The 288,358-nt window shown below is 40.2% G+C and overlaps 2 protein-coding genes across 4 annotated transcripts; one reads left to right on the top strand and one right to left on the bottom strand.

Moving 5' to 3' along the window:
* Window positions 1-53,107: 53,107 nt before the first annotated feature.
* LOC126203908 (eukaryotic translation initiation factor 4H) lies at window positions 53,108-128,246 on the bottom strand. 3 transcript variants are annotated; one of them, XR_007540410.1, is made up of 8 exons: window positions 128,067-128,246; window positions 127,699-127,813; window positions 127,393-127,615; window positions 111,724-111,777; window positions 107,373-107,534; window positions 87,844-88,045; window positions 78,487-78,547; window positions 53,108-53,759 (listed from the first exon to the last, which is right to left on the bottom strand). XR_007540410.1 is itself a non-coding variant. In XM_049938296.1 (6 exons), the coding sequence occupies exons 1-6, from the start codon at window positions 128,090-128,092 to the stop codon at window positions 87,909-87,911; spliced, it is 717 nt and encodes a 238-aa protein (XP_049794253.1). In that variant the 5' UTR covers window positions 128,093-128,246; the 3' UTR covers window positions 87,433-87,908. The 3 variants fall into 3 exon arrangements, 1 of the variants encoding a protein (XP_049794253.1); XR_007540408.1 differs by lacking the exon at window positions 78,487-78,547; XM_049938296.1 differs by lacking the exons at window positions 53,108-53,759; window positions 78,487-78,547 and having other exon boundaries at window positions 87,433-88,045.
* Window positions 128,247-128,298: 52 nt separating this feature from the next.
* LOC126203907 (myb-binding protein 1A) lies at window positions 128,299-234,071 on the top strand. The gene is made up of 17 exons (XM_049938295.1): window positions 128,299-128,503; window positions 128,655-128,852; window positions 137,360-137,542; window positions 142,828-143,043; window positions 143,357-143,551; window positions 149,711-149,918; window positions 161,688-161,865; window positions 174,971-175,101; window positions 177,429-177,583; window positions 185,992-186,171; window positions 186,602-186,826; window positions 187,028-187,381; window positions 188,086-188,378; window positions 188,648-188,944; window positions 194,019-194,265; window positions 227,214-227,485; window positions 233,051-234,071. The coding sequence occupies exons 1-17, from the start codon at window positions 128,315-128,317 to the stop codon at window positions 233,577-233,579; spliced, it is 4,050 nt and encodes a 1,349-aa protein (XP_049794252.1). The 5' UTR covers window positions 128,299-128,314; the 3' UTR covers window positions 233,580-234,071.
* The last annotated feature ends 54,287 nt before the right edge of the window (window positions 234,072-288,358 follow it).

Genomic DNA, 288,358 nt, shown 5'->3' with positions numbered 1-288,358 from the left:
TGATGTTTCATTATACCCTTTGGGTGCCAAACAGCCCCTCTCCCACTGAGGTTGCTGATTTATGACTCACCCACATTCAAAGGGTGATGGTCCAACCTGATCCTGACATCGATGATTCAGCACTGACGTACAATGCACTGTCTGGTTCCGAGGCGGTTACAACTGGCATCAGAAGCGTTGTTTGGCACTGTTGTAATGGTCCAGCAGCATACTTTAGCTGCTGCTGCAGGCTTGCGGTGCGACGTGTAGAATGTATGTTTTATTTTTAGTTTTGTCTTTTTTGTTTTTTTTTTATTACAGCCATGTAGGGCGTCATGAATGTCAAAGGAACTTGAAAGTGCCATTTGTTAACCTGCTAGAGTCTGCATATCTGTCTTAGTTTCGTGATAATTATAAAGAAGTTTACTTGAGTTCAATGAAGTGCCCATAACATAATTTCACTGGAACACGAGTTGCCTTTTATGCAGGCAGTGTCAGCTATATGTAGCACATGTAGGAGGGTTGGCCACAAGACGCGCCAGTGCTCTGAATCTCGTCATGCTGTGGTACTGCATAAGGACTAGTGTATTTCGTGTATGTTATCGTGTAATTTTGGTATTGTAATAGGATGATCCCAAAAGTAAGGTCTCCAATATTTTTTAAATATAAAGAAAAGTTTATTTACAATAAATGTACATAGTTTTGAAACTTGAACATTTTTTTTATTTTTTTCCACATAATCGCCATTTCGATCGATGCATCTTTGCAAACGCTGCTGCAGTTTTTGTAAGCTATTGAAGAGACGTTGGAACTCATCTTTCACCTCGTCGTCGTCACTGAAGCGCCTCGCAGACAAGTGTTCTTTCAACAAGTGGTAGTCACTGGGTGAAAAGTCCGGACTATAGGATGGGTGGGTGATGATGTCCATCCGGACTGTTGCAGCAGATCCAAGGTTTTACGGACGATGTGAGGGAGAGTATTGTCGTGGAGAGGACGTATGCCCTTGCTCAACGTTCCTCTTCTTCAGTTCTGAATTGCCCTTCAGGGATTTTTTTAATGCCTAACAATACCTGTCGGCATTCAATATTGTCCCAGGAACCATTAAGTCGACCAACAATATTCCCTTTCGATCCCAAAACACAGTTGCTATGTCATTACCGGCAAAGTGTGTTCCTTTGAATATTCGCGGCTTGAGTGAGTCGGAATGCCGCCCTCACGCGATTGTTGTTTGGTCTCTGGTGTGAAGTGGAAAGCTCAGTAGTGTCGGAAATCCTGGTGTTATAGATGTCTGAGTAGATGTTACAGTATCAGAACAAGCGGTTGTTAAATGCCAGTGGGAATTCCTCAACCGTCAGACGGCGCTCCCAATCAAACGGGACAGCAAAAAAGCCATTACAGGATTGGAGTGCTGTTGGTGGGCATTATTAACTGAACAGAATATGGACTTTCAGTGGACACAAGGGCTCATGTGTTGGTAGCCAGTCTCGATCTTCTAGCCTAGTGGAGGGCGAAGACTGCATGATATAAGTTACGTGGAGTGGGTGGTAATGATTGGCGTTGTTGGGATCAACAGTGCGCGGTTTCAGTATTGGAACGATTGACTTTCAGGAGTATGTGGAATCTTGCCACATGTTGGTGAGAGGTATTGTGCTATGCTGAGACTTCACTTTCTGAACAGACATCACACATAAATTGATCTTTCGCAATACACAGTCGATCTCAGCGGAACATTGTTTCAGCTGGGAATGACTACTGCTCGTGTTGGATCGCAGCAAAGTCCACCTATCGAGAAGGTGCTACCAAATAAATTGCACATCCATGAACTTAAGATCAGTCCACATGATAAAGGCACAGGAAAGTTACTCTGGATTAGTGTGTTGACCTCCCAAGAGAAATGTTGTATATTGTGGAGCCGTTAGAATGCAATGAGGAGTGGGATGTGTTGCACTGTTTTGTGCATAGGAGTGCAGGAAGTGTGAAGAAAGTAAATAGAAATAACATTGTTCTAGCGAATATGGATAATTTTGGCATTGATGAGGTGAATCCTTCGAAGGTATTATAAATTATCGGGTTGGATGTCCTGAATGAGGAGGATTTCGATAGGTCAAAAGAAGGCCTTAGCCACAAGCAAGTTGTCGATATATCTGCACTGTGCGAGAAAGTCAAACATTTAGTGCTGTTTAATCCATAAGGTCTTGTAACCTCCCCACAAAATAAAATAAATAATAGTGTAACCTCAAAACAGAAAAATTCCTAAACTTCTCAACAGTAAAAATTATAATTATGTCGTTCACATTCAGTGTAACGTCCCAACAAAAAATAAATTCAGTAACCTGGTAATAATACAATGTAACTAACCTCTCAATTAAATTGTCACTCATAACTTTTCAGTAATTGACTGTGAATTTAACCTGGTAAATTTTGGATGTCAGCAGTGCTGCGTCATGGCCCTGAAAGATCATTCTGAATAAAAAAGAAAAATTCTTACCTCAATGAAGTCGCCGGATAACGCATATATATATCTGCTCTTACAATAAATATTTTTGGCACAGCCCTGTGCAATGCTGGCCGATAGATTTGTCATTTATAAAAGGAAACAATTGATTTTTCTTTTGCAATAATCGGTATGATCATGGATTGGTGAAATTAGTAAATTCTTTAAATTGAAATGAATGGTTGTTGAAAGTTACTTTTATGAGAAAGATTATTATTAGGAGATTTTTAAAACATTTACATGGGACTTGAGATAACAATACTACATATGCGCGAGGCTGCTTTTACCTTATACAATAATGCTCAGGCTCCGGCATCGCTGCACCACGACCGGCCCAGCCAACACGATGCACCAGACCAGACTACTCGCTAGCAAGAACTTACTGCTACAGCTACACAGTTCCTACTGCAGTCAACACTGCTCTCTGTTCTGAGATTCTCTTATACCTTGCATATCGCAGGCAGCGCGTGAGCAATACATCGAAATTACATCTGCTTGGACCTCTTACATAACCCCCACTGGGGGGGGGGGCAAAAATTTGGCAGCGATGGTGAGTCAATTGAACTTGAATTGAGCAACAAATTTTTCTATAATCTATTTAATTAACTAAGTCTACAGTCACAGAGTATATACATTATTGATAAGTGCAGAACATATTAAGTAATGACAAAATGTATGTGCAATGAGGACAAAAGATATTAACAAATGACAAAGTGCACACGCACTGCATAAGTCTTTAGCATTTTTAGATAACATATCATGAAGTGAAATAAAGTGCACACGCACTGAATACAAAATATATTAGCAAATGACATAAGGTGCACACGCACTGTAAAAGTTTTTAGTATTTTTAGGACAACTGATCTTATATTAACAAATGAAATAAAGTGCACATGCACTGTAAAAATCTTTAGCATTTTACAAGAACTGATTACCCTAAAATTGAAATAAAGTGCACACGCACTGAATACAAAATATATTAACAAATGACATAAAGTGCACACGCACTGTAAAAATCTTTAGCATTTTACAACAAATAAACATAACAAGGAGTGAAATAAAGTACACACGCACTGTAGAACTCTTTAGCATATTTAGGACGACTGATCATAATAACAAATGAAATAAAGTGCACACGCACTGTAAAAATCTTTAGCATTTTACAAGAACTGATTACCCTAAAAATGAAATAAAGTGCACACGCACTGTAGAAGTCTTTAGCATATTTACAACATATCATGGAGTGAAATAAAGTGCACACGCACTGTAGAGCTCTTTAGCATATTTAGGACGACTGATCATATTAACAAATGAAATAAAGTGCACGCGCACTGTAAAAATCTTTAGTATTTTACAAGAACTAGGAAAGGAATGGGAAGGATTGCATCATGGTTGTAGTGCAGTAGGTTGCACGTAGTTGCACCAAAAGTCCATATCTTTCTACAGAATCACAACACCAAGTGAGACAATCTGAAGTTCTCTTCCCTGAAGTATTTATCAGTGTAGCCAAGACACTGAAATGTTGTATTAATATTCAATGTTATCATTTTGGTAGTACATTAGGTACACCAAACAGTAGGACCATAATAACATCTCCATCGTTCAAGGTGGTGGACAGCATGATGTGTCAACACCACATTCTTGTAGAATTCATACTCTTTGACCGACGTAGAATTAGTGCAAAAACCAAATATAGTGCTCCATGATCACGAGGATGGACAGAACAAACGGATATTGCAGTAATTTCTGGTAATTAGGTCTGAAGGTGAAGGACATTAAGTCTTATACTAGTCATCATAGAGAATTACACTAGTCTATCAACCGATTTGAGTAATTGTTGGCACTCATTGCCTAGTTACTAAACATTTCTGTACTATGTATGGAGTATTGCAGAACATTATTCATAAGTCATCTGATTACAGTAAATATTGGCACTCATTGGCCAGTTACAAACCATTTTTATGCATTATTCAGAAGTCATCATTCAAAATGAGTTAATTATTGGCATAGCATTTATACATAATTCATCTTATTATAGTAAACAGTGGCATTCATTGGCCAGTTACTAAACATGTAGCAAGTATTGAATATTACAAAACACTTTTCATAACTCATCTGCTTGCGGTAATTATTGGCACTCATTGGCCAGTTACAGAGTATTCATATAGTTTTACAAAGCATTATTCAGTATTATTCAGAAGTCATCATTCAAAACAGGAGCTAATGAGTGTAGCATCAAGCTACTGGTATTCATATATGATGTCATGTAAGTGACATAAGACAAATTTAAAATATAAGACATTGGAACTATTATTCAAAGTCTGTATTACAATAATACATAGACATAATGGAATCAATACATCAGAGAAATTTGCGTTACATTTAGGACTAGAAATATATCTTAAACTGGTAGCATTATTTGGTTGTATACCGGTAAAAGCTGGGACTGGTAATCGATTTTTTTGTGCTAGCAATGCAATGTGTTGAGATCGATAATTAATTGCTGGGGCATGAAAATATTTGCTTTTGACTTATTGCTGGAAATAAGGATTAATAACGTCATTCGTCATGAGCCAGCTGTAGGAAGGTTATGAAACAAGTAGAGTATATGTGATCACATTCATGAATGATACACACAAATGGGTAAAAAAAATGCAAGTATTAGAATAGGTTTCATAACTAAGTGTTTATAGCATATTAATATGATGAAGAGCTTCTCCTGGAAAAAATACAAAATGGATTATTGAGCTGAAAAAAGAAATGCATATTATGCTGAAAAGTAGTGAACTTCGAATTAACAGGTAATGAAACGTGTACTCAATATGTATGTACTCTAGCTGTCTTTTCCAAAACATTCAGTCATTATACCATGCGACATAAGACATACTGTCAAAAGGAACTGCAACAAATACTTAAATAACTACATAGCATTTCTTAACTAACAGTAAATATATAAACGTCATCATTATCATCATCTGCAAAGAAAAACTTCATTATTCATATTAGCATATTCTTCATACAACTATTCACCATCATTTATTATCATCTGCAAAAAAGACACTTTATTATTCATTATTCATATTACCATTTACTTCATACAACTATTCATAGTATAGAGTTTCTTATTTCTAGCATATTTCATCACTAAAATTAACATGTGTAGTTCTGTGATTCTTGAGTTTCTCCCGGCGTATTTGATAATCAAAATATCCACGGGTGTACTGCCGGTCTACAGTGTCCAACGGGCACAATATTTCGGCGATCATACATGTCGCCATCAGGTGAACTGACGGACTGAGCTCCTGTGAACGTGCCGGCACGGAGATCCGTACACTATGGCTGCTCAGGTGGAACTGGGTTCGGTCGCGGCGGCGGCGGATTTAAATACCCTCCGCCCGCGGCGCGCTCACTCCGCCGTCCGCGCCCCGCGCCACGGTCGCGCGGTGGAACAGATTGCGACGGCGTCTGAGATGACGTCGGTGTGATGGCTCCGTCCGCCGTGGTCGTCACAACTATACATTTGCTCGATTTACTCTTGATTAACCCAATCGCTGGTTCCCAAGCCTTGCTAAGATTATAGCCACAGTCACGATTTATGAGGTCGTCATTGGTGCGAATTTCGATGGCCTCTCTAACAACGCTGTCCCAGTATCTCGACGTCTGTACCAGAATCCTCGTGCGTTCATACTCCATAGCGTGATTTTCCGACAAACAATGTTCAGCGACCGCCGACTTGCTCGGATACATCAGTCGAGTGTGCCTCTGGTGTTCACGGCATCGATCCTCGACGGTACGCATCGTCTGACCAATATACGACTTGCCACATTGACACGGAATCTGGTACACGCCGGCCTTCCTCAAACCGAGGTCATCTTTGGCGTTCCCCACCAGTGCACGAGTTTTATTCGGAGGACAAAACACCGTTCCCACCCGGTGTTTCTTCAAAATGCGGGCGATCTTTCCCGAGAGTGCGCCTGTATATGGGATAAACGCAGTGCCTACCTCCTCCCTCGTGATTTCATCCATATCCACAGGTTGTGCTGTAGTGGTTGGGCGGAGAGCACGTTGAATCTGCCACTCTGAGTACCCATTTTTTTTTTTTTTCGAAGTACAGTTCTCAGATGTTCCAATTCCTGGGGTAGACTCTCTGCGTCAGAGATAGTGCGCGCCCTTTGTACTAGAGTTTTAAGTACCCCATTCCTCTGTGAAGGGTGGTGGCAGCTGTCTGCGTGCAAATACAGATCAGTGTGCGTTGTCTTCCGATACACCCCATGACCTAGGGTGCCGTCAGGCCTTCTCTTGACCAAGACGTCAAGGAAAGGTAGTTTACCCTCCGTTTCAGTCTCCATAGTGAATTTGATGTTGGGGTGTATGGAGTTTAGATGTGTAAGGAAGTCAAGGAGTTTATCCATACCATGTGGCCAGATGACGAAAGTGTCGTCCACGTAACGGAAAAGCAAGTAGGTTTCCATTCGGATGACGACAGGGCTTCCTCCTCGAAGTTCTCCATGTACAAATTCGCTACCACCGGTGAGAGTGGGCTACCCATGGCGACTCCCTTCGTCTGTTCGTAGTATTCTCCATTAAAAAGAAAATACGTGGAAGTCAAGACATGCCTAAAAAGTTCAGTGGTCTTCTCGTCAAACTTCTGACTAATCAATTCTAGTGACTCTCGCAGGGGTACCCTCGTGAACAAGGAAACGACGTCAAAACTCACCATGATATCTGACTCACCCAACGTGAAGCTATCAAGGCGTTTAACAAAATCCACGAAATTACGGATGTGATGAGGGCATTTACCCACGTAAGGACTTAATATTCCCGTCAGGTATTTGGCCAACAAATATGTAGGTGCCCTGATGTTGCTGACAATGGGGCGTAATGGTACCCCCTCTTTGTGAACCTTCGGGAGTCCATATAGTCTAGGCGGTACCGGACCTTGGGGTAACAATTTCTTAGCGTCACCCTCCGGTAATTCTGCGTCCTTGAGAAGCGACCTCGTCTTGTTGTCCACCTTCTTTGTAGGGTCGACGCTGATCTTCCGGTAGGAATCGTCATTTAGCAGGCTCTGCATCTTATCAGTGTAGTCCTTATGGGAGATAACAACTGTAGCATTGCCTTTGTCAGCCGGTAAGACAACAATTTCAGAGCGCTCCCTCAGATCACGAATGGCCGCCCTCTCTTTACTAGTGATATTTGACTTCATCGGCTTGGATTTCGTCAACGCACGACAAGTTTCACGACGTATTTCCTCAGCTGATTCAGGCGGAAGTCGAGCTGCAACCTCTTCAACAGCACTAACAATTTCTGCGACCGGAGTGAACTTGGGGGTGGGAGCGAAGTTGAGACCTTTCTGCAAAACCGAGACCACATCATCACTCAACACCATGCCACTCAAATTGATGACAGTCTTGCCCGGAACCTGCAGAGATGGTTTGTCAAGGAGACGTGAGAACTTTGCTGTTTGACGTACCGTTGCCTTCTTATGGGCGGAACAGGTTGCAGCTCGACTTCCGCCTGAATCAGCTGAGGAAATACGTCGTGAAACTTGTCGTGCGTTGACGAAATCCAAGCCGATGAAGTCAAATATCACTAGTAAAGAGAGGGCGGCCATTCGTGATCTGAGGGAGCGCTCTGAAATTGTTGTCTTACCGGCTGACAAAGGCAATGCTACAGTTGTTATCTCCCATAAGGACTACACTGATAAGATGCAGAGCCTGCTAAATGACGATTCCTACCGGAAGATCAGCGTCGACCCTACAAAGAAGGTGGACAACAAGACGAGGTCGCTTCTCAAGGACGCAGAATTACCGGAGGGTGACGCTAAGAAATTGTTACCCCAAGGTCCGGTACCGCCTAGACTATATGACCTCCCGAAGGTTCACAAAGAGGGGGTACCATTACGCCCCATTGTCAGCAACATCAGGGCACCTACATATTTGTTGGCCAAATACCTGACGGGAATATTAAGTCCTTACGTGGGTAAATGTCCTCATCACATCCGTAATTCCGTGGATTTTGTTAACCGCCTTGATAGCTTCACGTTGGGTGAGTCAGATATCATGGTGAGTTTTGACGTAGTTTCCTTGTTCACGAGGGTACCCCTGCGAGAGTCACTAGAATTGATTAGTCAGAAGTTTGACGAGAAGACCACTGAACTTTTTAGGCATATCTTGACTTCCACATATTTTCTTTTTAATGGAGAATACTACGAACAGACGGAGGGAGTCGCCATGGGTAGCCCACTCTCACCGGTGGTAGCGAATTTGTACATGGGGAACTTCGAGGAGGAAGCCCTGTCGTCATCCGAATGGAAACCTACTTGCTTTTTCCGTTACGTGGACGACACTTTCGTCATCTGGCCACATGGTATGGATAAACTCCTTGACTTCCTTACACATCTAAACTCCATACACCCCAACATCAAATTCACTATGGAGACTGAAACGGAGGGTAAACTACCTTTCCTTGACGTCTTGGTCAAGAGAAGGCCTGACGGCACCCTAGGTCATGGGGTGTATCGGAAGACAACGCACACTGATCTGTATTTGCACGCAGACAGCTGCCACCACCCTTCACAGAGGAATGGGGTACTTAAAACTCTAGTACAAAGGGCGCGCACTATCTCTGACGCAGAGAGTCTACCCCAGGAATTGGAACATCTGAGAACTGTACTTCGAAAAAAAAAAATGGGTACTCAGAGTGGCAGATTCAACGTGCTCTCCGCCCAACCACTACAGCACAACCTGTGAATATGGATGAAATCACGAGGTAGGAGGTAGGCACTGCGTTTATCCCATATACAGGCGCACTCTCGGGAAAGATCGCCCGCATTTTGAAGAAACACCGGGTGGGAACGGTGTTTTGTCCTCCGAATAAAACTCGTGCACTGGTGGGGAGCGCCAAAGATGACCTCGGTTTGAGGAAGGCCGGCGTGTACCAGATTCCGTGTCAATGTGGCAAGTCGTATATTGGTCAGACGATGCGTACCGTCGAGGATCGATGCCGTGAACACCAGAGGCACACTCGACTGATGTATCCGAGCAAGTCGGCGGTCGCTGAACATTGTTTGTCGGAAAATCACGCTATGGAGTATGAACGCACGGGGATTCTGGTACAGACGTCGAGATACTGGGACAGCGTTGTTAGAGAGGCCATCGAATTTCGCACCAATGACGACCTCATAAATCGTGACTGTGGCTATAATCTTAGCAAGGCTTGGGATCCAGCGATTGGGTTAATCAAGAGTAAATCGAGCAAATGTATGGTTGTGACGACCACGGCGGACGGAGCCATCACACCGACGTCATCTCAGACGCCGTCGCAATCTGTTCCACCGCGCGACCGTGGCGCGGGGCGCGGACGGCGGAGTGAGCGCGCCGCGGGCGGAGGGTATTTAAATCCGCCGCCGCCGCGACCGAACCCAGTTCCACCTGAGCAGCCATAGTGTACGGATCTCCGTGCCGGCACGTTCACAGGAACTCAGTCCGTCAGTTCACCTGATGATGGCGACATGTATGATCGCCGAAATATTGTGCCCGTTGGACACTGTAGACCGGCAGTACACCCGTGGATATTTTGATTATGTGTAGTTCTGTCTGACTTCTCAATCACCTCGTATTCTGAAAGAAAAATAATTGGTCAAGACTGCTATTATACGATGTGTATAGTATGTTCTGGTTAATGCTTGTTAATTCTGATCCATTTACTCTTCATGACAGGATATTGCATTTTCTTTCGTTCATTCCGATGGTAAAATTTCAATTTCAGAGTAAACCACTGTGGTTTGTTTAATGTATTTCTTTTACACGTTATTGCTTTCTGAAAATGATGAATAAGGATTAATATCTTGCATTTAAATCATATACTCATTAAATAAAAACTTGTTTCTAGTGATATAATGAAGCATACAGCACAGCATGACAGAAAACGTATTATGTCAAAAACATAGTTTTCAAGTGCAAAAATGTACTCACAGTCTCATAATGCAGTAGCCAAAAAAAAAAAAAAAAAAAAGTAGAATAGTCAAGATGTTGAGATATCATAAGGCAAAATGTCAAAGTCAACTGGTGTTTGTTACATCTTAAAGATTTCATAGTACCACATAAATATAATTGCATAAGTGGTCATATATATATCAGGAAATGGCATTACAGTGTGATAAATCATAAAGTATGTTCATTCAATAAAGGGTTTAATATTGGAGACATGGTGATTGCCTTTGCTTTTTCTGGTTCTCAAAGTTTCGACATGCACAACATTGGGGTGAGGAATGTTTCGTATTCTATATGGACCTGCGTATAGAAGCTCAAATTTACTGCATCTACTCGTTCCTCTGTTTGATAAATAGTGTGTACGTACTAATATCTTTTGTCCTATGTGAAAGTCACGGCGTGTACAAACCTGTTTTTGCTGTCTCCTCCGGCGCTCGGCGGCACATTTGATGTTTTTGAGCGCAATGTCAATTATTTCATGGTGGCGTAGTCGACGAGATGTAGGAAAAGATACTAGTTCCTTAATTTTGTTGGGTGGTTCAACATTTTTCAGTATAACAGTCGGAGATAGCATAGTAGATTCATTTGGTATGGAGTTAATTACATCCTGGAATGAGAGTATGTGTGTGTCCCAATCAATATGTTTTTTATGCCAGTATATTCTACATAGCTTACCAATTTCTTTCATTAGTCATTCACAAGAATTCGAAGAAGCTTGGTACCTGGATATATAGATCGGAGAAATGTTTCTTGCTGGTAACATACGTGTCCATATAGCAGATCGAAATTGTGGTCCATTGTCAGAAATTATTTTCAATACATGCCCTACACGAAATAAAAAATGTTTTACAAATGCATTCGAAATCGATTTAGCAGTAGCTTTGCGTAACGGAGTGAAGGTTACAAATTTTGAAGTGAGTTCAACAGCGACAAAGATGTAGCAAAAACTTCTATTAGTTCTGGGAATCGGACCAAAAATGTCTACAGCGGCCATGTGTCTCAATTTAACGGGCACAATGGGATGTAACGGAGGAATATGTGAAGTCGTGTCTGACTTAGCTTTCTGGCAGATTTTACATGACGCTAAAACTCGTCGTATACGTTTCTCCATGTAGTTCTGTCTCAGTGTAAGAAAACATTTTCTGGCTCCATAATGTGCGTAACTTAAATGAGTATACCAAATTAATTTGTTAGCAAGCTCGTCAGGAATACATAATAACCAATTGTTGCTGTCAGGGTGAGAGCGGCGAAACAATATTATTGCGTACAGTGTAATGGTTTCTGATGGTAACATTATTCCTATCTTGCCAAAGGCGTTTAATTTCTTTCCATACGTTATCTTTGCTCTGCTCTTGTGCTATGTCTCGCAATGATGCCGAAATAAAATTTTCGAATGCGACTTGCTGAATATACATGACGCTAGAATTTGCTTGGCAGAGGTTGGTTGCGATGTCTTGCTGATTGTTGCTGAGAGAACGAGATAGTGCGTCTGCTACAATATTTTGTGTACCGGGAATGTGAACAATTGTAAAATTAAATTCCTGTAAATAAAGTTTCCATCTGCTTAATTTGTCATGTGTAAATTTTGCTGAAAGTAAAAACTGGATAGCTCTATGATCTGTGTAAACGGTCGTATGTCTTCCATAAAGAAAATACCTAAATCTGGCAAATGCCCATACAACACATAATGTTTCAAGTTCTGTGACAGAATAATTGCGTTCAGCAGGTGACAGAATGCGACTCGCAAAGGCGATGTTTTTAATTACTGTAGTACCGTCTTCTTCAATTTCCTGAAAAATGTGTACGCTTAAAGCGGCGTTAGAACTGTCGGTGGCAATGGAAAAATTTCTAGTAAGATCTGGGTGTGATAAAAGAGGTGCGTTCAACAAAGTTTGTTTTAGATTGACAAATTCAGAATGTGCTTGGCTATCCCATGACCAAATAGTGTTTTTACCCGTCAACTGGCATAATCTAGGGGTGTCTAAAGCAGAGTGATGAATAAATTTACGAAAAAAGTTAATTAAACCCAAAAAGCTGCGTAGTTGTTTCTTCGTCGTAGGTACAGTAACGTCACGTAAAGCTTGAAGTTTTTCCGGGTCAGGCGCAATGCCTTCTGCTAAAATTACATGTCCAAGAAATTTTATAGAAGTTTTGCCAAAGTGTGATTTGCTAAGATTAACTGTGAGTCCTTGTGCACGAAAAGTTTGCAACAGTTGTTCCAGAATCAGATTATGTTCAGACCAGTTAGCTTCTGCAATAAGAATGTCGTCTACATACGTTGTGATTCTGTCTTTCATGCAAAAGTGTGTATCGGATGTCGTCAAAAGTAATAACATTTTCGTGAACAAGATTCTCTGTGTCAATAGTATTGCTTGCATTGCTGGAAGATGCAACCTGTGCTGTATCTAGTCAAATTCTTTCTGACATGCTGTTATTTGCGGGAGGATGCTGTGGCATTTCAACTATTTGTACTGTTCTGTTATTTCGTCCTGACGTATTACGTTTGGGATGATATCTACTGTCTGGTTCATTCATGATAATCTGTTGTTGCGGATGATTCTGCTGCTGATAAGACCGACTGTTATTAAATGTACGCTGAAAATTGTGCTCATTACTTTTACGTCTGTCATGATAGTCATTTCTATACGGTGCGTTGCGATAGGAGTTGAAATGATGTGTTTTCTGTACGTACTGATTTCCTTGTTGCTGTGCGTTACTATTTGGTGGAGCCGACACTATACGTGTAGGCGGCGAAACATTGAAGCTTGGTTGACCTTGCAGACTACATTGTTGGTTAGGTATTCTAATCGACTGGTTTTGATGCTGTTGCGGAGAAAACCCTCTATTGTGACCAAAATGCTGTTGCTGATAATTGAAAATTTTGTACATACTGATGATTACACTTCTGTCTTTCATTAAAATTACGCTGGTAGTTCTGGAGTGTCTAATGAAAATTGTCACTTTCGGTAAAACTTGCCGTATCGGGTTTTCATCACACATTCTTAATCCTAGATAGATCGATAGTTGAAGAGCTGTTTTGATAGATGTAAAGGATAGTGAAAGAGAAGGCAGCAGTGCAGAAAACTAAAGATGAAATAGCACTACTACGGCTCGGGGCCCTGTGCACGCTACGGTACATATTCATCGAAGTGTAATGAATCCCCTGAGGCCACTTACGCGCTGCAAATAAATTTTAGTTTCTGCGTTACAGGCAATGCCGGTGAAAATTCAAAAACAAATTGTTGTTTCCAGTCCAATTCTAGTTTCTGCATTACAGGCCAGGCTGATGAAAATACAAAAGCAAATTGTCGTATCCAGTCCAAAGGATGTATTTGTGTTCTGTCATTATTAAATACCTTAAATTTTCTCACGGATACAAAATGCTTACAATCAAAATTATCGTCTATGTATGTCTAAACAGGTTCAGGATTGTATGATAATCTATTTGTCTGTGACTGTTCGGAATCTAACTCACGTACTCTCTGTAAATTACCTAAATTACACTGGCTGTGTGAGTCTGACAAATGTTCAGAGAGTGGCGTATGCTGTGATGTGTTAAAGGCTGAAACATTTTTTATTTCTGCCACTTTAAAACGTTCGTCAATTTGGCTGTTCTGTCGTTCACATTTCTTATCAACTTTCGCATCCAGAGTGCGTGATAGTTCTACTGACATTAATTTAAACTCGTCGCGTAACTGTGTTGCGTTTTCAGAACATTGTTTAGCGACTGCACTACTTTCATCTGTAAGTAATTTCGTTGTGTCTACATGTGTATTACTTAATTCTTGTGCAACAGATCTAATTTCTTCACTACTGTTCCTAGCACAAGCCTTAATTTCCTCATGTGATTGTTCTTTAGTATCATGACGTTGCACGGCAACGGCTGTAATCTGTTCACTAAGTTGTTTGTCGTGTTCATTAAGGTTGTCGTGTTTTTCATTCGACTGTTTGAAACTTTCATTAAGTTGTTTGTTCGATTCATTAAGTTGTTTATAATTGTTGTCTTGTCTTTCATTAAGTTGTTTGAAATCGTTTTTTAGTTTTTCATTCCACTGTTTCCACTGTTTGACATCTTCATTAAGTTGTAGCAATAATGCCATAACTTGATCCAAGCCAAAATTAGCGACTCTTTTCTCTGTGCTGTGTGGTGGTGTGTCTGCATTTGTCACGTTTTGTGTAACCATTTGGTCATTCTCTGATTCACAAAAAGGTTTGCCAATCGGATGTGCACTGTTGGTCGCTACATCGGAATCAAATAAATCTGACATATTTTGACTACACTGTTCATTTTCGTTAGAAACATTTATCTGTCCACTGCGTAAATTTTGCAAGTCAGGTGTGTCAAACTGGACAGCGTTCATTGTAACGGAACATGCAGCGTCATCAATTGTTACATTTACGGTGGACTTAATTGAAATTGTTTGCTTATCATTAGGATCAAAATCATTACTAGTGATCGGCACGCACTGATTATCTGTAATTAAACGATTATCACTATTACACTGAGTGTCGCAAGTATTATCGGTCAAATTATTCGAGTCGGCTATTTCACTCCTTGCACATCGCGATGTACTGTCAACAAATTTTCGCGGCATTTTTCACAAATCAAAATTAAGCACAAAATGAAACAAAGACAAAGCAAAAATGGAACAAACACAATTACAACAAAGAGCAATAAATTGCCGATGATCTGTGAAATAAAAGGTGACAAATTAGTAAACGCGTTGCGCCAGATGCAAACTACATTTAAGTAAATAAGAGCAGATATATAACTGACTACTTCTCAGAAATTCACGAAGAAATACGATCCTGGCCGGTTGTCGACAAGTGTAACCTCCCCACAAAATAAAATAAATAATAGTGTAACCTCAAAACAGAAAAATTCCTAAACTTCTCAACAGTAAAAATTATAATGATGTCGTTCACATTCAGTGTAACGTCCCAACAAAAAATAAATTCAGTAACCTGGTAATAATACAGTGTAACTAACCTCTCAATTAAATTGTCCCTCACTTATAACTTTTCAATAATTGACTGTGAATTTAACCTGGTAAATTTTGGACGTCAGCAGTGCTGCGTCATGGCCCTGAAAGATCATTCTGAATAAAAAAGAAACATTCTTACCTCAATGAAGTCGCCGGATAACGCATATATATCTGCTCTTACAATAAATTTTTTTGACACAGCCCTGTGCAATGCTGGCCGATAGATTGGTCATTTATGAAAGGAAACAACTGATTTTTCTTTTGCAATAATCGGGATGATCATGGATTGGGGAAATTAGTAAATTCTTTAAATTGAAATTATTGGTTGTTAAAAGTTACTTTTATGAGAAAGATTATTATTAGGAGATTTTTAAAACATTTACATGGAACTTGAGATAGCAATACTATATATGCGCGAGGCTGCTTTTATCTTATACAATAATGCTCAGGCTCCGGCATCGCTGCACTGCTCTCTGGTCTGAGATTCTCTTATACATTGCTTATCGCAGGCAGCGCGTGAGCAATACATCGAAATTACTTCTCGGACCTCTTACAGTCTGTTGGCTGCAACACCAGTGATGCAGCATAGAATACCAACAGGTGGTAATGCGCCAGTATACAGAGAACCATACAGAATTCTGAGACATTTGCAACCATTAATGAAACAGTTTATTGATCAACAGTTGGTAGATGGTGTGATTAAGTACAATGTTAGCTCATGGTGTGCAAATATCGCCAGATGGCACAAGAAAATATATGTTTTGTTGTGATTACTGTTAGGTGAATGCAAGGAATATTACAGATGCATATTCTGTGCCAAATTTAATGGAGTCTGGGTAATTTAGGTCAATGAGAAAATTTCTCGACAGTGGATTTGAGAAGTGGCTATATCAGTTGGAAGTGGCTCTGGAAGACCAACCAAAGACCGCTTTTATGGCACCTTGGGGCCATTATCAATACCGTCAATGCCGTTTCTCGTGCATTTGCAAGCTTCGAATTAGTTCCTTCCGTCCTCAGTATAATGATAGGTTGATTTCTAGGATGTCTAATCTTTATGTGAATACGCAGCTCTACGATTAGGATGTCCATCTTCCATTTGTCGTGTTCACATACAACTCTAAAATTCGTAGTGGGACTGGTCTCTCAACATATCAGATTGTGTGTGGTAAGAAAATGCTTTCCCTCTTTGATGTAGTGATATCTAGGGATGGAAAAAAAATTCGATTCAGTGCAAAAATTTTCGAAAATGTTACGAAATGTTTGGCAGAGAGTGAAAAAAAAAAAAACGAATACAAAAGCTCTCGAACGTCTAGAACGATCAGGACGACTGGGCAAGCTGCCACAGTACGAAGCAGGACAATTGGTTTTGTGACAAATCCCTACACACCTAACGTTAGGACAAAAACATTCTTGACCCAATACCAAGGACCATTTCATACAATGGAAATGACATCAACTGTCAACGTTAGGTTGTAATTACCCACGAAAAGTTCTCTTGTTCACATGGTCTGAGTGAAGCCATTTAAAGAATCTATAGATACCTCGCTGCAATTGCCTGTATCGTCTTCAGTCCGGGGCACTAAATCTAAAAAGCAGAAGAAGGAAAAGGGAGCAAGTCAACTTGGCACAAACGACAGATTTCATGCACTCACTAGGGAATGGTCCAAACCGACTTGTCGAAACCTACCCTGAAATGCACTGTCAAAATTTTAGCTGCTAAGGTGCACTGCCAGTATTTTTAAGAAGTTATTAATTTTTACCTCACGAAGAACTGCTTGTAACAGCAGTTTATACAGCCCTTTCTCCCCGGAGCGTGAATCGGCGAGTAAGCAGACGCAGACGTGGGAAGAGGACTTAGCGCCAAATACCGAGAAGTCCAAAGGGTATCCACGTGGATTTTAAGCACTAAAAAACCATACCAAAAATGTCTCAAATCATTGATTTTTTTCCATAACTTGCAGTTCCTATCGACAGCAGAATTGTTGCAGAGGAAAGAAAATCAAGGCAACGTATGGTGTTACATTACAAAGACTACCATTAATCAGTACTGTAATGTGTTGACATTAAATATTTTATAACAATTCCTGTAGCACAGGTCTTATGATAATGTTTGAATAGTGTATATTTTGCTAACAATGAAATAGTTCCTTGTTTATTCCCTGCAATCGATCGTCACAAAGATGCGCAGTACCTTTTGGTTGACGAAAGCAAACATTTCCCTTACATTAGACGCACCTTGCAAAAGAAAAATTAATGCATCCAGGCATTTCACAGTAATTATTGCTTTTGTTTATGGAGAACTGGAATGGAGTAAGAAATGGTTGTGGGCATTTTACTGCATATTGTGCTGCATACCAGGTATACTTGATCAAATACGTAAAATGTGGCGATGAAAACTGATAATGCAGAAATTACTGAAGTTTAACGATAGTGTTCCCCTGATAAACCTGAAATGGCAAGGAGCTGTGGAAAATTGTATCGTCCATTTATTTTCTGAAAATGCTTTACATTGATAAAAAACTAGTTCTGGATGGAATCCAAATTATATTTTGCCACCCTCCTAAAGGCAGAGGTGTCGTTATATCCAAACGAAGAGTCCGACAAGAGCAAAGAATTACAAGTACTTTCTGTAAATGGTTTCAGATGTAATACTGAAAATTACTCTCTCCCATTTTTCCGGATTTTTCTATATGGGTTACAAGACTTTTGCAAGTAACAAGCCTTTTTCTTTATGTTAATAGAATCTTCCGTGGGTTCTTGGTAGAACAACATTATAATAAATGAAAAGCACCAGTTTGCTTTTGTTCTACAATATAACTTTTTCTTTAATTTTTCCTCCTAATTTGCCTTGATTTTCCTGAAGACACGAGATAAAGCTATGGAGACAACAATCCACTGATAATTGTCACTGGCATGTGTCGTAGCAATCATCGACAGCACAAGTGACTGTTTTTTTTCACTCGAAACTATAAAGTGCAGTTTGCATGAAAATTGACGTGTATATGCAGCTTTTAGGGGATAACAAAAAGTTCCGTCTTCACATCAGCTATGAATTTCTCTATAGTATTACCTGTTAATGACATCTCCTCAACATGTTTACTTGAGATAAACTTCATAATTTTGCAACTTCGTTTTATGTAATTTCCTGAATCTGTTTAAACAGGTCAAAGAAACCTGGAAATCAGTAATGTTCATCCCACTTGCAATTCAGAGTGTCCAGTTTCGTAGATCTTCCTCAGTAACAGTGCACTGACTCTTATTAGCAGTTCTAAATCTTTTAAATAATTCTTCTTTCATACTTTTGTGTACTTCGCGCAAATCAGGGGCGCTCAAGATTTCGGCTCACATGTCGTGCCCGCTAAAGTGCTCAGCCTCGCTTCACATTTCCCGTTGTCTGAGCATGAGGAGGGGGAAGAGGGGGAAACTGCGAAGGAGCCGCATTTGAACGGCTGTACAGTCACACTGCATACTACTCGGTTTTGTATTTCACATTTCTCAACAACATATGTCACAAACAAAACAAGTGTCCAGTATTAATTAATAATTTTTGGTGCGTTGAAGACATTATATAATTTTTATCTGTTACAAACTGTCGGCTTACGGACAGACGCAGACAATTTTACTGTTTCACACACGAGTTGTCACGTAATTGTATATTTAGTTTTATAATCAAGAAAAGGTCTTTCACACCAATATGTCGATCGAAATATTTTAGCACTTTTGTAACCTCATTATGGAGACTTGGAAACTCTACTTGAGGAAAGAAATGCAGACGACCTGGACAGTTTTAACATAAAAAGATTTATCATTAAAACTGGAATTACCTTGCAGGTCAGTGCACATGCACAGTGGCGCTTTCAACTGAAACAGCAAACGGTCTCGAAAAGAACTCTGAACAGATGTAAGATTGACAGTGTCCTCAAAACCTTTATAAAACTGCCATTGTAATTCTTGCAAAGCCATAAAAAATTCTTCAAATTTTACGCCTTCGTTAACACCAGTGAGCCTAGGGAACTGGGTTGTCTTTGTCCGAATGTGTCCCTTCTACAACGCGATTTTCTTTTCAAATGCATCCCCATCAGATCAGGAAGATGTTACCCTGCAATGTCATGCTGTGAGCAGTGTGCAGTCAAGTCCACTTAAAATGCAAAGTCTGCAACCCATTCCAGATATTCTAATTTTCGTTCTCGCTTTCCTTTTTCCTTCATAATTTCAACAATAGCGAAATCTGAATCGAAAAATCGTTCGAGGCATGCCCCTTGACTTCACCAACATACTTTGCAATAATATATGAGATCTCCATACTCTTCATTCATTTCCACTGAAAATTGTTGGAACTGAAAGTGGAATTTTGGGTGCGAATTCAGAAATTTTACTACCGTATTCGTATCAACAGTTTCTGCAAGTGCCCCATGGCTGCAAATTTAGCACAAGGTGCCTCTTGATGTGCAGAACAACGAATCACGTCTGTTGATCGTTGTAATTTTTTGCTCTTTCATGGTCACCTAAAAGTTTAAATTCTTCCTGCATGGTATGGTAATGTCGTTTTGTAGTAAATAAGCAGTATCCGTCTCTTATGTGAGTTGAGAATTTTCACCCCCTTCTTGTCATTCCCATTCATTTCAAAGGATTGTGACGATAGATCGCTAGCTGCCTCTTTTTGTGCAAACAGCCATTGGACCTGTGAACGTCCTTCATAGCACGAACAAATAGTGTAGGGCCAACAGCGCTGACACCACCATTTTGTCGAACTTTGACAGTTGTGCCAACTGCGAAATGCCACACCGCAATGCTAAATGAAATGTTGTGGTGTTCCAGGAACTTCTGAGGACTGAGCAAGACCGAGTGGCAGTCTGGGCCTTAACCTGTGTGAGAGTACTATGCATGCTGGCGGACAGTGCGAATGATGCAAGGATGGAAATAACTGCATAATAGAAGTCGGTCCATTACGTGTTGCATGGACAACTAAGTGCTACGTTATTACCACCATAGCAGTTTTTAACTGAGCTACGGAAGGCGTGGGGAGAATTAACTGTGGAATTGCAATACATAGCACAACTGAAGGGAAAGAGTTTGTCACTATTTTACCATATGCCAGTGGTTGAAATCAGCACAGATGGAGCGAGAACGCATGTGTTAATGTGGTTTCCAGTAGCAAGTATGAATGTTCATTATAAGTTCTTCTCAGTTCATCCATACCTGGTGAAATGGAGAACTGTGGGAAAATGGATACAAGTGAGGACACGCGAAGTGTTTTTAATATCGGGATGTAATGTCAAAGAGGTGCTACGAAAGTACCAGAGGGAGTGAGAGAGAGAGAGAGAGACTGTTATTATCTGTCTGTCTGGAATAGTTCAGACTGTGGAAAAGGCATGTGGGCTAGAACCGTTCTGGGGCAAAATGGAAGCAGTTGAGTGTAAAATGGAACTACTGTCCCCACACTCTTATCTTCAGAAACTGGGCATGCATTGAATCAATCCGTTCTTTTCCAGAGGTGATAACAGCAAACTGAAATGAACACGGAAAGATGAAGATCATGACTAGGACGGAATTGTGAGAGAGTGGGATACTAATTAATGGTACGACCTGTGACATAGCAGACATGATGTTCATCTCCCAGCTATTGTCACTAGTACATCTATTATCATACTGATGTAGTCAGTGTTGTATTGGCCAGACAAGCTGTTGGACGCTTTGCCAACTCAGAATTTTACTTACCTGAGTGATACCTTGAACCTGGATCTCCTACATTCATTAGACGAATTAGTAGTGTCAAATAAAGGTCGATTTTCAACAGAACAGAGCAGCATGTGCAGCAACATCATTATAGACAACCCCAAGATGTCATGACTGTGTCACAGTTATCAGTAATATAGTGGTTTTATTTGTGATATGTTTACTGCATTAGACGAAAACTTGTACGTTATTTGTAATTAGCCGTTCATCAGATATCCTTAACTTGATTACCAACAGCGAATAAGGAGTAATTAAGGGTACTGTAAATTACTAATTGAGGACTAAATGAGGTTGTAAACTTGTGTCTGTGTGTGGGCTATGTTACCTGAAATAATTATGCTAATTGTAAGTAACAACTTATAAATACCCATAGTACCTGTAAGATAAGTTTCTCAGTAAGCTAAACTCTAAGGAGTAATGTTGTGACGAAGCAGAGGAACTTTGGGTTCAGACTCAAATGAAGCAAAGAAGGATGACTGAAATGTACAATGTAATCTTTTTTGTAGGTGTTTGTCAGGATTGTTATAGGAACACCTCAAGTCAAATCTGAGGCAGATTTGTCAGAGGAAGCGGTTCCCTTGATAAAGTAAAAGGCAAGCAAAGCAGGCCAATAGGCAACCACTGGGTGGAACGCCAACAAGAAAGGACTGACGATGTTACATGCAGTACGGCCATAAGACACAGTTAATTTCTACACACCATAAGAGATGGGTGTCCAAAGCTCCGCCACAGCAGAATGGCATCACAGAGACGTTGTGTTGACCACACAGAGTACGAAACCATAAATCGAAAGGAAGAATGATTATTCAGAGTACTGACACAGCAGAATTTGTCCGGCACTGCTTCTGATAGGTGAAGTTACGGAAAGCTGGCCAAATGAAGCACACGTGACAGTCCCTGTGTAAATATTACTCCTAAGCAGAGGCTTTATGTACTTATACTCAGTTTCCAGCTGACCAGCCTGGAGATGAGATCTGTATCAGTCCATCCTCTGTTCAGGGAGACCATCTTCAAACTCTGATAGAACAGTGGGTCCTCCCAGGAGGGTTTCACCACTGAGCTGCAGTACAGCTGTCTAAGTCAAAGCTGATGAGAAGCTGTGGGTCCCCATGAGGCATTCTGGAGGGCTAAATGCGGGGGCTAGGGAGGAATCAACAACCGGTATTGTGAGGGATGTGCTGTAGCCATCACCCACCCTCCATTCCTGTAGACACACTTCAGTTCTGTGGGCCATAGTCTTGATGCACTCCACAGTGCGGACCAGCCCAATAACGCACACTCCATGCAGGACCAGTGTGTATTTACTAGGGGGCATCCTGCAATGTCAACGAGAGTGCTCTGGCAACCCACTGTCCTGAGTTGCTAACACCAGACGCAGCACAGACTGATCTACCTGCGACCAATGTGCCATGACACCACAGGGCACTGATTACGTGCCTCCACAGCTGCAGCAGCCAAGATGGCATGATGCGTGCAGGTGTCAGTGCATTTTACTGTGGCTAGCAGCCTTCTGCCGCTGCTACTAGTGGCAGCCATCAATGAAAACAAATTGTGTATTTTGGAACAATAAATGATTGTTTGTTAATGTTGTTCAGTTAGTACCTTCGGATGCTGAGCAGTCCACCTCCCACTGAGCTGCAGCTCACCCTTTCCTGATGGTGATGGTCTGGCCTGATCCTGACACCGATGACCTAACATTTCCATCTTCACGCAGTTACAAATCACTGAGTCCTGCAGTACATTTCAGCTGGTAATGTAAATATAGTGTTCAAAAGTTACAGCTGGAGGAGGTAGTTTGGAAAAGGCCCAGAGACACAGGAAAATTCCAGCAGGATTACATCATGGTCAGACACAGATTCTGGAATCAGATATTGGACTGTAAGATATACCTAGGAGCAGATACAAACTCAGATCACATTTAGTAATGACCAAGAGCAGGCTGAAGTTTAAGGGACTTGCCTAGAAGAATCAATGTGCAAAGAACTGCAATACTGAAGTACTGAGATATGATGAGATGCGTTTGAGGTAGACATTGCAATAATGAATACCACAATAGGCAGTGGAGTTTAAGAGGAATTGAAATCTGTAAAAAGGGCAACTACAGAAGCTGACCAGACAGACAGAGGTACAAGGAATGCATCGGCTAAGAAACTTAGGTAACAGAAGTACTTCAACTGATTGACAAATGAAGAAAGTAGAAATATGTTCAGAGGCCTGATGACGTGATAGAACAAGAAATGGAAGTCGATATAGAAGACATAAGGGATATGGTATTAGAATCAGAGTTTAACAAAGCTTTGGAAGACATGTGATCAAAGAAGGCAGAAGGATAGTACAGATAATATTGCTTCGGAATTTTTAAAGTCATTGAGGTGAACAGCAATGAATGGATTGTTCAAGTTGTGTGTAGAGCCTATGAAACTCCTATCAGACTTTTGGAAACATATCATCCACGCAATTCTGAAGACAGCAAGGGCAGATAACTGTGACACCTATAACACAATCAGCTTGACAGTTCACGCATCCAAGATGCAGTCAAGAATAAAGGCCGGAAAAGAAAATTGAAGATCTGTTACATGATGATTAGTTTGGATTTAGGAAAGGGAAAGGAACCAGAAAGCTAGTTGTACGTAACAGATGATTTGGGAAGCAAGACTTGCAAAAAATCGAGAAATGTTCACAGAACTTGTCAACTTAAAGCATTCGACAATGTAAAACAGTGATGTTCGAAATTCTGAGAAAAACAAGAGTAGGCCATTGGGGAAAGATGGCTGATAAACAATATGTATATGTACCAAGAGGAAACAATAAGAATGGTAATCAAGAACAAAGTGCTCAAACTAAAAGGTGTCTAGGTGGGTACACTATCTGATGAAAATTATCCGGGAACTGCTATACACAATAGATCAGTAGATGTCACCAGAGGTGCGTGCACCAGCATAAAAGAAGGCAAGGAGTATTGTGTTGACAGTAGAGAACCATTAACGGCAAAATAGAATGGTTAGAAGAGCTGAGAGACTTCGAATGTGGACTAGACATTGCATAAGACCAGTAGTAGAACAGTTGGGATACTAGTGTAGTGGACCCATTATTCTCTTTATGTAAACAAACTGGCCACTTGATCTAATGTTCTTATGTAAACATACCACTCACCTGTGCTTATAAGTTATGTTTCTATGAGCATAATTTATGACCCTCGTGTAAACTAGCCACCTAAGCATACCCTTGAGTTATGTTAACGTAAGTCTAATTTATGACCATATGCTGTTAGCCTAATCTTAATGGCAATAATTTATTATCAATCCCAGCCATCCTCATCCCATATTCTGTCTCCTCCTCACTCCTCTTTCACATTGGTAGAAACGATTGTGGAAAGCTATCTCATTGATGGGATTTGAACCCACCAGTAGTCTAAGTTGTGGCTTACAAGCGTCACTCACGTGGATGTGGTAGCCATCATTATGAGATGGGCTCTGCACACTGGTCGATCAGGAATTTTAAGCAGCAGCAGTAGAGACAAAAAATGAGTCATGACTGCCCAGACACTTCGACATTACAGCAGATATGTGAAGTTCCAGTGATATAGCAAGCATCTATTAAGAAAGAGCACAGTGCTAACATTTTAAAAAGATGTAAGGAAGGTACCCTTGTGTTATCAGTGTGTCAAAATACACTGTATTGTGTTTCCTGACGTTTTAAAACGTTGAGCTACACATAAGGAACTCATTCTCATGTTACCAGTGTGTTAAAATACACCACACTGTACACATACCTACCATCTAATTTGACATGATATTAAACACCACCACTTCTGCTTACAGAGGTATCCTTTGACTACTAAGAGAACCTAAACTGGAGATGCCATTCAAGAGTCCTCTCATGATCCACCAAACGTCTGTCCTATAATTACTTTTTGACACCTTCTGCCAATCAAAGGGCAGGCAGCAAACTGTGCTTCCTGCTCCCCCAATCACGGAGACTGGGCCAGAAAAGCCAAACCTACCATATAATTTGACATGATATTAAACACCACCACTTCTGCTTACAGAGGTATCCTTTGAGCACTAACCACTGGCGTTTCTGGGTATGAAAAGCACGTGTAAATCAGTTCCCAGGTTTGGAAGCCAGACTGGTACCTTCCTGCTCAACACAGCAGAAAAACAATCAGGTTGGCGTGTGCGACATGCAACTTCTAGAAAGGTATTCCCAGTAACTCCCCCTGCAGCCAGCTTTTCAAGAAGGGAGGCCTTTTGTCGTATTTACCACAGTGAGTTTGGCTGCCGAGACTGACACACCTTGAAACACATACAGTGGCTGGGCAGGACACAATGTATTTTCCGGCTGTAGGAGCTGTAAAGTGACACATATGGCACATACCAGAAATGTGTCTTTTGGAATATCCATTAATCATCCAGCCAATATACCTCATGCTGTCTACAGAATTGCTTTCTCTTCCTGCAACTAGGATTCTTCTTAGCTCATTCAGAAAATTTGAAACCATCATGCATTTGGCTTACGAAACCTTGCAGTGCAATTATGTAAGAGTGTAAAGAATTAGGAAAGTGCAATGAAATGAAGTTGCCAAACGATCGCTCAACCACTCTTCAGTACTAGTGAATTAAATGTACTACTATGAACATCACTTCATTAATTTCTACGGTTATCAATGTAGCTGTAGTGTTTAGCATTTCGGGAGGATCCATAGGATCCATATCAAAGTTTACGGTGAGGACAGGGAAACTGGATAAGCATCATCCATTATGTCACAGCATGGATGAAAGTGTGTCTAGTGTGATCGTGGCAGATGGCTATTGAAGATGATTGTAATGAAATATAAGAGAACAACAACTGCAAAAATCATTGCAAAACTGAATGTCACGCTCGTGAACCCTGTCAGCACCAAAAGCACACAAAGGGAACTCCAGACGCAGGAAACTCCAGGGCGAGCTGAAACTCCAAAACAACTCTTCAGCGATGCATATGCCTGTATAGGAAAACGTGGTGCCAAAGCTATAAAACCTGAACTATGAACCCATGGAAGAAAGTAATTTGATAATGTTTATGGAATATTCCGTCGGTTTTGGAGGAACATTTTTTTAACATGAAAGTCATTTGGTCAGATGAGTCTTGCTTCACACCACTCCCGACTTCTGGTCAAGTTTACATCCCAAGAGTGAAGCATGGCGGAGGTTTGGTGATGGTTAGGGGAGCCATATCATGGCGTTCTATGGGCGCTGTGGTTACCCTGCAACGTCTCATTACTGCCAAGATGTATGTGTCCGTTTTGGATGATCAGCTATATCCCATGGTACAATGTTTCTTCCCCAATGATGATGACAGGACCTCTGTTCACGCAGCTCACATCATCCAGGACTGATTTTGTTAGCATAGGGATGAATCGTTGTATCTCTCTTGGCTACCACAGTTACCAGATCTGAATACTGTTGAGCCTTTGTAGCCAATCTTGGGGAGATTGGTGCATGATTGCTGCTATCTATCTCCATCATCATTATCTGAACTTACCACAATTTTGCAGGAAGAATGATATAACGTACCATTTAAAACCATACAGGACCTATATCTGTCCATTCTGAGATGAGTGGAAGCTGTTTCAAATGCCAACGATTTTCTTACACGGTAGTGTATGGTAATAGGTTGTGCTTTAGCTGTTCCCATATTTTTGTACACCAACTGTATGTATGTGTGTGTGTGTGTGTGTGTGTGTGTGTGTGTGTGTGTGTGTGTGTGTGTGCCTCTGTGTTCGTTGGTTGGGAATTGATGATTTCCTTTGATGTTACAGATTGCATCCTTTCATCACCATTGATGGATGATGGCACTCTGAATCTTCTAATATTCAGTTCTCAGGATGGGGTCAGCTGTTTGGGATGGCTGAACCAGTACTGTTAACAAACTAAGATTTCCATTGCAAGTACTTTCCATCTGTATGTGTGTGTGAATCATAATTTTTACAATCTTTGGCTGGTGTAATGCTTCTTCTTTCCCTGCAAGATTTTTCAGTGTGTTGCACTAACGGGTATGAATGAGTGTTCTGCTACTATGGTCAAGTCCAGTCCTCTGACTGTGTGCTCCTTGGAAATATAATCTCCACCCAGTCCACTGGCTCTGTATGCAGTTAGTGCCTGGGAAGTGGACACAATGTCCATCCCAGACAAGGATGGCCCACTGGTTGCACATCAGGGTGGTCCATTGATAGTGACCGGGCCAAATATCTCACGAAATAAGCATCAAACGAAAAAACGACAAAGAACGAAACTCATCTAGCTTGAAGGGGGAAACCAGGAATGGTTGGCCCACTAGATGGCGCTGCCATAGGTCAAACGGATATAAACTGAGTTTTTTTAAATAGGAACCCGCATTTTTATTACATATTCGTGTAGTACGTAAAGAAATATGAATGTTTTAGTTGGACCACTTTTTTCGCTTTGTGATAGATGGCACTGTAATAGTCACAAAAGTATAAGTACGTGGTATCACGTAACATTCCGCCAGTGCGGACGGTATTTGCTTAGTGATACATTACCTTTATTAAAATGGACCGTTTACCAATTGCGGAAAAGGTCGATATCGTGTTGATGTATGGCTATTGTGATGAAAATGCCCAACGGGCGTGTGCTATGTATGCTGCTCGGTATCCTGGACGACATCATCGAAGTGTCCGGACTGTTCGCCAGATAGTTACGTTATTTGAGGAAACAGGAAGAGTTCAGCCACATATGAAACGTCAACCACGACCTGTAACAAATGATGATGCCCAAGCAAGTGTTTTAGCTGCTGTCGCAGCTAATCCGCACATCAGAAGCAGACAAATTGCACGAGAATCGGGAATCTCAAAAACGTCGGTGTTGAGAATGCTACATCAACATCGATTACACCCGTACCACATTTTTATGCACCAGAAATTGCATGGCGACAACTTTGAACGTCATGTATAGTTGTACCACTGGGCACAAGAGAAATCAGCGACCTTGGCGGGTTAATGTATGGTGCAGCATTATGGGGGGAAGGATAATTGGCCCCCATTTTATCGATGGCAATCTAAATTGTGCAATGTATGCTGATTTCCTACGTAATGTTCTACCGATGTTACTACAAGATGTTTCACTGCATGACAGAATGGCGATGTACTTCCAACATGATGGATGTCCGGCACATAGCTCGTGTGCAGTTGAAGTGGTATTGAATAGCATATTTCATGACCTGTATTTTAATTTAAAAAACCTACCTGTTACCAACTGTTCATCTAAAATTGTGAGCCATATGTTTGTGACTATTACAGCGCCATCTATCACAAAGTGAAAAAAGGGGTCCAACTAAAACATTCATATTTCTTTACGTACTACACGAATATGTAATAAAAAATGGGGGTTCCTATTTAAAAAAACGCAGTTGATATCCGTTTGACCTATGCCAGAGCCATCTAACGGGCCAACCATAGCGCCATCTGGTTTCCCCCACCAAGCTAGACAAGTTTCATTCTTTGTTGTTTTTTCGTTTGACGCTCATTTCGTGAGATATTTGGCCCGGTCACGATCAAATATGTGTGTGTGTGTGTGTGTGTGTGTGTGTGTGTGTGTGTGTGTGCATCATGGAATTGATGCAATGAGGCCCTGGTAGGTCGCTGAAGGGAGTAGGCACCACATCTGCACACACAACAAGTTACCTAATTCCCATTAATTCCGGGGAGAGAGGCAATGAGCTCTGATGCCAGATTCAATTATATCTCAAATGTGTTCGACTGGATCCAGATCTGGCGAGTTGGGGGGGCAGGCACATCCATTGTAAATCGCCATTGTGTTCCTTGAACCACTCCATCACACTCCTGACCTTGTTACATGCCGCATTATCTTGCTGAAAAATGCCACAGCTTAATGGAGCCACCACCAGCTTTTACCATCCCACAGTACTGATGTCAAGTAACTATTCCCATAAAATATGACGGATTCGATTCATCAGATCATGCAACACTCTGCCGCTGTGCCAACGTCCAGCGCCAATGGTAATGTGCTCATTTCAGTCATAGTTGCCAATATCATGGTATTAACATTGGCACATGGATGGGTTGATGGCTGAGGAGGCCCATCATTAGGAGTGTTTGGTGCACTGTGTATTCAGACACATTTGTACTCTGCCCAGCATTAAAGTTAGATGTTAGTTCCACCAAAGTTCTGCACCTGTTCTGTTTTATCAGTCTGCCCAGCCTGTGTCATCTGACGTTTGTCATAAGGGGTGGGTGCCCAACCACACGAACGTGGTTTCACTTTGGTTTCACCATGTGTTGAAGACAGTCACTGCAGCACTCCTTGAGCACCCAACAAGTTGTGCAGTTTCCAGAATGCTCATGCCAAACCTCCGAGCCATCAGAATCTGCCATTGGTCAAACTCAGATAGATTGCATGCCTTCCCCATTCTACAGAGCGTTTCAAAAAGGACTTAACAAGATTAAAAATTCATCTGCATTTGTTGAAAGAAGATATAGAGCTGGACTTAGTGTTATTTTGTAGGGAAACACATCAATTTTTTTTATCTTAAACTACAGATGTTGTATGTGACTTCCATTGGTTATCTTGCACACATCCCATGAGAAGTCAATTTCTTCCCAAACTCGATGTAGCATTGCAGGTAAATTGCTCAGTGGCGGCATAAATTCTTACTCTAAGTTTAGGTAGAGAAGCTGGTGCAGGAGATACAAACACAACATCTTTGATTAATCTCCATAAAAAATAAATCGAGTGGTTTCAGGTCTGGAGAACGTGGGGCCATGCAATTGGCGCATCAAGGCCGATCTGTTAACCTGGAAAGTGGTCACTGAGAAAATCCCAGACATTAGCCAGGTAGTGGAGTGGTGCACCATCTTGCATGAAGTAAACATTTCGTTTTTGGTCATCCTCATCGATCTGTGGTATCAAAAATTGTTGTAACATATCCAAGTACACTATCCCATTCATGGTTCTCTCATGGAAAATCTGATGATTTCCCGTCTTACCGAGTACCCTTTTTCTACAAAACATTTATGTCACTCATAAATTGTAGGGCTACTAGGAGGATTTTTAGTATAGTTGGTACGGAAATTACGCTGTACTGTCGTCCCTGACTTCGATTTTTCAAACCGAAACACTCAGCTAGCACCCTTGGGTCCAGCGAAGGCAGACATCTTTAACATAACCGCCGCTAGCGCTCTTTACGGTGCGATTCGGCACTAGCGAACTACGTGAGACAAAACTTGATTCCATACAAACTGACACAATAATCACCTTTGTAGGTACTATGAATTAATTTATATGAGTTTACAAAGTTGTAAAGTCCTTTTGGAAACACCCTGTACACATTGCCAGCATGCTCACTGATACCACATGCACCGTGCTGTGTCTGACTAGCAGTCGTTCCTCACAAGGTGACGCAGCTATCGCCTGGACAGATGCCTGCCACATGAAAACATTTATATAAAACGGATATGAAACAATCATCTACCCCTGGTTACTCAGTAATGTTCCAAGTAGTGGCAGCTGTTTAATTCTGGAACTCCGACACAGTGTGCACACAGTTCAGAGATATAAAACCACCTGACGATATTTATTTTAAATTAAAAGAGGGTCGCATCAAGTAGTTGTAGGTCAGCTCGAATGAAAATAATCATTAAAACGAACGTGAATTTATTGACTCAAATTTTATTCACGCACCAAGTGTTGGCAAATGCAAAGTCTTTCCTCAACTAAACTGAGCGTGAAGTACAATGATGAACCCCAGTTATTCAAGGAAATTAATAAAAGACTGGGTTCAGAATTAATATCTAAAAGCAGAAGACACCTGAAAGCTATTTAGAAGACTGTTAACGTCTTGGCCAAACTACTTATAAAAGCATGAGCAGCTCACAAATGCGGCAATATACTGGCGAAGCTCGGAATACGATCTTCGTTAATATAGACTCAACCAAATAGCAACAACACAAGTTGCGGGAAGCACTCGCAGATTGAGAGCTCTGTCGTCTACAAGTAGCACAAGAGCTCTTTGTGACACTTAGACGTAACAGCAACAAGAAGCGCCAAGTGGGACCGAACACCACTCATAACCTCTACAGAGAAGATGTCGCTCTGTGTTGCCAGGTAGGACCACACAACAACCTGCATTCTCCCTGGTCCCTCTCCAACTCACTTTGCTCTGTTCTCACACATGACGAGAACCACGACAAGCCTGAATTTTATTTTTCAATGCCACTTTGCAGGGAAGGGTTGCCTAAATTTTACAGTTTGTGCCTATTGTATTGCCGTAGACTAACCAGAAGCTGGCAATGGGTGGTGCTCTCTTTCCTTATTGTTTGGACGTTTATTGTGCAAAAGTTGCTCATTTGCCATACTGTGCTTCTCCTTTGTTATACTTCTAGGAAACGCCCAACTGCGTTTCTCAAGGGCTTCAGGATCCACCTGAAGAACAGCCCAGCACGCAGCAGAAAGGTGGGCAGTGGTACTGCCAGCCAGAGAATAGCCCTTTCGTCTGGCTGTCTCTTGTGGCTTAGTCTGCCCAAGCTAAAAATTCTGGAAACATCTAGAGACGCCGCTGTTCAACCACAGAAAGCCTCAAACGTGTGAGTGGCCATGTGCCGCTTATCCCACCAATGAGGAATTTTAGCGAACACAGAATTTCGCCCACACCAGCCCTGTGGTCCTCCCATAAAGTTCTGGTCAATAAAATACGTAAAGCAATATTATTAAATGAGAGAGAGAGAGAAGTGCCTGACGAGTATCTGCCATTCCAATTCTCAGCTATAAGCTCCCATAAATGGGCTTCAGTTATGTGTGTAGTAGTAATTCACATTTATAGAATAATAATAATTTATACGTATACATACTGTTTATGAGATGGTTGTTTTGTTTCTAGGGAGTGTCAACAACGTTATAGCGATGGGGCAGGAGGACATAGAGCCCTGTGCTGAGCTTGATGACATATTAAGGATCACTGTACCTATAAATGATGGGGGATGAATTTAAAAATAAATGCAAGAAACTATTGGCTCTTAGTTGTGATTCTTGTTTTGGAATCATCACAAAGATGCTTATGTATGTTATTTTTTTCCCTGCAGGAAATTTGAGGCCATCAGGAGGCAAGCTTGCAACACCAGCCCATCACACTCACATCAGTCCAGTCTGCCATCATACTCCCCGTGCCTCAGCCATCAATTTCGCAATCACTGTCTGCTACTGGTTATAACAGTCCATTGACTAGCAGCGGTTTCCTCTCCCATCCTACTAGTTTATGACAGCAGCAGGTTAGTTACATGTCAGCATTAAATTACTGCTTCCTTTCCTCTGCTTTCCCTACACAATTGTCTTCCCCCTTCAAGAGGAGCTGTCAGCAATTGAGGCAGTGCTTCCGATTCATCTTGAAACAGGCGGATTCTAATCATACGGACAACTGTGTTCAGGTGGGGAGCTGTATTTTAATGTTCAGTGGGGCTACCTGAAGGGGCCCTTGATACCATGGAATGAACTTCTTTGTTCTCCCCTTTGGAATGTGAAGGTTAGGTAACATAACCCACTGCCCAACTACTTCGATAATTTCGCTTCTTTATTGCGAGTGTTTTCCTGTCTTTCTAGAGGCTTTGTGTTCGTTTTTTCACCTGACGCCATATCCTTATAGCCATTTAATAAGGTCCTGAACAGAGGATACATCCTCCACTGGCGAAGGTTGACATAATTCAAAAGATGAGGACATTTTCCTGCCCAAAACAACTTCATAGGGCAACATGTTTTCATGCATTTTATATTTATATGCACTCACGACATTTTGTAATAGGTTGTCCCCCTTACCATAGCTACTATTCAAAAAAAATGGTTCAAATGGCTCTGAGCACTATGGGACTCAACTGCTGAGGTCATTAGTCCCCTAGAACTTGGAACTAGTTAAACCTAACTAACCTAAGGACATCACAAACATCCATGCCCTAGGCAGGATTCGAACCTGCGACCGTAGCGGTCTTGCGGTTCCAGACTGCAGCGCCTTTAACCGCACGGCCACTTCGGCCGGCCAGCTACTATTCACATAATACATTTCCATCTTCTCAGTGTCCTACCCACTGCCACTCTATTCTACTATTTGCTCGCGGGTGAAAGGCGCTAACACATAACTTCTTAATGTACAATTCTCGACATAGCTGCTTAAACAATTCAGTCCTAAAGTTCGCGCCTTAGTCTATTATTATTGCTTCTCATGTGCCGAATTTCAATAGCCAGTGGTTAACAAAACCATGAGTCACTGTGTCTGCTTGTTGGTTTGTTATAGCGATCATGTCCAACTAAGGTGAAAAATGACCACTTGTGGTTAGTACGTATCGGTTCCCCACCAGTGTCTTTTTCAAAAGGGCCTTGAATTTCGAGGTCACTTAACTGGAAAGGTTTCTCTGCCTCAGGCAGTCTTTGCAGTGGTGTTCACTGATGACTCAGCTGACACAATGATAGGGTGGCCGGATTGTATGCTGAACTGTATGTTTTTCACGTATTGCTGACATTTAGGGTCAATGGCCTGAGCTCTGTGCCAAGCTTCTGTGCTTGCTCTGATGCATTCTACGGCATGTACTTTGCCACTTAGGCCGGTGGCATTGCCATAAAACTTCCCTGAATCATGCACTACCTCAAAATTGAATTCGTTAAGTCTTAAGGTCCAGCAGATCAGTGTGCTGGTTAGATTTTTTTAATCTTGGAAGTCATTTCAGTGCAGTGTGGTCTGTTGTGACCTTAAAACACTTCTCGTACAGATAGCAACGAAAATACGTGATACCAAAAACTAGCACCAGCATTTCGTTTTCTATAGACGAATACTCGTAGTTTTTTTTTTTTTTTTTTTTTTTTTTTTGTTGCTTTATTCAGTTGCCAGGAAGCAAAAGCCATGGTGTGTTCCTTCCTATCCATCTCTTGGTTCAGCTGAGGGCATGGCTGCTCGACTCACAGAACCAAATAAGCGCTTTTTTATAATCTGGAAAAATTAGAACGAGACTTGTGGTTAGGTAGTAATTCTTTTAACCATTGAACTGCTTCTTGACAATCCGGAATCCAGTTAAATCTTACTCATTTTTAACAATGTATAAGGGGTCTTGCTACCCTTGCAAATTTTGGAACATATTTTCTACAGAAATTCATAATCCCAAGATATGATGTACTTCTTTTGCTGTACGAGACGTTGGTAAATCTTTTACTGCTTGCACAAGCCAAGGGTCGGTAAACACCCTGTCCTGGTCATTAATGTAACCTAAATAGTGGACATCCTGCAGTATGAAGTGACTCTTTTCTAAGCTAAGGGTCAGCCATGCTGCACGCAACTGTTCAAATACTTCTCGCAGAAGTACCACTTGCTCCTGGATGTCCTTGGAGTGTACTAAATGTCATCTAAAGATGTTAGGTACTGCTTTGGTTTTAGGCCTCATAGAACTCCATCTAATAAACGATGGAGATAGCTGGCGCATTTTTCAGACCGAGAGACATACGACAATATTGGAAGTTTCTAGAATGAGATTTTCACTCTGTAGCAGAGTGTGCACTGATATGAAACTTTCTGGCAGATTAAAAATGTGTGTCGGATAGAGGCCTTTGCCTGAGCTCAGTCGGTAGAACACTTGCCCACAAAAGGCAAAGGTCTCGAGTTCGAGTCTCGGTTTGGCACACAGTTTTAATCTGCCAGGAAGTTTCAATGCTGGAAGTGTCCAAATGGGACTGAAAATGTTGTCTTCAGCTGATCCTCTGGTGCTACTTGTAATTGGTGAAGCCAAGGCAATGCACCATATTGTCTAATGTCCCTGTGATGTTAGGCATGGATTATACATCAGTGACTGTTCAGTGATTTAGAAATACGTAATCACAGCAGGGCCTGTAAGCACTTTTCCTATCTGAGGACTTCTTGGGCAAGATTATTACTGAGACTGACCAAGGGCTAGTACTTTCTTCCATGATACCTCCATGAAGCTGTTGGTCTGTGAACTGCTCCATTACCAGTAGTAAATAGTGGGGTCATGGTATAATTTCTTGAATATTGGAAGTTCATTCCCAGCGGAGATTCTGTGTTGTACCACAGGTGTAGCTGGTAGAGATACATGTGGGTAAACAGTCCTGCATATTCTTCTAATAGCTTGTCCACGTCTGGTCTCTCACATCCTTTCAGATGTGACATTTTTGTCTCATTGCATTTAAATCGACTGACAGTCCCACCTTTTGATGTGCTGCTTTGAAATCCCTTTCTGATTCATCCTCTAAAATCTCTAGATTAGCTATCACCGTTCTTTTTGATAGCATCGCCACCTCTGAACCAAAATTATCTACACTGACAGGTATTACTTCGCTACCATCTAACTCTTGCACATATGACAAATTCCATCATACAAAACATTGTTCTTGACCTAGTACCTCGTTCTCTGGCAAGGACTCTGCCACACACACAGTATTAACCGGCAGATCAGCACCTATATTCATCCAGACAAACTTTCCTATACTTTTCGGCATCACAGCCCGCGAGTCGAGTCTGTGAGACCGTGTATACAATTTAGCAGGCTTGCCCAACGTGTTTGGTTTTCCTTGTGACATTTCGGCTCTCTCAGTCGTAAAATCGAGACGGAACAATGTTCCACCCAGCTCTACCGTGCGCTGCTGCAGATCGACTTTAGCATGATGTTTACTCACAAAGTCCAGGCCCAGAATGGCGTCATAGATAATGTCAACAGAAAGCAGAACTTCCACACATATTCGGAAGTTTCTCCCTCCCACTTTTACCATGCACACCACTTAATCTACAGCATGGTGGGTTCAAATTCACTGAACTCTAGACACGTTGGCTAGCCATGGATACCTGTTATCGTGTACCCAACAAGAATTTACATCACCTTCCCTTTATATAGCCGAATAGACAATTTTCTGCCACTGATTTTGCACTGGTGTACACCATAGTTGAACTTAGTGGGAATGTCGCACAGTGGTCACTAGCCCCCTGTATTGTTTAATGCAGGTTCTTGAGTGTTATGCTGATTACACAATGTATCCACCTGTAGACATTTTTGAACAGAGTGCTCCACTTGCTTGTGCCTCCAACATTGCAGTTTCGTACAGAAACGTTGAATGTATTCCGGGGCGCCACATCTATAACACACAATCTCTGCATTAAACACTACCTGCCTCTCCCTTGGTCTGTTTACAGAATCAATTTCAGTCAAAGATACCGCAGTTGGCATTGCCTCGCCCACAGCTCCTGGAAACTCTATGCACACTTTCTGTGATATTTCGGATGGCAGGCGCCACAAAAATGCATCAGGTGTCCATTGTTCTGCCTCCTGCAAAATGGCTTTACTGGAACAATCATCATTCATTATTTCATGTATATTGACATTGATTTATGTGGTGGGGTCCACAAAACCTTCTATTGACTCTCCCTGCTTCAGTGCTACACCATTAAGTTGTTCACGATAATACTGGGAGGCATTCTTCTTTCTGTAATGATCCACTAACACTTCCTGAAAGTCAGTAAAGTACTGAGTGTTCCACAATATCTCATTGCACATCATGTATCCTAACATCCCTTGTCAATTTTAAATGACCTACATTTAACAGTTATTCATCATTCCATTTCCCTAATTTTGCAGCCACTTACAAACCATCCATGAATATAAAAATATCTTCCCCAGATTTACCAGAAAATGGTGTCACCAGCAAACCATCCATGACTATAAAAATTTCTTCCCCAGATTTACCGGAAAACGAAGTCACCAGTGAGTCTGTACCAACATCAATGATAGCTGAAGACGTGTCCAAAGATGACCCTTCGCCTATTTTCACCCTTTAAACGATTCACTTCTCTACACAAAATGTCATTGTCAGCACTAATCTCAGCTATTTCATTTAATAGTTGCTGCATTGCAACATGGTTTGTTGCTTTCCCAGGGACAGCCATTTCGCTCAGAGCTACCTCGACAAGCATATTATATACCCAAGGACAAACATAACGAGACAGGCCCGAACTAAAACATTTGCTGCTGGCACTTAATTGAAAACCTGTGCTGAACACCACTACTGTTGCACCTCCCTCTCTTCAGAGCTCCACCGAGTGAGATGGTGCAGTGATTAGCACACTGGATTCACATTCAGTTCAAACCCACACCCAGCCATCCAGAATTGGGTTTTCAGTGATTCCCCTAAATTGCTCCAGGCAAATGCCAGGATAGTTCCTTTGAAAGGGCACAGCTGAGTTTATTCCACATCTTTGAAACAATCCAGCTTGTGCTCTGTCTCTAATGATCACGATGTCGATGGGACATTAAACCCAATTTTCCTTCTTCAAAGTTCCACTGGACAACAATTTACAGCTCCTGCATGTATTCTGAAACTAATATTGTAACAGGGTATATTGCAGGGTAGGAGTGGGTGATTGGTTCTCTGCTTGAGTCTGGTGATGGATCAGGTGAAGAAGGCAGTCAGTCAGTTGACGGAACAGTTTATTGATGGGCATGAAAAGACATGGTTCAACACATCTGAAACAGGCAGACTGCTGTCGGTTGGATGTGATCCTCAGAACCCAGCGCACTTGTGTGGGCATACCAATGCAGGTATTTCTTGTGGATGGTAGTGGCGGCCCAGCTACCACTGCATGTTGGCAGATGGTGGCTGATGAATGCAGAGTGGCAATGCTGCAGTGGCGTGACGTCCTTGAGCCTAGGTTGGATACTCAGGCAACGGTCATTGGTTCTTACCTGGCAGAGGCTGTGTCATAGATGCAGCGATGACCAACACAGGCACAGCACAGCTGTGACGACTTCTGATGAGCTGGTCTTGCTGGTTTTCATTCCATGTGCTGACAGTTTCAGAAGGCCCCCCAGAATCGAGGTCATGCCGAAACCCCTGTAGCGATGTCAGTGACCTGGTGTAACATAATCAGTAGGTTGGTTGCTCATATGACAAGAGTCAAATGCTGCTGAGCTGACAAGGCACTGATCGATAACTGCAGCCTGGTTTTGGTTGCTGGGCTGCAGTCCCGGCTGTTGGGGTTTGAGCTGTGTCTACTATTACTACTACTTTAGTGTCACTGTTGGAGGACACAGATAATCTGACACTTCGAATGGAGATGAAAGCTGGCATTCCTCATGATCTTGCAACACTAAAAGTTCAGTTCAAAAAGTATTTCGATAAATTTTTTGCATTCATAAATGATCCTGGACCATCATGTCTAAATATAAAAGAGAACAACAACTTATCGATCTCATGTGTGATTCTTCACTGAAGAGTAAATTTAATGGACTTGCAGTGAAAATACTGATTCCATTTGCAACAAAATACTTGTGCAAAACTGTTTTTTTCAGCTTTGGCAGCTAAGAGGTCGAACCACCATTCAAAGCTAAATGTAAGCAAAGAACTTCCAGAGACTGTTTCTGATGTTACAACCACATCGTGAGAAACTTTCTTCTCAAAAGCAAGCTCATCCATCACATTGAACTCTGTAGATTAAAATTTTAATGCTCTAGTAACTTTTGTTTGCTGAATTATAAGTATTGTTAATTTATTAGTCTTTGAATAAACAAAAATCTGATGCAGATAAAAATTTGTTCTGCATTTTCATTGTAACAATTCACATAGTTTTGGGTTCTGTTGTGTAAAATCTTTCTAAACTGAATTTGGTAAAACAGAGAGTTGTTGTTGTTGCAGTCTTCAGTCCAGAGACTGGTTTGATGCAACACTTTATGCTACTCTATCCTGTGCAAGCCTCTTCACCTCCCAGTACCTACTGCAACCTACATGCTTCTCAATCTGCTTAGTGTATTCATCTCTTGGTCTACCTCTACGATTTTTATCCTCCACGATTCTCTCCAACACTAAATTGGTGATCCCTTGGCGCCTCAGAACGTGTACTACCAACTGGTCCCTTCTTTTAGTCAGGTTGTGCCACAATTTCCTCTTCTCCCCAATTCTATTCAGTACCACCTCATTAGTTATGTGATCTACCCATCTAATTTTCAGCATTCTTCTGTAGCACCGTATTTTGAAAGCTTCTATTCTCTTCTTGGCTAAAGTATTTATCATCCATCTTTCACTTCCATACATGGCTACACTCCAACCAAACACTTTCAGAAAAGACTTCCTGACACTTAAGTCTATATTCGATATTAACGAATTTATCTTCTTCAGGAACACTTTCCTTACCATAGCCAGTCTACATATTATACCCTCTCTACTTTGACCATCATCAGTTATTTTGCACCCCAAATAGCAAAACTCATCTACTACTTTAAGTGTCTCATTTCCTAATCTAATTCCCTCAGCACTGCCTGATTTCAATTGACTACATTCCATTATTCTCATTTTGCTTTTGTTGATGTTCATCTTATATCCTCCTTTCAAGATACTACCCATTCTGTTCAACTGCTCTTCCAGGTCCTTTGTTGTCTCCAACAGAATTACAATGTCATTGGAAAACCTCAAAGTTTTTATTTTTTCTTCGTGGATTTTAATTCCTGCTCCAAATTTTTCTTTTGTTTCCTTTACTGTTTGCTCAATATACATATTGAATAACATCGGGGATAGGCTACGACCCTGTCTCACTCCCTTCTCAACCACTGCTTCCTTTTCATGCCCCTCTACTCTTATAACTGCCTTTTGCTTTATGTGCAAATTGTAAATAGCCTTTCGCTCCCTGTGTTTTACCCCTGCCACCTTCAGAATTTTAAAGAGAGTATTCCAGTCAACATTGTCAAAAGCTTTCTCTAAGTCTACAAATGCCATAAACATAGGTTTGTCCTTCCTTAATCTATCTTCTAACATAAGTCATAGGGTCAGTATTGCTACATACCCCTCTCTATAGAATCCAAACGGGTCTTCCTCAAGCTCGGCTTCTACCAGTTTCTCCATTTTTCTGTAAAGAATTCATGGTAGTATTTTGTAGCCATGACTTATTACACTAATAGTTCAGAAATTTTCACACCTATCAACACCTGCTTTCTTTGGGATTGGAATTATTATATTTTTCTTGAAATCTGAGGGTATTTTGCTCGTCTCATACATCTTGCCCACCAGATGGTAGAGGTGTCATGGCTGGCTCTCCCAAGGCTCTCAGTAGGTCTAATGGAATGTTGTCTACTTCCAGCGCCTTGTTTCAGCTTAGAACTTTCTGTGCTCTGACAAATTCTTCACGCAGTACTATATCTCTCATCTCATCTTCATCTACGTCCTCTTCCATTTCCATAACATTGCCCTCAAGTACATTACCCTTGTACAGACCCTCTATATACTCCTTCCACCTTTCTACTTTCTCTTCTTTGCTTAGGACTGGTTTTCCATCTGAGCTCTTGATATTCATGAAAGTGGTTCTCTTTTCTCCAAAGGTCTCTTTAATTTTCCTGTAGGCAGTATCTATCTTACCCCTAGTGATATATGCCTCTACATCCTTAAATTTGTTCTCTAGCCATACTTGCTTAGCCATTTTGCACTTCCTGTCAATCTCATTTTTGAGATGTTTGTATCCCTTTTGGCCTGCTTCATTTACTGCATTTTTATATTTTCTCCTTTCATCGATTAAATTCAGTATCTCTTCTATTACCCAAAGATGTCTATAAGCCATAGTCTTTTTACCTACTTGACCCTTGTTCCCTGCACACTCTGAAACCTTTTATCACCTCTCGTTCTTTCAGTTTATCCAGGTCCCATCTCCTCAAATTCCTACCTTTTTACAGTTTCTTCAGTTTTAGTCTACAGTTTATGACCAAAAAATTGTGGTCCGAGTCCACATCTGCCCCTGGAAATGTCTTACAATTTAAAACCTGGTTCCTAAATCTCTGTCTTACCATTATATAATCTGTCAGAAACCTTCCAGCATCTCCAGGCCTCTTCCACATATAAAACCTTCTTTCATGATTCTTAAACCAAGTGTTAGCTATGATTAAGTTATGCTCTGTGCAAAATTCGGCCAGGCAGCTTCCTCTTTCGTTCCTTACCCCCAGTCCGTATTCATCTACTACTTTTCCTTCTCTTCCATTTCCTACTATCGAATTCCAGTCCCCAATGACTATTAAATTTTCATATCCCCTCACTATCTGAATAATTTCTTTTACTGCATCATGCATTTCTTCAATCTCTTCATCATCTGTGGAGCTAGTTGGCACATAAACTTGTACTAAAGTGGTAGGTGTGGGTTTTGTGTCTATCCTGGCTACAATAATGCGTTCACTATGCTGTTCATAGTAGCTTATCCACACTCTTATATTTTTAATTCATTATGAAAGCTACTCCTGCATTACCCCTATTTGATTTTGTATTTATAACTCTGTATTCACCTGGGCAGAAGTCTTGTTCCTCCTGCCACCAAACTTCACTAATTCCCACTGTATCTAACATTAACCTATCCATTTCCCTTTTTAAATTTTCTAAGCTACCTGCCTGATTAAGGGATCTGACATTCCATGCTCAAATCCATAGAATGCCAGTTTTCTTTCTCCTGATAATGACATCCTCCTATACAGTCCTCGGCCAGAGATCTGAATGGAGGGCTATTTCACCTTTGAAATATTTTACCCAGGAGGATACCACCACCATTTAACCATACAGTAAAACTGAATGCCCTCGGGAAAAATTCAGCTGTAGTTTCCCCTTGCTTTCAGCCGTTTGCAGTACCAGCACAGTAAGGCTGTTTTGGTTAATGTTACAAGGCCAGATCAGTCAGTCATCCAGACCGTTGCTCCTGCAACTACTGGAAAGGCTGCTGCCCCTCTTCAGGAACCACATGTTTGTCTGGCCACTCAACAGATACCCGGCAAAGATAATATAAAAATGACTATTTTTATTAATAAAATGCATGTGAAGGGTGGCTCAGAGGAAAAAAGGTTTGAGAACCACTGGTCTAGAGCATGATGGACATATGTTATAATTTTAAATGTTTGTTTCAGCAGATGAGTTCACTCTCACTCATTAAAAAGTATAACAGTTCACAGGAAGTCCCCTGCAGAGATTGTATGATCTTCTAATATCACTGACAGAGCTAGAGCACTTCTGTGGAATATGGCAGCAATTAGAATTGAAGTATCACATACGTGAATCCATTCATCCGGGGGTAATATGACTTTCATATAACTATATCAAGAACTTTGAAGCCACCATTGGGTGGAACTTATGATCTGACATCATTTCCACACTTATGCATTTACTATCACTGCTGTTTAAATAGTATGCTCAATTAAACAGCCTTATTTTCACATTATGCAGCTGTAACGGCTTTGCATCACCTACACAAAAAAAGAGTTATACATACATTCTACTACCACCATCATCACTGCTGGTACTTACTTGCAAGCTGCATTGAAGTGGAAGACAAGAGCTGCACTGCACATTTCGATATGGTCACCCTTTCTTACGTACCTGAGAGAATAGTTTTGCAGGCCACTGTTAAATATAACATTCACAGCAGTGTATGCAACTTTAAAACAAGAAAAAAATGTATGTCTCCATTGCTTTCAGGTATAAAAGAAGCATGCAGTGAGCTCTACAGTCAGCTCATCACCACAGCTACCACAGTTACTGCTTTTAAAAAATGAATAAGGTTATGATACTCAACACTAAATGTAATAAATGCAAAACCATCATATTACTTGTTAATTTAAGTGATAGTAGGACTGTATGTTGCAAATTCTGAACACTGAAACATCATTTAGTACTCTGAAATCATCAATTCAGTCACTGCTAAAGGAAAACGATGATGGCAGGACGGTGGTGTTTTCAAGAAATGTACTAAGCTCGATCACTCAAAATTTATGGAACAGATTATTCCTAAATATGTTACATTGCTGCAGCTGGAATGCTGTGGATTCAGCGAGAAGGATGAGGAGGAGAGTGCCACTGCTTATTACATGTTCGACTGGTTTAAATCTAAAAATGTGTTTAAGCTGCTTCTTGAAATTTATAAGGCTCTTATAGAAGAGTGCCATAATTTAAACACAATTCACTGTTATTTGTTTCCCAAACAACTAGTATCTGTTTTATGTAATGCTTCACACAGATTTGACAAATTACCTCAAATGTTTCAGAGTGATGCATTTAATTCTAACTGTGAGTATTGTGATACACATTTTCATTTGGATGGAGAACATCAACATGATGGACCTCCTCTTATTAATTTGCGCTGTGGAGGTTGCAAAAGGGAAAAAAAATTCTAAATAATGATACATGTTTTTTATTTCACGTAAAACTTGCAGTCATTATTGCTCAACCAGCTGGGGGCATGATAGTAACAGGGCCACTCGATTTTATGAGGCACATGTAGAAAGTTGAGTTTCCCAATGTTGTTTCCTTTAAAGTAGATGTATTTAACTGGGAAAATTGTGCATGTGCAACAGACCTATGATGAGACCATCAAATGCAGGCCAGACAGGTCCCATCTGGTGCCAGTACCATGGCAGCAGTGTTCCAAAATGGCATCTCTTATTCATTTTCCCACTGTCTGCGTGGTTCGGTCAGTGATAAGGTTCCTTAATACACAAAACATAGCATCCACCAAAATTCATCATCAGCTCTGTCAGGTCTACAGGCAGAACATCATGAGCAAAGAGATGGTGCGTTGCTGGTGTAGGCTTTTTTCCAAAGTTAGTCAAAGTGTCCATGATGAAGAGTGCAGTGGGTGACTGCCCCCATCAATGATTGCTTGGTTGAGCTAGTGCAGCAGCGCATGCTGGAGAACCATCGCTTCATGGTTACGGAGCTCAGCAGCCATTTGTCACAGATACTGTGATCCTTGTTGCATGAAATTGTAACTAAGCAGCTGCTCTTCAAGAAATTCTATATCAGGTGGGTGTAAAAAACCTGACACTGAGCACAAAACAGAACTCGTTGGAGCAGCGACATTTCTGCAGCAGTATCATAATGACAGTAATGAGTTCTTCGACAGGACTGTAATGGGCTATGAGACGTGGATCACTCATTTGACTCTGGAAACCAAGCAGCAATCAATGTACTGGTATCACAGTGGATCTTCTGTCAAGATGAAATTCGAATGGACTGTGTTGGTGCAGAAAGTGATGTGCACGGAGTTCTGGGGCAGGAAGGGCTTTCTGCTCATTAATTTCCTTCCCAGAGGTGAAACAGTGAAATACTGACAGTTACTATGAAACAACGTGGAAACTGTGATGTGCCCTTCAGAGCAAGAGGCATGGAATGCTTACTGCAGATATTGTGTTGCTCCATGACAATACTCATCATGATATGGCTCAGCATGCAGCAACTGTTTTGCAGAAGTTTGGCTGGGAGCTGTTTGATCATCCAGCATTCAGTTCTAACCTACTCAGTAGAATGTGAATCAAAGAATAAAACTTAATATGTTTGTTTGTGTGGCCATCTTCTGCAGCAGCTGTTAACATCTGTTATTATAGGTTACCTGTCTAGAGATGATTGCAATCTAATTAAAATAATTAAAAAGAACTACACCAAATGCATTTTGCTTTTATTTACAAAGCATCTTCTGTGGTACTCTGTAAATTGGATACATACGTTTGTACATTTTGTTATTGTTTTAGGTTAAAAACAGCATTTTCTTTATAAAGTTGGTCTGCGAGCTACTTACAGTGTTTCTTTACATAATCTGCTCTTACCCTTCTTGCTAGTAGTGGTTGGTGTCGACAGGCTTCACTGCACATCTGCACTATGCAATAAAGCCTGTCAACACCAACCACTGCTAGCAAGAAGGGAAGGAGCAGATTACGTAAAGAAACACCGTAAGTAGCTTGCAAACCAACTTTATAAAGAAAACACTGTTATTAACCTCAAACAATCAAAAACATGTTTAAACGTGTGTATCCAATTTACAGAATACCACAGAAGATGCTTTGTAAATAAAAGTGAAACACACCTGGTGTGATTCTTTCTATTTAGATTGCAGTCAGCTGAAGACAGATAACCTATAATAACAGAATAAAACTTAACTTTCTAATGTCTGCTGCACTTGCACAGAGTAAACATAGCACACATCACTGGTTACTGCCATGTTCCCACAAAGGTCTCCCTTAACGTGTGGAGTACCTACATGAACAGGTACTTAAATCTGACTTGTCTTCTTGCTCTGTGGGGGCCAACGTGGATTGCTGCACTGTGGTTTTATGCCATCTCAATGTGGAATCTTCTGCTACATTATGCAAAGTGTACTCAAAACTTTCACCCTTCTCTGCTGGTTGAGTGCCATCGTACTTGGGTTCCAGTAAGACCCATGCTGGCTTTGTCCTCTCTATGGACACTCTTTAACGATTTTGTCATTCTGCAAGATGTCCACAGCATAGTTGGTTGGTTGGTTGCTTGGGGAAGGAGACCAGACAGCGTGGTCATCGGTCTCAACGGATTAGAGAAGGATGGGGAAGGAAGTCGGCCGTGCCCTTTCAGAGGAACCATCCCGGCATTTGCCTGGAGTGATTCCACAGCATAGTTGCTGCATCATATAACTCAATAAGGTCTGGTATACGGACGTTGTAGTGGTGCTCTGACTGCATCTGCGTGTAGCATGACATGCACAGTCCACCAACACCTTATGCATGAAAAATGGGTTTTCACTATGCGTAGATACTGTTGGTCTTCTCATTTTTTCCATATGACTGTGGATTTCACATATCAGCATTGAGAGATTTCTTACCATTGCTGATGAGGCAGTGGTTAGATAGTCAGCCGAGATTCTCAACAGTTCTCCATAAACCAATTCTGCCACCGAAGCACCAATGCCTGTCTTGTATGTGATCTGTGACCCATGGAGAACCAGTGATAAAGCTTCTGTCCAGTTTCCTTGACTACACATGAGAGCTGCCTCCTACATCCTATGCCACCTCTCCACTATACCATTGTTAACTAGGTGGTAGCTGGTTGTATGGTGGTGCTGAAACTTGCATAAGTTAGCTAACTCACTGAACAAGCTGGACTTGAACTGGCACCTTGATATGTTGTGGTATGAAGGAGACATCCAAAGCAAGCTAATCATTGAGAGACAAACATCTTTTCCAACGTTTCCACTGTTAGGTTAGTGATCAGAATGGCCTGTGCCTGTCTCGTGCATCTGTCCACCGCAGCTAAAAAGTTTTTATAGCCATCAGAAACTGTGAATGGATCCACCAAGTCCCGGTACACATGGGCAAATCTTGCTAGTAATCCTGCAAAATTCCCAATTTCCACATGGAAGTGTCATCCTGCCTTGTAGTACTAACATTGTACTCATGTGCAAGTCCATTCCCTGGCTTTCTTTTTAATTGACTGTGACACAAAATATGGTGTCAGTAACTTGCTCAAGGCATTTGCCCCTGGGCATGCCAGGCCAAGTACATTGTCAAATGCTGCCTTGCAAAATTGTTGTGTGATGTTTGGGTGCAGCTTCTGCAGTGACACATCACACCATAAGTTAACCCTTCTTCCTGGCAATGGTATTGGCTGTAACTATAACCCTACTGTGTGATCCATCAAGAATTTTTGTAGCTCCAGGTCCGCTTCCTGTGATGCCGCCAGTTCTTCATTCAGAGTTCTGGCTACACTGCAAACACGAGAAAAGCACTCTGTAACCAGATTCTCTGCACCTCTGATGTGCCTTATATCCATGGTGAATTGAATAACAAACTCTGTCTGCCAAAACTGCCTTGGTGAGTACTTATCACTAATGTTGTTGGAAGATGATACTACTTTTATACATTGGCAACAACTCTCTATTGTATGCACTCCAGTGTTCATCTACCTGTTGTTGCAAGGCTACTCCAATTGTGACCTGGCTTGTGTCCACTACAATACTCATCTGTGCTGCAGGTATGGGTGTGCAAACAACACTGCCTCCCCTAAGCTTATATGTAAGTCACTAAAAGCTTTATTCATTTCTTATGTCCATCGTAGCTTTCAACTTCCTTTGGCGTCCTAGCCAGCCAGTGCATTCATAAGTGATGCCTGTGTTGCGGTGATAATTGGCAAATAACAATGGTAAAAGTTTACCACAGCCAGGAAACGCCTAAGTCATTTACAGTCTGTAGGTTTGGGTAGGCTGTACAGCTTGTCATTCTCTTCTGGTAATGGCTGTATGACGTTTGTTGAGACTATGTTGCTTGACTTTTGCACATGGTGCACTTGCATTCATTTAAAACTACTCTGTACATACCCAATCTCTGTTGTATCTCCTGAATATGTTTATCATGTGATTTCGTGTCCTCCGAGAATATCAAAATATCATTCAAGTATGTGTAACAGAAAGGTAATCCCTGGAGTGCATCATCAACAAAACTTTGCCAGGATTGGACTGCATTTTTGAATCTGAATGGCATGAACAGTATCCCAAAGCTTGTAATCACTACTATCTTTGCCACATCAACTGGAGTCACTGGAAACTGGTTGCATGCCTAGTGACAATCCAGTACTGAGAACTTTTTTGCACCTGCTAGAGCATAGGTAAACTCTTGAATGTTTGGTATGGGGTACTTATTCAGGATCGTTCTCTTGTTCAATAGGCAGTAGTTTCCACAGGGACGCGATGTGGCATCTTTCTTTCATACTAAAGGAAGAGGGGATGCCCGAGGGCTGCCTGATGTTCTGATTACTCCAATCTGGAGCATCTCCTCAAAAATCACTTTTGTCTCTGTTAATTGCTCTGGAGCTAATCTGTAGATGCATTGTAATAATGGCGGGCCTGATGTGGTGCCTATATAATGCACTGTATTGTGCTTCACTACTGGAATCTTGATGGCTTCTTGTACACCAGAGCTACTGAGAGAAGAAATCTGCACCTAAGACAGGTTGTAAAATATCTGCCACTACAAAGTTCATCTTTTAATGGTTAGATAAACCGATATCAATTGAGAATTCTTTATAACCATATGCATTTATGATTGAATTGTTAACTGCTAGCAATTTCAAAGGTTTGCTCATGTATTTTGTAAAGGAGCTAGAGGCCGGCAGAGTACTCACTTCCGAACCTGTGTATATCAGAAACTTGAGGTGAGAAGATCTATTAACCGCTTGAAAGCAGTGCAGTGTTAGCTTATTCTTCCAGGACGTCGTAGAATGTCATAAAGTAATAGTGTAAAGGACACTTCCATTGGCCTTACCTGGAATGTGCGTGTTGCTGACTATCACTGTCATCTGGTTCTTCGTTCATTTATGGCATCGTTCAGGAGCGCCAGAACCTGTGATGCCTACAGTGGGCTGCCCTTGCCATTTTGGACTCCACAATGTTTTGTGCATCTTGTAATTTGAGGGCAAACTGCCTGTGGTGGCAGCAAAAATTGTTGATGTGACCCAGATCCTGTTTGGAGTGTGACTGTGTCTCTTTACTGTGGAAGTTTGCCATTCCAAGTTAAGTAGCCGAGTAGCCATCCTTTCCATTGTGACTTGCAGCTGTCTGATCTCCTAAGTGATACCTTGTTTTTGCCTGTAATTTGTGACTGCACAGGTTAACTTTGATTCTTCTCACCTCTCCGTTGCAGAGGTGACCGATGATGTTACTACAGACACTTTGGCCAACTGTAGGGTAGCAAAACCTCTGTCACCTATTTGCAGCAGCTTGTCAAGAGTCTGTTCTTTGTATGCTGTCAATGTCAGCTGAACTAGATGAGGAAGCTGTTGTCACCAGTAATGTGTAATAATAATTCATCAGATATTATTCTTGCATTGACTATAGCATGTAAATGTTTCAGGTGGAACTCTGTCTCCACGTTTCTCCTGGTAAAACATCTGGGAAAGTCGCTGCTCCGATAGTTTCATGCAGTGAGCATGTTTTAAGTGTATGCTTGTTGGAACGGTGGGCGTAGGATCACATCGGTGACTGTCACTTTTACCCTTTGATCCAGGTTGGTAATTGCTAGAGTGAATTTTTCACAGTCTTCGGTTATGTGTTGTTGCTTGAGGATAGTCTCTAGTATTGCAAACCGTATGTTTGGCTGCATAGTTGTGAATGTAGATGCTTTTGACTGCAACCACAGTGGGGTTGATAATGATGTGTTCGTACACAAAAAATCTTCAGCATGTGTGTATGCTCGTGGCTTCAATGCTAGTACCAGGACCTGTAAATTCCAGGAATATGTTCTACTATCATCCTTTAGTGTTGCAAGCTATAAAACCTCGTTATCTTGCTTTAGCCATTGCATCTCTTTGTTTGTGGGTTGAAAAAGTTTGTTAGCTTCTTCCATATTTAACATATCTGCTGCTCAACACTATTGTTGAGAAAACGGTTATTGTTTCTCCCGGGGAACCACTTATGTAGGCAACAAATTAAGCCCACACATAAAGTTATGTATGATATTTTATTTGTCCAACTCAGAACAGAATACTCAATAGAACATGAATCAAATAATAAAAACTTAGCTTTCTAATGTCTGCTGCACTTGCATGGAGTAAACATCCCACACATCACTGGTTTCTTCCACGTGCCCACAGGTCTATTTGTGACAACATCCATTACTTTAACTTGTGAATCATGTTACCAGGTATTATTACCATGTCTGCTACCAGATCCTTAACTTCCTGGGTGGTGTGTCTCCTGAAACAATCCAGCACCAACATTTTCCTTCTGTTAAGCAAAGAGTGATGAACAACCTTCAACTAATCTAGCACCAGGTCATTTATCAACCAATCCTTTTCTTGGCATCTAAAGATATGCCAGTTTTTCCTTCGGTATTGTTTTCTTGTGAAGAGTCACATATGAAGGAATCTTCCTTCCATGTACTAGTGTACCCAGCATTACTGTTATTCTTGCCGTTTAATTACCACAAGTCCCTTACAGGAACACTTTTAATGCCCTTTACATCAACAGCAAAATTTCGAGATTTTCGATCACATCAGCTTGCACATTTCTGAGGTATTTCTTCATTTAGCACTCTTGATTCCAGCACTCTCCCAGATTGCTTTGTGGTGGTGCACAGTGTTGTGTTTTACACCAAGAAATGCATAGTTCTGAAAAGCAGTGTAGGATTAGGCTGGAATCAACAGTGCCAATGAAGGAATACCTCTGAAGCATGCAAGCAGATGTCATTTCCTGATGTGGATGAAAATCAGTCATAAAATATCACAAGCGAAATCAACATCTTTTATAACAAACTGTTCATTGATCTAGAAAGCAAGCCACATTGTAAATATCTTTCATTACAGACAACTGATGATGTTTTATTTCAATAAAATGAAATGTGTTTGGTGACAAAATATGGATTTTTTTGTATTTCAAAATGAAAACAGTCTTGGTTGCAAAAGCAAGACTGTTTTTATTCAGAAATACAATCAAAACTGGTTGCTGTGCCATCCTACCACAATGGAATAGAATAATTTTTATATTTTCTTGTGGGTGCAGAGATAGGTGTAAAATACCTTCAATGAGACATTGAGCATCCTTATTCTATTCATGCTGAAGGAGTAAGATTCTATGACATGACTGGCTGACAAGATCACATGTCACGTAATTGGTTGACAGAAGCAAGGCAGCAGAATCTACCATGCATACTTCAAGATTTTTGTATTTATATTTACGTATTACCAAAGCATGCAATTTCAACGTTATTCCACATTAAAGATCACACCAGAACACATTGTTTTTAGTATAGTTTCTTGAGCTGAACTGTCAGGAATTGTTACTCCATTACACAAAATCTTTACCTAATCGATTACACAATGTATAAATGTCAAATCAGCAGCAGTTTGACATGCAAATGTAAGATGACCCTGTATTTTCTGAATGACAAATTTGGGGGAAAAAATTGTCTTATAACCGGGTAAATATGGTATGCAGTTTATAGCTGTATGCAAAGATTTAATTTATGGACAATATTTTTAGAGTGGCTGTCAGGGTAGAGAAGTCTGTTAAGATTTCAGTAATTTTGTGAAACATCTGTACCTTTGGCAGTTAGTATACTTGAGTAACTGTTCATAACTGATGTTCAGCTAAGTTTAAGCAGCATTATCATCAGCAGTTATGGTACCGAGACAGTTCTCGATTTGTTGGGGTTGGACTTTTATGGCTGAGGTGCTTCTGGGGCATCATGCAGCAGTGAACGCTACCCTTTTGAGGAGTTTCAATTATTGTAAGTGGTATATGTAAATTGAAGGTGGAAAAGAGAAAAAAGAAAGGAAAGGAAAGGGAGTGGGTCATTGCTGCCAATTGCATCACATTCGTATAATCGCAAGTAGCCTTTCAGAGACAGAAATCTGTCAGACCTGATGTTCTTATGAAATGACTACATTGTAATCTGAGTTGTAAATAGAGTTTAAGTTGTAGTCTGGCCAACAAACCAGATGGTGTCCAGGGCACATAGTCTGTTGTTCTTCGTAATAAAAGTAGTTTTGTGGGAAGAACAGCTGGAAGACGTGGAGGTTCTGTCTCGTATAAGGTAAAAGCATACTTAAGATAGCAGAAACCCTCACAAGGTATGTAGCCTCCCATGGGCAACCAATTAGCCACTGGTCCAGCATGTTACATAAATTTTATAGCTCCAATATTCTCTTTATTCTGATCAGGAATAATTTCATCTCTTGCTGAAAAATAGAGGGCATGTGTGCCTGTGTGCATGTCCCATTTGCTTTTATCGACATTAGAGTTGGTTTCTGGTATCTTGGGGAGTGGGGTTTCATTCAGCTTTAAGACTGGTGGGCCAATGTTCCAAAAACCCATCTAAATGTCTTGTGATCATGGCTTAAGGCCTTGTGATGTTCCCTGATGGCACGTGTTTTCAAGCAGCTGTTAGATCAAAACTTTATCAAGTCCTAGCAGGAAGGAGCAATTTATGCAGTAGAAAATGGCCAACTGAAGTGCCTGCATTTAGCTCCTGAGATTGGTTGGCAGAATATCCTGGCTCTAAAATCATTTTTGGATAGCAATTTTAGAGCTTGGGAAATCAGCTCTCAGTCAGCAGCCCTCAAAGGGTGCAGAAAGCAAGTTTTGTGCCTTCTGAAGCAGAGGTGGTATCTTACAATTGGTGGGCAGCCTTCGGGGATGTGGGCAGGAAATCATGATCTCTATAGAGTGAAAGTAATGTTTCAAGACTGTTGAGAGAAACAAGTATGGAGTGAGTGATCCTCAGCAATAAAGCTGTTTCAACTGTGTGGACAGCTTCGAAAGAGTTGCAATATGTTCTCAGGTGAAGGGTGTGGATTTCGGCTCGCTTTTTTGCCAATTTGCTTGATGAACATTGCAGTTTAGTGGGCATATGTGTATTTGATAGGAAGGTATCATGCAACAGAATGTAGAGACATTAGCTAGTTGGAGGTGGTGCTTAATGAATGAATGAAATGGAACTGGCAATATCTCATACAAGACAATAAATTCCATTTGTTTCCATGAAACTTCAGGTTAGTGTTTTTGTGTGTGTCCTCTTCCTTTCTGACTTAAAACTGTTGATCTTATTAGTTTATGGAGCAAATTACAGGCAGGAGTTGCTGGAAGCCAGTTGGAGACAGTATAGTGACTGTAGCGTCCATTTTCAGATTTAATGGTCAGAGCTGATATCTTCTGAAAGTAGTTGGATTTGTACAGCACATTTATTCATGGTAGAGGAGTACTGACAAACTGAACCCTCTCTCATGGGTCAAAGTGAGACTGGCAACCCTTATTTAGACTGATTTAACAGTGCAGCAATGCTGATGATTAATCCGTGTCCATCAATAAATGTTTCTGAGTGAATCTGTGGAGCAATATACCTTGTGAATTGTCTTGTTAACCACAGAACACAAAAAAGAGTACATTGATTCCAGCTGTAATTTTGACTGGGACAATGTGCGACACTACAGAAGCTCCAAGGATGAGACAGAAGGAAAATTTCAATGTTTGTTATCAGAAAAGTGTTCTTAAAAAAGAACACAATGTATACTGTAATAGAAATTATTAACAATATCATGTAATGATGTAATGAAATTTCAAGTAACATACACATATTAATATATCATCTTTTATCTTACTAAATAACAACAAATACACAATTTAATATTTTAAATATAATTTTCTTTTATTGTAAAACACCCATTATGCATCCCTATTCTACTGAAGCAAAAGTAACCCATTTCATGTTCTGAATCCTGGACTTAAGTTAGTTCCACATTCACACTCAACGTGCAAACACGTAAATATTTTCAAAAGAATATTACATTTTTAAAATAAACTGTACTATTTACACAAAATTATGCACAGTTCTTTACACAGTCAGCATGGACATTTCCATAAAGTCTTCTCGCTGTTACCAGAAACATTATTTTCACTTACAAAAACATACCAAACAGTTGCGGTACAATAATATGAAGAACACGAGTAATTAAAATGTCACCCAATGTTAACAACTATCCTGTAAGTTCACTGCTGTGAAAGCTGATCATGCACTTTCTTCTGCAATGCAATATAAACTGCAACAATGTATGGTACTCAATGAACAAGTTAACTGATGATTTAACATCTTTCACAAATTTCTTCACTATTGTCCAGGGTTGCAAACTGGCATCATTTTTTTGTTTTTATGCTTTGCATCTCTGAAAGAGGCCCTTGTACTTCACTTTTTCATTATCAATGAGGCTCGCCTTGTATTTCAGAGAAAAAAATGTCCTTTTTGCTGGATGCAAGGAGCATTCAATTTATTCAAAACTGAAACAAAAATAGCACAAATACCAAGTCAGAAATATTTTGTTTATGAGCAATGTATTAAAACAAGCAGCTTGTGCAACATACAAAACTTATAATTTTCAATGAGCTACTTGCAAATGAAATCCTTAGAAAACATCATACTACTACAAGAAATACAAAATGGAAAGATAACAGAAAATTTATAAATACTGACATTAACATAATAAAAAAAGGGTTCATATGCCACAGAGAGTGGCTATATGAACCTGAAAAAAGGAGCTGCAAACAAACTGCATTACTTACGAACTGAGAAAACTACGGTCAATTCAGAAACTAAAAAGCTAACATGAATGGTCCACTGTATTCGCCTCTACCTTTCTAATCTTTAATAATAACCAAAATTCTTGGATGGAGCAATATGTAAAATAAGGGAGAGGCAATTACTCACCCGAGAAAACACTATTCATACTAGCATTCCAGTAGTAACCTTTTTCTGACAACAGTACACACATTTGCAAACACAGACATGCAAACGCATACTCCTGTGGCCATGATAAGACTAATTATTGACACTCGATTACTGAAAGCACTTGCCTGAGCTGATGGAGGTGAGGAGGGGGTATAGAAGGATGCAAGGAGAGGGCAGTGAGATAAGAGACAGGTATTGGGACATATGACTTCCCACATGCATGACAAGGCAAAAAAGTACAGAGGATACAACAGGAGATGTAGAAAGAGGGAGAGAAATGAGAGTGGTAAAAAGGGGAGGGGGAAAGCAAGAAAAATGAAGATGAAGAATGAGAAAGGGAGGGGAGAGAGAGAAGGGAGAGAAGTTGAAGAGATAGATAGATACAAGGGCTATTCGGAAAGTAAGGAATGATAGGTCATGAAATGGAAACCACAGTGAAAATCAAAACTGCTTTATTTGCAACAGTTAGCTGCAACTTCCAGCTACTTATCTCCATAGTCGCCGATCCGACTTCGATGTTTCCGTAGTATTGTCCCAACTTTCCAACATCCTTGTTATAGAAGGCCGCCGCCAGGGCTTACTGCCAGTTCTCTATGCTGGACTACAGCTCGTTGTCTATGCCAAAATACTGTCTTCATAGCCAGCAGTTCATGTGAGCAGAGATGAAACTCAGAGGGAGACAATTCGGGCTGTATTGTGGGTAATCAAACATTTCCAATTGAAAACGATGCAGGAGAAACTTCATTGCCCCTGCAGAAAACAGCTGAGAATTTTCTTGAAGAGGAAAATGCACAACAGTTATGTAATGTTGGCAGCATAGCTTCAGGCAAAATTTCTCACAAGGCCCTTGTACTTGATGGGAGACACTATTGTTTTAGGTATCTTTATGTGCTCTCTGTGTGCTCAGAACTAAAAAGGACAATGTAATGCGAACGACGGGCACACTAGAGACACTACCCACAACACCTGTGCAAAACGTCATCGGATTTCCACTATGGTTTCCATTTCGCGACCGATCATTCCTTACTTTCCAAATAACCCTCATAGATAGATAGATAGAGAGAGAGAGAGAGAGAGAGAGAGAGAATGCCCACATGAGGGAGGGGAAGGGAACAGCAGTGGGAGAAGACAGTGCATGATATGGATAGAGACATAGTGGTATTAACAGAACAGAGAAGGGAAAGGCAAGGCGAGGCAGTGGGAACAAGTTAGCAGAGATGTTTAGGCCAAGAGGATTGTGAGAGTATAGCATGTGTTGGATAGACAATTTCCATATGCATAGTACAGAGAAACTTGTGCTGGAAGGGAGTATCCAAATGCCGAGCTTAGTGAGGCAGCATGCTCAGCAGCTGGATGGTCAAGTTTGCAGTTTGCTACAATTTGGCAGTGACCATTTACGTGAATAGACAGTTACTTGTCATGCCCACATAGAATGCTGCTCAGTAATTGCAGCATAGCAGAGACAACAGGTCTGCTTTCACACATGGCCCTGCCTTTTATTGAGTATGAAATACCTGCGGCTGGACTGTGGCAGGAGGTGGTGGATGAGTGTATGGGACAGGTATTGCACCTGGGCCAGCTACAAGGGAATGACTTATTGGGTGCAGGATTGGAGTAGGGATGGAAAAGGATATTCTGCATGTTGGGTCAGCGCAGAACACTATGGAGGATGTGAGCAATATTTTGACTATGATATCCGTCATGTCAGGGCACGACACGAGGTTGTCAAACCCCTGGTGGAAGATACAGTTGAGATTTTCAAAATCACAGTAATACTGCGTGATCAGAGGAATATTTGATGGTGGCTGGTTAACAAGTTTACTGGAGCCAGAGGAGCAGACAGAATGGGAGATTTAAATTATGGATGATCTGGATAGGATATTGTCTGCCAGTAGGGGCTTTGGTATTGGTATCAGTACATTTTGACACCTCCTGTTTTCCACTGCACATTCAGAGTCCCCAGATGACAGAAATGTAAGGAAGGCATCCATCCGATTATGACCCTTCTTCCCTTCCATCCAGTCACCCCGTATGATCTTTCATGAATTCATCACTTCAAACCTGGCCTCACCTTCCTTTCCTAAATCCCTCCCTGGTGAGTCCAACATCACACATTGCTATCTGTAAACTGAACAACAATCCAGACCTTCTCATTTTTCCTGCAGACAAAGGCTCCACCACAGTGGTCATGAATCATGGTGACTATGTGGCAGAGCCTCTGGCAACTTTCTGACACCTTCGCATACAAACCTTATGACCATGATCCCATCACCACAGAAGTGCAACATGACCTCAAGCAGCTTTTGAAGGCCTTAGTTCAATCTCAAAACCTGACACCTGAATCTATCTCTCTCCCCACACCAGCAACCCCATGCACTCCTGCTTTTAACCTACTCCCTAAACTCCACAAAACTCTTCCTACTGGTCATACCACTATGACTGTACACAATGCTCCAACCAGTACAGACCTCTACCTTTATTGAGCAACACCTCCACACCATTGTCCATAACCTCCCATCCTACATTCAAGACACTGCTCACTTCCTTCACTGCTTCTCCACAATTCTTGTCCCTCTACCACAAGACTCCTCATTGGTCATTGCGGATGTGACACCCTTATACACCAACATCCCCTGTGTCCATGGCCTTTCAGCTATGGAACACTACCTTTCCCAACATCCTCCTGATACCAAATCCCCATTCTTTCTTAATCCTCCTAGCCAACCCCAACCTGATCCACAATTATTTCACTTTTGACAGTCAAATCCACCAACAAATCTATGGTACTGCGTGGTAATGTCCTACTGCAACTTATTTCTGGGCCATCTGGAGGACTTCTTCCTATCCAGTCAATACCTAAAATCTCCTGTCTGTAGATTCATTGACGAAGTTTTCTTCTTCTCATGTCATGGCAAGGACAACCTTTGCTCTTTCTTCCATAACCTCAACACTTATTCCCTAATCCACTTCACTTGGTCCTTCACAACTCATTGAGCCACCTTCCTAGATGTCGATCTCCACCTCTCAGGTTGATCTGTAGATATGTCTATCCATATTGTGTGCATCAACCACCGACAGTACACTCTGACAGCTGTCACACATTCCATGTCAAAAAGTGTCTTCTTTACAGCCCAGCCATCTGTGGATGCCACATCTGCAGTGGAAAGCAGGAGTTGTTGAAATATAGTGATAACTTTACCAAAGCCTTTACAGACAGACATTGTTTCCATCTCATCTATAAACAAGCCTCCTGTGTCAACCACTTCTCCGACACCAGTGAAACTGTTAACAAGCCACTGGCCAGCACTCACACTCCTCTGATCACCTAGTATCAACCTGGCCTTGAAAAGCTCAGCCGCATTCTCCATGAGTGCTTTAACTAACTCGCATCATACCCTGACATGAGGAATATCCTATCCAAAATCCTGTCTACATTCCCCAAAGTAGTATTCAACAATCTACCCAACCTACAGAATATCCTTGTCCATACCTACCCCAATCCTATCTCAAACTTGCACCCCATGGATTGTTCCCTTATTGCTGGGTCAGTTGCAAGACCTGTCCCATGCACCCATTCACTAACACTTACCACACAGTCCAGTCACAGGCATTTCCTATCCAATAAAAGGCAGGGCCACGTGTGAGAGTAGCACTGTTATATATCAGCTATGCTGCAATTACTGTGTACAATTCTACAGGGTGTTTCAAAAATGACCGGTATATTTGAAACGGCAATAAAAACTAAACGAGCAGCGATAGAAATACACCGTTTGTTGCAATATGCTTGGGACAACAGTACATTTTCAGGCAGACAAACTTTCGAAATTACAGTAGTTACACTTTTCAACAACAGATGGCGCTGCGGTCTGGGAAACTCTATAGTACGATATTTTCCACATATCCACCATGCGTAGCAATAATATGGCGTAGTCTCTGAATGAAATTACCCGAAACCTTTGACAACGTGTCTGGCGGAATGGCTTCACATGCAGATGAGATGTACTGCTTCAGCTGTTCAATTGTTTCTGGATTCTGGCGGTACACCTGGTCTTTCAAGTGTCCCCACAGAAAGAAGTCACAGGGGTTCATGTCTGGCGAATAGGGAGGCCAATCCACGCCGCCTCCTGTATGTTTCGGATAGCCCAAAGCAATCACACGATCATCGAAATATTCATTCAGGAAATTAAAGACGTCGGCCGTGCGATGTGGCCGGGCACCATCTTGCATAAACCACGAGGTGTTCGCAGTGTCGTCTAAGGCAGTTTGTACCGCCACAAATTCACGAAGAATGTCCAGATAGCGTGATGCAGTAATCGTTTCGGATCTGAAAAATGGGCCAATGATTCCTTTGGAAGAAATGGCGGCCCAGACCAGTACTTTTTGAGGATGCAGGGACGATGGGACTGCAACATGGAGCTTTTCGGTTCCCCATATGCGCCAGTTCTGTTTATTGACGAAGCCGTCCAGGTAAAAATAAGCTTCGTCAGTAAACCAAATGCTGCCCACATGCATATCGCCGTCATCAATCCTGTGCACTATATCGTTAGCGAATGTCTCTCGTGCAGCAATGGTAGCAGCGCTGAGGGGTTGCCGCGTTTGAATTTTGTATGGATAGAGGTGTAAACTCTGGCGCATGAGACGATACGTGGACGTTGGCGTCATTTGGACCGCAGCTGCAACACGGCGAACGGAAACCCGAGGCCGCTGTTGGATCACCTGCTGCACTAGCTGCGCGTTGCCCTCTGTGGTTGCCGTACGCGGTCGCCCTACCTTTCCAGCATGTTCATCCGTCACGTTCCCAGTCCGTTGAAATGTTTCAAACAGATCCTTTATTGTATCGCTTTTCGGTCCTTTGGTTACATTAAACCTCCGTTGAAAACTTCGTCTTGTTGCAACAACACTGTGTTCTAGGCGGTGGAACTCCAACACCAGAAAAATCCTCTGTTCTAAGGAATAAACCATTTTGTCTACAGCACACTTGCACGTTGTGAACAGCACACACTTACAGCAGAAAGACGACGTACAGAATGGCGCACCCACAGACTGCGTTGTCTTCTATATCTTTCACATCACTTGCAGCGCCATCTGTTGTTGAAAATTGTAACTACTGTAATTTCGAAAGTTTGTTCGCCTGAAAATGTACTGTTGTCCCAAGCATATTGCAACAAATGGTGTATTTCTATCGCTGCTCGTTTAGTTTTTATTGCCGTTTCAAATATACCGGTCATTTTTGAAACACCCTGTATGTGGACATGACAAGTAACCAACTGCCTACTCAGATGAATGGCCACTGCCAAACTGTGGCAAACTGCTAACTTCACCATCCAGCTGCCAAACATGCTGCACTTCACAACACAAATGACTTCAACAGCTGCTTCACTAAGCACGGCATCTGGATATTCTTTTCCGGCACAAGTTACTCTGTACAATGCAGATGGGAATTCTCTCTCTAACACGTCCTATGCTCTTGCAGCCCCCCTGTCCTAAACATCCCTGCTAACCTGCTCCCACTATATTATTTTGCCTTTTCCCTTCTTTCTTTTGTCCATACCACTCCTCTGTCTGGATCATGCACTGCCTTCTCCCTGCCTCTTTCTCGCTGCCCTCTCCTTGCATCTTTCCCTACCCTCTTCCAACCTCCATCAGCTCAGGCAACTGCTTTCAGTATTCAAGTATCAATAATTAGTCTTGCCATGGCCGTGGGAATGTGTGTTTGGGTGTCTATGTGTGTACAATTGTTGGAAAAAGATCTACCACTTGAAAGCTACTGGGAATGATGTTTTCTGTTATGTGTTAAAATGTTCCACTGATTGATCTGCTATAGGTGAGTGTTTGCCTTCCCTTATTTTGCATATTTCTAATCTTTAACTACGTTACAACTCATGAAGGAAAAAATCATTGACAATAAGGCAGCAATTATGAGTAGTGCACCTCAGTTGAAGCAAATAGTAGAACAGCCTATGTGGTGTCACCGCCAGACACCACACTTGCTAGGTGGTAGCCTTTTAAATCGGCCGCGGTCCATTAGTATACGTCGGACCCGCGTGTCGCCACTGTCAGTAATTGCAGACCGAGCGCCACCACACGGCAGGTCTAGAGAGACGTCCTGGCACTCGCCCCAGTTGTACAGCCGACATAGCCAGAGATGGATCACTGACAACTACGCTCTCATTTGCCGAGACGATAGTTAGCATAGCCTTCAGCTACGTCAATTGCTATGACCTAGCAAGGCGCCATAGCATTGGATATTATTTTATATTGTGGTTATAACATGTATCGTCAAGAGAGATGTTCTACAATTGTGGATTAAAGTTAAGTATTACATCCACTACGTACTTTATTTGCTACTATTAATTCCTTTAACTGTTCCGGACCTCACACCAATCTGCGTGAGCTTAACGCGTGCCTTTCGGCTTCCTCTCGTTGTGACTTGGCTGTCTTGCTAAGTCACAACAGTCTACATAGGTAATCATGTTAAAAAGGTAACATTAGTTATGAATACCAAATGTTTCGAATTACGTCTACGGTATTTATAGGCGAATATTTACACAAATGGTTGTTAACGATTCTTTGCTGTTTTATTTTGTGTTTCCCTTGCAAGGCTGTCTCTAATTGGCACTCCATGCACCTAACCATACATGCCTAAACATAATCATTTATAAATATTAAATTTCTGACACTGTGTTCTTTTTTGAAGTTGCTGTTAACCCAAACTGTGTATATGATATTGCAGTGCCTGTGTTATTCTGATGATGATGCACTGTGGCAACCACAGCTGTTATGAAACAAATCAGACAAATTCGCAATTGCGAATAATGACTACCATCAGCCGTAAACTGGAATGACGACAATGAAAATTTGTGCCGGACTGGGATTCGAAGCCGGATTTCCCACTTATCGTGAGCAGTTGCCTTACCATTTGGCTATTCGTGCACAACTCACGGCCAGACCCAAACATCCATATGTCATCACCATGCGTCTATGATCTGTACTTGCACATCCATTATGTGTATTCCCATACAGATCAGACACAGTGCTTAAAAGTCGAACCCAGTACTGGCATATAAATAATTATTGGCAGATACCGGGCATGCGACTTTCAAGTGCAGTGTCTGATCTGTAGGGGAATACACATAATGGACGTGTGAATACAGACTGTAGATGCATAGCTGACGACATATGGAAGTTTGGGTCTGGCCATGAGTCGTGCATGGACAACCAAATGGTAAGGCGACCACTCGCGATAAGCGTGGAAACCGGTTTCGAGTTCCGGTCTGGCTCAAATTTTCATTGTCATCATTCCATTCTACAGCTGATGGTAATCATTATTTGCAATTGTGAATTTGTCTAATGCAAACTGTGTATTGTTTGTATTTTTTACTACAAGTTTGAAAATCCCTTTCAGCTAAAAGTTTTCTGTATTCATGACATTTGTACAACTGGTGTTGGACCATGATCTTTGACTTAAGCAGATTATAGTGTTAAACGACGTCATTTGCAGAATTCTTTTTTAAGTTTCTTTGCATAACAGTGCATACTATGTGTTTTCAGTTTATCATGAGTATTCACTTTAAAGTGATAAAACTTGCTTTTAAGTCAGCTTCACAAACAGATATATTAGAGTGTTCATTGCAGTGACAATTTTGGTTGCAGATTGGGACTGCCAAGAACAATTTACTGTTTGGGAAACATGTTATTTCAGTTCTGAGGAGGTCCCATGATATAATATTCCAGAATTTCATTGTGTTGCGTCCACATACAGCATAGCATTGCTCAGAATATGTTTTAATAGTTTATGTCACTAAGCACTCCATTCCATACACTGAATGGAATTCTGTTTGGAAACCTATTTTTGTATTGCCTTGAAACTTTTTGTAATTATGGGGCTGCAAATATGAACAGCAGTATGGTGTTACTTTCTTGACAATTAAAATAATTCACATCTATTGTTCCATCTCAGTTGCACATTTTAAAATTAGATTACATGTTTTGACCATTCTGGATCATCTTCAGATCTAAGTAGTTGCATCAGTAACCCGTGTTGTCTCCTCAGAACCACTTATAGGAGTACAATCTCACAACAAACAGTACTCTGGTATGTGGTTCTGAGTAGACAAGATGGGTTGCTGACACAACTACTTATATCTGAAGATGATCCAGAGTGATCAAAACATGTAATCTAATTAAAAATGTGCAACTGAGACAGAACAACAGATGTTAATTACCTTAATATCTAACCAGTTGCTAAATCTCTCAGGATAATTATGGCAGTTATAGTTTCTTGTTAACATTTGATCAGTGAGAAAATAGTACTGTATGTTCAAGGAGATACGAAAATTCTACAATCCTTCCTTACACAAAGTTTATCATAGATGGCTATACAAAGAAAAGCAACACCCAGGAGAGTGTTGAACTGTGCATTTCTATACAGTAAAAAAAAATACATATAAAAATGTTTCTAATTTGACTGCTATCAGTAATACAAATTATATAAACAATGTACGGAAAAGATATATTGCTACTCATCTTAAAGAAGACACATTTAAGTTGCAGACAGGCACAATTGGGGAATAAACATTATAATTTGTGCTAAAATACCTCTACAGTATTTTTAGTGACGTAAAACTTTATCATATTAAATGTTGTTAATATTTCATATGACTCCAATATAAAAGTGCACCTTTGCACCCTTGGTTACATAGCAGAGTATACTTTAAAAATAAAATAATATCTGTGATGGAAATTACTAATAGAAAATTATCAAATGTGAGCCACATAATAACTGAACTACAGAAATGTTAAATTAGGATTTTAATGAAATTAATGTAAGGTTTCATATTCACATTTGATGTACTATCTGCACTGGCAGCAATGTTATCTCCTTGATAGCCTTAATTTATTTCTAGTATTGAATTAACAAATTTTAAACTATTGAATGAGATAAAAGAGAGATCTCCAAGTAACATGCAGAGTGAAAGCCATAGAATACTATGAGGTAATGGAATAGACAGGAAAAACAAACTGTGAAACAAATATATGATAAGCTTAATGTAAATTTTAAAGGTAATTACAGTAAACACAAAATTATTGAACTTAGAAAAATTTATAAAACCTCAGATACACGAGCAAAAAATGGAAGCAGGCTTAAAAATATAAAACTCAGAAAAAATGACAGTCAACTTCTGAATAGTAGGTACAAAGCATGCAGAAACTGTGATGTAGAAACTAAAGAGCATTCAAAATACACTACTGGCCATTAAAATTGCTACACAATGAAGAAGACGTGCTACAGACGCGAAATTTAACCGACAGGAAGAAGATGCTGTGATATGCAAATGATTAGCTTTTCAGAGCATTCACAGAAGGTTGGCGGCGGTGGTGACACCTATAACGTGCTGACATGAGGAAAGTTTCCAACCGATTTCTCATACACAAACAGCAGTTGACCGGCGTTGCCTGGTGAAACATTGTTGTGATGCCTCGTGTAAGGAGGAGAAATGCGTACCATCACATTTCAGACTTTGATAAAGGTCGGATTGTAGCCTATTGCGACTGCGGTTTATTGTATCGCGACATTGGTGCTTGCGTTGGTCAAGGTCCAATGACTGTTAGCAGAATATGGAATCGGTGGGTTCAGGAGGGTAATACGGATCGCCGTGCTGGATCCCAACGACCTCGTATCACTAGCAGTCGAGATGACAGGCATCTTATCCGCATGGCTGTAACGGATCGTGCAGCCACATCTCGATCCCTGAGTCAACAAATGGGGATGTGTGCAAGACAACAACCATCTGCACGAACAGTTCGACGACGTTTCCAGCAGCATGGGCTATCAGCTCGGAGACCATGGCTGCAGTTACCCTTGACGCTGCATCACAGACAGGAGCCCCTGCGATGGTGTACTCAACGATGAACCTGGGTGCACAACTGGCAAAACGTCATTTTTTCGGATGAATCCATGTTCTGTTTACAGCATCATGATGGTAGCATCCGTGTTTGGTGACATCGCGGTGAACGCACATTGGAAGTGTGTATTTGTCATCGCCGTACTGGCGTATCACCTGGTGTGATGGTATGGGGTGCCATTAGTTACACGTCTCGGTCACCTCTTGTTTGCATGACGGCACTTTGAACAGTGGACGTTACATTTCAGATGTGTTATGACCCGTGGCTCTACCCTTCATTCGATCCCTGCGAAACCCAACATTTCAGCAGGATAAAGCACAACCACATGTTGCAAGTCCTGTCCGAGCCTTTTTGGATACAGAAAATGTTTGACTGCTGCCCTGGCCAGCACATTCTCTAGATCTCTCACCAACTGAAAACGTCTGGTCAATGGTGGCCGAGCAACTGGCTCATCACAATATGCCAGTCACTACTCTTGATGAACTGTGGTTCCGTGTTGAAGCAGCATGGGCAGCTGTACCTGTACACGCCATCCAAGCTCTGTATGACTCAATGCCCAGGCGTATCAAGGCCGTTATTACGGCCAGAGGTGGTTGTTCTGGGTACTGATTTCTCAGGATCTATGCACCCAAATTGCGTGAAAATGTAATCACATGTCAGTTCTAGTATAATATATTTGTCCAATGAAGACCCGTTTATCATCTGCATTTCTTCTTGGTGTAGCAATTTTAATGGCCAGTAGTGTAATTATTGTAGTCTGCGATAGAGTATCTGTAGTAACAGACACATATAGTTATTAGAGGCCTTAACCTCTCCAAGAACATGCATTTTATAATTTTCTAATGAAGATACCCAATTTTTTGAAAATATAATGGAACTGGTTAGTTAAAAAATTTACTCACACATTTAAATACCTTTAGATGGGTGTTCTCCTTAATGGTGAACAGACTTTTTATCTATCTTATTATGTTTGTTAGCCTTACCGACAGCAGTTGGTAGATATACCTGTACTACCTAGTCTACTTACACAGAGCAAAAGGTTACACAAAAGCAAGAGGTGAAAAACTCAGAAACTTTTGGCAGCCTGAGGTTCATTTGTCTGCAAAAAGGGAGAAGAAAGAACCTGGAGCAAACAGAACTGAAAAGACAGTTAAACCTGTGAAATTCTGTTAAGCTGGTACAGGACGAATCTAAATCTGACTGTTACACGATGCTATATTGTGTCACCAGTGACGGGCTGGAAAAGGCAGTTGCCTGACAGAGCCTAGATTGAATTCTACATCAGTAACAGTGAAAATAGATAAATCACACAGCAAGAGAAGCATCTTGGTGGATGTAGTAAAGACTGGGAGACTCGAGGAAAGTTACTGTGTGTGGTGCACAGAGAATATTTCGATAGAGGTGTGCAACTACTTCATTTCAAATATCTTCTACATATGCCATTTCACTGTTAGTTTCTATCATTTCCTGTCATTCTCATTAGTGCAGCAGACTGGTTTCTGTCTACACTAGAGGATGAGACAGGACGATAGACACTTTAAACTTCACATACTACTTACACATTTTATAACCACATAAATGTTCATGCATATTGTTTGTGTGTTCCAATGCTACCACTGCCAGTATCTACACTGCTGCCAAAGTTTTTAAAACAATATTTTCCATTGAGAACATATTAAATATATCTCCACATAATTTGTGAAGCAAAAAGGTATAACTGGTAGATCACTTCCTGCTGGATAGTAGCAAGCCATTATTAACCAGACTCAAGAAAACATACTTTTTTCTCAAAATTCCTTTTTTACAGCAGTATGTTTCATCAACACATTAAAATGCATACACAGTATGCATAAATTCCATAGTATTGCACTGTCTGCATTTTCTTTCTGCTATTACTAGGACCTACATAAATAATTGGAGAGGTATTCTGACATGAAATGATATAATTTTTCCCCCTTCAGTGCATCAGCATAACATGGATATGAGGTTGCAGCTTATAGCATTAAATTTTCAGGCTGCACACCATAAATTGCACTCCACACCTTTGCCACACTACACTGTCTCTCAAAGTGAGTGATGCATACATCACATCGTGAAACATATGTGGTCCTTAGATAATCTTGACATGAGTTAATTACAGGAAGACATAACATTGTACTCTATTCCCCATTTCCTGTAAGGCTTTTTATTTATAACCACACAAACCTAATACTAAATTTAACAAGCACAGCTCACGTTTACCTGCATACATCAAATATGAAAAATGACTCATAACAAGAAAATACTTATATTATAAAACTGTGCAAGTGATCTACAATGGTTGTGCAAAGTGGGACAACTTGAAAGGAAATTATGATTCCAACAATGCTGGGAACCATCAGCCAGAGATTTCTACAGTTGAATGGCCACAGTCCTATGATACTACAAATGCAGAATGATACTACAGAAAAATAACTCAAAAGTGTAATGCAAAAGCAGTTGTTCACAGGTGATTGATACATTACACTTTTACAAAGAACATGAAAATATCATCATAAATTGAAAATGGGGGAAAAATTGAGACAGAGGATGGGAAAATTGAAAAACTAGTGGCAGGAGGAGGGGGGGGGGGTTATAAAGAGTGTTAACAAATACCAAACACTACAACAAATTAAAAAACCCATAGGGCCAGTGTGTGCTCGATATTGATGACTTGAATACGCTATTTGAAGAACACAGACAGTGTCAATAATACAGTAACTGCAGCATTACAGTGCACATTAATGATACACAGATACATGTGGGCTAAGCATGGTGTAATGGATAGGATAGTAGCTTCACAGGCAGAAGGTTGTGGTTCAAATCTTATCAAGTGCAAAAACTTTTTTTATTTTTTTTGTCTTTATTGAAATGGCTTTGATTATTAATTTTATTCAATTAGTAGGTTTAAATGTAATTTTTTGTTTCTATCCCTTTGTCACATCATCATAATCACCATCGAACTTTTTCATTTGTTTCATTTTGTTACTTCATTCTTTTTCCAATTGGAATTTTTGTGAATGTGAATTTAATTATATTTATTTATTATAATATTCAATTACTTGAAAATTCCAATCTATCAATTAAACAACAAAACATAAAATAATCTATTTATACTGACCGTGCAATGGTATGAAAAATATGTTTCGTTACCAGATGTGCAGTTTTTTTTGCATGGTATTCATCATATAAACATTTAAAACATAACCTCAATTCCTAATGCACTATGTACAAAATTATGCACATGAAGATGTAAATGAAAGATGGGTTTATAAGTAAAAAAAAATTCGAGTAAAGTGGGAAATAGATATAATGATCACAATAACCTGGACGAAAGAACAGAATTATAAAACAAAGGAAATTAAATCAAAATTAATGCATAAAATTAAAAACACATAAACAAAGATTTCAAGTGGAAAAAAGAACGATAGGAAGTGACAGCAAAGGAAGAAGTTGATATTATGATTAAAATGATGTGATAAAGAAATGGAAATAAAAAATTACGGCACCTGGTGAGATTTAAATCCACAACCTCTAATATGTGAAGGTGTTACCCTATCCATCACACTAAGTGATCAGACTGTAACAAAACTTTTTAACGTTACTGCCAAACAAAATTCCAGAATTTTTTTTTTGTCAGTTACTCGCAAATGAGGGCCCACCACGGTGAATGGCCGCAGGGTGTGATACCTGGAATCTTAACTTTCATCACTGTATATTTTGTTTCAAAAAGTCTATCACACTGCTGGGGCCTTGTAAGCATGTAACAGCAATGTGCAAGTAGGCACCAACATCTCTCCATGTCCTACAAAAATACAAAAACCTCTTCCTTCTTGACCTCACAAAGAAACTTGCACACACAATTATACTTCCAATTAGTGATTACAGCTATGTTATTCTGTGAGGCCTTTCTCAGGAAAGCTCACGGCACCTGGAACTGGTTATAAATGTGTGATGTTCAACTCTTTGATCACATTTTACATTCATATGTACAACTATCCTGGGTGCGTGCAAACACACACACACACACACACACACACACACACACACACACACACACACACACACACAGTGTTCCATACACTCTGTCTTCCCTACTGTCTTATCAACAAACACTCTCTCTCATATCTTTTTTCAGCTCTTGTCTTGGCAGAAACACCCATTTCTTTCAGAGCAAAATCCTTTCTGTTCCACTCCATCATTCAGTCACTTTCTCAAAATCCTCCTCAGTAGCAAGAAACTGACTCTGGAATAACATCCCACATTATATTACAGAACTGGATAACATCGCCAGCTTCAGAAGACAGTTAATGACCTATCTTATAAAGCAACAATAATGATTAACACTGTCCCTGTATGCACTCATTATCCTTGTGCATCCTTCTTTCTAACCAGATCTTCCTCATTTACCAAGATTCCTAATAGGTGCAGGCTCCCTAAGTTTCCCTTCCCCAGAACTCGCTAAACCAGAAACATCTACATTTTATACCAAAAACTTCTTTTTATATCTGCCACTATCATTATTGTTATTATTGTCATTGTCATTATCATTATCACCATCATCATTGTCACTATCATTATCATTATTATTATTACTATTGCAGACGACATTGCACTATTAGCATGCACACAAGAAGATCTGAAGAGAAGTATCCAGACCTTGGAGTTATTGGCAGCTAGGATCGGTCTACAGATTAGCTCTGAAAAGACAGAGTATATGACCATAGGAAGAAAGATCCAGAACTCTCAAGATTTAATTGTGAACAACACCAGGTATAAACATGTGAAAGAGTTCAAATACCTTGGATCATTTTTTACAGAAGTAACATCAACTGAAGCAGAGATAAAAGCACGACTGCAGGCGGGAAACAGATACTATCACTCTCTAGACCCTATATTAAAATGTAGAAGTGTCTCGCAACAACTAAAGCTACGGTTGTATAAGACATTAATAATGCCAGTAGTACTTTATGGTTCTCAAACCTGGAGCACTCGAAAACAAGACCTTAAGCGACTGCTAACATTTTAAAGGAAATGTCCTCAGGAAAATATTTGGACCAGTCAGAGATCAGACTACTGGAGAATGGAGAAGACGCCATAACACTGAATTAGAAGAGCTGTACAAGGAGCCTAACATCTTGGGAGTGATGAGAAGCAAAAGACTGCAATGGGCTGGACATGTTGTTAGAATGGAGGCAACAAGATGGCCCAAAATCACAATGGACTGGATCCCGTCAGGCAGCAGACCAGTGGGAAGACCTAGAAAGAGGTGGATCGATGGAGTGAGAGAAGACCTGTTGCAGCTGGGAGTCACGGAAAACTGGAGACAGATAGCAGAAGACAGAGACGGATGGAGAGCTCTAAATGTGGTGGCGCGCGGTCCTCTGGGCCTGATCGAGTGATGATGATGATGATGATGATTACTATTAGTGGCAGCAGCTGCAGTAGTACAAGTGCTGCCAGTGTTAAATATATTAGTTCAGAGTATTATTTACTCACATTGCTACTTCAGGTACTCAAATTATTTTAATACTATTTGTCGTATTAAAATTGTTATTTCTTACAGCCATCATTTGCCATTACAGCGAGCACAGCATGATCATTAAGGGGTCACTGAAAATTGAGAAATGTTTCTGTTTAAACATGTGCATGGCTGTGTTGTTATACATCACCTATCAGAAAAACACCTGTTCAGCATCCATCACAAGATGTACACAATTTAAGCCATGACTGACTATTCCGAATTATGTTTAACAGGAAAATTTGTCTGCAAGTACTATTTCTAATTAACTTGTGTCTCTTGCTTCTCATTTCTTGCAGTCTATTGGGCACTACTTCATCTGCAGTTCTTAGATCCTTATGACACATGTTGATGCCATTTGCATCATTTTCTGTGCAATTTAGTGAACTATTGTTTCACACCAACTCAGCAGGCCTGTGTTGATTGTATCGCTACCCTGTTTGACAAAATATTGGGAAACATGTTAACAGTGCAAGTACGCAATTGCTGTAGAAACATTTTTGAGATATTCTTATTCACAAGTGCTTAGCATGATCATAGTTGCTATTATGCTGTGCATAGCATAGTTAGTTTGACTGGGACAGTGAATATATCTGTTTCTCAATTCACTAGTGGTTCACCAATGTATTCATCACTGTACAGTGTAACTGAGAATGAGTTAATATCAAAAGATATTCAAATGTGCAACGATGTTGACTTCGTGGAAACAACGCATACATATCGCTTACCATTCGCTACCACCCATTGCATCAATGACAGAAAAGTTGTAAGCTTATCTGGACAGTATCTGGTATGTGAAACAGTATGGTGATGGTGATGTTTTTCTCCCTTTGTCAGCTGAACAACTAGGTATATTTCTTGACACCGTGACACAGAAGAGTGCGGTACAAAACTATAAAATTAAGACGTAACTGCTCTAAAAAGAGATTCTATTCCAACTCCTGTTCATGGCATATACCATAAAAGGTTTTACAAAATTAAAAAGAAATTGTTTGAAACTAGTCACTACCAATAAATAAAGGATACTTTTCAATGTGACTTTCAAAGGAATTCCAGTCATTTATTTCAAAAAGAAATTTCTTTTCTGGCAACCCCAAGTCTGACCCAGAAAATCATCTATACCTAAAACTGAATAAAATTTGTTGAATTTACATTTCTGGAAGAAGAGTTCAGAAACTTTTATGTGTAAGATGAGATATATTACTTATACTTTGAACAAATGTCTACTTCTGTCCAAAGGACACTTTGGTTGGGTAAAATTCATGTCATTAACAAAGCCATGTTTCGTAGTAAAAGTAAATTAAAAAGTGGTTATGTCTGGTCCTGTAGACTCTGCACAGGAACAGAACAAAGCTGGACTGTAAATCTGAGAACCTTCCGGTATCTTGTCAGGTGGTCAGACTAATGAAACCTGTGTTTGAAAATACAGTATTTCTAGTATCTCCCCAGCCTGCAGATCTTCTATTCATAAAATCTACTGATACATTTGTACAAAAAGATTGGTAATTCCTGATGGATAATACATAAAATAAAAGAAAGGCAACCACTCATCTATAGTTAACAGATATGGTGTGTAGAAACACACAACATAAACCTATTACATTAGCTTTTGCTCTTTCTCTGGTGGAAGTATACACAATCATCACACAGACACCCAAATGAACATACCTGTAGCCTGCTGTGGCCATGGGCGTGTGGCATTTGGCTGTATGTGGTTGTAAACATGAATGTGTGTACTTCTACTAGAAAGAGAGCAAGAGCTCAAAAGCTAGTAAAATACTGTTTCTGTTGTGTGTCTCTAAGCACCACAACTCAATCAGCTGTGGTTAGTGATTGCCTTTCCTCTATTCTATGGATACATATGGTACTGTAAATTGACAAGAAAGAACATGTCACCTCATCTCAAACATACAACATTCAAAATGGGAAAAATGACTATACGCAGAATGGCAAAAAGGACATGGAGGCCACATATTTATCAACTATCCACAACAACAAGATGAAAAAGACTGCACAGGAGGAAAACAATCAAGAAACCTGCAGTAATTGCAGATTACAACAATATAATTGAAGATACAGATTAACCAGACTGATGAATGTCAATGTACCTAATACCAATAACGAAGGTAAACACACTTTAAATAAAATTGTTCGTTTGTCTGAACTAGCTCCTGGAGGAAGCAAGACCAGTACAGACTTTGTGATAAGTATGACCACAGAATCTGTGATGAAATACAAAGCAAGTGTTCTCTCTTCAAATTCTGGGCATCCCTCCCACATGTAGGGACTGCTTTGGCTATCAGTACAGAATTTCCCAGAAAACTTTCTGCAAACAAAGAAGAAATCCAACCTGACAGCCTGTGCAATGTCTAATTCTATCAAAAAGGACTGAGAAGACAAATACCAGTTGTCATAGTTGTAGACTTAATAATCATTTAGTAGTTCTGTAGTAATTATTTATTTTCAAAAAACTGTCACGCTCTATTTTACCCCTTTAGTGTCTGAATTTCCAAAAATGCTGAAACACGTATTTTCTGAATGACAAACCAAATACCAGTTTTCATAGCTCCAGCTTCAAAATTTCCTTAATAGTGACATACTATCAAATATTCTTTCATCCCCTATTTAATGCCTTAGGAATGGAATTTCGGACAATCCCTTCTTAAATGATGCTTAAAGTATAAGATCCACACCCTCTCTAAAACTCAAGTTTCTATCCTTAGTGGTCTGAGCTGGGTGACGACGAGTCAATGAATCAGTCTGACTATTTACCCACTTAGGGGTTGAATTTCCAAAAACAGTAAAACACAAATTTTCTCATCCCCAACCGAGAAGCTAAACACCAATTTTCAAAAATACTTTCACAATGAAATATTTTCATAAAACATTTCGCCTCCTATTTCACACCTCTTAGGGGTTGAATTTCCATAAACAGTGACATGTGTGCATCTGATTTATTTCTAACTGAGAAGCCAAATTTAAATTTTCATAGATTTAGCATTAAAAATGTTTTCATAATAAAATATTTCAATAAAAAAATCTCATACCCTATTCCAACCACTTAGGGGTTCAACTTCTAAAAAATGGAAACATGTTTTTTATTTGTAACCAAGAAGTCAAATACAATGTTCATAGACATAGCTTTAAAAAACAATTTAGTAGTTCTTTAATAACGACATATTTTCAAATAAAGCTTTCAGCCACTATTTTACCCACATGCTGAAACACACATTCCTTTATTTCTGACTAAGGAATCAAATACCAATTTTTGTAGGTCTAGCTTCAAAATTACCATAATGGCAACATTTGTCAAAAATAGCTTTCACCCCCTTAGGATCAGAATTTCAAAAAATTCCTTCTTAAACAATGCCTACAGTATAAGAGCCACACATTTTCCAAGTTTCTAACCTTAGCAGTTTGGTGTGGGTGATGATGAGCCAGTCAGTCTGTCAGTCAGTCAGTCAGTCAGGGCATTGCCTTTAATACAGAGTGACAATTATCGAACTATATGAAAAGAAATGTAAATTACAAACTATGGCATGCACACACTTTATACAACATGTAAATGTCACGACAGATATTTGGATTTAGGTTATAACATGTTCATATCGAATGATGCGGTGCAGGCAAATAGCGAATTTCTGCATGCCTTGCTGAAGTGTGAAGTGCTGGAACACCGATGCTGTCAATGACATGCTGAATGGCTGTTTTCAGCTCAGCAGTGGTTTTGGGGTTATTGCTGAACACCTTGTCTTTAATAGAGCCCCACAAAAAGGAGTGGCATGTGTTCAGATCCAGAGAATAGGGCAGCCAATTGAGGCCCATGTCAGTGGCTCCTGGGTACTGCAGAGTCAGAATGTGGTCGCCAAAGTGCTCCTCCAGGACATCAAAAAACTCCCCTGCTTCGATGGGGTCGAGCTCCGTCTTGCATGAACCACATTTTGTCGAAATCAGGGTCACTTTGGATAATGGGGATGAAATCATCTTCATGTACCGTTCGGTAGTCAATGTACCATCAAGGAATATCGCACTGATTATTCTGTGCACCACACAGTCACCCATTGAGGGTAACGAGACTTCTTGATCGCGAAATGCAGATTCTCAGTCCCCCAAACGTGTCAAATTTTCTTACTGATGAATCCATCCAAATCAAAGTGCCATTCATCACTAAACCAAACCACACCATTTCTCATCATGTTTTGTAGCCAACAGTGCAGTTTGAATCTTAACATGAACCTTTCGTATGTTACGATGATTTTAGTTCATATAGTTAAACAACTGTCACCCTGTATATAAAGATAACAATAAACCAAAATTTGAAAAAAAATAAAAAGATTGATGTTTATCTGTAACACTATGAAGAGATCTGAATATTTTTGAACAGTTCTATCTTTAAAAGTGGTCAGTTACGGGATTAATGGTAGCTACATTTTGCTACAACATATGTATCAGTGTTCTGTCTCCCTGAGGTCTACAGAACCCATCATAAAAGGGGTGGATTCTGCAAACTCTACTGGTCAGCACACACATTCCATCTTGGGTGACATTTTCTTGAAATGACAAGCCATTTTCCAGCAGAGCATTGTGTATCTATCAAAGCCAGGATCATATTAAAATGTTTTGCATGGTGCAGTGATGTGTTCCAGTGTATATTCCGACTTTCAGATTCATTAGATATCCACACGGCACATGAGATTACTAGAAATTTGCAATGTTTTTAAAAAACTATCTGCTGGCCACTTTCAAGTAATGATGCCAACTCTACGTGGAAGATCAGTGTTAACAGTAGTGAAACAAGTGTTCTTTGCTAATAAATGATTTTCAGCTTCAACAGCCAGGTAACAGCACACTATGAGTGAAAATCAGCTGCCAAATCCGCACAGTGCTGTTCCCTGCCCTCCCCTACTTTTCATGATGCATCATCCTTTGTAGTCAATTTGATTTCAGTATGATCAGCACAAACATGGCACGACGTAATGACAATTATGGATGTGAAGAAGAATACCTTTATATACTATAAAGAAGAAAAGAATACCGTTCCATGGGTGACAAAGTTTACTGGAAGCCCTTGCACACTGGTCTCTATCTTCACATAAGAAGCTGTCATCATCCATTTTGTCACAGATGATTTTGAGAACATTTGTGCCATTTCAGTTCTGAAAGATTTACAAGAGCAGCTCTTGTTTCCTACGTAAGATTCTCAGCAGAATGGACACTGTGGACCACGGATTCTGTATGCACATTTTCTTGCTCCTGCGAATTATACAGAGCAGCCAGAAACAACATTTAGTGTGAAAAAGACTGGTCATTTGCATGAGCCCAATTGGATTCTGCTGAGGACAATTTGCAGTCTCTGACAGCAACACTACTATATTACAGGAAATCTTGTTCTGATCAAACTTGCTGCAGGCATGCCAAGTTTCATAACATGAACGGGTGCAAGGCCTACTTTGTACACATGTACAGACTGGCTGTTTTTATGTAAACATGTAAGAGCAAAATCAGCTACAATAAAATAAACTTACATAATATGAAGTGAAGCACTGTTGAATTAAACAATATTGAAATAACTTTCATTATATCACTCTGTTGCCATGGACAGCTGTTACCCCACAGTAATCACCCACTCAAGCGTTAAACAGTGCAGTTGTATCAAACCTCAACAAACTGCCCCAGATTATTTATTATTTAGTGGACAACTGCCTCACTGTAGGACTGTGCTGTTAGCTGGTAATGTGTCTTTTCCTCCACTAATATTAAATTTTTCTGATTTAATTTGTAGTTCATTTTACATTATTGCTACTCACTTGGACGTATGAAAACACACTCCATCACTGTGTTAGCTGAAACAATAACGAAGGAATAGGTTTGGGCTTGCCTGCCATGGTGAAACAACAATGGAATGGTGCAAAACAATTTTACTTGCATTTGGCACAGCTTATAAATAGTTGCGCCTCCTCGAGGGTTAAGGATGGATGTGATTAACACAGCAATACACCTGGTTTACACAATTTGAAAAATTGGCTCTTTATAAAAACAGGTTACAAGATTGACTGAAAAAATATGAAATTCGTGCTACTGCTTCCTTCTCCTGAGATTCTGTCATTTAAGAGATTGCCCACATTCACAGAAATTGAGGGGGGGGAGATAACTCTACATCCGTGGATTCAGTAACATCCGATGGTCTATTTTGATTTCCGTTTTGCAGTGTGCATTTGTCATGGCGCCAGAGATTGTTGCTTGCACACTTGCATTTTGTCATGACAATGCCCTATTCAGTCTTTCACCAACAGGTGACTAACATCCTCAACAGAAAATGATGAACAGATGGTGTGTCAAAATATCGCAAATTGCAGCAATGTCATCATTAGCTCTAAGATATTAGTAAGCACCAGCTCTCAGTTTACAAAACAATGTCCATCCCCTTAGCTGTGTGGCCAGCACATCTGACTGCCATACAGTGAGCCTGGGTTTGATACCCAGCTGAGTTAAGAGATTTTCTCCACTCAGGAATGAGGTATTGTGTTTTTCTCATCATCATCATCATCATCATCGACATGCAAGGCACTCAATGTGGCATCAACTGGAAAGACTTGCAATTCGGCAGCTGAACTTACCCAGGTGGGAGCTCCTGGCCATCAATACCCTATGATCATCTCATTTCACTTTATAAACTAATGCTCCATAATCAAGGGCATATATATGTGATTTACTTCTACATCTAGATACATATCACAATAGTCTTCTGCCACTTAGCACATGAAAAATGAACCAAAATGATCCTTCCAGTATTTTATTTCTATACTGAGCTAGGGTTGGGAGCAAGATTTTCCCTCAAATACCCGTGCATCTGTTCTTTACTTCTTCCTTCCTCATGCCACCTGATAAATTAACTACTTTAGATTTGGAAGTCAGCCCTACCTCGCTTTTTTTTTTCTTTTCTTTTTTTCTTCTTCTCCCAAGTATCTGGCAAGTACATACTTCTCTTTTATTTTACAGTTTTATGATTCATTTGTGGCTGCTCTATGTTAAATCAAAGTTTGCTCAGCACAAATTAAAAACATATTTCTAAACAGGCATTGTAGACCAGTCTACAGAAAAATATTTTTAATTTGAGCAATTTGATACCACACGATATTCCATTTTCACAAATTGTGAAGGAATACTGCAGTCAAACAGGATATGTGACAAATTCTAACAGTCAATATAGCCACTTACAGTTCTCATTCATTATTCTTCTTCTTCTTCGTTTCACCCAACTTTGGGGTACGTTGAATCAATCACTTCTGTGTGTTCTGTGCTTTTCTTTTCGCCCAGTACTGCTTCATTCTTTCTGATCTTGCTTTTCTTTCCTCATCAGAGATGACAATCGTTCTTTTCTTCCTATTTTGGAGCTGGAATCCCTCTTTTCTGTCTTTGCTTATCATTTTTGCGGTCCTGTCTGTGAGCATTTTTTCTGTGATGTGTAGTTCTCTTAAGTCTTTCTCTGTTTGGATAAACCAATTTGGTTTGGATTTTTTATTCCTGAAGTAGTCAAACATTCTTTTTGTAAGTCTATTTGGGTTCATTCTGAGAATGTGCCCATAAAACTCAATTCTTCTTTTCCTCATTGTATCCGAAAGTTTTTCTGTGGTTTTGTAGAGTGTTTCATTTTTGGTATGAATTAGTTTGTCGTTATGAAATTTGGGGCCTAAAATTTTTCTCAATATTTTTCTTTCTTTGATCTCTAGCCTTTCAATTGGGCCATGGTTAGTGATAGATAATGTCTCAGCTGCATATAGTGCTTCTGGTTTAATGACAGTGTTGTAATGTTTTATTTTTGAATTCCATGAGAGGGACTTTTTATTATAAGTATTTTTAGTAAGCTGAAAGGCTAGTTCAACTTTGTTTCTTCTTAATTCTATTGCTTTTTTCTCAAGGGCGTTCCAGCTAATCCATTCACCTCATTCATTATTATTATTATTATTATTATTATTATTATTATTTTGCAGCAATGCAATAAAGTACAAAACATTAAACCTTCAGGACATATTTAATCTGACGTCATATTTATTGGGAGCTAAAACCTTAACTGCAAGTGATTGGTTCAATAACCTAAGGTATCTTCGCAATTTCCAGTAAGAAAACATGCCCACTTGACACCTTGTTGATTTTCAGTTTTTCTTATAGCAGTCAAGCCATTGTCTCTGAGGCCCCACAGTCTACTAACATATATCAACCAGGAAACTCGTGTTCTTAAATGTCTCTTGAAATTTTGCTAACATGTGAACTGTACATATTTTGACAATATTTCAGTGTGATTGTGCTTCAAATTCAGTAAGAGTCCTAACTGCATCTTTTGGACAGAAGGAACACTGTAAGAGTAACCAGTTTTACGATAACATTTAAACTGGAAGTTAGTCACCATTCATATACGTACACAAACTCATATCAGAATCTGGTTAATACTTAATGCCACTAGCACAATCTGTTGCAGAAACGAAGTTTACTTTTTAGCAGTAACAGAAATAATTATTCCCTATTGAGGGAACTTTATTTACAAAATAATGATTAAGGGATCATTAATACTGTTAAGGATGTCACACATTTTGAAAAAATCGGACTTAATTATGTGAATAATATATTCTTGGGAGTTATGGTTGGTTTCTCTTGCCAGAACTACTGGTTAATTCACAGCAAGTTGCTGTACAGAGCTTGATATATAAATAGCTCTCCTGGAAGAAAGGCTACTGCAGGAGACCTTCGGCGAAGATTAGAAAATAGATGAGGTACTGGCAGAACTAAAGCAGTTAATGCAGGTCATGCTGGGATAGTTCATTTGGTAGAGCACTTGCCTGCAAAAGGCAAAGGTCCCAGGTTTGAGTCCCGGTTCGCAGTCCAGCACACAGTTTTAACCTGCCAGAAAGATTCAAAAATGAATTTTTTGAACAATCTGGTAATTTATCATGAAACAGCAATCTTTTGAGAGGGGAGGTTATAGATCTATACAAAAATAATACTACAGATATGGTCGATGTCTGTCAGTGAATAGTTGGAAACTATTTATAGTGCTGCCTTGTCAATGAGATATTTTTTGTTAAGAAAGAAACAAGCAGCTCTACTCTCTTTGCTGGAATATTTTTAATCATATGCTTCCAGCAACTGAATATTGTTCCAAATGTGGCTCTACACTGGTACAGAGCACATGGGGTATCTCTTAACATAACACTAGACTTTGAGACATTTCCTGGTCTGTTTTGGGTGCTCAGAAAATCACTATCACATCAGATGTGTTTGGGTGTTGTCTGATCTAAAGAGCATCATGTTGATACATGATACAATTATTGCAATTTTACTGAATATTCCCTTTCTGTGACCGCCTCCTCGAAATAATAAGGAGTTGATGAAAGATACAGCCACATTACTTATGAACCACCCACGAAAAATTAAGTTTTGCTTCATTCATCACCTACCCTCGAAAAAACAGGGCAAAAGAACAAATCTGTTTTTGACTGCTGTTTGAATTATGTAACAGAGTAGATTCCTTAAGTCATTTAGTACATTTGCTGCCCCCACATGCCATGACTCATGACAGACCAATTTAAAATCACTAACATGTCTATGGCACGAGTTTTTTAATATTAATTTCCCTAATTCTATTCTATTTCTTTCTTGATGTGGAATACTGAACAATTACATGTCATTACCAATAGATTATTTCTCTCAAAGCTTTCCTTTCTTTTGCAGGACGAAGAAAGCTTTTGCTCCAAAAGTTAGCAAATTTTATTTCATTCATATGGCTGTCTTCTCCATTAGATAAAGTTTTCCTATTTCTGACTCTAGATTCAAAATGAGTCTTCTGCAAATCTTGGTTGGGATGAACGAGTGCAAGCACTTCCTACATCTTTCCTAGCTTACCATAAGCACCCTTTTCCTGAGAGAGCATTCAGGTGCCCTGTCAGAGCTCATCACAAGCAAACCAGAATCTGACTCATGATGGCCAATTGTATAAACATCACTGACTGGAAGTCAGTCTTGAGCTTATTTCAGAAACTGAACTCTTTAACATTGAACATTGATCTACCGCAGGAGGTTCAGCATTTATCTAACTTGGCATGAAACACACTTACCAACACTGCTAAAATCAGCTATTGACAAAATCATTGCACTTTGACCACAGATATTAACTGTACATAGAAGAGACAGAGTACTGTAAGGTAAGCTTCACAGGAGAGCTTCTGTGAAGTTTGGAAAGTAGGAGACGAGTTACTGGCAGAAGTAAGGCTGTGAGGACGGGGCGTGAGTCATGCTTGGGTAGCTCAGATGGTAGAGCACTTGCCCACGAAAGGCAAAGATCCCGAGTCTGAGTCTCAGTCCGGCACACAGTTTTAATCTGCCAGGAAGTTTCAGAGTTAAAACTTTTCAAAGTTGAAATGCATAAAACTGGAAGCGGTAATTTTGTCTGGTCTTCTGTTATGGAAAATGGACAGAAGCTAACTGCAGGATGCAACCACTACGCCACTGCATGATCATTACTAATTGACTTACATATGCTTACTACTAGTTTTGTTCAACATGTGCACAGACTGTCATAGCAGTTTAAGCACTTGTTTCATAGTTTAAAATGCTGTACTTACTGCTATTAAAAAGGGAACATTTCTCTAAAAGATGTTCAATTGTTATCGGCTGCTGTCAAACTCAGTGTACTTAACTTTTGATCACAAGTATTTTGAGCCTTTCTTACTCTGTCACTAAGTGTGTTTAAAATGCCTTAAATTAATCATATTAATTATGAGTCATCTCCAAGATTTGTTATGGTATCAGTCATCTGCAGTAACTAGTTATGTATATGATAATATCTAATCTTTTTTAACGTCACTAGGTTGTGAACTGAAAACTGAAGTTGAACTTTACTCGATCTCCAAAATTTCGCCAGTCACAAGCAATCCTAATTTACAGCAATGTGACCTGGCATTAATGTTTATACAATCCAGATTTCAGAATTCAGCTTGATCTGGAGTCATTTTCTGTGTTAATCTATGGTCACCTGCTTTATAAAATCAGACCTTATAAGTTTAATTCAGTATTTCTTTTAATGTCCTTCCCTTGCACTGTGTCTACAATCTAGTTTCTATCTGCACAATTCATATATATCACACACTTCCTTCCCATTCCCTAATAAAGGAATAATTTGACAACAAGGTACCAGGCAATGTCTCCTGCATGAGTATGCAGCCAAGTTCATATGAGCGTCAGGTGTACCTGTTCAAAAAGATAGCAACTTCATAAATTTACTCTCCTCAAGAATTACACCGTTGAGGTCATTATCTCTACAGCACATTTACAACCATCAATCAACAACAGCAAGTTGACAGCAGTATGCAGCAATTCTGAGCCACTTCATCGTGTGGTCTGGATAAACTATTTTGTCCAGGTGATTCTTATGATAACTGAAGCCAGGCACCACCAATAGAGAAGAAAATTGTAATTAAACTGTTGCATTTTACTCACTCACTGGAAACATTATTTAATATCTGCAAATAATTACGAAATGTTTAGGGGGTCCACATATTTTGTGCTGTTCCCAAATTTAAATCAAAAACACCTGATTGGCATCTTAAATTAACTATTTGTTCTTGAGATCAAATTTCTCTAAATTTTGAACTACATGAGAAGTTTGGGGTGATGTTTCACATTTAGTTCCCTTAAAAATATTCTGGTATTTTTAACAGCATTTTCAGCTGCACATTTCAATTTACTAAATGTGTAGCCACAATGCAATGTAGTAAGAAGTATTCCCAATTCGTTTATTTATACGAAATCATTTTTTTTTAGAGTTAGCATTATGCAACCATGTTCTGCATGAACCTGTGAGAAACCTCTCAAATGATACATCAAGGTAACTTTGGAATGAACTAATCACTCAAAACTCTGCTCTACCACAGAGCAAGAAGAAAAATGTAGACTTTAGCAAAATGATATCCTTTCAATGAAATTGCAAGTGCAATGTAAAACAGAATTTAAGTGTTGTTACTTGGATTTCGTTTCCACTAACATTTAAAAAACCTAATATTCTTAACAAACTTTCCTCATTTGTCAATGTTCTCCAACTTCTGAATTCTGTAAGCTATATTATCTCCAGCTATTCAACAAATAAGCAATTCATATCACATCGACTTTACTTTATGCACCCTATTTGATATCTGTTCTATTTTGTGATTATTTGGGCAAAGTCATATGTGGTGGTGGTAGTAGTAGTAGTAGTAGTAGTAGTAGTAGTAGTAGTAAATTAAAAAGTGGTACACCTGTTTCACATAAAATTCACTATAAACACATATGTCCCATAGAGTACCACCACAGAACAAATACATAACAGTGATTAAAGATGATATCTTCGAGAAAAAATTATCAAATAATACCCAAGACAAATGCATCAAACTAGATTTTAGTAAAGCAGTGATCAGCATGTAATATTGTGACAGGATAACACAGTAGGGTTTGACAAGGAGATGACTGACAATCTTTAGAATGCCACAAAACAGCAGATGTTTATGTGTGTGCTAGACTGCTCCATAACAGGGACAGTGGATACAAAGAGTTATGATTTAATGACCATACTCCGCCAGTTAAGTCATCCTTACCCAAAACATGAAAACAAATGTGAACATGGTTTCCAGTGTGATTGACAAACACTCAAAAATTATTACATAGACTATGATCATTAATTGATTTGTGACAGCAACATGTTAGCAGCCACAGTTGGCTACACTGGCCACTTAAAACACAGGACTTGCTGTCAGAAATGGCTGCAGGCTCCCACATTCATTACACAAATGCTGGGCTGGTCCCGAAAGTTCGTCTTCACGAATACAATACACAAAGAAGTACAATAACATACAGAACAGAGTTACAGGATGCACAGGGATATGGCGTTAACTTGCCAGCTTTAGATTACCTTGATAACTTTGCAGCATGGTGCCATTCCTGACACTGAAGTTAAATAATAAAATAAAATTTGTCAAATCCTGAGGAGGGGGGGGGGGAGGGGGGTAAGAGAGGGGGAGGAAGACCAGACCTCGCACAAGATGGGAAAAAGAAAAATGACATTCACACGGGAGTCAAACAGAGCCCCAAACTAAGACAGCAACAAGCTAGTGAAAATGTTTAAAATTTTCTTTTAGCAATATTGTGAAAACAATCAATTGCTACTCACCATTTAGCAGAGATGGTGAGTCATAGATAGGAACAACAAAGTCTGCTAGGCAAATAAGCTTTCCTTCCTACCAGCACCAGCTTTTCTGAACTGTCTAAAAGGGAACTCTCCTTCCAATGTGTCGTACATACCCATAATCCTCATGGCCTGCACCTTCATTAGTGACTGTCCTCCACCCACCTATACCCTTCCCTGTTCCCACACCAGCACTACACGGCCTTCTATTCAATCAATGCATCCACTGTCTTTACTTCTCTCCTTATCCACTTCCCCCTATAACCTAACTGCACCTAGCTGCCCTATCCTCTCCTCACCTCATCCCTGTATGCTCCCACAAACGGCACTTTACTGCCCCCATCCATACCTTGCTGTCCCTCCCCAGCCTCCTTTTTCCATCATGCGCTGTTGCTAGCAGTCTGGTCTCGGCAGCCCGGAACAATGGTCGTGTGTGTGTGGTGCCTAATTCAGAAGGAGGCCTTTTGATCAAAATCTTACTTGTCTAGCGGTATCTTTGTTGTGCATATCTGTGACTCAGGATTTCCACTATACGATGGAAAGCATTCTATCCTTTTCATGATACTGTCATTATTCCATACTTGGTGTTTTAACTTCTCGATGATCAGTGGCATAGTTTGCAAGTTCCAACACACACACACACACACACACACACACACACACACAGAGAGAGAGAGAGAGAGAGAGAGAGAGAGAGAGAGAGAGAGAGTCAGTATCTGGCTGCTGAGGCCAGAGTCAGGATTCAGGATAGTAGCCATATTTGTATGGGTTTCATTTGTGTGACTGTGTATATGTTGTCTAGTCTCAGCAGCCAGAGACAGGTCATGTGTGTACAAGTTGCATTAGTGTGTCTTTGTGTTTTTGTCTATTTCTGTTGAAGGCCTTGTTGGTCAAATGTTCACTTCTCACAGTCTATTTGCGACTCAGAATCTCCACTATATAGTGAATAGCAACTATCCTTTTCATATTTCCCATTGACACTCAACAGCACTCTTACACCACAAAGCTTGGGTTTTGAGAATGGTCACTTTTGTACTTTAAAGTCAAGTTTGTGGCTCCCTGGAACTGATTCTTGTCAGCTGATGGAAGGCAACCTTTGGTGGATGTTTAGAATTCTGAGGCACTAGCAGCCAAATTGATGGTGCCCAAATGGAAACTTTCAGAGTACATGGATAGGAACCAGGGAGGCAAGGCTTCCATTACTTCTGCTAATTACAGTGATGAGTGACTAAATGAATTCAAGCTTATTACTTTATTACATAACTTTACTGACAACTATATGCTTCGCTGTAATTCACATGTCGCTATGCATATAGGTTCTATCACTTCCAAGGTGTACACGCGGGCGAGAAAAAAAAATCCCAGATTTCCTGGTTAAAAATGTACTTTTCCCAAGTGAAAATATACTTCTTCCAAGGTGAAAAATACACTTTTTCCATTATAAGTGACAGTATGGCAAAGGTTTTATACACCAGCACGGAACTTCAGAGAATGAAAAAACTCTTCAAAAAAAAGTTTTTTGGAATGATCTGTGTTGTGCAACAACATTTACGCTGCATATTTTTGTATTGGTGTTACGAAAATATAGATTCAGAACATTAGTTTCTGATATTAAAATGCAGTTTTTTAAGCCAAAGCCAATCACAGCTCATGTCACAGGATCTCACCAGCCAACGACAGCAAATATTCGGAGCATAGGACATTTAACATAATCAGCCAATAGCAACATCACTGTTATGTAGTGTGAACATACAAATAGGAAAAGTTAATGGTTTAAATTTATGTACATAATGAATCTACAAGAAAAGTTAAGCTTTCACATACAATATTGGTCCTGAAGATTAGTAAGTTACGGTACAAGAAAAGCTAAGTTTCCACATATAATAGTGGTCTTTTTTGTGTATGTTACGCTTTAAGATGCATCACACAAATGTGCCAGTAAAATTTTAAATAATGACATTAATGTCTGGTCTTCTGACCTCAAAATTCTTCTAAGTAGTTAGTCCTCAATGTGTTCAGTTTTAAATGAGAGTCAAACGCTCTGCGATTTAAGAAATTCACTGCATATTCGCACATGTAACATAATTCATATTGCGTAAAAGGAAATTTACTTTGAAACTAATGCTTTTTGAAGCACCATTCGCAACATTTTCCCGCGGCCTGCTAGAAACAGCTTCATTTCAGCAGTTGCCAGAGAGCACCAGAAAACAGGCTTTACTGCACATGGGCAGCTACAATTATGTAGGAAGCCTATATGTTTGTACATATGTAGTATTAAGAATCTTACATGATGTCATAAAAGAAACAGGATACTCCACGAGCATCGGAATTTTGTAAAGCATACTAAATGCATAATTTGGCTTAAAGTACAAATTCCTATGTCCAGATTCACACTGAAGTACGCCCCAACCTGATATTGAGCTCTTCAGTGCAGTTTTCAGAACGCAAATTTTCTTGGAGTACCACTGCTGTATTATCCCATGTTTGGTTCTCTATTATGGCATAATGCCAGGAGATGAAAATGTGCACTTTAAATTCAGCGAACAGTTGAAACTAGCCTATAGTGTGGAACGAAACACTTCGCTTCTAATAAATTGAGTGCCTCTGGGGAGAAGATTAGTAAAAAGACACATTTATTTAGCAAACTGACAAAAATAGCTTCACTGTTTTGCAAGGGGATTGACTGCCAAAAATGTGGAAATAAAATAAAATCAGGAAAACTAATAACGTGTTAACCTTCCACAATTATATGAATGTATTTTAATTCACTTGACAGCTCCCAACCACAGAAATCCGTTTTGTTTTCATTTGATGTGAGAAGTGTAAATGAAGAGGAAATAGCAAAGTCACTAAACGTAAACATGGCTTACTTGGAGACTAACCCCCTCCCCACTACAACCCAGACTGCTAAGTGCATGTGCGAATTTGGCAGCTTGAGTGCACCAGAAAAATCTTTCAGGTAGCATCTGGCTGCTTGTTGCTACTGCTGATACAGCTAACAGCAACAATTCAAGTAGGCAGAAGCAGGAGAAGGTACTGCCCATACCCAACTCAACTGTGCATGAGCGTGAGCCTGCGGGCAACTGCTGAAATGAAATGAACTTACAACAGTAGTGACATCATGCTCGTCGGCAGCAGTTTACTGTTATGAAGTATTCCAGAGTCTTCGGACTAAAGCCTCTGACACATTTTGCTCTTTATCAGTTCTGATCATTCAAAATTACAAACATTTAACTGAAGACTAAAACAATTAAAAATTGCCACAATTCTAAAAAATTACCTGGTTTTTCCCAGTTTTCTCCTGGATGAAAAGATTTCCAGGTTTTTCCCGGTTGTCCTGGAGTGTATACACACTGACTTCTGATGCAATATCTCAGAACGGAAGCATGAACAACAAAAATTTTTGTCATCACTGTTGTGTAGGGGGCTAACTGTATTTCAAAAAGACTACATTCAGATTGCTGTGATACTCCACTTCTTGAAGGCTACCTTATGTCATTGAATGCAGTGTACATCATACAAATAATTTGTGAAGAGACTTGTAAAAATGCACTAGCACAACAATGTGGATCTCATTGCAGAAGAGAACAAGGATAAATATGTGGATTCATGCTAACCGTGAAAAATTTGAAGGCAGATAATCTGTTCAGTGAATGATTCTGTCCAATGATCAGCACAACACAGTTCTGTTTTGATATTGCACTGTAATTACATGCTAAAGTATCTTGCAAAGTCCCATAAAAAAATCAACAATATTTCTTTAAAATCATGGATTGGCTGGGGATGGGTATACACAGATTAAAAATAATACAGTTATATTGGGAACTACTCATTTAATGCCATAAAACTGACAATACAAAAATGACAATCACTTAACCAAGAGATACACTGAACCATTAAAATAAAATGTATCTTCCGTAATTTCTGAAGTTGATACCATATGACTAACTCAGTCTGCAGCTGAGAAAGCAGAAAAGTCACTGGTAAAATTATCAGAAAGGTAAATAAACCACATAAAAACCATATGTTTTTGTGGGAGGTTAATTTACTGAAAGCAGTTCCAGAAAATGAAGACTTAAATACAGAAAATTCTGACATCAACCACACATGAAAACCTCATTCAGCATCACTGCAGCTCCACAAACATAACAGCAAGATAGTTCATTAAAGGGTTGTACTTAGCTTGCAATATAGGAGGCTTTTTGGAAGAAATACTCACAGCCCAATCATAATATTAAAAAATTATTTTTCATTATCAATATATCGTGGCACTGTTTAATTTTTTTTACAAGCAATATATTTTTCTTCATTCTGTAGTTTTAACACTGGTTATATACAAACATCTCGTAAAAATTTTAATGTCATGTTCTACATTAGAAGAGAACACGAAAATGTTCTAAAACTGCAATTTCAAACAAGAAACTATCTTCCAACCAGCTCCACAACGTAAATCACAGTTCTTTAGTGCACAGGCAGCAACTAATTTTAGTAAAACAAGACTCAGTTTCAATAAAGAGATGAAATGGCATGCTCTATTATATATATATTTTACTAATGTGCAGCAACAAATTAATTTTCAAATGCAATCCGACATGGAATTTATTAGCTACTTATTTACACTCGGTAAGAAATCACAAAATTCTCTTAAAAAATGGCAAAATTAAAATCATGTTACTCTGTGCTTCAAACAACAGGGTGGGGAGTAATTGTTACATTTCGCAAAATGTAGACCAACCAAGAGCAAAATCTGGGATACAACATTCACATTTCAAATATAGTTATCTTACCATGTTTTTTTGCGAACAAAGCATTCAAATTTCAATATCTGCCTTAATTACCTTAGCTGAAGTTAAATAAAGTCATCAAAAATTAAAAGACTGCACAGAAAAGAAACTATTACTTAGAATAAAAATGGCTTTCAAACACTACATCAGAATGGGAAGGGTCACTAAATCATAACAAAATGACTAAGTTGTAATCTCACCTGCTGCATACAGCTCAGCCATTTACATTTAGAGATGCATTTGACTTAATTTACATTAACTTTTATTACTTAAGAATTTTTTCTTCTCGTGGTTTCGCACCACCAAATATTTTTGATGCCTGACTAGTCTCTGCTAATTGATTGGGCGGATCTTTTACAGTTCTTGGCTTCAGCATTAACTTTGGTCGACGAGCAGCGTCTTCTGCAACAAGAAGTAAACAACAGTTATTATTTTAGACATCTCCAAATATGTTGTGCAGCTAACTACATTTTGCAGAAAGATGTTAAATAATTAATGAACACACACTCCAGAGAGGTAAACAACCTTCTGTGTTTAATAATTTTATTTGATGTCACATTTGCAACTGCAGACTTGTCAAACGATAAACAGGCTACCAACTGGCTAGTTTCACAACAAATTAAATGAACCAGTAGCTAAGTAGCTACCAACAGGGTCAAAACACATTAGAGATGTTTTAGACATCACTAAGTGTATTCTCTCTTTGCAGTGTTTAACATTGAACTGGCAGTAAGGTAATTAAATTTGGCAGTTCTTTATTACTTTTTAAAGGAAGAACTGGATATACTAAATGACTCACCGATAGGCAGAACTGCTAAATCATCAATAGGTACACAAACAAAAGGTAGAGAGCTTTGCTAGCTTACGGAATGAACTTCCTTTTTCAATCTTTTAGGGGGGGGGGGGGAAACGTGCGTGCACCCCCCCATATCTCTCTCTCTCTCTCCCCCTCCCTCCCCCCCTCCCTATTGGGTGGGGGGGACAGTGAGTTATCTTAGGTTTAGGCCAGACAGGTGACAAGAGTACAGAATGTGCTGTAAGGATAGCTCCCACCTGCGCAGCTCAAAAATGCTGCTTGTGGTGGGGTAGATCCACATGGCATGGGTTGTGAAATAGCCACTGAAATCTCACTTCTTGTGCTCTGCCGCATGTGAGCCACTGGGTGGTCTACCTTGCTTTTTGCAACAGTTTGGGATTTTCCATTCATTCTAATTGACAACTGGTTCATTGGTTGTCATACCAATGTAAAATGTTGTGCAAAGGTTGCAACAGAGCTGGTATACAACACAGCAGCTTTACAGGTGGCCTAGCCTCTGTTGAGGTAGGATAAGTCTGTGACAGGACTGGAGTAGGTGGTGCTGGGTGGGTGGATTGCACAGGTTTTGCATATTGGTCTTCCACAAGGCTATTATTCCTGTGGCAGAGGATTGGGCCTGGGAGTAGCATAATGACCAATTAGGATGATGTGGGGGTTCGGTGGGTGGTGGAACACCACTTTGGGAGGGGATGGAAGTATCTGTGGTAGGATGTCCCTCATTTCAAAGCATCAAAAATGATAAATAATCAGAGCCCTGATGAAGGATGTGGTTCAGTTGTACCAGTACCAGGTGGTATTGGGTAACAATGAAGGCACTTCTTTGTGGTTAGTTCTTGGGGTGGATGTAGGGATCAGTTTTGTACGGAGATCTGTTTGTGAATTAGGTTTGGAGGGTATTGCCTGTCCTCAAAGCCCTTTGTGATGCCTTCATGAAGTACTGATCAAGGGAGTTCTCATCACTGCAGATGCATCTACTACAGGTGGCCAGCTTGTAAGGGAATTTTTGGTGTAGAAGGGGTGGCAGCTGTCGAAGTGCAAGTACTGATGGTGATTGATGGGTTTGATGTGGAACGAGATGTGGATGGACCCATCTGAGGGGAGATGGACATCTAGGAGGTGGCATGATGAGTGGAAGAGGATCAGGTGACGTGGATGGGAGAGAAGGTGTTAGGTGGAGGGGGAATGAGGGTAAGGCGTCCTGGTCTTGGGTCCAGATCATAAAGATGTCATCAATAAATCTGAACTAGATCAGGTGTTTGGTGTTTTGAGAAGCTAGGGATGTTTACTCTAGGTGGCCCATGAAGAGGTTGGCATAGAGGGGTGCCATGTATACCTCCCCTTGAAAAGTGAAATAGTAATGGGTGTATGAGAAATGAATTGGTGGATTTTGAATCTGAAGGGCATTGGGAGAGGTATTCAATTGCGGCAAGGCCATAGGCATGAGGGACGTTGGTCTATGAAGAGATTGCACCAACAATGATGAGTAGGGAAGTGGAAAGTAGGGGTGTGGGGATGACAGAGTTGGTGCAGGAAGTGGTTGGTATCTTTAATGTGGGAGGCTAGGTTTTGGATAATTGGTTGCAGACGATGGTCAACAAGAACCAGGATTCTTTTGGGAGAGGAGGGGTGGGGGGGGGTGGGGGGGGGGGGAGACTGTAACCAGCTACAATGGGGAGCCCAGGATTGTTAGGTTAGTGGATTTTGGGGAGCGTGTAGAAGCTGGATGTGCCTTGTCACAACTGATGCAACCTCTTTGTACACCAACATCCCTCATGCCAGTGGCCTTGCCGCAATTGAACACAACCTTTCCCAAAGTCCAGCTGATTACAAATCCACCACTTCACTGTTCTTACACTTAACCAACTACATTCTAACCTGTAACTACATCTTTGAAGGGAAGGTATACAAACAAATTCGTGGCACAACCACGGGCAACCACATGGCACCCTCCTATGCCAAACTCTACATGGGTACCTGGAGGAAACATTCCCAGCTTCCCAAAACCCAAACCCCTGGTCTGTTTCAGGTTTATTGATGATGTCTTTATCATAGGACACCTTATCCTCATTTCTCCACAACCTCAACACCTCTCCCATCCACTTCACCTGATCCTCCCCCACCCATCATACCAATTTCCTATATGTCCATCTCCTCCTCCTCTCAGATGACTCCATCCACACCTCAGTTCACATTAAACTTGCCAATCACTAACAGTACCTGCACTTTAACAGCTGAAACCTCCTTCACACCTAAAATTCCCTCCTGTACAACCTACCTGTGGTAGATGCATCTTCAGTGATGAGCACTCAGTATGCTGAAGGCCTCACAAAGGCCTTCGCAGGCAGCCATTACCCTCCAAAACCTAATTCACAGACAGATCTCCCGTGCCGTATCATCACACAAAAATGATTCTCACATCCATCCCAAGAACCAACCACCACTTCCTTTGTGTACACTTTAAGTCAACTACAAACCAACTATTTCATACTATCACTGATTACATCAAGTTAACGGGGTTAACGGAGTCCTTAGGGCCATGCAAAATGTCCAGATGAAGGTGCGGCCGAGGTGTACACCACGGAGATGTACGTGAACGGAGAGAAGGGACCGCACGTGAACCGCAGTCATTAGCCCTGATCTGGGTTGCTGATGCGGGAGATGGACTGCCGTGGTCAGAAAAAGGAGACGGTAATTCGGATGTTCAGGGGAGCTATGAATGTGTGCTGCGTAACTGGTGAGTAGTTGTTCATGTCTGATCTGCAGTGGAGGGACACCAGCCTCCAGCAGTATGCTGGTCACCGGACTCATCCTAAAAGCTCCCGTCTCTAATGTAACCCCACAGTGGTGCACAGGGTCAAGTAAATGCAGTGCTGAAGGTGCTGCCGAATCATAAACCACACTCCCATAGTCAATTCGGAATTGGACAAGGGCTCTGTAGAGCTGCAGCAGCGTACAGCGACCTGCACCCCAAATGGTGTTGCTCAAGCAACGGAGGGCACTTCTGATTAAGCTGACGAAAATGAGGGAGCCAAGTCAATTGAGCGTTGAAAACCAGTCATGGGAACTGATATGTCTCCACTACAGTGAGTGAATCGTCATTAAGATAAAGTGTCGGTTCCAGATGAACGGTACGACGGCAACGGAAGTGCTCGACACACAACTTTGTGGCTGAAAACTGGAAGACGTGGGCTAGAGCCCATGACTGCACCTTGTGGATGGCTCCCTGGAGGCGCCGCTCAGCAGCAACAGTACTGGAGCAGCAGTACGAAATGCAGAAGGCGTCTGCATAGAGAGACGGGTGAGACACAGGGCCCGACAGCCACTGCTAGACAGTTAATGGCCACTAAAAACAGAGAGACACTCAATACAGAGCCCTGCGGGACTCCATTCTCCTGGATATGTATGGCACTATGAGAGTCACAAACTTGGACATAGAAAGTACGGAGCGACAGGAAGTTTTGGATAAAAATCAGGAGTGGTCCCCAGAGACAATGTGGCAAGGATATGATGTCGCTAAGTCGTGTTGTATGCTTTACATAAGTAAAATAGACAGCAATCAGGTGTTGCCTTCTGGAAAACTCTGTTCGGATGGCAGACTCTATGGAGACAAGATTATCAGTGGTACAGCTACCCTGGCGGAAGCCGCCCTGATGTGGAGCCAGCAAGCCACGTGACTCCAGGACCCAACCCAACCGTCGACATACCATACGTTCCAGCAGCTTACAAAGAACGTTTGTGAGGCTGATGGGCCGATAGCTATCCACATCAAGCAAGTTTTTACCGGGTTTGAGCACAGGAATGATGGTCACTTGTAGTCAGATGAGAGATGTTTAATTATCTGGCTGTGGATGCGATCAGGCCCAGGAGCTGTGTTGGGGCAATATGCAAGGGCACTGAGGAGCTCCCACTCTGTAAATGGGACGTTATAGGATTCACTGCAGCATGTAGTGAATGAGAGGACATTCCCTTCCAGCCGCTGTTTGAGTGTGCGAAAGGCTGAGGGGTAAGTCTCCGACACAGAGGCTTCAGCAAAGTGCTCGGCAATCGCCTTTGTGTCAGTAGATAACTCGCCATTTATGGTAACACCAGGGACAGCTGTTGGGGCTTTGTACCCGAAAAGACGTTTGATCTTTGCCCAGACTTGGGAAGGTGACGTGTTGCAACCAATGGTGGAGACATATCTCTCCCAACACTCCTTCTTCCGTTGTTTGATAAGGTACCAAACACAGGCACAGAGCCGTTTAAAAGCTATGAGGTGCTCCAGGGAAGGGTGCCGTTTATGCCACTGTAGAGCTCGCCGACGCTCCTTAATGGCTTCAGCGACTTCCGGCGACCAGCAAGGGACTGCCTTGGGCACCCTAAAGAGTGAGGGATCGCGTTTTCTGCCGCAGAAACAATTGTGCTAGCTACCTGCTCAACCATCACATCGATGTTACCATGTGTGGGAGATTCAGCGGTGACAGCAGAGGTGAAATTTCCCTGGTCCGACTTGTTCAAAGCCCATCTGAGCAGGCGTCCTTGTGCCTGACGCTGGGGCAGTGACAGGAAGATGGGGAAGTGGTCACTACCACACAGGTCGTCATGTGCTCTCCAGTGAATATATGGGAGAAGTCCCGGGCTGCAAATTGATAAATCAATGGCCGAGTAACTACAATGAGCCACACTGAAATGTGTGGCAGCCCCAGTATTTAAGAGGCAGAGGTCAAATTGCATCAGTAAAGTTTCGACATCTCTGCCTCAGCCAGTAAGCATGGTACCACCCCACAAGGTGTTATGGGCATTAAAATCTCCCAGAAGTAGGAAAGGTTTAGGGAGTCCATCAATCAGTGCAGCTAATACATTCAGGGGTACTGCACCATCTGGAGGAAGATATACATTGCAGACAGTTATTTCCTGTGTCGTCCTTATTCTGACAGCCGCAGCTTCAAGAGGGGTTTGATGGGGCACATGTTCCCTACAGACTGAGTTTAGGACATAAACGCAAACTCCACCTGACACTATTATAGGCACTATGGCTCCTGTAATATCCCATACAGCCACAGAGGGCAGGGTGCGCATTGCTGGGAACCAGGTTTCCTGGAGGGCAATGCAGATAGCAGGTGTAAAGCTTAACAGTTGCTGTAGCTCAACCAGATGGTGGAAAAAACTGCTGCAATTCTACTGGAGGATGACATCGTGAGACTGGGAAGGCATGGAACATTCAATGAGGCAGTTTACACCTCAGTCACCTGCAGCCTCCGATTTATTGCCTGAGCAGTCTCTATCCATTATGTCTGAGGGCCTGGCGGGACCTAGGTCCTCAGCAGATGCCAAAATCTCCACCCCCACCCTCAGCCGCAGAGCTTGTAGGTAGCGGTGGTGTGGGTGCCGCCGCAATTTCCTTGGTCTTAAGGGTTTTCTTTTTGGATTTCTCTCGCTGCTCCTTGGGTTTCCCTGGCTGGGAGGACTTTACTGGCTCAGTCTCCGGGACTGAGGACAAGCGTGAAGCCGTACAACCAGCTGCTTTTGGGCTCTTCAGCCACTCGTGGGTGTCGTCTTTCCCACTAGAAGAAACCTGGGAAGGGAGTGACACAAGGGAACCCTTCCTAGCGAGAGAAGTCTAAGAAGACTTACACTTCTCTGGCTTAGAAGTGGGGGACGCATGTCCTCATTGGTTGGGGCGGGGAGGGTGGGGGAGGGGGGCGGTGGGGTTGTTGCTCCCAAAGAAGGTGGTGCAGGAGCAACAACAGGGAGGGAAATGCCCCCCCACCATTCAACGGTGGGGGAGGGGGGCAGCTGTAGTCTTCAGGCTCTGAGAGGTGGCTTGGGTTGGTGGAGCTGATTGTGTCACAGAACTGTTGTCGCGGTGGCGTAAGACAATGTCATACGCACACGATGCAGGCATTCAAATTTTCTTTTAGCCTCAGTGTTGGTCAGTCTGTCCAGGGTTTTGTACTCAATGATTTTCCTTTCTTTCTGGAGAATCCTGCAGTCAGGCGAGCAAGGCGAATGGTGCTCTCCACAGCTGACACAGATGGGAGGCGGGGCACATGGAGTATTGGGATGTGATGGGCATCCACAATCTCGGCACGTGAAGCAGGAAGTACAGCGGGAAGACATATGGCCTAACTTCCAGCACTTAAAGCCCCGCATCAGGGGAGGGATAAAGGGCTTTACGTCACACTGGTAGCCCATCACCTTGACCTTCTCGGGCAATGTATCACCCTCAAAGGCCAAGATGAAAGCACTGGTGGCAACCTGATTATATGTTGGACCCCGGTGGACACACCAGACGAAATGTACACCTCACCAATCTAAATTGGTGCGCAGCTCATCGTCGAACTGCAAAAGAAGGTCTCTGTGAAATATGATACCCTGGACCCTATTTAAGCTATTATGGGGTGTGATGGTTACAGAAATATCCCCCAGCTTGTCCCAAGCAAGTAACTCCCATGACTGGGCAGAGGATGCTGTTTTGATCAAGACTGACCCAGATCTCATTTTGGACAAGCCCTTCACCTCCCCGAACTTGTCCTCTAAATGCTCAACAAGAAACTGAGGCTTCATTGTCATGAAAGATTCCCCATCAGCTCTCTAACTTACAAGGTACCGAGGTGAATAAGATCTGCTGCCATCCTTAGCCTGACGTTCCTCCCATGGTGTGGCCAGGGAGGGGAACGATTTGGGGTCGTACTGTGCGTTGAATTTAACACGTGATCGCTTAGAGACTGCTGGTGTTTCGCCACCAGCAAGAGATGATGGCCTACACTTCATTGCGTGACATCCACCCTGATGCCACCCACTCGAACCAGTGGCCCTCCCCACGGGCACCACCCAGCCGCAGCAAAGGCCACCTGACAGGATGGCCATTGCTGGGTGTCCCGATGCCCCAGGGTTCAAATGGCTCTGAGCACTATGATGCCCCAGGGGGATGGTCATCTACCCATTGGCATACGTGGGGAGTTAATGGCGCAGGCATCAGCAGAGCGATAACTGTGTGGTCAGCGGGCTACAACCGACAGGGTACATGGCAGCCCCACCACAATGGACTGGCTACCGTGCTGGATATCAGGTGCATTAAAGTCCAGAGTCATCGTCGACGCAGAAATCGGCATTGCATAATGCATGGTGGAAAACGCATCCAGTAAGATGTCCTCGCCCAAGAGATGGAGAATCAGCAGGATTGCAATGCGACGACGAGAAAGTGGGCTAAAGCTCTCACTGCACGATGGACACGATGCACCTTGTAAGGCGCCCTTCCCCAATTGGCTCGCTCTTTGGGAAAATTTTGAAGAATGGACGTCAAAGCCTAGAGGGGACCATCACATAAAGGCCGAAATGTGTGAAACTCCTTTTAATCGCCTCCTATGACAGGCAGGAATACCTTGGGCCTATTCTAACCCCCAGACCTGCAGGGAGGGGTGGGTGGGTGGGGGGGGGGGGTCTATAGTAATGAGTGAAGGAACAGTTACATAAGAGAGAAGAGTATTTAAAAGTGGCTTTACAAATGAACAGGATGATGAGCACAGTGGAATGATCAGTACCCAAAATTATGAAATCATTGCAGTAAGTGGAGGAAAAACTTTGATCTGGTCGGTGTTTAGTGCTTTGGCTTATCAAATTCCCACGCTCTACTCACCACTATTCACACAAATGATGCAGAAAAACCAAGATATTCCACAATTTGTGCAAGATGAGTACCGAAAGTGCTTACTAACCAGTACAAAGAGCAAAGAATGTCCAGTGGACGAGCTAGTTTGGACTGCTATTGACAAGATGAAGATGATTTGTTTCCCCCAATTTGTTATGGGCAAGAAGACATGGCTACCTACACCAACACAGAATCAAAACAGTGACGAAATCCAACTGCACCAACTTACCAAAAATTCAAGCAATTTCCTTACTTGATTCGAAAAATTAAGGTTATCATTTTCTGGGACAAAAAAGAGCTTTCTTTTGGTCAATTTCATGTAATATGGGTCAACAATTACAGCAGATGTGTACTGTGGAATGTTCATCAGACAGATATACTATCTAAATTCAATGGCATGGGTACCTGTATCTGGGATAGCAGTCCATGATAATGAACAAACACACACAAACACAAACACACACAAACACAAACACACACACACACACACACACACACACACACACACACACAATTTACTGCACCAAGGATAAGGTCCACCATTTTCAATGGCAACTTTTTGACTACTCATCCTACAGCCCCACTTTGCACCCAGTAACTATTACCTCTTCTAGCATTTTAAACATAGTGGCCAATAGTTAGAAGACAACAAGTAAGCCATAATCATTCACTGATTAAATTTGCAGGTGGGGAAGTTCTATACAGAGAGTTTGAATAAGTTTGCCAAACATTATGGAAAGTGCTTAGAAATGAAAGCAGTTACGTGCAACAGTGAAGTCAGTCTGTAAGAAACTAATAAAACCATCAATTAAAGCTTTTTTGTAATTTTTTTTACCAGCTGAAAAGTATTTACTTTTCAAATACATCTTGCATGTACCACAGCAAAACAGGCAACTGTGATGATTGACTCTAATCTAAAATTGTGCACAACAATACATAATTTTGAGTAAAATTCTTTAGTGTTAGGCCACATCATTAAAAAACATCAAAACAACTATACAAATGACATTTGGCCCTCTCATCAGGGCAAAGCTGGCCAAAATGTCCATTATTTAATTGTTTAAATAGTTCTCTTTATCATATTAAGTTGCTGAACATCCTATATCCTCCAAATTGACTAAATGCAACCTTGCTGTTTACTTTGAAATTGCACTGATTGGCGAGTGCTAACTGTGGCTGGATAGAAATAGTTCTAAGAAACTGGTCATTGCCATTTTGAATGAACAGTCTTGACGTTAAACTAAAGTGATTAAGGGGACCAAAGAAAAATCTAAATCTGGATGGCTCAATAGGATTCCAACCTCATTTTTCTGAATATAAGTTCACTGTATTTAGCTCCCGTGGAAAGTTTCTTAACTGAGAATGAATAGAGCCTTAAATCCAGATCAGATTAGCCACTAGTTGAATTCATAGTAACTTTCAGTGAAAATATTTGTTATCAGCAATTCGACAGCTACCGCATAAAGGCTCCTCCAGACATCCCAATGAGTCATTCCTTTTCAATTCAAGCAGGGGTTCCAGCTCAATCTCAACTTTGGCTAAAGTTTAGGACACCAAAGCTGCCATGTGTGGAACAATCATGTACAAAGTATTACGTTCCCCTGAGAATTAGTTCTAGAATTATAGCTTGCGAAAGATGGTGGTGTGACATGGAAAATGCAACGCACATTTGGCCAACTTCAGAAATTATTAACTTTGGAACTATTCCTTAGAGTCGGGTGAAATTTTTTACCACAAAGTAAGATCCATTTAGGGAACATGTGCAATTTATCAAAACACCAGCAACTTCTTTCTGAGGGAAAATAAAATATGTGAGGTGCCGTGCCAAATATAATTCACTCAGGGATGGGATGATTTTTTTCCCCCTAGAAAGGTAATGTGGGCTAAATGCGCGTGTGCGCACACCCACACCCACACCATGCCTACATCTTTCACACATAAATCACACACACAGGACAGCACAAAAAATTGAAACACCTATAGTGTCTCACCATAAAAGGGACCAATGATATTCCCTTGCTATAGCTGTTGTTCTCTGTACACTGAGTGTCAAATTGTACTGTCTTCCTGACACAGAAGTAGGACCTGTAACGGTCATCATAAAATTTTCAAAAGGAATCCAACAAATGTCTGTCAAATGTGTCAACTGAAATTATCTTGCTGGTCCTGTTGGTGTCATTAAGTTCACCTGCTTCGCAGCATTCTGCAACATATCTAATGTGCCATCACCATAAACAGCAACAAGCAACCTCGTTGTGTGTTGCCACTTTGCTTCGGAATCCAGGGTCAGACACACTGAAGACACATGTGCATGAACCTATAATTATAACCGGACAGTCTATTCATCTGCACATTATCAGAGTCTACCGGAGAAAAGTGATTGCTCCTTGTGCCTGCAATAGTTTTAAGATCTTTTAGTCTGCTTTTTAGCCATTATTCACACCTTTCAGAATGTAAAATGACTGTATACTGGAGATATTTTTCTGTACCCAGGTAAACAATTGAAGAGTTGTTAGAATGTGGCCTTTTGTATGATGCTACAGGCTAGCTTGTGATGCCATGTGTTTAATGGTAGCAGCAATACCGCCCTATTCATTTTTACCATTGCAAAAAAATACCATTCTGCATGAATTTGAAAATCACAGTAATGCATTCACATATTTTTGAGATTTTAGAGTTTTTGTCCTGGCTAGTTGCCCAATCACTAAAGTATTTTGCAGAGATGTATGTGAGGCAGCTTGTTTCTAAAATATGCGATGACAGTGTGGCTGTGGGCATGAACTTCAATAGCATAATGAGTTAAGCAGTCACTAAAAACACACAAATTCATGACAGACACCACATGATTCATCTCTATAATAATCGAAAATGGTTGGAGATTTGGTTGGCTGTCACCCCAACAATATCCTTGAAAAAGCACCTTGCTCTATAAATGCATAATTTTCGGGAAAGTACAATATTATTATAATTTCATCTTGTTTCAAATGTTTACAAAAATGGGGATATGCAGATTGCACTGCTGCTGTAAAGCTATGTGCTGTCAGTTTGTCTTTTTTTTCCCACAACACAATTAAACAAACTCTTCCACTGTACTTTGCTTTGCTTCAGGAGTTGAGCGAGCCATGTTTTTCCATTATTTATAAGTGATAAGTTTGTCATTCAAAAGGTCACCCTGCAATTTATTATTCAGGTGTTTGGCAAGTTTTGCCTTGACAGACACTTTTCACACCTTTGCATCATGCACTGGGAGGAACTGATATCACACACTAGCAGTTTCATTGCATCTTTGTAATCCAGACCACAATCCTTTATAGCAGCAAACAACAACTTAGCATTTTGATGGGTCTCACGGCACACACATATTGTGTGTGTCCCTTGCACTTACTGTCATAACCCATTTCAGCCAAGAATTAAAAAAAAGATAATACACCATAAACCCACTCTGGCATTGGAATACTTTTCCTTGAATACTACATACAGGGTGAAGCAAAATTCGCGCACTCTGGCTATGCAGCGCAACTCCTCACATGCCAGCAACAAAAAAATTTCTCACAAAATTTTGTCTGGTGAGTTGATCCGGCAGAAAAAGGACATTAAAGAGTGACAATCTGGCAAGACTGTAACCACATGTATGGTAACTATACCTGGGCCACTGAAACATGTCACTTCAAGGTCACTCCCCAAGCACCATAGAGTTGGTAGTATAAGTAACAAACAAGTGAAGAACGGGAGGTGCCGCGTCTTCTGAACCAATAACAGCACCGAAAAAAGCCGGTTCCGGTGTCGACGCTAACATGTTGCCAGCTTCCATGTGAACTTCGTATGTTAGTGCGCAAACGCCTGCTGTTGTGTTGCGTTGCGTTTCTGCAGCGACTACAGTTTCTGTTTGTTAAACAATGTCATCAAAATGATGTCGTTCACCAAGCGACAATCTGTTGCACCGTGGAGTGCCATTAAATAATCAGGCTTTGGAATTGCAACAGAGGACGCACGAGTTGATACTATAAAAGGAAAGAATACCACACAATAGCGAAGTTGCTAATTTCTTTAAAAGAAAGTGAACTTTTCTCAGGGGGGAAAACGTCACTTAAGATGATATTAAAAAGTATGGACTTCTGTTTTAAAAAGTTAGACGGACAAAAACTTAGTACAAAAAACTCATTTCGTTGCAGCTCGTACCTGTAGGAAAGGACATACACTCAGTCATATGGTTAGATGAAACCTGGGTCAACGCTGGAGGATCAGTTGAGAAATGCTGGACAGATGATACTCCGAACAGCAGCGGTCATCAGCCAACAGGAAGAGGATCCCGATTGTGGCCCATGCAGAATCTTCAAACGGCTTGGTGCCTGAAGGACTTCTGTTTATCGATCGACAAAAACCAGTGACTACCATGAGGATATGGACCACCCACGGTTTCTACAGTGGTTTAAAAATTTATTGCACCAGTTTAGTGTTCTGACAGTTTTTGTGATGGACAATGCACCGTACCATTCTGTGATTTTAGATAAAACTCCCACTTCTAGTGACCATAAAGAAACTATGGTGCAGCGGTTGCAGGCAAAAAGACATTGCTGTGGACATAAGCATGACAAAGCTGCTGTTATACTCTTTAGTGAAACAAAATAAGCCTGTGATGCCTAAATACGCTGTAGATGAAATTACAAGCAAACAGGGTCACTTGGTAATTGGGCTACCACCTTATCAAGTTGTGATTTTAGTCCAACTGAATTGGTTTGCTGTGAAAAAGTGTAAATTAGAAGTAACAAGACTTACTATAACAGAAGTGGAATGATTGCTACGTGAAGGTCTTGCTACTGCAGACTCTACCTCATGGAGGAAAAGGTAGACTACATTGCTAAACTAATAAGAGAAGCACAGACTATAGCTGGCATTATAAATGAAAATGAACAATTCATGATTTCTCTTAATAATGATGATGATGACGACGACGAAGACAATGGTTTTGGCACCGATTCCGATGATGGTGAAGGAGAAGTGGATGGAATTGCGCCATTGACATCGTACATTGGCGAGTGCAAATGTATACAGAATTAATTCTTTTTCTCTCTGCAATTGGGTAGCCTATGCATGTTTTCCTTTATTTCCTTCTACGAGTGTGGATAGCATGTTATTTGGTGTGCTTAGATTACATTATTATATGACATTTTAAATGTTTGTATTTCCCGATTTAATATACTATCAAACGCGTAGTCTCCGTCGTCGTCCTAGAAAAACGTACTTTGTTGCACTTACGTATAAATGTTGCTTGTAGCTTACATTTACAAAACGTACTTCGGAGTTGTGGGCTTGTGCGGTGGCAGCTATTGCAACCTCGCAATCGCAGTGTAGCCAACCACACACGAGCTGTCAAGTGACATGTTTCACTGGCCCGGGTATACCTCTGACAGCACATTTTGGTTGTGCGCTACAGTTGGTGCAGTGGATAGAGTTTGGGTTAGCATACAGGATGTTGATGGTTCGATCCTGGGCCGAGGCATATGTTTTTTATTTGGTGAATGTAGTCCAGGTGGTATGGTATCTGGCATCTTAATTGTTAAGCGATTGCAGTGGTTCCTCTAGAAAACATTTGCACTTGCATACTACAATCATAGAAATGGAAGATTGGTCAGCTTTGAAACAAGCTCTTTCCACATCGTGGGTGTGAATTTATTCACACTACTTCATCTACTAGATGTGAAACCTGCTTTCTTTGTACCCTCCTCCAGTGGTCCCATGGATTAGTACCAACTATTATTCTTGACTCTTTCAGGTACATTACTTTTTTTAGGGTCTTGTGTTACCAGTACGACTAGCAATGTGCTTTGAGAATAATGTCCAAACTCTGTTACTATTTGTATGTGTTATCACCAGGGTCCCACTAATTATGCCTTTCAACATTGAGTGTGGTAACAGCAAGCTGTTTAGTACATTTCTCAATGCATCATCATCATCCTACCAATGGCATTGGGGAAACATCGTATCTATTACCATTAGGGAAACAGTGTAATTCGAAACTGAACATTTCACAATTAGCAGTGTCGGGATGAATCATACCGAACAATATCTGTCAGAGGGGTAATGTCATTAGATGGAACAATGCGCAGATCAACAGCGTGTTTATACTGTATGCTAGTTGTTAGTGAAGTAATGCCCCATGACAGATTGCAATGTACATGCGTAGGGGTATCGAATTTTCTCATTGTAAACCTATAAACCAGTGTGGCATACACAAACAATGAATACATGGATATGCTTCTGGTCCTTGGTGCATCTGATAAACGGGCTGGTGTTGCCACTCGTGAATATGCTGCTGGATATTCTCGTTGACGCCATCCAGATAAAAAAAAGTATTTTGCCATCTGGAGCTGTGCCTTCGGGTGTCAGGTTCTCTCCTTCCACTATCGTGTGACAGAGGTCATCCACGGTCTCACAATACTCCAGCTACTGAGGAAGCTATTCTGGAGGTCACACACCAAAAACCTCAGTGAAGTACACGTAGCATAGCAAGGCGGCTGCGTGTCTCGCAATGCGCGGTCGATAATGTGCTGCACCCCTATCATTATGGTTTCATGCAACACCTGCATCCTGCAGATCGCCATCAGCGGATGCAATTCTGTGAATGGTTCCAACAACAGGAAGCCAATGATGACTTTGTGAACACCGTAATATGGTCAGATGAAGCAGCATTCACTCGTGAGTGTTTCTTCAATTTGCACAATGCCCAGCATTGGTGTGAGGTTAACCTGCATGTCACCCATGGCCGTGGATATCAAGTTTGATTTGGTATCAACATCTGGGCCGGAATATTGAGCAATAGGTGTTTGGGCCCCCACATGTTGCCTGCACGAAGGTATCATGCATTCATCTCAAACTACCTGTCTGATGCAATGGAAGATGTTACACTACATGTTCTGCACAGGATATGGTTCCAACATGATGGTGCACCTCCACACTCTGGAATTAATGTGCGACAGTATTTGGACAGAACATTTCCAGGGAAATGGCTGACATGGAGGTCCAGTCATATGACCACCACGTTCACCTGACCTAAATCCCCTGGGTTTCTTCCTGTGGGGACACCTGAATGAGCACATGTACTCTACTCCGCCTACAAATGTGGAACAATTGCTAGGGCGTGTTTATGCTGTTCTTGTTACTGTGGACACAGCTTTGCTGCAAAGGGTCCAGAGCTTTACGATCCGGCGGGTTGCGCAATGTTTGGATGTACAGGGAGCTCGCTTTGAGCAACTGTTGTTCTGAGGACAACGTATTCTGTTGTGAAGGTCATGCGATCATTCATATGGACATTATTATTGTCACTGGTTGCTAATGTACCACATCTGAGCACTCATATTACATGTAGTATAAATGACAAGTAGATGTGTTACTGTATTGTGCTACCATCTTTAACATGTTGAAACTGATACTGATTTTGTAGTTATTCTGTCGTATGACAGATTATTTGTTTCAACTGTATTTCTTATTTGTCTAACCACGTATTTGTTATGTTCAGTGGCACAAAATGTTGTAAATTTAGGATAAATGTGACCTAAGAAACAGTGTATATTACAGCAGATGTTAGAATGAAATTAGCAAATAAAAAAAAGCGCCCCAACGCAGGCTCGAACCCTCGACCTCCTGCATGCTAACACAAAACTCTGTCCACTGAACCACTTGTGCAGCACAACTAATATATGCTGACAGAGATACTTACCGTACTTGTGGTTGCAGTGTTGCCAGATTGCCACTCTTTAACATTCTTTTTCTGCCAGATGTACTCGCCAGACGAAATTTTGTGAGAGACATTTTCTTACCATTGGCCTGTGAGGCAAGTGCGCAAATTTCGCTTCAACCTGTATAGTTCATAAATGTTGCAAGCAAGTTTCTTTTTTGCACCTGCACATGTACGTTTCCCACTTTTAACATAACCTATTTTTTCTTGCCACGCATTATTTTGCTGTAGTCATCATTTTTGTAAAACTCTGACACTAACATCTTTATTTCTGAACTCAATTGTTACCCAAAGCCCGTTGAAGTTCTGGAAGCACTCTTTGGCTTGCTTTAATTTTCCTGGCTTGCTTTACCATATATGGAAAAACACTAATTTCTTTTGCAGTTCACTCAATAGACCAATTGGATTGTTAGAAGGTACAAGGGTAAGAATAGCCACTTTTTTCTTGCATGTGATATAACTCATTTTTCTTGCAAATGACGCACAATTTTGTCCAAATTGCAGCATTTCTGGCACGATTTCTGTTTCCGTGGAACAGATAGTTCTTCCTCTTTCATCATTAGCGTCTCTGCCATTGTGTGTTTCATATCCATATCAGTTTCTTTTAGTTTTCTTTCACTATAACTGGGTCTGAATTTTTTTCGCAACTCTGTCTCTTCATGGGAGACAAACCAAGAGCAGTCACTGAAGTATTTAATTGCACTGCTACTGTTGCTGAAGGCAGCTGTACTTTTCGTCACCATCCTGTATATTATCAGGATATTCTCTTTTTAGTAGTGTGACACACATGGGACACAACTTTTATCCTGGTTTCATGTTAAATCCTGTGCACTGATTCACTTTCAATACTAACTTTATATCAACTTCTCGAAGCCTACACCCTACTGTCTTCTTATAGACCTGAAATGGGTCAAGACAACTTCTCTACAGGAAAGAACACTTATCCAGAACCATTTCCATAGGTTGATAAACACTCATGTTCCCTAGGACTGTACTTCTCACACCCACAGGGTGCATCCCAGATCTCCTTAGCAACAACTCGTGGTCTCATTCATTCAGATCGTGAACAAAATGAGTGCCACATTTAGTTCCTTGTGTTTTATGACCCTGAGAATCTTCTTCTCTACCAATACTGAAATTTGTTTGAATAAAAGTACCACCTGCAAATTATTCTGCCTGCACACTGCCTTTACCACAACAGCACTGACCAGTCTGAACTAGAATCTTTAATCTTGATAGCATGAGTACCCTGTGATGCTCGCTTGTTTCCCTTATTCTTCCTGCCACACACTGACTCATCCTGCTCTTGAACACTTCCACTGGTTAACTTTCAGCTGTCAAATGTTTCCCAACACTTGCTGCCGCCTTATTTGAAACAAGAAATGAATCTCATCAGATAACAGACACCATAACTGTCTGCATCATACTATTAATTGCTAAATCTTGTTAAAACAAATGTAAATAAATACATCTGTCAACTTTCATTGTACACAAATGCCTTGCAATAACATGTTTACTCGAGCAATTTATGAAATTTGGCTTGGAAATTACTCATTTCTTTTGTGCTACTTTGAAAATCCACATTTTTTCCGGTGGTAAAAGATGTGGACACACTGTGTGTGTGTGTGTGTGTGTGTGTGTGTGTGTGAAAATATTATCTCTTCCTGTGTGAATTATGTGTGGCATGGTGCACACCTATGATATGTATCTTTTAATACGTTACATATTTTCACCAGATTGACATTTTTTACTTTCCCTCAGAAACATGTTGCTGATGTTACTCAGTGGTAAAAATTTCACTGGACTACGAGGAATAGTCCCCAAATGTGCATTGCTACTTCTGGGTTGCACCAACTTCTTTCACAAGCTATAATCCTGGAACTAATTCCCAGGGGAACACAATACTTCATATATGAGTGTTCCAGACATGGCAGCAGTGGTATGCCAAATTTCAGCCATATCTGAGACTATGAGTTGGAACATTTTCTCAAACTGGTTGAACTGAGCAGAATGACTCCAATGTGGGTGGTCTTCAATGTACACATCCATGTTGTACCTGTGTATTTTCATGTCATTTACCAACCTTTCATTAGCAATCTTATCTTTTTGAACCCACCATAGAAATTCCTTTGTTTCCATTTCCAGATGTGCGTAGCAAATGCTGTATGTTTCCATATGTCCTGCCAACCCCTATGTAACTTTCATTATTTGTTCCACTCCTGTTTGCTTTATGCCCAATTTGTTTGTCTCCCTGTCTCTCCCAGTAATTCCATCACCCATCTCTCCATTGTCCACTGAGCACCCATCAGTTCTTGGAATGTCTTTTGCATTAAAAGCCTATGTCTCACTGGCATTGCAGGTAACACATGCTGAATGTAAATGTTCTGTTAAAGACACATTGGAAGTTTAGTTTCGAACAATGAGATTGTCACTGCATCTGTTGGTACATTACAGTATTCCAGTTTTGGCAGTGCTTTAGGATGCAGCTTCTTTTAAGACATGCAACTTTTTACCACATATTCTGATCAATAATCATATTAGTGAGTTGATTATGATGTATGTGGGACAATCAACAGCAAGGTCACAACACCCTTACAATGTTGTGTCATCACAATCTTTGGAGGGTGATAACGGGTGTCTCCACATGCAAAGCTGCTTTTAATGTATTAAAAATCCACAATCAACTGTCGCCATGATTCACTAAACTATGACACCAGAAATGTATAAATAGAAATGCTGAACTGCCTGGACAAGTTACCCTTCAGAACATGCTGATCTCCTCCCCCCCCTGACGAAGGATGTTCTGTCTCCCTCCCAATTAGTGTTTTACGTTTTTTCCAAGGAAAGGAGAAACACATTGACTAAATGGTTTCATCATAACAAAGAACCCTGTATCACTGTCTCCAGTAGAATTAAGTTGTCAAAGGTAGAACACTAATACTTGAACATGCACTGGGAGTGGCACAGGCTATCCTGGGATTCGAGAGCACATACAATGTGAAGGTTTACCATTCGTTCCAGAGTTTTATGCATACAGCTGGTATGAGCTATACTTGGTAACAGGGTTGGAACAACCATTCCCTGGATTCCATACGAGAAGCGATATTACCTCCTTCCATGCGGTGGAGTTCTGTCCACGAAAACCAGATCTAACTGAAACAAGATAGGATCTTGTCTTTGGCTCCAGAGCGCAGATGATGTAGCAGGGGCATACTGAACGATCTGGTCCCTAGTGATTAGAATATGCAGAAAGTGAACTGTACCGTATATAAACTGCAGTCGTCTCAAAGAAAATGCCTTTTTTGCAACAACTGCAATTTATATACAGCTGCTGTGAAAATGGGCACTACAAGAAACGTGTTATACCGTATATCACTAGCAATGGTAAAAATAGCTTATTGCAGATCTACTCATTGAATTGTAATCAGTGGACAGCAATCAAGTATCAATGTGAATGTACTGGATTCTGTAAAAATCTTTTAGGAATGTTTTGTGAACAATATTTATAATACACCAGGCAAATAATAATATTCTGCAACTAGTTCACCTGGATTGGGGGGTCGTATCTCTTCCACAGGTGGTGGTCCTCTTCTCTCCTCTTGCCGTGGTCTACCACCGAAACTTCCGCTTGGAGGGGGTGGTGGTGGTCCACTTCTGCCACCAGGTGGACCCCTGTTCCAGTCTCTGCCTCCGCCACCGCCGCCACCACCTTGAAACATTAAGTATGTGTGAAATTCTTTTTTGCCACTGGCATTTAATAGAGGTTACATGTATGTGCATTGTAGTCAACTGCTGTGATAACATGGAAATATCTGCAATGTCACACTAGCTTGTCAATCATAATGAGGCCAAAAGTACATTTACCAGGATTAATACAGGTACTCAGTCATATCCTGCATTGTGATGTTTATTCTTTCTCATTTTAAAGGAGCACAACAGATGTGCACAAGAAATGTTGCAGACAATATTTTTTCCTGTTACTGCTTCATTATATGTGCTATTTTATACACTTTGTTACTGAGGAATAACAGTAAAGTAATAATTAGCCTTAGACAGTGTCTTTGGAAATTCCCATTACAGACTTGTAGAGGGAAGTGAGTAAATAATATTTTGAATAGGAACCCATGCCCGGAAAAGTATCATTTTCATCTGAAAACATATTTGCTAGGTAGGTAAATAACAGGGCAATCATGGTGTGTGTGTGTGTGTGTGTGTGTGTGTGTGTGTGTGTGTGTGTGTGTGGGGGGGGGGGGGGGGGGGTTGATTACGTCAGATTGGCTGATGTCATTTGACGTCTATCCAACCTGTCTGACCAGGTTCCAGCCTCATTCAAGTGTGTGTTAGAGCAACAAGGTCGAGTACACATTTGCAGAATACACCGACATGTTCCTTCTGTGTGGCAAAGCTCACAGTAACGGAACAGCAGCTCATTACCTTTATCAAGATTGTTATACACAATGTCTGATGCCACTGCATATCCTTTTCACCACAATTATGCAATAACTTCGAGAAAGTGGTACTTTCACCATCAACAGGCATGATTATGGTGCACCAAGGAGAGAAGTTTAACTGTAAACAACAGTGTTTGTGAAAACTGATTGTTTCCTTTTTGTTGCTTTGGTTATTAATGAGTGGAATTATAAAACAAGTGATGTACTGGTTCACGTCTCATAATTTACTTGTAAAAGCAGTCGCATTAACAACATGTTTTCACACGGTTGTAGTACAGAAACAGAACATTTCCAGACATGGGTTCCAATTCAAAACATAATCTACTCAGTCCCCTCTACAAGTCCCACAAGTCTGCAGTAGGGATTTCCAAACACCCTATATGCGTAAAATCAAAGATGTAACTGTTTCTACTTCAACCATTAATCAATTTAATTCTATATTTACAGGAAAAATGGCTAGTGGATCTTACAAACCTCTTGATTTACCGAAAAAATACTAAATGATATTCTCTCGATATAATTACGATAAAGCAATTTTCTCAAACCCATTTTCAAGCAAAAGTGCCTATTTCTGAAAATTCACTATTATTTTACAGGGCAAGTTGAAATTGGATGTAACTGTCAAGACACTACTTTCTGGATCGTTTCTGTAGTTACACCTTTCATTAAGGTGAGTGAGAGAAGTCAGCACCTGATGAAGAAAAATTTGACAAGTTCAAGTGGTAAAATTTACTTCATTTTACACACTCTTACGGTATAGACAAACATTTATTTATATTATTACTTCTATATTTGAGAAAACAGCATGCACAATGTGGGCTGGTATGCTTTATCAACTTCTGTCAAGGCTCAATTTTCCACACACCTTCAAATTAATGAGGCCAATCGAACCTACTATACAGGGGTTACCCAAGAAATGGAGCTTTTGCAGTACGCATTTCTGCCACTAGCGATGTATAGTGAAACTCATTGCCAGTTCAGTGCCCCCTGTGTTGTCGACCTTTTGTTCTGTTCATCTGCAGTAAATATTTTTGCTAGCACTGTTTCATTCGTGTTTCACTTTTTATGACTGCAAGTTCAAGTTAACAATCTGCAGCTGTGAACCTTTGTTTTCTACTCAGCAAAAATGCTGCTGAAACAGTTTTAATGTTGAAAACAGCTTACAAAGTTAACGCTATGGGAACAAATTTGAGTGTACCAGTGGTTTGCTCGATTTAAAATTGGTGATATGTCGATTGATGACAAACCTCATTCTGGACGTCTTTCAACTGTCCGAATCAACAAAAATATCGAAAAAAATTCGAGCGCTTGTGCTCACAGACCATCAACAGACAATTGATCAACTATCACAGATTAGTGGATTGTCTTGGAGCTCAGTTAAGCAAATTTTCATGGAAGATTTGGGACAGAAAAGGGTTGCTGCCAAGTTCCTCAGGTTCTGACTAACAATAAAAAGCACAGAGTTGAAACACCTTGTGCTTTGAAACAATAGCATGAAACTGATCTAGATTTTCTGTCAAAGGTCACTACTGGTGATGAGTCATGGTGTTATGGTTATGATCCAGAAACAAAGCACCAGTCAAGCCAATGGAAGACATCATCGTCAACCCGTCCAAAAAAATCAAATATCAAAACGATGCTGATCTGCTTTTCTGATGTCAAGGATGTAGTTCATTCAGAGTTTGTTCCCCATGTCATACTGTCAATCAAACCTTTTATTTCGAAGTTTTTGGAAGATTGCACAACAGTGTTTGCCAAAAAAAGCTCTGATTTGTGGCAGACAGGAGACTGGTTCTTCCACTACTACAATGCACCTGCTCACACAGCCATCTCTGTTAGACAGTTCATGGCTAAAAATGGCATTGTTCTGCTCCTCCATGCACTTTATTTGCCTGATCTGTCTCTGTGCTATCTTATTTCCAAGCATGGAAAGGGACATGAAGATGTAGATGTAGATGGAAGGACACTGATTTGACAACACTGAAGAAGTCAAGAAAAACATGCGGGAAGAGTTGTCTGCCATTTCTAAAGATGATTTCAAAAAACGAACAGTAGAAGCACCAGTGGACAAATGTATTAGTTGTAACAGAATATTTTGAAGGGGATAAGGTTGTTTTGTAAGCAATTTGAAAATATATAGCTTTTGAAAATATATAGGTTTTAAAAAATAATTCCGTTTCAAACAGTCAACACGCCTAACTATAGCGGGGAGGGCCGGGGTTCTTTGCCTTAGGCGCACTCTGCTGCGAGGGGCTCCGACATATGCTAAAAGCCCATCTGAAACTTTCATTACACTTTAGTAGGAATGGAAGACAGGGGTTGGACAATAATTGCACAGAAATTTCAATTTGTGATGAGAAGAATAGCACCTTCTTTGTAAGAAAGAATAACACTGGGTACTCAATAATGAAGAGTGGGTTTCGTCTGTTTGTGCATCATCCCTCCTTCCATACTATTGAGTTCACTGCCGTACCATGAAACCAAGGCACTTTTGTAGTCTTCTGGCGTAAGGAAAAATATCTAATCAACGGGATTTCTAGACCACTCATTGGCTTCATCTAACACCATTTGCAGTACTGTGTGTGCTTCACTATTCTTTAACGATCACATTCACAGTAGTAATATGCTATAAAGACCTGTTTTTGTTGAAAATTTCACTTACAAGTCTTCAAAAGAAGTTCATGGGAGACATAACTTTTTGTAGTGAAGTAAGAGCCCAACAAGCTACCTAGGGGCTCATCCTGGCTGTCATGACAACTCTAACCAATTCTCTGTTCACCTCGTCTTGCACCCCCTTTGCTCTATTACTGACCACAGGTTCAGCAACACAGTGCTTTTGTTCATATATATGTTATTTCTTACATGGTGAAGGACTCCAAGGCATCCTGTTAACAATCTCTACGCCAGTGTGACTGTTAGGAAACATCTGGAAGTGACCCAGTTCACATTGCTGCTACAATATTTCAAAGTAGTAACTTGCCTCCCTCCCCAAGTCCCATACGTACAACTGAACTGCCAAGAGGGTTCGCTAACTCTTTTCTGCCATCTGTACTATGCCTACTCCCAGTAGCTAGTGAGTGTTCCCTATTAGGTCTGTTGCCGTTTAAAGTAATGTGAGAAATATATAAACCAACAGGTCTCAAACTTTCAACAGCAACAGACTACATACACACTGTTCATATGAGATTCGGAGCGTACTTAATACAGTTTGTTCTGTTGAGGACATATAAGCTTGATGAAGCCTCTTGACAATTCAGTAGTACCTGATGGAGATAAGCTATATTTTTGATGTACTGTATTGGCAAGAGACATTCCTCTGTGAATTGATTTCTCACCTGTAACATTGGAAAACCGATAATTTAAACCTGTACGTTAGTCACACAGATATTTTGCTCTGTGTAAGGAAGGAAAGAACATAAAAAATAAAAATCAATTGAAAAAGCATACCTCCAAAGTCATTGAATCTGTCACGATCACTTGGCCTCCCTCCTCGAAAGCCACCTAGTAAAAGAAGTAGTAGATTTTATTGATCTGCACTTTGCATTTTATGTTTATGAACATTTTTAACACACACAAAAAGCAAAATGTCTTATTTACTAGGGGCATGTCCACAACGATTCACGCAAGTTTCATAAAGTCACTGAAATATGACACATCTGGGAAAAAATTATTTACAGAATTGACTTAACATAGCAATTTTCACCAGGTTTCAATCACCACCACCACCACCACCACCATAATATGATTATACACATTCTGCAGGATTAAAACAGCTGTAGTTTACGCATGTCAGATGCCAAAGATTTTCTATATTCTTGAAGGAGTAACCACAGTATAGTTGCATGCAAAGAATTTAATTTGCTGCCACCCACATGGTTGAAGTGCTTACTTCAATCTATTGTCAGTTTTCCCAATTTTTAAAATTTTTTTTTATGAACCAGATTTCTCTTAGAGTGATAATAAGGCTGACACTTAAGTATTTAGCACACGTCATTTCTTTACATTTATGAGAATCAACATGGGGGGGGGGAGGGGGTAGCCGAAGTTTTACTCCTCACCTCAAAAAATAAAGTTAGATAATTTGTTTTGTTTGCTTGCACGTACATGTAACCTACCATACCACTGGAGGGGCCGAAACAACATCGCACAGCCTATCTCCAGTTTATCAGTGGACTGCGTTAATTTGTTTTGGCTCCTCCAGTGACTTGCCATGATACTATGGCACCCGGATTTCAGTATGTAACAAGAATGTAATTATGTACTGGCAAACAAAAATTTATGAAATATTTTTATTAAGTGGTAATTAACATTATGACAACCCCTTGCACTTCTTTCACCAGCTAACATGTTGCACTAATAAAATATGAAGACCAGTGTGGTGTATTCAAAATTATGAGTATTTCATAGTTTTGTGTGTAGTATTAGTCAGATGTGTTGTTGCATTGGTGAATGTGTATGAAAAATACCTGTACACTCTTAATATTTAGTCAGTTAGCTATGAAAAAGGTTAAATGTGTTTTGGTAATTTTGGTGATTATTTAATTTGTATGAAATTAGATCACAGAATTTCTATTAAATTTTTCTGTAATAACAGAATAAAGTGGAACAAAGCTTTGTTGTCATATTCAGTCCAAAAACTGGTTTGATACAGCTCTCCATGTTACTCTATCCTGTGCAAGTCTTCTCATCTCTGAATAACCACTGGAACCTACATCCTTCTGAATCTGCTTACTGTATTCTCCTCTGTCTCCCTTTACATCCCCCCCCCCCCCAATCAACTGATCCCTTAGTCAAGCTGTACCACAAATTCCTTGTCTCTCCAATTATTTTCAGTACCTCATTAGTTACGTGATCTACCCACATAATGTTGAGCATTCTTCTCTAGCACCACATTTCAAAAGCTTCTATTCTATTCTTGTTGAAACTCCATCAGTAAACACTTCCGGGCTAAGTTGCCGTGGTCGATCTGTAGAACTTCTTCTCCCTGATGTTTCGTTCTCAACTACGGAGAACAAAACGTCAGGGAGAAGAAGTTATACAGATCGACCACGGCAACTTAGCCTGGAAGTGTTTACTGATGAAGACGCCGGCCGTGAAAGCCTACATGGAATGACTTGTTGAAACTGTTTATCATACATGTTTCACTTCACAAAGCTTTAGAAATGTTAAATATTGCTTTTGGTGAATCTACTGTAGAAAAACCAAGAGATTACAAGTGGTTCATCAATCCAGTTCTGTGGATCCCATGAAGGGGAATCTTCAAGGCGTAGAATGAGTCTATACATTAACAGGTGAATATCAAACAGAGGTACAGTCAGTGTTAGGAAGTACAGTTTACATAAAGCGGAGCTTTCCAAACTTTTCCTCCTGATGACACCCTCCCAACACATACAATTTCACAACACATCCTTTCACTAATATTATTAAAACGGATTTTATTGGAACAAATATTTTAAAGAAGTATTAATTTTTATACTTCATTTCTAAGTACACAATATTTATACATTAAACACCTTTTTACATATACAAAACTTTTTAATACTACTGTGAATTCAATCATTCATGTGGCCTTGACGATCATTATAATATAATAAATATATTATTAGCTTGGATGTAGGACAAATTCATATGCATTTCCAAATACTTCTTTAAAATATCATTTGTTCCAATAGAATCCCATGTATTAATATTAGTGAAAGGGTGTGTTGTGAAACTGTGTGTTAGAAGTGTGACACCAGAAGGAAAAGTTTAGAAAGCTCTGCTGTATGTAAACTGTACTTCCAAACACTCACTGCGCACTGTTAAATAGTAATCAGTTAAGGTACTGACTCGTTCCACACCCTTGAAGGTTCTCGTTCACGAGATCTACAGAACTGGATGGATGGAAGAGCAAGTTGAAGTTCACAAGTGCTGGAAAATACGAAAGGATTTATTATCCTGTCATACCTGTTTATGTCTAGTGTTGGGAAATATCCATCCAACCTCTCTTTAAATTGCACTGAATAGTCAGGCCTGAATCAATGGCCTTGTTTTGGTATAAATTGCACTTGTTTAATACAAGATCTATGGTTACAGTGAATGTAGATAAGGATGTTTTGAATTATTTTATCCCAACCTTTCCACTTGTTTTACACACTGAATTTATTAGTCTCTTGACACCCTTGATGCTACTACTATGAACCCAGTTTGGGAAGCTCTGACATAGAAGCTTGAAAAGTGGAAGCCACATAATCATCAATATATATTTCTAAGAAAATAAATGAACCCACAAACTATGGTAAACATTCACTGAAGCATGGTTGATTGTTAAGAAGAAGAATGTGGATTTGCTCAAGACAAAACAACCATATTACCAACAATGCAAGTGGTATTTAAAAAAAAGAGTATAATATTCCTACAGGAGGTAATATTGGTCAAAACTAGATTCAAAGCTCCGGCAATTATGTGTCTGGCAACTAATACTGTTGATATATGGGCCATTTGACTTGTGACAAATAATTACAGATGAGACAGGATTCATAAGAGAGAGCATACTAAATTACCACAGTATGCACATGTGGGTAGATGCAAATCTTCTAGCAATCATGGAGATGACACATCAGGATTGCTTAGATACAAATTTATATGCAGGAATTGTCAGTGATGACTTGGTTACCAGCACCATCGGAGAACATAATGCTTGGAGAAAGGTTACTATGGCTTTCTACGGTTCATGTGACAGTACCTCACTGCTAAATTCAATGGGCATAGGATTGGTTCGAAGGACAATTGATGGATTGATCGATTGATTGCTTGATTGGCTGATTAATTGAGAGGGGTTATGGGACTAAACAGCGAGGTATTCAGTCCTGCATTCTAAAGTTATTCACGGAAGAGTATCATGGAAGTGAGGGGACAGATCCAATAAGGGGAGTCAAACTGTAATGTGAGGAAATTAAAACACACACAGTAGAAGGCATAAAAGGGTAGGGGAGAGGGGGAAACACACACACACACACACACACACACACACACACACACACATCCTTTCCATAGGCAGAGTGGTTGTGGGGTCCCTCACTGAGAAAATAGATTGGTTAAGGTCGGATAGCATGGCCTGCTTGTTCAATGGACCTATATTCATTTGATTTCTGGCTATGGGGACATTTGAAGGCATTGGTGCATGCCCAGTTTGTCGAATGTGCAGATATTATAGGAGCCTGTGACCAATGCATGTGACGTGATCCAAATGCAGCTTGGTGTATTTCAAACAGCGCTTGATTCACTGGCGAACAAGTGCTGGAGGATGCGGCAGAACGTGTGGTGACGGTGACCACATACAGCACTGCTTTCAATGTCTTCTTCTATGTAAAAGACACATGAAAGTGAGGGGATAGATTGGCCCATATCTCATTAGGTATTAGTTTTCAACCATATCTTGGAAGGTCAATTTTCTTTTAATCTGGCATATTCTCCATGTATGCAATGCATGCATTTCATGCTCTATTACATATATGAGGTGTTACATCACAAATACTTGATATAAGTCATCAGTAATAATTAAATCATAATATAATATCTATTTCACAGTATACATTTTCTTTCCTTTGAACAGATAGCTCGTTTCTGTGCCGCGCAGAGATAGTGTGTTAATGAAGGTGCTGTCTTTAACTAGTTCTTGAAACTAGTAACATAGGTGTTGTGGTAGTCTCGACTCCTATTTTGCCGTCTGTAATGTCACACCAAGAGCGTGTGAAACATGGGAGGATGGATACAATAGGAAGACTGCAATCAGCATGTCTCTTCTTCTGCTACCCTGAATTCAGGTTGCTGAGTTTAGAGACAGATGAATGCATTGCATTTAATGTGTCTGCATAATATTTTAACGAGCAGTTTTGCAAAGTGACTGACTGTAACAGTGATGTTATAGTAAGCGTTATCAATAAATCTTTCCACTCACTTCCATTCAATGATAAGTTGGAACTTATGAAAACTGGCCAACCTAACCCCCTCTAAGGAATTTAAAGGTAGAGAATAAATCCAAAAATTTCATATGACATTTAATCTTTATATTAAAAAAAAAAAAAAACTGGTTATGTGGTAGTAAAACACTGTGGAAACACTTTAGTTTGTCAATGTTTGTTGCTCATGAAGGACAAATCTCCCTGGAACAATAAAGATCATTTTCCACACTGAAAAAAAATGAAGACCTTCAATAGGAGTGGGTAAGGACGGAGCTGCCTGTCTGCACTACCCATCATTTCTGTAGAAAAGGATCAGTTGGTCCACACAAAAGTCTGAAATTAATTTTTCAATGATACTAATGAGAAGTTGAGCAAGAAGAATTGCAGAGTGGAGTGAGTTCTGCTACAGATAAAACCAGGGTGGGTGAGCACTGCCACATATACATATGTATGACTTAAGTTCCATGTCGCATGCCTTACCAACATTTTCTGGGCATGTCACTGATTAGTATTACCTACTATAGGAGTATGTGACTGAACACTACTCAAATTTACGTGTCATATTTCGTGGAGTAAATTAACAAGAAAGCTTCTACGTCAAAAAAACTGCTGCCTCCTTAGCTTTACTATATAGCTTCTGTTTATGTGCTACTGGTAGCCTAGCATTTTCTTAATTACACAGGTATTTTTCAAACGAAAATGTTATTTACATCTGTAATTACTGAGTCCTATTTACGGTACATTACTAATTGTCATACAGCTTTACAACAAATACTGCTACTTAACATGCAGCATTCAATCTTTGACTGTAGACATTCAGATAATTTGTGGAAAGTTCTTGCTTTATACTGTACTGGAGATTGTTGACTATCGTATCACCAGACCACATGGCTCCATTCTGAACCATGGACAAGGAGGCAAAGTCAACATGAAAATTACTTGTCTCTTGTATTGTGATTGTGTCTACCATAGCTCCAGCTGAAACAATTTTATTATCAGCAGGCAACAACCATTAAGGAGTGAATGAATTGAAAAGCAAATAAGAATTTCACGATCCTCGGATTGGGTTGTTTGGGGGAAGAGACCAAACGGCGAGGTCATCGGTCTCATCGGATTAGGGAAGGACGGAAAAAGAAGTCCGTCGTGTCCTTTCAAGGGAACCATCCCAGCATTTGCCTGGAGCGATTTAGGGAAATCACGGAAAACCTACACCACGATGGCTGGACGCGAGATTGAACCGTTGTCCTCCCGAATGCGAGTCCAGTGTGCTAACCACTGCGTTCAGGGTCCTCAAAATGGCTTTTGCAAGATGTACGGTTATCTGCATTATGCAATACCACACACTGTTTCAGTCAGCATGTGGTCACTGACGTATATTTCTGGTGCTCAACAGTCATTACTGCTTTTTAGAAATGGAATAATATGAGTTTTGAGAGATTAAGTCTTAAACCATTAGTTTCTAGGTCTGTTTAGCTATTATCTGAACCAGTATAAGCATTTTGATGAAGGCCCTGAAGATGTTGAGTGTGCCAAATGCCCCAACATATCATTAACTAATAAAACTGTGGGAAAGTGAAGGAAATGATTATGAATGATTGCCAAGCCACTATCACAGAAATAGCTGAAAGTGTTGGCACATCAACTCGTTAATGCCATGAAATTCTTTCTGCCGTTTTGGCAATCAAATGTTTGACAGGAAAATTTGTTCCAAAATTATTAAATTTTGAGCAGAACAGTGGTGAATGCTAATTGCTCAGGATTTGCTAAATGAAGTCAACAATGATGCAGAACTATTGAAATGTCCTAACAAGTGATGAAACATGATATTTTAAGTTGTCTTCAGCCCAGATACTGGTTTGATGCAGCTCTCCATGCTAATCTATCCTGTGCAAGCTTCTTCACCTCCCAGTACCTACTGCAACCTACATCCTTCTGAATCTGCTTAGTGTAATCATCTCTTGGTCTCCCTCTACAATTTTTACCCTCTACGCTGCGCTCCAGTACTAAATTGGCGATCCCTTTATGCCTCAGAACATGTCCTACCAACCGATCCCTTCTTCTAGGGAAAGTGTGCCAAACAAAACTATGGCTCAATTGTCCCAGAGAAAGCACCCTGGATTGCCAAGACTGGAAAAAGCCTCATTTGAAGGTTACTCGGTTACACTCACAGTATTCTTTGATTTTAACAGCATGATGCAATTTCTTTCTTTGTGTGTGTGTGTGTGTGTGTGTGTTCACACTTCCAATTTGCATGGTTGTCTTAGCTATCTTTGATTCTCATAAAATGATTTGTACATAACTATTTTCAATCTTTGAGGATGAGATTTAACTTTATACTTTAAGTTAATATTAAAATTAAGGTGGAAAACCACATTAGGAGGTTCAAAAAGTCCGATTTTTTTATTGCATAAATCATTAGCTCAACTATCCAAGACTACGCTGTCAATATTCCAAAGCGAAATTCGCGTTCCTTTAGATTTTATGAGCATAAAAAGTTTTCAAAAGCGAATTTATTGGTCACATCCAGAAGAAAATGGGGACTTAAACATTCGAAAAACTAAAAAGCTTGGTGGAAAAGGCAAACTCAGAGTCATTAGCGAAAAAGCTCAGCACTTATTATGGACTAGCGTTTGAAGACATAGTGCACACGACACGGAAAAAGCAATTATGGTGACATACTATCATATGATTTCGATGGATGGACCTCCTTAACATGAGTATTGCCCAGAGGGAGAAGACAGGTGGTGTGAGTGGCAGAAATGAACAGTTCTTGGGATGGAACATCAACTGCACCCTACTCCATTTTACCCCTATGTACAAAATGAAATTCTTCCAATACATGAAGATTTATCAAGGGATGAATTAATGGAGAGATGTTTTGGTGCTCACACACAAAACGCGAATGAAAAGTGTTAATTCTGCTATTTGGCAATTAGCTCCTAAATACTTGCACTCTGGACTAAAAGTCGTTTAATTGGCATCATATTTAGCAGCAGGCTTATTCAATGAAGGAAATTCATCCCTTCTGAGGGCCATGAACAAGGCAGGAATTTTAGTAGGCACACAAAGCTTCAATTATGCCAAACAAATGGTTAACCAGCATGCGAGCCAGCAGAATCAGCTTAGTTCATTGGAATCGAAGGAAGGTCGGAAATCTCGAAAAGCACTGCTGCAAGTGCAAACTGAAGCCTATGAGGAAGAAGGATTACTATATGATGATGGAATCAGAGATTAATCGGTAAGCATTCTAAATTATTGCTAACTTCCTTGAAGTTTTAGTTCCAGAGAATTTATTTTTCAAATGCGTTTATCTCAAAATTACTTTTTTCACATGCAGTCTAACTTAAAAAGTGTAGAACCGATCATTATGAAAACTGATAGTATGCCTCTCTATGAAGTTGTATGATGAACCAACTTGTGAGATGGTATCATGATTTTAAGGGTATTTTTCTTTGCACAATTAGGAAAAAAAAAGTGAAAATCTAAGCAAATTGCTCCAATGCCTGCAAAATTTTTAATTTTCATTATTTTCAGACGCACTGAGGTTCATATTCTTAGAAAATAAGTTATTAATGTAAGATAAAGACATTTTCAATTTCAGATGAAAATCGGAAAGGCTACACTGCACGCAATTGGAGAACTATACACACAACCTTCAGCAGACATCACAGTGTAACTTTGTTATTTTTGGCTGAAATTATTCCAGAAAATTCACAAAAACTGTTTGAAATATGACTGAAATGATGGCAAAATCTGATGCTATTGTAATTAATTCTTCCCACAAAAAAATCCCGAAAAATCAGTGTCAAACAGCCTCCTAATGTGATTTCCCCGTTAAATGGTTGATAATGCAAATGAGCAGGAGGTCAAAGACTTACGATTTAATACCTCACTTCTTTACGTAATATGTGGCGAGTCTCATGTGACCACGGGTGCACCCATTTGGGTGTGAGTGTGTGTATACTTCATCTACAGAAAGAGCAAAAGTTCGAAAGCCAGTTTTCTGCTGTGTGTGTCTATGCGCCACAAGTCAGCTACAGGTGGGTGGTTGCTAGTCCTTTGTTTTACATCTTATTTCATCACAAATTTCCATTGTTGTTATTCACTCCTTTATGTTTAAAAACACTAATCTGAGTAACTGATATTGTTCAGCCATTTATCCTTTCAATGTCACTGTTTTCAATAGTTCAGGTATACATGGCAAGATCACAAGCAGAAGATGAAGAGGTAGAAAAAGTATGAGGATACTGAATGGGTCTTTCAATATGCAAAAGGTGCCCATAATCTAATTCTCATGAGTGAGTGGAATGTGGTAGTAGGCAAAGGAAGAGAAAAAAATCATTACAGGAGAATAGGGGCTTGGTTGTAGGAATAGTAGAGAAAAAATATAATTGAGTTCTGCAATATATTTCGGCTGATGACAACAAATACACTGCTAAAAATTCACAAGAGTTGTGGGTACACTTGGGAAAGATCCAGAGCTGTAGAAGATTTCATATAGATTACCAAGAATCAATGTGCAAAACAAAACGGTATTCTGAAGTACTGAGAAATAATTGTGTGTGTCTGAAGTTCTCTAAGGCTGTACACACCGCCATAATGCATACCATAGTGTGAAGTTCAGACGATGAGGGATGGACATCTCTAAAAATGGCAGTTACAGAAGTTGGACTGGAAAACATAGGTACAAGGACAGAGAAACTTTTGTAAAGAAGAAATACTTCAATTAATTGAAGAAAGAAAGAAGCACAAAAATGTTCTAAAGTCACTTGGGAACAAAACAAACAGTATGTGCAGGTGAGCTAAGGTGAAATGAATGCAGGAAAAATGTTAAGAAATTTAAAAAGAAATGGTTGTTGGAAGGACTGATTCTGCATATAGAAAAATCTAAACAACCTTTGGTGAAATTAAAAGCAAGACAACCAAAATTAACAATGTAATGGGAATTCTGCCATTAAGCAGAGAGGAGAGAGCGGATAGGTGGGAAGAGTACACTGAATGCCTCTATGAGGGTGAGGACTTGTATGACGATATGACTGAGGATGAAACAGGAGGCAATATGGAAGACAGAGGATCCACTATTCGAGTCCAAGCTTAACAGAACTTACGTACTATTCCACTAACAGCAACAGCAGATATATGCATGAACTATTCTACAATGAGCTTAACAGCTCATGCATCGAAGTTGCTGACAAAAATATTGTATTGGATGGGAAAAAATTGAGGGTCCATTAGATGACACTCACTCAGGTGTTTCAAAAAGTAGTTAGTAGTTGCATTAGAGAGTTTAAAAATCTGATGAAACAACCTTGGGTTGCGAAAGCTTGAAATTTGTGTGTGTGTGTTTATTGTCTCTATCAACATACAAACGCTTTCGTTTGGTAAGTTACAGCATCTTTGTTTTTTGAGATTATATATATATATATATATAAGAATCAAGAGGAAACAGTAAAAATGGAAAACCAAGAACAATTTGCTTGGACCAAAAATGGTGTGGGAAAGGGATGCATTCCTCCACCCCTACTTTTCAATCTACACACCAAATGGCTCAAAGAGAATAAATGAGTGGGTTTAAAATTCAGGGTTAAAAATTGCAGCGATAAGGTTTGTAGATACTGTTATATTCATGAAAACAAAGAACTACACAGTATGTTGAATGAAATGAAGTCTAATAGGCACAAACTATGGATTGATAGTAAAATGAAGGGAGACAGAAATAATCAGGTGTAGCAGAACTGAGATTAGCGATAAACTTTTCATCAAAACTGGGGACCACGAAGTAGACTAAGTTAAGGAATTCTGCTACCTTCAAAGCACAATAACAAGGACAGAGGAAGGAAAATATAAAAAGCAGATTAGTGTAGGCACAGAGGGAATTGCTGGCCAAGAGATATCTGCTAGTGTCAAACATCAGCTATAATTTGAGGAAGAAATTTTTGAAAATGTATATTTGGAGCACAGCACTGGTCTGCGAGGAAACCATTAATGAAGAGAATTTTAGAGTTTCAGGTGTGGTGCTGTACAAGGACGCTGAAAATTAGTTGGACTGATAAGGTAAGTATCCACACCAGTGGAGAATGCGTGGGAAATGTATGAGATGGCGTGGTTATTGCGACGGAATAGTGCTGACAACTGCCATGGGGGTATACATGATGCATGGTATTGGTTGACCCACTGACAAGTGTACCTGCCAGTCGCAGTAAGCCAAGAGGGGTCATTCTAATGCAGAGTTCATCGACTGCAGACCTTACCTTGCATCTCATGTCATTCCATTTCCGTATGCTCAGTCTTCAACCACCTGAACCTGCCATGCGTTGTGACACAGTTTCGGACTTTCTGCTACCACATAGATTGACTTTCATGCTGAGTTTTCATTTTCTCTTGCAGGATTCTGTTCTTTGGCTTGTTGTTGAGCCACCATCGGCCTTTACAGTACATTGTGCAGACAGTGTTGTTTAGTAGTGTTGTCATGCCTGTGCAAATACTCGAGAAAGGAATGAGGTTTTCCAGAGAACCGGCAAAGAAAGAACATACAAGAGAACACTGATTAGAAATGTGGCCTGGATGAAAGGAAATGTATTAGGTATCAGGGAGTAACTTCCATAGTACTAAATGGAGCTGTAGAGGATAAAAATTGTAAGGGAAGACAGACTTGAACATATCCAGTAAATAATTGAGGATGTAGGGTGCAAGTGCTACACTGACATGAAAAGGCTGACAAGAGAAGATTTCACAGTGGGTCTGTCAGAAAACTGATGAAAATGTACACAGGAGAACTTTTTTGAAGTTTGAAAGGGAGGAGAAGTGTTACATGTGTACTGAAGCTGTCAGCGTGGGTCCTGAGGACTGATGTAAAAAAAAAAAAACTAATTGTGTGTATTAATTTCATAATAGAGTACATGTATTGTCTGGCACTTCTATTCTCCATAACAGTTACATCCATGTTGGTTTGAGGAAAATTTATTATGCGTTGGTTACATAATAAACTACTGAGTACATATGTTCAATATTAAGAAAAATGTTTATGAAGATTTCAACAATTTTTTGGTGCCCAAAGAGAGACTATAAATGATTATTGGCTGTTGCAAATTAATTTTCCCACAGATGTCAATAATAAGGCAACAATATCTTTCTGCTCTGTTAAGTTCCTACAGAAATGCTTGTGGGAATTCAGGTGAGTTGTAGCCCAAGGAACACACACTTAATACTGTAAGACTCAATATGTTTCGTATCGGTAAGTACAAACGTCCACATTACAGCAAGTCATACAGCGAACTACAGAAGCAAGATGGCACGGGCTGTTAGGCTAAAGAGTCAAAGATTTTGAGATGGCAGAGAGATGTTGTTAGTACCTGTCGACACCACTTGTTTATTATGTATTGTTGGACACAATAATTAAGTTTCTGCCTATGCTTTTCTTTGTATGAGAAGCCTGATAAGCCTCCAAAGTCTGAAACAGCTGTAAAATATTTGTCATATTCAAATTTGGAAATTTGTGATAAGTTCCTGTGGGACCAAACTGCTGAGGTCATCGGTCCCTAGGCTTACACACTACTTAGTCTAACTTTAGCTTATGCTAAAGACAACACACACACACACACACACACACACACACACACACACACACACACATGCCCGAGGCTACCCTGCGTGGCCCATATTTAAAAAAAGTTCAAATTATTGCTTCCATGCAGCAACACTTGGAAATACATTTGAAGATAGTGAAACCACAAAAGACCCACATCCCTACCAACTGTAGTTCAATAAAATACACCAAAAGGGTCTCATACAAGGTACAACACTAATAGCAGGAAGCTTCGATTTATATAGATTATGTAGTATTCTGTTTATAGATTTCTTTTATAGTGTCTATACCATGGAGGATCACTCCCATTATGAACTGTCATACTGGATACATATCAGTCTAGTGCATGGTCAACTATTCTTTAAGACTTGAGCCATAGTTCCACTACATGCTCCAGCCATGAGCCAAGGGTTTTAAGTTCCTCACTGAGATATACTGCTACCGCTTCTTTATCTAATTCGCTGAACATATAAAGCTTTCTACATGTTTTAACTGCTCTTTGTACTTCAGTATTCATTGCCTCATGGCCATTGACACCAGTTTCAGTGTGGACATTCTCAAAAAAGTTAGGTCTGTTTCTTGCTATCAGATCTAATATATTTCCATCATGAAGGGGTTCCGAACTACCTGTTCCAAGCACTTTTCAGAGAAGTCATTTAGTAATGTTTCACAGGATGTCTTGACAAGCCTGTGACTAACAGAACTATAACCATCCCAATTGATTGTTGCCTTATTGAAGTCTCCTTCAACAATTACAATATGACCAGAGAACATGCACTGAAGTTAAGTGAAGTGGAGTTGAATCTTCTCTACAGTTTTTGATTACATCAGGATTTGAGTCTACTGGTCAACTGAAGAACCACATTACTTTTTTTGTCCACCCTCGATGCCCAGTCTTGCTCAAACAATCTTACAGGCAACTTCAATTTCTATTTTGGTGGATTTTAGTTTCTTATCTACTGCAACAAATACAGCACCTCCATTTCCCTATCCTTTCAGTATACATTATTCTTGAAAAATCAAGTTTGCCAAGTTTGCTAGTAATTCTTTTTATTACTATAAATTGTTTTGACAGATCTATGCTGTCATCATCTTATCTTGTAACAGTATAGATCTGTCAAGACCAGTAATAGGAATAAAAAGAATTACTAGCAAACTTTATTTCAAAGAATAATATAACTTACAGATAGCCCCTAATGACTGGCAAATTTCAGTATAAACTTACCTTTTCCCACCAATGACTCAATATTGTCAACTTATGGTTTTAACGAGCTTTCTATGCCAAGTATTATGTGGGTTTCAGTGCTTTTCAAGAGCACTTCAAACTCTACTACTTCACTGTGAATGCTTCGACGGTTAAACACATATATTTTAATACTCTCACCTGCGGAGGGAATTTCTGTTATCTTAAACTGATACTTCTGGGTTTTCTGTAGCTACCATTATTTGGATTAGATGGAAAGTTGCCTAATCTAAAAAAAAACTTTTGTGCACACAATAAACAGTCAGCTACCTGGGTAGCTGCCTCTGATATGCAATACCCACTAAACCTAATTAGGGTGACCATATAACTTTCTACAAACAACAGTATATTCATAAAATTTTTTAATGGAAGTAGTTTTCATAACCATTCACAGTAACTACTACAAGACAGGATGCTGACTGTTTCACTCTATACTTTTAAATGTTAACATTGTACACACCAGAGATTGATTACAAGTCTGTAAATCTGATGACATGTTACACACGACAAACTTGCAAAACAAACAACAAATACATAAGCGGTATAATAAACAACTTGACAGCCACAGCTTCCACCTAGAAAAGCGTGGGGGGGGGGGGGGGGAGAGGGAAATAAGACAGTTTGACAACTGTCAACTGAAGCCTTTAGGACAAGGGAGAGGACCAAATAAGTTGAAAACTATTGGAGAGAAGACACTGTCCACTGATACGTTTAAGTATTATTCACATATTCATCTCAAATTTAGAGAAACAACAGAACTTAAATCTAGATCTTTTGATGAGCTAGAAAAAGCAGCACTTAAGATATGAAAACACTATTATTAGTTTTTTTCCCATTTTCACAAAACTGACATCATATTACAAATTAGAATGACATGTCTACGTTTGTAGCCAATTTAGAAACACAATGTTATGGCAATAATAAGAAACAAATAGTGCCTGCTTCCCAATACATTTTGCTATCTTTTTAAACATGTGTTGACCCTACTGATACCAGACATTGGATATGACCTGTAATATGGAACATAAAGAGTGTGTACTCAGAGATAGTTATTCACATGTTCCGACTTCTCTGTATGATACAGAAACACCCCCCCCCCCCCCAAACATACATCAGATATTCAATGCAACATACATAACACAAGTTATTCTGGTTCTATATATTTTTTTGAACTAGAGTATGTTGATAGACTGATCTGTATCAACTAAAGATGTAAGTTATGGTGGAACGTAACAGTTTGGTTTAGAGCTGGTGAAAACAACAACTAAGAATACACAATTATGTGTCACAATGCGACTTACTAATATGTAACACAGCTGATGGTCCACGTAAGCAGAAAGCTGATAGACTAGTTTGCGTCTGTGATGCCGAAACTTGTGAAATCTCTACAATTTAGTTACTTCACACATTTGATACATTGGCTTTGAAAGAGTAGTTTCTGTCCACCATTAAGGTGATGTCCTATGTCAACACAGACAGGAGGTACCAACAGGTTCAATATTTCCCTTTAGATGTTTTAACAAGGGATATCAATGGTGTAAAATCAATATGTACTGCAGAGAAAAATTTGTATTCTGTTGTAATAAATAATCAAACTGTTTTACTATAATTATTGAACACTGATCCATAGAATTAAATACAAATCAAATTAGCTGGGCTTATTTATGAAGTAAATGTGGCTGTATTCTCAGACCCTCCTAGAAAACAGCAAAGGAGGTAGGCAACAAAGATTTATAGCATATCACACCATACTAGCTATAACATCACACCAATATGAGTTTAAAATAGATTGATGCAAACAACAGTCTACACAATATAGGTAATAATGTATTTTAACCTGTAACTAAAGGAAAAGAAAGCTGTATTACAACTTATAAGCAGCAGCTAAATTTAGTACCCAGGCCTTAATCCCAGAACTATTAAAGAAGAACACTAAAAATGTATCTATAGGAGTCACATGATCTCTACCATACTAATCAGAACCTACAGTCCTTCATTAACAAAGCCTAATTTAATATCCATTGAATAAATCTGTGTACACTTTAGTCTAGATGGGCATTACCTCTCGTATCACAATTTTAGCAGAGTTCATGTAAATAAAAGCCACAGAAGGCAAGTTTACTGCTCCCTCAAAAGAAAACTACACAAAAACTAACATTTCACATGTTCTTCTTAAGTGCTAAAAGACAAGTTTTGAGTAGCACAGTCAGAATGCAAATAAATCAAATGGTACACTAGAACAACCACCTTCACTTCTGAAGGTATCTACAAAATCTACTGTAAATCACACATTACGATAAACTACTCTATAAGTTACATTTTTCTGGTAAATAGATTCTTCATACCTCGACCGCCGCCACCACCGCCTCCTCTTCCTCTGTCAAATCCTCCACCTCGTTCACTCCTTTTAGCTTCCGCTACATCAATCCTGAGCATACAATCGTTTACACGTACTCTGCCGTCTAGATCTAACGCACGTCTCAAGCTTTCGAGATCCCCAAACTCGACATAGCCAAATCCTTTGAATTCATCAGTATCTCTGTCCTTAATTAACTGTACTGATTTTACCTTCAGGAAATGAAACAATATTAAATGGGATGCTTGCAAATAATTGTTCAAATAATCTAGAAAAAAATAATCTGTTTTCTTACGTCTAATTCACCAAATATGTGGTTGACATCTCCTTGAACGGTTCCTTGAGGCAAATTACCAACATATGCCTTATAAGGTGGTTCCGTCGGTAGAGGTTTTCTTCGCCCATAATCTCTGTAAAATGTTTAATTAACACTAATATTGAGACAGTAATAAGATAAAATCATTGGATGTCCTTTTAGGGCATTAAGAAAACTGAATGGCTTTCCACGCTCTTAACCTCACATGCTCACTTGATTACTATTTCACATATTCACTACAAACACATCATCTGATCGCCAAAGTAGCACTAAGCAGATGAAAATGCCTGCATATGTACACTGGAACGTTCGGAAAAATAATACTTAATCTGAAACTGTTTACTTGCCTCTGATCATCACTTCGCCCAGCCATGTTGAATGCGCCGAGAGTACTATTGAATATGTTAGGAGATACTGATAATTTTGACTACATAAAGTTCCGAGAGAACTTCATAAAAGTATAATATCCTTACTAAACTTTGTTTGTTGATAACGTTTCTTCTTTGGTTTAGTCAATGAACTTCAAAATTTCGGAATTCGATTGCCACACAAAAGTCGCAAATAGTAAAGCCATTGGATTCAGTTGCACCGCAAAATGGCGTCGAGCGGTGTTGTGGAAGAGCACATGGGTGAAAAATCAAAACAGATGCAGTCCATAGTTTCAAAAATTGAAGGTTCGGTGTTGGATTCATTTTCAAAACTAACGTCAAGTGTTGAGAAACAAAGAATATCTGGTGCTGTTTACATTTTAAATTATCTGCATCTTAAAGAATCAGAATTCGAGGTATGTATTTTACTTTAGCATAGAGACCTGCTTGAATCCAGTATTCGAAATGAGGATCACAACAGCAACATCATTTTGTTTATTCTGCCTTACTATTGTGAAATGCAAATGAAAAACACCCAACAAAATTTGTTGGCTGCTTCAATTTCAGAAGGAAGGCATCTGTTTGGAGACCTCGTACACATTGAGTCGGCTCGTTCGTGGACTGGCTTCGCCCAGACTTGACAGTCGAGCTGGCTTCTTTTCCACATTAGTGGGTCTGTTGTCGTCGTTTAGTTCAATAAAGATTGATGATGTTTTCGCAGCCATTGATAAAGAACTGCAGTCAACAGGCAGCAAAACGAAAGGCGTAAGTAAAATTAGTACTGTAACCCTTATGGGCCAAAGAAATATGATTGTGAACCATTAGCCATTGTCTAAATTTTGGATTGTTAGCCATTTCATATTTAATATTGCAAATTTATTAGCTAGAGGCAAATTCTGAACATTCATGGTAGAGACATTGGAAGTCCCCACCAAAGGTAGACTAATTGTAGTTTCACGATTAGTAATGTGTTGTTTAACAGCCCTCAATTATTATAGATTTTGGTATGCATTTTCTTGGAAAAATACTAATGTAGTCGAGTAAATGTTAAGTTGCTGATAAAAGATAAACAGCAGCTATTTCATATAACTTTATGAAAAGTACTAGAGTGCCTTAAATTTACTGGGCTAAATTTATCTTGTGTAAGCACAAATAGTGTTAAGCAGTGGGCTATAGTGGTAGTTAATTGTGAATACTTGAGCAGAGCAAGCATTTAACAAGGTACTTGTCTTTTGTTAATGAATGCTTTGTCTCGTGCCACATGGATGAAAATTCTACTTCTTCATGAGATGTAGAGAACGCAATAAATATCGGAAATATCAAGAAATATTAAGCTAAGTTTTGAAATAAGAGTTACAAAACATAGTTAGCCTACATTGCAATACCCATTTACTCAAATTTTACTCAGTTTCCTCAGTGTTACTGATTAAGGTCAGATACTCAACGATTTCTCAATTCCTACCCCTCCCACCCTCCCAGATCAAATGTAGAATGGGATACAGTTTAATGGTTTTGACCAATGGCATCTTATTTAGTTTGTAGATGATAATTTGTGTATTTCTGAGCCACAGATAATAAGTGGGTTATCTTGGGGATGAGACATAAAAACATAAATTTAAATTAAACTGTAGCGTTCAAAGAAAATGGTGTACACATTTCATTGTGTCATTTTAAAGAATTCCCTTTTGTAAATAAAAACTGATTTTCTTCGTGCAGTGTATTTTATTTCTTCCAGATGCATTTTGTCTTTCACTTTAAGGCACCTTCAGTGGGATATGAAATGATACAGTTTTGTTTTGATATGATATTTGTAAATTATGAAACAGTTCACATCTTGTTTTTCTTATAAACAAGTGATTAATTATAGTTTGTTGCATTTTTCGATGGCATTTGCATTTCCTCAGGTTGTTCATGCTGGAGCTCACACGATGACTTCACATAAGCACATTTTCATGTTCCAAACTTTTGTTTCACAATTTTCATATTGTTTGCCCATACAACAAAACAACATGAAAATGGAAGTAAATTCAGAACATGGAAATATGCTTATGTTTCATAAGTGAAGTTATCGTGTGGCCTCTAGCATGTGACCAGATGAGAGGAAAGGCAGATACCAGCTAAAAATCCGAAGAACTGTAAGTAATCACTTATTTACATTAAAAAAATGAGACATTGTTTTGTAATCTACAAATATCTCACGTCAAAACAAAACTGTTATTCTAGATCCCACTGAAGAGGCTATAAAGTAAAAGGCAAAAAGTATTACAATAAATGATACATCACAACAACAAAAAGCTGTTTTTATTTTCAAAATGAATATTTCTCTGTATGCTACAGATGGTGGCAATGCAAACAGACTTGTTAACATTTCAGTTTGTTATCATGAGATCTGGTAATGAGTGTTTGTAATCTGTTAGGTGTTGTAAGCCTCTATAAATTTTATATTTAATTCTGAGCAATTTTCAGAAATTTGGGTAGAGTTATTTTTCATTATGGACAATTTTGAGATGTTTGTTGTTCATTTGTAGGTATAGATTTGTCTGTGCCAATGGTACGGATGACTTGAGTGTGCATGTAAATACGTTGGCCACAATTCTGCTTAATTTTTTTTTTTTACCAAGATTAGGAGTAATCACAGAATTAGTTTGGTACTGTGTGTGGGGCCAAAATATGTGATTGGTGAGTGTGTCAGCATGATTTATATGTTTGGAGTTGTAGCAAGGACATATTGTAGCATTCTATTAGAAGATAAATGTAGTTTCAAAACTCTAAGCTGGCTTTGATAAAAATTATCAAGACTTTGGTGTATTGTAGTATCCTGTGTGGCTGTGTGTCAAGGATTAGTAGAGTGTCCTCTCTCTGCTCAAGTGACTGTAGGTGCTTTCTCACTGATAGAACAAACTCTAACTGAAACCAGTGGGTGAAAGTGTCACTTGTCATCCAGGCATTCTTTGAATGCCTGTAAATGAATTGTGATGACGACACGTTTACATACTTGAAGCATCTCGAGCTTTTATTTTTACTTATACAACGAGGTTTCATTTTATGCCTGCCAGATTAATTTGTGGCAGAGAGGAGGGTTATTTTGTTTATATTCATTTTTCAAACCCGCTTTAGTTTCCTGTTTTATTATTATTTTAATTGAGTGTTCTGGTTGGAAGCAATCCGTAACAAAGCACTGTTTCATCAGTTATTCGCATTATGATCAAATTTTCATTTAACATCACTTTGTGTAGAATTTCAGGGAACTGTGAAGCAGATTCATTCTCGCAAGACTCTGCTTCTCCTTCAGTGATTGATCGGCAACATCTGTGCCGACATTTCCATCTTGAAAACTATCCTTGGGAAGGTACAAGTACTCTTTGTTGCCATGTAAATCAAAGTGGAATTTATGAGCTTGGGCTTTAATAAGTGGCCCAGAAAGTGTCGCACCGTCACTACTCTGTATTAATAACCGTCCATAAAGGCACTTGTAAGTTCCCTGTCTTTTTCCAGTTTAGTTCTTTTCGTGTCCATTCCCACATCACTTTCAGCTGTGTCTACAAAACTTCTAAATTTATTCTCTTCTTTCACCCATCCCCTGATTGTTCCTTCAGGAACACCACATTTGCATGATAAACTTGCTTTAGTTTCACTAATCTTCACGTGATCAATAATTTTTAGTGTAGCACTCACAGAATATGCTGCATAGGTAGCAAAGCAGCAAAATCATTGGAGGCAGTTTAGTGTGCTTGTGGGTGAGAGAGAGATGAAGAGAAGGAAAGAACACAGTGGAATTTTCATGGCGTGTGTAGATGAGAGAGAGAGAGAGAGAGAGAGAGAGAGCGAGCATCAGCGTGACTGCTTTGTACTTGTGTATTGATGAGTATTGATTTGCCACATACTTACTCATAAAAGTTAAATTCTTTGGTTTGTAGATTTTGATTGTAGATTTATTGTGCTGCTTGTCACCTCATTGTCAGCTATTGTACTCGGAGAGAAAAAATAACTTTATAAAACCAATGATATTTATAAGAGTTCTTTCTCTTAGTTTGTGAAAAGACTTGAAATGCTTAGTTCTTCAGGTTGATATTATTTTAGCGAAGTGCTCAAGAGGGCTAGCAGAGCCCCAGAGCTCTGTGGAACACACTTGGAGTATCACTGTTGTACAATAATGCATCTTACTCTTTACAGATTTATAGATCACTTCCAGCTTTATTGAATGTGAATATATGAACAGTAGTGGCAAGTTCTCTGAACATGTTAGGATGGCAGTGGTCTAACTGCCTTCCAAGCCACTTTTTCGCTCATCGCTGATTCCTTTTGCTTGTCGTCTTGGAGCATGTAGTGACTGTAATTGCAGTATGTGCGAGTTTTACATCATCGAGTGCTGACATGTTCACTCCAAAGGCAGAATTTTAACTGACGCATCCCGGGCATAAATATAGCACAGTTGTATAGCGTCTTTCTTGGTCTTGCACTTTCGCACAGTATATTGACACAGTATTGTTGCTCAATAAATATTGAACATGTGAGGGCCACTTAATGGCTTTATTAATCCCCTATGTCAGCACCACTCCAGGAACTCTACACATTTCATTCGACAGCTGCAAGAACTAAGCCTTCATAAGCAGGACCTTATGATGAGCTTGAATGTGGTCTCCCCATCACCAGAGTGAAGCTCTCTGTCTCCATCAGGCTGATTATGGAGGAATTTATTGCTACACTGAATAACCACTTCATATTCATCTTCACATCTACATAGTTTCTCTTCAATGGTGACTACAGTAAGACTTTGTTTATACATTTTTCAAGGGACTATAGGAAAAAAGTATAAGTGTGAGAAACATATGAAATATAGCACCATAGTATCAAATTAATTGGCAAACACAAATGAAAAACCAGTAAATAAAAAGTTACATTCTACAAAACATTACGAGGTGCATTCAAGTTGTAAGGCCTCAGATTTTTTTTCTAATTAACTACTCACCCGAAATCGATGAAACTGGCGTTACTTCTCGACGTAATCGCCCTGCAGACGTACACATTTTTCACAACGCTGATGCCATGATTCCATGGCAGCGGCGAAGGCTTCTTTAGGAGTCTGTTTTGACCACTGGAAAATCGCTGAGGCAATAGCAGCACGGCTAGTGAATGTGCGGTCACGGAGAGTGTCTTTTATTGTTGGAAAAAGCCAAAAGTCACTAGGTGACTAGGGAGCTCAGGTGACTAGGGAGCATGAGGAATCACTTCAAAGTTGTTATCACGAAGAAACTGTTGCGTAACGTTAGCTCGATGTGCGGGTGCGTTGTCTTGGTGAAACAGCACACGTCAGCCCTTCCCAGACGTTTTTGTTGCAGTGCAGGTTCTTCAAAACATTTTCGTAGGATGCACCTGTTACTGTAGTGCCCTTTGGAACACAATGGGTAAGGATTACGCCCTCGCTGTCCCAGAACATGGACACCATCATTTTTTCAGCACTAGTGGTTACCCGAAATTTTTTTGGTGGCGGTGAATCTGTGTGCTTCCATTGAGCTGACTGGCGCTTTGTTTCTGGATTGAAAAATGGCATCCACGTCTCTTCCATTGTCACAACCGACGAAAAGAAAGTCCCATTCATGCTGTCGTTGCGCGTCAGCATTGCTTGGCAACATGCCGTGTGGTCGTCCGTCAGCATTCGTGGCACCCACCTGGATGACACTTTTCGCATTTTCAGGTCATCATGCAGGATTGTGTGCACAGAACCCACAGAAATGCCAACTCTGGAGGCAATCTGTTCAACAGTCATTCGGCGATCCCCCAAAACAATTCTCTCCACTTTCTCGATCATGTCGTCAGACTGGCTTGTGCGAGCCCGGGGGTTTTTTCGGTTTGTTGTCACATGATGTTCTGCCTTCATTAAACTGTCGCACCCACGAACGCACTTTCGACACATCCATAACTCCATCACCACATGTCTCCTTCAACTGTCAATGAATTTCAATTGATTTCACACCACGCAAATTCAGAAAACGAATGATTGCACGCTGTTCAAGTAAGGAAAACGTCGCCATTTTAAGTATTTAAAACAGTTCTCATTCTCGCCGCTGGCGGTAAAATTCCATCTGCCGTACGGTGCTGCCATCTCTGGGACGTATTGACAATGAACGCGGCCTCATTTTAAAACAATGCGCATGTTTCTATCTCTTTCCAGTCCGGAGAAAAAAAATCTGAGGCCTTAGAACTTGAATGCACCTCATATATAGGCATACTAGCGCTCTAATTCTGCAGTGCACATAGACAAAAATAATACCAGACGTGTTTGAAATTATTTATAATGCACTGATGGAGGAATATGTAAAAGCAAATAAATTTAATGTGTACTGCAGTCATGAAAATTTTTTATTTCCACAGAAGTTGTGGATTTTCTCCTTTATATTCTCGGGGTATATCCTGGCCCTACTTCACGGCTAATAGCATCCACAATGTTTTAATAGCTCTCACTTTTTGTTCTGTTTTTGTATTCAGGATGTTATAAGTTACACAGTGCTTCATCTGCCTCGAATATTTCTATCAAATTTCATTAAATATGTGATGCACCATTTAAATTTGGGAGTCATAATGACAAAAATTGTGTGTCAGACAGCTGCAACGATGCTAGTGCTCCAAGCAGTTGATTTCTCCATGCAGTAAACGTAAGGTGAACGATTCTTGTGATTAAATCTAAGGCAAGGCGCTAGATATGATCAAAGAAAATTGATCAATGTCTGACATTGACAAAGTTCCTTATTACACTATCAAATTGTATTATAGTCTAATATCGGTTTTACCAATCCATGTCCTGGCAGTCTACTCCGAAACACTGCATCATAACTTGTGAGAGAGAACAAAAATGTGCAATTGAGAAAAAGGTATAAATGAAGTTTTACTGTGTTGTGAACAAATGGTAGGTGTTGCTGTGGGTTGCCATCTGCCACTGGTTATGGCAAACTTATTCATGGAGGATTTCAAAGAGAAACCCCTGGGAAAATCTGAACTGAAGCGCACATGCTTTTTCAGATACCCTGTTGAACCTAATGGTGGTGTAGTCACACAGAATTGAAAAGCTTCAAAAGTTTCTCCAACATTTGAAATTCTCTGTATCCTAGCATACAATTCACCATGGGGGTGGAAGAGCATGGCGAACTCCCATTAAGTGCAAGCAGGCAGCACTGTGGGACAAAATGTGTGCAGGAAAGTCACTCGTACTGATTTGTATCTCCATACCTCAGGCTATCACTGTCCTTCACAGCCATTCTTCATAGCATGAGTGCATCAGCAGTGTCAATCCTTTCAACTTAACAGAAGATTCTTAACTTCTCTTGCTGATTTTTGATGGGAATATGTTATAGATCTGTTCGATTGAATTTAAGTAAAAGTGGCGGGGAGATCTCCGTAGAACAAGAAATATGATTATCTTTCAAAATTTTAAAATCTTGACCATGGTGTACACAATTCTAGGTTTATTTGCACAGCAATTTGTTGTAGGCATTGCCCACTCTCATATACTCTTATTGAGATACTGTTCTTCTCAATCACTGAAAAATATTTTCTTTGCTAGGAAGCAGGGGTTGGATCTTAACTGTCTTGATACATGATATGTATGGGATGTTTACCAGTCTCAAGTAGACCAGTGCATCTGTCTGTCTGATCTACAGCAAGTCATTCCTGCAATAAGTTCATTTGTACTATTCATTTCATCAGCTTTCTGTAATAAAATGATGATGTTTTGCTGTTTATGTGTTTGACAGAATTTAGAGTATTGTTAACAAGTTTTTACTCTTAGATCATGAAATTTGCTGATTGCTTTGCAGGTGATGCCATTCTACATGTTTAGTAAAAAATACAGTAGGTTTTCTGTAGTGCACATGAACAGTTGCTCTTCTCAGATACAGACTACACAAGGTTATCCATAGATATGTAAGAGGTTTCAGAACATGACTGTGCAAAAATACAGAAAAATGACACACATCATTGCATAGAACATTTCATCAAATTTTTGATTTGTAATACATGCCGTGGTATAGTTGTAGAGAACTAAGTTGTAATGGTTCAGTGATTTTGTATCAGATATCAGGTAAAAGCACAAACAAAACAGTCTATGGGTGGTACAGAACACTCCGTTAAACTGGCTGATTATGCAGTGCGAGTAAAACAGGCCAGTCAGGACCATCAGCAGAGAAGGTGGAGCGTATATGGGAATTGTTTGTCAGGAGTTCGAAGAATTGAAACTTGGAGAGATGCTCTTTCCAATAATATGTGCCTCTTTTCTGTATGTCTCGTAGTTTCTGCGCAGTCATCTTCTGAAACCGCGAGGTACATGTGAAAAGGTAATTGTGAATAACCCCTGTACCTGCAGCTTGCAGGGGGCCACATGACCCCCTGACCTTTAACAGCTTGCACAGCCAGTTCCAGTATTTGCATTAAGCAAGATGTTTCAGTCAGTTGATAAGCTTGGTTAGACTGTTTCCATTTGATGTTACTTTTTGAAGTAATTTTGTGGAGTGATCAGTTTCTGGGAGGAAAAGTTGATTCTAGTGATAAAATAGTTTGGGACTCTGCCATGATTGTCTTGATGATGACATTCCTTTAAATAGTTAGTTAGACTTACAGTACAGATATTTTGTAATGCAGTGATAAATAATCTACATAAAGTTCAAGAAGAAAACAATGCCTTGACAATTACAGTACCATTTAAAATGACCATCATGACCAATAAATGATATTTGATGTTGGCTTAGAAAGAGGTGGATGGTGTTGCCACAAGAATTTACATTCACTTGTCAAGTTAAATACATTGTTAGCTTAAAGAGTGAATTGTAAATTTCTTTTTTTGCAACTCTTCATGCTCCATAGTCAGACCTCGACACTGAGCGCCTATAAAGCCACCCCCCTCCATAGGCACATTAATAATTCAGAAATTTTAGTGCAAGTGGTGATAATGAAACAGGTAATTATTATTCTTGTTGAAGTATTTTTTACTTTTATATTTATTCATCAGTGTGTGAGCAGCTTGTATTCTCATATAAAAACCAATTATGTCCAATATGTTACTGGAAAGAGCTCATTCCTCATCATTGGAATATTTTTCAAATCGTCTATAGAATGTAACATAGTTTACATTGCTGTTTTATGTGTGTAGATCAGTTGGGGATCATTATTTCACAGTTATGTGCTATGATAAATGTGTGTTTATACTTAGTATATTTGTGGAAATAGGTGTTAGTCATTGTACATATTTCTGGAGAATTAATGTTGTCACAATTTTTTTTAAGGAGACTGGTGAAATATACAGTGGACGTGTTCTTGCATATGGCTCATTTATTGAATCTGGTTTATTCCTGAAAGGAACTGCCGAGCAACAAAAAGAAATAGTGAAGAACTTATTGGAGGCTGGATCGAAAAAGAGTTATTTGCCTCTTGCAGCAGCCTGCTTTATCATCAAAATTTTGAGTAGTGTAAGTTTTTTTTGCTATGGTATTTAGGACCTTTGATATTTAGCCGTGATTTATCATTCCTTGTGTATTGTAGTAATTATTTTGTTTGTGCCAGCAGACTACTTTGAGTGGTACACATTTCTGCGGCGCATTTTTCATCATTATTACCTCTTTCAGTCAGTAGATGCTTCTGTGATGATTAGTGCTTTAAAGTCAGTGCCTGGAAAACAAAGGGTCATGGGATTGAATCATGGCTGGACCACAGATTTTTCAGTGTGCCCTTAACCTTGCTGTCATCTCTCAGTGGTGTGCCAGAAATGACACTTTGTTCTGATTCCTCACTAAACTAAATCCTCTTTCCCGAGTTGGATGACTGTGGTGGGTTAGGGACGCACAAGTTGCCAAAATGACATCAAATTGACACCAGATCAGTGAACCACACGGAATTATTATTATTAGTCCCGTAAAAATCACAACAAACAAAACTTGTGTACTAGATAAATTATTTTCCTCTCTAAAGCCGTGATACATTCATTAACAAATGGGGTAATACTAAAATAAGGCAGTGTGTTTGGAGAACAGTTGTGTGCCTTATAAATAATTACCCATTTTCATTCAGTTTCCTTCACATTCACTTACATATACACTATGCTCATATACCAGTGTAACCATTGTGCACGTGAGGATAAATGTGCAGATGTGTGCGTAAATGATTTGAAAAATTATGTTTCATTGGGGGGGGGGGTTTACTTGCTGAATAAATCAGATGCACAAATCACAAGATCAAGCTTCCCTCCAGTTGGCTGCATCAGAATTCTGACATTTATTTGATGAGTGTCACATCTTCTGCCAAAGCATCAAGATAGGATGAGTGCCATACACCTAAATAGGGGGGCCAACTCTATTCACCCCTTACCCAAGGGATGAGCTCTTTTTGTAAAGCTGCTGGTGCAACGTTCCTTGTTTCGCTTAGTTCATAGCCTTCGAAAGTGATGAAAATTTAAATGCAGCACAGCAGTAAACTAGCTAAAGTGCAATGCAAGAAAAAGCAGGTATGCTAAGCACATCATGCCTTAGTTTTTGTGCAGCTCTGTTCCGTGAAGTGCAGTGTGGCAACACACAGTTGGAAAATAAAACTTTATTGAGGATATGGTGGTGGAAATTGGATTTACTGAAAGATGTAGAAGAGATTAGCATACAAAAACTGTAATGTAAACTATTAAACTTGTTCCTTAACAGTTTCGACATTCTGTACAAAATTAATTTCTTACTAAAATGATATTGCCCTGTCTTGTGATACATTACTGAAATGCTAAAGGAGTGGTGGAACTATAACTCTGAGTGCAACTTGTGTGAGCAAATAATTTTGCTTAATTTCATATTGACAATCAGATTAATTGACCTTAACCTGTAAAGAGAAATCGAGATAAAAATTTGCCTCTTTCAAACTCAACATAAATTATGTGTGAGCAAGCAATGGAGTGACAGTGTTACCAGATATTTTCACATATCTCAAGTCAGTCTTTACAAAATCAAATTTCCAAAAAGTAACGTCCTCTGCTTTTACATCCCTTGTGTACTGCAAGTTATTTCCAGATACTCAGCAGTTTGACCAACACCTGCCACACTCATTTATTTCTCACAGAATTCTCCACTGGCAACGACAATGCTATTAACAACCAAAGTCACATTGCTTGTACTCAGAACCTCTGTGGCATATCACATAATCTGTTGAAGACTTCTGTTTGAACAATATCCAGCGTACAACTATGAAGTATGATACATCGAATAAAAAGAGAGCTCACATCACTTCATACCAATACCAAAAATAGCTAGAAATCTTACAATCCACTCAAGCATGGAGATGCTGCAGCCTTTGTAGAGATTCACCACTGAAAAAATGGAATGATCGTATGGCATTGTTGGCCAGGAGGCCCCATTCAGGGGAGTTTGGCCGCCATATTGCAAGTCCTTTTTAGTTGACACCACTTCCGCGACTTGCAAGTCAATGGTGTGATGTGTCGTACAGAAAATTTGAGAGGTTGGTGGGAGCTCGGGTAAAGTTGGAAAGTGTCAGTGATACAAGAACAACTGTCAGTATGAAGGAGAAAGAACTGGATGCCGCAACAACCTAGGTCCTCTCGAAAGGGCTGAGCTTCATTCCTGTTCCAGGCACAATATGAAAAAGGACATTATTAGTAGTGTTGAAGAAACAGTCTTTGGCGTCCCAGTGAGAAATACAGAGGAAATTGGGCAGAAAACATGCAGGAACATCCACAAATCCCACCTGCTGAAACCAGAAGTGACAACAGCAGAACTGATAGACTTATCTGCTGGCAATGGAAATGTGACAGCTGTATTGTGTGCCAATGAATACCAACAGGAAATATGTATTCTGATGCAGGATCCAGCCTACAGAAAGTTGAAGATGACAAAGGAAGCATTAGCGTTGCTTCTCGAGCCAGGTCTAATGAAAGAAGATATGAAGCAGCTGTCCAAAGTCTCCAGCACCTCTGTGCTTTTGTGGACTGCAGGAAATTCACAGAGAAAGTATACCATTGGGTCATATAATAAACACCATTACTGCACCTGTAAGTGGACTGGCCAAGTATCTAGCTTCACTTTCAAAACCCGTATTGGGACACTAGAGTCTAATGTGAAGAACCTGGCCAATTTCATTGCCTTATTGAAAGAGCCGCAGCTGCAGAAGGACGATCTGTTGGTGAGCTTTGATGTAACATCTCTTTTCTTGCGATTACCATTTCAAGATGCCTTGGTACGCTGAGCAGATCACTTTGAGCTCCAAACGGTAAAGCTGTTTGAACATGTAGTCACCATAACCTACTTCAAATGTAGTGAGCAATACTATGAACAAGTTGATGGACTAGCCATTGGCTCGCTACTTGCACCCAGAATTGCCAATCTCTATATGAAGCACTTTGAGATAACAACACTAAAAACTGCATTGCTGAAACCTAAACACTTCCTCCGTTACAGTAGATGGCAGCTTTGTCGTGTGGAAAAACAGCAGAGTAGCCCTGATTGAGTTCCTGGATCACCTGAACCGCATCCATTAAAACATACAGTTCATGATTGATCTGGAACACAATTGATGTCTTCCTTCTTCAGGCATTATAACAAGAAGAAAAGCAACGATATTCTAGGAGATGCAGTTTACAGAAAGAAGACTGACACAGATTTACACTTTAATGCAACAACCTGTCACCTTGTGGCTCAGTGGTAAGCTGTCTCAACAACTCTAGTACACAGGCACTTGCTATTTGTGACAGTGACAGCCTTCCAGCTGAACTGAGCTGCAGCACCTTAGAGATGTGTTTCTCCAAAATTTTTACAGCAAAATTCAGATTGAATGTGCATTAAAGAAAATGAATGATGCTGCCATGTGCAAAGAGGAAGAGAAAAAGGAAGGGAACTCCCCTTCATCCCCTCTACTGGGCTTCCTTCCCTCAGCCAAAACTGTGAGAATCCTCAGAAAAAACATCATCAAGGGCATCTTTCGATCACACGAAAAATGAAAGCTTTGCTAGTCACAGCAAAGGACAAACAACTACTGCAAATACCGAGTACATACAGCATTCCTCACAAGTGTGGCTGCCAGGACATCAGTCAAACGCAGCTCTACATCTCGCAGTGCTGCAAGGAACACTTTAGATGCCTACATCTGGGACATAAGGGTAAATCAGCTGTGGAGGAACAAAGCCTCAAAAGAGGGATATACACTGAAATTTGAGAAAATAAAAATATTGTGCCAACCTAAGGGTTTTTGGGAGAGTACCATTAAATAGTGTATTGTGATAAGGCTCCATAGCATCTCGTCGACAGGGATGAGCGCTATAAGCTGAGTTCAGTGTGGAACCCCCACACTAGCAGCTGTACACCAAGAATGCACCAAGCAGTTGACACTTAGCAAGTCTGGACAATTCTGAATGGACAGAAAGTCGAACAGCAGTCCACTCCTTCCACTTCAGGTTACTGGACCCTGCACTTTGGGTAGGGGTGGGGAGAGCTGGCCGTCACGTGTGTGTGTGTGTGTGTGTGTGTGTGTGTGTGTAATATATGAGACACTCACACAGTCTAAACACTTCACCAGAAGATGACGAGACTTATTGAAACATTGTTGAAGTTTGATGCTGACATGCGGATGGAAGCCAGAGAAGATATCATATGTATATGATGGGAAAGTCTACATTTAGATATGAATCAGGTAAGTTTACTTGTTGGTGACACTGCTGTCCAGAAATGATGCTCAATTTGAAAAGAAACAAGTGAGTACTATTAGGTTGTGAAAATGGCATACACCACAAAGATTCATATGTTGGCTAAAAACATTCAAAAACTATTGCTAGAGTAGCAAAATTTGAAGCATATGTTCTTTCTATAGTAAGATTAGAAACAATACATGGGCAGTATCAGAAGAAAATGTGGATTCCGCTGCACCGTTACTACAACTGTGACATAATGGGAGATAGGAGAAAAACTTATGTGAATTCTGTTCTGTGTTTACTTTTCCTTTTGACTAAGGAGGCAACACTGTTCTCGAGGCAAGCATGTCAGAGGGGAGAGAAGGAAATCAGAAATGTGTGTAACACAGAAAGTTTATGTTGATGTGGTAGATAAACATTTATAGTTTCTTAATGGAAGTTGCTGGTGTGAAACTACTTTTGGACAGTGCCTCTTTCTTTGAAAACACTCTTTTTTTCTTGATATTTGTTATTACAAATACCTGTATTTGTTTGTGGATTCAAACATGTTTACTTGCCACTCTAGTGGAAAAAGTATTTGGGAGTCCAGTGAAAGTCTGGTTCCTTCATTCAAGCCCTGAAAACATTTAACTAGTCCCCAAAGAAGATATAAAACATAATTACAGTATATGAATTAATAAAAAACTTCAGTTGGTTGTCAGGAATGTATCGTTTAAGACAGAACCAGGTTTTAGCTGTTAGTAGGGCTACTTATTGTCACATAATTTTATTTCAGAGAAAGCTGGTTCTTCACATTTCATCATTGTGTTGGAATTTCAAGTACGGCGATGTGTGGTTTAGCTTATCATTCTGGTCACCTTAGTAAGTTACATTATTTCCACTCATTGCTTTGATAGTCATCTTTTTATAACAAGAGGAAAAGTTTTCACTTTCTGAGAGTGTGGGTGAAGACCCTTTTTATCTTTGAGTGTCTGTCCAGAGATTAGTAAACGTGTACATATTACATTAGTATAAACTGTAAAAACTCTTTTGTTTCTGATTGCTGAGCAAACCAATGTGATATTTTGTTTTGGTCTTTCTCAGATTGATGAAACCTTGTTTCACAATGTATTGTGGCCAGTCTTAAAGGATGAGGTTGGCAAACCATGGGAAAATCAGTCTCTGGAAACACTGTATATTCTGCTCTTAGCAAGCAGGCAGTATCCATCAGTGGTTAAAAAGAAATTTATGATGAAACATCTTGGCACACCAGGACTTATTGTTGAAGACTCGCTGAAAGCCTGTAGCAAACTGCTTATGGTAATTACAGCTGTGTGTAACATGAATTAATGCAACATTTTTAGACCAAGGTTTTATAACAGCTGATGGACTTCATTAGTGAAGTAATAATATTTGAGTGTTTATTTAAATTTTGTATGTTACTAGATGAAGATATCACATCATTGAACCTTTCTTAAAATTGAGACACTAGAATGATCCATAAAAGATTTTAGATACTTGAAAAAGATAGGTCTATTTTGCTAAACATTGAAAGAAAAGTGATTTTTCTTCTGTTCAGGTAATGACCTTCCTCTCTCTCTCTCTCCACCCCCCCCCCCTTTTTTTTTTTAAGGAATCGCCAGTTCATACTGCAGACCAGCATCCTGTGTATGAAGAATTTTGCCGGCAGTTGACAGAATCTGAGCATTTAATATTATTTTGGGAGACTGGAATCGATGCACAATTATCCAAACCAACTAACAAAAGGATGACACTAGCTGTGGACATGCTGATATACATTTTGAAGCATTTAAAGGACACCACTTTGGTAAGTTATGAGGAACACTCATGCATAACAGTTATCGAAATAACAAACTGAATTTACTCTGTAGTGAATGCTCTAGCAGCGTAGTTCACAATTTGCAATTGAGAAGTTTTGTCGTGGCCTAGTTTAGCATTATCATGAGGGAGATTACATTAATAAATAAACAAACATATGAGCCCTAGTGTACAGCAGAGTAGTACAGTGTTAAAAAATAAAGCATGTTGTGGCGAGATGCTTTACCTGTATTGCATGGGAAATTGTTGTGTGTTGTTTGGACGTCATTAGACAAACATTGACACAGCAAATGTATATATAATGGTCATCCACAAGACCCAGAAGGCGGTTGTAGCACTGCCGTGTTGATTGACTTACAGAAGGCATTTGATGCAGTTCTACACTATTCTTCAATGAAGAAAATACAAATGTATGAAGTATCAGACCAGCTTTGTGATTACGTTGAAGTTTTCGCAGTGAATGTTACACAGCGTGTCATTTATAATGGAGCGAAATCTTCACTTGTAAAAATAGATTCGAGTGTACCCCAGTGGAATGTTCTGAGTGACTACTGCTCATATTATGAGTTGTGTTAAAAAATAAGGTATTTTGGGGAAAAATGGTGTATGCCAATGTTGTTCCCTTCAACGTAGTCCCCATTACGTATTAAACAGTGCTTTTTCCAATCTGAGAAACACTTTGGATTAGGTTTTAGCTCCCTCAGCCATGCATTTTTAATTTAATCCTTGCTTGTACAATGAGAGCCCTTAATTTACTTTTGGGAATACAAAAAGTCACACGAGGCCATGTATGGTGGACATGAGGCTGAAGCATCATTACAGTATTTGTTTTGGCCAAAACTTCTTGCACCAGTACTGAAGTTTGAGCAGGTGCGTTATATTGGTGCAAGAGCGAGTGCGATATCTGGTGGGTGCAAAACCATGAATTGTTTCGCCATAAATCTAGGTGTTGGTGCCCTGCCCCCCCGCCTCCCCTTCCGAGATTCATCAGCTGGTGTTGGTGCTGGAGTATCCAGGACACTTGCCATCTTCACAGTCTTGATGACCTCCTTTGAGATCCTTATACCACTTGTAAACCCTTGTCTTACTCATAGTAGACTCACCAAAAGCAGTAGTCAATGATCATTAAACTTTCTTGCACTTCATTCCAATCTTACAGCAAAAAAGCTTATGGCAAATTTTAATAAAAGTTCTCTGCTGTTTGACAGCTGACACTATACTAAATACCCTATATAGTTTCAGACACTTTTCAGTGATGATTACGTACACAGCTCTGAAAAAATTGCACAGGTTGGATGAATATAACATGCAAAATTATAATGTTGCTGCTCTTTGCACATACACCATATACATAAATTACCAAAAGGAAAAATGGAAGTGGCAGTAGGCTGTTTGCAGATTATGTTGTCTTGTCTATAGACAAGTTTTAACACTAGAAAATATATAGTCACTTGCTGCAGTGAAACATCGTACATACTATGGTACAATGCTGAATTGACTGTTACAACTTTCTCATTTGCTGTTTCGGCAGGAGCTTTTTTTCCCTTAACATAAAAACATATTTTTTAATTTATGTTCGTCTTTGTTGACATCCTGGCATTTTCAGTTTAGGATTATTCTTCTCACACTAAAATGTAATCAGTCTGCAGATATGACTTCATGATTCATCCTGATATTAAGTACTGTCCAGTCTTATTAACGTGACCACCTGTCAAAAGCCTGAATAACCACCTTTTACAGTGTGGACTTCTGCGAGACGTGCAGGAAGAGTATATCAGTGAGGTTCTGGACAGTATATTCAGGGATGTGGAGCCACTCTGATGCCAATGCTGTGACCATCTGCTCTAGGTTTTGTGGGTGATGATCCACGACACGTATAGCCCAATTGAGATAATCCGGCAGATACTTAATTGACATCAAATCCGGGGTGTTTGGTGGCCAGGGAAGTATGATAAACTTGTCTTGGTCCTCTTCGAACCATGCATGTGCACTGTGAGCTGCATGACCCATTGCATTGTCATGCTGTTAGATGCCATTGTGCCGAGGAAAAATAAACTGCACGTAGGCAGACATAGTCCCAAAGGATAGATGCATACTTGTGTTGGTCCATTGTGCCTTCCAGAATGATGAGATCACCACGAAATATCACGAAAACATTCCCCAGACCATAACACTCCCTTCTGTGGTCTGGACCCTTCAGACTATTGTTGTCAACTGCTTGCTTCCAGACGTTTTACATCGTACATCTATGACCATCTGTCCAATGGAGCATAAAATGTAATTCATCTTAAAGGCCACCTGTTGCCACTCAGTGGATGACCAGTTGTGGTTTTGATGTGCAAGTTTCCTTCCTTTATTGCTGAGAAAGATTATTGAGCATGGGTGCCTGAACATGGCGCCTGCTGCAGAGTCCCATATGCAACAGTGTTCGCTGAAGGGTCATTGGGGAGACACTATTGGTCTTGGTTCATCTGGGTGCTTATTGCTCAACAGTTGCACATCTATTTGCCTGTACACGTCTCTGCAGCTTTTATTCACTCCTGTCATCTATGGCCCATGCTGCACCACAGTTGCTTCGGAATCAATTTCGAATAGTGCTGTTTTGCTATGCTTTGTATACTTCAACACTGATGGCAAGCGAACAGCTTAAAAGCTTAGCTATTTGGCAAATGTTCCGAGCCTTGGCCCAAAAACCCATGACCTTGCCCGTTTGAACATCAGATAAATCCATTCCTGCATTTTGACAATGAATGCTATGTTCTCAAAGTCCCCTGAGACACTTTATATACCCTCCATTGCTAGTGCTGCCACATGCCACATGTGAGTGGTTATTGCACATTGGTGTTGAACATGGGCGGTGGTCACATTAATGTGACAACCATTTACATATGCATGGTGATAATGGTTACTAATATTACATATATTGTGGTCTGCCATACATTTGAGTGTTACGGTGTAGCAGTTACAATCACTAATTTTTGATGCATGTATCATTGTTAAGCCCCCCTCCCCCAATGAACTGTGGACCTTGCTGTTGATGGCGAGCCTCAGTGATACAGATAGCCGTACCGTAGGTGCAACCACAACGGAGGGGTATCTGTTGAGAGGCAAGAAAATGTGTGGTTCCTGAAGAGAGGCAGCAGCCTTTTCAGTAGTTGCAGGGGCAACTGCCTGAATGATTGACTTATCTGCCTTTGTAAGATTAACCAAAACGGCCTTGCTGTGCTGGTACTGTGAATGGCTGAAAGCAAGGGGAAACTACAGTTGTAATTTTTCCTGAGGGCATACAGCTTTACTGTATGGTTAAATGATGATGGTGTCCTCTGGGTAAAATATTCCAGAGGTAAAATAGTCGCCCATTCATATCTCGGGGCAGGAGAAAGAAAACGCATTCTGCGGATCTGAGTGTGGAATGTTAGATCCCTTAATCGGACAGGTAGGTTAGAAAATCCAAAAAGGGAAATGGATACATTAAAGTTAGATATAGTGGGAATTAGTGAAGTTCGGTGGCAGGAGGGACAAGACTACTTCTGATCAGGTGAATACAGGGTTCTAAATACAAAATCAAATAGGGGTAATGCAGGAGTAGGTTTCATTATGAATAAAAGAAATAGGAGCGCGGTTAAGCTACTATGAACAGCATAGTGAACACATTATTGTAGCCAAGATAGACACAAAGCCCATGCCTACCACAGTATTACAAGCATATATGCCAACTATTTCTGCAGATGACGAAGAGATTGAAGAAATGTATGATGAGATAAAAGAAGTTATTCAGATAGTGAAGGGAGACGAAAATTTAATAGCCGTGGGGGACTGGAATTCGATAGTAGGAAAAGGAAGAGAAGGAAAAGTAGTAGGTGAATATGGAAAGAGGAACCCACCTGGTAGAATTTTGCACAGAGCATTACTAAGTCATAGCTAACACTTGGTTTAAGAATCATGAAAGGAGATTGTATACATGGAAGAGGCCTGGAGACACTGGAAGGTTTCAGATAGGTTACATAGTGGTAAGACAGAGATTCAGGAACTAGGTTTTAAATTGTAAGACATTTCCAGGGGCAGATGTGGACTCTGACCACAATCTATTGAGTATGAACTGTAGATTGAAACTGAAGAAACTGCAAAAAGATGGGAATTTAAGGAGATGGAATCTGGATAAACTGAAAGAATCAGAGGTTGTAGAGAGTTAAGAGAGAGCATTAGAGAACAATTGACAAGAATGGCGGAATGGAAGAAAGTAGAAGAAGAATGGATAGCTTTGAGAGATGAAATAGTGAAGGCAGCAGACAATCAAGCAGCTAAAAAGACAAGGGCTAATAGAAATCCTTGGCTAACAGAAGAGATATTGCATGTAATTGATGAAAGGAGAAAATATAAAAATGCAGTAAATATAGCAGACAAAAAGGAATACAAACGTCCCAAAAATGAGATCGGCAGGAAGTGCAAAATGGCTAAGCAGGGATGGCTAGAGGACAAATGTAAGGATCTAGAGGCATATATCGCTAAGGGTAAGATGGATACTGTTTACAGGAAAATTAAAGAGACTTTGGAGAAAAGAGAACCACTTGTATGAATATCAAGAGCTCAGATGGAAAACCAGTTCTAAGCAAAGGGGGGAAAGCAGAAAGTTGGAAGAGTTATATAGAGGGCCGATACAAGGGTGGTGTACTTGAGGGCTCTTTAGGGCAATATTATGGAGATGGAAGAGGACAAAGATGAAGACGAAAGGGGAGATGTGGTACTGCGTGAAGGGTTTGACAGATCACTAAAAGACCTATGTCGAAACAAGGCCGTGGGAGTGAACAACATTCCATTAGAACTACTGGAGCCTTTGAAAAGCCAGCCATGACAAAACTCTTCCATCTGGTGAGCAAGATGTAGGAGACAGGCGAAACACACTCAGACTTCAAGAAAAATATAATAATTCCAATCCCAAAGAGGGCAGTTTTTGACAGGTGTGAAAATTACACTATCAGTTTAATAAATCATGGCTGCAAAATACTAACACGAATTCTTTACACATGAATGGAAAAACTGGTAGAAGCCAACCTTGGGGAAGGTGTGTTTGGATTCCATGGAAATGTTGGAACACATGAGGCAATACTGACCCTACAACTTATCTTAGATTAAGGAAAGGCAAAAATATGGATACTCAGGTTTGCAGATGACGTAGTCCTTGTGGCTGAAAAGAAGACAGAATTTAAAAAAAAAAATTAAGAATAAATTGTGGACGTAGTAAACATTTAAACTAGGAAATAAACAAGATGAAAGGAAACAAATTTGACTTTTTTATTAAGTGGGAGAGAGAGCTTTATCAACAGGGTTTAGTTTACTGGCACTAAGTATTGACATGGACTGAAGAAGCAGTTTTTAAACTGCTGTCTGGAGTACAGTGAAATGTAAGTGATGGTTAAACTGTAGGAACAGAAGCTGGACACGTAATGGCACTAAATGAAGAAGTATTAAAAAGAATATAGAACAAAAGAAATAGATGGAGAATTGTTACCTAAAAAAGGGGGTTATGTTTATGAAATAAGTACTAAATTTTTGAAAAATACCTTCCTTTAGTTCCATGGTTTCTTCAATTGTGTTGTAACTTGTATATCAATTAACGGTCCTTGGTTGGTTTAGAACCTTTGGTAATTTACTCTTATAAAAACTTATCCGTGAATAGTTAACTTGGCACTTACAAGAGCTGGAGAAGAGAAAATGTGTATGGACAGACTAATATTGATTATTATTGCTAATTATAGAGGACAAGACACATGCATAGAGGCAAATTTTGGTTCAGGGTAGGAACAGGTGGATGGCAACAGTGTGATTATAATATGAAGTTTCTGTAAATTTTTCTAGGTTAATCTATGAACAGCTTCACTGGGCTGTGAATGAGTATTGTTTTTTGAGCTTATTCCAACTAAGTGGAAATTTATTTTCACTAATGACAGTTGTTTCCTGCAAAACGTTAATTTCATGCAATTTCTAGCTACTGCCTTTAATTGCCGTTATAATTTATTCCTTTGAAATGTGTCTGTGATTTGGGGCGGGGAGGGCATCATGCATATAATCTTCGTTATCCAATTTATATTTATCTCTATTTTCTATAACAGATGTAGATTATATAAAAATGTTTTATTCCTCTTTATAGATACCACAATTACTTACTTCCAATTTTATGATGTCAGTCGTAAAATCTTTCAGTGGGAAGAAAACAGAGAATCTGTTGTTGGAGAAACTGCAGCATTTCCTGGATATAATGATAAAATTACTTGAAGGTGCCACTGATAAGTGTCGTATTGCAGTTATTAAGAAAATACTGTTTTATCCTGGTGATCTATTTTTTGAAAAGCATTCAGGTATGGTACTATAATATCATAGTTATTATTTGACTTGTATTTATGTAATTTAATTCTGCTTAATTTTTTATGTGGAATAACTCTTTCATCATGTATAGACAACATGTTCTAAAATATTTATTTTCATGTATTAGATATTGTGTGATAAATGGGATGAAATGAAAAGGAAACATGAATTTGAAGAGCGATGAGTAATGTGTGCTTGCTTTTTGATGTAAATGTTGTCACATCATGCTGAACTATTTCATTATTTAAATTTGAAAATATCCAAGATGAAATTCAGATGTTCATGCTTTTATGTACTGAAAGATCTGATAAATTAAAATTGCTAATAATGTGTTGTTCACAATTGTAGCACCCAAGTGTGTTTTGTCAATACATTTGTTCAGTGTTTAAAGATGATTTGAATCAGATGATTGATGCAAGTCACTACTGACTTTCTTACTGAAGTATTGTGTTTTCAAAAACATTTTTGTCCTTTGCGTGGGGGTATGTTCTTCAGCTCCTCATTTATCATTAGAATACATTAACTGGGTGACGCCATTGGCTTCAGAAGTCATACATTTGTTTAAAAAAAATGACAATTGTAATTCCGGAACGAAGGTGCTCTTTGTGTGTGTTATACATATATGATGCAATCTTCAGTTCTCTAATACATATTTTAGTTGTAATATTCATGACCATTATTATGAGGACGCCCTCAGGGGGCTCAGCATTTAGTTGTTGGGTACGGGCTTGGCGACCCCGGGGTCCCTGAGCTGGGGACTGGGAAGTGCCACCAGTCCTCAATACTGTAAGCTCTGAGCGTGCTTCAACGACCACTGTAAGGCGCGACGGTGGAACGTTGTATGGTACAGAGCCCGGGGATCTTGACTTAATTGCCTGGGTCGCGAGGATGGTATAAACCTCTATGAAAAAAAAAAAAAAAAAAAAACTCAATCTCAAGGTGTGCTGCGCGCCGAGGAGACGCATGGCTGTTGAGGTAGAACAGTTGCTAGCGGCCGACGTCTGGGGAACCTGCCGCCCCCCGGTTGTATTAGGCTTACCCAGGCAAGCAGGGCTCTGTCTGGGTGGACATTCCTTTCCCTAGCTGCTCGTGGGACCACCATGAAAAGAAATACGAATAGTGCGCAAGCATGAGTCCCTAAGAAAGGAAAGTTCAATGCTTTACAGTATGACCCCCAATCGTTCCCTTCTCTGCCCACACTAGGGGAGGAACGGCAGTGTAAATTACCTGGTGAGACGTATTCTCCTCGAGTTTTGGTTTGCAGCCGAACAGATGGGGACTCATTTCTGACCACAAAGCCTCAGTTTCTTGTGGAAAATTTAGAGGACAAGTTTGGAGAATTTGAGGGCATGTCTAAAATGAGGTCTGGAGCAGTCCTCATACAGACGGCATCCCCAGCACAGTCACGGGCATTGCTTGCTTGTGACAAGCTCGGTGATGTTGCAGTCTCCATTATGCCTCATAAGAGCCTAAATATGGTTCAGGGACTTATTTTTCATCGTGACCTGTTGTTGCAGCCTGACGACGAGCTCCGTGCAAATCTGGAATGCCGCGGTGTCCACTTTGTACGACGTGTCTTCAGGGGACCTAAAGATAGTAGGGTCTCCACCGACGCCTTCATCTTGGCTTACGAGAGTGACAACCTGCCCGAGTAGGTCAAGGTGATGATACATCGGTGTGATGTTAAGCCTTACGTCCCTCCTCCCATGCGCTGCTTTAAGTGCTGGAGGTTTGGGCATATGTCATTGAGATGTGACGCCAACCCTACCTGTCGGGATTCTGGACGTGCCTCCCACCCCAACGTCCCATGTTTGCTGCCCCCTGTTTGTGTCAACTGCAGACAGAAACATTCACCTAGCTCATCAGACTGCATGGTTTATCAAAAAGAACGGAAGATTATGGAGCATAAGACCTTGGACAGGCTCACTTTCACAGAAGCTAAATGCAAGTACCGTCGACTTCACACTGTGCGCATTTCATCGCCGTATGCTGCAGTAGCTTCGACGTCGCCATCCCTGGCGACGAGCCCCCAAGCTCAGCTGCTTTTTGTGGGCCCTCCACCCCGGCCGTCTATTCCTGCCCTCTGGTAGTTGGGGGAACACCCTCCTCTGTTGCTCCCCTGCTATCAACATCGGAAAAGCCCACCCAGCCTGATAAACCAAAGGACAAACGGGACCCTACCAAAAAGAAGAAAAAGCTAAGGGAGAAGGACATAGAGACGGAAAAGGAGTTCACCACTGCATCTGAAGATGATGTGGAGCATCTAGCATCCGCTCAGAAGCTAGATTTTGCTCGACCCGCAGCTCCTATGGAAGTTGATCAGGCTACTTCGCAATTGGTGGCGGTGAGTGCTTCTAAGTCGTGACTTATCTCCTCCCAGGTTCTTTCATGTCTTCACAGTCGGATACCATTATCCTTCAATGGAATTGCCCCAGTGCCACTTCACACGGCTCTCGAGGCTGTGGCTGTTAGAATCTGGGCAGAAATGGAGCTTACCATCTGTTCCCTCTACCTTCCCTCGGATGAGGTTGTCCCTCTTGCTGACCTAGCTGCCTTGTTCGTCCAGCTCCCCCCCCCCCCCCCTTCCCCCCCGCCTCCCGCCATTCCTCCTTTATGGGGTGGGGCCCAGATCTCGGGCCAGCATAGGAATGTTGAGGCTCTCTTGGCACAGCAGGACATTTGCCTCCTGAACACTGGTGCTCCCACATATTTTAGCTTTACTCACGGCACATACTTGGCCATTGACCTCTCTCTTAGTAGCCCAGGTCTTCTTCCATACCTCAGTTGGAGGGTCCATGACGACCTCTGTGGTAGCGACCACTTTCCTATCCTGGTTTCTCTTCTTCAATCCCAACCCCCTGACCAGCTGCCACAATGGTCTCTTCGTGGAGCTGATTGGGCAGCCTATACCTCAGCTACTATGGCCATTGCTCCGCTTCCTGGTGACATTGATTTGGCAGTGGATGAGGTCACTATGGCCATTGTTTCTGCTGCCGAGGCCACTGCCCCTGTTCTTCAAGTACCCTAAGGCGTAAGTCAGTCTCTTGGTGGACACCAGAGATTGCAGAAGCTATCCGGGACCGCCGGTGAGCCCTGCAACGACACCGGCACCATCCTTCCTTAGAGAATCTGGTTGCCTTTAAATGGCTGCGTGCCCGTGATCAGCGGTTAATCCGGCGGAGCAAGCAGGCCTGCTGGGAGTGATATGTTGCCACCATAGGTTCTCGCACCTCCCCATCTCAGGTGTGGTCGCAGGTTTGGTGCATTTTTGGCTTTCGCCCTCATGCGTCTGTCCCTTGCCTTTCTCTTCGGGGTACACTTTGTACTGACCCAATCGCCATCGCCTAACATCTGGCAGAGTACTTTGCTCGTAGTTCCGCGACAGCAAGCTACAGCACAGAATTCCGCGCCATTAAAGAGCAGGCTGAGCGTATGCAGTTGTCGTTTCGCACGCACCTTTGGGAACAATACAATGCTCCGTTTAGTGAATGGGAGTTCCAAAGTGCCCTTACAGCTTGCCCCGATACCTCTCCAGGTCCAGACCGAATTCACAACCAGTTTCTTCGCCATCTCTCGGTGCACTGTCAGGGTGAATTACTTGCCCTGTTTAATCGCATCTGGACGGAGGGCGTTTTCCCAACTCGTTGGCAGGATAGCGTTACCATCCTGGCACTGAAACCTGGTGCAGATCCGTTGGTGGTTGATAGCTATCACCCTATCAGTCGTACCAACATTATGTGCAAACTCCTGAAACAGATGGTGAGTCGGCGGCTCATGTGGATCCTCGAAGCTTGGGGCCTCCTGGCCCAGCAACAGGGGGGCTTCCGTCAGCGATCGACAATTTAGTCTCGCTAGAGTCGGCTATTTGTACAGCTTTTACTCGCCGAGAACATCTAATTGCTGTTTTCTTTGATCTTTGGAAGGCATACGATACCACTTGGCGCCATCATGTCCATGCTACGCTGCACAAATGGGGCTTACGGGGTCCACTTCCGATTTTTCTATGTTATTTTCTCTCCAATCGCTCCTTTCAGGTTAGAGTTGCCACTTATTTTATCTCTGCTCATATTCAGGAGAACGGTTCCCGCAGGGCTCGGTTCTTTAGTGTTCCCCTCTTTTTGGTGGCGATTGTCTTGCGGCTGCGGTGGGCTCATCGGTCTGTTCCTCTCTATATGCCTATGACTTTTGTCTTTATTACAGTTCCCCAAGCATCAGTGTTGCTGAACGACGGCTGCAGGGAGCTATCCATAAGGCACATTTTTGGGGATCTAACCATGGTTTTCAGTTCTCAGCCTCTAAGACCCGAGTGATGCATTTCTGTCATCGTTGTCGAACGGTCCACCTCCATCCAGAGCTCTACCTTGCCAATGAACTCCTTCGAATTGAGGAGACAGATTGCTTTCTTGGCATGCTGTTTGATGCTCAGCTCACTTGGACACCTCATCTTTGCGAGCTTAAACAACGGTGCTGGCGGCACCTCAACATCCTTCGCTGCCTCAGCCACACTGTTTGGGGGGGCTACACGAACAACCCTCCTACAGCTCTATAAGGCCTTAGTCCAGTCCTGTTTCGACTACGGGAGCGTGGTGTACGACTCAGCAGCACCTTCAACGTTGCAGATCCTCTACCCGATTCTCCATTGTAGCGTCAGAGTGGCGACAGGTGCCTTCCACGCCAGTCTGGTGACTAGCCCCTACGATACCGCTGACAACAGTTGCTTGCGTCATACATCGCCCGCGTCCATGCCTCGCCCGACCACCCAAACCGCAGGCTCCTTTTTCCATCTTCTGCACTCCCCTCCCCACGACAGCAGCCTAGGTAGGGTCTCCCACTCGCGGTCCGTGTTCGTTCCCTTCTCTCGTCACTCAAGTCCTTCCCCCTTCCTCCATCCTTCCGGCCCTCTTCTTCTACCCCTCCTTGGTCCCTCCCTCGCTTGTGGCTTTGCTTGGATTTGTTCTGCGACTCCAAGTCCTCCGTTCCACCTGCCAGTCTTCGTCAACAATTCCTGGCTCTTCTTGACTCGTTTCGCGATGCAGGTGTAGTCTACACCGATGGTTCTGTGGTCGATGGACGCACTGGGTTTGCCTTCATCCACGGTGACTACGTTGAGCAGCATTCGCTGCCTTGTGGGAGCAGTGTTTTCACTGTGGAGCTGGTTGCTCTTTATTGTGCACTCTCTCACCTTTCCTCCTGCCCTGCGGAGTCATTTGTCATATGCAGTGACTCCCTGAGTGGATTGCAAGAACTCAACCAGTGTTTTTCTCGTTACCCTCTGGTGCGTGGTATTCAAGATGCTGTTTTTGCTCTCGCCGAGTGTGGTCGTTCAGCGATGTTTGTGTGTACCCCGGGCCACATTGGCATTCCAGGAAACGAGCGTGTTGATCGGTTGGCCAAGCAGGCCACCACTTCGCCATCCCTGGAGCTTGGTCTCGTGGAAAGAGACCTCCGGTCAGCCCTACATCGCAAGGTCCGCGATGTGTGGAGCTCTGAATGGTCTGTCTTGAACGTGCCAAATAAGCTCCGCATGGTAAAGTCATCCACGGCCGTATGGAACTCATCCTTGAGGAGCATGTGTAGGGACTCAGTTCTTCTCTGCCATCTCCGAATTGGACATACGTGGTTGACCCACAGCTATCTCCTTCACCGTGAGAACCCGCCCAAGTGTCGCTGTGATGCAGGGCTGACAGTGGTCCATCTTCTGATGGACTGCCCTCTTTTAGCCCCCTTGCGGCAGTTCTTTAATTTACCAGCTGCAATTCCTTTAATTCTAAGTGACGATGCCTCTATAGCTGACTCAGTTTTAAGTTTTATCGATGCAGCTGGGTTTTATAACTCACTCTAGTGTGGGCGCTCTCGCATGATTTCTGAGGCTACACCCACTCCAGTGACTTTTAATTGTGACATGGGTACCAAAATAGTGTCTTTTATGGTAACAAGTTGTGTTGGTACCTCTATCAACGCTTTCCAGCTGGAGGTTCTTCGTTCATAGTTGAGTGGTTGACCTTTTACCTGATCCATCAACCACTGTAGTCTGTTTTACTCTAGCCCACTATTTGCTCTGCTCCTTTTAAGTGTCCTCTATTTTGTGTTATTGCAGTGTTCATTTTAGCTCTGTACCCCTTGATGTTCCCTCCCTCTGGGTGCAGAGGTTATGCTTTTACTGTATAGGCCTTTTACAAGTATATCTGTTTGGAACAGGGGACTGATGATGATGTTTGGCCCCCATCAAACCCCAAAACCAACCAACCTTACGAGGACAAGGAATCGTATTTTCGATGAAAGTAGCGAATTTTTTTGTATTATCTTAAAATATTTTACAGGGCATCCTCTTTAAAATTATGTATTGCGTGTTCTTATACTCCAGTTCTAACCATGTTAAGTTACCAGTTTCCCAAAATGGTGTGCTCAGTTTTTCTCCCTGTCATGGCCAACTGGAGGTCTGTCAGTCCTACCTTGTGATTTCAAGACTACTGATTTCTGGTGATTAATTTGTGTTACATGACATATTCGCAGCTTTGCTGTTTGCCAGCTTGGAAAAGATGCTCCCTTGTTTTCTGCTTGTATATTTGACTTCAGTATCTGTACGTTTCAAATTAATAAATCAGGGACATTATGTTTTCTCAAGCACTCCCGTATTTTACCCCTTGGCACACTGTTGTATGCTTTTCCAAGTCTGGGAATATTGTTATCAAATCCTTTCCTTTTTCCCAGTACTTCACTTAGTTACAGTGGGGAAAAAAATGATGTCTACCGTTCCCACATTACCCCTGTTCCTCAAATTGATGTTTTAGGGCAGGGGTTATTAAGTAATTTTAGATGGCATCAGGATACTTTTGAAAATTTTTGTTGACGTCCAGAGGAAAAAACCTCACATTTCTTGCTAATTTTTTATTTTAATTTCCAATCGCAAAAAATATGAAATACAATAGATAGGCATATTGGTATTCAAAAATCTAGCAAAAGCTCATACTCCTTACCAATTTTTAATTTTTGCTCACAAACTAATCTGAAATACAATAGTGTATTATAAAATCAATCAGAGAAATTACAATTGCGGTCTTGCACCAGTTTCTTAAAGTTAGTTTCATGTGGGGAGCAGCTTATGCTAATACTATCTTCAAGGTGGGTGACCTTTAATCTTGGGCAACATTTGTTTTTCAGAAAACTTTTTTTGAAAATGAAATTTCACAAGTATATGTGGAGCTAAACATAGTATCCAGGTATATGGATAACTTTTTGCAATTTTCATATTTTTTTGGGACATGTTTACTCCAAAATTCTTCAGCAGATGCAGTTTTAAACATTTGCAAAGAAATGCCTTCCTGCAAGTCTGTTATCTCCATTTGGAGTAAAGGCTTTCAAAGGCAGAACAACTTCGCAACCACGTCCGTCCATTCCGCCACTGGAAATACTTCAAAAGACGATTTTAAGAATCACAACAGCTTCTCTATCCCTGAAAACTCTTGGAATCTTGCTACAAATTCCTTCTTAAGGTCTGACATAAAATTTGAGAATACTGAAATGTCTATTTCAGAATTATTTTTATATTCAAAAATTGTTGGAAAGCAAAAAAAGTTTTGACTTGCAATGTCTTTTTCAAAGATATCCAGCTTTTGATGGAAAGAAGATACACTTTGTATCACATCAGACATTAATTTCCCATTTTCTGGTAGCTCGTTACTGCGTGCATTTAAAAGTTTCAGAATGTATCTCAAGAAAGCCACAGCAAGCATGCTGCATTTGTTTGCTAGGAACTCCAAATGGTTTCTTGCTTCTTGTGAATCCAAGTTTTCTAAGATGGATGTTACTTCTTCTTTTATTTTCCAAAAAAGTCCAATTATTTAACCAACAAACATTGTTTTACTGCAGTAAGTCAGAATTTGCCGAATTGCACTCAGAAGGAGCTCTTTGAGCACTGACGAGCAGAACGAGACATCGTAAAATTAATCAACTTTATCAGCCCATGTATTACTTCTTTCAGGGTCACAGTAAGTTTTCCACAAAGGGCTGCCTGGTGAATTATGCGCTGATACAATAGTAGTAGCACAGCGTTCTTATCCTTGATTCTCTTTACTAGTCCTTTTTCTTTGTCAATCGTCGCTGGGGCCCTGTCTGTTAAGAGATATCATTTTATCATAACTAATGTTTGATTTTGTCATGAAATCGTAAACAGTCTTGAATAGATCTTCTCTGCGAGTGTTACCTTTCAGTGGCAATATTGTTAGTAAATCTTCCCAAAATTCTTTACTTCCAATATAAAAAATGGCCATTTGTTCTTCATCAACAATGTTGCGTGGTTTGTCTAGTGCTATGGCGTAGCAAAATGCCTTCTGCAGAAGTTCGAGTAAACTATTTTTATTATCAGCAGTCAAAATTACAGTTCTTGTATTACTTCTTTTCGACGGTGGAAAATCTTCAATTGCGGCAACAATATATTTTTCTCTTCAGAAAGTGCCATGGCCACTTCCAGCACACATTCTTATTACTATATCAGAGTCTGAAAATTGCTTTGGTGTTTATTAAGCGATCAACGTTAACACATCGCTGCTTTTGCAGATTTTTCTTTCTTGCTTATAGAGCGAACTAGGAAGGTGGTGCTTCTTTTTTATTATTGTTGTTGTTGTTACGTATTTTTTTAAGAAGCTTGATATGTCTGGAATTTTTGTTGACAAGCTCTGCTACCCATACAAAATTTTTTATTGAACTGCTGACGAGTTATTTTGTAGCGTTGCTTTAAGTTGGCACTTGTAACAAGAGTCACAGTTCTATATGAGGCAAACTGTAATAGATCTCGGCCTATAAGGCAGTGTAAAACAACACTGTTCAGTCAAAAATTTCCTATTTACATTATCAACTTTATGCTTCTTAGGATCCATTCTGGTGTGAAAGAAACGTTATAAATCTCGATAATAATGAAGCGCTCCCTATGAGATCCGACGACTAGTAACGAAGTGACGATAAAAGTTGTGTACTTTACTTAGATTCATTCTTTATAAGAATGGCGTTTAGATTCATTCTTTATAAGAATGACAGTGCCCGGCACACAGCAGGTGCCAACGCACTGCAAAAGAGCCATACCATATAGGAGCAGCATTGCAAAGGAGGCACTTCGTTGTCAAATATCCCCGCCACTAAGAGAAGTAGCCCAGTAAGTAGCTTTAAGCTGTTGTTCGAACAAAGAGGACAAAAATGGTGTTTAAATAAATATTCCTTCTCCAATTTAGTAAAGCTTTCAGAGGTTTCCGGAGTCTGAAATCAATTTATAAAATTTCCTTGTTCATTAAATAAAATTCTTGTCTTCATTCATATGTACAGAGCTTTTATGTGGATTGACATAACATGCTGTGCCGGCCAGCCAGCTTGCTCCCTTCCTCCCTGCTCTTCAGTGCACTCTCCTGCACTGCACAGCTTAGGAACTAGTATTTAATCTATCTATAACTAATCATTAAGAATTCTAATTATTCAGCATTTAATTGTATCCTACTAGAAAAGATTATAAGGGTGGCGCTCAAACAAATTGTTATCCACAGAAAAATATACTTTTTAAAATAATTTGAATATGTAATTTATAATTTCAGATATTTTTGGCACCCCAGTATTTGACCGTCTTCGGTCCAGACCTAGACCGCAGTCCGCCAGTTGGCAACAATTGTTCTAGCGTTTTTTCCAGTCTCTGTTCCATTGCTATTTTTCTTACCTTAAGACAGTTTGATTCCTCGGTAGTTGGTGCACTTCTTTCTACTTTCTTTCTTAAACAGTGGTACTATAATTCTCTTTTTGCAGTCATTTGACACTTTGTTCTCTTTCTGAATCAACCCCAACATCTGATGGAACCACTGTATACCTTGGATTCCAGCTTCCTTCATCATATCTGCTGTCAGTCTCATCTTCTCCTGCCGCCTTCCCAACTTTCAACTGTTTCAGGGCCTTTTCAGTTTCTGCCCAAGAACTTGGATGCTGTTCTTCCTCTACTGCAATGACTTCGGTGTCACTTTCTTGTTCGTTTCCCCCATTCAGCAAGATTTCAAACCAATTCTTCATCACTTCTCTGATGTCTTCCACATCCCTAATACTCCCATCATCTGTTTCAGTCACTTTTATATCTTCCCTGTCAGATTTGTTACTTTTCAACACCCCATATAACTGTTTTTGGTTCCCCTTGCTGTTGTCCTCTAGTTTCTGGTTGAATATTTCCCAACTCTCCTCCTTTTCTACTTTCACTACTCGCTTTGCTTGGTATATCTTCTGGTGATATTCCTGCTCCAGTGTTGTCACCCTGTGCTCATCTTTTGGCATCAGCCAGTTGTTCTCATCTCTCTTTTTTCAGTCTGTTTGCTTTTTTTTTTTTTTTTTTTTTTTTAAGCGTTCGTCGTACCGTATACTTGCACAGCCCTACTGGCTATTTATGTTCTAAATAGGCTCCAATCTTTGTCCACACTATCAGTCTATTTCTGGCAATTTTTGTGCGACTAACTTGTGGAAACTTTCTTATTTTTCTTCTTTTCTTCTCTATTCAGCTTCCATTCCTTAATTTTAGGCATTCTTTTGTACAGCAGTCCCTCTTTTAATCTTATAATTTAGATCAGCTACTAGTAAGCTGTGTTCATTATCCAAACATTCACTTGATGTAACTTTGGTGTCCCTCACTTTTTCTCCAATTAATTTGTGTTAAGATGTAGATAACTCTCTTAGATTTACCATCCATGCCATATCTAGTAATCTTACGGTTATCTTGTTTTTTGAAGAATATATTCTTTCCTAAGAGTGAATTCCTTGTGCACAGATTTAGATTTTCTTTACCCTCAACATTTCTTTTTCCACATCCAAAACGTCCACTTCCTTGTATCCATTTCTGTCAATGCCGATCTGAGCATTCAAATACTCTCTTACTTTGTCCTCCAGTTCTTCAAGGAAGTTCACATTTCCATCCTCACTGCGCCCTTGCTGAAGTGTGTACATTTGGAATATAGTGAAACTGTTTTTTCCTACATTCACTCTGGCTTTAATTATCCTTTCACTTATGAAACTTACATTTGTAATAGGATCAGTGGCTTTGTGAAACACAAGACCCACTCCATTCATTGCCGCTTTATTGTCGCCATATCAGTATAATTTGTACCTGTGTCTTAGCAGTTGTGAGCTCTTTCCATTTGATTTGGTCTCACCCATTTCCATGATGAGAATCTTTCTCCTCTCCGTTATGTCTGCAATCTGTTCACTGTTTGCTGTTACATTACATTTAATATTCCCACTCTGAACTTGTTTTTATCTTGTTGTTGAGTTCCAGTTTTGGTTCTTGCAATAACATATTTTACTCTTCTGCTGGCCTACTGACATTTATCTGTAAGGGTTTGCCCCCTCAGCCTTTGAAGATCTCTCTCTGTCACAAGGCAGTACTTCCTCTCTTCTTTAGCCCTCAGAAAGCAGAGGCTGCTTCCTCTGCTATCTGCACCCTACCAAAGGTTTTCTTCTCTGCCGAAGAGTTGTTTAATTTCCTTCAAACCTCCAGATACGTCCACTAGCCCCCCTATTAGGCACCTGGCATGCACCCGGTTGGGGAATAATTTCACAGACAGGATGGAGATGGCATAGAATTTTCAGTGGAGTGATGACCAGTATAACGTTGTCGTTTCAGACCAGTTTTCAGTTGAAGGCTGTGTTTTCATGTTATTCCATATGTGTACTTTTCAACTACAATATGAATGTGTTTAATGCTGGTATCTGCAATTTCACATTATTTTTAAGGGTGTGTATTGTTTCAGGTACTAAGACTGTACAGTTGATTTCAAAACAATTAAATACTGAAGGGGTAAAGAAACTTGCCAAAATGTATCGCCACATTTTGAATGGATCATCAAGCCGGAAAACTGGGCCAAATGAAGCTGATCAACAATCGTGGACGGGTTGGGAACGTCTTTATGCTGCACAGCTAATGACCAGGTAGGAGAATATTGGTTAATAGCCTATCTTGTACATTATATGCATTTGACCAGTCATGGTTTCTTGTGGAGATCAGTAACATTGACAGTTCTCATGCTGTTTTATGAAACAAATTGTTAGAAACTGAGAGAACATGGCACAAAAAATTCTTAAAATAAATTTGAAGTTACTGAGAGGCTCACTGATGAAGAAAAACATAAAATACAATTAAAACTAGAAGCATGATCACTCCAAAAACACGTGATTGTCATTTTCAATTTGTCAGAGATGTTTATCATAAAGAATACTCCATTAAATTGTAAGAAAACTTCAGCTTGGTGTTACTTCAGAGCCTGGGTGTAAGTATCCTTTCTTCTATCCCGACAGTATGAGAGGAAAACCGCTATGGAACTTCAAATTTGTGGTGGAAAATTACTGATGCATTTGAACCTTCATCAGTTTGTAAGGTGTGTGATGGGAACTTAACAAATATATTTGTTGTACTTGTGGTATCTAAACAATTTCAGTGTGGAATAAGTAAATCATAAATATACACAGTCCCCCCCCCCCCCCCCCCCCCCATGAACCATGGATCTTACCGTTGGTGGGGAGGCTTGCGTGTCTCAGCGATACAGATAGCCGTACCGTAGGTGCAACCACAACGGAGGGGTATCTGTTGAGAGGCCAGACAAACGTGTGGTTCCTGAAGAGGGGCAGCAGCCTTTTCAGTAGTTGCAGGGACAACAGTCTGGATGACTGACTGATCTGGCCTTGTAACACTAACCAAAATGGCCTTGCTGTGCTGGTACTGCGAACGGCTGAAAGCAAGGGGAAACTACAGCCGTAATTTTTCCTGAGGGCGTGCAGCTTTACTGTATGGTTAAATGATGATGGCGTCCTCTTGGGTAAAATATTCCGGAGGTAAAATAGTCCCCCATTCGGATCTCCGGGCGGGGACTACTCAGGAGGATGTCATTATCAGGAGAAAGAAAACTGGCGTTCTATGGATCGGTGCGTGGAATGTCAGATCCCTTAATCGGGCAGGTAGGTTAGAAAATTTAAAAAGGGAAATGGATAGGTTAAAGTTAGACATAGTGGGAATTAGTGAAGTTCGGTGGCAGGAGGAACAAGACTTCTGGTGAGGTGACTACAGAGTTATAAACACAAAATCAAATAGGGGTAATGCAGGAGTAGGTTTAATAATGAATAGGAAAATAGGAATGCGGGTAAGCTACTACAAACAGCATAGTGAACGCATTATTGTGGCCAAGATAGATACAAAGCCCACGCCTATGACAGTAGTACAAGTTTATATGCTGACTAGCTCTGCAGATGATGAAGAAATTGAAGAAATGTATGATGAAATAAAAGAAATTATTCAGATAGTGAAGGGAGACGAAAATTAAATAGTCATGGGTGACTGGAATTCGTCAGTAGGAAAAGGGAGAGAAGAAAACGTAGTAGGTGAATATGGATTGGGGCCAAGAAATGAAAGGGGAAGCCGCCTGGTAGAATTTTGCACAGAGCATAACTTAATCATAGCTAACACTTGGTTCAAGAATCATGAAAGATGGTTGTATACTTGGAAGAAGCCTGGAGATACTGACAGGTTTCAGATAGATTATATAATGGTAAAACAGAGATTTAGGAACCAGGTTTTAAATTGTAAGACATTTCCAGGGGCAGATGTGGACTCTGACCACAATCTGTTGGTTATGAACTGTAGATTAAAACTGAAGAAACTACAAAAAGGTGGTAATTTATGGAGATGGGACCTGGATAAACTGACTAAACCAGAGGTTGTACAGAGTTTCAGGGAGAGCATAAGGGAACAATTGACAAGAATGGGGGAAAGAAATACAGTAGAAGAAGAATGGGTAGTGTTGAGGGATGAAGTAGTGAAGGCAGCAGAGGATCAAGTAGGTAAAAAGACGAGGGCTAGTAGAAATCCTTGGGTAACAGAGGAAATATTGAATTTAATTGATGAAAGGAGAAAATATAAAAATGCAGTAAATGAAGCAGACAAAAAGGAATACAAACGTCTCAAAAATGAATCGAGAGGAAGTGCAATATGGCTAAGCAGGGATGGCTAGAGGACAAATGTAAGGATGTTGAGGCTTATCTCACTAGGGGTAAGATAGATACTGCCTACAGGAAAATTAAAGAGACCTTTGGAGAAAAGAGAACCACTTGTATGAATATCAAGAGCTTAGATGGAAACCCAGTTCTAAGCAAAGGGGGGAAAGCAGAAAGGTGGAAGGAGTATATAGAGGGTCTATACAAGGGCGATGTACTTGAGGACAATATTATGGAAATGGAAGAGGATGTAGATGAAGATGAAATGGGAGATATGATACTGCGTGAAGAGTTTGACAGAGCACTGAAAGACCCGAGTCGAAACAAGGCCCCAGGAGTAGACAACATTCCGTTAGAACTACTGACAGTTTTGGGAGAGCCAGTCCTGACAAAACTCTTACCATCTGGTGAGCAAGATGTATGAGACAGGCGAAATACCCTCAGACTTAAAGAAGAATATACGTAGACTGGCAATGGCTAGGAAAGCATTTCTGAAGAAGAGAAATTTGTTAACATCGAGTATAGATTTAAGTGTCAGGAAGTCATTTCTGAAAGTATTTGTATGGAGTGTAACCATGTATGGAAGTGAAACATGGACGATAAATAGTTTGGTCAAGAAGAGAATAGAAGCTTTCTAAATGTGGTGCTACAGAAGAATGCTGAAGATTAGATGGGTAGATCACATAACTAATGAGGAGGTACTGAATAGGATTGGGGAGACGAGAAGTTTGTGGCACAACTTGACTAGAAGAAGGGATCGGTTAGTAGGACATGTTCTGAGGCATCAAGGGATCACCAATTTTGTATTGGAGGGCAGCGTGGAGGTTAAAAATGGTAGAGGGAGACCAAGAGATGAATACACCAACCAGATACAGAAGGGTGTAGGTTGCAGTAGCTACTGGGAGATGAAGCAGCTTGCACAGGATAGAGTAACATGGAGAGCTGCATCAAACCAGTGTCAGGACTGAAGACCACCACAACAACAACAACAACAACAACAACAAATATACACAGTAAGCACCTATTAAACTACAATATGGGATTGAGTTTTAAAGGGAAAACTAATTTAACAGGTTTATTGTCGTGGCCATATATAAGATCAGAATTATTGATACCGTGATAATATATATTGGAATTGCTACATGATTTTGTTTCATTGCACATTCATGTCCATATTGTTGGAATCACAACATATGACTCATATTTATTATTGATTGATACAAATGTGTCCTCTTACTGCTACAGTTGGTTCCAGGCAATATTGTTATTGATTTTAAAACATTCGTGATATTTTACACATAGCTTTTTACAAATAAGCAAGTACTTTTCTGTATTTGTTAACACTTCTAACTGAGCTGTTGAGATATTGAAGAAGCTATGATAATTTCTGAATGGAGCAATTAACAGTTTTTAAAACTACATGGAAAGAGTTTTTCATTGTTTGTGTAATTTAATGTGGATCGATTACATAAAACTGTTTGTAGGAGAGTTTGGTGCCTTACTGAAATTTATTTTAAAAAGTGCAAGGAAATGTAAATGGTTTACAAAGATAGCTGTAAAACTTCATTTGACAGGTTCTTGAACATTACTAGTCAGTCTTGAACCTGTAAGGATGGGATTAATAGTAGAGAAAGGAAATATTTAATCGGCATGATAGCATTGTGGAAATGGGCAGCCAACTCGAGTGACATATGTTAGAAGAGAGGTGTTTTGCACCACAGAGATTCTTACTGTTCAAATTGATAGAGTACAATTTCCTAGATTTTGAGAAATGTAATACTCACAAATTGCTCGTTACTGTAAAATTGGAAAAAATAAATCTGTACTGATGCTTACTGATTTTCTACATCCCCACATATCATTTATGAATGGCACATAAAGGTGACTCAAATTATTTTGATACATAATGAGGCCTCCAACACACCATTAAGAGGCTTGGAGGATCTAAATGTTCTTATGAAGAAAATGTGTTGTGTATGCTTCAAGGGCACTCACCTAGCCTTCTTAACTGATTTATTAACTTTTGTAACTATAGTTGCTATAATGACATCATGATTACTAATCCCCTTTCCAATACTGACGTTGTCAATTAGGTCTGGCCTGTTTGTAGCTACAAGAACTAAGATATTTCCGTTGTATGTAGGCTGCTGAACTAGTTGCTAAAGATAGTTCCCAGGAAATGTGTTAGAAGTACTTTGCATGACTGTCTGTACCCCCTGCAGTGAATCCATATACAGGGTGAGTCACCTAACATTACCACTGGATATATTTCGTAAACCACATCAAATACTGACGAATCGATTCCACAGACCGAACATGAGGAGAGGGGCTAGTGTAATTGGTTAATACAAACCATAAAAAAATGCACGGAAGTATGTTTTTTTAACACAAACCTATGTTTTTTTAAATGGAACCCCATTAGTTTTGTTAGCACATCTGAACATATAAACAAATACGTAATCAGTGCCGTTTGTTGCATTGTAAAATGTTAATTACATCCAGAGATATTTTAACCTAAAGTTGACGCTTGAGTACCACTCATCCACTGTTCGATCATGTGTATCGGAGAGCACTGAATTACGTAGGGATCCAAAGGGAACGGTGATGGACCTTAGGTACAGAAGAGACTGGAACAGCACATTACGTCCACATTTTTATTGGTCTTTTTCACTGATGCACATGTACATTACCATGAGGGGTGAGGTACACGTACACACGTGGTTTCCGTTTTCAATTATGGAGTGGAATAGAGTGTATCCCAACATGTCAGGCCAATAGATGTTCAATGTGGTGGCCATCATTTGCTGCACACAATTGCAATCTCTGGCGTAATGAATGTCGTACACGCCGCAGTACATCTGGTGTAATGTCGCCGCAGGCTGCCACAATACGTTGTTTCATATCCACGGGGTTGGAGGCACATCACAGTACACGTTCTCCTTTAACTTACCCCACAGAAAGAAGTCCAGAGGTGTAAGATCAGGAGAACGGGCTGGCCAATTTATGCGTCCTCCACGTCCTATGAAACGCCCATCGAACATCCTGTCAAGGGTCAGCCTAGTGTTAATTGCGGAATGTGCAGGTGCACCATCATGCTGATACCACATACGTCGACGCATTTCCAGTGGGACATTTTCGAGCAACGTTGGCAGATCATTCTGTAGAAACGCGATGTATGTTGCAGCTGTTTGGGCCCCTGCAATGAAGTGAGGACCAATGAGGTGGTTGCCAATGATGCCGCACCATACATTTACAGTCCACGGTCGCTGTCGCTCTACCTGTCTGAGCCAACGAGGGTTGTCCACGGACCAGTAATGCATGTTCCGTAGATTCACTGCCCCGTGGTTTGTGAAACCTGCTTCATCGGTAAACAGGTAGAACTGCAATGCATTCTCTGTTAATGCCCATTGACAGAATTGCACTCGATGATTAAAGTCATCACCATGTAATTGCTGATGTAGCGACACGTGAAACGGGTGAAAGCGGTGACGATGCAGTATGCTCATGACACTACTTTGACTCAGTCCACCGGCTCTCGCAATGTCCCGTGTACTCGTGTGGGTTCATGGCAACAGCAGCTAACACACCAACTGCACCCGCTTCTCCTGTGACCGGCCTGTTACGGACCCGTTTGCGTGCTACGACCATACCTGTTGCATACAGTTGGCGGTAGATGTTTTGCAATGTGCGGCACGTTGGATGCTCTCTGTCCGGGTACCGTTCTGCATACACCCAGCAGGCTTCAGCTGCATTTCGTCGAAACTCGCCATAGATGAGTATCATCTCTGCCTTTTCAGAGTTCGAATACACCATGGTCACAGTTCCTACAATACTACACTATCACAGACGTCTGGTAACACGGTGTACTGCAGTTGGTCTGTGTGCAGAGACAAATGCAGAATAACAATAGCAGCAAGCGCTACATGCGGACACTGCGACAGCTAGACCAAACCACAACAGTGCACTACAGCCACACTCGTAAACACGGTCGTCATCGTAAACATGTCCCTGCAGATGCTGCTCGCCGACCGTGGCCCGTGTTTATTACAACACGCAACTGAACGTCGGAGGTTTCAAGCGTCAACTTTAGGTTACAATATCTCCGGATGTAATTAACATTTTACAATGCAACAAATGGCACTGATTACGTATTTGTTTATATGTTCAGATGTGCTAGCAAAACTAACGTGGTTCCATTTAAAAAAATGTAGGTTTGTGTTAAAAAACATACTTCCGTGCATTTTTGTATGGTTTGTATTAAACAATTACACTAGCCCCTCTCCTCACATTCGGTCTGTGGAATCGGTTCGTCAGTATTTGATGTGGTTTACGAAATATATCCAGTGGTAATGTTAGGTGACTCACCCTGTATATTCCAGTCTTGTCATCTGTAGGTTAGTCGCCTCCAACTAGTTTTGCATGATCTGTTTATGTATGTGTTACTGGCTGTAGATTTTCTTTGAATGAATGACTCTAGAACTGTCACAGCAAAATTGGGTGGCTGGTTAAAACATCTAACAATCAACTTGATGTCACCTACACCTGTTACATGCGATGTGATAACTTCACTGTCACAGAATAATTTGCTCACGAGCATGTTCCTGGAGCGTAGTAAATTCAAGAACTTTGTTAAGAGTACTTCTACAATTTTCTGATAAAATTTTAAGAGTTGAAGTATCTTTAACCTGAAGGTGGTCTTTCTCCCATCACTTTATATTAGTAAGGACTTCATTATTGCAACTCTTGCCTCAAAAGTAAATCTAATAGTTGCAGCTATGTATCATTTCCCATTGGGAAACTGGGAAAAGTACTTTAAAAAATTGAAGTGTTGTTATACAAAGTAAGTGCATTGAATTTCCATCATATTTGTAATATTTTGATTTGGTGTTTTGTTTTTCAAAATGATACAAAATTAGTGTATGCTATAAAATGATATGGCAGACAGTGTTTTATGACAACTGTACTTTATTTAAAACAAAAAAACATCCCAACTGAATATACAAGATTACGCTACAGGTAAGCGATGCGGAATCGATGTGTTTGATAGTTAAATTGTTTTTATTTATTTATTTTAGATTTTGTATATCATTGTGACATCATAGAAAAAGAATCACATCGGTTCGTACCTCCTGATTTTCAAAACTCTCTCTCCTTATGTTTGGTTTTTTTTTTAAGGATGCAAGGACTGCATTGACAAATGAACATTGGTCAGCTGTGCAGCTCTAGACTGTAAATAAGTTCACGTCATTTTTAGATACACTTGTACTGAGTTTTGAACCAGCCTTATTCTCTGTGGCAAATATACGGTTAAGGAGTGGAGGGCTGAATTTATTCAATTGATACAGTTGAGTGGAACTTCATTCAAATTTCATAAGAACAGCTCATCTTCTGCCTAGCAATAAAGGCATAATTACACCATGTGAAGTCAGCTGTAACAGACTCTTGCAACAAGGATCAGCAATGTAGTCTGGAACTGCAAACCATATTGGTTGCAGGTCCTTAATTGGCAGCACCACAAAAGGCAGGCTAAAGTTGTCTACAAAAGCTGGTGTGATTTACAAACTCTCAATTATATAGCACTGATTCTCTCTTCAGCTCAAAACAACTCACTACTATAATTATGAATCTTCAGAATTCTGAACTGAGTGAAATATTTAAATCTTAATTTTTGGTCTCAAAAAGTTTGTGACTTTAAACTGAACTCCATGTCTAAAAATGTTTTAATAATTAAAAAAAAGGGAACGCTTTGGTTTGAAGGTGTAAATAACCAGATCTCCTAATGATTTTAATTACTTTAAATTTCTTAAGACATGACAAGTAAACAGAGTTAATAATAGATCAGAACTTTGTACATCTGGTCAGTATTGGCCACAATGACACATACCAGGCACCATAACGTAACATACACATGTCAGAGCAGACAAACAGAGAATCAGTTATACCAGTCACTCAAGAAACACCCAGTGCCTAGCTAGTACATTTACCAATATGGCCCACTAGTATACTTAGTCAAATCATGAAAGCACTACATATACTTGATAGCTTGCCTTACATATAGTATAGAACTAGAAAGCTCTAGGTTCATGGCAATAGTCTATAGAATTTGTGAACAGCCTTTTGCTCCCTGTATGTGACCCCTGCATTCAGAATTTGAAAGAGAATATTCCAGTCAAAATTGTGAAAAGCTTTCTCTAAGTCTACAAGTCTCATGTGTTCCGACATTTCTATGGATTCCAAACTGATCTTCCCTGAGATAGGCTTCTACCAGTTTTTCCATTCATCTATAAAGAATTGTTGTTAGTATTTTGCAGCCATGACTTATTAAACTGATACTTGGTAATTTTCACCCCTGTCAACACTTGCTTTCTTTGGGATTGGAATTATTATATTCTTCTTGAAGTCTTGAGTGTATTTCGCCTGTCTCGTACATCTTGCTCATCAGATGAAAGAGTTTTGTGATGGTTGGCTTTCTGAAGGCTCTCAGTAGTTCTGATGGCATGTTGTCTATCCCAGGGGCCTTGTTTCGACTTGGGTCTTTCAGTGCAGGGGTTCTAATACACATTGATGATAAAAGGCAGCTAATAGACATATCTCCAGAATTAACAAAAGAATTTATTTATTTTTATTTATTTATGTTTATTTATTTATTGCAATACGTATTCTGTAGATGTTAACACATGGATGTGGAACAAGTAAAAAACATTTAATGCATTATTACATTAGTTTCCATTACGACAACAAACAAAGATTAATAATATAAGTTGGAAACACAATCGGTAAGATAAAATTACACACACAAGCAGAGTTCCAGATATAACATTCTGGTTTTGTCCAAACAACTTTTTACAGGTTACCAATTAATCTGATTAACACAACAAGATATATTGAGGTAGGAATATACAATAGTATTTGGGAAAGAAATTAGCTATCTCTGCTATTGACTACTTCTAGAGAATAGAAACTTTTTTCAAGCAACAACTCCTTTAGCTTATTTTTAAACAGCACGTTTTTGTCTCATAGACACTTTATATTACTTGGAAGTGCATTGAAGATTTTTGTGCATGTGTATTTCACACCTTTTTGCACGAGGGACAGATTTTTCAGGTCCCATTATGTGTCACATTTCCTCTTTGCATTATGGTGATGGTAGTAGTTTCATATTGAGAAGGATTGTGAAGCATGAATGTCATGATTGAAAATATATATTGTGAAGTAGTGGTTAGGATCCCTATTCGTTTAAAAAGATTGTGGCATGAGATTCTTGGAGGCACTCCATACAAAATTTGGACAACCTTTTTCGATAGTGGTGAATTGCCCTGTAAGATTATTCCATAACACACAAATGAATGAAAGTAGCCAAAGTAAACAGATTTTGAGACATTGATGGCTCCGATTTTGGCGATTATCCGAATGGCAAATGTTGCTGAGCTGGGCCTTTTCAGGGTTTGATTGATGTGCTGTTCCCAGTTATGCCTATTATCTACACTCCTGGAAATGGAAAAAAGAACACATTGACACCGGTGTGTCAGACCCACCATACTTGCTCCGGACACTGCGAGAGGGCTGTACAAGCAATGATCACACGCACGGCACAGCGGACACACCAGGAACCGCGGTGTTGGCCGTCGAATGGCGCTAGCTGTGCAGCATTTGTGCACCGCCGCCGTCAGTGTCAGCCAGTTTGCCGTGGCATACGGAGCTCCATCGCAGTCTTTAACACTGGTAGCATGCCGCGACAGCGTGGACGTGAACCGTATGTGCAGTTGACGGACTTTGAGCGAGGGCGTATAGTGGGCATGCGGGAGGCCGGGTGGACGTACCGCCGAATTGCTCAACACGTGGGGCGTGAGGTCTCCACAGTACATTGATGTTGTCGGCAGTGGTCGGCGGAAGGTGCACGTGCCCGTCGACCTGGGACCGGACCGCAGCGACGCACGGATGCACGCCAAGACCGTAGGATCCTACGCAGTGCCGTAGGGGACCGCACCGCCACTTCCCAGCAAATTAGGGACACTGTTGCTCCTGGGGTATCGGCGAGGACCATTCGCAACCGTCTCCATGAAGCTGGGCAACGGTCCCGCACACCGTTAGGCCGTCTTCCGCTCACGCCCCAACATCGTGCAGCCCGCCTCCAGTGGTGTCGCGACAGGCGTGAATGGAGGGACGAATGGAGACGTGTCGTCTTCAGCGATGAGAGTCGCTTCTGCCTTGGTGCCAATGATGGTCGTATGCGTGTTTGGCGCCGTGCAGGTGAGCGCCACAATCAGGACTGCATACGACCGAGGCACACAGGGCCAACACCCGGCATCATGGTGTGGGGAGCGATTTCCTACACTGGCCGTACACCACTGGTGATCGTCGAGGGGACACTGAATAGTGCACGGTACATCGTTCTACCATTCCTAGACCGGCAAGGGAACTTGCTGTTCCAACAGGACAATGCACGTCCGCATGTATCCCGTGCCACCCAACGTGCTCTAGAAGGTGTAAGTCAACTATCCTGGCCAGCAAGATCTCCGGATCTGTCCCCCATTGAGCATGTTTGGGACTGGATGAAGCGTCGTCTCACGCGGTCTGCACGTCCAGCACGAACGCTGGTCCAACTGAGGCGCCAGGTGGAAATGGCATGGCAAGCCGTTCCACAGGACTACATCCAGCATCTCTACGATCGTCTCCATGGGGAATAGCAGCCTGCATTACTGCGAAAGGTGGATATACACTGTACTAGTGCCGACATTGTGCATGCTCTGTTGCCTGTGTCTATGTGCCTGTGGTTCTGTCAGTGTGATCATGTGATGTATCTGACCCCAGGAATGTGTCAATAAAGTTTCCCCTTCCTGGGACAATGAATTCACGGTGTTCTTATTTCAATTTCCAGGAGTGTATATATTTGCCCAAGAATTTCAAACAATCTGTGCTCTCTATCTGCTGGCTCTCACATATAATGTTTATTTCCTGTGGACTTTTGTGACCAGAATGGAAATGAATGTAATTAGTTTTGCTGAGGTTTATTGAAAGAGAATTTACTGTGAACCATTTCAGAACATCCTCAAGTAAACAGTTGGCTTTTAATTCCAGGTCAGAGGGTATCTTACTGTCCATCACAATACTTGTCATCAGCTTACATTGTAAAATTGCTTCCTTTGTTTGAGGACAATGGTAGGTCATTGATATATATGAAGAATAGCAGGGACCAAGGACAGAACCTTGTAGAACTCCATATTTTACTGTTCCCAGTCAGACTCTAACCCTTCTATGTGACTATTGTTACCATCTAGCGCTGTTTTCTGTTGTTTGCACTGTAGGTAGACACAAAGACTTTAGACAGATCGCAAAATCAATGTATTTTTGTTGAGGCATTCCAAAATGTTATTCGTAAATGAAAATATTGCTTCGGTTGTGGATTCTCTGAATCCAAACTGGTGTTTACTAATTACTGCATGTTTTTCTATGTGACAGACTATCCTGGCATACATTAGCTTTTCGAGGACTTTAGGAAATGTAGTCAAAAGAGAGATAGGCTGATAGTTTTAACATATGAGGCATTGCCTCTTTTGTAGAGGGGCTTTACAATAGCATATTTCGTCCTTTCAGAGAAGACACCTTGTTTGAGAGAGGCATTGAATATATGAGCTAGGACTTCAATGAACTAATTGCAGCAGGTTTTTAGCAATTTGCTTGAGATGTCATCAACACCAGTTGAATTTTGTGCTTTTAAATAAATAATGGTTTTTCTTACTTCCTGTACTGTTATAGGGGCTATACCTGTCTGCTCTATGGAGTTTGGGAAATGACCTTTCAGTATTTTTAATGCTTCTTCTAAGGAGCCATTGTGACCTGCTTTCTCAGCAACACTTAGAAAATGCTCATTGAAAATTTTTACCACAGTATTTTGATTTTGTACCTGTCTATCTTCATTATTGAGAACAATGTTTTGGGACCTACTGGGGCAATTTGCACCAGTCTCACTCTTTATCTCTTCCCATACAGTTTTGATTTTGTTACTAGATTCATTAATTTTGGAGCACAGGTACAAACTCTTTGACTTCTGAATAATTTTGCTTAGTACTTTGCAGTATTTTTTATAGTGATTTAGCTGGGTGTGGTAGTCTGAATTTTTTGTGGCAATGTACAGTTCTCGTTTCCTTTTGCATGAAATCTTAATACCAGTGGTTATCCAAGGCTTTTTGGTATGTTTTGTGGTTTGGATCTTGTATATCCTTTTTGGGAAGTTGCTTTCAAATCTCAGTGCCACTTCATTACTGAAAAAGTTGTACTTTGAATTGGCATTTTCTAAATTATACATAGGTGCCCTGTCTGTGGCTTGGAGATATTATTTAGAAACCTGGATAGTTTCTTCATTTACTGTCCCAACTCTTTTCCAGCTAGGGCCACTGTCATTCACATAAATACTTGTGCTGTTTATAGTGAGTCTTTGTCCAAAACTGTATTATTTGCTGACACGACAGTTATAACAGAAGCTGAAAAAATTAGCATCTGTAAGAAAAAATAAACTCTGTCGCAGAGTTACTCATTAACTGGTTCCACTTAAACCAACTGGTCAATAAAACAGCAGTACTAAATTTTCACAGAGAGTGAAATAAAATGTACAATATGCATGTCTCGTCATCAATAGTTAACCCAGTAGGAGACTAAATTATTAGCCCAGCAGTTCCTGAGTAATATTAAATGGGCAAAAAATAAAAAAAAATCTCGGTTCTAGGCTTGTAAAAATAAAAAGGCTTAAAGTATATTTTGAATTTCCATGTGCAATTAAATAAAAACAGCATTTGAGAAAGTGTATTAGTTGGAAATATTACATTGCATGTTGTGATTGTTGTATACTTTCTGCATTGTTGATTCTCAAATTTAACCTAGAGATGTTATGTAAATTCAAGTAATTTTTTTTTTTTTTTTTAATTCACTGTCGTAAGGCATTTGTTGAGCATTTTCAGATTCAAATAACTCATATAATTTTTATTGACTTTGTTCAATTTGTAGCAATGTTGCCTCTTTGCAGTTTTGTACCTGTCAGCTGTTGTTTTTTCAGACTAATGGGTCATCAAGCCGTTCAAGAAGAGATGGACTGGAAGGTGAAGCAGCTACAGTTTTTTATTAATATAGGATTATTCCACAAGTCTTCATCTGAAAATGAAATTGCTATAAGGACACCCTTGGCAGGTATTTGAAATGTTCCATTTATTATATCATAAAGGGCATCCATCATGGCAAGTTTATGAAGTTAAATGTATTCAGTAGACACTTTGCAGGGAAAGAGACGCCAAGAGCACAACAGCAACAGGTAGTAAATATATATATGTGTGTGTGTGGTGGTGGTGGGCGGGGGTGGGGGGGGGGGGGAGAGAGGGAGAGAGAGAGAGAGAGAGAGAGAGAGAGAGAGAGAGAGAGAGAGAGAGAAATCTTTTGCCTTTAACCACATGGTCCTTAAATAGAGGAAAATTCTAGCAATATGAGAAATTCACATCTCACAGTATCCAACAGTGGAAAATACAGGCTGTTACATCTCAGAGTATCCAATTCTGAACCTATTCTTTGTCTGATGATGTGCTTGAAAACATTTGCACATGTATGGTAGCTATATCACTAATAACATTGCCAATAGTATGAGGATCCTGGTATAAACTACAATCTAGCTTGCAGTTTTGTTTGGAATTTGTATCTTTTGACATCTGTCAAAATCCAGCACTTCCACATTATCAGTTTGTTTTCACAATTGTACCCTCATAAAAAAAAATGGCACTTGTCAATTGATCAATCAGATAATACTGTAGTGGAGCAAATAGGATTTTTCTGTGACTTTTTCAAAACATTTTCTTGTGCCAGCAATATTGTTTGAGAAATTTAAATACTGTGGTGTTAGGTGTATGGGAAGTAGTTATTATTTGTCTTGCCGAAGTAAAAGAATGAAGAGAGTTGCATTAATTGAGAGTAAGTATGAGTCACTATCTTCAACGTGAAGAGAAATCATTATATATGTGCAAAGGAGTCAATGTTGGGTGCTTTTGTCGTTACGTTTAGATAGTCTACAGTTACATATTCAAGGAATTGAAGGGGTATACTATGCTGATGATGGTAGAATTATTGTAAGTCTGTTAAGAGATAAAGTAACATATGTAATGAGAAATTGAAATTTTCAAGTTATTTATTAGCTTTGTGTAAATTGATAGTGATATACCTGCGATAAAATGCAAATTGTACAGTTCTGTGCAGCAAAGACCTGACTCCCCTTTAACTATAATATGTGCAGGAAAAGTGACAGCTGAAATCACCTTTCATAACATGTTGAAAACTTGATCTACAGACTATGTGTTCCAGGTCTCTATAAATTTCTGTGTCTTGCACATGTCATTCAGTATGAACATTGGACATTAAACTGTTCAAAAAACTTATTTAGCCCATTTTCAGTATTCTTACCTCTTAATGTTCTGGGCCAAGTCTCCACTGGGGAGAAGTGTAGATCACTGAGAAATGTGTGATATCCACAGGCAGAAAAAAAGCATTTTATCTTATGGCTATTTTTTCCTGTTTCAGTGTTATTTCTTGCAAGCTTGTGTTTCTTCATTGCTTTTCATTTTTGCCTAATGTGAGTGCTTGTGTTTGTTGTATTGAAATGAAAATATACTTAGCACTTAAATTAATGTTGTTGACAATAATGCATGGCATTCGTTCATGTTACACTGAGAAGCAAACAGCTGTACCAAAATAGCTAAAGAAAAACTTGAGTTTTTCATGCCAAGTACTTCTCTAACTGAACATACTGACCAGTTTTCCATTAAAAGCATGATTGTAATTTCTAAGGTCTTTCTGAGCCCTTGTGCCACTACTCTGCCATCACTTCACTGTATCGGGGAAACAGCCACTCCCTTTCTGTATTATTTCATGGAAGACAGGCTACCTTCATTGCCATAAAAGTCAATTGGAATGTGAACAGTTTCGTTGTGTGCAGACTTTTCACTTTGTCAACATTTGCTGATAGCATGGATAGCTGCTTTTCAACTGAATTGTGTGAAACTAATGTGACTAGGAACAAGTCCAGACTGATTGGGAGGCTCTTGAAAAGGACTGGCACAGTTGAGAAAATGGGGAGAGTAGTCCTTTTCTTTCGCCCCTCCTCCTTTGCCTGTAGCTGAAAGGAGCCACTGGCTCCTAAACCTTGCACATGTTCTAAATTCTCGTGTTTCTTTCCTCCTGCTGCCATGTGTTTAGAAGATTTTTTTATCTACCCTATTATATCAGAGTATGTTCACATTTATTGTCAACTATCAGTCACAGTTCAAAATAAATAACAACTTTCATAATTGTATTATTTTTCTGGAAAATTACTTAGAATAAACAATACTCAAAAAGACATTAATGAAATAAACAGCTGAAGAATATAAAATATTATAAAATAATTTAACAAACAAATTAGAATCATATCTGTTAGACAACTCTTTTTATTTTGTAGAAGTAGTATGTTAATTATGGAACTGTTTGTTTGTTCCAAGCTGGTGTGAAGGGGTGTTTCTTCCGAGCTCTTGATCAGCGCATGCCAAAACTTGATGACCTCCGGACTCTGTTGAGCCGTGTTACGCATTACATCAATGCACAAATGTTTGACAATGAAGTACCTGCAGTGCTGAGGCAGCCACTTTCAGACAAGGTATTATCTTCTAAGTTATTCCTAATAGTTCCTCTTACGTCTGAAATATAATGGTTCCATGTAAAACTCATTTAATGTATTCAGCAGTAATGAGTATTTCAATTAGGAGTCTAATAACGTTATATTTCTCACAATTCATAAATTGTTTGTGTAGTTAATGAATGTCAGAAATCCAACAGCTCTCATGAATTGCAGATACACCAATGAGCCAAATTGTTGTGACCACCTGCTTAATACATGTTGCTCCACTTCTGGAACACAGCGCAGAAGCTATTCTGCATAGCATGGATTTAAATCCTTCATAAGTTTCTGGTGATTTGTGACACCTGTTTCTAAGTACAGGTCATGCAGTTCCCATATATTGTGGGCCTGTGGTCAGTGGATGTTGGAGCTGGTGCCCAACACCATTCCAGATGTGTTCCATTGTGTTCAGATGAGGTAAATCTGTTGCCCAAAATGACAAGTTCACTGTGATGCTCCTCAAACTGCTGTAGCATGATTCTGTCCCTGTGAACTTGACAGTTATTCTACTGGAAGATGCCATTGCTGTCGAGAAAGATATCAAGTGCGAAGGGATGCAGGTGGTTCGCAATAGTTTTCATGTAGTCCGCAGCTGTCATAATGCCTTCCAAAGCATAACACTGCCCCCATCGGCCTGTTTCTGTGGCATGATTAATGTTTTGAACAGCCATTCGCGTATCCGGTTATGACCATCGACCTGCTGAGCAGAAAATGTGATTCATCTGACCAGGTAACATGTTTCTGTTGATCCATGGTCCAGTATCACTGATACTGTGCTCATTACGATGGTAATGGAAAATGTTGTTCAGTTAACAAGTGTGGGCTTCACATCCTTACTATACATAGATTTTAGAGGATGTTTCTCATAGTTGTGAGATTTAACTGCATTTCTCGAGTTCAACATTATTATTATTATTATTATTATTATTATTAATATTAATTGCTATAGCATCTGGTTTAGAAAAATGTATATCATTCGGCTAAGGCCGCATCAGCCAGACTGTGGTCGTGTGTGTGTGACTTGAGTGTGTGTGTGGGGGGGGGGGGGGGGCAATTTGAATGGGTGGGTTCGTGTATGTTGTCTAATTCCGATGAAGGCCTTTTAGGCCTTGACGTTTGACAATCTTTTTTTGTGCCTATCTGCGACTTAGCATCTCTGGTATATGGTGACTAGCATCTGTCCGTTTCATAAAATTGTCACTATTCCATCCTGGATTTTCCATTGTTTACTTTAATGTGTGGCATTTTTTTTATCCTGATGTGATTGTAAAACATCTATTATGTGGCCTTTGGTAGAATTTATCATCTGTATCATGCTGAATGAAATAATTATCTTCCTGTTCAATATGCAAGTTGTGATAGAGCGTTACGCCATTTGTGGTGTTGGAGTAGCATGTTATTGTTACACAATTTTGCACATATTAATCTCTTAGTAATAAGGTGCAATTGTCTGCAGAGGATTGTGTTAAAACTGTACACAGCCTAATGAAACACAGGTGTTTTATTCCCAGGGACAACAGGGAAATGTGGGGAAAGGTGAGGGAATGTTTTCATCTGGGAAAAACGTGAGAATTTTTTAGATTTCTGAAAATTTCTCATTGTTTTAGCTTTCAGTTAAATTTTTGCAATTTTAACTAGTAAAAACTTATACTCTAAAAAAGAATTTTATTTTAGCCCACTACTATAGACGAATACTGCAGCAATAAAACACAAACAAGAGAATTCCATGAAAATAAAATTTCAGTTGCAAAGAAAATGCACCATTTATAACAATAAAACATAGTGCACACGCACAAGTGTTTGCCGACAGCTAAATGTGTCAGTGGCCTTAGGAAGAAGTCTATGCAATACCTTGTAATAACAGACTGCTTTCAATGAGTGTGACCTCACAACTGTTTACATTTGTAACAGGTTGTGGGAAAGTATTGTGAATGCTGGTTTGAGAAGCATTACTTTCAAAGTAAATTTCCTTTTATACAAGATGAATTATGTTGTATGTGAAAATGTGCAGTGAATTTCTTAAATTACAGAGCATTTTATTCTCATTAAAAACTTGACATTTCAGAAACAGCAACTTGAAACACTTTGAGTCCAAAAGACCAGCCATTTATGCCATTATCTAAAATATCACTGGCACATTAGTGTTTCATGTATCTTAAAGGGTAGCACACGCTAAAAAAGACTAAACTTCGAGGTTAGTTTTTCAGATACATTTTCATTCTTTCATACATTACAGGTTCTGCATCAAAGCATTATAATTTTGGGACTGAAAAAAAAGTGAACATATTCAAAGTTTGTAAGTGCTTGTGATAGGGATTTTACTGTGAAAACATAAAACTGTTTCACCCATGTAACAAAAAAGTCATTGCTGATGAATTTGCATTCTGTTGGACAATAGAGAAACATCCGGTGGGAAAATTTTTAAGAAAACTATAAAATTAATTTTGGTAGCATATGAGACATCATTATTGTATAGCGTCACGTATGAACGCAATTAAGAGAGACTCTGATACGGAATGAGCACTTGTATGTTGCAGCCAGGATTTCTGGTCTGACGTTTCATCTTAATAGAACAATGGTGGAAAATTCTGTATTTTCAACTGTTACAGACTCACACTTTCTAAATTGAAAACATAGTGAACTGAGAATATGAAGAATGAAAGTCTCTGAGACAGAATGATTAATTTTTTCCCAGAGTTCACCCTGTATTTTTCTAGCCATTGGATACTCTCCTCAGTTGCAGTAATGAAGCACAAAGCTGTGCTGTAAGTTTTTGTTAAAATCGTGAAATTCTGTAGATTCAAACAATGAAGAGCCCATGTTGGAATATCAACAATATTATGGATATGATAGATTGCTATCTATTATAAAGGTGAGACATTGAGCTCCAGACAGGCACAATGAAAAGGCTGTTGCATATATATATATATATATATATATATATATATATATATATATATATATATATATATATATATATATATATATATATATATATATAAATGAGGTGACTTACCGAACGAAAGCGCTGGCAGGTCGATAGACACACAAACAAACACAAACATACACACAAAATTCTAGCTTTCGCAACCAACGGTTGCCTCATCAGGAAAGAGGGAAGGAGAGGGAAAGATGAAAGGATGTGGGTTTTAAGGGAGAGGGTAAGGAGTCATTCCAATCCCGGGAGCGGAAAGACTTACCTTAGGGGGAAAAAAGGACAGGTATACACTCGCACACACACACACACACATATCCATCCACACATACAGACACAAGAATATATATATATATATCATCCAAAGCCTTCTTCAGAGAAGCGCGCGCGCGCCCACACACACACACACACACACACACACACACACACACACAGATCCTTTGCATAAATTCTGTAGAGTTCCACTCTAATTTATATCCCTTTCTTCGAGAATCAAAACGTGCTCACATCTGGAGATCCTGACAGTGTGTTAAAGTGCTTTTAATATGACATAGGTCAATTCCTATATACCACAAGCTTTTGCTGTCAGTTCACGAATTTGCATAAAATTTATATCTTTTATGGCTTTTTCACTGTTATCCGGATCATACAAAGCTTCAGTACATTCAGTATCATAATTTCAGTTTGTTTTCGAATGTGTTATTACCATTTATGCACACTGACCATTGTAGGCCCTAGCTCTGGCATTTTGCTCACTACAAAACACAAGTCAATGTGTAGCACTGACATCTTCCACTGCTACAATATGTGTGTGTGAGTGGGGGGAGGGGGGGGGGGGAATGTCAAGCTGTCAAGTGGACATATCACAGTGTGTTATGATGTGTCATGCAGCTGCCACTGTAGCTAACTCAGTCTTATATTACATAGGAAAAGGAACGAATTAATGTGTAAAAACAAATTTAGTTTTGTTGCATGTTTATGAAAGTTTAAATATAGTACAGGGTGTTCAAAATGAATATGCAGGTTTTAAGGCTTCACTCAACTTAAAATTATGAATAGTACATCAAATGAAAGAACAGCTCAAGCAGTTTTGTTTGTATACCTATGCGCAAAGTGAAGAGCGTGGAAGCTTTTTGTTGTGTCTATCCGTGTCCCAGCATCCCCGCTGTATTGTGAGTAGCAAATATCCTTTGCGTAATAGAACCAGAAGGTTAACGAACAATTTAAAAGAAAAAATATGAAGTGTCAAACAACGAGGTGGAAATGTAGCCTTCATATTCTCAAGTCAAAGACATATCTGGTGTACTTCAACATGTGATAAAATTCATGAAGAAAGATGCCATGTTTGATTGAAATTTCAAATCCACAATGGAGAATAAAATACCATCAGCCTTAAAATATCAGAAAAGTTCATACAAATTATCTGACAAATCAAAAAATAATATCAGAAATTAGTGATAAATTCAATACAACAAAATTACTGCGAAAGCAGTTCCAGAAACTATATACAAAACCTTTGAAAGACAAGTACAAAAATACAGCCTTCCTTTGTTACTGCTGAAATCATGACAAAAGCATTCAATAAAGTTTTGAACTATGAAGCAGCATGGAAACTCTGATAAGTTAACACAAACATCCCAGTATAGACCAACCCTGGACACCCCCACTCCTCAAAAACAGACGAGTAGTACGTGGAGGAGATGCAGTTTTAGTTTGTGGGAAATAAGCCAGTGACATGGTTTGGACCTTTCTTCGTGTAACTCTGTCACAAATTTTGACGAACAAAAAATTACATGAACATTCGCCTGTTGCTTAACGCACCCATCCACTAAAAAGGAGCTAATTGCAATTCAGATAACTACAGGTGTTTTACCTGTCTCGAACTGAACACACAAGACTCTCTCCGAATTTTGTATGGTAGGATTCAACAGCTAAGTGAAGAAGTTGCTGAAGACCATGGGTTGTTGCACAAAAGAAATTGGCACTTTAAAATGTGGAACACCATCCAAAATGAGTGAAAATGGTAGAGCTCAAGTTAACCATCACAAAATCCAGAGTTAAGTTCAGACAAGCATTTCTGAGTCATACCCCATAAAAACAGATTTAAGAAAGGAGATTGCATTTCTAAACATGGCTGTTTCCAAAGGAACAGGTATCGACATGTGTATTCAAATACATAGATATGTAAACAGGCAGAATATGGTGCTGCTGTTGGCAGCATCTATGTAAGCCAACAAGTATCTGGCGCAGTTGTTTGATAGGTTAGTGCTGCTACAATGAGAGATTATCAAGATTTAAGTGAGTTTGAACATGGTGGTGTTGTCAGCAGATGAGCGATGGGTCACAGCATCTCTGAGGTAGTGATGAAGTGGGGATTTTCCCATACAACCGTTTCACGAGTGTACTGTGAATATCAGGAATCAGGTAAAACCTCGAATCTCCGACATCACTGCGGCCGGGAAAAGATCCTGCAAGAACGGGACCAATGACAGCTGAAGAGAATTGTTCAACGTGAAAGTACTACAATCCTTCTGCAAATTGCTGCAGATTTCAATGCTGGCCATCAACAAGTGCCAGCATGCAAACCATTCAATGAAATATCATTGATATGGGCTTTCAGAGCCGAAGGCCCGCTCATATACCCTTGACGACTGCACAACATAAAGCTTTATGCCTCGCGTGAGCCTGTTAACTCCAACATTGGACTGTTGATGACTGGAAACATGTTGGCTGCCCAGATGAGTCTCGTTTCAAATTGTATTGAATGTATGGATGTGTATGGATATGGAGACAACCTCATGAATCCATGGACCCTGCATTTCACAAGGGGACTGTTCAAGCTGGATGGAGGATCTGTAATGGTGTGGGTGTGTGTGCAGTTGGAGCGATGTGGGAACCTAATGCGTCTAGATACAACTATTGACAAGTGAGATGAATATAAGCATCCTGTCTGATCACCTGCATCCATTCATGTCCATTGTGCAATCTGACAGAATTGGGCAATTCCAGCAGGACAATGCGACACCCCACACGTCCAGAATTGCTACAGAGTGGCTCCAGGAGCATTCTTCTGAGTTTAAACTTTTCTGCTGACCACCAAACTCCCCAGACGTCAAAGTTGTTGAGCATATCTGGGATTCCTTGCAATGCACTCCGTAGAAGAGATCTCCACCCCGTCATACTCTTACGGATTTATAGACAGCCCTGCAAGATTCATGGTGCCATTTCCCTCCAGAACTACTTCAGACATTAGTCGAGTCCATGCCACATCTGCGTGCTCGTGGGGGCCTTTCACGATATTAGGCAGGTGTACCAGTTTCTTTGGCTCTTCAGTGCATCATTATCAAACATAGGATTTATACAGTCAACCAGTTGGCTATATAATTCCTGTTTGAAAGGGAGATTGCTTTTCACCACTGCTGTTCGGTGGTGCATTGGTATACATTATGAGAGAAAATGATACAAGGTTAACCTGAAGAACGTTAAGAAGACTCAAAGACTACATAAACACTGCTGGTCATTAAAATTTCAACACCAAGATGGTTAGCTGCTAACAGAGTATTATGTGTTGCTCGTATCCAGTATAGGAGATACAATAAAAATTAAATTTGTAGGCAATTTGGGGGGGGGGGGGTATACAGGGTCCAGAATTTGGTATATGCAGCTGCCACCTCCGACGACAACAGTGTCTTTAACCTGGCTAGACATAAAATCAAACCAAGCTTGGATGACAGATTTGGGTATTTTGTTCAGTGCTGCTACAACTCTATGCCAGAGTTCATCAATCATAGTGACTGGGAAATGGTGGCATGTGCCTCTTGGCAACCCATGACCAGATGTTTTCAGTGGTGAAAGATTTGGTGAAGACTACTGGCCAGGAAAGCAGTTTTGAAGTAGGACGAGACAGCAGGGGCAATATTTGATCTTTTGTGATCTTGGTGAACGATAATGAGATGGAGAACTCTAAAGATATGGAACGGCCACCATTCTTAGCATGGCAGAAATGTAATGCTTGCTGTTATCGTTTTGCATACCTAATGACACACTCCATTACTATCACAGATGTGCAACACCCACGTTCAGTCTCCTCTGAGTGTCCACATTTGCTTATGTCTGTATTGATGCTGTACACGTAACTGGAACATGTCTGGGAAGATGGTGTGGTGCCACTTGTGTGTGTAGTGTCATCATTGGGTGAACCACTATTGGCATGCCATTCTCTCTGGTGGGTAAAGGGTAGCCGCAACAATGGTTCCTTTGGTGACAGTCAATAATGTTCCAAATATTGTTACACTGTCTGTGTGGAACTTTTATTGCTGCTAACCAGCCCATTTCCTGATGATGTGATGTGGCTGTACAATCCTGCACGGTAAAGTAGACAGTATGTTTACCCTCTCAGGCACTAGTCACATGGAGACTGCGACATTCACTATGGCTCTTCTCAATCCATTGATTCCATACTTACATGATTATTGTGGCATCTTAGCCGATGCAATCACCAATATCGCAGAACAATAAACTACAGTCTTGGGAAGAGGCATGATCCTGCTACTGTCAAATTCCGACACTTGTTGATACATGTTTCTCCTTCTTACAGGGGGATAACACAATCTCATCACAAAAAAATATAATTTCTGAGTGAGGAACCTGTGGCATAATCTTTCCTTGTATACAGAATGTAGGTGGCATTATTCCTACCTATTTTGCATCCAAACAAGTAGTACTTTTTTCAGCAATTTAAACAATGGAAAATCCATGATTGACTGTAACAGTGTTACAAAAAGAATAGTTGCTACTCACTGTATAGTGGAGATGTTGAGTTGCAAATAGGCACAACAGCAAGACTGTCGGAAAGTGAGCTTTTGGTCCACAAGGCCTTCGTCGAAAACACACACGCAAACACACACACACACACACACACACACACACACACACACACGAGACCACAGTCTCTGGCAGCTGAAGCCAGACATTGGCTGAAAGCTCAGTTTCCGACAGTCTTTCTGTTGTGCCATCTGTGACTCAGCATCTTCGTTAAATGGTGAGCAACTATCCTTTTCATAATATTGTCACAACAATTTAACATCTCTTGCATGCAGTCTTCATGGTGATAAAATTTTAATAGGAAGCTGTGTAAATTTAAACAGTCTGGGATTTGCAAATGACTTTGATCTCCTAAAACTTTCAGGAAACTACAGGAAGTAACACAGAAAATTAGCCTCAAATTCTTTGAAAAATTAGTAATTATGTTGTTGACCCACTACACGTGAACAAAATGACAATAGAACAATAGAAAATTCAAACTGATGAGAGAAAATGTAAGGCCAGAATTTGTGTTTGTCTTTGTGTTGTACTAATTATCTGGGAACAATTGTTCCTAAAACAGGGTATTGAGTTCATTCTTTGGAAGTAGAAAAATAAATTTATTGGTGTATTTTTTTTATACTTGCAGTCATTACAAGCATGGAAGAAGATGATAAATGTAGTGCACGAACTTGAACAAAAAGTGGGAGATGGCAGTGACACCAGCAAAGAACAAAAAGCATCTGTGATCCCAGTTTTCCATACAATGTTCCTTCACATGGGATTACAACTTTTTGCAGATCCGGCTATGGCGGAGGAGGCACTGCAGGTTTGTATTTCTTCATAATAGTATCTAAAATGGAATAAAGGTTGTTACTGTCTTGGCTGTTGATGTACTTGCTGGTTCACAGCTTTTGAAGCACACACAGGAGACCAGTTCAGCTGACTACATAAAATAAAGCTTATCAGTATTGTAATTAGTCTAAATAATGTGAAAAATGCTAGTTCAGGCACACTATGGATTGGTGAAATGTAGGTTGTCAGGTAAGTCAGTAATTTCTCTCATTCAATCCAACCGACAAAATGCTCATCCCAACCAGGCTGCTCTCTCCATCTCCCTCTCCCTCCTCCCCTCGTGTGTGTGTGTGTGTGTGTGTGTGTGTGTGTGTGGGGGGGGGGGGGGGTTCAGTTTTTGTTGAATTCTATTTCATAATGTTCAACAAAATTATTTCTTTCTTTGTTGCACTGATGGCCCATAGGAACTCCACAGCTGTTTGGCACATGTATCAAGTGGCACTCATAAATCACGAAGGCTACGAGAATCACAGATGGAAAATGGGGAACCACATTGGGTGGAAGTGGCAGTTGACTTGCTGCTTTCTTTGTTATCTCATAATTCTCACCTCTTACGCAGTCTTGCTGGCTGTGTGTTCCCACATCTTTGTATGCATCTTACACCTACAGCACTTCATCAGATATTAGATGTAAGTATGCTATAATATACATTTTTGATAAGATGATTTTGAGGCTAAATCCTCTGCCTAAATAGATTTTCACAAAAGGAAAAAATCGTATTGTCGCTCATGTTTGAAAACAATACACCATGAAAAATATGTATTTTAATACTTTCACAATATATTTTGAGCAACTGGAGGACAGAAGCAAATGTATTATTGTTGTTATAGGTTTTGAATCCAAATGCTGAAGAGAATCCACTGACTGGACATAAAGATTATAGTGACAGTGAAGACAGTAGTGAGAATGAAGGAGACGATGAGAGTGAAGATAGTGACAGCAGTGCCAAAAATAATACAAATAAACAGAGAAAAAATAAAAAAATGACCACAAGTAGCTCTGTAATGCCAAATGAAGCCCATTCTGGTGCAGATGCAAATGAAAATTCCAACAGCGAATCTGACAGTGATTCTGAGGGTACATTTTTGGATGAAGAAATGGATGAAGAGGATATGAAAGTTAATGATAAAGTACGCATGGCTGTACAACAGGCACTGGGTTCTTCAGCACCTCTAACTGACACGGTGAGTACTGTAGGCAGAGTATATTTGTGTGCAGAATTGTGGCTCTCCTTGTCGCAGTATACTAAATATAGGATTTACTAATCCAAGTTAACTTCCACTCAAAAATAATAGGATGCATTTTTGGTAATTACTAGTTGCTTTAACTGTAACAGTACTGTTGGGGAGTGGGGGACATCACTTTACCCCGACCTTGTGAAAGTATTGTCATGTACTTAACATTTTAAAATTACAAAAAAAGTAGTAATTTCTGTTAATGAATTCTTCTACCAGGTTCCATAATTGTTTTAGATTTTTCAGTAAAACTTAACCAAAAATGTAAGTCTTAGTAGTAGATGTAACTTTTCACAACAGATGCATTCAGTATTTTCAGGTTATGGATCCTACTTACATATCATTATCTCTTTAAAAAATGTTGTTAATGAGTCAGCAAAAATTAATGGCATTTGTTATTTTTAAACTTTTTGTACTGGTCATAAAGTACCCTCCCACTGGTAATCCGCATTATTGAAAATGCATGTAGATAGGGTTAATACTTGCAGACCTAAAAATTACCTAATTGCTGCTGTTTTCGCAAATGCATAATACTTAATTTCTACTCCTTGTGCTTTTCAAAACAGCTGTATTATATCATGAAACTCAAAAGGAGGAGTTGTAAATCTGTCATAATGTTCAACATTTTTAAACTTTGATATCTTTGGTTGCAGGAGTCAGTTGACTTGGATGAAATGGATGAAGAAGAAGGCAAGCGTTTGGATGCTGCCTTATCACAGGCATTCAGTTTGTTGAAACAAAACAAAAAAGCCAAAGAGAGCAAAAAGCAGTCCCGTGACGAACGTGCGTTGACCCATTTTCGTATTCGTGTTATTGATTTGCTGGAAGTATACCTTGCCACTGAACCTGATATGGCTCTGTGTGTGGACATGCTTTTACCGTTGTTTGAGTTACTGGAGTTCTGTATTCGTGATGTACATCAAAAACCTCTGGAAATGCGTATTGGGTATGTTAGTGATACCGAAGGCATCACAGTTACTATAGTTACTGTGATGTTGATAACTTCACTATTCAACCCCCTTCTCTCTCTCTCTCTCTCTCTCTCTCTCTCTCACACACACACACACACACACACACACACACACACACTAGCTCCTACGATGAATATTGTCCAAAAACTTTATATTGTGAGTTGACACAGAATAAATTCTTACCATTAAGGATGATGAATTAATGTGTGTGGTAAAATTATTTTATTTATTTATTTTTTTCCAGGAGCTGTTTGAGAAAGCTCTCAAATGTGAAGAAGTTTTCTACTGTGTCCGATGTAAACCAGAAACTGTTGGCAGAAATATTAACAAAACTGCTGGACAAAGGAGAAAGAAAAGCAGCCGTTTACATTGATATGAGCCCAAAAATTACTGTGTGTTGCATTTTCCTTTTGAGGTGTTCAGAGTACCTGAAGAATGCTTCCAGTGAAAATCCCTCAAAAAAGAAAAATAAATTACAGAGTGGTTCACAGGAAATAGTTGATATTTACAGAACAGCTCTAGAAAAATTTTTCAATAAAAGGTATGTGATAAAAACCTCATATAGATTTATTAGTGTAATAACAAAATGCAGTTGCAACTTTTATTGAAGTTTGTCTTAGTTTTTTTACTGTCTTAGATAGTAACAGTTTATTGTTCTTGTAATTTACTGCAAGATGTAAGCTTGAATGTAACTAAATGCAGAGAAGTAATTTTAAAACAAATGGCACATAGTGTACAGAAGGAATACCTTGGGCCCAAAGAGTTATACTTTTTCTTCCTAATACCATGTACCAGCATGAATTTTGTATTATGGAATTGGCCAACATTTAATTTTTCTCCCAAACATTCTCTCTCTCTCTCTCTCTCTCTCTCTCTCTCTCTCTGTGTTCTACATGTCATTGTATTGTCATTTTGGAGGAATATTTTGTGTGGCTTATTGGCTTAGTGGTATTAATCCCAAGCTTGCAGCCAAAGCTCATGGGTTCATTTCACATAGGTTCTGTTGGCTTAGTGGTATTAATCCCAAGCTTACAGCCAAATCTCATGGGTTCATTTCACATAGGTTCTGCAATTTTTCTGGCACATAATGTGACTTTTGTCATGTGCAAACTTTATTGTGTCTCAAAAATGTCAAGCAGCACCATTTGTTCAGAATCATCTTTAAGCTGCCAGTCCTTTTCACATTTGACTGGGTAGTGATTTATGGTCAGAAGACAAAAGGTACAAATCTGGTACAGGACTGTTCAAATCTTCTTTTGGATTAACGAGTGTTGCTGTATAGAAAGAAGTGACAGTAGTTGTGAGCAGACTAGGTCAATGGGAGGCTAAAAAGTAGAACGTGCAACGTCAAGGGTTAGTCAGAAAATTGGAAGTAAGAAATTGGTAACTAGACCTGTTGTATACTGTATTTGCACAAATATAAAATCATGATGCAGCCTATAATAGAGATTTTTCCCTTATGACTATAAATCGTCAGTTTCAAAATGGTATGTTCACATATCTTGTGGGTTGAAATCAATGCAGTTACTTTTGTAAACCATTAAAGACTTACGAAGAAAAAGCAGAAAAACTTATACCTTGTTCACAAACACAGTAGCTGTGTTTGAAGAAAGAAACCATTGCACCTCTGCTTTTCAGCACTACAGGTACATAATTGTACTCTTTGTTACCCTACATTATTTACTTTAGTGCTGTTTGACATATCGAAATAGACTCGTGTTCTGTCTGCATTTCCTTTTTGTTAATGTAAATAAAAAGTTTTACATCAATTTCCATATACATGAAATCTACGTCCAGTGTCACCCTAAAATTCCGTTGCTATTGACATTAGCATTGCTGCAGATTTTTCTTTCATTATAAGTTGGTTGGTTGGTTGGTTTTGGGAAAGGAGACCAGACAGCGAGGTCATCGGTCTCATCGGATTAGGGAAGGACGGGGAAGGAAGTCGGCCGTGCCCTTTGAAAGGAACCATCCCGGCATTTGCCTGGAGCGATTTAGGGAAATCACGGAAAACCTAAATCAGGGTGGCCGGACGCGGGATTGAACCGTCGTCCTCCCGAATGCGAGTCCAGTGTCTAACCACTGCGCCACCTCGCTCGGTCATTATAAGTAAAATGTTCGTGCCCCAACTGAGGATAAAACAGATGAGGAGAAGGAAGAGTTGTATGACCAACTAGAATAAACAAATGAGAGCACACCAACTAAAAATATCGGGATAGTGCTGGGAGATTTTAATGGAAAAGCAGGAATTCTGCATACCAACTATAGGAAGGCACAGTTTGCATGATGAGACCAATGAGAATGGTCAGAGGATGATCAACTTAGCCATCTCAGAGAACCTGAGAGTAAGTTCGACTTACTTTGAACACAAGAGAATCCATAAGGGAACATGGTGTTCACTGGATGGAAGAATCACCAACTAGATAAATCACATCTTGGTGGACCAGCGCTACAGCCATAGAGTCATGGATGTCAGGTTGTATAGAGGAGCCGACTGTGTGTGAGACGACTTCCTCATTGCGTGCAGGCTTAAACTCATGTTACCTACGTGCATAAGAAGAAGGGGCCACTAGAACCTGCTTAGAATGTTGAGAAACTACGAGAAAGTGCCATTAAAGAGCAATATGCCATAGAAATCAAAAACTGTTTTGAGGTCCTAGAGACCCTGGAACCAAGAGAGAATGTGGAGGAAAGGTGGAAAGAAATAATAAAGTCCACGGTACTAAGTATAGTGGAGGATATATTAGGAAGAAAGAAGATAATGAAGAAGAGGAAATGGTTCAATGAAACATGCCAGAAGGCTACAGAAAAGGGAAAGAAGACGAGGGAGAAGTGGCTAGCTGACAGAGAAAATGAGCAGAAAAGGGAACATTTTATCAACATCAGAAGGGAGACAAAGCAAATCCTAAGAGCAGAGAACAGAATATATCTAACCAGTTTGCTAGAACAAGTTGAGGCAGAGAGCCAAAACAAGAACTCAAGGCAATTCTTCCAATACATAAAAAATCAGAAATGTGGATTTCAGAGCCCAACTTTTTACATTAGAGGTAAGAAAGGCAACTTGATGAATGACAAGTCAAGAATTGTAGAAAGATGGAAAGAATACTTCTCAGAACTGTTGAATCGCCCAGACCAAGATGAGATATTACCTGCAAACACTACGGAGGAAAGGAAAGATAAAGAAGAATGGGAAGTTAGTGAAGATGGCAATCAAAGGACTCAAACAATACAGCCCCAGGGGAGGACAGAATAACATCAGAATTAATCAAGGAGGGAGGTGAGAGCTTACACTTAGAGATATGTAAACTGATCCAGTTCATATAGGAGAAGGAGACGCTGCCAGAAGAATGGAAATTTGCTATAATATGTCCAATATACAAGAAGGGAAGCAAAATGGAATGTGGTAACTACAGAGGAATCGGCTCGTTGAATGTAATGTATAAGGTGCTGTCCATCGTTGTCCTCAGAAAATTTCAACCATTCATAGAGAACAACATACAGGAGTACCAAGGTGGCTTTTGACCAAACCAATCGACAGCAGATCACATTTTCACACTAAGACAATTGTTTGAAATACACTGGCAATATGATAAAGATACCTACAGCCTGTTTGTCGATTTTCAACATGCATATGACAGCATCAACAGGAATAGCCTGTACAGTGCAATGCATGACTTCAGAATGCCTGAGAAGCTAGTGAGAATGGTGCAAGCTTGTATGGGAGGGTCAAAGGCAGCAGTATATTTCCGAGGAGCCACATCAGAAATATTTGAGATTGAGACAGGCCTCAGACAATGGGATGCTCTCTCATGTGTTCTGTTCAGTGTCCTCTTAGAGAAAGTAATAAGAGTGTAGGCAACAGGAGTGGGCTGGAGTAGAGATGGACGGTAACTTCAATTGTCTTGCATATGCAGATGACATAGTACTACTAAGAGAATCAAAGAACGAGTTGAAAGAAATGTGCCAGAAAATGGACAGTTATGCACAGAAGGTGGGGCTCAAAGTGAATCGAGACAAAACAGAGTTCATGCAATTAGGAAGAAGACAAGAGCAGGAAGAATTTCTTGAGATAGATGGCAAGAGCTTCAAGAGAGTACACCAGTTCAAATACTTGGGATCTTGGTTTACCACGGACAACAACATAAAAATGGATATCAAGGAGAGAATAGTAGTAGGAATGAAATGCGTGCATTTCCTCAGAGAGACACTCGGCTCTAAATCGATCTCAGTGAACACAAAGATAAAAATCTACAACACAGTGATACGCCCAGCAGTAATGTATAGTTCAGAAATGTGGAGCATGACTAAGTGAGGAGGGGAAAACTATTAATATTTGAAAGAAGAGTAATGAGCAAGATATGGGGACCAGTTTTAGATAACGGACAATGGAGTAGGAGGAAAAACGAAATCTACCTTCTGATGTGACAACCAGCTATCCTACAGAAGATAAAGAACAAAAGAATACAATGGGTCGGCCATGTAGCCCGTATGCCAGATGGAAGACAGGCGGAGATGGCACTAGCAGGGAAACCAAACAACAAATGCCCCATTGGACGACCAAGGCCACGCTGGATGGACGACCTGGCGAAGGACCTAGCAGCCCTGGGAATTGAAGACACCTGGAGGAATTGGGACCAAAACAGGAAGGAATGGAGGCAGTTTGTGGAAGCAGAGTGTGGTCTGCAGGGCCTGTGATCACTGAATATCTGCCTATCTAGCTGTCTGTCTAGCTGCACACAGTATGGCACTATACATTGCTTCATTCTGGAGAAAAAATAGTTATGTTTGTGTGCATAGTGCATAGCTGATGGCTTGGAGTTGCTCAATTGTTATGTAAGGTTGCCAACATAATTTAGTGTCTGTATCATTTACATAGTAGTGATACTTAATAATCTATGGTAAATTTAGTAGTGTGGCCTATATTTGAGATTCACTTTTTACTTTAATCTTGTGATAAAAGTTGAGGTGCAACCAATTTTGGCCATGTGGCCTTTATTTGCTCAAACATGATAAAATGAAAATTCAGACCCTTTGTGAAATTTTGCACTTTTCATCTACATCACTTGAATGGTGTAACAAAGAGTTTCTTAGGAAATAATTTTGTTTTGTTGTGTCCTACCAACATTTATCAGAAGATATTCACATATTATCAAATTCAAACAGGATAGACAGATCTTTTTTAAACACATTGTAGCATATGTGAAACTCACATGTAGTAGTGATGCCAATAAATGCAGTATTTAAATGTCTGTCTCACAATGATGTGTAACCACTTGATACAGCTAGAAGCCCAAGAGGTTTTTATTCAGCCATATTACTGTGGGACAATGTATTCATACATTTCAAATAGAGCTATTGTCAATAAGTGGAGAAAAATCACAGCTGCCATCCTTTCCCCATGTTCTGTTTCTGTAAATTTGCATGGGCATATGCCATAAGTTCATAAGAGAAATTAAATAAAGTGGTTACATTGTCTTGTTTCGGTCTCTGTATGGACATGTTTTGAGTTAGTAATTTTTCCACTTTTGCTGATTTGTTTTTGTAACTCCAGCTTTTTGTGTGCCTGTTACACTTACAAAACAAATTTTGTGTAATTTAAACTCCCTGATTTTCAGGGACTGTTTGCTGCAAGTTAACTTATTTGATACGGCCTTGAAAATATTATGGGAAGGGAACTGGACATTGGTACCATTTCTTGTGTCTGCTGCATTCAGTCCTGAAGTGCGTCCTTTTAGGAGGAATCAAGCAATAGACCTGTTGATGGCATTTTACAAAAATCACAGGCTTCTTTCAGCAGCCAGTGAACACCAAATGAAAATACTAGCAGAAATAGAAAAATCTATATCAGAAAACTCTATTAAGGTAAGTGTAAATATTATTTGAATTGAAGAGCAAATTTGGCATTTACTATCTTTCTATTATGTCCACATATATTGGAAAAATTAGACCCTATAGTCTTTCTCAATAATTTAATGAGGCATAGATGAAACAACATTTCATACTTTTGACATTTATTGTTTGTGACTGAGATGCTATTTCCTGTTGACATTAGCATTGTTGCTGATTTTTCTTTTGTTATAAGTAAAAGATATCCTAATCGCTGTTTTTTTTTGACTAGTTGAATACAGTATGGCACTGCCTATCGCCTCATTCCGGAGAAAAAATAGTTATTAAACCAGTCACCCTGGTTGTCCCATAGTTGCTGGTTTCAAAGCACCCTCCGAACATGTATCTCCCTTGGTTGATCAGCATCTGCAGCCTATAATACAAAGACTCCTCTACTATATCAAAGACACCAGTCATTCCTTAGATTGTCTAAAATCTGTGCCCATCCCACTCCCACCATACAACTTGCTTTTCGTCATTGATGCCACCTCCCTCTATATTAAAATCCCCTGTGTATATGGCCTGCCTGCTGCTGAACATTACCTCGACCAGTACTCACATGATTCCAAACCTGTCATTTTCCTGCTCATCTTACACAACTGAATACTTTAACTTTCAGAGGCAGACACGCAAACAGATCAGGGTCGTGGTCATAGGAGCCAGGATGGCTCCTTTCTGTGCCAGCCTTTACATGGGTCCATAAGCCTTAAGCCTCTAATGTGGTTTTAAATACATTGATGACATGTATGCCATATGGACTCAAGGTGAGATTGACACATTAAATTTTGGAATCAGTAAATACATTCTCCCATTTAAGTTCCACATGGTTCTATTCAGAATTCACACCAGTTCCCTTGATGTTGACCTCATGCTCACTGATGGTCAGCTAAATACTTCTTTTCACATGAAACCTGCAAACAACCAACTACACTTACATTTTGACAGTTGCCATGCTTTCCATGTCGGACATTCCCTCCCATACAGCTATAGTATCAGGGAAAAATTATTTGTTCAGATGGAGACTCTTTACAGCAATACACCACTATTTTCACCTCAGCCTTGCACTAGACATACTTATCTCGCCAGCCTAGTTTAAAAGCAGATTTCCTGGCCCATCACCGACTTCCTAAAATCATACCATGAAATGAGCTCCATTTTGTCGGATCGTGTACACCTTCTGCACCCATTTCCATACTCTGTTGTGCCTGCCTCTTCGACTGTCCCTGCTGTGAGATTTGCAGGGTGTATACGATCCGGGAAAAACCCGGGAATTTTTCCATCCAGGAGAAAACTGGGAAAAACCCGGGTATTGTTTAGAATTCCGGGAATTTTTCATTGTTTTAGTTTTCAGTTAAATTTTTGTGATTTTGACTGGTGAGAACCAATACTCCAACAAAGGATATTGTTGTATCCCGCTCCTGTAGAATAATACTGCAGCAACAAAACATGAACAGGAGGAAAAAAAACAAACAAAAACTTATGTTGCAAAGGAAATGTGCCATATACAACAACAAAACAGTGCTCATACAAGCGTCTGCCAACAGTAAAGTATGTCAGAGGCTTTAGGAACACTAAGCAATGCTTTATAACAAGAAATTGCCTCCGATGAGTGTGACGTGACAACTGTTTAAATTGATTAGTTTGAGCAGTTGTGGGCGGGCTATTGCGCATGCGCAGTTGAATCGCGTATGAGTAGTAGTACCTTCTCCCGCTTCTGTTTACGGAAGTGTGGCTGGGCGCCACTACTTAATATTGCCCCGGTTCAGAAATATCGTAGATCTGGGGCTGATGCACAGAGCAGTCCGAGTTGGGTGGGGAGGTGGGTTGTCTCCACGTGACCTGTGTTTACTTTCAGTGATTTTGTTGTTTCCTCTTTGTTTATTGCTCTCACGTTAAATGATAACAAAACAGATTTTTGTGGCCAGGAGCTATCAAATGAATTAAAATACGTTCGCATAATTACGGCAAGCTGAAATATGTTAATACGAGGGTTATTCCAAAAGTAAGGTCCGGTTATAAAAAAAAAAAATCAAAACTAAAATGTTTTTTCAAAACAATTGTTTTATTTACATTCCTTACATCTTTATCTATTTTTCTACATAACTTCCATACGTATTTAAACATTTGTCACATCGTTCTACAAGCTTTTGAATGCCCATGTTATAGAAATCGGCCGCCTGTGACGATAACCAGTCCTTAACTGCTTATTTCACTTCATCATCTGTGTCGAAGCGCTTGCCGCCGAGAAACTCCTTTAAGTAACGGAAAGTAACGGAAAAGTAGTGAATCGGCGATCTTCACGAATTTTTTTGTCAACCGCATTGACCAAATCGTCTGAAATCACTGATGGTCGGCCACACCGTGGTTCATCGTGCACATTATCCCGTCCTTCATTAAAAGCTCGCACCCACTTGCGCACTTTACTGTCGCTCATTATGTTAGGACCGTACACTTCAGTAATCTGCCGATGGATTTCCGCCGCTGAATTGTTTCTTGCAGACAAAAACCGTATCACTGCCCTTACTTCACAATCGGCGGGCTGATCAATTGTCTTAAACATTGTAAAGTGACACTGTGAACTACACTCAGCAACAGTAACAAAGCGAATGGCGGCGTTTGACGCGCAAGGCTTGCCGGGAGTCGGCGCGCATGCGTGTTTTGTCATTGGCGCCAAATTTCAATAGTTACGGCGAATCGGACCTTACTTTTGGAATAACCCTCGTAGTTTCAGATTTTATTTCCACCTTTGACAGTCAAGCATTAATTGCCTTACAGAACAATGAAGTTATTTTTGCTGGTTTGCTAAAGAAATTTGGCTTTTATTAATCCTTTCTACTGAGGCAATCAATTTATTTGAAACGAAGTGTTTAATTTCACACTATTGGCTAGTTTCAACTGTTCGCTGCATTTCAAGTACACGTATGGCATTACGCTATAATAAAGAACCAAACATGAGTATTGGTACGCCAAGAAAATTTACATACGGATGTGCATTTTAAGCCGAATTATGCATTTTAGTATGGTTCGCGAAATCTCAGCGCTATTGAATTATCCATTAATGTCTTGTTTCTTTTATGACATAATGTAAGATCTTTTAATGTTTTACACGTACGAACATATGGGCTTCCTGTGTCATCATAGCTGCGCAAGCGCGGTGACGCCAGTTATCTGGCGCTTTCTTGCAACTGCTGAAACGAACCTATTTCTAAATGGTTGCGGGAAATATTGCGAATGGTGGTTTGAAAAGCGTTACATTCAAAGCATATTTCCTTTTACGCAAGATGAATTATGTGCGAGAATGTGCGATGAATTTCTTAAATCACAAAACGTTTGACTCTCATTTAAAAATCAACACTTTGAGGACGACCATTTAGAAGTATTTCGAGCCCAAATGATGACACATTAGCGTCGTTATTAAAAATTTTACTGGCACATTTGTGTGTGTATCTTAAAGTGCAACAAGCGCAAAAAAGATCAACATTATATGTGGAAGCTTAGCTTCTCTTCTTGCTTATTAATCTTAGAGACCAATATTATATGTGAATGCTATGTATATTAATTTAAGCCATTAACTTTTCTTATTTGTGTATTCACGCTACTTAAGAGTGATCTTGCTATTGGCTGACTACATCATGTGTCCTATTGCTGTCATCAGCTGGCGAGATCACGTGAATGAGCTATGACGCTTACAAAAGCACATCACAATCTCAATTTCAATGCTTCGGAAAGTGACATGCGTTATTTGGTGGAATTCAAATTTATACCTTCGTAATACAAAAATATGCAGCGCACATGTTGCTACACATCAAAGGTCTTCCAAAACATGTCCCCCCCCCCCCCTCGAGTTTCGTTTTCTAAAGTGTCGGGAAATTCTACGTCGGTATATAAAACCATAAACATTCATTCAAAGGATTGATGACTTTTACAGTGCCGAGGAAGAATATATTGTCACTTAACATGGAAAAAGTGTATTTTCATCCAGGAGCAATTTTATTTTTAACCGGGAAATCTGGGAAAAGTCCGGGAATTTTTTTTCCTTGTCCACGTATACACCCTGATTTGGCGAATGCACTCTCCTACCACCGCCACCTATAACAGTCATTTAACTGACTAAACGTATACCATCAAAGGAACAACATGTCATATATCAGCTGTTATGTGAACGATTTTTGGCCTTTTACGTTGGTTTGACTACCAGTAAATTAGCATTTAGAACGAATGGATTTAGAAAGGCAGTTTATAGTGGCAAAGCATGATATCCCGTTCAGAGTATGCTCTACAACATGACAGTTGTGACCTCAGTGCCTGTTTCACCCATCTGCCATTGTTAACACCACCCCCTCCAACACCAGTTTATCATAAATCCACAGGTGGGAACTGGCATTGCACCATGTGCTGAGTTCTTGCCACCCACCTTGTTTAAATCGTGTTTATTTCTTCGGGCTCAAAATTTCTCTTCAGTAACTATTCCTTTTCTACACTCCATTTTGGTTTTCTTTATCATGTCGTCCACACATAAAGAAAAGTTCAAATTAATTCCTGCACAATATTTTGTCAACAATCTCAGTTTTGCTTATTACCTGTCTTCCACCTTCAATGTCTCTGGTTTTTAAATCTTGCCCATTGCAACCCCCCAACTAATCTGTCTTTCCTTCTTATCCTGTCCAGTAAGTCTCCGCTGGGTTCTGGGGGACTTTTCCGTTAACTGTCCCCATTTCTTAAATCTCGCTAGTTCATTTCTTTTATCCCTCTTCCTTTTCCTTCAACCCTTCCACCAGAAGAAGGGGCCACTGGCTCTGAAAGCTTCTGCATTTCTATAACTTTTATGTGTGTTTTCTCTTGCTGCTTGGCAAATAGGTTTTCTTTATCTATCCAGTTATATAACAATAAAATGTGTGTGTTTCCTGTCTCACTTCCTTTCTTTCAAGATTGCAGTTCACTGTTGCAAATTTTTCTTTTTCCACAATTAGATCAGGCTACAGTAGGTGTCTCTCCACATCTCTCTCTCTCTCTCTCTCTCTCTCTCTCTCTCTCTCTCACACACACACACACACAGAGAGAGAGAGAGAGAGAGAGAGAGAGAGAGAGAGAGAGAGAGAGAGAGAGATTGGGGGGGGGGGGCACCTTTTCACCTCACATTATTTTTGACCCATTAAAGACATTTGCAATCTGTTTTCGCTTAGACAAACTGTGACACAAGGCTCATGAAACAAACAGCAATGCATTGTTGCAATTTCATTAACAATCAAATTTAATTTTTTTAGTGGTATTGTGTTTTTTGCCATCTGAGTAGCAGACCTGATCTGACAAAAAAAATCATTGGCTAATTTTGTGCTGTTGTTGCAGTGTCAAAAAATCAATAAATTTTTACTTTTCACAGTATTCAACAAACGGTCAGATATCCATGAGAATACCTGATGCTCACAAAGGCATATTTGTCAGTGACAAAATTATTAGTGTATGTGGGATGAATTTATTATTTTGAATGAAAATTAAATTCTTTCTTCCATTTGTTTTACATGTGTTATATCATTTGCACAGCACCAGCAAGTCATACATTGAAATAATTCATGAAATAAATGAAATCAAACATTCTGAACAAAAGCACTGATGACATTATAATGTGCTCTCATATTTCTGTTCCTAAATTTTCTAGTTAAGTCCCATAGTGCTCAGAGGCAACCTAAATTTTCTAGGTAGTACATTCAAAGTGAGAACTATTTGCATCATGACACTTCGCACAACACTGCAACCATTGAAGAACTCACAGCTTTCAGCATATGTGGAGTAATTGCTAAATGCAGCAGTAATTCACTCTCTCATGTCCTCCACAGTCATTAGGCCGAGCAAGCTGGCACAGTGCTTAGCACACATGACTTGCATTCAGGAGGACATTGGTTCAAATCCTCATTGGGCTGGTTTTCCGTGATCTCCGTAAATTGCTCCAGGAAAATGCCAGGATGATTTCCCTGGAAGGGGCGCAAGTAAGTTCTTTCCCCATCCTTTCATAATCCGAACTTGTGCTCTGACTCTAATGACCACACAGTCAACAGGACATTAAACTCTAATCCTTTCTTCCTCAGCAGTTGGGATCTCCTTGTAGGCCACATTCTTTACATGAGGCTGGAGGTAGTAGGTCAGTCAGAAAATCATGCTGGATATCTCTGAATAGGACTGCCTCTTCACACCCTCTAGTTTGGAAATAAGCAGTCTAAAGAATCTCTTGCTACTGAAAGAATTACGGGCACGGCATCAGTCATGTTGGATCATCATCATTTGATGAGCTCTCGAGGGCACATTTTCTAACGACGACAAAGTATTTATCAAAAAATGTTTGTGTTAGTTTTCCCCGTTCAATGTACCATCAATAAAATAAGGACTGATCATGTGCTGTCTTATTATGCCATATCACACATTCACATTCTGCCATCTTGATTAAACGTTTGACAAAGCCAGTGTGTTTCCTGTTGACCTGTAGTTAGTGCTTCTAAAATTTACCTTTTCTTCTTTTGTGTCAACCAGTCAAGAATACTTTCTGTCTTTACTGGACAACCAGCTAACAGTATTCAAAATAAGATTTGAAAATCACTGACATGTAACTCTTGTTGTAGAGAAATATGGAGTATTAATATCTATGAAGGATACACAGAATGTTTCTTCGGCTGATGCCAACCTCTCTTTGTATTTGATGGAAATTGATATGTAGATTTATTGGAAGAACTGCTTCTTTAGCAGTTTCGTTGGTAGCAGTATTCTCTCATTTGTACAAATGCCTAAAATAAAACCCATTCTGTCATATAACAGAAAAACTGTGCAGCTCCTGAAAAATTCTAGTATGTTGGAGGATGTCATCAAAAATCTCAGAGCATGGCTCATAGACCACCTAGGCTGTACGGATTACCTAACGCCCACAAGGAAGGTGTTCCATCAAGGCCAATTGTTAGCGCCTTTGGTTTTTCGAACTACCGGCTGGTCAAGTATTTAATGACTCAGATAGTTGGCCGTTGTGGACGTAACATAAAAAACTCTCACATGTTCATTGAGAAAATTAAACAGATTAGCATTGGCCCAAATATTATTTTAGTCAGCATGGATGTGGTTTCATTATTTTCAAAAGTTGCTGTGTAGAACACATTGAAACTGTTGGCAGAGCGTTTTCCTCCTGGAACAATAAAGTTGTTCCGACATGTTATGATAACCACCTACTAATTGTGGTGCAGTAAATTTTATGAAATGATGGACAGAATAGTTATGGGTCTTCTGTTTTCTCCAGCAATGGCCAACTTTTTGTGGAACATTTTGAGGAACATACGTTAAATTCAGCTCATCTTCATCAATCATTTTATTATTGATGACATATTTAGGGTCTGGCTGCATGGTGTAGAAACTCTCAGCACTTCCAGGAACATATGAATAGCATGCACTCAAACATCCAGTTCACCATCAAGACAGAGAAAGAGGGAAGGCTGACATTTTTAGATTCTGATACAAAGAGTTGGATGAACATTTTGGCCACTCAGTGTACCACAAGCTAACCCTCACTGATATATATCTGAGTGCACAGTCCAGAAGAGAGTGGCTTTAAATACACTGGTATACAGAGCAAAACTGTTCGTAATGAACACCATTTGGATTCTGAACTCAATCACCTGAAGAATGTGTTCCTAAAGAACGGCTGTGGCTCACGTGATATTATATCAACATTCTTCAAGAAAAGGAAACATGAACATGTTGAACACTCGCATGATGAGTCACCGATTACATCCTTCCCTTCTGTGGCTTTACATCCAGTAAAATAGGCAGAGCCCTGGGAAGACGAGATATCAGATCTATTTTCCGGCCTCCTAAGAAGACAAAGCAGATGTTATATCCTGTTAAGGACAATCTTGGACTCAGGATTCTTAGAATTTGCAACACCCTTTGTAAATATGGAAGCAATTACGTTGGTCAGTTCATCCACACCATTTCCAACCACTGTGCTGAATATCGGTGGCATATTAAAAATTGTGAACTGGAGAAATCTGCAGTTGCTGAGCACAGCCTCGCAAACAAACATAAAATAATGTTTGTCAAAAAAAATTTTGTCCCAGGCTCCCACATACTGTGACTCTTTAATTAAAGAGGTTGCAGAAATTTGTGAGAAAACCAGCGGATATAATTTTAGCAATGTGCGAGAATGAGATCTCAGTGCAGAGAAGAGCCATGTATGTCCATCACAATATTTATGCTATGGTGGAAGCAGTGGCACCACCAATGCAGGCATTGACATCATCTGCAACAGTGTGTCGTGACTATCGACCACTGAGAAGCTGTCTTTGGACTATATAAGGCCACTGTAACGATTTTGACAGTGAGTTGCTCCTGACTATGGCGATGGTGGACATCATCGAAAGTTCGAGGTTTCACCCTGAACTGACACAGCAAGAAGTCCGAGAATGTTTATATAACAGTGCCGTCATGAAAAACTCCGTACTCATACTCCTTCATATGCATTTTCATGGCACAAGAGTTGCAGTCTTACTAAGTTGCTGGTATTAGGAAGGTTGGTTGAGTTGGACAGTATCTACCTGGAAATCATTCTGCATACAGTTCAACTCTTGATGAGTTTTGATGATATCCATCATAAATTAATTACTTCACTAGTAAATGGCACTCTATTCCTAAAAATGAATTATGCATTACTAGTTGTTTATGTGGATGTTTTCAAGCAACACACTGTAAATGAATTATTGTGTTCCTTGTAATAAACCTGATATACACTCCTGGAAATGGAAAAAAGAACACATTGACACCAGTGTGTCAGACCCACCATACTTGCTCCGGACACTGCGAGAGGGCTGTACAAGCAATGATCACACGCACGGCACAGCGGACACACCAGGAACCGCGGTGTTGGCCGTCGAATGGCGCTAGCTGCGCAGCATTTGTGCACCGCCGCCGTCAGTGTCAGCCAGTTTGCCGTGGCATACGGAGCTCCATCGCAGTCTTTAACACTGGTAGCATGCTGCGACAGCGTGGACGTGAACCGTATGTACAGTTGACGGACTTTGAGCGAGGGCGTATAGTGGGCATGCGGGAGGCCGGGTGGACGTACCGCCGAATTGCTCAACACGTGGGGCGTGAGGTCTCCACAGTACATCGATGTTGTCGGCAGTGGTCGGCGGAAGGTGCACGCACGGATGCACGCCAAGACCGTAGGATCCTACGCAGTGCCGTAGGGGACCGCACCGCCACTTCCCAGCAAATTAGGGACACTGTTGCTCCTGGGGTATCGGCGAGGACCATTCGCAACCGTCTCCATGAAGCTGGGCTACGGTCCCGCACACCGTTAGGCCGTCTTCCGCTCACGCCCCAACATCGTGCAGCCCGCATCCAGTGGTGTCGCGACAGGCGTGAATGGAGGGACGAATGGAGACGTGTCGTCTTCAGCGATGAGAGTTGCTTCTGCCTTGGTGCCAATGATGGTCGTATGCGTGTTTGGCGCCGTGCAGGTGAGCGCCACAATCAGGACTGCATACGACCGAGGCACACAGGGCCAACACCCGGCATCATGGTGTGGGGAGTGATCTCCTACACTGACCGTACACCACTGGTGATCGTCGAGGGGACATTGAATAGTGCACGGTACATCCAAACCGTCATCGAACCCATCGTTCTACCATTCCTAGACCGGCAAGGGAACTTGCTGTTCCAACAGGACAATGCACGTCCGCATGTATCCCGTGCCACCCAACGTGCTCTAGAAGGTGTAAGTCAACTACCCTGGCCAGCAAGATCTCCGGATCTGTCCCCCATTGAGCATGTTTGGGACTGGATGAAGCGTCGTCTCACGCGGTCTGCGCGTCCAGCACGAACGCTGGTCCAACTGAGGCGCCAGGTGGAAATGGCATGGCAAGCCGTTCCACAGGACTACATCCAGCATCTCTACGATCGTCTCCATGGGAGAATAGCAGCCTGCATTGCTGCGAAAGGTGGATATACACTGTACTAGTGCCGACATTGTGCATGCTCTGTTGCCTGTGTCTATGTGCCTGTGGTTCTGTCAGTGTGATCATGTGATGTATCTGACCCCAGGAATGTGTCAATAAAGTTTCCCCTTCCTGGGACAATGAATTCACGGTGTTCTTATTTCAATTTCCAGGAGTGTATGTAGACAATGGTTCCACTGCATATCAGTTAACGTTTCCAAATAGTGACTCACAACTGATGATATAATCTTGTCTTGACAATGCAGGTTTCAGTTAAGAGTATTCAGTGTGTGTCATTGATATCTGCTATTCTGGCAGCAAAAAGTAACATAGCTCCATTTGAAGAAACAAAGATGATTCCTGTATCTTGATTTTTTTTTTTTTTTTTTTTTTTTTTTTTTTTTTTAATGAAACTGTGATAAAGCATTGCCCCCACCACTTCCCCTGCGAGTCGATTGTCACTGTACATCTAGATGAAAACAGATCACAAATGCCTTTAGTGTGTCAAAAGTAATTTGAGGTGCAAAAGATAGGCACCTCGCCCTATACACAAACTGCACCAGAACTCCACCAACAAACTTTATCAATTTCAGACCAAAACTGAGAAAAAAAGTGTAGTAAACATGGGCTCTAAAATGCATACCTTAAGAGCTAGAATCACTTGTTAATCTTTGCTACTGCGAAACACATCTCTTCTATCGAACAAGCCCACAGCTTTTAAGGTATGCATTTTAGAGCTCTTGGTTTGCTCTTGTGTCGGTCATCCTGTATATTGTTGCTCTGAATGAGCATAGTAAACTAGAGAGCAAGGAAACTGTCAGCTAAATGAGAATGTCTCTTATCATTGACATGATTTATGTGGCACAGCACTGCTCTTCATTCATTCTGCCATCAGCATGGATTTGTCACTTTGTTGCAACTGATCAGTCATTTGTGTATTCACTGAATGGAGTGTTGTTTGTTCACTGAGAGAGCTTTCATTTTCACCACTTAATATTGTTATTTGTGATTGCTAGTTATGATGTCCTAGTTAAGACATACAGAGGAAAATGAAGGGAGCCCTATACATTTCTTTGCAACCTTAAAGACAGTCACATAAGAAACAAAATCTTGTCAACATCACAGACTGGAAAAGCTGTTCTACTCTAAACAATACAGAAATACAGAGAATATGTACCAAATTATGTGGAAACAAAGTTCCAGTCTCTGACGAAAAGTGTTAGTGGAAAAATAAGTATCACCGAACTCAACATTTTTGGAGGACATTCGTCACAGTTTATTGGAATTTTACAATCTGGGCAAGTATCTTACACAGCAAAAATATGCAATGCCTTACATTACAAGATTGATTTCTTAGTGAGCCACCATGTAATAGTAAGAATTGTGTAATCTTTGGCTGCCAGATAAATGAGATGCAGCTGTGGAAGACACATTGTAATTAGTAGATCCAGTATCGTATTAGTAGATCCAGTATTGTACCATCCTTGGAGGGAAGACAGAATATCTGTTCATGAAACACTATTGAGAAAGTTTAGAGAACTGGCATTTGTGATAAGCTGCAGTGCAGCTGTGTTGTACCAACATATGTATTGTGTCAAGGATTGCAAAGGCATGAAGAGAAATCAGGGCACATATGGAAGCATCTAGGCAGTAGTTTTTTCCTCACTTCATTTGAGAATAGAACAGGAAAGTAAATAACCAGTTGTAGAACGAGGTACCTAATGGTGGTTTGCAGAGTATTTATGTAGATGTAGACCTAGCAGGCAGCATTCTTAGATAGCAAAATTTGCTGTGTTTGCCTCAGGACACCTGTGAAGGCCTGAAGGATTAAGATTTCCAATGATTAGGGTCTGATATGAGAACAAGAGTGGGGGAAGCATACAGTAATGCTTGATGGGTTGTTTTTCAAAGTTGGTTTTCCAGCTGCCAATTTCATTGCTCCATAGTCTTAAGTTGTTGTTGGTTTCACTATCAACTGCAACGCGCGCGCACGTGTGTGTGTGTGTGTGTGTGTGTGTGTGTGTGTGTGTGTGTGTGTGTGTGTGTGTGTGTGTGTGTCACCAACATTTTTATTTTGTTTTGTTTTATTGTACACGCCTTGTTCTGTAGGACCAAATTGAGGATCAAAACTCCAAGGTCATGGACCATGCCAGTACATGAAATTACAAAATGAAAGTAATAAGTGATAAAATAAAATGTGTATGAACCTAAAAAAAGACAAACCATAAGTTCATGTAAACGCAATTAAAAATATAACATGAGAATCACTTTATTTTTTCAAGGAACTCCTCGACAGAATAGGAGGAGTGACCCATGAGGAAAACCTTCAATTTCGTTTTGAAAGCGCATGTATTACCACTAAGATTCTGAATGCTTGTGGTAGCTTATTGAAAGTGGATGCAGCAGTACACCTTTCTGCACAAAAGTCAAGAAAGTGCAATCCAAATGCAGATTGGATTTCTGCTTAGTATTAACTGAGTGAAAACTGCTAAGTCTTGGGAATAAGGTGGTATTCTTAGCAAGAAACGAATATAAAGAATGTATGTATTGGGAGGCCAATGTCAGAATACCCATACTAATGAACAGAGGTCGACAAGAAGTTGGCGAACTTAACACCACTTATTGCCTGAACTGCCTGTTTCTGAACCCGAAATATATTGTGAACATGGTAAGAGTTATCCCAAAATATAATTCCATCCGCCATAAGCAAATGAAAATAAGCAAAGTAGACTACTATTCATGTCAAACTATCACTTACTTGATGTACCGTTCAGATAGTAAAAATGGCAGCATCAAGTCTTCGAACAAAATCCTGAATGTGGGCTTTCCATGAAAGTTTATGATCTATCTGAACACTTACAGATTTGGACTGTTCCGTTTCACTAATCATATACCCATTCTGTGAAATTAATATGTCAGGTTTTGTTGAATTGGGTGTTAGAAACAGTAAAAACTGAGTCTTGCTGCGATTTAGTGTCAGTTTATTTTCTACAAGCCATGAACTTACGTCATGAACTGTACTATTTGAAACAGAGCCAATGTTGCACACAACACCAAACTAGACTCATCAACAAACAGAAATATTTTAGAATTACCTGTAATACTAGAGGGCATATCAGTTATATAAATAAGGAACTGGAGTGGCCCAGCACTGATCCCTGGGGCACCCCACATTTAACCGTGCCCCTCTCAGACATCACATCATAGCCATTCTCAACCCTGTGAATAATGACTTTTGCTGTCTGTTGTTAAAGAAAGATGTGAACCATTTATTAGCTACTCCCTGTATTCCGTCATGGTCCAACTTTTGGAGCAATATTTTGTGATCAATTCAAACACCTTTGTTAAATCCAAAAAGATGCCTAGCATTTGAAACCTTTTGTTTATCCATCCAGTTCATCACAGAGAAAAGAAATGTATAGTATTTTCAGTTGTTAAACCACTTCTAAAATTGAACTGTACTTTTGATAGTAAATTGTGTGAAATAAAATGATCAATTATCCTTGCACACACAGCCTTTTCAATAACTTTAGCAAACGGTGATGCCATAGAAATAGGTCTAGAATAGTCTACATTGTTCCTTTCTTCCTTTTTATAAAGTGGTTTTACTACTGAGTATTTTAATCATTCAGAAAACTGACCATTCTTAAAGGAAAAGTTACAAATATGGCTAAGTATTGGGCTAACATGTGCAACACAGTTCTTTAATATTCTGCTGGGCACTCCATCATAACCACCAGAGTCCTTAGTTTCAGTGCTTCAGTCTCCCCCTTGTCAGTATTACAGATGAGTATTTCAGGCATCAATCTCGGAAGGCATTTTCCAAGAGAGTTATGTGATCCCCAATAGAAACTAAGTTTTTATTTAATTCACCAACAATGCTCAGAAAGTGACTGTTAAATGCTGCACATATATCTGACTTATCAGTAACAGAAATATTTTTACTATGAATTGACTTCATATCATCCACCTTGTGCTGCTGACCAGACACTTCCTTCACAACTGACCAAATGGTTTTGATTTTATCCTGTGAATTAGTTATTCTATTTGCATACCACATACTCTTTACCTTCCTGATAACATTTTTAAGCACCTTACAGTACTGTTGTAATGGTCTTCTGTTGCTTGATTGTGACTATTTCTAACATTTTGATATAATTCCCACTTCTACATGATACCCTTATCCCACTAGTCAGCAATCCAGGCTGCCTTTTGCTGTTAGTACCCTGTTTTGAACGTTGTAATGGAAAGCATCTTTCAAAGAACATGAGAAATGTGTTAAGGAAAGCATTATATTTGTAATCTATGTTATCAGCACTGTAAACATCCTGCCACTCTTGTTCCTTAACAAGGTTTAAAAAACTGCCTATTGCCATTGGATTAGCTTTTCTACATAGTTGGTAATTATATATAACATTTGTTTGAGTAAAAAAGCCTTTTAGAGTTAAAATTTGTGCATTATAGTCTGAAAGCCAGTCACCCTTTTACTAACAAAATGCCCATTTAGTAATGAAGAATGATTAAAAATATTGTCAATAGCTGCGCTACTGTTGCCCTGCACCATGGTTGTAAAAAATACAGTCCGTGTCAGAGTATATGAATTTAGGAGATCTTCCAACGTCCTTTGTCTTGCACAATCACATACAAAATTAATATTGAAGTCACTACATATAACTAATTTTTGGTTCTTCCTATAAAGTGAGCCAAGAACCCTTTGAGCTTGAGCAGAAATTCTCTGATGTCACAGTTAGGTGACCTATAAACAACAGTTACAAGTTTAGTTTCACTAAATACAACTGCCCTGCACAACATTCAAATACCTGTTCAGTGCAGTTCCATAATACGTCTACGGATGCAAATGGAATACTGTTTTTCACGTACATGGCTGCCACTCCCCCACTTTGCAAAGAATCCTTAAAAAACAGCCAGCTAATCTGTATCCTGGTAAAGGAAGCCTCTGAATTGTAAATTATTTAAGTGTTGCTCTGGTATATCAGTAATGCCAGAGTCAACATCTATAAGCACTTCACCCAACTTTATCCGTAATACCTCTTATATTTTGATGAAATATGCTAATTCCTTCTCTATTTGGATTCTTGACCACCTCTGAAGGTGATTCCTTTGTAAGGGGACTTTCTTTAAACGGGGATACCTATCAGCTGACTTTAATCTAAAAAAGATGCAGCTCTAAGACGAAAAACTACAGGAATTTTTCCATGAGTGATCCCACCAGTGCACAATACATCATCACCAATAAGCTTTGCCAGCCTCCCCTTCCCACACCTAATGAGGTTCAGGCCGTGCCTAGTGAACCCTGATCTGTTGATAGACTCAGCTGGCATCACTGCAATGTTAGCCATGCCCTTCGCCATCAGTAAGGCACCCCATGTTGACATGCCTAACAGCAGCTGTAAGATGAGGCTGAGCATGATGTTGAACAGTTTTTCGAAGTGCACATTAGTGGTACCAGCTTGAGTATCTATGCATAGTAGCTCTTAGGAGTGATATCTGCACGGGAGGCAGACAGGTGCCATGATTCCCAAACTAACCATGTTTCCATAATAATCAATATTTTTCTCCCTAAATGAAACCATAGGAGACCTCTAGGAATTAGACTATTTAATGTCTGGTACCTCGTTTCTCTTCGAATATTGATCTTTACCACTTCCTTCTTTCCAGATTCCTGCATAGGGATTACACCTAACTCACAGCTCTGAGTTAGCATGTATAAGGTGGTCATCGTGATGAGATATGCTTTGAAAACAGAATAAAACTTACCAGATTAAATAGATTAGTTTTAGCATTGTTGCTTTCAGCTGTGGATAAAATGCTACATAGGATGAGTTATCTACAAAAGGCTGCAAGAGTGAGGGAGAAAAGCTAAAGTAGCAGATTAAGTCCAAAACCAAATACATTGACAAAAAAAAAAATCTACACTAAAAGATAATTAATGTAGAGTAATGAATACATTTTTGTCTGGGTAACATATTTAAGTGCTTAATCCAAGATCATAAGTTAATGTAAGTGCGGGATAAGCCATTGCAAATGTAAAATGCTGGTACATTAATAACTGGCTTAACTGCTAGAATGTTGAATGCAAGCATGTAAACATCCATGCATTGTGTTGAACAGGAGTCAGATGTTGATTTGTGGGGTGGAGTTCCATGCCTGTTGGACTTGTTGGTCAGTACAAGAAGGGTTAATGCTGTTTGTCATTGATGCTGAAGTTGTTGTCCAATGATGATCCTTATGTGCTTGATTGGAGACAGATCTGGTATTGAGCAGGCCAAGGCTCTGTCAACACCCTGTAAAGAATGTAAAGTTACTACAGCGGTATGGGGGTGAGCGTTGTTCAATTGGAAAACACCCCCAGGAACGTTGTTCATGAATGACAGCACAGCAGGTCGAATCATCAGATTCACGTGCAAATGTGCATTCATGGTGCGTACGATAACTAAGAGAGTGCTCCTGCTGTCATACGAAATCACACCCTAGGCCATAACTCCAGGTGTAGGCCCAATGAGTCTAGCATACATAAAAGTTGGTTGCAAGCCCTCAACTGGTCTCCTCCTAACCAAAAAATGGTCATCACTGGCACTGAGACAGAACCATTCTTTTGGTCTCTCACTTGAATCCACTGAAGTCTCAAATGGCAATGGTTTGGGGTTTTTGGAAGGTACGCTACAGGGTGTCTGGTTCGCAATTGTCGTCGAAGTAATCCATTTGTAACAGTTCATTGTATCTACAGGGTTATTACAAATGATTGAAGCGATTTCACAGCTCTACAATAACTTTATTATTTGAGATATTTTCACAATGCTTTGCACACACACACACACACACACACACACACACACACACACACACACACACAAAAACTCAAAAAGTTTTTCTAGGCATTCACAAATGTTCGATATGTGCCCCTTTAGTGATTCGGCAGACATCAAGCCGATAATCAAGTTCCACCCACACTCGGCGCAGCATGTCCCCATCAATGAGTTCGAAAGCATCGTTGATGCGAGCTCGCAGTTCTGGCACGTTTCTTGGTAGAGGAGGTTTAAACACTGAATCTTTCACATAAGCCCACAGAAAGAAATCTCATGGGGTTAAGTCGGGAGAGCGTGGAGGCCATGACATGAATTGCTGATCATGATCTCCACCACGACCGATCCATCGGTTTTCCAATCTCCTGTTTAAGAAATGCCGAACATCATGATGGAAGTGCGGTGGAGCACCATCCTGTTGAAAGATGAAGTCGGCGCTGTCGGTCTCCAGTTGTGGCATGAGCCAATTTTCCAGTATGTCCAGATACACGTGTCCTGTAACGTTTTTTTCGCAGAAGAAAAAGGGGCCGTAAACTTTAAACCGTGAGATTGCACAAAACACGTTAACTTTTGGTGAATTGCGAATTTGCTGCACGAATGCGTGAGGATTCTCTACCGCCTAGATTCGCACATTGTGTCTGTTCACTTCACCATTAAGAAAAACTGTTGCTTCATCACTGAAAACAAGTTTCGCACTGAACGCATCCTCTTCCATGAGCTGTTGCAACCGCGCCGAAAATTCAAAGCGTTTGACTTTGTCATCAGATGTCAGGGCTTGTAGCAATTGTAAACGGTAAGGCTTCTGCTTTAGCCTTTTCCGTAAGATTTTCCAAACCATCGGCTGTGGTACGTTTAGCTCCCTGCTTGCTTTATTCGTCGACTTCCGTGGGCTACGCGTGAAACTTGCCCGCACGCGTTCAACCGTTTCTTCGCTCACTGCAGGCCGACCCGTTGATTTCCCCTTACAGAGGCATCCAGAAACTTTAAACTGCGCATACCATCGCCGAATGGAGTTAGCAGTTGGTGGATCTTTGTTGAACTTCGTCTTGAAGTGTCGTTGCACTGTTATGACTGACTGATGTGAGTGCATTTCAAGCACGACATACTCTTTCTCGGCTCCTGTCGCCATTTTATCTCACTGCGCTCTCGAGCGCTCTGGCGGCAGAAACCTGAAGTGCGGCTTCAGCTGAACAAAACTTTGAGTTTTTCTACGTATCTGTAGTGTGTCGTGACCATATGTCAATGAATGGAGCTACAGTGAATTTATGAAATCGCTTCAGTCATTTGTAATAGCCCTGTATTTGGTGCCAACTGCTGCTCGAATTGCTGCAGTAGACACAGTACAGTGCATCACAGCCATACACGAACATGGCGATCTTTCATCTTGTTAATACCATGTGGCTGTTCAGAGCATGGTCTTCTTGAGACCATACCTTCCCATGACCCCTCCTGCCAGCAATCATGTAAGTGACTACATTCCTGCCAAGTCTTCCTGCAGTATTGCAGAAGGAACATCCAGCTTCTCATAGCCCCATTACACAAACTTGTTCAAACTTAATGAGGTGTTGATAATGCCATCTTTGTTTCCTTAAAGACATTCTTGACTAACACAAACTCTCCCCGTACAATCTCACATAAATAAAACTCATGACTGTTACAGTGTGTATTTAAAGCAAACCTGATTTGCACCCTCATAGTGGTGGTAGTAGCTCCACTCTTATGCGATTGGTGTGAAATTTGAATGGAAAACATCTGTCAGATGCAGAAACATGTCTACCAACTTTTATATACAATTTTTCCCATCAGTGTAGGTGGAAACACTATTGCCAAAGCTTGTAAGCCATATTAGTTACTAATAACCTACAGGAGGAAACAAATTGTTGCAGCCAATTAGAGAAGAGTGGGACGGAAAAGGGCAAGTGGAGTCTAAACTATCTTACAAACATCCTGTGATGTAGGGACAGTGAAAATCTTCTTGATTGATCTACAAGTCAGATTAGATGACAAAATATTTCATTAAGTTATTGGGAAACACACTGTTGGGCTGCCTGGTAAGTGAACTGATTGGAAGTCATATGAGATGTGGGTCACACCTGATTTTGTATATTAAAAATAATTTTTCTCATGAGGAATGTTGTTGATTTAAACTTGTGCCTGATACTATTTCTTGGGACACATGTGCAAAAAAATCGGTTACAAGTAGCATTGCCTCTTGTAAGTCCGACAAGTTTTTAGTTGTGTTTCTTTGAACGATTCCCGGGAGTCCTATCTTGTTATATTGCTATGTTGAAGCAGACTTTGTACTGGAATAGATTAGTTCTCCATTTTAAGATAAACCCCCCCCACCTCTTGTACACTATGTGATAAAAAATATCCAGACACCTGCCTGAAAATGACATACAAGTTCGTAGTGCCCTCCATCAGTGCCTGGAATTCAATATGGTTTTGGCCAACCCTTTGTCTTTATGACAGCTACACTCTCACAGGTATATGTTTAGTCAGGTGCTGGAAGTTTCTTGAAGAATGGCAGCCCATTCTTCATGGAGTGCTGCACTGAGGAGAGGTATCGATGTCGGTCTGTGAGTCCTGGCATCAAGTCGGTGTTCCAAAACATCCCAAAGGTGTTCTGTAGGATTCAGGTCAGGACTCTGTGCAAGCCAGTCCATTACATGCATGTTATTGTCGTGTAACCACTCCGCCACAGGCCGTGCATTATGAACAGGTGCTCAATCGTGTTGAAAGATACAATCGCCATCCACGAACTGCTCTTCAACAGTGGGAAGCAAGAAGGTGCTTAGAACATCAGTATAGGTCTGTGCTGTGATAGTGCCACGCAAAACAACACAGGGTGCAAGTCCCCTCCGCGAAAACCACGACCACACCATAACACCATCGCCTCCAAATTTTACTGTTGGCACTACACACACTGGCAGATGATGATCACCACAGGCATTTGCCCTACCCATACCCTGCCATTGGGTCGCCACATTGTGTACCGTGATCCGTCGTTCCACAAAATGTTTTTCCGCTGTTCAGTCATCCAATGTTTATGCTCCTTACACCAAGTGAGGCATTGTTTGGCATTTACCAGCATGATGTGTTGCTTATGAGCAGCCACTCGACCACGAAATACAAATTTTAACACATCCCACCTAACTTGTCATTGTACTTGCAATGGATCCTGATTCAGTTTGAAATTCCTGTATGATGGTCTGTATAGATGTCTGCCTATTACACATTACGACCCTCTTCAATTGTCAGCGGTATCTGTCAGTCAACAGATGAGGTCGCCCTGTATGCTTTTGTCCTGTACGTGTCCCTTCACATTTTCACTTCACTATCACATTGGAAACAGTGGACTTAGGAATGTTTAGGAGTGTGGAAATCTCGTGTATAGACACAAGTGACGCCCAATCATCTGACCATGTTCGAAGTCCATGAGTTCTGTGGAGTACCCCATTCTGCTCTCTCATGATGTCTAATGACTACTGAGGTTGCTGATATGGAGTACCTGGCAGTAAGTGGCAGTACAATGCACCTAATATGAAAAATGTATGTTTTTGGTGGTGCCCAGATACTTTTGATCACATAGTGTATCTCAATGCTCACATTGTCGTATAAAAAATACTTGAGACTTACTTTGCAAAGTTGCTAGTACATATATTTTATTCATTTTAAATCAGTTCTTAGCCAAAGCCATTTTTATTGGGTATTTACACTGGTCATGTCATTTTTCATTTTTGAAAATTTTATTAACTAGCGAGCAGCCTCCAGCCTTGCAATGCTCTTTAGAATTTTGCATTAACTGGGCGTCACAAGTGGACAGCACTCTGGTTCACAGTTCTGATCACAGCCCATGGTTAACAATTCTGCAATGTTTAAAACTATGGTCTCATGCAATGGACTGTCATTGTTTATACCAAGATGAGTATCTACTAACTACAAAACAGTTGTACTGCCAGCAGTGTACATTTCTTGTAAGTACCACAAAAAGAAGATAAGAGAAATTAGGGCTTGTATGGAGAATATAGATAGTTGTTTTTAACTTGTTCCAGTGGAACAGGAAAGTGAATGGCTGGAAATGGTACAAGGTACCCTCCACCATGCACTGCGTGGCAGCTTGTGAAATATGGATGTAGATGCAGAATATAGTTTCTGTAGTCAGTGACTTCTACCGTTTAAGTGGTGACAAGTTTGATTGTGGTTTTCATCATGACTACTTGCAGCAGGTCGTAATTTAATTTTGTTACTGTCCAGTGATCACAGTGACTTTCCTGTGAAAGGAGCGACATTAAGCAATGACTGCTTTAAGGAGACAGTGCTAGTTAAACCAAGTGCTTTGAGATTGAGGATTGGTAATGGAAAGTTTTTTTCTTCCTAATTTTGGTACCTACGCTTTCCAAGTTCATGAATAATGTCCCTTTAGTCTTGATATTATCTCACGAGACTTTACCTTCCTTCTTAAAGTAAAGATGAGATTAAAAGTCAAAGGTTTTGCATCAAAGACCTGTGAGTGTGAAGTAATAAATGTTTTTATCTGCCTGAAGATACATGGAGAGAATGGTTTGATGAATATTTCAGAAGCCTCCGTTCAAATATTTTTAAGTTATTAAGAAGGCTCCATTCTTAACGACTATTTTCTTGTTTATCCTAGCAGGCATTGTTAGAGAGAGAATTTACATTGTTTTGACTGACACGTGTTTGCCAATTTTTAGTGGTAATGTTGACTTGGTGGATAATTCTTTCTTGGAATGATTGGTCTGATTTCTTTCAATTCTGGTAAGAAAAGTCTTCGATGGAAAAGAAGTAATGGAAAGAGTAAAGGTAACACCTCACCATATAATTAGGAATTGTGACATTGACAGGCTTATAAACCAGACTGAGAATGTTGTCAGCTTTCAAGTGATCCTTCTTCAGAGATAATAGAAGAAGGCACACACACACACACACACACACACACAAGCACGCGCGTGGCTTCATTTTCCTGGGGCTGACTATGTTATGCTCTCTCCCTTCCCACTCCAAGTCATTATATGCAGTGCAAAACTTAATACACGTGCTGCCAGAATGAACGCATTAGTGTATTAGTGTTGTGCACATGTCCAATGTGTCTGCTGTCTCTTGTCTCCCAGCCACCCTTCGCCAACCTTTCCTCCAGCTAGCCTCATTTCTACCATAGCCCAGCCCTCTCGACAAAACTTCAGTTGGGTTGCTTTGGCTCTGCAATCTAGCAATGCAGCTCTCTCTCTCTCTCTCTCTCTCTCTCTCTCTCTCTGTGTGTGTGTGTGTGTGTGTGTGTGTGTGTGTGTGTGTGTGTGTGTGTTTTTTCCATTAACTCTGAAGAAGGATTCTGCGGCAGGGCGGATTTCACTATCCTTTATACAATCAGTCCAGCTACCAGTATAGCTTCCAGGTTGTCTGCCCCTTCACCCTGCAATGGTAGATACTGGTTTAGCCGACAAAAGCGTCACTGACGAAAATTCGACTAAATACCCACCCTGCAAAGGCTGTGTACCGTATTTACTCAAATCTAAGCCGCATCTGAAAAATCAGACTCAAAATCAAGGAAAAAAAATTTCCCAAATCTAAGCCGTACCTGAAATTTGAGACTCGAAATTCAAGGGGGAAGAAAAGTTTTAGGCCGCACTTCCAAATCGAAACCAAGTTGGTCCATTGTAATATGAGACACAATTTAGGTCTAATGAATGACGATACAGCTACAGTAGTTTGGTTTGAGTCTTAAGCTTAGCAGTTAAGCTTTACCAGGTAGCCATTGCTATGCTTCAGGCGCTCCGTCTGGTTTGAATTGATTGCTTATTTTTCTTTGATCTGATAAGTGCCGTTCTCTTTGTTATAGGTGTTTACGTCACTCTAAGCTGAAAACGCATTACTGTACTGTGTCATTAATTGTTTGACGCATTCTGATAATGAATGTTTACGGCCTGTCGCCGCTCGCGGCATGGCTTTCTTTTGTGCAAAAAAATCGTCTCATTAGCGTAACAGTGGCAAGCGACTGCTATTTGTTGTTACTACACTGCTGCTTTCTTTGATAATCATCAACAAGAACCAAATAATAGAGAGAAGATGTTCTGAACGAGAATTTAGCGAACATTTTTCTCTGTTTGAAAATCTTTGCAGACGCCTCTTTGGTACTTTACATTCTGCACAGAAATTAGAGTCATCTTAGATTTAAAAAATTAGTCAATTGCCGTGCTTCATTTCTGACTGTATCTCTATTAGGCCGGTATTACACTATCAAATTTCTTTGTCCAATATCTTTGTCAAAGATATTTGATAGTGTAATAGGGACTTTGTCAAATGTCGTCCAATATTTGATCAAATCTAGGGCCTCGCTGTATATTTGATCAAAGAAACCGCTTGTCTTCTGTTCACTGCAATGTGACATGTTACCACATGGAGCGCCAGCATCGCTGCAGCGTTCTGTCGTCTATAGTGTTTTTATAACCATTGCCGGTAAATACAATTGGTGTGTGCCGACAACTACAAAATTAATAAAGATGTCTGAAGCTGATGAGACGCTTTACAACGTGAGGCACCCTGAATACAAAAATAGATTAAGAAGATTGGAGACCTGACCTAACCTAACCTAACATAACATAACATAACCCTCTCCTGTAGCAAGGAATCAGAGTGTTACAGTGAGCCTGTCTTCTGAAGATGTAGCAGTTCTTAAGTGAATATTGTGCTTTGTGATATGAGGATACACTTCATTGAGCACATACAGAAATGTATGCTCGTCCATTCTTAAGTAATTGATGTATGACTTGACGTCTTCCACTGTAAGCTCACGTAACAAGTTTGGTTGAATGCTTTTATCGTGTCGTCGTAAAACCCACGGCTTCACCCAGATTAGATTAGTTTTTCGTTCCATAGATCCGTGCTGAGGAGATCCTCGTGGATGTGGAACATGTCGATTTTTTTTAAGCTGAAATAACAATACTAATAGTATGAATAAATACAATACACCATTTGTTTCTATTAAAAATTTCGCCAATGGAGTAGAAGGAGTTGGCCAGTAGTAAGTTTTTCAGGCTCCTTTTAAACTGATCTTTATTTCTAACTAAATTTTTTATGTTTCCTGGCAAATTATTGAAGATGAGTGTTCCTGAGTAGTGGACCCCTTTTTGAACTATAGTAAGTGCTTTTAAGTCCTTGTGCAGATCATTTTTGTTCCTGGTATTGTATGTATGAACTGAGTTGTTTGTTGGAAAAAGAGATATATTATTTACGACAAATTTCATTAAGGAGTAAATATACTGAGAGGCAGTGGTTAGTATATCCAGTTCTTTGAAGAGGTTTCTGTAGGACGTCTGTGAATTTACTCCACAAATAATACGTATTACACGCTTTTAGACTCTGAAAACTTTTGTTTGACTTCAAGATTTACCCCAAAATATTATCCCATATGACATTACGGAATGAAAGTAGGCAAAGTATGCAAGCTTTTTCATTTTTATGTTGCCTATGTCTGCTAACACTCGAATTGCAAATACAGATTTGTTAAGGCCTTTCTGCAGTTCTGTGGTGTGCTCCTACCAACTGAATTTATTATCAAGTTGTAATCCCAGGACTTTTAAGACTGTCAACCTCGTATGTATGGTTCCATTTTTCCCCCACTTCTTTTCCGCATGTGTACACAATGCAATTGGGGTGTGTACAACTGCTGCGGTTAATAACAAGTTGTTGTCAGCCATCTTGAACTTTGACGAAAAATTTGATGACAGCGTAATACCCCTTCTAGCGCTACGTCAAAGATCTTTGTCAAATATATTGGACGGAATATTGGATCACATCTTTGATCAAATCTTTGACCAAGAAATTTGATAGTGTAATACCGGCCTTAGGCATAAGAATAATACGTATATAAACATGACATGATATGCATATTCTTCCGCGTTTGCTGTTTATCACTCTAGTTTTGTTGTTTATTGGGCAGACAGGATTTAAATGAGATAGCAGCAAACACGAAACAATACATGGCAATATGTTTATGTTCGTACTGTTCTTATTGTGAAGAGAATACTGCATGTGATTCACAATTCATAAAAGTTCCTATTAGCAACCATCTCTTCTCACAGGTAGGAAAAAAATCAGAACGTAGAGTTGACCCTATTGACAAACACCCCAAACAGTCTTGCAAGTCGGATTTTCATAGTACATTGAAATGCTGCTACATTCGAAGATGAAAAATACAGAATTTGTATTTACTTCGTTGGATAATGTATGAAAATGCAGTGGTCGAAACTCGGGGCTGAGAAAAAAGCTCGTCTTCCACCTTTTTTTTTTTCTTTCTTTTTCTTTTCTTTTTTTAATTTATTTACTGACGCAGAGGTTTTGGCACCAGTATTTATCTTTGTGCCTGCAAAGCATGCATGTGTAGCGCTACATATATTCGACGGCAGAAGTTAGTTGTGGCGGCACCTACCAACATTTTTCAGAACTTCCGCTTACTTTGCACTCGATTCTAAGCCGCAGACGGTTTTTTGGATCACAAAAACCGGAAAAAAGTGCGGCTTAGCTTCGAGTAAGTACGGTAACTCCAGTCCGTGGGCAGTAGCTGAAAGTTATACTATCAAGTGTTCGGTATTCTTTCATGACTTGTTTGAAAAAATGTCTAAAATTTCCTTCAAGTTTGTTTATTATCTTTAAAGCACAGAAAATGGCTATCAAGTCCGTATCTAACATCCCAGCATCAATTGTGCAATGTTACTGACTGTCTGTATAACAAGTTGATACCTAAAAGCAGCCAGAAGATATTTAGTCCAGCGCGATATTTTAAACATTCTAAACAGTTATTGATTCATGACTGCTTGAAAGCTAACACATTCAGTCATTCATTGGGCTTCTTCTAAAGAAGTGCTCATTGTAATGTCTCGTAAGCTGCACACAACACAACACACAGAGTTTGTGTACAACATGAAATTTTCACAGACAAATATCTTCTAAAATAAAGCACACACGTAGCCCAAACTTTCACAAAATACTCAGTATTGTAGTAACTTTTTGTCAATGGCACTAGAACTGATCAAAGATGCAAATTTACTCATTTTGGTACAAATTTGGTCAGTGCGGTTTAACATAGGTGTTTACCAGAAGATGGCTCCTGAGCAACTCTCTCAACTCATAGATCTGAGGCACAAAGCCCTACTCAAACACATGGAAAATGCTGAATCCCTATTGACTAGCAGCTAATCACATCATCTCGAGCACTTCTATACTCGCGTTATTTATAATGTCAGGCAATCAGAGTACCACAAGTAAATTAGGTTAGAAATCTTATAATTCTGAAACTAAATAAAATTTAATGAAAACAAAATATGATTCCTTTGCACAAGTTCTCTATTTATGTATGTCCTTCATTCACCCTCTGTCTCTCCAAAACACTGACACAGCCAAAACACGATAAAATGATAATTTTCCAATGTACTTGGAATTGTGTCAGAAATCTGTGGTAATGAGACTAAAGAAAATTATATGAACCTATCCTCTTGGTTTATTTTTGATTGATTCTATAGATCAATACGTTACAGTCTCTAACTCAGTTTCACAATGCCAGCATGTTTATTGTGTTTTAGATCAAAATTTATATATCCGAAAATATTGAAGTTAATTGGTTTGAAATGTTAACAGTTTGGTTGTGTTATTTGTAGATTTTTGTATTCTAAGTATGAAAAAGATCTATTAATATTTAATAGTACTCCAGATTCATAGAGAGTATGTGTAAAGTATTGCACTCAGCATTATGTAAGTACACATCTCACTTGGCCCAGCAGCCAGTGTCAGCTGTGCCAGAGTGAGAACCAAAATCTGCTCTCCTGCCAGCTCAACGGTAAGCTACGCTTTCAATGCAAGATGACACCTCGTAATAATTTGCTATGCTACAATGTATTTGAAAGTAACTAACTGACGACATTCGCAGTCTTCTTTATGTGCCTGTCGACAACAAAATGCCTCAATTACACTGCCATTCACCTTAATGTGACCACATGTCAAAAGCCTGAATAACCACCTTCTGCATAGGTGACAGCTGCGTGGGTGCGGGAAGACTGTCAATGAAATTCTGAAAGGTACTGGCAGGGATTGGGAGCCATGCCGAGTCCGGTGCTTTCTCGGATGAGGATCCATGACAAGAACAGCCCAATTGTGGTGGTCCCATAGATTCTCAATTGAATGTTAATATGAGGAGTAAAGTGGCCAGGGAAGATGGTAAACTCATCCTGGTGCTCTTTGGTTCATACCCTACACTGTGAACTGTGTGACACATTGCATTGTCCTTCTGGTAGATGCCATGTTCCAAGGAAAAACAAACTGCATGGAATGATTGATATGGTCCCCAAGGATAGGTGCATACTTATGTTGACACATTATGTCTTACGGAATGATGGTATCACCTAGGGAACACCAGACCATAACACTCCCTCCTCCATCCTGTACCGTTCTGATAATTGTTGAAGAGAGTTAGCTTTCAGACATTTTATGCTGACGGAGAATAAAGCTGGATTTGTCTGAAAAGGCCCCCTGTCACCACTCAGTGGACATAAAGTTGCATTATTGGTGTGCAAATTCCATCCTCTGTTGCCGATGAACAGTGGTCATCATGGATGCATAAACCAAGCACCTGCTGTGGGGGCTTGTGCACAGCAACTTTCACTGAATGGTCATTGAAGAAAGACTGTTGGGAGCCACTTGGTTCATCTGGATGGTCTGTTGGTCAACAGTTGCATATCTAGTCACCCTTACAAATTTCTGCAGCCTTCATTCAGCCCTGTCATCTAAGGCCCACGGTGCAGCACCGCCACTTTGATGCCGGTTTTGAATAGCGTCATTTTGCCATGCACAGTATACTTTAATCATGGCAGAACACCCACACAGTTTACAGACTGAGGCTTATTGGAAATGCTTCCACCTATGGCCTGAAAGCCAATGATCATGCCATTTTGGACATCATATAAATTGCCCCTTTTCTGTATGATGACGACTGCACTGTTTTCTGCATCTCCCCGACATGCCTTGTATACCGTCCCGCGTAATGTTGCCACCTGGCATTTGTAAGTGTTTATTCAAGGTTGACCTCAAACATAGGCAGTGGTCACATTAATGTGACCAAATCCTGTATATGGTGTCTCATTACATTTACTCTTTATTTTTTTCCAGTTCCTCATTTCGTGAGTGATAATTGTGGGAGGAAATGTTAAATGATGATAAAATAACACAGTTGATAAATGATGTATCTCTTGTGATTGAGAGAGAATGTTTATCCTGTACATGCAAAATAAATGTGATTTTTCATGTTGCAAAACGTTTTGACGAACTTTGATGAGGTAATAGTTCTTTCGCAGAAAGGAAAACACGCCATGTAAAGCTGCAGGAAGATTAGAGAGAGAAATCGTTAGGACCTAAGGACTGAAGAAATGTGTACTGTCTTGCCTGTCTCTTGTCTTTACTGGTTTTAGGTATCCTACATTTAATTCTATATGACACAGAAGAGCAAGTTTTTAGCTAATAGGCAATAAAAAGGCCAGACTTTCTGAAGAGTTCTTGTTCTCCCAGTTACAAATAATCCCATCCAGTATTAATTGCGTTTATTTTTATTTTTTAGAGGAACAAGATGTCAAACCGGCCGACTGTAAGCAGGAGAGGCACTACAGGACTGATGGCATACATTGCAAACACGTTTGAGTTCCACAGAATGCAATACAGTGACATGCGGTATAAGAATATTGTTTGAAGAGGCGTGGCACTACACTTCGGCTCACTAAAGACGAAATAACATGTCTTACATTTCCTCGAAGATATATGTTTTATGTATCAGACTCTTCAGAAAGACGTGCGCAGAGCAGTCTGAATAGTGGGATGGGGTGGGGGGTAGTCTCCACATGACCCGTGTTTACATTTAGTGATTTTTCTGTTTCCTCTCCGTTTACTGCTCTCACTTCAAATGAAAACAAGATGGATTTCTGTGGCTGGGAGCTATCAAGTGAATTAAAATACATCCACATAAATACGGAAGGCTTAAATATGTTACTAGTTTCAGACTTTATTTTATTTCCACCATTCTGACAGTCAAGTATCAATCGCCTTGCAGAACAATAAAGTTATTTTTGTCGGTTTGCTAAAGAAATTTGGCCTTTATTAAAATTTCCTCTGAGGCAGTAAATTTATTTGAAACGAAGTGTTTAATTCCACACTATTGGCTAGTTTTAACTGTTCGCTGCATTTCAAGTGCATGTTTTCATCATCTAGCACATATGACATTATGCCATAATAAAGAACCAAACACGAGATAATACAGTACTGGTACTCCAAGAAAATTTACGTCCCGAAAACCATACCGAAAAGCTTAATATCAGGTCGAGGCCTAAGTCATTGGGAATCTGGACATACGAATGTGCGCTTTAAGGCAAACTATGCATGTTAGTATGGTTCACGAAATTCCGACGCTCTTGGAGTATCCTCTGATGTCTTGGTTGTGGTTTTTTTTTTTTTTTTTTGACATAATGTAAGTAAGATCTTTTAATGTTTTATATGTACGAACATACTGGCTTCCTACGTCATCGTAGCTGCGCAAGCTCAGTGACGCCTCTTATCTGGCGCTCTCTGGCAACTGCTGAAATGAATCTATTTCTAACAGGTCGCGGGAAAATATTGCGAATTGTCGTTCGAAGAGCGTTATTTTCAAAGTAGATTTTCTTTTACGCAAGATGAACTATGTGCGCGAATGTACAATGCATTTCTTAAATTGCGGAGTGTTTGCTCTCATTTAAAAATCAACTCTTTGGTGATGAGCCATGTAGAGGATTTTTGAGCCCAGAAGATCAGAGATTTATGTCGGTATTAAAAATTTTGCTGGCGTATTTGTATGATGTATCTTAAAGTGTAACATGCGCTAAACAGATCACCATTATATGTGAAAGCTTAGCTTCTCTTGTAGCTTATTAATCTTGGAGACAGATATTGTATGCGAAAGCTTTGCTTTTCTTGTAGCAACACTATGTATAGTAACTTAAACCATTAACTTTTCCTGTTGGCGGAATTAGAATTCATACTTCCGTAATACAAAAATTTGCAGCGTACACGTTGCTGCTTATCAAAGATCTTTCTAAAGTGCCGAGAAATTCTACACTGCTGTATAAAACCATATCTTTTCAAAGGATTGATAAGTTTTACAGTTCCGACGGAAAGTATACTGTCACTTAACATGGAAAAAGTGTATTTTCACCCGGGAGAAAATGTATTTTTAACCGGGCGATCCGGGAAAAATCCGGGAATTTTTTTTTCTTGTCCACGTATACATCCTGTCAACTTAATTGATGTATTGTGATGCAACCAACGCCATTATTTTTGTGATTTTTCATTGCATACGAAATAATAGGGGGTGTCCATTTAAAAATACACAAGTTTTTTTTGAAAATAGTATTTGTTTACATTTTAAAATTTTGCATAGTATTTGGTTTCTTAAGCCCATGCCATACGTTCATGCTGGTGAAAACCGTTTTTGAGTATCTATTGTTCCAGAGATATCTGAGGTGACAGAGTTACGTGAGACACCATGTATATCAGAGGCAGACCACATGTTGTGATGGAGTAGTCTGCCTGTTGTGAGAACAAGTACTTCTGAGAATAGTTCAGTTGCCCAAAGAATGGTTTTTCCAACACAGTTGATTTCCACATGAAAGCACACACATACTTAATGTATATTATCTGTTTATTACATAAAGCAATTTCATGGTGCAAATATTAAAATATTACTACTTGTTTTGTAAGTGAAACCACCTTTTCCTGCTGTGACTTTATTTATCCCACGTGCGTTTCGCCATCTTCTTGTTCTAAGGCATCAACAGTGGGATGATATGGTGATCTGCATTTCGTCTAGACCAGATGAGAGGAAATGCAGATCAGCAAATCATCCCACTGTTGCCACTTTAGAACAAGAAGAAGGTGAAATGCATCTGGGATACATAAATAAATTGGCAGCAGGTAAAGGAAGTTTTATTTACAGAACAAGTAGTAGTTCTACGCTTGCTGTGGAGGATGACCACGCAAACAAACTTGTTATTAAAATATTTATATAGGTCAAAAAACAAAAGATAGTCTGTGATTGTTAATTCATGTTGATCTCTGTTGTATTTAATATGGTAGTGGAATAACAGTGATTGTAAGAGGAAAAAACAACAATTCACGTACGGATGTAACATTGAACAATGATTGTATAGGGACACCTTTGTGAATTGACACAGGAGGAGGAGTATAAAGTTATATGAGGATGATTTTATGAATTGGTCACTATTCAATAGTGCTTCTGTACAAAGAGTAGTAGTAGTAGTAGTTGTTGTTGTTGTTGTTGTCTTCAGTCCTGAGACTGGTTTGATGCAGCTCTCCATGCTACTCTATCCTGTGCAAGCTTCTTCATCTCCCAGTACCTACTGAAACCTACATCCTTCTGAATCTGCTTAGTGTATTCATCTCTTGGTCTCCCCCTACGATTTTTACCCTCCACGCTGCCCTCCAATACTAAATTGGTGATCCCTTGATGCCTCAACACATGTCCTACCAACCGATCCCTTCTTCTGGTCAAGTTGTGCCACAAACTCCTCTTCTCCCCAATCCTATTCAGTACCTCCTCATTAGTTATGTGATCTACCCATCTAATCTTCAGCATTCTTCTGTAGCACCACATTTCGAAAGCTTCTATTCTCTTCTTGTCCAAACTATTTACCGTCCATGTTTCACTTCCATACATGGCTACACTCCATACAAATACTTTCAGAAATGACTTCCTGACACTTAAATCTATATTCGATGTTAACAAATTTCTCTTCTTCAGAAACGCTTTCCTTGCCATTGCCAGTATACATTTTATATCCTCTCTACTTTGACCATCATCAGTTATATTGCTCCCCAAATAGCAAAACTCCTTCACTACTTTAAGTGTCTCATTTCCTAAATCTAATACCCTCAACATAACCCGACTTAATTCGACTACATTCCAATATCCTCGTTTTGCTTTTGTTGATGTTCATCTTATATCCTCCCTTCAAGACACTGTCCATTCCGTTCAACTGCTCTTCCAAGTCCTTTGCTGTCTCTGACAGAATTACAATGTTATCGGCGAACCTCAAAGTTTTTATTTCTTCTCCATGGATTTTAATACCTACTCCGAATTTTTCTTTTGTTTCCTTTACTGCTTGCTCAATATACAGATTGAATAACATCGGGGAGAGGCTACAACCCTGTCTCACTCCCTTCCCAACCACTGCTTCCCTTTCATGTCCCTCGACTCTTATAACTGCCATCTGGTCTCTGTACAAATTGTAAATAGCCTTTCGCTCCCTGTATTTTACCCCTGCCAACTTTAGAATTTGAAAGAGTGTATTCCAGTCAACATTGTCAAAAGCTTTCTCTAAGTCTACAAATGCTAGAAAGGTAGGTTTGCCTTTCCTTAATCTTTGTTCTAAGATAAGTCGTAAGGTCAGTATTGCCTCACGTGTGCCAGTATTTCTACGGAATCCAAACTGATCTTCCCCGAGGTCGGCTTCTACTAGTTTTTCCATTCGTCTGTAAAGAATTCGTGTTAGTATTTTGCAGCTGTGGCTTATTAAACTGATTGTTCGGTAATTCTCACATCTGTCAACACCTGCTTTCTTTGGGATTGGAATTATTATATTCTTCTTGAAGTCTGAGGGTATTTCGCCTGTTTCATACATCTTGCTCACCAGATGGTAGAGTTTTGTCAGGACTGGCTCTCCCAAGGCCGTCAGTAGTTCTAATGGAATGTTGTCTACTCCCGGGGCCTTGTTTTGACTCAGGTCTTTCAGTGCTCTGTCAAACTCTTCACGCAGTATCTTATCTCCCATTTCATCTTCGTCTACATCCTCTTCCATTTCCATAATATTGTCCTCAAGTACATCGTCCCTGTATAGACCCTCTATATACTCCCTCCACCTTTCTGCTTTCCCTTCTTTGCTTAGAACTGGGTTTCCATCTGAGCTCTTGTGTTCCCTTATTAAGTACATTTACATGCCTTTGACATATTCAGTTATATCATGTAAACTTTATATAATCTCCTCATATTTTACAAATGTTTGTAAAATTCTGACACATCTGTTTTCAGATGTTAATACAGCTCGCAAAATCATCATCACTGAAAAATGCGGCAGGGGATGCCAAAGACGCCTTAACAGCTCAGGGAGTGAAACAAAAATTTGTGTGTGAATTGCTGAAATTATTGCTGTTGATCAGACACACGCATGAAAGGTGCAAAGTCAAGAATAGTGTTGATTGGCAGGCAGTTGCCTCAGCTCTCACATTGTACAAGGAGGCTGCAGAAATGTCTACAAATACAAAAGCCGCATTCAACAAATTATGCCATGTTTTGAATATCAGGTAAGATTTCATCTTCTAGTACCTGAGCTGAATGATATTAAAACTCTCACTGTGGAAGACAAGCAGAAGTTGTTCCCTGTTGTTGGGAATGACTCTGTGGCAGTAATGCCAATCTTCCTATAAGAAATACTGAAGTTATCTGAGTGACAAGATACCGCCTGTATTGTCACCTCGTTCCACTTCAGACAGTTTAACACTAAAACTTTTGGTTATCTTGAGATTGAAGTTTTTAATAATGGCGGAGAATAATTTGAATATAATATTGAAGTTTACATGTGTGTATTGTATCAACGGGGCCTAGCCATTGATTGGTTCTATCAGATAACTGCACTGATAACTTCATATGATGATTAGTTCAACTCGTGTATTCTTGTATTGACTACAGTCTCACTGAAGGCTGCGTACTGTGTAAAATTAAAGTGAAACTAAATCTAGTTTCTCATGTGAAGACATTTGATCTCGGAGGCTGTTCCAGCAACAATTGAGAGAATATGGTACAACTAGCTCAACATTGTGATGCTTGTTGAATGAGCAACGCCTCTTGTGTGGGTTCTGAAGTCCTGCTTGGATCATTTCTGCTGTTACAAAAGAAGTTGAGAATGTCAACATTGCTCATGGGATTTAAACGAAATTTGCCATCTGCAGTGTTGTCCCCAGAACTGATGGTGGTGTCCCTAGTTCTGAATCTAGAAGGTCTGAGCTAGAGACTTTGAAGTTCTGTGACTAGCTAAGCTGTGGCATAGGGTTGAGACGCAGCACAGAACAGAGGCCACTGCCCAGTAGCTGATCTGTGTGGGTTGAATGTAATGCAGTATTCCTTGATCTCCAAAAAGCATATGTCTCACTACCACACTAACACTTTCTAACAGAAGTACAATCATGTGTGATATAACATGAAATTTATGACTGAATGTAACTTGTGTCGCATCGAGGGGCAGCAGCAATCTAGAGTGGGTTGGGATAGGGAGAGGGATAGCAGGGTACAGTTGGGAGGCAGAGTTGTCAGTGTTGCCTGGTGAACCATGCAGGGACTAGGTGATAGAGCAAGACTGCCAGATGCAGTGCTGGGAGGCTTTGGAAGGAGAGTGGGGCAGAAAAGGAGAGGAGCAGAGAAAGGGAAAAGAATGGTGGGTGTGTTGGCAGAGAGCAGCACGTGTGAGGGTGAGGGGACGTAAAGTGGGAGGAGGTGATGGGACAGAGGAGTGGACTACTGTTGTAGGAACAGTAAGATACTGTTTGTTGAGGCCAGGATGATTTTGGAAGTGGAGAATATGTAGTAAGGATGGCTCTCATCCATGCAACCAAGAAAAGCTGGTGGTGGAGGGGAGTAATACAGATGGCCTGGGTTGTGAAGCAGCCATTGAAATCAAGTATGTTATCTTCAGCTGTATGTTGTGCCACAGGGTGGTCTGCTTTGCTCTGCCAAACTGTGGCCATTCATTCTAGTGGACAGGTGGTTGGTAGTCATACCTACATAAAAAACTGTGAAGTGACTGCAGCATAGCTGCTAGTATATGAGGTCAATTCAAAAAGTTCTGCAACATTCGTAATTTTGCACTAGCAGTGTGTTGGAGCAAAATGTGGTTGGGGTCCCTGCAAACGCCTGTGTTTAATGTGCAACTGCCGGAAATTTTATTGTTGCACGTCTGTTAGTTACTGTTCAGTGCTGTATTGAGTAGAATGTTGTGTCGCACAGTTTGTGAATTTTGAGATGGTAGAGGAGTAATGTGCGTGCATTAGATTTTGCGTGAAACTCAAGAAAACCTTTACAGAGTGCAGGAAGCCCACAGTGATGAGTGCTTAAGCCGTACTCAGTGTTACGAATGGTTGACATGGTCTAGAAATGGCCGGACGGAAGTTGAAGAAGACCCTCGTTCAGGTCAAGAACAAATCCAAAATGAAGATGATTTATACCAATGAAAAGAGGAAGTTTCAGAGTTTTTTTTCATAATGTTTGATATCAGTATAATAAATTTAATAATTTGTAATTAATCTTAACGATCTGTAGAACCGGACCACTGGTGCTGTCCACTCAGTAACAGCAGATACACTTTCGCACATGTGAGATGAGTTGGGCTACCATATTGTTGTTTGCCATGCAGTCAATGGTGGCCACATTGAACGTTTATTACATTTCTAATTATTAAATAAGTATTAAAAATTAATTAATTACAAATTATTAAAAGTTAATAATATTTTTAAATTGATTTCAAATGTTATGAAAAAAATTGAAATTTCCTCTTTTCATTGGTATAAAGCTTGTACATTTTTGATTTGCACTTGAATACATATGAATTTTTGAAAATGGGTCCATCATTTAGACAAACCTGTGTATTGGCAATATTATTTTCTCATATATATATATATGGATATCAGAATGGCAATATCTAGTGCCGGTCTTTTTATTTTGTATTATATCTTTTTCACAATTTTCAGTAAATATTTTAAGCTGTTATTTTGAAATTGTAGTAGAACATAATTTTACTTTCACTGTGTGAAGGAGTCTTACTGCATTTTGATTTATCATCATTTCTAGTCTTTCTCTTTGACTGTGTGTAGCAAGTATAGGTGGGTGGTACAAAAGTAGTAGTCCGATTGCACTGGGGAGGTGGCAGTGTGAATGGAATAACAAGATTTCCAATGTGAATAAATAGCACACCAGTTGCGTTATTTAGCTTCTCCACACAATTTTGACACTACAACTGCTAGGTTGCTGGCATTGGCAAAAATGAAAAAACGGGAAGTCAACATGAAGTTGTTCTGGAAAAATTCAATATGTGATGGAACCGAAAGATGGACCCATCAGACAACTTGTATTGTGCCACTCACTTGCAGTTATCATTGTTAGCAAAGTGTTTATCGCCAAGCGTGAACGTGCATCATTTTCCTTTCAGTTCTTGCTCTGAGGGGGATAGGCAGGCTGCGAGCTTGTTGATGTACATAATATCTAATAATAAATCAATATACAGCTCTAAAACCGGCAGTATATTTACAATGTGCAGCAGATATTTTTATAGGCTGTACGTCTATATTTCTTCCGGCAATATATCGATACTTTTTTCTATATATTGAGAGCCAATAATGATATTTTTTTAAATGTCGATGTATCAGATTTCCGGTATTTTAAAAAATATCAACAGTCCTACCAGTTATGCTCATGTCAGGAACGTCAGTGGAATTGTGCGTGCTAATTGAAGACTGACTAAAGAGATGGCAAAAGGATGTTACATTTCAGTTGGATCATGTCATGAAATCTTGACACAGCATCGTGGAATGCATTGTGTTCCAGCCAAGTTCATCCCAAGGCTAATAAGTTAAGACCAGAAAGACCTCCGCCTCGCCTGCGGAGAGCATTTGGATCATGCAAATGAGAATGAGATGTTCCTTAAGAGAATTGTAACTGGTGATGAGACTTGGGTCTACCATTACGATATTGAGACCAAGATTCCATCTTCATGATGGGTTGGGAATGGTTCTCCAAGAGCAAAGAACGCTCTTCAGGTCAGATATCAAAGTCATGCTGATAGTTTTCTTTGATGCTGAAGGATTAGTTCATCATGAACTCGTACCACAGGACAAACTGTTAATCGATGGTACTTTCGGGACATGCTGCCATGCCTGTGAGAAAATGTGAGAAGGAAATGACATGAAATGTGGTGAGACAATTCATGGCTCTTCCAACATGATAACGAATGTGCACATTCATCCCTGTTTGTGAATGATTATTGCATGAGAAATGAAATCACTGTGCAGCTTCATCCTCCGGACATTCCAGACCTGGCCCCTGCAGACATTTTATTGTGTCCAAAGTTGAAAACCCCATTGAAAAGATGAAAATTTGCAATCATAGATGTGAGAAAATAAAATTCGCAAATGGGGCTTCACGGGGTATACCAAAAGGCGTACCAAGATTGCATCAGGAAGAGGAAACAGCATCGGGAGCAGTTTAGCAATTGTGGAGGAGAGTATTTTGAAGGAGACAGTACACAATAAGTAAAAGTTAAGTGTAGAAACATTTTTTGGACAAAGTTCCAAAATTATTTGAACAGCCCTCATATTGCACGGGTGCATTCACAGATGACCCCGCCTCTGATGGGGTAAGATAAAGCAGTGAATAGACTGGAATGAGAAGTCCTAGGTGTATGAACTGGGAAGGTTTTGCACATGGGTGCTTCACAGGATATGATCCTTGTGGCAACAGGTTGAGGAGTAGCATAGGGATGGACTTGGATGTTGTGGAAGTTGGTTGGTCGATGGGAAACCACTTTAGGAGGGGTGGAAAGGATCGTGATTAAGCTGGTCCTCATTTCAGGGCATGATGAAAAATAATTAAAGCCCTGACGAAGATGTGGTTCAGTTGTTTCAGTCCTGGGTTGTTTGCGTTACTGTAGATGGACCATAAACAAGTTGACATAGGAGGGTGACATGTGGGCTGTGCCACATATGTACTTCAAACAAGTTTTTGTGTGTTCTTCTATGTTGTATACCAGCATGCTGCATAGCTTTTTATATTGGTATGACTACCAACAAGGTACCCACTACGATAATGGCCATCGCCAAACTGGCCTGAAGCAAAGTGGACTACTCTGAGGCACAACATGCAGTTGAACATTACATGGCTGATTTCAATGTGTACTGCATAACCTGTGCAACCTGAAGTCTTCCCTCCTCCATAAGCTTTTCTGAACTGTGGAGATGGGAGTTATCCTTAGAACACATTCTCTTCTCTTGAAATCATCGCAACCTCGACCTATGGTAACTTCCTGTCCCCACACCCTCCTCCAAACAATTTTTGCCCTTCTGTCCTATCACCCACTCCCAATTCATGCCCCCTCACCTTCGTGTGTGCTGCTGTCTGCGAATGCGTGCACCAGACTTCACTCCATGGCGAACTATTCTCTGTCTTTCTCTGCAGTTCACACACCTGCTTTCTAACTTGTACCTCACATCTTGCCACCTTATGACATCCACACCTCTGTTAATTTTTTATTTCATTAGAGTCGGGTGCATCAAACAGAAAAACATTGTTACTAGTGAACTTTCATAACCACCTATTCCTAAACATAACAGCATGTGCTAGGAACCTTTAAAGTGGTTATTGATTATCTTGCTCTGATTATGCTTAAAATTTTCATTGCTATTAAAGCTGTAGCCATGTTCAAAATTTTCATTAATAACTGAATAAAGAATGACTTACTGAAACGAAACTGGATGATTTGGCACAATATATGTATGCCACTACAGGTTTTTAGGTTTAGTCAAACAGCAGACCATCTTATGGCAGTAAAAAGACAGATTACGCTAAATATTTGCATAATATCCATTTTTCTCTGGTTCATTGCCATATCTTGGATATGGGTTCAGTAAGGCTGTAGTAGTTTCCTCATTTGACACAGTTTTGTTGTTTAGAGATACTATTCAAAAGAGATTTTAATGTTTTAATCTTTTCTTGGCAGGGTTTTGCTGTCATACAGTTTTCTAAAAGCCATCCATTTTTGGTTGCTAACAGTTGAAGACGATAATATCATCTTAAAAATTTTAATTATCTTTTCATCTTATTTCCAGTGCGAAAAAAGCTACTAAACAGAAAGAAGAAAAGCCAAATGGAGTTTTTGTGGATAAAATCAAGGAGGAAGTTAAAAAGCATACACAAGAACTTGATTACGTAAACGAAGAGGATGTTGATGAACCCTCAGAAAATGACAGTAATCAAGGAGGAAGCAGTGAAGATGATGAAGGTGGAAGTGCTGTGAAACTGTCAAAAAAGAAAGAAAAGAAGAAAAGGAAACATTCAAAAAATAAAGCATTAATGAAAAAGGAGTCAAAGCAGTTACGTTTAAATGCAGTGTCAGAAGGGATGGACAATGTTACATTTTCTGGCATTGACATTGCAGAAATTAAAACTGACGACGATGAAGCGAAGAACATTTTAGTGAAGGGCAGTTACAAGATCATCCAAAATGGGCATGTGGATGGCATGGATTCTTCACTAGATAATGTTGAGCTAAGCATAAAGAAACGAAAACACAAAGAAAAGAGTGTAAGTGAATCTGTGAACAGAAAAAAGAAGAAAATTGATGTGACTGAATTGTGAATATATACTCCTAATGAATAACAGAAGGTGTAATAAATGACTAAAAAACATAGTGTGGCATTCACAAAGACCGTATCAATCGCCAATTTCCATTCCATACTTTCCCGATTCTGTGAACCTAGTTCAAATCTCATTCTGGAATAACAGACTGATGGTTTTAATTGCTGGTTATCCGAGGACATCATAAATTGTTTTAGTGCAACTATTTGTCATTATTACTACATCAGTAATTTTCATGATTTGTTCTCACATCTTGAAGTTGGAATTAGAGGGGAAATGCTGAATAGTCATTCAGCGTGTATGGAGAAATTGCCATACCTAAAGGAATTCTCGTTATTTGTTTCAGCAATGTTTACTGTTGTATGTGGTTGTTACTGTTTGAAAAGCAGCAGTATGTGATATTGTACATTTTTGTATGTATGTGAGAAGTATTTTTGTTGATATACTGTTTCCAGTAGCTGTTAATAACTGTATACATATGATGACTGAAATACATGCATTGAATTTTTTTAAATAACATTGTAAATTAGAGTCATTCAAATGACCAAATTAATTCTTACAAAAGATAAGGGAATGACAAAACAGCCACATGTGAACTTCAGTAATTGTGGCGTATAATGAAGTGTGTATTTGCTGGATGATTAGTCTAAGGGACTAATCTTTCTCTCTTGAAACATTTTTGTGTCATATAGAATACTTACTTAGTGATTAGAGAACCAAGTGGAGGGTTTAATGGAGGGGTTAACCCAAAGATGCAGATGTTTGTCAGTCTCGGATGCTACATTGTGAACATTTGCTATCAAGTGGAGAATTTTAGCACCTGCTCTCAATAGATCAGGCATGTACTATACAAAGGAAGTGATTGTTTGGGCAGAAGAGTACATGTTTTGTGAACATTGTCATATTTAGGTTGGAGGAACCCCTCCATAGAATGAATGTTGAGTTACCTTCAGTAACTGGAGAAAAATCATCCGTGTCACTCTCAGAGGAGTATTATGTCCTTGTAGGTAAAAAAGAGGAAAAAATTAATGTGGTAACTAAAGGCACATCCATGGTAAGGTATCAGAATTAGCATCAAATATTAAAGGTAATAGTACCCACGTAGTGTTAAAGACAAAGCAGGCTGAAAATGAAAGTTAAGGGCACTGAAATATTGAAGTGAGATTAGATTATATAGGGGGTTTCACAGTTCTTGTTATAGGCTTCTAGATGTTGTAGAGAGCATTTAGTATATAAAGGTTTCATAAGAAACCTGTGTTGAGAAAGGTGCCATTTGAATGTAAAAAGAGATTGAAGATTGAATCACTTCTAGATCTCCCAGTTCACAGTATGCACACAGTGAAGACAGCTCTGACCTGTATGCTCTACATCACCCCTTAGCATGGGCAGTGTGAACAAGACTTGTCATACTTTGTACGTGATGAAGGCTATGTTCTTCAAAGATGAGAGTACAGTGCATGCATTGAACACTACTGTCAATCCTCCTAGTTATAATTGTACCAGTTTCTTGCAGTTGAGTGGAAATGTAATGTGGTGGTGTAAGTACCACACGGACTGACAATGGCGTCCTCATAGTTTGTATGCGTACTGTGAAGTAGTGGTTTGAAAGTGATCTGATCTCCAAACTTGTTTTATATTCAGATGGTACATTGCTGGACATGAGTACTTTTTCAGTACTTTACCTGCAAAAAACACTATATTTTGCAAGTATTGGCCAGACACTAATATTGCTTTATGAATATTGTCATAAAGAACTTGGTAATATCTATATGGGTTATCTCAATGTGTAATAATCTAGGTGAAGGTAAGCATCAAAGTTTTGTCTAAGATAGTAATAGGATGCTTCTATAGACCACCTGCCTCCTGATCAGTAATGGCAGAGAGCTTCAAAGAAAAACTGGAGAATGTTATGGGTACTGATTGTGATATTGTAATACGGATTTGCCAGCTGTAGAATGGTGGGAGTCGTTGGATTAAAACTGGTATGAGAGACAAAGACTTGGTGAGAGTGTTTTGGGTGTATTTTCGCAAAATTTGTGTGAGCAGATAGAGAAAAGACATGAGGACAAAATCTTGGACATGCTGGTAGCTGACAGGCTTGAACCTTTCAAACTGATTAAAATACAGGAAGTCACATCAGTGATCATACAGCTGTTAAAGCATCACTGATTACTATACTATTATTTAAACTAGTTGTCACTTGACAAGCAATGAGCTGCAGGGCTCCCGCCACCGATAAACCAATGGCAGCTGGCGCTGTCGGCTGCCACTGTGTTGCCACTTCGCTCTGCTGAGATGACTAAGGCATTGTGCCAGCCAGTCCTCAGTGAGCCGTTGTAGACGTGCGGGTGAGAGATTTGAGTGACTTGTAGCTTAGTGTGTTTACGATGTCTGATGAAAGCTGTCACAAGAGAGGGAGGCCGAGGCTTCACACTCCTCGGAAACCTCCAAATAGTGGCGGACATGGCGTCGTTATACGCAGTCAGGCGCATGAATACGTGTGTTCCTTAAGGGAGTATTTTGAGAGAGAGAGAGAGAGAGAGAGAGAGAGAGAGATGCAGGAGGGCCTCTAGTTCCTTTGGATAAGGTGGTGGAGCAAACTTCAGCTGCTCTGCAAGTTAGCGAACGATCAGTAATAAGAATCTGCAAGGAGAAATTCACGAAAGGAGGCTCAAGTGAATCATCTAAATTGGAGACACCTGGGAAAAAGAGGCGACTAGAGAAGGAAGCTGCCATTCATCATCAAATATACGTATTTTATTCGAGGAAGGAGTATCCAACACTCAACACTCAAAAAACTACATGCTACCCTCACAGCGGCTGACCTGTTTCAGGGTAGTAAATAGTCTTTGTTACAAGTCGCGAAAATGTTAGAATTCCGCTATAAATCCACCTCTGGCAGAAAGTTACTAATGGAACGCCAAGATATTTTAGCCTGGCGATGCCGCTTTCATAGAGAATTAGTGGGGACAAATTTTGATGATATCGTTCAGCTTGATGAAACGTGGGTGAATGCCGGACACAGTTTAAAAAAGGCTGGACAGGCAGTACCATCAGCAGTAGTATGGCAACTCCGATCAGCAGAGGAAAAAGGATAATTCTAGCACATGCTGGAAATTCAAAAGTTTTCATTCCAAATTGTCTGCTGCTATTCAGTTCAAGTAAGACCTCCGACTACCACGAAGACATGAACCACAATACTTTTCTGAAATGGTTTGAAGACTGTGTGCTCCAGAACTTAACAAAAAACATTATCATTGTTATGGATAATGCTCCTTATCACTCAGTAATACAAGATAAAGCACCCACAAAGGCAACAAGGAAAAACAACATTGTTAGCTGGTTACAGAAACATAAGGTACAGTTTGACAGTAATTTGACAAGGGCAGAATTATTAGAACTTGTATCGCAACACAATCCAAAGAACCCGACTTGCATTGTGGGCATAAAGTGCTCAGATTGCCTGCTTACCAATGCGATTTCAACGCAATAGAGCTGATTTGGGCTCAGGTTAAACGGCATATTGCTGCAGAAAATAAGAAATTCACATTAACCGAAGTGGAACGCCTTTTGAAAGAGGCAGTTGAAATTGTGACATCAGAAGACTGGCAGAAGGTAGTGCATCACGTGAAAGGAGTGATACAGGACGCATGGAACAATGAAGGTGTCTTACAACAAAGTGTCGAAGACTTGATTATATCTGTCAATACGAGCAGTGACATGGATTGTTCCTCTGACTCTGAATTAAGCGGTGTTTTCGCATTGTCTGATTAGTGTGTAGTGTACTTACTGCCATTAAATAGTGTGTTTGTGAATTTATTTCGATTAATTCTTATTCTTGTTGTGAGACTAAGAAATACGTTTGGCTAGCTCTCGTCATCTCCTTACGGTAAGTTAGACTGAATTTTAATTGTATTTCATTTTGTATATACACCAAGATGTTATTCAATGTGTGTAATAGTTTTCGAGATTTGCAATTTAAAGAAGAAAACTTTTCCGGATGCGAAAATTTCTCACACTTCAATAGTTAATGTAACAACGGCCCTAATTAAAATTAAGAAAAGATATTTGATGTGCTTATAGATACCACTGAGACCAATGCTGTATGTAAATTTCAAAATATTTACATAATATTTATAGGAGATGGAGATTTTAAACGTCATACTTGTTTCGAGTTCAGTACTGATAGGGTTGCTTAAAAATGCTGTTTTCAGAAATTTATACACAGGAAACGTAATTCACCATGAAAACTTTTAAGGATTCTTTGCCGAGTGCATTATTTTGGTAATTAATGGAAAAAAATATTTTGCTGTGACACCAATAGTTTTTCAGTAATGACGTGATGAGTTAGAAGCTGTTTGCGAAATCGAGAATTTAAATGGTTTCAAACAAATAATAAAACAAAACAGCTCATTGATATGTATACACATATTGCTAAAATTATGTATGTGGAGGAAGAATATATACAAGGAGATTCTTATTAATGTTCATAAAATCCTCAAGATGACGTTGAGATAAGTAATTGAATGTAAGCCATATGGGACCGCAAATGTCGGGAAATACCACAAAAGTGGATAAGAGAGAGGGTGAAAATGTGATGTCACCAGATGGCATACTACCTCACCACACATGCATCGGTGGACCATATCGGTCTGTTGTACCAGATCATCCCAATGCAAGTGGCTCTGGGACTACGTGCACGACTGAAGCGCGTGGGGCTCAGGGTTCGAGTCTTGCGTGTGGCAGGTAGTGTTTGTTTTTTTCCCCCCTTGTGTTAAAGAGTTGTGTGTCTACATATAGGTAAGACTTATTATTTTATTTACCGACCTTGGAGTCTCCGTTGGTTAATTGCAAAATACAGTAAAACAGACGCCACCGTATTGCGCCACATAAGTATACTGGTAAGCTTCCAACTTGCATCACTACCAGTAAGTGATCTATGGTCTTTTTTTATGAAATAGTCTGTTAACAAAAAAAGGTGGAAAAAGGACAGAAACAAAATGAGAAGAGCTGTTACTTGGTTACAGAGAGGACAATAATTTTGTAACATCTACATTAAAACAGATCACGTGTACAAAAGTTGTTTGTGAAGAGAAAGACGTAGTGAAACGATATGGCACTGCCGGCTACTGCGTTGGGTGGAACCGGCAAGCCCAATTGCTGTGTGTGCGAAGCTCATGTGGTGACGTCACGTATTCAACATTTGTTATCCACTTTTGGGGTATTAGCTGACATTTTCGGCCCCATGTGTCTTACATTAAATTACTTGTCTCAGCATCGTCTGTGTTGCTTTGGGGTTTTTAAACACTGGTAAGAATCATCTTGTATAAGAGAAACAGTTTGTCTGATGGTTTAGATAGACTGATGTCGTAGTTAAAACTGACTGTAAATAAGAGAACTAAACCGTACATTCTCACAGCACAACATTTTCTTTCTCTCAGTCGGCTTTAACAGAAAACTAGTGTATTATTTAGGCGTTGGCCGCCTGAATGTTTATTATAGATTGTTCGAAACTTTGAAGTAAATCGGGGAAGAGACTTTTGTTAACAACATTTGCCTATTATATCGTACTATATTCATATATTATATACACATTTAAAACATAATTTATAGCCATCCAAATTTTATTAGAGTATTGTGTAAGAAATGAAGTAATTCACACGCACGAGATTTTTGCCAACAACAGTTGTCTTTTGTAGCATGTGTCCATCTGAATATTTATTAGACGTATTGTGTACAGATCTGAAGTAAATGATTTGATAATGAGCTTAGGCCCAAAACTAGTCCTCAAGTAATAAGAACAATTAGTATTGCAACTTCGATGGTTCTCTGCATTTTATTGTGTAATTTAGTAAATTTGTGAAAAACTTTTAAGAGATTTTTGCTAACAATCTTTCCTGCTTATATAAGGTATAATACTTACTGTATATACCATAGATACACGTATTAAAAAATGTGTCGCCCATGTCCATATGAATGTTTGTTAATGATTGTGCAAATATTTTTAGTAAACCGGCCAAGAATTTTCTAGAGTTTTGGTAATGTTAAACTAAGACTTGGCTCTATATAATAGTATAGATGATATAGTTGATAATGTCAAGAGCCCCCTGAGACAGTTTGCAAATGATAAAGCTGCTAATATGAAGGTTGCACTGCCAGAAGATAGTAGTAAAATGTGGAAAGACCTGCCCAGGATTGACGATTGGTGCTGGGACTAGGAGTTGACTGTAAACTTCAGTAAGTATAATGTATTGCCCATAAATAGGCAGAGAGCCATTCCAATTCAGTTAAGCTGTTGACAATACATAGTTGCAAACGGTAACAATCAGATAATATCTATCAATAAAAAGTGCCTTAAAACACTTGTCTAAACTATTGTTTAATAGGAGGAAGAGGGGGGGGGGGAGAGAGAGAGAGAGAGAGAGAGAGAGAGAGAGAGAGAAGCAGCAGCAGCAGTAGCACATTTAGTCATGATGTGGAATACCCCTAGCTGCATACAGGCGTTGATATACTTCAACGCCTGTATGCAGCTAGGGGTATTCATTTCATTGTAATTTCAGGATTTATTGTAGTGAACGTTTAAAACTTACATTGCTACCTGTCAGCCATTTTGGGTTACTGGACAATAGATCAAACATTTTAGTTGCTACATATTTAACTGCTTTAATAACGGGTAATAAAGGACTTTACTTCCTCTAGCATTGTACATATGGACGTCATTATTCTTCTCAAATTGTGGTGTATTCTTTATGATGAATTTCAGTAGCAGCTATATGTACTATGCTACCACAGTAAAAATGCCTAACTTGCTGAAGAGGTGCCTACATGACGACCAAGGGTGAATGCCTGATATTATTCTTACTCCTCACTTTTGTACAATGAGTACTTTGTTTCTAAGTGATGAGTGAACCCAGAAAATTATTCTGGAAGACCTTATTGAGAGGAGATATGCAAAATATGACAGGATGTTTATTCATTTGTTTCCAAGAGTTGTTGTAATACGAAGAGCAAAAGTAACCGACCTTAATTGTTTGAGAAGCTGATCAATGTGCTTCTTACAGTTCAAATATTCATAATATTTACACCTAAAATCCTGGAGCATTCTGCCCTGTTCATGGACTCCTGTTCACATGGTGCACCAGTTAGTAGTTTGACTTTTGTTTGTTGTAGAGAACTGAATTGTGTGTGTTTAATCAAAATTTAGGAGGCATCTGTTTTCAGAGAACACACAACAATTCTGTGAAAATCATTAACAGTCTCATTTGTTGCTTTCTCTCTAATGACATTAATTATAATAATACTATTATCTGGCAAAGAGTAACAAATCTGCTTGATCAATGTTAAGTGGGTAATTCACATTTATGAGGAATAGAAGTGGACCCAGAATTGGAACATGAGGGACTCTGTTGTGATTTCTCTCGTCACTAAAATTTTCACACCTTCCATTATTTACGCATTCTGTTTGTTAAGTATGGTTCAAACCATACTTGTGTGTTTTGGTTATCAAAACAAAATTTGGTAATGTGGCCCACTGGGACATCCCTTTTCCAAAATTTGGCCCACCTGTCAAAAAGGTTGGCCACCCCTGATATACACATTCAAAGACTTTGGAACATCACAGAAAAATACCAACTGGCGATATTACTTAATTCTTTAGTTTTAATTCATGAATATTGTTCATCATATGAGGTTCTTACCGGGGGATGGCGAATACTGATGGGAGGGGGGTTGAGAGAGAGAGGGGGGGGGGAGAAGATCCAGATCCAACGAAGAGTGGCGCATTACTTCGTTAGAGCGTGTAGTCAATGTGAGAGCAAGTTGTAAACAAACTCAATTGCCAGACGTTACAAGAGACGCGTTTTGGATCACGGTCAAGATTAAAATTGAAATTTCAAGAGATCACTTCTGGGGAAGAGTTGGAGTACATATTACAAGGGCGAGTCAAATGAAAACCTTAAATATTTTTAAAAATATTATTTATTGTGCAGAAGTGGTGCAAAGCTGTATCACTTTTCAACATAATCTCTCCCACACTCAATGCAAGCCCTCCAGCGCTTACAAAGTGCATAAATTCCTTCAGAAAAAAATTGTTTTGGTAGTCCACGCAACCACTCATACACCGCGTGGCGTACCTCTTCATCAGAACGGAACTTCTTTCCTCTCATTGCGTCTTTGAGTGGTCCAAACATATGGAAATCACTTGGGGCAAGGTCTAGTGAGTATGGTGGATGAGGAAGACACTCAAAATGCAGGTGTGTGATTGTTGCAACTGTTGTATGGACAGTGTGGGGCCTTGCGTTGTCATGTTGCAAAAGGACACCTACTGACAGCAGTCCACGTCACTTGATTGCAGGCCGCATATGATTTTTTAGGAGATCTGTGTATGATGTCCCTCTAGGCATGTAATGCTCCAAAATGACGCCTTTTTCGTCCCAAAAGAGTCAGTGTAGCCTTCTGTGCTGATGGTTCTGTTCGAAACTTATTTGGTTTTGGTGATGATGATCAATGGCGCCATTCCTTCCTTACTGTCTTCGTTTCCGGTTGGTGGAAGTGAATCCAGGTTTCGTCCCCAGTAACGATTCTTGCAAGGAAGCCATCACCTCGTTCAAAGCGCCAAAGAAGTTCGTCACAAGAATCAACACGTCGTTCTCTCATTTCAGGAGTCAGCTGCCATGGCACCCATCTTGCAGACACTTTGTGAAACTGGAGCTCACATGCACAATGGTGTGTGCTGATTCTTTCCTTCACTATGGCTTCAACTGCTGCATCGTTCTGTGGAGTCACAACTCGTTGTGCCTGACCTGGACGAGGAGCATTTTCCACTGAAGTCACACCATTTGCGAACTTCCTACTCCATTTGCAGACTTGCTGCTGTGACAGACCTGCATCACCGTACCGAACCTTCATTCGTCGATGAATTTCAATAGGTTTCACACCTTCACTAGGCAAAAACCGAATAACAGAACGCTGCTCTTCCCTGGTGCAAGTCGCAGGTGGGGCGGCCATCTTTATACTGATACTGCGACGGTATGTGTGCATCTGCACTATGCTGCCACCTACAGGCCATTCTGCATGCTGTTTGTAGCACGCTTACAAACTTACAGGATAACGGCGCGAAATTTCGATTTGTTATTACAAATTTTATGTTTTCATTTGACTCACCCTCGTACTTCTCCCACATTCATCTCGCGTAATGACCAAGACGAGAAAATTCAAGAAATTAGAGTCAATACCGCGGTTTGCCGACAATCGTTCTTCTCGTGCGCCATTCGTAAGTCGAATAGGGTAGGAGGGAACAGTGGTACCAGAAGCGCCTCTGGCGCACACAATTAGGTGAATTGCGTTTTATGATGCAAATGTAAGGCTTGTAACAGTTTGAGAGTGACAGTATAGATAGATTTCTTTGTCAAGCAATCCATCGTTAATCCAAACTGTGTCCTGCTAAGTAAACTGTTCCTACAAAAATGGGAGACTAATCTCGATTATGCTACTTTTTCTAATATTTTGGAAAAAGACTTAACTGAGGAAACTGGATAATAATTATTTAAGTCTGTGTTGTTACTTTTCTTATAAGATGCCGCAATACAGGCGTTAACCACCACGAAGACGTTTTATTATGTAAATTCTAACAGTGCACATTCCAAAAAGAGTCGGAAAATTATTTCCTCCCACATACCTCTCGTGAAACGACCAGAACGAGAGAGTTAGACATATTAGAACTCATAAGGATGTTTTAGACAGTTGTTCTTGGAAAGAGGTAAATGATAATGGTATGCAAAGTTCACTCTCCTACATACTGGAAGGTGACCTATATTATATAGCCTATCGTATTGGAGTTATTAGATCGGTTCCCGTGCTTGCAAAAGATAATAATGAATTAGTATGGGTCCGCCTTTTCGCAACTACACAGATTACTGTTTTGTTTTATCACCCAAACATGTTTCACCACAGTTGTGGCATCCTCAGTGGATTTTTTAACTATTCTCCTGAAATAAATACATTCACATTATTTTCAGGTTAAGGTACATGACACATCAGATTTTATTGTCATTTAAATTGTATGTGCACTTTATCTTTTATTTTACATTGCGTGTATCCGGTGGCTGCCAACCAAAATCAGCCACAGATCTAAATTAGTATCCTGTGTCATTTGCAAACATGAGGGATAATAAACAAAAAATTCAATGCAGACGATTTTCTAACATCTCTCACGTTTGCAAATGACATGGCGTACTAATGTAGACTTGTCTGCTTTTGGTTGGCAGTCACAGGATACATGCAATATAAAATCAACGGTTAAGTGCACATATAGTTTAAGTGACCACAAAATTTGATGTCATGTTCCTTAACTTGAAAATAACCTGTATGTATTTATTTATTTCAGGGAAATAATAATAAAACCACTGAGTGTGCCCCAACTCTGGCGAAACATGTTTGGGTGATAAAACAAAACAATAATTTGTGTACGTGCAAAAAGGTGAACACAGTTCTTAAGTCGTTATTATGATTTGTGGAGTATAGATGCAGATGTAAATTTCTGGACCTCGTATTTGATTGTGTGCTATCCGGATTTCCACACCGAGGTATGGAATCAGCATGATCTAAAGCAATACCTAGAGGTCTTTTTGTCTCAAGTCCTCAGGAGCAGACTGGGAAAGTGTGATTGCTTTTAAAAAGCTTTTGTCGAATCCTGGCTGTATTACGGGATAACTGAAATCTGGACACCACCATGAGGATTTTGGTTGGCTTCAGGTGTCATGAAGCATGTCCACACCCATATCGTTTTGCCTTTGATTGGCAGCTCTTCATGATGTTAAGAGTACAGTTCCTTAGTTTCTGCAGAATGGCATTTTTTCAACAATGGAATCAAGTTTAACTTCACTCACAAGGAAGACCTTGTGAAATCTGCCTGAAGCTACCTAGTGGCTGGAGTGGACTGATATTTTGATGAGGGAAGATGAGGGAAGAAATCCACAGTTTTTTTTTTACATTTATTGAAGAGTAACTGTGCACTCCCAGGTGTTGAGGTCACTCTGAGTTGTTTCGTGACCTTCCATTGCAGGGCCCTTAAAATTACACGGTCAGCTCTCGCTAATACAAACCTCTATATATCGAATTTCTTGACAAAACGAACTAGTCGGCTGGAAGTTACGAAAAACCTCGATAGATCGAGGAAATCCAATTATTCTGGTACACTCGATAAATCAAAGCGATTGCCATGACAGACCATCCGCAAACACTATAATTCGAAATCAGCAGCTGTTTAACGCTCGATAATTCGTACTCGTGGTCTAGGACGTACCCGTGGTCTAGGGGTAGCGTCATTGATTCATAATCAAAAACGTCTTCGGTCCCGGGTTCGATCCCCGCCACTGCCTAAATTTTGATAAATAATCAGCATTGGCGGCCGAAGACTTCCGGCATAAGAAGTCAGCCTCATTCTGCCAACGGCCTTGTCAAAGAGGGCGGAGCAGCGGATAGAGGTTCAGGGCACACTCTTGTCCTAGAGGTGGGAAATTGCCCCTAAAGGCGGAAGAATCAGCAATGATCAACGACATGAGGATGCAGAAGGCAATGGAAACCACTGCATTAAAGACACGTAACGTGTGTCCACAGGACATGTGGCCTGTAATTGAAGAAGTGTCATGATGATCTCTCCATTGGCAAAAGATTCCGGAATAGTCCCCCATTCGGATCTCCGGGAGGGGACCGCCAAGGGGGTGGTTACCATGAGAAAAAGATTGAATAATCAACGAAAGGATAACGTTCTACGAGTCGGGGCGTGGAATGTCAGAAGCTTGAACGTGGTAGGGAAACTGGAAAATCTGAAAAGGGAAATGCAAAGGCTCAATCTAGATATAGTAGGGGTAAGTGAAGTGGAAAGAAGACAAGGATTTCTGGTCAGATGAGTATCGGGTAATATCAACAGCAGCAGAAAATGGTATAACAGGTGTAGGATTCGTTATGAATAGGAAGGTAGGACAGAGGGTGTGTTACTGTGAACAGTTCAGTGACCAGGTTGTTCTAATCAGAATCGACAGCAGACCAACACCAACACCGACAACGATAGTTCAGGTATACATGCCGACGTCGCAAGCTGAAGATGAACCGATAGAGAAAGTGAATGAGGATATTGAAAGGGTAATGCAGTATGTAAAGGGGGACGAAAATCTAATAGTCATGGGCGACTGGAATGCAGTTGTAGGGGGAAGGAGTAGAAGAAGAGATTACAGGAGAATATGGGCTTGGGACATGGAATGAAAGAGGAGAAAGACTAATTGAGTTCTGTAACAAGTTTCAGCTAGTAATAGCGAATTCCCTGTTCAAGGATCACAAGAGGTGGAGGTACTTGGAAAAGGCCGGGAGATACGGGAAGACTTCAATTAGATTACATCATGGTCAGACAGAGATTCCGAAATCAGATACTGGATTGTAAGGCGTACCCAGGAGCAGATATAGCCTCAGATCACAATATAGTAGTGATGAAGAGTAGGCTGAAGTTCAAGACATTAGTCAGGAAGAATCAATACGCAAAGAAGTGGGATATGGAAGTACTAAGGAATGACGAGATACGTTTGAAGTTCTCTAACGCTATAGATACAGCAGTAAGGAATAGCGCAGTAGGCAGTACAGTTGAAGAGGAATGGACATCTCTAAAAAGGGCCATCACAGAAGTTGGGAAGGAAAAGATAGGTACAAAGAAGGTAGCTGCGAAGAAACCATGGGTAACAGAAGAAATACTTCAGTTGATTGATGAAAGGAGGAAGTACAAACATGTTCCGGGAAAATCAGGAATACAGAAATACAAGTCGCTGAGGAATGAAATAAATAGGAAGTGCAGGGAAGCTAAGACGAAATGGCTGCAGGAAAAAATGTGAAGACATCGAAAAAGATATGATTGTCGGAAGGACAGACTCAGCATGCAGGAAAGTCAATACAACCTTGAGAATGCGCTAGGTGACGATCAGTTTGGCTTTAGGAAAAGTAAAGGGACGAGAGAGGCAATTCTGACGTTACGGCTAATAATGGAAGCAAGACTAAAGAAAAATCAAGACACTTTCATAGGATTTGTCGACCTGGAAAAAGCGTTCGACAATATAAAATGGTGCAAGCTGTTAGAGATTCTGAAAAAAGTAGGGGTAAGCTATAGGGAGAGACGGGTCATATACAATATGTACAACAACCAAGAGGGAATAATAAGAGTGGACGATCAAGAACGAAGTGCTCGTATTAAGAAGGGTGTAAGACAAGGCTGTAGCCTTTCGCCCCTACTCTTCAATCTGTACATCGAGGAAGCAATGATGGAAATAAAAGAAGGTTCAGGAGTGGAATTAAAATACAAGGTGAAAGGATATCAACGATACGATTCGCTGATGACATTGCTATCCTGAGTGAAAGTGAAGAAGAATTAAATGATCTGCTGAACGGAATGAACAGTCTAATGAGTACACAGTATGGTTTGAGAGTAAATCGGAGAAAGACGAAGGTAATGAGAAGTAGCAGAAATGAGAACAGCGAGAAATTTAACATCAGGATTGATGGTCACGAAGTCACTCATTAAATGAGTGAATGGGCAAATGTCTATAAGGTACATTACATTTGTAGAATTGTGGACAGTTGGGAATGTGAGTCTCACGGGAAGCGTGCAAGGGATAAGTCCCTGCAGTCGCGCTATTCATCTGTGTCCTCGGTGGCTCAGATGGATAGAGCGTCTGCCATGTAAGCAGGAGATCCCGGGTTCGAGTCTCGGTCGGGGCACACATTTTCAGCTGTCCACATCGAGGTATATCAACAACACCTGTCGGCAGCTGAGGGTTTCAGTTAGTCATCATTTAGAACACTAATTGCCGACGTCGAGCATCATCTCAATAGGTGACACAGCTATCATTTCCACTATGCGTGTAAGGTCTGATGGTACTATTATTATTATTATTATTATTATTATTATTATGAAACAAAAGTGGTCCAGTGGCAAAGCGCGCTTCGTGATCCAGAGAGCGCGGGGTCAAATCCCGTTCATACCACAATTTTTTCACAATGATTTTTAACCGAGCATTCACTTCTCACAGATGTTGGAGTGGCCACAAAAGACATGTGGTTCGGATTCCACGTTAAACTGCAGGTCTCCATTTTCCGATTAGGCAATTGGGGATGGTTAGGGACACATAAGTAGTTGCAGTGGCGTCCAGTTGAAAGACCTGCAAGAGGCCTACCGGGTACACCAGAAAGAATTCTCTTTTCTATTATTTGTTAGCTTCGGTGAAAACCTGGCGTAAACTATGCAAGTATTTTTTTTTTAATAACTTCATACAGACAGCTCATTTCTTGCACATGCAATTCTGGTAAAAGTGGCTAGCAGAGAAAACGAAACCATGGCAGTGTTTGATGTCACAGACAATTTCTATCAATGAGGACGTATAATTTGTTGAAATGAAATGTCTTGGAGTACTACATTTTATAACAATTCCTGTAGGCCACTCCTTATAATAATAATGTTTGAATGTTGTACATTTGACTATCAGTGAAAGAGTTCTTTGTTTATTCCCTCTAGTCGTCACATAAATGCAAAGTGTCTATTGAAGACAAAAACAAACATTTTTCTTGCTCCAGACACCGGACAAAGGAAAAATTGACGCAGTCAGGCACTTCGTAGTAACCACTAGTTTTATTTAGACAGAACTGGGATGGAGGCAGAAATGGTCCCGGGCAATGTTCTGCTTATTGCACTGCATGCCGGGCATACTTGATCAAATTCGTAAAGCGTGGCGTATTTATGGTCTGTCTGTAACTTTTATTTGTATTCTTCTTCTGCGTTTACGAATTTATATACATTACTAGTGACCTTTATAATTTGTGCTCTATGCTAAAAAAAAAAAAAAGGTCGCTACTGTTATCGAGCGTCTTCTGACACCCTGATCCAGCAACCTCCACCAGAGAATACCCACACTGTGACAATGCCGCAAGGAAAAAGGTAACGCAGATCAGGGCATGTTGTTGTTGTTATGGTCTTCATTCGGAAGACTGGTTTTATGTATCTTTCTATGCTGTTCTAACTTACATCTACTAAGCATCTTCAGTTCCGAGCCAACTGCTTACCGTATCCCTCTCCTGCCCTCTTTCCACAATTTTTACCCCCTGTATTTGTCTCCAGTACTAAACTGATGATTCCATAATGTCTCAGAATGCGCCCTATCAACTGATTCCTTCTTCTAGTCAGGTTATGCCATAAATTTCCTTTCTCCCTAATTCCCTTTCAGCACTTTCCCCTCAGCTACGTGATCTACTCATTTAACATTCAGCATTCTGCTGCAGCACCACAGTTCAAATGGTTCGAGTCTCTTCTTGTCTGACCGCTTACCTAAAGTCTACGCTCCAGACAAATAGTTTCAGAACAGTCTTCCTAACTCTTAATTCTGTATTCAATGTTAATAAATTTCTCTTATTCGAAAACGCTTTTTTTCCATTTCCAGTCTGCATTTTATATCCTCCGTATTTCGGCAATCGTCAGTTATTTTACTGTCCAAATAACAGAACTCATGTACTACTTTTAACGTCTCATTTCCTGATCTAATTCCCTCAGCATCGCCTGATTTAATTCGACTAAATTCCATTACCCTTTTTTACTTTGTTGATGTTCGTCTTATTTAAACCTTTCGGGGAACTGTCCGTTTCGTTCAACTGCTTTTAAGTCCATTTCTGTCTCGGACACAATTAAAATGTCATCGACAAACCTCGAAGTTTTTACTTCTTCCTGAACCGCAGATACGTCTCCAAATTTTTCTTTGGTTTCTTTTTCTCAATGTGAATGTTGAATAATGTCGGGGATAGGCTACAACCTTGTTTTATTCTCCCCTTAGCCGCTATTTCCCTTTCATGCCCTCTTTCCACAAGTGCTGTCTGGCTTCTGTATAAGTTGTGTATATGTTTTACTCTCTGTCTTTTACCGCCGTGGTGTAGGGACAGCGTCTTAGATAGCGATGAAAATGTCATGGGTTCTGGGCTCTAGCTCAGTCACTGCTTAAATTCCGAGTGAAAATCACCAGCAATGGTGGCCGAAGACTATTGGCATAAGAAGTCACCATCGCTCTGCCAACGTCCTTGTCAAAGTGAGCGGAGGAGTGGACAGAGGTTCAGGACGCTCTCTTGCTCTTGGGGAGGGAAACTGTGCTTATTTTCTGTTTTATTGGTTCAAAGAAAATACCTAGTAAGATAATAAAGATAATTTATTCCATACAATCAGCAGTGATCAACAGCATAAGGTTGCAGAAAGCAATGGAAACCACTGTGTTAAAGACACGTAATGTGTATTCATAGGACATATGGCCTGCAATTGAAAAAGTGTCATGATTATCTCTCAATTGACAGAAGCTGCTGGAATAGTCTTCCTTTCGGATCTCTGGGAGGGGCCTTACAAGTGGAAGTGATCGTGAGAAAAAGATGGGATAATCAACAAAGAGATAACACTCCACGAGTCGGAGTATGGAACGTCAGAAATTTGAACGTAGTAGCAAAGAGAAACTGAAAAGGGAAATGCAGACGCCCAATCTAGATACAGTGGGAGTCAGTCAAGTGAAATGGAAAGAAGATACGGATTTCTGGTCAGACGAATACAATGTAATATCAACAGCAGAAGAAAATGGCATAACGGAAGCAGGCTTTGTTATGAATGGGAAGGTAGAGCAGTGTGTTAGTTATTGCAAACAGCCCAGCGATACAGTTGTTCTCATCAGATATGACAGAAAACCAACGTCGATCGTGAAAGGTCATGTATACATTCCAACGTTTCAAGCAGCAGATGCAGAGATAAAGTAAGGAAATGATGATACTGAATGGGCAATTCAGTGTGTAAAGGGAGATGAAAATCTAATAGACTAGGGGATGGGAATGCGGTTATAGGAGGAGGAACAGAAGAAAGGAACACGGGAGGATATGGGCTTGCAGTAGAAATGAGAGAAGATAAAGTCTAATTGTGTTCTGCAATGAATTTCAGATGGTAACAACGAATACGCTATTCAAGAATCAGAAGAGGAGGAGGTATAGTTGGAGACACTGGGTGGCACCGGGAGGTTACAGCTATATAGCACATTATGTCTGTGTAGCCTTTGTTATATGTTTTTCTTGTTTACTCGTTTCAGTGTAATGTGGATGTAAAATATGTTTCATGTCGCAATTTGTCCTTTGTTAAGCCTTCGTACCAGGGTATGACTTAAACTAATGTATAGTCTAAGTTGTCAAAACAAAGTGTAGTACAACAAATGTATATATTTGCATGGTATCTGTTCCTTTGGGAATGCCCGAGAGGACAGACACCACTCATGATGACATGAGTGGTGCATCCAGAGAATGGGAAAGAAAGAGAAGGCATGGGTGGGAATTCAATTAGGGACTTTCATCCACACAGGGCATTGTAGTAACATAATGCATAATGGCAAAAGTTGAAAATTTGTATCGCACCAGGGCCCGAACCCGGATTTATCATTTCTCATGAGCAGTTGCCATAGCAGCTTCAGCTATTAGGACACACATCCTGAGTGAATCGAGTTTTCAGCGTATCACACGCTGCAGTGCACCAGCCACTTGCGCCATAGCTCCTCGATGTTTGTTTCAGTGTGGATGCACTAATATCGTCCAAACACGTAGGAGAATCAATAATGTGCAAGCAGGGACTTGATAAATGAGGCACACTGCATTGCAGCATGTGTTAAGCTGGAAACTTGAGTCGATCGGGGACTATCCATGAAAACATTTAAGGCAACTGCACATGACAAGTGGTAAATCCGGTTTGAGTCCCGGTCCAGAACAAATTTTTATTTTCGCCATAGCCTTCTCACAATGCCCTCTGTGACTGGAAGTGTAGCGGCACCATCGTTTAGGATAGGGAAAGTTGGTTTTGTGCAATATTCTGAGCACAAGTTACAGCCAGGTGCTGGCCGGACTGCAGTGAATTATGCATATCAACAGTTGCGAAGTAGAATAGAGGCCACAGGGCTGTCAAATTGCTGAAAGAGTGTACGTAGCAGTTTTACATGTCGCAAATCACAGACAGAAGGGGCCCACTGGCCAACCTAGCATGTCATGAGTGCGTGACGCGAAGCAGCACATATGGCAAAACAGAGGCACACAGCTGCATATAAATAGGCCCTGATTTCTAATGAGACTCATTCCAGTGTAGCAGCTCTTCTGGACGGTGGGGGTGTCACACCACTAGCTACGTGCAGCAGCAGATGGGGCGCCAGCATTCCAGTCCACGGCGGGTCGCTGGTTCGACCCTCTGAGTCTGACATAGGGTCTGTAGCCAGCCAGCAGCGGGCCATTCCACGGCTCGCAACCGCAGGCAGTCGTCCTGGCTTCCAACACACGCCGGAGGCATCCTGAGGCGAGGGCTGTGGATTAGGACTCCAGATCGTGTGAGCTTGTTGTTACTGTGGTCTTAGCCACGCCGGCGAGAAGCACGCAGCTTGCCACCTGCAGCTTGCACCGCCCGGTGCTGAGTCGGCAGGGACGCAGACCGCTGAGTCAACTGCCAGCATCTTGATGACGCCAGAACTCCATTGCCGTACAAGACCGACACACAGCAGTGCTTGCATGGGTCACTGAGGCAGCCATTCCGTGCCAAGCCGTTTCGCAGACAGCAAAGTGGTGTCCTCAGCATTGTGGAACCCAGTGATTCAGAACGAGAGGAACAGGGGCACTGTAGTTGGAAACAATAAATCACTTGGAAAGCTTGGACCAATCTTAATATGGTGCCTTATACCTCTTCCTGCTACATCTGGTGTTGCAGTTACATTTGGTGGCAGAAGTTGCCACTACAGGAAGTCACTCCATTTCCCACCCATCCATTCCCTTTCTCCCTCATTCTCTATTTCATATAAAACTAGTATAGCATTTCCAGTGTTGAGGTGGCTGTACAGATATGTTAAGGCAGCCAATTAAAAATGATAAATTAAAAAATGAAAGAACAAACCTTCTACCTGGATTACTTCATGGTCAGACAGAGATTCTGAAATCAGATATTGGATTGTGAGGCATACCCAGGAGCAGTTATAGATTTAGATCATACTTTAGTAATGATGAAGAGTAGAGGAAAGTTTAAGAGAATCGCTTGGAAGAATCAGTGAGGAAAGAAGTGGGATACTTAAGTCCTGTGTTTGAAGTTAGCTATGGACGTGGATACTGTGATAAAGAACACCACAGTAAGCACTTCAGTTGGAGAATTAGACATCTCTAGAAAGGACAATCACGAATGATGAACAACTAGACATAGATGCATCGAAGATAACTGCAATGAAACTATGGGTAACAGAAGAAATACTTTAATTGATCGACGAAAGGAAAAATAAAATAATATTCAGAGAAAGAGAGGCATACAGCAATATACACCAATGAGCTAAAGAAACTGGTGCACCCGCCTAATATTGTGCAGGACCCCTGCAAGCACTCAGAAGTGCAGCAACATGACATGGCACTGACTCGACTAATATCTGATGTAGAGCTGGAGGGAATTGACACCATGAATCATGCAGGGCTGTACATAAATCTGTAAGAGTACGAGGAGTTGGAGATCTCTTCCGAACAGGACATTGCAAGGCATCCCAGATTTGCTCAATAATGTTCACGTCTGGGGAGTTTGGTGGCCAGCAGAAGTGTGTCTAAACTTTTCTGAGTGTTCCTGGAGCCACTCTGTAGCAATTCCGAACGTGTGGGGTGTCGCATTGTTCCGCTGGAATTGCCGAGGTCCATTGGAATGCACAATGGACATGAATGGATGCAGATCAGGAAGGATGCTTATGTACGTGTCACCTGTCATAGTAGTACCTAGACGTATCAGGGGTCCCATATCCCTCCAACTGCACACGCCCCCCATCATTAAAGAGCCGCCCACCAGCTTGATCAGTCCGCTGCTGACATGCAGAGTCCATGGATTCATGAGGTTGTCTCCATACCTGTATATGTCCATAAGCTCGATACAATTTGAAACAAGACTCGTCCGACAGGAAACATGTTTCCAGTCATCAACAGTTCAATGACAGTGTTGATGGCCCTTCGTGAGGCGTAAAGCTGTGCCTCATGCAGTCATCAAGAATACACAAGTTGGCCTTTGGCTCCGAAAGGCCATATCGATGATGTTTCTTTGAAAGGCCCACATGCTGACACTTTTTGATGGCCCAGCATTGAAATATGCAGCAATTCGCGGAAGGGTTGCATTTCTGCCATGTTGAGCGATTCTCTTCAGTCATTGTTGGTCCCTTTTTTGTAGGATCTTTTTCCAGCCACAGCAATGTCAGAGATTTGATGTTTTAACAGAGTCCTGATGTTCAATGTACACTCGTGAAATGATTGTACGGGGAAATCCCCCTCTTCATCGCTACCTTGGAGATGTGTTCCTTCACTCATGCACCATCTGTAACACATCACGTTCAGACTCACTTAAATATTGGTAACCTGCCATTGTAGCAGTAGTAAGCGATATAACAACTGCGCCAGACACTTGTCTTACATAGGCGTTGCCGACCGCAGTGCCGTGTTGTGCCTGTTTACATATCTCTGTATTTGAACACGCATGCCTATACCAGTTTCTTTGGCGCTTCAGTGTAAATTCCTCAAGAATGGAACAAACTGGACGTAGAAGGCAGCCAAGGTGAAAGGGCTATAGGAAAGAAGTGAAGAAATCGAAATGACCATCGGGAAGACTGGTTCAGCATGCAGGAAAGTCAAAAGATCCTTTGGTGAAAATAAAAGCAAGGATGGTAACATTAAGAGTGGAAAGGGAATTACACTGTTAAATGCAGAGGATGGGTATGGTAGCTAGAAAGAGTACATTGAAGACCTCTCTATGAGGGGGAGGGTTTGGCTCATGATTTGATAGAAGTAGTAGCTGGAGTCGACAAGGAAGATGTAGGAGATCTAGTATTAAAGGCAGAATTTGAAAGAGCTTTGGAAGTCTTGAGATCGAATAAAAGAAGAGGGATAAATAACATTCCATGAGAGTTTCTGAAATAAATGGGGGAAATGGTAACCAAACGACTATTCATGCTTTTTGTGTGTGTGTGTGTGTGGGGGGGGGGGGGGTTTCTTTGAGATCGGCGGCGTACGGTTAGATTTTCGGAAAAATATTATTCACACAATTCCAAAAAGATACTTGTGAGAAATATCACAAAATCAGCTCGTCAGCTCATGCATCCAGGATACTGACAAGAACAGTATTCAGAAGAATGGAAAACAAAATTGAGAATCCGTTAGAAGACTTTGGACTTAGAAAAGGTAAAGGCGCGAGAGAGGCAGTTCTGATGTTGCGCTTGTTAGTTGGAGTAAAGCAAGAAAAATCAAGACATGCCCACTGGATTTATGGACCTAGAAAAAGCGTTCGACAGTTACAAATGGTGCAAAAAGTTCGAAATTCAGAGAAAAATAGGTGCAAGTTATAGGGAAAGGCGGACAGTACACAGTAAGTACAGGAGCCAAGAGGGTACAGTAACACTTCTCGAATTAAAAAGGGTGTAAGGTAGGGATGCAGTCTTCCGCCCCCAGCTGTTCAGTCTATTCATCGAAGAAGCAATGACGGAAATACGTGAAACGTTAAATTCAGGGTAAAAACATGTCAATGATATTGATAACATTGCCATCTTCAGCGAACGTGAAGAATTATTACAGGATCTGTTGAATGGATGAACAGTCTAATCAGTACATAATATGGATTGAGCGTAAACCAGTTAAAGACAATAGGGATGATAAGCAGCAGAAATGAGAACAGCTAAATACTTAACTTCAAAATTAGTGTTCAAGAAGTAAACGAAGTTCAAGAATTCTGCTACCTTGGAAGCAAAATAACCTGTGATGGACAAAGCAAGTGTGACGTAAACAGCAGACTATCATAGCAAAGAGGGTATTTCTAACCAAGAGAAGTCCACTGGTTTCAAACCTAGGACTTAATTTCATGAAGAAGTTTCTGAGTGCGTTTGGAACACAGCATTGTATGGCAGTAAGTCATGGACAATGGGAAAAGAATCAGAGCGTTTTAGGTGTGGCACTACAGAAGAGTATCCAAAATCAAGTGGGCTGCTAAGGAATGAAGAGATCCTCAGCAAAATCGGTGAAAAAAAGAAAGGTATGCAAGCACTGACAAGAAGAAGGGACAAAATGATAGGACGCGTGTTAAGGCATCCGAGGTTACCCTCCATGATACTAGTGGGAACTGTAGAGCGTAAAAACTGTTGGGGAAGGCAGATATTGGAGTGCATCCAAAGTACCGGGTGATCAAAAAGTCAGTATAAATTTGAAAACTGAATAAATCACGGAATAATGTAGATAGAGAGGTACAAATTGACACCATGCTTGGAATGACAAGGGGTGTTATTAGAACAAAAAAAATACAAAAGTTCAAAAAATGTCCGACAGATGGCGCTTCATCTGATCACAATAGCAATTAGTAGCATAACAAAGTAAGACAAAGCAAAGATGATGTCCTTTACAGGAAATGCTCAATATGTCCACCATCATTCCTCAACAATAGCTGTAGTCGATGAATAATGTTGTGAACAGCACTGTAAAGCATGTCCGGAGTTACGGTGAGGCATTGGCGTCGGATGTTGTCTTTCAGCATCCCTAGAGATGTCAGTCGATCACGATACACTTGCGACTTCAGGTAACCCCAAAGCCAATAATCGCACGGACTGGGGTCTGGGGACCTGGGAGGCCAAGCATGACGAAAGTGGCGGTTTGAGCACACGATCATCACCAAACGACGCGCGCAAGAGATCTTTCACGCGTCTAGCAATATGGGGTGGTTCTAATAAAGCCCCATGTCTTTCCAAGCATGTGTGTCAATTTTTACCTCTCTATCTACGTTATTCCGTGGTTTATTAACTTTTCAAATTTATACTGACTTTTTGATCACCCAGTATAATTGAGGTTGTAGGGTGAAAATGCTACTCTGAAAGAAAAAAAAAAAGAAAAAATACTATGGATTTTACGCAAACGTGGCCTTCAAACGCTTTTTCCTTGAGTAACTCGACAACCGTGGTCGCCAGCAAAATGTACACTAGTACAAAATTTAATAACATAAAAATTTCCTACAAAAAAGCTCTGTTTTTTCTGTAGGACTAATAGCGTGCGCTGGTAAGTGAAGGGGTTGTAGATCTGGCAGTTAATCATGTGCTATAGAAGAGTATTCAAAATCAGGTAGACTGATAATTAGGTTACTTGTGGAAATTTGTGGTAAGTTCCTATGGGACCAAACTGCTAAGGTCATCGGTCCCTAGGCTTACACACTACTTAATATAACTTAAACTAACTTACGCTAAGGACAACACACACACACACACACACACACACACACACACACACACACACACACCCAAGGGGGACTCGAACCTCCGACGGGAGGAGCCGCGCAAACCATGACAAGGCGCTTTAGACCGCATGGCTCGAGCATATATATATTCTTCATGTCCGCACATTCGCAGCCCTTTGTCGCTAGAAGACTCCTAATTGTAGCGTGTAACGAGAGGATCTGTGACGTAACTACGTCGATGCGTTATAAACAGCGTGCTATAATCTGATTTCGATTTCTCAGAGTTCTTCCACACGCGGAGCCGCCTCTCCTCAGCACGCAGTGCCAGATCACATACTAGGCCTTCGACATCTACAACACCCCGACACCTTCGTTTCGCTGTCATCGGCCATCCTTCATACAGTGCCGACTCGACACCGTCCGATTTTTTTTGTTTCAAAAACTTAAAGAACACCTTCGAAGACTTCACTTTGTTAGTTATGAAGAGGCGCAAGCGGAGGTGACATTGTCGCTCCGTCAGCAAAGTCAAACGTTCTACAGGACGGTATCAATAAACAGCCTCGCATTGGGAGAAATGTGTTCGTAGCCACGGTGTTTATGCTAAGAATTAAACATGTAGGAGTTAAGAATAAAGATGCAGAATATTAATAACGTTTATTTTATTTAACAAGTATTTTGAACATAGCTGCGCTACAGCAACGGTTCCACGTAATAAGATTAAAAGCAGCCGACCAGTTGCAAAGGATAAAGTAATCTTTACCTAGGTTTCGATAGATTTAAATCTATCTTCTTCTGAAGACGGCCTGAGGACAATGAACATCGTAATTTATATTAAAAGGTATGAAACATGAGTCAAGTTTTTTTTTTCCTTTATTGTATTTCAATTCCCCATCGGGGCGGGCTGGCAGCAGCATAGGCGCTGCTCTTCAGCCGAAAGACATAGAACAAAACAATAGAAGACAGTTAAAAACAGCAAAGGAGAGAATAAGGTGAACATAGATATAAAAAAGGGGAACATCATGGAAGGCAATAGACAAAAAAACGGGGTGACTAAAATGGAGATAAAAAACTGTTTAAAAGTAGCACACACAAAAAGCCACACACTGCGACGGTTAAAAGAACACGAGGCACAGTATGACTGGAGCATAAAGGTAGCGACGTATGGCATAGCACATAATGTAACACTGACGGCGAACCTCAAGGCAGGACACAATTAAAATCACACCTCTTGACGCACACGAGAAACAGCACTAAACAACACTGATGTGGCACACTGATGAAGAGCAACACAGAGGATCTGCCAGGCGCTAGGAGATGAGGGAGACCTGAAGAAGGGAGGGAGGGGAAGAGATGGGGGTGGTGACCGGGGGGCGCGTGGAAGAGGGCCAGGGAGGGAGGGATGTGGGAAGGAGAGAGGCAAGTATGGGGTGCAGGGTCTCAGGGGAGGGGGGGGACAGAGGAAAAATCCGCTCTGGGAGAAGGAGGAAAGAGGGAAAGGGGCCCTGGGGAGGGGGGGGGGGAACAAGGCCAGGTTATAGTTGGAAGGAAGGGTAGATGTCACGGCGAAGTTCGTCATCCGGGAGGGGGAGGCGTTGGAAATTGCCCTGATGAAGGAGATGGAGGGTGTGGAGGTGGAGAGAGGGAGGGATACAGCGATAGAGGCGCGGCAACGGGCGGGGGGTGGAGAGGAAGGAGGAAACCAGAGGGTGGGGGGGATCAAGCCTGCGAACAATGTAAAGGATGCGGAGATGTTGGAGGAACAGGAGGAGGTGGGGGAAGGGGATCAGTTCATACAGGAGCCGTGTGGGGGAAGGAAGGCGGATACGGAAGGCAAGGCGGAGCGCATGGCGTTCAAGGATTCATGAGTCAAGAATAAAGTTTAACATATATTAGGAGAATCTTGTATTACAAAATGTGAGAAGGATTCCTGGTACTTACAGTATTACATTAACATGGAGTGATATGTCCTTGTCATTTTTACTAACATCTGCATAGCTCCATTAGTCCAAATAAAATATAGCCCTGAGAACAGGGTTTGTCAGACAAATAAAAATAAGTACATGGAAGTTGGAGAGCGCGTAAGCGACTGAGTAAAATCGGCCAGCGTAGTAGCACTGCGGCCAGGGCAGGTGGCGCTCAGGTCGCGAACTATGTGCCGATTGGCGTACTGAAGTAACATGTGAAATATCAATATTAAATGAGTCCTTAGATAAAGTGACAATAAATAATAGAAAAGCATTTAACACTCCCGTTATGACATTGTGGGAGTTATAGGAGCAATAACGTAGATACATACATCAAAAAGGCAGGTGGCGCTTCCGCCGTGAGTTACATGCAGTGGCATATACAGCCAGAATATAAAAGTTATATTATCATATTAGTGAAGCACATAGAACGTATATAAGTCAAAACTTTAAGAAAAATCAGTAATGGCTCTTAAGACATAAATTACGAAACCTGGTCCACAATCCAGTTAATACACATTTTAGAATAAGAGAAAATTACATGAGGGCCGATGTAGTGGCAGCCATACATCGTGAGAAAAACACATTATATAAAAGGTAGTGAGCTGAAAGATTTGAAAGTGCATTATAGCTTCCTGAGGAAATAGACTACTGAGGTTACTAGCATTAATGTTATATACTAAACAGTACGGGTTTAAAGCCTTCGAAAAATTGTCTACAGGCAAGGTTCAACTGATCGTTCAGTATATTGCCGTCTTTGAGCTCTAGATGTTTAAAAATAAATAACTCTTCCCACAGATCTAGTCTCCGTCCTTTGACTTGTCTGTGTAGGATAACCGTGTTTTCTAACTGTTTAGGCGTATGGCCGGCTATCAAGAGATGTTCAGCAAAAGTAGAGTTGTGAATATTCGTTCCTTTTTTACCTAATAGATGTTATTTATATCGTGTTTTCACAGCTCTGCCTGTTTGACCAATATAATATGAGGGGCAGTTATTACAGGTTAGTTTGTAAATACCTGAATTAGAAAACCAATCGCTGGCAATCTCTACTGACTGTACAAGATTTCTTTTTAAACTGTTATCTGTAGAGAAGGAGACATTACAGTTATATTTTTTATTTAGAAGACGTTTAATCCTATACGATATGTTACCCAAGAAAGGGATGGAAATAAATTTTTTAGTTTCTGTGGTATCTGTGGGGAGGTTATTTCTCAAAGTCGAACAATTTTGGGAAGTTTTCTTATTGAGAAGGTAATCGATCATATTCTGGTTGTACCCATTATTAACCGCAATCGCTTTGATGACATTCAATTCCTTTTTTTGATCCGCAGGTGATAAAGGAGTGGTTACCATTCGGTGAATGGCGGAATGAAAAAATGCCAGTTTATGAGCTTTTGGATGAGTGGAGTCAGCAGGAATGACATTATCTTAATATGTTTCCTTGCGGAAGATATTGAAATGGAAGGTATTTTCTTGTATAGAAATTGTTAAATCGAGAAAATTAAGTTCACGTTTATCATTTTGAAGTTCTTTTGTGAAGGAAATTTTTTCATGTAAACCGTTGAAAGTATTAAAGAGATGCTCTAACTCATGATCAGTGCCATCAAAAGCAATGAAAATGTCGTCAACATAACGTGCATAATAGCGGATTTTGTGGCGTAATTCTGAACTTGAATTGAAGAACGTTGTTTCCAGGGCGTTGATGAAAACCTCTGCTAGAATACCGGCGAGGGGGCTACCCATTGCTAGACCATCTGGCTGTACATACATTTTCCCGTTAAATGTGAAATAATTGTATTTTAAAATGACCTTAAGCAAACCAATGAGTTCCGCAATCTGAGTTTCACTTAATTTTTTATGCTTAAGAAGATTCTCTTTTACAAGGTCTATGGTTTCATCAACCGGGACATTTGTGTAAAGGCTGACGATGTCAAAAGACATCAGTCTAGTGTCAGGTGTACAACTTGCAGATTGAATATTGTTAATTAATTCCTTACTGTTTTTTACAGAAAAGTTATTTTCAAATGTGAAAGCATCTTTAATTTTAAAATGGAGGCGCCTAGCAAGTGTGTGATGTGGACTGCCTATACCATTCACTACAGGGCGGATCGGGTGATTTTGTTTGTGCAGTTTAAACTGACTTCTGAGCACGGGTGGTTTTGGGTTCATATTTATAAGCCCTTTCTTTTGAAACTTATTGAACAGGCTGACGGAATTAGTTAAAGTACGCCGGATTTCATTTTGCAGTTCAGCAGTAGGATCTACAGTAACCTCAGTGATGTCGTTTTCCTCAAAAAACTTTACAGTCTTCTCTATATATTCATTTTTATAAGCCACGACAGCGGTGTTCCCTTTGTCACTCTTAGTGACTAAGGCGTCGTGCTCTCTAAGTTTATGATTAATGCTTTTTACTATACTATATTCGCCCGATTGCCCATTAGGGGATAATTTAATTTCTTTTTCTATTATGTTGTTACATTCGTAGGCACATTTGACTTGCTCCGTTTTCTCTAATTTCAGAGATTCTAAACCGATTTTTAGATCTACAATGAGATTACAAATAACTGGAAATTTATCGAGTTTAGTAGGCAAGTTATATTTAAGGCCTTTACACAACAAGTCATTTTCAGCCTGCGTAAAAGTAATATTGGTTTTATTTAGTACTCTATCGTAAAATAGGTGCTTGTCACTATTGTCTGCTGTATTATCACTTTTACTTGTGGTCCTATTACTAAACTTCAAAAGCTTTCTTTCATGTCTAGCCTTGATTACTTCTTTACGATTAAAGAGCCATTCATTAATACTATTCCACAGGTGGTCAATTTGAAAATTACAAAGATCTTTAAAGGCTTTAGTTAAAAATAGGTGTATACAGTAGGCTTCACTATTAAGAACATCTTTTTTCTTGTACAAATTTACTGTGCTCTCCGAAATGACTCAATGCACTAGCTTCTTTTTAATAGAAGGAACTCTGTTACACTGTTTAAAGTTTACGTACGCCTTCACATAATCAGGGATAATGTCTTTCTCTAGGCACTGGTGATTAAAGTCAATAGCCATACCTGCTTTCACAATTTTTAATTTGATGTCCATATACCTGGATGCAGCTTTTGATATCTCGGCAGGCAAGAATTTCAGTATTTTGAACATAGCTGCGCTACAGCAACGGTTACACGTAATACGATTAAAAGCAGCCGACCAGTTGCAAAGGATAAAGTAATCCTTACCTAGGTTTCGAGATTTAAATCTATCTTCTTCAGAAGACGGCCTGAGAACAATGAACATCGTAATTTATATTCAAAGGTGTGAAACATTAGTCAAGTTTTTTTTTTTTTTTTTTTTTTTTCTTTATTGTGATTTCATTCCCCTGCCCCATATGGGCAGGGGAGGGCTGTCAGCAGCACAATCCGCCGCTCTTCAGCCGAGTGACATGACAATTAAAACAAGAATAAAATAATACATACATAAGGAGGTAAAAAAGGGGAGCATAAAACAATATAAGGGGAGAAAATGGAGGTAAAAATACACTGATATGTAGACGTTCATTGGGGACAGTTAAAAAAGTCACCAGAAAGTTAAAAAACACAATTGGTGATTCTTAAAACACATGGAAGTCACTAGATGCACAGGCACAGGTTAAAAGTCGGCCACAGTATTAAAAACACTCCGGAACAACACACTTAAAACCCACTCGGAGCACACACGACGAAGAATAAAACTACCAGGTGGGACCTGCCGAGGGAAAGGGCAGAAAGGATGGAAAAGGAGGGGAGAGCATGGGGCAGCTGGGGAAGCGGCGGGAGGAAGGGAGGAGGGGTAACCGTGGGTTCACGAAGAGGCAGGAGACACATGGGGTGGGAGAGGAAAAGGGAAGACAGGGCAGGAGGGAGCGCAGAGACACTGAAAGAAGGCACAAGAGATGGAGGGGGAGGGGAAATCCGCTCAGAAGGAGGGAGGGGGAGGAGAGGGAGCCCCGAGGAGGAGGCAGGAAGAGGGGGTTAGAGTTGGTAGGAAGGGTAGATGTCAGGGCGAAGCTCATCATCCGGGAGCGGTAGATGGTGGAAGTTGTGTTGGGAAAGGAGATGGAGGGTGTGGAGATGGAGAGAGGGAGGGACACAACGGTAAAGGCGCGGCAACTGGTCGGGAGTGGAGAGGAAGGGAGACACCAGGGGGTGAGGGGGATCAAGGCGACGGACAACATAGAGTGTGCGGATGTGTTCAAGGAAAAGGAGAAGGTGGCATTAGTCAAGTTTTTTTTTTTTTTTTTTTTTTTTTTTTCTTTATTGTGATTTCATTCCCCTGCCCCATACGGGCAGGGGAGGGCTGTCAGCAGCACAATCCGCCGCTCTTCAGCCGAGTGATATGACAATTAAAACAAGAATAAAATAATACATACATAAGGAGGTAAAAAGGGGGAACATAAAACAGAGTAAGGGGAGAAAATGGAGGTAAAAATACACTGATATGTAGACGTTCATTGGGGACAGTTAAAAAAGTCACCAGAAAGTTAAAAAACACAATTGGTGATTCTTAAAACACATGGAAGTCACTAGATGCACAGGCACAGGTTAAAAGTCGGCCACAGTATTAAAAACACTCCGAAACAACACACTTAAAACCCACTCGGAGCACACACGACGAAGAATAAAACTACCAGGTGGGACCTGCCGAGGGAAAGGGCAGAGAGGATGGAAAAGGAGGGGAGAGCATGGGGCAGCTGGGGAAGTGGCGGGAGGAAGGGAGGAGGGGAACCGTGGGTTCACGAAGAGGCAGGAGACACATGGGGCGGGAGAGGAAAAGGGAAGACAGGGCAGGAGGGAGCGCAGAGACACTGAAAGAAGGCACAAGAGATGGAGGGGGAGGGGAAATCCGCTCAGAAGGAGGGAGGGGGAGGAGAGGGAGCCCTGAGGAGGAGGCAGGAAGAGGGGGTTAGAGTTGGTAGGAAGGGTAGATGTCAGGGCGAAGCTCATCATCCGGGAGCGGTAGACGGTGGAAGTTGTGGTGGGAAAGGAGATGGAGGGTGTGGAGATGGAGAGAGGGAGGGACACAACGGTAAAGGCGCGGCAACTGGTCGGGAGTGGAGAGGAAGGGAGACACCAGGGGGTGGGGGGGATCAAGGCGACGGACAACATAGAGTGTGCGGATGTGTTCAAGGAAAAGGAGAAGGTGGGGGAAGGGGATGAGGTCATAGAGGATGCGCGTGGGGGACGGAAGGCGGATGCGGAAGGCGAGGCGGAGCGCATGGCGTTCGAGGATTTGGAGGGCGTTATAGAACCGGGGAGGGGCGGAAATCCAAGCGATGCTGGCATAACACATTAGTCAAGTATAAAGTTTAACATATATTAGGAGAATCTTGTATTACAAAATGTGAGAAGGATTCCTGGTACTTACAGTATTACATTAACATGGAGTGATATGTCCTTGTCATTTTTACTAACATCTGCATAGCTCCATTATTCCAAATAAAATATAGCCCTGAGAACAGGGTTTGTCAGACAAATAAAAATAAGTACATGGAAGTTGGAGAGCGCGTAAGCGACTGAGTAAAATCAGCCAGCGTAGTAGCACTGCGGTCAGGGCAGGTGGCGCTCAGGTCGCGAACTATGTGCCGATTGGCGTACTGAAGTAACATATCGTATAGGATTAAACGTCTTCTAAATAAAAAATATAACTGTAATGTCTCCTTCTCTACAGATAACAGTTTAAAAAGAAATCTTGTACAGTCAGTAGAGATTGCCAGCGATTGGTTTTCTAATTCAGGTATTTACAAACTAACCTGTAATAACTGCCCCTCACATTATATTGGTCAAACAGGCAGAGCTGTGAAAACACGATATAAATAACATCTATTAGGTAAAAAAAAAGGAACGAATATTCACAACTCTACTTTTGCTGAACATCTCTTGATAGCCGGCCATACGCCTAAACAGTTAGAAAACACGGTTATCCTACACAGACAAGTCAAAGGACGGAGACTAGATCTGTGGGAAGAGTTATTTATTTTTAAACATCTAGAGCTCAAAGACGGCAATATACTGAACGATCAGTTGAACCTTGCCTGTAGACAATTTTTCGAAGGCTTTAAACCCGTACTGTTTAGTATATAACATTAATGCTAGTAACCTCAGTAGTCTATTTCCTCAGGAAGCTATAATGCACTTTCAAATCTTTCAGCTCACTACCTTTTATATAATGTGTTTTTCTCACGATGTATGGCTGCCACTACATCGGCCCTCATGTAATTTTCTCTTATTCTAAAATGTGTATTAACTGGATTGTGGACCAGGTTTCGTAATTTATGTCTTAAGAGCCATTACTGATTTTTCTTAAAGTTTTGACTTATATACGTTCTATGTGCTTCACTAATATGATAATATAACTTTTATATTCTGGCTGTATATGCCACTGCATGTAACTCACGGCGGAAGCGCCACCTGCCTTTTTGATGTATGTATCTACGTTATTGCTCCTATAACTCCCACAATGTCATAACGGGAGTGTTAAATGCTTTTCTATTATTTATTGTCACTTTATCTAAGGACTCATTTAATATTGATATTTCACATGTTACTTCAGTACGCCAATCGGCACATAGTTCGCGACCTGAGCGCCACCTGCCCTGGCCGCAGTGCTACTACGCTGGCCGATTTTACTCAGTCGCTTACGCGCTCTCCAACTTCCATGTACTTATTTTTATTTGTCTGACAAACCCTGTTCTCAGGGCTATATTTTATTTGGACTAATGGAGCTATGCAGATGTTAGTAAAAATGACAAGGACATATCACTCCATGTTAATGTAATACTGTAAGTACCAGGAATCCTTCTCACATTTTGTAATACAAGATTCTCCTAATATATGTTAAACTTTATACTTGACTAATGTGTCATACCTTTTAATATAAATTACAATGTTCATTGTCCTCAGGCCGTCTTCTGGAGAAGATAGATTTAAATCTATCGAAACCTAGGTAAAGATTACTTTATCCTTTGCAACTGGTCGGCTGCTTTTAATCTTATTATTTAACATGGTTAAAGAGCTGTCACATAAAAATTCGGAAGCATTAGTTTTCAGCACGACCAAGTAAATTCTGCTTGAATTAATGTAAATTCTAGTCAGTAGTAATATTTCTGCTTCCAGACTTTTCACAAGCATTCTTGACCAGTCGTACCGTTTCACATTCTGAATGATTCAAGGTAATTAAAGTGTAGTACTAAACTCTTCTTTGAAAACTTTCAGTACACTTATAAAATACTGTGTTGTATTGTAAAAGTTGTCTATGCCACTCAACTTTTTACATTGAAGTGTTTCCTCAAAAAGCTCACTTTTGACGTCTGTGTTTGTCAACACCATAAAAATTTGTTTCATGACTCCATCTTGAACAAAACGCAGTCTTTACTCTTTTTCACTATCTCCTGTATATGTTTCGTTTCTCTTAAATCATCCTTAGTAGGTTTCTTGTCATTTTATTCACAATGCTACGATGTATTCTTCCACGCAATATTTTCACTGTAACACTCATCTGTGTCATTCTTATCTGTTTGATAATGTCCACTCAGTCTTTTCTTATTTCTTGGAAATCAGCAGAGACCTTACTTGGTTTATCTGCCACCCACCCACCAGGCCACATGTCCACTACGTCTTTAATTCATTTTCATTACAGCCATAACCCTGTCATTCATAATAGTCTCTTCCCTGATCCATTTATGTCTGTCGCTGTGTCTCCTAGTAACTTCCATTATTCATTTCCCCTTTGCAACCATACTTTCTGAAAGTTTTTTGTGTTACCTGTCGATGAGCACTGTCATTGTGTAACAATTGGTAATACATACTGGTAGTAAAATTATCTTTTTCGCTCTGCAGCGGAGTGTGCACTGATGTGCAACTTCCTGGCAGATTAAAACTGTGTGCCAGACCGAGACTCGAACTCTGGACCTTTGCCTTTCTCAGGCAAGCCCTCTGCCAACTGAGCTACCCAAGCACGACACGCATTATGGAAACATCCCCCAGGCTGTGGCAAAGATATGTCTCCGCAATATTCTTTCTTCCAGGGGTGCTAGTTCTGCAAGTTACGCAGGAGAGCTTCTGTGAAGTTTGAAAGCTTGGAGACGAGGTACTGGCGGAGGTAAAACTGCGAGGACGTGTCATGAGTCGTCCACGAAAGGCAAAGGTTCCGATTTCGAGTCTAGGTCCGGCACATAGTTTTAATCGACCAGGAAGTTTCAATGTGTTAATGGTAAAGTATTACGAGTTGCACACTGCATGAAAAATGTGCGCCGAACTGTTTGTTGAAGAATTTAAGACTGGAAAAGCTTTGGTGAAACGTCCACTTAAGTCTGATACACAAAACTTAGTGGTGAAGTGGCCTTAAATAGGCTCTGTAGCGAATAATAACCATAACTATCCGGAAAAGTGTTCGGACACCACAGTGAAGGAAATCATGGAACAAAACCCTATGACATCTCAATGCCATTTATCTGTACAAGTGGGAACTAAGATAATGGTCTGTTGAAACATAACCGAAAAGGACCTTCACATGCATCCTTCCAAACTTACTATTGTGAATAAGTTGAAGCAATCACACTAACATTTGTGGGTAGAGTTCTTCAGTACTTTGGAGAGCTGCTGCCTAAACTCAAAGACTGGTATCTGGTGTGCAGATTCGTTCATCAAATTTTTAATGCTAACCATTATGTCCAGAAACTTCTGAATGCATGTGCAGATCGACCGACAGGAGATGAACGACTATATGTGTATTTTTCAGCAAGACAGAGCAAAAGTGCACACCACCTTGACAACCTTGTCGTGAGTTCATGAAGTGTTTAATGAGTAGAGGACAATCAGCAGAAGCTGTGTGATCTCCAAGCCATTTTTATTACCTCATCTCTTACCCCTGGGGTTTTTACATGTAGGGCAGAGTGAAGGATCAGGTATAGTCAAACAACCCTGACACACTGGTAGAGCTACAACAGAACACTGAAAGAGCAATTGCTGCTTTCCCTCAGGCAGAGTTGCTACATGTGTCTCAGAGTTTGATAAATCGAGCACAGCACAGGACCAACATCAATGGTGGCCATTTCCAGCATCTTATGTGATGTCCATTAACAAAGATAGTAGTATGTCTATGGAGGCTCCAGTATGCAGTTCACGTGACTGACACTAGTTGGTGTTGCATTCGAGGCACTGCAGTCATTGAATCCAAGATTTGCTGTAGCCGGAAATTAAAAACTGCTTGATTGCAAAACTAGCTCACTTGTACTAGTGCTCATTATGGTGATATGTTCAAAAGTATTTTAATGAGTTGTATTACTTATGAAGACAGAAAAGCTTCACTTAAAATTAATGAATTGGCGCTGTGTTAAAAATATGTTAATGATCTGAATTTTGTGCCATGTTCAATAGTATATAAACGACTTGTATGACTTATCAAAATATGTAAGCTTCACGTAAATCATGTAAATTGGTGTCACTTTCAAAGTATCCAAATGACCTGTACTATTTGTCATAAATGTATAAAGGACATAATTTATAGTATTCCCAGCTCTAAAATGTATGTGTAAATACTTCAGCAACACAATGTTTATGTCAAGTATTACAATGTTATTTGCAGGTCTAAAATATGTAAAGTCTGTATGTAATTGATACTATTTCTATGTCTAACTTGTTCTATGCCTGACCACACACATGTGCTCTGCTAAAATAGCATGCTAAGCAGGCAGCTGACATTTCATCCTCAGCTTAAATGAGACTATGCACAATAACAAATCTGACCTAGTACCATTTTCGGGGGGGGATAGAAGATAACAACAAAAACAATATTTATGACAAGAGTCATAAACTTATTTTCATCTTTAATCCATCAGAATACGTAAAGAGTAACCTACATATTTCGATGTTAAGGTGTATGTCAAAAAAGACTTCGACACACACTGTTTTTATGAAAGTTTTTGTCAAGAGTTACACTGGAGTCTCCGTATGTAAAATATCTGTCAATATACCTAAGGGGTGTTGGAATTTTGATCATAGCATTACTTGCGGCTATGATACACGTGTTCCAAAGTTGAACTATTAACACATGACATTAATAGAAGATTTCAGATAACCTTCCTCTCAACAAGCACCATATTAAGCAGAAAGAAGATAGTACACTAGGAACGTATAACTGATGTTATGAGTTTAATATGGGTCTACTTATCATTATTTACAAAAACGAATTGCTTACTACCCTTGACATATTATAGCAAAATTGTAATAAATTACCCATATATAGACAACTTACAGCAAAGCTGTAACAAACTGCAGGATGTTGCCATTTGACAACAAAATTACACAATTATAACCAAATACCCTAAACAGCAATATCTTACCGTAAAATTGTAACAAATTGCCCCACACATCAACAAACTACTCAATGCGGTGTTTTTTTTTTTTTTTTTTTTTTTTTAGTCATTTGTCTTCTGACTGGTTTTATGCTGCCCACCACAAATTCCTCTCTTGTGCCAACTTTTTCTTCTCAGAACAGCACTTGCAATCTACGTCCTCAATTATTTGTTGTATTTAGTCAAATTCTGTGTTCCTCTACAGTTTTTACTCTCTGCAGCTCTCTCTAGTGCCATGGAAATTATTCCCTGATGTCTTAAAACACGTCCTGTCATCATGTCCCTTCTTTTCTCAGAGTTTTCCACATATTACTTTCCTCGCCAATGCTGCAGAAAAGTCATCATTCGTTACCTTGTTAGTTAAGCTTATTTTCAACATTATTCTGTAGAACCAAATCTCAATTGCTTTGATTCTCTTCTTTTCCAGTTTTCTGAGTCCACGTTTCACTGCTATACAATACTGTGCTCCAAACGTACGTTCTCAGAAATTTCTTCCGCGATGTCTAGGTTTGATTGTAGTGGACTTCTGTTGGCCAGGAATGCCCTTTTGCCAATCCTAGTCTACTTTTGTCATCCTCCTTGCTCTTCCTGTCATTTGTTAGTCTGCTGCCTAGGTAGCAGAATTATTTAACATCATCTACTTTGTCATCGCCAGTTATGATGATTATTTTCTTGCTATTCTCACGTCTGTTGCTTCTCATTACTCACGTCTTTCTTCTATTTACTCTCAATCCGTGTTCTGTACTCATTAGACTGTTCATTCCATTCAGCAGATCATGTAAATCTTCTTCACTTTCACTGAGCTTAGCAATGTCATCAACGAATGTCATCATTGATATCCTTTTACCCTGAATTTTAATCCCACTTTTTAACCTTCCTTTATTACTGCCATTGCTTCTTCGATGTATAGCCTGAATATCCCTGTCTTACGACCTTTTTAATCCCAGCTCTTTGTTCTTGGTCTTCCACCCTTATTGTTTCCTCATTGTTCTTGTACATACTGCATATCACTTGTCTTTCCATGTAGTTTACCCGGTTTTCCCCAGAATTTCGAACATTTTGCATCATTTATCATTGTCGAACGCTTTTTCAAAGTTGACAAAACCTATTAAAGCGTCTTGATTTTTCTTCAGTTTTGCTTCCATTATCAACTATGATGTCAGAGCTGCCTCTATGGGACCTTCACCTTTCCTAAAGCGAAACTAATCGTCATCTAACATATTCTTAGGTTTCTGCTCCATTTTTCAGCATGTTACTCGTGTGAGCAACTTGGATGCGTGAGCTTTTAAGCTTATTGTGTGATAATTCTCGCACTTGTCGGCTCTTGCAGTCTGCGGGAATTTTGTGGATTTTATGTTTATCAGGAAATCAAATGACATATCGCCAGTCTCATACATTCAACACATCATTGTGAGTAATCGTTTTCTTGGCGCTTCCCCCAATGATTTAAGAAATTCTGATGAAATGTTATCGATCCCTTCTGCCTGGTTTGATTTTAAGTGTTCCAAACCTCTTCCAAATTCTTATTGTAATACAGAAACTCCTATTTCTTCCCTGTCGACTCCCGTTTCTTTCTTCTACTGCGTACTTCCCCTCCCACAGGCCTTCAGTGTACTCTTTCCACCTATCTGACCTCTCCTCTGGATTTTACAGTGGAGATCCCTTTGCACTCTTAATGCTGCTACCCTTGCTTTGACTAACTGTATGGACTTTTCAATGTGCCGAGTCAGTTCTTGCGACAATCACCAACGACTTTTCTATGTGCTGAGTCAGCCCTTCCAACAATAATTTCTTTTTTGATTTCTTCATATTTTTCAGGCAGCCATTTCGCCCTAGATTCTCTGCATTCCCCATTTATTTCATTCCTAAGTGACTTGTATTCCTGGTTTCCTGAATTTCCATGAACATTTTTGTACTTCCTACCTGAAGAGCGACAGACTACCATGAATCTCAGCCACTCCTCAGCTCTCTCTGACAAGGGTGTTGACAGAATGAGGGTGACTTCTTATGCCGGAAATCTTCGGCCACCACTGCTGATGATTTTTGTTTGAAATTTCAGCAGTGGAAGGATTCTAACCTCAGACCTAGGACATTTTGATTATCAGCCAAAGTCACTGCCTCTAGACCATGGGTTCAACTATGTTATAGTAAAGTAGTAATAAATACCTCCATACATTGTATAGTATAGTATAATATAGCAAATTGCCCTGTATATCGCCATGATATGGCAAAATTGTAACAAACTGCTCCATACATCACCATGTTACAGAGAAACTGTAACAAACTGATGCATTTACAAACTGTTTGTCTTCTTCTGCTGATAGTGCTAATTTCAACTACCATAAAGTGGAAACTACAATGTTAAGGAGGCAATGCCGTGGTTATTGAGGCAGAACTGAAATGGTCTTCTAACTTCAGAAGCTGATGGTTTATATACCATAATTTGACAATTTGTGGCAGCTAATGGAATCAAATCTGCCTAACTGAATGATTACCCCTGAATCTGGGGCATATTACCCAGAGCCACTTACAGGCTGCTTTCTTAATGGCTTTCAGAGGAAATAAAAATTAGATTTTCAATATTTTAGATGATTATTTCTTACATTTATTACAATCTCTGTCTTTCTGTACAGTTTTTACCCATCACAGCTCGTTGTATTACCATGGAAGTTTTTCCCTGACTATTTAATACATGTTATATTATATTGTCCATCCTTCTTGTCATTGTTTCCCAAATGTTTCTTTTTTCACCAATTCTGTGGAGAACCTCCTCATTCCTTACCTTATCAGTTCGCCCAATTTACAACATTCTTGTGTAGCATCATCTCAGATATTTCGATTCTCTTCTGTTCTGGTTTTCCCACAGCCCATAATTCACAAGCATACAATGCAATGATCCAAACGTACCTTCTCATAAATTTCTTCCTCAGATTAAGGGTCATGTTTGATACTAGTAGACCTGTCTTGGCCAGGAATGGTCTTTCTGCCTATGCTGATCTGCTTTGTATGTCCTTGCATGGGATATTTTATCTACAGGGATTTTGCCTACAGGGATAAAAGTATCTTGTAAACAAAAAAGGGAAATATCTTATACCTAGGAAGAGTAATGATCTTGAAACAGTGAAATATTATAAAAACTACTGCAATGTATTAAGAATAGTTATTAAAAAGTCCAGAAGTATGTGCATGTCTGAGATTAGCACATCTGATAATAAAATTACGACAATTTGGAATATTGTTAAAAGGTAAATGGGGCAACTAAGAGCAGAGGAATACTGTATTTCTATCAAACACAATGAAAAGTTTGTTAACAAGAAGTCGGAAGTAGAAAACATTTTTAATAATCTTTTTTAAGTGCTGTAGAGAAAATAGGATCCAGCTATTCATTAGAAAATGCAAGGCAGAATATGGAAGAGACAGTACCTATCCAATTTGATAAAACTGTAATTCAACACACATATCCTACTGAAATTAGGAAAATAATAAATTCACTCTAAAGTAAACGCTCACATGGAATTGATGGCATTTCCAACAGAGTACTAAGAGCTTGTTCCCAACAAATAAGTAGGATTCTCAGCCATATATGCAGTAGCTCACTGAAACTGGGCATTTCTTCATATAGACTGAAATACTCTATTGTTAAACCATTGCATAAAAAAGGGGATAGATATGATGCTAACATCTACCACCCAATCTCACTTCTGACAACTTTATCCAAAATTCTTGAAAAAGTAATGTATTCAAGAGTAGCATCACATATCTGTAAAAATGGAGTGCAAACAAAATGTCAATTTGGTTTTCAGAAAGGCTTTTCAACAGAAAATGCTATACATGCTTTCACTGATCAAATATTATATGCACTGAATAACCGAACATCACCCATTGTGATATTTTGTGATTTCTCAAAGGTTTTTGATTCTGTGAATCATGACATTCTTCTAGATAAGCTTAAGTATTGTGGTCTGAGTGGGACAGTGCACAAATAGTTTAATTCATACTTAACTGGAAGAATGCAGAATGTTGAAAATAACAGTACAGACAGTCTGCAAAAACCGACAGAGCACTCTAACTGGGGAGGTATCTAGAATGGTGTCCCACAGGGTTCAGTCTTGGGTCCCTTATTGTTCTCAATATATATTAACGACTTGCCACTCTATATTCATGAAGATGCAAACCTAGTTCTTTTTGCTGATGATACAGGTATAGTAATCACACCCAACAAGCAAGAATCAGCTGAGGAAACTACAAATAATGTCTTTCAGAACATTATTAAGTGGTTCTCTGGAAATGGACCCTCACTAAATTTTGAGAAAACCCAATTTATACAATTCTGTACAGCAAATGGCATATTCTATTGGGGTTATTGCAAATTTTGGTGAAAAACATATCAGTAAATTAGCCTACTATGCCTATTTTCATTCACTGCTTTGATATGACATCATATTTTGGGGCATTAATAGAATATTCACTGCACAAAAGCGTGTAATCAGAATAACAGCTGGAACTCACCCAAGATCACCTTGCAGACATTTATTTAAGGAAATCAGGATATTCACAGTACCTTCGCAATACATATATTCACTTATGAAATGTTGCACAAAACTGCTTAACACGTTGTGGAGGAATTACAATGTCATGACAGAGTTCCAGACCGACCAGACGTGCAGAGGACTAGTCATGCGAATTTATCATTCTCGCTTATCACTACCGACGTGAAAGCTCCATCTGATCACTGTATCCTCAGAAGCGGATTTTGGATGATGCGATTACTGCTGCCCTTCCAAACAAGGAATCATTCCTGTTGAGTCAGTACATTTATGTTTTTTAACATTTTATAATCTATCAGTGAAATGAAATGTTGTGTGACTAGGGCCTCCCGTCGGGTAGACCGTTCGCCTGGTGCAAGTCTTTCGATTTGACGCCATTTCGGCGACTTGCGCTTCGGTGGGGATGAAATGATGATGATTAGGACAACACAACACCCAGTTCCTGACCGGAGAAAATCTCCGACCCAGCCGGGAATCGAACCCGGGCCCTTAGGAGTGACATTCCGTCGCGCTGACCACTCAGGTACCGGGGGCAGACATAATCTATCAGTGCAAACCAAGTTTGAAATATTAACATTATGATTTTCTGGAATGTTTCTTAACGAAAATAATAACAAAAAAGTGAATTTATTTCCACAGTTTGTAGCTTCCACATCGTAAAAAGGTCGTTTGTCAGAGAAATATGTGGTGAAGCTGCTATCGTGTGGCCCTTAATTATCATTGGCGATTGATCTATAGTCCACCAAACGGCCTACTCGAGTCTGAGTCAAAAAAGTTTCGTCACTAACCCAGATCAAATACCACACGACAGGGACCTAAACTAAACCTCCTGATAACCACTATTGCACCTGTTACCAAGCCTTGATATGTTTTAGTTTTAATTATCTGACAGCATCAGAACATACAGCCTTTTCAGACAATAAGTATTCTGTCACTTTTACGTAAATATTTCTCGCCCTTAATTAAAATGAAACTGTTCCACACTAAACTTCAGTCGCAGCCAACACGCTGTGTAATACATTCCGATAAACATCAAGCTACTGGTCACAAGTCCCAAATTGCTCTAACACTGTTCTTCATATGTTGTGAATTTCTCATGTGCAGATTATGTGCTGTAGTATTCCCTGATTTCTCTGGGTTCAGTTACATTCAAAGAATACATGTGTCTCGCCCGCAGCATACATGTCTCCCTTGTACAAGTCTATACAGGAGTGACATATAACAATTTTATAATATACTTCATTTCCTGAGTAGTTGGCCTTTCCTTGGCGGCCATCGTATTTTCACGTCACTGTCAGAGAGCATGCAGCGAACTACGGAATACTACATGTCCACCAGCTGCACCGTGACTCGAGCAAGTGACAAAGCTGTGCATTTTCATTTTCATACATATAAGAATGCATAAAATTCACCATACTGCTAGACAGTTGCCCTCTCAGCAGTAATGTTATACAAAAAAGATTTTTTTTTTCCCCGAACCATCCGAACCATCTGACAACGTACGTTATATGAGTCCGCAGCTCGTGGTCGTGCGGTAGCGTTCTCGCTTCCCGCGCCCGGGTTCGATTCCCGGCGGGGTCAGGGATTTTCTCTGCCTCGTGATGACTGGGTGTTGTTAACCTATGTTAGGTTTAAGTAGTTCTAAGTTCTAGGGGACTGATGACCATAGATGTTAAGTCCCAAAGTGCTCAGAGCCATTTGAACGTTATGTGAATGAGTAGAGTGTGTCTCAAATTTCCTTGTAATGTATGTTTCGCAGTACAATTTCTAGAAATGTAAGATGAAATCCATACACAGATGTGCCAGATTAGAAATCTCTTTCAAAGAATCCATCCCAGTATTTGCCTTAAGTGATTTAGGCACACAACCAAATATCTTAATCTGCTTGACAGGACGGGAATTTAAACCACAGCCATCCCAAATGTGAGTTCAGAGTGCTGACTCCTGTTTACTTCCCTTGGTCAAATAACAGAAAGCATATGGTGCTCCACAAAGCGTTCTCATCAACCAAAACAAATCTTAATGGGCTTCATAGGCAATCTGCTACGAATGTCGTAAATAAACGAGTCCTATTGCGTTAATAATGTACTTGTCTTCAAGGAGCGTAGTCGAAGGTCATCTTTATAGCTAGAAAAAAGTATTTTCTTTTTAATCTGAGCCATCTGACAAGGTACATTACGTGAATGATTGGAATGCGTCACAAATTTTCTTGTAATGTAAGCATGTTTCGTAGTACAATTTCTAGAAATGGAAGACGAGATCCGTACACAATGTGCCAGGTTAGAAATCGGCCACGCTCTTTCAAAACATCCATCCCAGTATTTGCCTTAAGTGATTTAGGTACAACACCAAAAACCTTAACCTGCTTGACATTGCGGGGATTTGAACCACAACCCTCCCAAATATGAGTTCAGAGTGCTGACTACCGTTTACTACTGTTTACTTCTCTTGGTCAAATAACATGAAGCATACGGTGCTCCACAAAGTACACTGCAGGCCATTAAAATTTCAGCATGAGAAAGAAGAGCAAATAAAGAAATTTTACTTGCCGAGCGCATACGTTATATGAGGTACAGCCAAACAAAACGAAACAAATGGAAAAAGTAAAAAACCTGTTTATTATTTCAAACGTACGAGGGCATGCTGAAAAGTAATGCCTCCGAATTCTTATGTGAAAATTTTATATAGAACAAACTTTATTAACATTCTACATGTTTATTCTTCATATGTACGTATTTATTTCTCGACATAGTCACCCTTGTGACGAACTCATTTGTCCCAATTAGAAAGACCGGTTTGTTGATACTGTCACTGCAGAATGTTTGAGTTTGTTGGCAGATCACAAGTTCAGCTTTTTTTGCACCGCTTCATCACTATCACAGTGGTCCTAGAGGATGTACTTTAAATTTTGGAAACAGGTGACAATCGGATGGGGCCGAGTCGGGATTGTATAGAGGATGATCGATGACAGTTAACCCAAGGCACATGGTACACTTACCTGGGAGCTGTGTCGGTGTTATCTAACGATTTTCTGTGATGAGTTCATCAACCCGATTCCCATGAGTCGTCGTTTGCCATACGCTTCCGTCCAGTGAAACTCTGACACACACGTTGAGTTTAGCACCGCCGTTTCCTTCATTATGAGCACGAAAACCCAATACGCATATTACTAATGTTGGCACAATCGATATCGTATAAAGCTATCGTTCTTCTATGGACTTCAATTGGAGGCACATTTTCTGCGGTGAGAAGCTCGATTATAGCACCCTGTTTCTCACCCATCGACACAGTTACACTACACACTGCCAGGCTACACGCTATAATTCGGTGCCCTCTACCGGCAGTGTTGCAACTTGCGTCATTGAAAGAAGGAAAGCCGGCCGAGCAATTTGCATGACGTAATACTTCAACCAGTATTGAGAACACAATGAAAAATTCTGAGCCGTTACTTTCAAGTACCCCCGCGTAATTGCCATATCTATTAATACATTTATCACTGTGAGACAAGTTGGTCAATGCCTTCATGGAAAAATGTTGCGGTTGCCTATAGAGCTATGATTGTATCTAGGCCCGCACCTCTTCGTCCAAAGCAAACTGAAAGACACGAATATCTTTCTTCAGGGCTCAAAAAAATATGAAAGTAACATGGGGAGGGATCGGGACTGTATGGAGAATGTGTAAATGCTTCCCAGCGAAACTTCTGCCGTGTAGTCAAAACAATCTTGGCAACACGTGAACGGGCATTATCCTACAACAAAATGATATCGTCCGCCAACATTTCTGGGCGTTTGCACTTGACGGCGCGCTTCAATTTTTGCTAAGTGTCCATGTACCACTGTGTGTAGCCCTGGACAAAGACATCAATGGTCGTCAATTTCCTTCGAACGAAGACGGGCGTTTCTTAGTACAATCATTGCTTCGTAGTCTAACAACCCTACCACAACAAAGGTCAGCATTAAATAACGATTGTGGTGTTGCTCACGCTGCTAAATACAGCATTTTCGGGCAACAACAGTCATATTATGTGGCAGGTGTCATTAGAGCACAGTTAATAAAGTCATTTCATATAATAATCAAAAAACTAGGCACTCATCTTTTTGTGTTTCCCAAGCTGGTCTCGTCGTAAAATCATGGCTCAATCGTTGAAAATCTAGGTGGTTATGATTCCAAGCTCGGATGCAAAGAGGCCTAGGTTTTATGCTGCTATATTCAAAAGTTTTGTAGATGCGCTTCACAAACCATTCTTGAAGCTTACACTTTTACTGGACAATGGTGATGTAAAAAAATAATCAGCACTCCGAAATTAAGTTATACTTCCTTTTAATTGCTTTTATTGCAATATCACGTAACACACAAACATCACTTCACAATACAAAACACACTTGAAAACATCTTCCTCACATTTTATAAGCCAACTAAAATATGCATCTTTCCAACATGACGTCCAAGACTTGATTTTTTCAAGGTCCGACTCTCTAACAAGTTAACAACTAACTAACCATCGCTTACGCGCCCAAAAATCAGAGTTACAAGTACGTCAAAGATCATAGTGACAAAAGAAAGAATACCCATAAGAATAATATCATTGCAATATAAACATATCGTTGTTGTTGTTGTTGTTGTTGTGGTCATCAGTCCTCAGACTGGTTTGATGCAGATCTCCATGCTACTCTATCCTGTGCAAGCTTCTTCATCTCCCAGTACCTACTGCAACCTACATCCTTCTGAATCTGCTTAGTGTATTGATCTCTTGGTCTCCCTCTACGATTTCTACCCTCCACGCTACCCTCCAATGCTAAATTTGTGATCCCTTGATGCCTCAAAACATGTCCTACCAACCGATCCCTTCTTCTAGTCAAGTTGTGCCACAAACTTCTCTTCTCCCCAATCCTATTCAATACCTCCTCATTAGTTACATGATCTACCCACCTTATCTTCAGCATTCTTATGTAGCACCACATTTCGAAAGCTTCTATTCTCTTCTTGTCCAAACTATTTATCGTCCATGTTTCACTTCCATACATGGCTACACTCCATACAAATACTTTCAGAAACGACTTCCTGACACTTAAATCTATACTCGATGTTTACAAATTTCTCTTCTTCAGAAACGATTTCCTTGCCATTGCCAGTCTACATTTTATATCCTCTCTACTTCGACCATCATCAGTTATTTTACTCCCTAAATAGCAAAACTCCTTTACTACTTTAAGTGTCTCATTTCCTAATCTAATCCCCTCAGCATCACCCGATTTAATTTGACTATATTCCATTATCCTCGTTTTGCTTTTGTTGATGTTCATCTTATATCCTCCTTTCAAGACACTGTCCATTCCGTTCAACTGCTCTTCCAAGTCCTTTGCTGTCTCTGACAGAATTACAATGTCATCGGCGAACCTCAAAGTTTTTACTTCTTCTCCATGAATTTTAATACCTACTCCGAATTTTCCTTTTGTTTCCTTTACTGCTTGCTCAATATACAGATTGAATAACATCGGGGAGAGGCTACAACCCTGTCTCACAGCCTTCCCAACCACTGCTTCCCTTTCATGTCCCTCAACTCTTATAACTGCCATCTGGTTTCTGTACAAATTGTAAACAGCCTTTCGCTCCTTGTATTTTACCCCTGCCACCTTCAGAATTTGAAAGAGAGTATTCCAGTTAACGTTGTCAAAAGCTTTCTCTAAGTCTACAAATGCTAGAAACGTAGAAACATATCGATGTATCAAAAATGAAATCAAATATGAATGTTGTCTCAGAAATATGTTAAGTAGTTAACAGAAAAACAGTAGAATATGACTGGTATCGAGAGGTTCAGGTGAGGTACCATAATGGTTACGTAATTCAAGTACCATTACAGTAGGCAACAGTAAACATTTTTCCGTGAAAGAATTGGCTGGCTTGTCACACAGTGGAATAAATGTATTAACAGTTATGGCGATTACTTTCGAAATAATAAATAGTTTAACTGTTTTTTTTTCGCTTGTTCATTTTTGTTTGTCAGTGCCTTCTAGTAGCAAGAATACGTGGTAGGTGATTTGAGGTTATAAGGGTGCGAAACTTAGTACACAGGGAGTCAACTTCTGTCAGCAACAATCGCTCTAGCTCAGCTGGTCATCACGTCTATTTGAGCTTGGGTGACACATGCAAGTATTTCAGTCCATACTTCTTCAACTCTATGCCAGTTTCTCGGCAGCATATGACCACATGAGTTCAATAGGTAAGAGATCCGAAAAATCGTGCTGGCCAGGCAATAGTCGAACACATACCTTGTTGAGGCAGCTCAGGACACCACGGGCAACATGCAGTCTTGCGTTATCTTGCTGAAAGACATCTCAGAGAATGCGAAGACAGGGCACAGCTGACAGCTTTAAGACGTCAATAATTTAATCACTGATGTGGAAATTACCAGCTATTTGAAACAGAGAGTTGATTATGATTTTTACCCAACAGCAGCCCATATCATCATACCAGGTGAAGGGCACGTATGGCAGTGATGAATGCCAGTGAGGCAACATTTGTTCTCCTCGGATCCTCCACACGTTTATAGGTCCGTTGTGACCCTTAACACACTCGTGGGTCTCGTCGGAGATGATGTGGTGCCACTCCTGTGTCCAGTTGTTGTTATCACATGCACCATTGTCGACAACGTCTCTCCTGCTACAAAGGGAAGCTGAAAGGTTGATCGTCGTGCTGACAGTCCGTGAGGCTCCATATGATAACGCGTGGACAATCTCTTGCTTCAGCTCCACTTACTTACTCATGATACATGACGTGGCTGTACGATCCTGCGTGGCCAAATGAATATGTCCTCTCGGGCGCTACTCTTGTGGATTTGTTGGAATCTTGCACGGCGATGAGTATGTCCCTCCTGAACCCATGGATTCCATGTTTGCATGACAGTCGTGGGACCCACGTTGTAAGCATTTGCTTTAAAAAAAACTCGAATCCTTGCAAAATTCCTAGAGGGCATTTATTCCCTGGTGAATTTTATTAAAAAATTACATTTTTTTTAAAAAAAGACTGACAATGATAAATGTAACGCGCCAGGGGTAAAATATCTTTAAAATCCTTCACTGAATTTCATGCTGACTTGGAAAACAATAAGGTATAGAGGCGGAACTGATGAAATCTTCTCGTGCTTCCAGCCAGGTGCTTGCATTGAAGTTCTGTGACGTTCCGATGAGTGTCACTTTCACGATCTTCCGGCGAAGTGTCGAGACACGTGCCGGTGGCCCATATATAGGGTGTGACATCTAACCCTGCCACCTCATGTATTTCCGAAACGTACCAATATGTGAAAAATTAAGCAGGTATGCAGCTACGTCAGGGACTCACACAATCGGCGGGAATGCACAATCCATAAAAATAAATAAACATCACTTTCAACACAAAGCTACTTCTTTTTTAAATGACACATATACTTCTTTTTTTCTATGGCAATGAAATGCAGAGGTACAATTAGTGACGGATGACTTGTTTTCACTGTTCTAAACCTCATTCCTTCTGAAATACCCAGACTCTGAAGGGTGATAACGGAGTCACAGTTTCTGCCGTAATGCGAAGAGCAAGGGTTACCTACAGCAGGCTCCAGAACAGTGCAGGCAGCCAACATTACGTCATTACAGCATTACTGCAGAAACCGCGGCACCGTTTCCAATTACTTAAAGCAGAGGACACCAAACTTTTTTGACAGCTTGCCATATATCTGGCAAAATGACTAGCGCGGACCACGTCATCATTCTGTATAATACAGAAAGCTCTGGGGTAAAAGACGGGAAACTAAGTTCAGCATTCCGCGTGAATAATGTGTGAGCGGCACGCAACCAATATACAGGGTGAGTCAGGAGGAAGCATACGTGTTTTGACGGGTGATAGCATTACTGATTCTGAACAGAAAACTTGATGTGCACATATGCCCTATTCCGAATGGTTTCCGAGATAAAACACTTTTAATGTACGTTTCTCTTTATTTTCTACATTATTCATTGTCATTGTTTACAACGTACCACAGTAATATAGAGGAAGGTGAGACGAAAATTTTGATACGGGATGATTGTGGTCTATCAAGTCGGAAAACTACCTCAAACTGGCCTACAAAAAGTACTTAAGCTACAGCGCATGCGCATCGCGCCAAATGATTCAATATTCTCTCTCCGCGCAAACTGTTAGTCCTAGTCAAAATATAAATAGGACCTTTTTTTGTAGCAAATTTAATTTAGTTTAATTGTGTACTGAGACACGTTTTCGTTGGAGTGTGCGTTTTTCGAGTTATTAAAGAAAAACGTACAAAAGTGATATTAAAAGTGTTCTATCTCGGAAACCATTCGCAATAGGGCGTATGTCCCTCTGAAGTTTTCTGTTAAGAATCACTAATACAACCGCGTCTCAAAGCATGTACCTTTCCTCCTGACTCACCCTGTATTTATTTGCTAAAAAGGTTATTACAGAAGGTGACGTTAGCAAAAAGAGAGTTACATCCGTCTCTAATGTCCTCGTTGTCGACGGGACGTTAAACAATAAACTCCTCTTCCAAGGTAGTTCCATCAGATCTTGCATGCACATATCGAAATCTCACAAACTAAGCAGCAAAAGAACGTTAGTGTGATTTGTGAAACTGACGTTTGGCTTTCAAGACATCATTAATGATTACTTCCTGGCAAAGGTCCTGAGTTCGAGTCTCGGTCGGGTACACAGTTTTAATCTGCCAGGAAGTTTCATATCAGCGCACACTCCGCTGCAGAGTGAAAATCTCATTCTGGAATCATTAATGATTAGTTTGGTGTGCCGTACCCAATCGATATAATAACTGCTTTCATATATTCATCTGTCAGTCTCATTCGATGTGCTGGCTAACATACCTCATTTTCGAAAACGTTTGTTCACAGACATCAGTTGTCCCAAACACTGGTGCTATATACCATCGCAAATTTCTTTAGTTTCGGAAACTCAACAAGCTTTCTTTCTCTGTGTTTCTCTTTCAACAAGACATTTGCTTCCAAATCAATGACCTTCAACTGTAATACAATTACCACATCACCGAGGCTACAGTCAAGCGGATATTGGAACAAAAGAATGTCACTCTCCAAAAGACGCTTCTTCAAGTCACGAATAACTTCTTCCGGAAAATCAAGGTTGACTTTTTCGAAGATTGACCTCTTTAAACTAGTGAAAATGAGAATAGGTTTCTCCTTACGGTTAGGCTTAAGATAATGACAGCGTCGTCTGATCTCTGTTGATGATTCTGTAGAGATATGGACGAGGTTATCCTTACCCTGAATTTTAAACTTCATCTCATTCGTGCGGGATGTCATGCCGGCCAAAAATTACAACTTTTGATTGCCAACTAGGATCTGACAACTGTGGATCAGCTCTGTGTTTTTCAGTGAGAACTTTTTGTTTCGGAGTTTTTAAAACTGGAACAGAACTTCACCGCTGCTGAGCCACCTCACTGTTGTATGATAAGGCAAGTCACAGAATTCAGAATCACTCTCTTCAAGAAAAGCCTTGGACTGGCGGTGACTGAGCGCCATATCCCCGAATGAAGTTCACAGCAGAAACGACTGGTTTCAGTACACAAGGAATGTCTGTCTTTATCACAGAATGCCATGTGATGTGTGATGCAGTGTATGAAAGGAGAATTCGAAATTTCCATATCTTCCAACGGGACCTGATCGTTGAACATGGTAAATTTAAGGCACACAAGAGCCAGGTGGTTTCCGCACGTGTGAAAATCTCTTGGTATTCTACAGATAATATTTAAATTTAGACTGTATCACAGCGTCTCGCGTCCCACATCGAGTAAATCCAAGTACCGTCGGTGGGTCGGATGAGTAGACGTCGTGGGCTGTTGTTTGGCGGTGCCTGATTTAAAGTCTAAGTATTTCAGAACGTACGAGGTTTAAAACACTGAAACCAAGTCTGGATCAGTAACTGTGGCTCTAGCTTCCGTCGTCTAAAAAAACGCACATGCACCATTTAAAAAAACGTAACTTTGTGTTGAAAGTGATGTTTGTTTACTTCTATGGATTGTGTATTCCAGCCCACTGTGTGAGCCTCTGACGTATGTGCTTCCAACTGAATTTTTCACCTTTTGTTTCATTTCGGAAATACACTGCTGGCCACCGTAAATGCAACACCCTGAAGGAAGCATCCGAATCAAGTGAAAATTACACCATGAGTTTGCAGCGATGAGATATGCAACTGATCAGAATTTCAGCGCAGACGCACATCACGCGCGCCTGTGGCGCCACCTCATAGCGCCATTTAAGGCTTGGCGATTTCGACGAGTGTACGTTCGGCACGTGTGTTTACCTTGTGGTTGTTTCACAAGACTATCAGTTATGCCTCGTAGACAACAGCGAACATCTTTTGATCAAGTATCCGAGTTCGACAGAGGAAGGATAGTGGCTTACCGAGATTGTGGATTATCATACAGAGAAATCGCTAGTCGTGTTGGACGAAACCAAACAACTGTAATGTGGATATGTGACCGTTGGATGCAGGAGGGTACGACGGACCGACGTGGTCGATCGCATTCACCTCGGTGCACCACTGCACGTGCTGATAGGCAAATTGTGCGCATGGCAGTGACGGATCGCTCAGTGACATCCCGAACCATAGCACAGCACATTGCGTCTGTAACGCATCATCCAGTGTCTGCGCGTACCATTCGACGCCGTTTACAGCAGAGTGGTCTGTCCGCAAGACGTCCATTGCTTCGTCTACCATTGACGCAGAACCACAGACGTCTCCGTCGCCAATGGTGTGATGACAGACGGATGTGGACGGCAGAATGGAATGACGTTGTCTTTACTGAAGAGGCACGCTTGTGTCTGCAGCACCACGATGGTCGGATTCGACTGTGGAGACACCGTGGAAAGAGGATGCTGGACAGCTGCATTATGCACCGCCACACTGGTCTTGCACCGGGTATTATGGTATGGGGCGGTATTGGATATTACTCTCGCACGCCTCTAGTACGCATTGCCGGTACTTTAAATAGCCGGCGCTACATATCCGAGGTGCTGAAGCCAGTTGTCCTTCCTTACCTTCAGGGCTCGGCCACAGCCATATTTCAACAGGATAATGCGCGACCACACGTGGCACGCATTGTCCGAAGGTTCTTCGTCAATAACCAGATTGAATTGCTTCCCTGGCCGGCTCGCTCTCCGGATCTTTCGCCGATAGAAAACATGTGGTCCATGGTTGCTCAACGAGTGACCCAGATTACATCCCCAGCTGCCACACCAGATGATCTTTGGCAACGTGTGGAAGCTGCTTGGGCTGCTGTACCCCAGGAACACATCCAACGTCTCTTTGACTCAATGCCGAGACTTGTGGCAGCGGTGATCTCCAACAATGGCGGCTACTCTGGCTACTGATTCTGGCAGGAACCACATGTTATAGACGTCTGTAAACGTAATCATTTGATACTTGGTCAACATGTTATCTACAAAATAAATTTTGTTGTGCTACCTCTTTTCTTCCTTGGTGTTGCATTTACGGCGGCCAGCAGTGTATATGAGGTGGTAAACTTTGCACTGTAAATACTACGGGAGTGGGAATCCTATTGATGTGTGGTTTTCACGGAATGGTAATACGAGTAATACTTAGAAAGCGCATTTTTGTGCAAACTTGCGCTTTTTTAAATGGAACAATGCCTGCTGACTTTAAAAAACGAAAAGTAGGGTAGATTAGAATGTCAGTGGTGTTTGTTGCAGGATTTTAGTGCGAATGGTTTACGAGATATAGCATTTTGAAATTTCCACACAGGTACTTGTTTATGCCATTGAACCTGCGTAGTTGCCATATACGAAGTTATGTTTGGTTACAGTGTGCTTGCGTGTTCCTTGAGTGCAGTGTGACTTGCCAATCAGTAAGAGTGTAACAGTCCAAGCAGTAGATCGTGAGTGGACGATGGAACTTATTAGTGCAGAAAAAGTCCACATTCTCGTAGTGTATGGAGAGTGTGGGAAGAATGCAGTTCGTTATTGTAGGGTGTATGCGGCAAGATATCCCAACATACGTCAACTATCTCGGCAATTATTTATCAACCTCTTGAACCAGGTACGTGAAAATGGTAGTGTAACACCTAGACAAGGTAACAGAAGGACACAAATAACGACAGAAGAGGGGGAAAGTAATGTTCTTGCTGATGTTGCAGTTGATCCGGACGTTAGCTGTCGCACAATCGTATGAGGAACTAGCATGTGTCAGGCAAGTGTTCTACGCAATTTTCCATTGACATAGGCTCCATCCCTATCACATCTCCCTCCATCAAGAGCTGCATGGAGACGATTATGAGAATCGCATTAACTACTGTACATGGGCATTAAGACAGTGTATTCCAGATGCATCCTGTAGCTTGTTTGGTGATGAAGCCACATTTACCAACCATGGCCAGGTAAACAGCATAACCATGCACTATTGGTCTGTTGACAACCTTCATTGGCTTCATCAGGTGGTATGTCAGCCGCGCGGGTTAGCTGCACGGTCTGGGGCGCCTTGTCGAGTCCTCCCTCGGGCGTGGGTGTGTGTTTTATCCTTAGCGTAAGATTAAGAAGTATGTAAGACTAGGGACCGATGACCTCAGCAGTTTTTGGTCCCATAGGAACTTACCACAAACACAGGTGGAACGTCAGCGCACATGAAGTGTATATATGTGGTGTGGGAAAGTGAACCATCAGCTCATACACCCATTTTTCATAGACAGAACACTCAACATGCACAGGTATTGCAGCCTCCTAACAGACTATTTTCCACGCATACAGACTGAGAGTAGTCTGCAGTACCAACATCATTGCTGTGCAGCCCATGGTACACGAAGTACTAAGGCATGGTTTCAAGAATTATTTCCAAATCATTGGATTGGGCACAAAGGGCCTGTACCTTGGCTGGTCCGTTCCCCATATTTGACGCTTGTAGACTTTTTTCTGTTGGAAAAGCTGAAAGAGTTTCTGCGAGGAGCTACCAACTACACCCTATGATATTCAATGACGTTTACTGCAGCCTGCTCGGACATCTCTGCTGAAATGCTAACATTTGTGCAGCAGTCGTTCCATACTAGACTGGAAACGTATATTGATTTTGCCAGAGGTCATTTTGAACACAACCTGTGATGGTCAATTGTCCCGTTACTGGTTAGATAACCAGTGTACGCATGTGTGCTCTTCTTTAGTGTGTTCTAGCACAGGTATTATACAAGTGTCGGTGTGGGAACTTTCAAAATACGATATCCTGTAAACGACTCGTACTACCATAGAATGCTGCAACAAACCTCACTGACATTCTAATTTACCCTTCTTCTGGCTTGTTAATGTTAATAGGTATTGTTACATTTTAAAAAAGTGCACGTTTCAACAAAAAACTAGACTTTTAAAGCGTTATCATGATCTGTGTTGGCTAACAATATGAGCCCCAGATGCAGGGTTTGGTGGGGAGCACAGACAGCTGTTCAGCTCTCAGTGCATTCAATCTTGTCCAGAACTGCGAATCAACAGCTGTGTACCTTCTTGGTGTATATGTGCTGGTGGAGTGTTCCTTTCTGAACTTAGCGGGTTGCCCCCATCCTGTTGACGTAGTTGTGCTGGAGCCTTATCTCAATTGACCACTTATGACACTCTCCCGCAGTCTACAAGCTTGGCACAATATGTTTGTTTTCTCAAATTGTAATGTACATTCTGTTGATGCTGAGTGCTGCCAATGCTGGTTTAACTTAATGCTCCAGATGTACACATTTAATATGTCCCACGCAGGGCTGCGAGATGCAGCACTGTGTTTGCTGGCTGTACTGATGCCCACACTTGCAAGGGATGCTCCTAGTGGGTATGAATAAAATGCAGCTACTGACAGAGGTAAAATGTGGGCTGTAATTGTCGTATGGCACCAGAATTTTGTAGCCATGCTAATGCATTGAGGCGGAACCAATTTACTGTGGAAAAAAATTAGTTCCAATTTTGGCCACCAGGTGCAAATCTGACACTATACAGCAACTTGTCGACCTCTTCGGTGCTCATAAATTGCATAAGCAGCAGTTAATAATGACACCAACATTATACCTTTATCACTTGTTTGACCTTTTCTGCTCACTATGTCTGAAAGCATTTCTATACGCCTTTTTTGTATTCAGAGCGTCAGCTTTGCACCTGGTGGCCAAAGTCGGAAGTAATTTTTTTCCAGTATACATCAGTTTCACATTAACACATTAGTTTCGCTGCTGTATGCTGGACCTCCATGAGTAATTGCACTTTCATTAAAACCACATATCTGAGTGAGTGCGTTTTCTTTCTGTACACTGCCTTTCCTAGTGTACATTGTCATCTTGTACAACAATTATAAAGATAGAAAACAAAAATTAGACACTATGTACCACCATATATGAATGCGCCATCTATTCCAGTCACTACAATGCCTACAGGAGTTTACTATGGAAGACGTTTGGAAAACGCCATATAGCAACCTTATGAGTTGACATGGTCCAGACATAGTCAGTCTGATGTGTACACAGTCATATACTGTCTAGAACAAAATATACACTATAAAAATTGCCATTCCAAGCAGAGATGCTACTAAAAATTTTAGATAGTTAAGTTTGATTA

Source organism: Schistocerca nitens, chromosome 9, assembly GCF_023898315.1.
Source record: "Schistocerca nitens isolate TAMUIC-IGC-003100 chromosome 9, iqSchNite1.1, whole genome shotgun sequence".
Classification (NCBI taxonomy): Eukaryota; Metazoa; Arthropoda; class Insecta; order Orthoptera; family Acrididae; genus Schistocerca; species Schistocerca nitens.
This window is presented reverse-complemented; position numbering and strand designations above follow the sequence as displayed.

Bases quoted from the DNA above. Each gene is read 5' to 3' on its own strand.
- LOC126203908 (XM_049938296.1), bottom strand. From the start codon at position 128,092: ATGGCTGGGCGAAGTGATGATCAGAG. The intron at 127,814-128,066 runs GCAAGTAAACAG...AACATTTTACAG, and splicing joins GGGCGAAGTGATGATCAGAG to AGATTATGGGCGAAGAAAAC. The intron at 111,778-127,392 runs GTATGAAGAATC...TTCTTTTACTAG, and splicing joins CGGTGGTGGCGGCGGTCGAG to GTGGCTTTCGAGGAGGGAGG.
- LOC126203907 (XM_049938295.1), top strand. From the start codon at position 128,315: ATGGCGTCGAGCGGTGTTGTGGAAGAGCACATGGGTGAAAAATCAAAA. The intron at 186,172-186,601 runs GTTTGTATTTCT...GATGGCCCATAG, and splicing joins TGGCGGAGGAGGCACTGCAG to GAACTCCACAGCTGTTTGGC. The intron at 188,379-188,647 runs GTATGTTAGTGA...ATTTTTTTCCAG, and splicing joins CCTCTGGAAATGCGTATTGG to GAGCTGTTTGAGAAAGCTCT.